The 252,618-nt window shown below is 37.8% G+C and overlaps 15 protein-coding genes and 1 long non-coding RNA gene across 34 annotated transcripts; 9 read left to right on the top strand and 7 right to left on the bottom strand.

Moving 5' to 3' along the window:
* Window positions 1-1,742: 1,742 nt before the first annotated feature.
* Window positions 1,743-27,401, bottom strand: cxxc5a (CXXC finger protein 5a). 7 transcript variants are annotated; one of them, XM_079587116.1, is made up of 3 exons: window positions 26,606-27,401; window positions 13,507-14,538; window positions 1,743-3,106 (listed from the first exon to the last, which is right to left on the bottom strand). In XM_079587116.1, the coding sequence occupies exons 2-3, from the start codon at window positions 14,311-14,313 to the stop codon at window positions 3,065-3,067; spliced, it is 849 nt and encodes a 282-aa protein (XP_079443242.1). In that variant the 5' UTR covers window positions 14,314-14,538; window positions 26,606-27,401; the 3' UTR covers window positions 1,743-3,064. The 7 variants fall into 7 exon arrangements, with proteins under 7 accessions (XP_079443242.1, XP_079443243.1, XP_079443237.1 ...); XM_079587117.1 differs by having other exon boundaries at window positions 26,832-27,401; XM_079587111.1 differs by having other exon boundaries at window positions 1,743-3,109; window positions 26,836-27,401.
* A 12,679-nt stretch (window positions 27,402-40,080) lies between these two features.
* ppp3ca (protein phosphatase 3, catalytic subunit, alpha isozyme) lies at window positions 40,081-85,032 on the top strand. Of its 2 annotated transcripts, XM_079586080.1 has the most exons (14): window positions 40,087-40,327; window positions 58,552-58,752; window positions 65,774-65,898; window positions 69,485-69,596; window positions 71,161-71,306; window positions 71,438-71,577; window positions 75,416-75,493; window positions 75,662-75,756; window positions 76,232-76,357; window positions 76,519-76,596; window positions 77,357-77,441; window positions 78,655-78,752; window positions 79,297-79,344; window positions 84,277-85,032. In XM_079586080.1, the coding sequence occupies exons 1-14, from the start codon at window positions 40,273-40,275 to the stop codon at window positions 84,453-84,455; spliced, it is 1,566 nt and encodes a 521-aa protein (XP_079442206.1). In that variant the 5' UTR covers window positions 40,087-40,272; the 3' UTR covers window positions 84,456-85,032. The 2 variants fall into 2 exon arrangements, with proteins under 2 accessions (XP_079442207.1, XP_079442206.1); XM_079586081.1 differs by lacking the exon at window positions 79,297-79,344 and having other exon boundaries at window positions 40,081-40,327.
* Window positions 85,033-86,466: 1,434 nt separating this feature from the next.
* Window positions 86,467-92,257, top strand: ecscr (endothelial cell surface expressed chemotaxis and apoptosis regulator). 2 transcript variants are annotated; one of them, XM_079586899.1, is made up of 9 exons: window positions 86,467-86,805; window positions 87,362-87,439; window positions 88,174-88,293; window positions 89,489-89,584; window positions 90,310-90,426; window positions 90,493-90,591; window positions 90,690-90,723; window positions 91,340-91,410; window positions 91,608-92,257. In XM_079586899.1, the coding sequence occupies exons 1-9, from the start codon at window positions 86,745-86,747 to the stop codon at window positions 91,706-91,708; spliced, it is 777 nt and encodes a 258-aa protein (XP_079443025.1). In that variant the 5' UTR covers window positions 86,467-86,744; the 3' UTR covers window positions 91,709-92,257. The 2 variants fall into 2 exon arrangements, with proteins under 2 accessions (XP_079443025.1, XP_079443026.1); XM_079586900.1 differs by lacking the exon at window positions 89,489-89,584 and having other exon boundaries at window positions 86,488-86,805; window positions 91,608-91,905.
* Window positions 92,258-96,533: 4,276 nt separating this feature from the next.
* On the top strand, window positions 96,534-108,506 carry dnajc18 (DnaJ (Hsp40) homolog, subfamily C, member 18). The gene is made up of 8 exons (XM_079585636.1): window positions 96,534-97,051; window positions 100,652-100,847; window positions 100,926-101,071; window positions 102,950-103,162; window positions 103,488-103,600; window positions 104,576-104,685; window positions 106,706-106,878; window positions 107,169-108,506. The coding sequence occupies exons 1-8, from the start codon at window positions 96,910-96,912 to the stop codon at window positions 107,291-107,293; spliced, it is 1,218 nt and encodes a 405-aa protein (XP_079441762.1). The 5' UTR covers window positions 96,534-96,909; the 3' UTR covers window positions 107,294-108,506.
* Window positions 108,507-109,658: 1,152 nt separating this feature from the next.
* Window positions 109,659-129,388, bottom strand: brd8a (bromodomain containing 8a). 3 transcript variants are annotated; one of them, XM_079585411.1, is made up of 20 exons: window positions 129,196-129,388; window positions 128,663-128,756; window positions 127,967-128,036; window positions 125,697-125,746; window positions 125,486-125,608; window positions 125,330-125,410; window positions 122,552-122,616; window positions 122,246-122,370; window positions 121,981-122,172; window positions 119,048-119,141; window positions 118,135-118,269; window positions 116,810-116,949; window positions 114,821-115,220; window positions 113,573-113,616; window positions 113,249-113,460; window positions 112,525-112,617; window positions 112,350-112,418; window positions 111,738-112,020; window positions 110,810-110,854; window positions 109,659-110,301 (listed from the first exon to the last, which is right to left on the bottom strand). In XM_079585411.1, exons 1-20 carry the CDS (start codon window positions 129,332-129,334, stop codon window positions 110,242-110,244), a joined length of 2,514 nt encoding a protein of 837 aa, XP_079441537.1. In that variant the 5' UTR covers window positions 129,335-129,388; the 3' UTR covers window positions 109,659-110,241. The 3 variants fall into 3 exon arrangements, with proteins under 3 accessions (XP_079441537.1, XP_079441539.1, XP_079441538.1); XM_079585413.1 differs by lacking the exon at window positions 129,196-129,388 and adding an exon at window positions 128,955-129,080; XM_079585412.1 differs by lacking the exon at window positions 110,810-110,854.
* A 1,151-nt stretch (window positions 129,389-130,539) lies between these two features.
* Window positions 130,540-136,913, top strand: hnrnph1l (heterogeneous nuclear ribonucleoprotein H1, like). Its single transcript, XM_079585410.1, has 11 exons — window positions 130,540-130,668; window positions 131,146-131,254; window positions 131,337-131,492; window positions 131,901-132,044; window positions 132,471-132,609; window positions 135,133-135,314; window positions 135,407-135,516; window positions 135,623-135,758; window positions 135,862-135,945; window positions 136,154-136,252; window positions 136,338-136,913. The coding sequence occupies exons 2-11, from the start codon at window positions 131,170-131,172 to the stop codon at window positions 136,424-136,426; spliced, it is 1,224 nt and encodes a 407-aa protein (XP_079441536.1). The 5' UTR covers window positions 130,540-130,668; window positions 131,146-131,169; the 3' UTR covers window positions 136,427-136,913.
* Window positions 136,914-137,518: 605 nt separating this feature from the next.
* hbegfb (heparin-binding EGF-like growth factor b) lies at window positions 137,519-140,933 on the top strand. The gene is made up of 6 exons (XM_079587205.1): window positions 137,519-137,691; window positions 138,047-138,265; window positions 138,714-138,903; window positions 139,273-139,428; window positions 139,524-139,612; window positions 140,036-140,933. Exons 1-5 carry the CDS (start codon window positions 137,661-137,663, stop codon window positions 139,591-139,593), a joined length of 666 nt encoding a protein of 221 aa, XP_079443331.1. The 5' UTR covers window positions 137,519-137,660; the 3' UTR covers window positions 139,594-139,612; window positions 140,036-140,933.
* Window positions 140,934-141,628: 695 nt separating this feature from the next.
* pfdn1 (prefoldin subunit 1) lies at window positions 141,629-161,719 on the top strand. The gene is made up of 4 exons (XM_079586913.1): window positions 141,629-141,725; window positions 142,361-142,527; window positions 142,614-142,698; window positions 160,660-161,719. The coding sequence occupies exons 1-4, from the start codon at window positions 141,693-141,695 to the stop codon at window positions 160,741-160,743; spliced, it is 369 nt and encodes a 122-aa protein (XP_079443039.1). The 5' UTR covers window positions 141,629-141,692; the 3' UTR covers window positions 160,744-161,719.
* Window positions 161,720-162,240: 521 nt separating this feature from the next.
* On the top strand, window positions 162,241-172,309 carry slc23a1 (solute carrier family 23 member 1). Its single transcript, XM_079586951.1, has 15 exons — window positions 162,241-162,293; window positions 162,530-162,826; window positions 164,946-165,116; window positions 165,223-165,380; window positions 165,462-165,550; window positions 168,010-168,077; window positions 168,170-168,351; window positions 168,447-168,567; window positions 168,796-168,952; window positions 169,153-169,300; window positions 169,972-170,077; window positions 170,334-170,463; window positions 171,574-171,717; window positions 171,813-171,908; window positions 172,040-172,309. Exons 2-15 carry the CDS (start codon window positions 162,794-162,796, stop codon window positions 172,291-172,293), a joined length of 1,857 nt encoding a protein of 618 aa, XP_079443077.1. The 5' UTR covers window positions 162,241-162,293; window positions 162,530-162,793; the 3' UTR covers window positions 172,294-172,309.
* Window positions 172,310-173,698: 1,389 nt separating this feature from the next.
* LOC306985067 (uncharacterized protein) lies at window positions 173,699-176,646 on the bottom strand (the record flags this gene model as incomplete). Its single annotated transcript, XM_079586950.1, has 2 exons — window positions 176,342-176,646; window positions 173,699-176,212 (listed from the first exon to the last, which is right to left on the bottom strand). The coding sequence occupies exons 1-2, from the start codon at window positions 176,399-176,401 to the stop codon at window positions 173,699-173,701; spliced, it is 2,574 nt and encodes an 857-aa protein (XP_079443076.1). The 5' UTR covers window positions 176,402-176,646.
* A 176-nt stretch (window positions 176,647-176,822) lies between these two features.
* LOC306984577 lies at window positions 176,823-178,320 on the bottom strand. Its single transcript, XR_013794561.1, has 3 exons — window positions 178,143-178,320; window positions 177,952-178,011; window positions 176,823-177,596 (listed from the first exon to the last, which is right to left on the bottom strand). It is a non-coding gene; the product is annotated as an uncharacterized lncRNA (long non-coding RNA).
* Window positions 178,321-180,303: 1,983 nt separating this feature from the next.
* Window positions 180,304-196,065, top strand: ccnjl (cyclin J-like). 2 transcript variants are annotated; one of them, XM_079586203.1, is made up of 6 exons: window positions 180,304-180,622; window positions 181,192-181,287; window positions 186,809-187,019; window positions 191,480-191,779; window positions 193,500-193,659; window positions 193,771-196,065. In XM_079586203.1, exons 2-6 carry the CDS (start codon window positions 181,210-181,212, stop codon window positions 194,243-194,245), a joined length of 1,224 nt encoding a protein of 407 aa, XP_079442329.1. In that variant the 5' UTR covers window positions 180,304-180,622; window positions 181,192-181,209; the 3' UTR covers window positions 194,246-196,065. The 2 variants fall into 2 exon arrangements, with proteins under 2 accessions (XP_079442329.1, XP_079442328.1); XM_079586202.1 differs by lacking the exon at window positions 180,304-180,622 and adding an exon at window positions 180,684-180,886.
* Window positions 196,066-199,107: 3,042 nt separating this feature from the next.
* fabp6 (fatty acid binding protein 6, ileal (gastrotropin)) lies at window positions 199,108-200,440 on the bottom strand. The gene is made up of 4 exons (XM_079586898.1): window positions 200,338-200,440; window positions 199,467-199,642; window positions 199,279-199,368; window positions 199,108-199,192 (listed from the first exon to the last, which is right to left on the bottom strand). Exons 1-4 carry the CDS (start codon window positions 200,402-200,404, stop codon window positions 199,130-199,132), a joined length of 396 nt encoding a protein of 131 aa, XP_079443024.1. The 5' UTR covers window positions 200,405-200,440; the 3' UTR covers window positions 199,108-199,129.
* A 3,443-nt stretch (window positions 200,441-203,883) lies between these two features.
* pwwp2a (PWWP domain containing 2A) lies at window positions 203,884-215,430 on the top strand. 2 transcript variants are annotated; one of them, XR_013794538.1, is made up of 3 exons: window positions 203,884-205,801; window positions 211,263-215,226; window positions 215,320-215,430. XR_013794538.1 is itself a non-coding variant. In XM_079585740.1 (2 exons), exons 1-2 carry the CDS (start codon window positions 204,726-204,728, stop codon window positions 213,193-213,195), a joined length of 3,009 nt encoding a protein of 1,002 aa, XP_079441866.1. In that variant the 5' UTR covers window positions 203,884-204,725; the 3' UTR covers window positions 213,196-215,424. The 2 variants fall into 2 exon arrangements, 1 of the variants encoding a protein (XP_079441866.1); XM_079585740.1 differs by having other exon boundaries at window positions 211,263-215,424.
* A 1,225-nt stretch (window positions 215,431-216,655) lies between these two features.
* Window positions 216,656-227,452, bottom strand: ttc1 (tetratricopeptide repeat domain 1). Of its 7 annotated transcripts, none has more exons than XM_079585743.1 (10): window positions 227,350-227,444; window positions 227,127-227,238; window positions 225,608-225,711; window positions 224,475-225,020; window positions 224,304-224,364; window positions 223,131-223,243; window positions 222,346-222,382; window positions 222,021-222,169; window positions 220,668-220,722; window positions 216,656-218,093 (listed from the first exon to the last, which is right to left on the bottom strand). In XM_079585743.1, the coding sequence occupies exons 4-10, from the start codon at window positions 224,994-224,996 to the stop codon at window positions 217,960-217,962; spliced, it is 1,071 nt and encodes a 356-aa protein (XP_079441869.1). In that variant the 5' UTR covers window positions 224,997-225,020; window positions 225,608-225,711; window positions 227,127-227,238; window positions 227,350-227,444; the 3' UTR covers window positions 216,656-217,959. The 7 variants fall into 7 exon arrangements, with proteins under 7 accessions (XP_079441869.1, XP_079441871.1, XP_079441868.1 ...); XM_079585745.1 differs by adding an exon at window positions 225,271-225,358 and having other exon boundaries at window positions 216,678-218,093; window positions 227,127-227,411; XM_079585742.1 differs by lacking the exon at window positions 225,608-225,711 and having other exon boundaries at window positions 216,678-218,093; window positions 227,350-227,452.
* A 195-nt stretch (window positions 227,453-227,647) lies between these two features.
* adra1ba (adrenoceptor alpha 1Ba) lies at window positions 227,648-237,838 on the bottom strand. The gene is made up of 2 exons (XM_079585409.1): window positions 236,594-237,838; window positions 227,648-231,033 (listed from the first exon to the last, which is right to left on the bottom strand). Exons 1-2 carry the CDS (start codon window positions 237,519-237,521, stop codon window positions 230,462-230,464), a joined length of 1,500 nt encoding a protein of 499 aa, XP_079441535.1. The 5' UTR covers window positions 237,522-237,838; the 3' UTR covers window positions 227,648-230,461.
* Between the last annotated feature and the right edge of the window lie 14,780 nt (window positions 237,839-252,618).

The following is a 252,618-nucleotide window of genomic DNA, read 5'->3' as shown; positions in this document are numbered from 1 at the left end:
CACACACACACACACACACACACACACACACACACACACACACACACACACACACACACACACACACACACACACACACACACACACACACACACACACACACACACACACACACACACACACACACACACACTCACACACACACAGTGCATTCACTAACAGGCACAGGCACACTACCTCCCCTCTCTTGCTCTCTTTATCTACACCCCCCATACACACCTCTCTCTCTCTCTCTCTCTCTCTCTCTCTCTCTCTCTCTTTTTCTCTCTCCCTCTGTGATGGCAGGACGGGCAGTGAGTTGTGCGGCTGGGAAGAGTCGAGGACGCCGCGGCGCACATTAATAATGCAGAGCCTCAGCTTCCTCCCAGCACCGTGGCCATGGCACTGGCCCATCGCTGTCACCAGGGGGGAGCTGGGAACATTCTCTCTCTCTTTCGAGCTCTACTTCTTTCAGTCTCTCTCACATAAACACCCGCAGATATACACACTTTTACACAAACCCCACCAAACTGGGCCTCCACCCGAGACTGTGGCTCATTACAGATCCTGCTCTGATGACTGCACCACAGACCTGGGCTCATTACGGCACGGAGGACTCCATCCAGCTCTTCAGGCCTGCAGCTGGTACCTCCACCTCACAACGCTTTACTCTAGCGTCCGCACAAACCGCACGCTTTCACTTCCACCTGTCTTAAATCTTCACTATTACGTTTTATTAGTTCATATTTGTGGTAGGCCAAAGGTGTTTCTTGCGTGCCGGGGCGTAACGACGATTGCAATTTCTGCATTTATTTTGAGTTAATCATTACTTTTCAAAGTCTCATTACTCAGTGTGTCCCATAGGCATCGCTTGACCCTATTTAGGGGGGCTTCGGTTCGCCGTCTTTCATCTCAGCCCCCCCTTAAAATCTGCAATTAACTCGGCTGCTGCAATAGCTATTTGAGGCCGTTTCACTCCCCTTACCAGTCGTTAAAAAGTTTGCTACATTAAGTATTATACTTCCTTCTAGTCAGCGGTGGTCCCAGTCATGTAGGGTGCCAATATGATCTCTCACCTGAACATACTTCATTCCAATAAAACAAAAACAAAACAAAAACACGTTGTGCTTAAGGAAAAAAATACTTCTCTTAGAATGCTTTATCAAATTGTTCCTACACCCATAATAATACAGTCCGATGTACTGTTAATATGAAGGAATTTTTCATATTGATTTCACGTATTTTGAATTAGGCCTACGCATTGCGTTGTTTTAACGGTTTCTGTTTTTCGACAGATTTTTTTCTCAGTTTGCTCTACTTTAAAGTTTGCCATGTCAACAGGCATAGATAAGTAATTTTATAGCTAGCATGTGTCCATCTTTGAAGGTTTATACCCACGTAAAGCCCAGAAATCCATGTGAATGAGGCAGCCGTCCCATGTACTCTTTTGTGTGGTGATCTGCAGCACGTAAAGCTCAAAAGGTGTTTGAGCCTTGCCAAAACAGCCTTAACTTCACATTACCTTACTCCTGATTAGCTTTCACAGACTGTCGGTCAGAGACGTTGGCTGAGTATCAATAATTCATTGTCTTTTAATTGTGTTTTTTACCTTTAAATGTCAGACTGTACCGTACGAAGGAATGCAAGTGGTATTAAGATCAGTGGGCCACTGCCAAATTCAGCAGTACATTGTTCTTCACTTTCATTGTTATACTGCAAAGTGTTTCAGACATCAGAAGAAGATGAAGAAATCAAAGACTCTTGATAAAACATATTTATCGCATCTCAATATGACATATCTTGTCCCATTGCTTTTTATTTTACTGTTTGAATGGAAAAGGGAACAACCTAGAGGATTCTGCGAACATTTCCATATTGTTATACTTTTTTTTTTGTACGTTTGTAGCGGTTTCTTAAAAAACATGCAAATAGACAGACGTCAGAGCTGTAAATTTTCGACACAAATACATGCATTTGTTTTTATTCACAAAACCAGTCCATAGTTCTAATCCAATACAAACATTGCTGCTTTTTTTTAAAAAGATGTAGCTACCGGCAATGTCATGAAAACAAAACAAAACAAAACAAAAGTTAAATCGTTCAGTGCGTTTGATTGAGCCGAGCAAGTGCTGTGGAGGGCTCCGTAAAAATTCGGACTTGTACACTGAGAACAATAATGTGACGATCCGTAATAGAACGTAACATCACGTGGAACGTGATTCAACGTGACATTACGTGACATGATATGATGTAATCTGACATAATATAACAAAAGGCTGCCAGTATACAGTAAAACAAACTGAAATATTTAAAGTTTGGAGCATCCAGTAGTAACAACGCTACATAAACAATGAAAATGTTATCTTCCAATTACGTTGTCATCAGATTAGGGTTTTTGATGATGCATATTTCTTTATTCAGAAAACTGGATTTGTAGATTTTGGAATATTTACTTTTCCCTTGAAAGACAAACAATGATCAGTTTTTGAAACTATAAATTGAAATCAAACTAAAAAAAAAAAAAGAAACAATCATAAAATACAGTTTTTTCAGTAAGAACAATGGTCCTAAATTACAATAGTGCTTGCCATTAGCCACTAATTTTAAAATATAGCCGTAAAATTTACATTCTCTACACAAGTACTGTATCTTTCCACACGTGAACAACATTAACACCAAACACAGAAATTTTGTTGATTGTCCACACTGAGTCCGCCATTTCTGTTTGTCAATGAACAGTTCCATGTCTAAGCCACAGAAAAAATCTGCTGGAAAAGGGACAAAAAGGTACCAAAATGGAAACATATAAAAGGGAATGAAAGTTGCCATAGATATTTTTATTTATGTTTAATTTTTGGTTCAAGGAATAAGTAGGTGCATCCATTACTCGTTTGATTCTTTTGTATTGTTGTTTTATTGTTCTGTATCTTGTGATGAAGTTTTTTTTTTATAGTTGTCTTGTATTTCTTTCTTTTTTTCACATAGTTTGTGTTTGTCAGCCAGTGTTGTTGCCCGAGATGATCCAAGCGAGAGTTGGCATTGCACTTGATGGCAGAGCTTTGGGTGGAGGTCAAAGGTCACAGTCCTACTGGAACCACCGGAACGCCGCGCCCGTCGGCAGCATTACCTTCTTAGAGAAAGAGAAAAACAAATGGGGGGAGGGGGGGCAGAAATGGGGTGCATTTAGTAGACTGCGGTTTGGATGAAAAACACATACAGATGTAGATATGTTAAAGACCCTGGGGAAAGAATTAGCATCTTGTGGCTTTTAGTCCAAGTGTTCTACGTATGCATAAGAAACTTTTCAGAAATCGAATATTTCCCTAATCTTTTGTATGTGATAAAAAACAGTATGCCAAAACAGTAAAAAAACAGTAGGCAGAAAGTCTCCAGATGACCTACTAACACCGAGTTTCTAAAATGTGCATTCAATGGACTCTTTATGAATGGCAATGAAGCAACACAACGCAACTCCTGGTAGGTCATGTGACAACAACAACATTGTGGATGTAGTACATCAGAACATCCATATTCATACTATACAGAGCATGCTTTTTAAAGGTTGTGAAGTAAATTCAAATGTAGTATCTACGCAATTTCAGACACAGCATCAGCTTTCTCTTTTTAAAAAATGGAACAAAAATATTGTTGACGATTAATGAAGTCAGATTATTTTCGGTCCCGTAGGAATATCCCGGACGAGCCCCCAGTATTTTCTTATTTCTTAGGCTCCACTTTTGACTATTCTTGTGTAAGACTGCCCTTGTGTAACTTCTTTCCGTAATGTTATTTGCACATCATGGACACAACAAGAACGACACACTGGAATACTCGCATGCAAAAATATTGATGACTCATCCAGCACTACACAGATTTTTATCCAATCAAATGCTCTCTGGAACGAAATGCCCCGCCTCCTAATATCATCTGCATCTGACTAGCATTTAGGAAATTGTTTCTCACAAAATCGCTTCTGAAATCGCATACGGAGTAGGTATAAACTTTGCAACTTAAAGTCAGTCTATAATAGTACAAAAGTGTGTAGTATGAACAAAACCTGGACATACTATATCTGCTATGTTTTCACTTTTAGTCATGTGACCTACAGAGTCAGTTGTGCCTTTTACAAATCCTCTCTTGCCGCCTCATGGGATAGTAAAGTGTCCATTGGATGCACACTTCAGAATCTCACCGGAAGTTGTAGGCCATCAAGTATTTTTCGCCTACTATTTGAGGAATACAACTAATTCAGACATACTACTCTCCTCAAATACTGTTTTTCACCTAGAGAAGACTGCACATTTGGATGCAGGGGAGCCTAACTAAAGGAGACGAGGTCTTCGATATCTCCTGCTTAAACACAGGACAAGCTTTCGACAAGCCTTCACATTAACAAAATGATGTTGTTTAATTCAAAATTTCTGCTATCAGAAAATAGTTCCAGTTGAAAATACTGAAATACACAGACATTGGTTGTTTCACATCCTTTTGCTCTCCTCTGAGGCAGTGTGATTCATCTAATTCCTCCTTCTCCCCCTTTCCTTCCCTGTTCTGTCTTTCCTGCCCCCTCCTCCTCTCCAGCCATGGGCCATGGCCCTGGCTCCACGTGAAACCCGATACGCCACATTCATTATTTAGTCACCACGCAGTCACGTCGAGCGCCCACCACACTGCTCTCGCTATGGCCTCTTTATATCTCCCTCTCTCTCTGTATTCGTTCTGTGCTGCACGTCTGTCGGTTTGGCATCTGCAGCGGGACTCAGGTGGGCACTGAGAACGGGCCAGCTGAGGAAAAGCAAGAAGCCTTGTGAGACGACGTTAAAGTTGAAGGGGGCTGAAGCTTAGACATTGCAGGACAGACGTAGTTCACCCCCCCTCAACCCCCCCCCCCCCAACAGTGCAATGCTACTGCGGCACAGAATCTCACACGTTCGCCAGCAATAGTCCGAGCCATGGGCGCCAAACACATCCCCGCTCACATGGTCACATGTGCACCATGCAGCCCACACACTCACACTCAATATCATTCAAGTGTTGAACTAAGACAGACAACGTTTGAACGCTCAAACACATAGAAACATATGGGCCAGACTTGAGGCACTAAACTAGAGTGATCCCACGACAACAGCTGGGCAGATGTTAACTCTGAACACTTTAATGGTTTAGCACTTCCTAATATCATGTTGTAAATCAAGAATGCCGAAGTATTTATTGGAGGAGACAACATATTTTTAGAAGTAATTTTCTTTACTTTAGAGGGTGTGTGATCCTTATTTTGTAAATACAATAACCTCTTGTGGCTGAGTAAGAATATAGCATGTCAGACACCAAAATGCAAGGCAATTTTCAATCTCATGTTATATTAGGAGCCCTTAACTACCATGTACTAACACTTATATTAATCATTTGATACAATGCACTTACTGTGTATACATAGATGTTTTTTATTGTACTTATATTTTAAAAATACCTGCATATAATTACAATTTCTATAATTTCTGTAACATCACTATTGACCTTTTCCTTACTCCTTAAACTTACCCATAACATTAGACCTGTCCCTAACTACTTGTATCCCACCTCAATAGCAAAACAACATTGACACAATAAGTACATTGTCATTTTGTTGTAAGTACATAGTAGTTAAAGACACCTAATAAAAAGTGTGACCAATTTTTCTTTATGGAGAAGACAATCCCAGAATGCATTACACAAGCTCAGTGAAAACGGATCGAAGATGGGCTAAGTTTCATTCAATGCAAAAGTATATTAATAAACATAGTTTTAAATGCACTATATTGCCCAGCATGTATGTGCTATATGTCTTTATACTTATTTGAGAGTTACAACAAGACAATGGCATATCTTAACCTCACTGAAGCTTTCTGAGATACAAAATAGACGGTTTGAAACATGGCAAAGCTGAATTTTCAGCATCATTACTCCAGTCTTTAGTGTCACATGATCCTTCAGAAATCATTCTAATATGCTGATTTGGTGATAAAAAAAAAAAAAACATTTAAAAATATATATATATATTATCAATGTTGAAAACAATGTTTAATATTTTTGTGAAAACCATGATACATTTTTTCAGAATTCTTTGATGAATAGAAAGTTCAAAAGACCAGCATTCATCTGAAATAACATTTTGTAACATTATAACTTGCCATGGAGTTACATTATAGTTATTTATAACTAATAATAAATACATAATCACTTTTTTCTGACGATTTTTATTTTTTTAACTAAAAATACACTTTACAACACGATTTTATTAGCTACATTAGTTTATTACATTAGTTAACATGAACAAACAATGTTAATGTTAATCTCTACATTAACTAATAATTTTTTAAGATTAAAAGTTAATATAGTTAATGCACTGTGTACTAATCATAACTGACATTAAAAAAAGTTAATAAATGATGTACGAATATATTGCTCACTGTACGTTAATGTTAGTTAATACATTATCTACTGTTAACAAAAGAGACCTCATTGTTAAGTGTTACCAAAGATCTGATACTTGCTCAAAAAATCCATGAGACTAGCTTGTTGCATTTCCTGCTCCTGTTTAATTTTGAGACCTAAATTTGAGTAAACACTCATTTCGAAACAATGCAAAGAGCCCACTGCTGCCCACATGTGAAATTCAAACACAACACTGTGGGTGTGTCTTGCACACGAGCCCCTGAGAATTCACTGGTTGTGACCTTTAGCTTGTGACTACCCCACCAGAAGTGACCCTAACGCCCAATCCTCTTTCAGAAGCCTAGCTCACAGACGACCATTATGCCGCCTGACCCACGACCTTTAACCCTCTGTAACATGCGTTTCCAAGGTCATCATTCCTGAAGGTGTCAACCAAAAGATCCACCAACTTAATCTCTGTTTATTGATTTTCCTATGAATAAGTTACTGCTCCAATCTGCTGAGGGCTCAGTTTTCACAGGTCAGTGATACACTGGCGCTGTATTACTGACCTGAGGGGACAAGAGAGCAGTTTCAGTGTTTCCGTTCGATAGCCTGAGCTAAAATTTGCGGATTGAAGGTTAGATTTAGATTTTTCCATCAAAGTTGCTTTCATTATTAAAAGATATTATTTCACTCAAATATATGTCAAAAAAGCATTACCTTTTAAAAAGTGATCAGTTGACTTAACTTAAAAAAGTGAGGAAACCCATTGCCTTAAAATTATTAAGTAAATCAACTTTTTTTTAAATTAAGTTATGTGAACTTGACAATTCCACACAACTTATTTTTTTCAATTACACATGAAGTGTGTTTTCTCAACAGGTTTCCTCAAGTCAAATGATCACTTTTTACAGTGTATTTAATATACATATACTGTTTCGTTGAATTTACAGCAAAAATAACTAAATTCTAACCTAAACCAATAATGTGATTCACTGTAGAATTTATCATGCAGTGATATAAGATTTTGACCCTGGACCCTTTTTCAGAAAGCCAAAAATCTGCCCGTTGCTTTCCATGTCTTTATGTGTGTGCGGTATGCAGCCCTGCGGTCATGTATACCTTTGCTGTGTGTGTGTGTGTGTGTGTGTGTGTGAGTGAGTGTGTGAATGTGTGTGTGTCGGGGTGTCAGATAGTGGTGCAGGGTGACAGCTTCTCTCTGTGTGCGCATACCAAGACGAGGCGAGACCATCTCCCTCTTTCAGAGCACTGATACCACCATCATCTCAAATCAACCCTTCACTCTTTAATGAGACTGTCATGAGACACACAAACACACGTTTACTTAGCCATGTAAATGGCATTGCATAGACATATATGGTTTATATATAAAGCTAGTTATAAATACACACCCTAAAACTAACCCTAACAAGAACATTCTACATAAAAAAACAAACAAAAAAAAAAGCGTTATTTACTTGACTTTTATACTGTTTTTACAAATGAGGACATCCCCAAAGGGAGGTTTTGGGAGATGTGGTCAGGTTTAGCTCACTTCTGGGTACACATTTGTCCCATAAAGCCTATTATAATTGTCAGGTAAAAATTGTGCTGGTCAATTCAATTAATAAGTGTATTTATTTGAGTCCAAAATATTAAGCTATTACTGAATGTCATTAAATAAAATTCACTACATTAGATTACACGGTAACACTTTACAATAAGGTTCATTAGTTAACTAAATTAGTTACCATGAACAATAATTACCTGCACGTAAACAGCATTTATTAATCTTTGTTAATGTTAGTTTCAACATTTACTAATACATTATTAAAATCTTGTTAACATTAGTTAATGTAATGTGAAATAACATGAACAATGAATGACTGTATTTGTATTAACTAACGTTAACAAAGATTTAAAAAAAACAGTAACATATGTATTGCTCATTGTTAGTTAATGTTAGTTAATACATGAACTAATGTTAACTATTGAACCTTATTGTAAAGTGTTACCGATTACACTAATGAAAGCCATTGTTAGGATTAGATATTTTTAATGTGTCACCACTTTTAACAGTATACTACAGATTAACCTTAAAGCAAACTTTTTGTAGCTTTATAATAAATAAATAGTAAGTCTATTTGATCTTAATTATTCTTTCCTTCCTTTTCTTTTCTTTTTTTTTACCATTTTTGTCCACAAACACAACCTTGTACTGATAAAAAAAGACATTGTAAGTGGTTGCAGGTTTAAACTGGTCAGTCAGCTGACTTCCATCCTGACCAGCTGATGAGTGGCCAAAACCCCTCTGAAACCAGATAAGACCAGTACACCAACTTAGGCTGGCTTAAGCTGCCGTCCCCCCACTTAAATACCCAACAAACACTAACAAGCAAACCCATTTACGTGCATTAACACATCTGAAATAAGCAAGCAGTCCTGCAGTCCCACACACAGCTCTGAGATCTTGGAGTGAATGTGAACGTTAGTCCGGCGAGCCTCACGCTCCTAATTCTCCCGTGCTTCTTTTATTTCCATTCAGACGCAGGCTTCCTAAAATAATTCCCCACATCTCCAGTCAGTGAGGTGTGAGGTGGCAAAGGCCTTGACGGTCTGCACACTACCTCCCCCCTCACTCTCCCCTCTGTTTTTATGGCTCTCTCTGAGATGCCAGCAATGCACCGTGAAAGCTGCAAAACACCCAGTACTGCAAGATCACTCCCTGTCTGTACCTTCTTAAACACACACACAAAGCACATGCAGTTACTTTACCGTATACACACCAATACAATACAAAGTATTGCTGGTTAAGCTAGTTAAGACTCCCATGCTGATAGATAAGACGCCATCTTCTTTTTGATGGTGATGAGATGATAAGCAGTCTATACAAGAAAACTTTACTGGTGCAACTAGTAGTCTGCCTGCATGAAGCTTGTTGGCCAGGTTAGTCTTGCTGATAAAGTTAGTTTAGAATCGCATGCTGATTGACAGGACTCCATATTCTAATTAATGGTGATGAGATGTTGTTAAGTGGTCTAAACTGGGAAGCGTTACTGGTGACACTGCCTGCATGAAGCTGGCTGAGAAAAATAGTCTGGTTGGTTAAATTAGTTATGAAATCCTATCCATCAGCATGGGATTCATGTTTTAATTAATGGTGATGAGATGCTAAGCAGTCTAAATGATACAACTTTACTGGTGAAACTGCTCAGCCTGCATAAAGATGGTTGACCAAGTTAGCCTAGTCTGGTTAAGCTAGTTAAGACTCACATCCTAATAGACTGATTCCATATTGTAATTAATGCTAATGAGATGATAAGAGGTCTAAAACAGTAAAACTGGTCAGCCTGCATGAAGCTGGTTGGCCAAGTTAGTATTGCTGGTTAAGTTAAAATGCTGATAAACTGGATTTCATAATCAAATGATGATGGGATTCAAAATGGCAAAATTGTACTGGTGAAAGTCGGCCTGGATGACACTGACTCACTGACCAGGTAAATCTGTCGGTTAAGCTAGTTAACAAGTGTGGTGGGAACACCAGTTCACCAGCAAACAAAACATATTTGTATTGATGATCATCATGCAATGCTGGTGTACTGGTGTCCCAACCAGGCTTCTTAACTTACTTAACCAGCTAGACAAACTTGGTCTCAACTAAATAGATTCATGCAGGACAAGTTATTATCTAATCAGAACCAGTGTTATTTTTGCTGGGTATAAGTATAAATTCTGTCCAAAACAGTGCCAATGCTATCAAAAGCATTACACTGATAAACTGAAATCCTTATTTTTAGATTTCCCAGTATGTTTTGTAGAGGATTTGTGTACAAAAGTGTATAGAAACTACACAAATTTCAAACAATTCGACTTTAACACATTTTTCTTTATCAAGCACGCAAAACTAGCCAAGTGTAGAGTGATTTATTTAGCTACCGGTAGTTATTTAATTCCTATTCACAAATTAATTTTCAAAAAAGCAGCATGAATCAATGCTCATTACTGTATGTTACTGTATTGTACGTTACTGTATTTTTTATTATACAGTATGATGACCTGGTCTACAAAATGTAAGCAATCAGACTTTAACACATTTTCTTTTTAGCAAACATGTAAAACTAGCCAAAAGGATCTAACGTAGCAATAATCTATGGCCAACAACACAAAACAACTAGCAATTTAACTTGTATCCACAAATTCACTTTCAAAAAAGAAACATGAATCAATACTTTGCGCTTGATTTGGTTTCCACAGTTCTGTTTCAACTAGCAATAAAACAGCAGGTGTAGCACATCTCAGACGCGTAGTGCAAAACTATTCCCATCATGGTAGGCGCTCAAATTAACATCTATTTAAGAAACCATAAACCGGCAGCGCTTTATGTTTTAGACACATTTTAATCACAGGGGCTCCCTGAGACGCCATCAGACGTGACCTTGTTTGACTCCACACTGACTGGACAGCTGGGGAAGCAGACGTGCCGTGGAATTATCAGACCATTTTTAATGACTGAAACGTTAGTGACACAGCATCACCCGGCCGCTAGTATTCTTATCTTACGAAAGGTGTTTCAATGATGAGTCTGTAATCAGCAAACAAAACAACCAAAAAATATTGATTTAAAGGTTTTATTCCTGTGGAAGACAGCAAATGGACCTATGAATATAGCAACAGAAAGGAGGCATGACTACCTTCAAACTAATTTAATAGTGTTTTAACCAAAAAGTGCCAAATATATATTAAGGCACAGAAACATCAAACAAACATGAGATCGTGAAGAGAGAAAAATTATAATAACTGGAGATACAAATGAATAGCTATAGGGAATCAGGAGTCTCAACCGATCAATTCTTGTTCAACTCTACCAATACAATTTAACTACCGATATATTTAAGAATGTTTATGAATCAGATTTATTTATTTTTTTACTTAATTTGCAGGTGTAAGACCTGCAAACTATCTTGGTACCAATAAGAGCGGTGAAAACAGTGAGATAGTAAAATATTAATAAGTTAATGTAAAGCTTTGTGCTGTGATTCTATTAATAAGTTAAAATTAAAGTATATCTGAAATGCTGTTCGCAACCCATTTCACTTGTAATGTCAGTGAAACAGGATATTCATCAAGAACACAATGTAGAGCGGACTTGATTTCATCCATTGCGATCATGAAAAGCCAAAAATGAAAACTATGTCTGCTAAAACTATGCAAAAATAGGTACACCACTATTCAAAAGTTTGGTGTCAGTAAACAAGTAAACAAATATTTTTTTTCAGCAAGGACACAAAGTTTCTCAAAAATGTACAGTAAATACATTTATAATGTTACAAAAAGATTTATATTTTAAATAAATGCTGTTCTTTTGAACTTTCTATTCATCAAATATTTTTTATTATTATTATCATGGTTTCCACAAAAATATAAAGCACCACTAACTGTTTTCAATAATACGAAATGTTTCTTGGGCACCAAATCTGCATGTTAGAATGATTTCTGAAGGATCACGTGAATGATATTTTAAATTAGAAAACAGTTATTTTATAATATTTCACAATATTGGTGGTTTTACTTTTTACTGTACTTTTGATAAACGAAGCCTTGGTGAGCATAAGAGACGACATTTAAAAAGTGTCAAACATGAAACACTTTACAATGAGGTTCATTAAGTAAACACTAATTTATGCAATTGCTAAAATGAACTAACAATGAAAAATATGGTTACAGAATTTTTTTTTTATCAAGGTTAATGTATTTTTTTTTTACATTAGCTAATACATTTTTTAGTATACACAACACAAACATTGTTAACAATGAACAATAGTATATTTATTAGTGCTATCAAACCGATTAATCACAATTAACCAGTTCTGACATATAAGTTTGTGTTTATATAATGTATGTGTGTATATATACTATTATATTTATACATATGTGTGTATACAAACATATGTAGGCATATAAATATACATATATACATAGGCCTATATATAATATATACATATGTGTGTGTGTGTGTGTGTGTGTGTGTGTGTGTGTGTGTGTGTGTGTGTGTGTGTGTGTGTGTGTGTGTGTGTGTGTGTGCACTGTGCGTGTATACACTGCATGCGTGTATACACTGTATATATACATATATTATATAAACAAATTTATCGATTCTTTTATTTTAGAATTGATTAATTGTAACTAATCGATTTGACAGCACTAATATTTGAATATAAACTAGTGTAACTAATGAATGCTGTAAAATGGTTGTTTATTGATAGTTCATTATACCAAATGCATTAAATAATGTTAATAAATCGAACAGTAGTGTAAAGTGTTCCCATTTTCTCTGGAATAGCATGCACTGATCATTTACAATGAGTCCAGGGATGTGCATTAAGTAAATGGGGTTATTTTAATTTCATGATGACTTCAAAATAAATAATCTGCCAAATTTATCTGCCATAATTTAAACACCATTGAAATTTGGACATTCGGTAAGAAGTTTGGAGGACTGATGAGAGAGAGTAGGGGGTGGGCTGTTCGTCACTGACACCTGGTGCTCCAGATGACAGCCCTATTGCCAGATGGATTACGTCGTACATAAACACACATACACAAAAACGTCCACATCATGCCCACCGCTACATCCTTAAACATACCAACGGGTTGATCAAAGTCGATACGACTCTTGATCTTAACAAAATCAGCATCTCTCAAACTGCATCACTCTGTAAAACCGGTCTAATGAACGCAGGGACCTATAAAAGCAGCCACACCGGAGGGCGTCATGTCTCTTAGGAGCGTCCTAGCAGTGTCACAGAGGCATGATGTGGGAAGAGTGACGTGATGCCGCAGTGGGGGGCAGATTAGAACAAACCCCATGGTGCATGTCTGGCCGTATCTCCCTCCCCCACTACTGTCAGTGCCACCTGTCACCCCGAAGCCTCATCTCCCAGTCTAACCCTCAGCAGAGGCTCTCTCAACACCGCCAGTGAGTACAAAGTTCACCTGAATTTTAAGCAACAAATGTTATTATGCTTTCTGGCCACAAAACATTCCCTCAGTAATATTAGTGAACAAAAGCAAAGGAATTAATAAAGCTCACATAGTCTCAGTATCGTTTACCTCCAGTGCAGCAGACGGCTTCTTCTTGAGCTCCTCGCACTTGCGGAACTTGCAGATCTGGTGGCCCGTCTTGCGGTTCCGGCAACTGCTGCACTGCTCGCAGTTAATCCTGCGCCGGCAAGGTGGACACATCCCACAGCGTTTCCTTTTCTTCTTTCCGGAGCTAATCGCGGAGGCTAGCTCGCTTTGCACTGGGTACTCCGTCAAGCCGGCCATGTGCAGTGCGCTGTCAGCCAGGAAGACTCCGGCTGGCGTCATGATGAAGAGCCCCGGGTTGAAGGGGAAGCCGCCGCCCACGCCGTACGGGAAGTCTGTGTGACCCGCGACCGCGTCGGCCACCGACGTCCCCTCCAGGTCAACCGTCCCAACCTCGCCCCCGCCCACTCCCACTCCCATTCCCCCTGGCAGCAGCATGTGCTCCATGCCCGCCCGCTTTAGCAGCGCAGCTGCCTGGGCAAAGTGCAACAGGCCATTCTGTCCCTCCAACACCTGCTCCAGGGTCCGGTCCAGCTTGCTCGACACCAAGGCCGAGGCGGAAGGCTGCTGCGGCTGCTGCTGGGCGGGCTGGGGCTTGGCCGCGTGGCTCTTTGCCTGGCCGTTGTGTTTCAGTCCGTTGGCGGTCTGGGGGCATGCGGCGGTGTACTGCGAGAGGGTGCGAGACCTCTTCAGGCTCTTGCTGAGGGGCTCGCTGATGATGCCGCTCCGGTTGCGGCGTTCGATGACGGGGCTGTCCTCCCCGCAGTCCTGGTCCGTGTCCTGGTCCTGGGCCTTGGGTGTCCGGCTACCCTCCGGCTGCCTGCCAGACATGGTCCAGCCCCGGGGTGTGAGCTCGGGAGGGGGGGGGTGGGGTTGGGGAGGGGACGGGGGCTGCCGAGGGAGGAGCCAGGCAGCGTTCGAGATCCGTTCAGTTCCCAGGTGTGGGTGGAGCCTCCCCGTAACGGGCGAAATGGCCGGCCAATGGCAGGCAGACTCCGATGCCCTCAGCTCTAGACTTCAGCCCTCATCCACATCTTTCCGCCGGCAACCTGTAAACTAAGACACAAAGACAGAAGGAGAGAGAGACGGAAAGATGTTGAAAGCGTTCTGATGTTTAAAAGAGACCTTGACAACAAAAAAGCAGCGGCTGTGAACAGTGAGAACCTTTCTTTCGCATGGCTCCAACATTTTATTGAGTGCTGTACCGATGCCCCTACTGTGCCAGAGAAATCAATATGTACATTTATCTTCAAACGCTATGTAGAAGGAGTAAAAGCAAAAATGAGACCGAAATTAACAGTAGGACAGCCAGACGATGTGATAAAAAGCACCCTGAATAATAAAAAAGCAAAAAACGAAACCATGAAATAATTGTTTCACAATTAGCTTTTAAGAAAAGCGAGACTCACTGCTTCTGTAAAAGTTGACGTGAGACAGAAGACAGTACAACATACTGTACACTAAACTCAAACCCATTAACTTCTCTTTATCAGCGTATGTGTTATAGAAAATGAATAACATCAACTTTTGTTCAAAGAAATCAATGTTTTTGGCAAGTCAAACTTCTAATGAATAAAGTAATTTAGATAACTTTTAAAAGTTTGATGTCAGCTGGGCAAGCACAAACCTGATCACCTGTCTGTTATTTAATTCACTGCAGTAACAGTGGGAGTACAGGGTTAATACTATGTAGTCTCTCTCTCTCTCTCTCTCTCTCTCTCTCTCTCTCTCTCTCTCTCTCTCTCTCTCTCTCTCTCTCTCTCTCTCTCTCTCTCTCTCTCTGTATAGTATTAGTCCCCATGTTATACTTCAACCAAGTTACCATAATGTTTGTGTCTTTTAAACCATTTCATAAATCCCCCCAAAAAACTCTTCATCCTTTCAAGAAGGGAACTTTCCAAGGACAATTAATGTCTCCTCTTTTTTTTTTTTTTTTTTGCACGATTGCTTGTCTTTTGGTACATTTGAGAGTAGGTGCCCATCTTAAAATGTCAACCATGTTTTATTTATTTATTATATATATATATACTGTCAACCCTGTTACCTCCCTGATGGCCTAATTATATCCTAGAGTGTTTATCCCCGAATAATTTAAATGCATTAAAGTAGTTTAAGTAGGCGCAAAGTCATTTTTTAACACTTAATCAGATGGAATGTTTAAAATCTTACAGAAATTTACTTCAAAAATCACATCAAACTTGAAAAAATATGCTAACATAATATAAAATGACCTGTTGTCAATCACACTATGAAATATGAAACATGACAGAACGTTGTTAAACGTACGGACACATAATTTTACCTCAGAACAGAATCCAAACAGCAAAAACTCAACTCTTGTTTTTTTTATTGGCTGGCCCCCTGTCCACAACAGAGACATCCACAAACACCCACACACAACCCCACTGAGAAAGGCTGAGGAAATGGCCGGGCCAGTCCTTATAAGGGAAACAAAGGGACAGGGAGGGAGAGAGGAGAGGATGAGGGGTGGTGGAGGGGATCTACGCAGTGTGTGGAAATTGGAAGGCCAGAATTAGTGGGAGGTAAAGCTTCAAAGGCAGGAGCGCAGCCCCCGCATTCTCCCCAGCTCAGGGGTCTGTGGCGCCAGCGGACCACAGCCAGCCTCTTTCTCTCTTTTGCTCTCTCTCTCTCTCTCTTCTCATTCTCCTTCCCAAACCAGGGGCCACACTGCACCAGGCTGCCTTACCTCACGCCTGCCAAACCTTCCCTGCCGCACACATCTCTTGCTGGGACTATGGAAGCACCCGACCTTCACGTCCCAAAAGCGCTGAAATTACATAGCAGCGTTTTTATTCAGTATTAGCAGCAATGACTCACTTCCCATCCAAAGCTAAGGAGAAAAACATGTCTCTAACGGACCATGCTAGCTTGCGATGGACAGCCCGTGGTTTCTCTTTTATCCTGGCTTGGAATGGCAATATGGCACATCTCAAATCCGTTCCACTCTTATGGTTGCTGCACCATGCCAACAGTTGGCCACACACCGCCACACACCAAGTGTTATCCTAACAGCGTGTCGTAGTCCGTCCCCATGATATACACTCCTATCTGTGTTATTGTTTAGTTATATGCTGTAATCCCAGACCAGTGTACACTACCATTCAAAAGTTTTTTTTTTTTTTTTTTACTTTTAAATATCAAAATTGCATCAAATTGATCAAATGTGATAGTAAAGTAATTTGGGTAAAACTTTAGTGTAGGCTCCATTTCTCACTATTAACTTTGATTATTAGCATGCATAATACTAGGATATTGGCTGTTATTAGTCCTTATAAAACACATATTAATGCCTTATTCAGCAATACCATATTTTACTACTCAATAAGTAAACTTAACAACTGCCTTGCTAACTATTAACAAACAGTAATTAGGGGTTTACTGATGCAAAAGTCCTAGTTAATAGTTAGTTAATAGTGAGAATTAGACCATAATCTAAAGTGTGAACGACATTTGCATTATTACAAAAGATTTATATTTAAAATATATGTTTTTTATAACATTCTATTCATCAAAGAATCCTGCAAAAAATCACTGTATCACAGTTTCCACAAAAATATTAAGCAGCACAACTGTTTTCAACATTGATAATAATAAGAAATGTTTTGTTCAGAATAACCAAATCAGCATATAAGAATTATTTCTGAAGGATGTGGACTAAGGCGGCTGAAAATCCGGCTTTTCCATCACAGAATTAAATTACATTTGAAAATATATTGAAATAGAAAACAGTTTGTGTGTATTAAAAAAGTGTTTACCTTATTTTTGATCAGATAAATGCAGCCTTGTTGAGCATAAGATATTGTTTCAAAAACATTAAAACATCTTACTAGCTTATAACGTTCTGATAAAGTCTTGTTAAGAATGACAACGTGTGTGAAAGAGGCAGCGTGGCCAGTCAGATGAGGTAAGAAAAAGGCAAGGGACAGGTGGCTCAATGTTAGCACTACTTGCTTAATTACTGTTCCCAAAGTAACCATTAGGGTGATGGAAATGGGCCCACAAAATGACTTAGCAAATAAGCCCACTGGACATAAATTAATCGATTTGCTTCCTCCTGTTTTGAGACGTTTTTCCCCGTTAGGAGTAAATTCAGTCACAGAGCTTCCCTGTGAGCCGGATGCTTTAGGCGATATATGATACCATTGATCTCACAGTAAATAAAATGCAAAAACAGTGTATGATGGTTAGTAAGCGCATTGTCAGTTCTCTGTAGTTTGTCTTGTGCATCCCCCCCATCTGCTCCTGTAACATATGACCTGTGTTTGCTGATGTCTCGTAAAAAGCTGAAATAAGTCAATTTGTCTGTCGCTGCCTCCACACCGGTTCCTGTCAATCATTGTAACCTCTTCAACATCAGGTCCACCTTTAAGTTAAACTATCTTCCGGCTTCTCTCTGCACAGTATTCACTGAGGACTCGTGTCAAATCATGCCTCTTCAGACCCTATGATTTCATCAACTCATCCATCTACAAATGTGTAACTCCCACATTCTGTCAAACACGAGCACTTCACGTTCTTCCAACATTTTTGTCGAATTAACTCAGATTTTTCAAATTAAGTCAAATGATTGTCATTGCAACATTTCCTTCATTCCTCCTTGACAGTATCATATTTTTTCTGCCACATGTAATCGCTGTTCACTAGCTATGCTGTTTCAATGACCAGTATGCTTGCATATAATAGTAAAGGACTTAAAATAATCAGCAATTTGTCTCTGCCCACACTGAACTCACTATCTGACGCTATGAAACTATCTAAAAACATATTTCATGTTTAGCTGCGAAGCTAAATTTTGGACATATGATCTTTCACAATAGGCAAGGTTACTCAGTGTAACGCCACATAAATAAATATGGATGCTCTATGTGAGAACTTTATCACACAATATACGCAGATATTATATATCATTCTACCTTTTGTAAGACTGAATAATCTGACTAAAATGCTCACCTTAAAAGTCCAAATGTCAATGACAAAATTCACATAGAAAACTGTTTTTAATTAAAAAAAATAGTGCAACTGCAGGAAGCAATCTTTCTTATAAAAATGATAGAAAATAAATGATACAGTATATGCCTATGTAAAACAATATAAAACAAAACAAAAAAGCCTGTGTGCTTAATACAAAAAAAACATTATATGGAAACTTGTTTCCGCCAAAGATAATTGTTACTGTTTATCTCACACTTCTTTTCTCAGAATTGTGAGATATAAACTCAAAATTGCACTTATAGAGTCAGAATGGCACAATTCTGACTTTTTTCTCAAATTCGTACTTTTCGTAATTTTCGAGTTTGGGTTGCGAGTTTACATTTCACAATTCTGAGGAAAGAAGCTAGAATTGCGAGATATAAACTTGCAATTGCGAGTTATAAAGTCCAATTCTGAGGGAAAAAAAGACTGACGAAATTCTGACTTTATAACACTCAGTTGCGATTTTATATCACGTAATTCTGAAATTATAACTAGCAATTGAGGGTTTATATTACAATCCTGAGAAAAAAAGTCAGAATAGCAAGATGTAAACTCACAATTCCGAGAACAAAAAGTCTGAATTGTAATATAAAAAGTTACAATAACTTTTTTATAGTCTCAGCCTCAGACGTCACACCCACGGACCGCTGGCTGAAAGTCTGACGCATATCGCACACTTAACTTGAAACTTTTTCGAAGTCATCATCTGATTGGTTGAATTCTACAGTATGTCCGGGAGATGTGTGTGTGTGTCACATACTCTAATGGTCTGCCTGGAAACAGATGCCATGATGCCAAACCCCCTCAAGAGAAAAAAGAAGGGAACAGAAAAGCCGCCGTGTTTACAACTGTGACAGTAGCTATGTTTCCATCCACACGTTTTTATCCGAAATAAGTGATATCGAATGAAAAATGTCTTATGGAAAATTTCATGAATATCGACTCAAATGAAATACGTTCGGTCTCATCGGATTTTATCTTGATCGATATATGCTATATACGATATATTGATCGGCTTATGCGATAAATGCTGATGGAAACGTTATTTGCCGAATAAATAATGAATTGCATTTTGTCTAGCAAAACTTTGTTCGCAAACGTTGGCTTAAATGTTGTGTGATTCAGTGCGAAAATGAATGGAAACACCTTAAAATGTCTCAAATCAATTCGATATACCAATTTGAGAACTAAACAGCATGTGACGTCATTATGCACAGGTTTTTATTCGCTTTAAAGCCGTTGGATGGAAACACACTTTCACCAGCTTTATTTGCATGATTTTTTTTACCGAACTTCAGATAATTCTATTGACAAGTGGATGGAAACTTAGCCAATGAGCGCTTATCAGGATCAACTTAACGCTAGATTTTCAAAAGGATGTGAAATTTGTACAGTTACAACATAGACTCTTTAAAAATATTCAGGAGTTTTACACACCGGTCAGTTATTGTAAGGACATCGACGTTAGATTTTCACACCCATAAACATGACGCGGTACAAAAGGAATTGTGATTGGTTGCATTACATGTCAGTCAGACCGACTTAGACGGCCTCTGAGTGGTCATTGGTCAATGAAAGGTGCAATGGAGTCCAGACCTTCTGCAGTCAGTCTGAAGGTCTGGCTATGCAAGACTACCTTTTTTATTTATTTTTATCCAGTGGGGGAAACAAGTTTCAATAAAGAATCTTACAAGCTCTGAGTAAACGTTTTGTTATTTTAATTAGGTATGCCAACTTTTAGTAGGGTAATGTGGGTTCCCATGATCATTTGGATATCATTTATTGTCAAATATATACTGTATATTAGCATTTTTACTAATAATGATAACTTTAAAAAAGTCTTGTTTATTGGCTGAAACAGATGCATCTCTAATTAGAAGTGATCGACAAAATGTCCTGTCAGTCTTCTCTGGTTAGGACAAAAACGAAAGGATTTACATGAAAGATTAAAAAATGTATCGCTTGTCCCTTTATCACATTACACCTTTTTTAAGATGCATTGTAAGAATTGGTTATTGAAAAAACATTATTTGTGGACCTGAATATTAGGTGGGACACGTTCCTCTGATTGTTTGTTGTAGTTATGGTCCAAAAGAGCAGCCAATCGAATGGAAAAATTCATGATGAAGTCATGACATTTTTTGTCCTTTTCTTGGGGTTCCATGCTAAAAAAAAAAAAACGGGGGCAGATGAGTACGCTGAAGCAGATGTTGTACAGTTCTTCAGACTCAGCTGAGGGGTTGGAAACTTTTAATGCACCTGATTGTGTGCTGCGGTTTAAGAGGTGCATGCCGTACCTCGGGCCACACGCTGTATTATTTTCTTTCGGTAGCACAATGCCTCACTCACCGCTGTAAAGATGGCAAGTCAGAGCCCAACGCAATTAACCTAGCCCTATTCAAAAGCATGGTTATGAATGATTGTAATGCTTTGTATTCATTCAAAAAGAGCTTGTGTAATCAGACCCTTAACCATGTAATCAGCAGCTCAGTAGAGGAAACATAATGACCCATTTATAGCTAATATGGAATGCCAAAGCTCCAAAATATTAGAGAAAAAGGCATGAAGTCAGATGAGTCAATAAATAAAACAACTGAAAGACTGAAAGTCTTAAGCATGACCATCATTCACAGACAAGTTCCTCCCGATCTCATCTGTCACATGGTCAGAATCGGCTCAGCTGTTCAATCACTCATTGGTTGCTTCTGTCAGTCGTTTCACACGAAATGCAGGTATAAATGCAACACGCACATTTTTGTTCCATCCTTAAACTGAAAGTAATATAATAAATTGGTGTCAGAGATTGCCAAAAATACACCAGTTTGATCTATTCAGCTCTCCGGTGATTTAGAGTGCCTCTTTGCTCTTCATAATCAATAATGTTTGACTGGTTAGTAGGGGTAACAAAGGACAAAATGGGACTGTGCTGTAACGGCAAACGGCAACATTACCTCATATGATCTAAAAACAGAAGTGAGTATGGAATATAAATAGCTTTTTCCTAAAGCTGTCATTAGGTTACATAAACTACAATATCCTATTTTGTTTCAAGTCCAAATGTGTCACAAATGTAAGATATTAGCCTTTGAGGATATTATGCTTTGATCAAAGGGAAATTATGAGCAACGACCTTGGTGAATTGGACTGACAAGAGAGGATTCGTTTTCAAACAGAGGTTGAGAGGTCAAGAAACTTACAGCTGAACAGGAAAAGGCAACACCGACCAGACAGCATGGAAAAGCACGCAAAGTTGAGAGAAATATAAATTGATGGGTTTTTTTGTTCAGCTATAATGACAGCTAGAGCGTTGATGCTAGCAAATAGCGATATTTGTGGTTGTAGTGTGAATACTAACTAGGGCACTTTTGTGACACTCTATGTGACCAGAAAGGCATCAATGTTGTTAATGGTATAATGTTACAGGATATGATGAATTTCTGCAGATGCTAATACTTTCGGAGCTCATACTGTTTAAGTTTGAGAGTGATACTCTGCTAATGTTCTGATCAATTGAACCAATTAGTCGCACAACAATGATACGATGGAACAGAACAACAATTGTGGGCTTCATCTTTCCTCTCTCACAAAAATAGTAATTTCTCAAATATTAAGGTGCCGAAGGTTAAAAAAAAGTGTTTTAAATAAATATGATAATATTGATTTGGAAAACTGCAATGTGTGTCAAAAAGTATAGAAGTAGTGGGGCAATGAGCTACACACACATTCAGCAGAATCATTAATGTACTAAAGCACAGGATAATAGCTACATAAAGATGTGTCTGGAGAATTTTATGACTGATATCGCTACATTAAAAGGAAGGAAGTCTAGTAATGGCTAATTACACCCAAACAGCAATTTGAGACGATGGTTTGGAAATATTCAACTTTGCTTCCTGTAAATCCGTAAAGTCTTTAAATCACAGACAGTTTCTCCTCTCATTTCCATTTGCCGTGTTGAGCAATTATTGTGACAGTTTCAATATATTAACACACATTGACATACATTTTTATTATTAATTCATTAATTGGAAGAAACATTCAGTATGTCTCCACAGCAGACTATTTAAACATTTATGTTAACTGACAAAATGTATTTTACATTGATGCATTTACGTTCGCAAGGCCTCTAATGGTAATATGTCATGTGAAGCGGTTTGTAAAGAGAACTCGTGCCTCCTCCCTAGGGACAAACACGCGACTAATTGGTCCTCCCCCTATTGAATACCAACCCTACAATCCTGCAGTGAACAAGACTTTTACACTTTAAATAGAGATATAGCACCAATACTCAATTTCTCTGCCTATACCGGTAGTTTGATTTTCTTAAGGAAAACAAATCTCTCCCACCTAATGCTGTAAACTATACAGGGAACCCTCTCATTTGGTACATTATTATAATATTAGAGGTTAAAATGAACAACAGAGCGATTATATTCAACTGGTACATATTTTCAGAAATAATAATTACTCTCAAAAACTGAAATGTTTGTCTGCTTGAATGGGGGTACGGTAGTTTTCATAAAATGTATTCAACCAAACATGCATAACTAACAGTAAATAACCTCTCTAGTGTTTTTTGATAGCTAACTAACGTACTGTGAACACTGGATAACTTTCCTGAGGTAGATGAAACGTTATATGACATATTGATCACAAGCTGTTTTATTGACGTCTTTCCGCGGTTGAAACACTGATTGAGCGATTACATGAGACATGATTCGTTCCGGTAACTTGCATTAAGGTGGAAGAAAAGATTTGTGTAATAAAATGGACAGAATTTGAAAGCTGAGACTTTGTTTCTTATCAGCAGTAACAAAGAACAAAGCTCTTTCCAATTATTCGACAGGAGGTGCTCTACAAATAATGTTTGGTGTAGGGAAAAGCTGCGGACCTGGCTAACCTGGCTTGAACTACGGGTGATTCATAGGGTCAAATAGAGACTGCTTTTATGTTGCTTTTTTTTTTTTACTTTTAATGGATTATTGTCTCATTAACTTGCCCTAAGTTCATGCATTTTCTTCACAAACAGTATGAGTTGCAGTCTGACACATTGTTCCTGACTTATAAACATGGGCGATAGTGTAAATAATAGCTTTTATCGGCCAATACTGATTATTGGCCGACACATTGGTGCATCATTCTCTAGTTACAAAAATAAAAAGTCACAAATGTCACTGATCACCAATGCAGAGTAGTTATACATTTTATATTTAAGACTATATATTCATGGGCGTCAGTTTGGTTTGAAACGTGTTGGGGACAGAGACGCATTCGGAAGTGCATTTTCAGAAGTGCTGGGTACAATGACGCATTTATTTTTTATCTCTTTCGCGCAGGTCATGTTTTGAAAGACGATGTCCTGTAGCTTACTAATGTAAGCTCTCCAAGCTACTATGCTCTCCACAGAAAATAAAATATTCATTTTATTTTATTTTCCGTGCTCGCAGTTATGAGGAAAACACAATGTTACCGACGTGACAGGTCTCGGTTACAGTCGTGACCGCTCTGAAATCGGCACTAATCTTAATTTTAATCAATGTTTCACCAACCAATTGCCTGGATTTAATAAATAATAAGTAAAGCAGATAATATATATCACGACGACACGGAGGCGCCGGCGCATGAACTGGAGCTCGTATCATAAATGAACCGAAACTCAGCATAGCCTACTTGCCTCACAGACCTGAGAAATATATATCTATTATCTACAGAACGCTTGAAATCATACTTTTAAACAGAACAATTCAAAATGAAAGAAAACTATGTAATCCGTATGATGTGCATTTCTCTCTGCCACGTTCACTAGCCTAAGATCGAGAGTCAGCATCGACAACTTCATCTTTGCAGCCGACACAGAAAATTAAATTAAATTAAAATGTCTCCTTGCTATATTTACATATTCATAATTATTACTTTTGCCGGTTCTTTGTGACAGCTTTTAGGTGCTTTATTGGCAATGCCACCCTTCCACCCTTCCTTCCATCAAATATGATTGACAATTAGCATACAGTTTGGATTGGCGGTATGGTTCCGTTCTGGGCGAGAACTCCCTGCACATCCATGCAGCCTAGCATGGATAAGAGCAGCAATAACCCCCCTTGGGGTAAACAGAACAGAACCAACATGAATGTAAGCAAATATATTTCATTCAAGATTTTAAAGTACAACATAATTCAAGAATTTATTCTGACTCAAGGGGAATCAGAATGCCAAATCCTGACTGGGCGAGAGGAGGAGCTGGGGATGGAGGAGGGTAATTCGCTCCTGAGAAACACGATAGCTGCTGATAATACTGAAGGAGCTTCTATATGTATACGGTGATAGGTGTCATATTCCTATAGGTAGATGTGGATCAGTTGAGAGTCAGCTGATGTGAGCTTAACGTGACCTGCCAGAACTAACACTATGCTTAAAACTGAGAAGTTTTTCCTTTGAGTTTTGCACGTACAGGCAACACCATTGTCAAAATTATCCCTATATATGGATCGAAATCGCGAAATACGAATTGCGAAAATTACCAAAAACCCTGTATTCTGCTGCCAGGCCATTAGATGGCAATGAAACACAGTAGACTGAACACTTAATACGCATGTGCATGACATCATCGTCTTCAGAGATTCAGTATTTAGTTGAAATAAGCCGGGGACACACTTGACTAAAGGCCGATTATGAATGTAATTTGATACTTAGGACTGATCATGCCCAAACCCACCAAGACAGTTCAGCCGGTGTTCAGTCGTGTTTAAAACTGCTTCAGTCGTTGAAAAGTCTGTAAGTGTTCAGTTCAGTCTTAGAATGTTTCAGCTAGTCGTTAAGTGTGTCCAGTAGCGCCCCCTGCTTCGATTTAAGAGGTTCGTGATTAATCTATTAATTGATGTTAATTATACAATGATCGATTATGGGAATTTAATTGACAATGTTTATCTGTTGTATTGATCCGTTTACTTTTTTATTTAAAAAAAAAATTACAGTCAGCAAATCAAGAACACTAAACTTCTAACATTTGTCAAATTAATTTCCAAGACAAATGTGAAGTAATGGATAATCCATTGCCACTAAAGCGCTGAAGCCTCTGAGAGGAGAATAAAATAACAGATTTCATCGCAACGTCACGCAGCCAGGCAAATATCGAGCAATTCAGGTACGTAACATCTCCCTCAAGACACACACACACACCTATCTCCCCCTGCCGCTGTCTTTCTTCCTCACACCGCTTCACGATTACACACGCACTCACTCACTCACGCACGCTCTCACACGCAAGCACACACGAGCACACTTGCGCACGAGATCCAGAGGACGTTGACAATAATTCATGTTTTCAGAGCTCGCTCAGCCAGATGTGAACTTTGTCGAGCGGCGCCCTGAGCATTTGCATAGCTCAAAGTTAAATGCGCTTGAAAACTTCTCCAACTCTTTGCGTCATAGCGAAAGTTAATGACTGGCAATCACACAAACAGTGCGTGCATGAGCGCCGCGCGCTGACGGACTGCAGCAGTAAATCCCCGCGCGCTCTCAGTCTCCGCGGCGACATCAGCCTGATAATGTCCTCTCAGTGAACAATGAAGCGCACATTTTTGCCTAATCCCACCGCGATGAGTTGCACTAATCACCAAAATTCACGAGCGACTAAACAGCCAATTGAAAATACATTCAAAAAACCCTTTATATTGAACAATATACCGTCATAATAACATCCACAGGGTTTTAGTTTTTCATTAATGCACAGGTGTGCTGCTGCTGCTGCTGCTGGTAGACCAAAAGTTCCGCGTCTCTATAACATAACGCATCATCAACTACAATACCACCTGTCGTTACATGCTGGAGCAACTATCATAAACGTCATCGGCATAATAATTTTACTAGCACTTATTCAAGAAAGTGTTAAGTTTCTGCAGCCCATCATAGCATTTAAATACGATCACAGTTTGCACATTCAGTCAATTAAATGTAATACTTGCGTTCTATAGAATTAAAGCAATATTATACTTCCTGGGCTGGGGAGCGTAATCGTGTTTCCATAAGAAAATAAAGCAAAAAAATCTGCGGCAACGAGTCAATATTGTCCAGTCGCTAAAATATGTGTCGGATCGTAATTCAATTTGACATTAAAGCAGCACAAAAATACCTTTTGTCTAGACTCAATTATCTGAAACCTGGGTCTCTGCGGTGCCAGTGTACGGTCTGCAGCAGCACGACTGACAATGTACGGTACAATCATTCTCCCGTTCTCCCAGCCAACAAGATCGTTAGGAAGATGACATCCCAACTTTGAGCAGACTTCAACAAAGTATGATTCCCCCCTTTCTATGTATCTGCATATTTGCAAACACTGGCCCCTTTTTTATTCGCACCTACCAAGGCAGATCCGAGCAGAGGGGAGGGCTTCCACTGTCCGAGCGCCCCTTCTCCAAGCCTGTCGTTGAGATTGATGGCAAAAAGAAGGGAGAAAAAGCTTATTCTTCACTTCCAGAAATCATGTAGCCTTCGACCGAGCCGTGCGCGTGAGGAAGAGAATAGAGAATTATTGCTAAACGTACTTTCTGGGAAGCTGAGCGTGTGGGCTCACCAACCTTTCGATTCTCGCAATCCCACCTCTACATCCAGAAGAACATGCAAACACATTTCATAGATTTTTGGAGCTTCACGTAAAAACCGAACTGGACTTTCGGCGACGATGAGACGCTGAGGAAAATACACAGATTAACAAAGACATTTCGCGTTACGCAGCGCCTCTTTTTGGCTACGTTTTAAATGTCGAAGCGTAACGTGTAGAGTTTTTCTCGATGTGCACGTACATTGTGAAATATTTGAGGGTTAATGTAACGGACGGAGAGTGTTGACGGCTCTGTCTCCCTCTGCACTGTGCAGCCTGTGATTTTTTTCTCTCTCTAGGAGCAAAAGTTGATATGTCGTCATACCGCTTTAAGACTGAACTTCCCTTCAACACATTCATATTTACCATCAAACAATGTCAGAAGGATGCACGTGGTGGCTGCATAACATAGTAATCCTACTATTTGATTTTCATTTCGAGATATTTTTATTATTATTCAACGGAATAAATTAGTATGGAATAATACAAGTTTCAATCATGTTTTGCACTTATTTAAACTTTGTTATGCAAATAATATAATATTAATATATATTTTGCATGAATTAAGATTTAGTTGGCTATCAGTAGAGCAAATTCTTCAGCGATACTAGATTAGTGACATCTATTGGCTGCCATTTAAATTTTATGCATTGTGGGTCAATTAATTTTTGTCCAGATCTGAGGTTATCCAAAAATGCATTTCAGGTTTTTTTAATAAGTAAAAAAAAAAAAAAAAAAACTTTTAAATGATTAAAATCTTTATAATTTGTGATTGTTATGGTTTTGTAATTATAAATAAGAAAAAATATGTGAAATTCTTGAAAAAAAGAAAAATCTTGTAAGTAGTCTGACGTTTTTTAATAGTATCCTATTAATTTAAATTAAGCATTGTTGCATTAATAATATTTAAAAAACACAAAATCGATGTGATTTTGTCAATGTGTCAATTTTGCCAGTCAGTGTGATATAACCAACATGCAAAAAGCAATTTTGTTGTCATGTGATGTCAATGTAATCATGACCTATCATGACTGTCAATGTCATACATTTTTTATACATATACTGTAGACCTATTACTGATTTATATATTTTTTAAGGCATGTTTAGTCCAGGTCAAATTGAGTTATCTATTGAGTTATTTTATTCTAATATTTCTAATATTTTAAATAGGGTACATTATGAACAGAAACGTTTATATATATATAAATTTGAGTTTGAGATATTATTTTATTTGAGATTATTATTTGAGATTAATAGATTTGACAGCAGTATACTGGTATGTTGTGTAAACTCAAGTAGCCTATATTTAATGTGCAAGTCAGTTTTTAAGTAGGCTATACTTTTTAGGGATTAAACCACTTAACATTTTTAGTTAGGCTATTATTATTATAATTTAAATTATATTAAATAATGTTGTAGAAAGGGGTCTGTACATTCAAAAAAATATGAAACCAACATGTATACAAAAATTGCATTTCTAAAAACTATACATTTTAGAATTTATAATTTTTAGAACCATACTTTTTTTTAAAGGATTTTCTCTTTTTTATAATCTCTGACATTTTTATTTCTCATTGACCCATGAAAGTGTGAAAAAGAAATGCAAACATTAATAACATTTCATTAAAGCACGCTTCTTCTTCTTCTTTTTTTTTTTTAAGTGACGCAGAACACGTTATATACCGCTATGAATTGTGTGGTCTGCTATGGTAAACAGGGGTCAGCTGTGGTCGTTCGGCTCCTGGTTTCGCTCAGTCCACTCCGCTTCTTTTGAATGTCCTGTCTGCTGGCAGGCGGCCAACCGAAGTGTGTGGAAATGACACCGCCAGGGCGGCAGAGATTTTCCTTCATTTCTCTCCTTCCCGATCGCAGACGGGCTGACATTGGCTAGAAAGTGGAGCAGCTCGTCAGGGACAATCAATGCGAATCGATCGAGCCGCGCGGGTTTGAGGCTCCGAGCTGGAAAATAACGCGCGTGCGAGTGAGAGAGAAAGAGAGAGAGAGCGCGCGAGCGAGAGAATGGTAGGGGATGTGTTACCAATACTCACCTCTCTCACACACAAATATCGCCTTTACTAAAACCTTCACTTCATGGAAGGCACATCAAAGACAGTTTACTCCTGACGCAAGGATATTTTATCATATTCATCAACATTAAAAGGATATTGGTTTCCCCCAGCTGTCAAAGCTAGCCAAACGACACGCCACTATGTGGCTTGGCTGCAGTTGCAGGTTTATATTAGCAAGAGTGCCAATACTTTAATATAAACACCATGGGGTCCAAGAGTCTGAGACCACTATTAAAAGGCTTCCATTTTTGCTTCTAAATTCATATTTTTTTCTTGTTAGACAATATTATCATATTCATAATTTGAATGAAACGTTGAATTAAAACATTAATATACATTTCAGAATTACTTAATATTTAGTAGGTGAATTGAGGGTGATTGGGACAGTTTTTGAATTTCCACGTTGTGTAAGGTTAAATATCCATAAATTAAAAAATCAGCCAAACATAAGCTGATACTTTTGAAGATGTTACCCATCAATTTAAAAAGAGGAAACAATGTTATATTAGTCTAATGAAATGATGTGTGACATAATCTGAGCCAAACATTTTTGGGGAAACATTTAGGTGTTTGGGACAGCACATCTTTTCATTGATTTAGGCATACATTGTACGCATACTGCACAAGTTCGTTTTTATGATATAATGCTAGATTTCCTTTTTCAGTTCATCATTATTAAGAGTCCAAACTTTATTTATAAATGCATCCCTAATTCATACAGAACACAACATGAAACTGTGTTGAAAGAAGTACACATTTAACCAGCATGCATAATTTTTTGATAGAAACATGAATATGGTGTATTAAGAAAAGCTGCCATTCCCATATTCACCCAAAGTTGTGGGTGGATGGGACAAAATAAAAACAACCTAACATTTATAAACACAGTTTTACTAATGTGTTGCAGTATAGTGCATCATATTCATGCTCCATTAAAGGTTTGTTCAAAGCTATGACCATTTTATGACCTTATTATGAAAACTAGCAAAAGCTTATGTCATTTTCCCCGTGCACTTCATGCATTTCAGGGTCAAAATTATTTTTAAAAGCCTGCCCTATGTGAGATTATCAAATAATCTCCAATAAGGGCATTCAGTTTTGATTATGTGGTCTCACAGGGGCTAATAAAAAAGTTTTTATTTTCACCATGAGACAATAATCTCTGTTATACCGTCTCATTTGACCTTATGTCCCAATTCCTTAAAGGGATAGTTCACTTAAAATTTTTAATTCTGTCATCATTTATTCACCCTCAAGTTGTTCAAACCGTTCTTCTGCCAAACATAAAAGTAAAAAAAAATTGGAAACAAAAATACTATGGTAGTCAATGGGTTCCCATCAACAATTTGGTTACCGGCATTCTTCCAAATATCTTCTTTTGTGTTAAATATTCATACAGGTTTGGAAGAACTTACGGGTGAGTAAATGACGGAATTTTCATTTCATTAAAAAAATTCTGTTATTTGCAATAATTCACATCTGTCTTGCTTTAATGACAGCACCACTTGAGTTGCAACAAAACAACTCTGTAGTTTTGTCTAAAACTCGATGATCTTCAGCATGATTTGAAATCATGTTCTAAAGACAATCTTATGCTTCAGTGAAAGAATGAACATCAGACAATCCAAATGTACACATGATCAATGAAACACATTTGCTTATTAGTGAGTTTTAAAAGCTTGCACATTTCTTATTCATTTTACATCATAATTGTTATTTGTTTGAACATTTTTCAAAATAAAACTTTGTAGACATTGCTACATTTGCAATATTTCTTGAATGTCAGTGGCATTGTGCAGATTGCACTTTGTAGACATTGCATCATGAAGGTCTCATGTTGTCATATAGTCATGAAGGTGCCTTCATGTGCTATCGGAAATGTCCTACTTCAGAAGTCGTGACTATGAGCTTGTCGCTTCAAGCGCTTTGTTGTCGGAAAGAACAGAAATCATGGTGGACACCAGGTTTATTTATTGGGGAAATCTAAATTATATTTAGCATCCTATTCATTGACAGCCATTACATTCATTGGTATCAAAATGATCCCACAACTTGAGAGGGTTCATGTCCAATTTTTTGACTAAACTTGTATTTAAGTGAAGGTAGCATAAATGTCAAAGGGTTCTGACAATATATTCTTTCACAATGCATGTATTTCAGTCAGTGCACTAACTGCATGCATATATCACCATGATAAACAGAATTGATCTACAAGACAATCTTCTGCCGTAGAGATACCCAATGTCTTTGGGTAACATTCAGAAACATCTTGGTATAGTAACACTCTGGTAATGCCATAGCAACTGTGTGGTGATGCCATGGTAACGTTGGCAAAATCTCTTTTGCCAAGAAAAAAAGAACAAAAATGAAAAAGTGCTGGTAAATCAATGGTGATTACATGGAAACTGTTTGACACAGTGGCAATGACACATGGAATGGGATATGGTAACGGTGTGAACAGCAATTAGCTCTGTGAAATGCTAAAATGTCATTAACCAAAATATTAATGTTAATAATTAATGTCTCATTTAGCTATTATGTTAATAATACATCTGATTTAGCCTATTTAATAAGCTGTTGCTAAGCAAAAAAAGTTTTGGCGTAGGGCTGAACTGTTTTCATTATTAGCTGTCAATAGAACATCAACAATACAGATTCTTCTCAGTTCAGAAAAAAAAAATATCTAGCATGTACAGGGGCCACTGTTTTCTAATCCAGGTTTGCGCTGCGTTACACGGGTTGTCTAAGTTTGACAATTAGCTTTTGTTTCACTGCTGACATATTTTCGTGGTCGTGGGCTGACACGCACGGGTTTCGTCAGAGAGATAAGCGCACAATGGACGCATCCAGTCCCTCACTGACGGGCTGGCGTGAATAAATTGGACACGCATTGCTTCGTAATCCCCTGAGTGTCTCTATGGCTCTGGCAAAGTGCCTGGCCTCACCGTATCTTACATTAAGCAGACGTCAATCCGTTCGTCCTCCTTTCGCTTTTGAAAATCACTTCCATGTCGAAGTGCCTGACCGCTTTCTGTGCCTGGGCTCCGCTAACTCTCAAGTCCTCCAGAAGAAACAGGTCCAAAAGAGGGGGTAGGGGGAGAAAATATTATCCGACAGTCCGGCATTGGTGACTGAAACTGATTATAACGACAACGTAATATGCCTACGTGTTCAACGGTAGCGTGGGCAAATTATTTAATTCCTGTTCCTCGTGCAACCCAAAGCATTTAAACAAGCCTATAACCTGAGCAAACTGTCAGCTGTAAATAAGTTTTAATCAAAACACTTACGTTTTGTCATATATTTATGATATGTAATTTCATCTGTAAATGCATGATCAATAATTAAACCAATTACTCAAAAAAGTAATAGGCCTATTGTTAAATATATATGCAGGGTTCAGCCACTCTTTTGAGCAACAGTTGTGAATCCAGCAAGTAGGCCTAGTGAATTACTATCAACCAATCAGGCTGGTGTATAACGACCCCAGTGGGGAAATTCACGTTTTTAATGTTGTTTATGTCTATGTTGTGTTTTTAATTTGCTTTAAGACAAACCATGTGCAAATTCATAAGTCAGCACCACTGCTGAATATTTTCTCTTTAAAACTTCAGTGATCTAAACTAAGACAGTCTCAAAAACGCAATTTGAAATCGCTTGTGTTTCTTATGTCACAAACTACCTTGTAACCAATCACTTCAACATGTGGGCGGGCTTATATCATTAACTATGCTCTAAAGCAGTGGAGTCTCAAAATAAATGTTGCTTTTGATATGAAAAATCGGGTATGTTTAGCAATATTGCGGGTGAATTATGTAGGCTATATGATGTATATTTCGAGGTTATGATGAATATGCCTTTTATACTAACGTTCTAAGTTGTTCAAATGCTGTTTTATAAGAGACGTCATGGACAATTGTGCGACAGGTATGATTCAGTTTATGGCACTTCTTATTCATTTCTATGGTATCCACAAACAATGATTGACTGTCGTCGCACAACTCGAATGAAATGTAATGACCTCAAGGCTGTAATGTGATTATCAAGGCACATGTGATCCAAGTTAGCCGTTACACTTTCTTCAATGGACTTTCGTATCTCCCAATAAGACCATAGCTGCGTCCCAATTCAGAGGCTGCATCCTTCGAAAAGCTCATTCAAAGGTCGATTGAAATGATCTGCCTCCCCCAGAATTCATTATGCGCCAGTGACGACAGGATTTTCTTTAGAGGAATTGGCAAATTACACTTTTAAAAGTATGTATTGGGTTTCAACTTACACAAATATCTAATAATACAAATGTAAAAAAAAAAAAAATAAAGCAGTTCAAATGTTGACATTTTACTAAAGCCCCTTTCACACAACGCGTTGATCCCGGGAAATTGCCAGAGTGCCTTCTGTGTGAACGCAAACATGTCCCAGGATTGTTCAATGCCGTAATGTGTGTGTCGTAGTGATGACGCTGAAGCTGGGATCGTTTGCCAGCTATGAAACATTAGGCTACTTAATGCGCTAGTTTGTGATCGAATCAGAAAAAAATTTACTAGCGAGAGAGAAATCGGAGCTCATAAGCATTATTACGCTGGAGACATTACATGTCACATCGATGTCACGTGTCTTTACGGGATCTTTACGGGTTGTGTGTGAACGCACGCACATATTCCGGAAAATTACTGGCAGTGTGAATGAACCAAAATCAAACAATCCCGGGACAAATCCGTGTATTTTCCGGAATCTCTGTGAAAGGGGCTTAATATACTAATAATAATAAAATAATAATAAAACTTTATTATATACTTAAACGGACAGTGGCGAACATATTTAGACAGTTTGTGATCCCTGTTTTGTTTTCAGACAGTTTAATATAACTTTAGAAAAAGTGCAGTAGAAACGTTACTGTCACTCATCAACAGCATGCCGGCAGCTGTCACAGTTGCTAGGAGACACGAACAGTCCTACGTAGGCTAAACCCGTCCCATTTAACAACGCTCAGTCCCACCTTCGTGGCCTTCAAAGGATGCAGCCTCTGAATTGGGACACAGCTCATCTCTGATTAGGAATTAATTATTATTACAGTTCATTAATAAAAGAGAGCATCAACAGCAACAACAGCATTTTATTACCCTAACACACTTAAAGTTAGCAAAATGAAACAACATTTGCAAAAGTCTTTTCTTCCTTATTGTGACGTATCAGAGTAAAACGCTTCTCAATCAAGAAAAAAAAAATGGGACTTGATTTTGTCCATGGAGAAACTGGTTGAATCGATGGCTGCGTCTGAAATCGCATACTCTCTTGAGTAGGTAGGCCTACTTTGAATAAGTAATTACTTCACGGCCACTAAAAAAGTAAGTTCTATATAATGTTAATGTGAATTTGGACGTATACATTTTCCATGCTGTCATTATTATGTGACCAACCGGCATAATTTACGTCGCCTAACTGCCATTCACAAATCCGCTCATGTGGCCTCATGGGATAGTAAAGTGTCCATCATGCAAACTGAAGAATCTCGCCCGGGAGTTGTAGATCATCCAGGTACTTTATGCCTATGAGTACTGTGAATTCGGACATATTTCTTTTGTCACACTGTTCACCTATTATATAAGGAAAAAATGAGTTTGCATTTTAGCACTTCTGGTTCCATCGTCCTGAAGTCAATGAGGGTATTTTGAACGGGTTTTTGGTTAAATTTTCGAAATAAGGTCTGCGGTGAACAAGCTCAATATAGATTCACACTTTATTCTAAGCATCGGTATTTTTTAATGCTTTTACGTGTCTTAAGTAAGTTACCAAGTGTGTGTCCTAAAAGTGACAGCAGAATGGAAAATACAGAGCTGCCTGTTTGGCTGAACATTGGCTGAAAAAGAATGAGTGCTATAGTAGGGAGCAGCAATGCGTGACACAGGAGAGTTGTGGTGGGCGCGCTCGCCCCGGGGCTACGGCCACACTCAGATCTTTGTTGCGTTCAGAGAGAGAGAGAGAGAGAGAGGGGGGAGAGAGAGGGGGGGGGGGGGGGGGGGTGTATTGGGGGGTATTAGTTTTACTTTGCCCACTGCTTCCCACTCCAGTCCAGCTGCTTATAACTAGCACCGCAGGAGTGCCCCAGAAGACTTTCCGAAAAAAGAACTGCCAGAGACCGAACAGAGAAAGATGTCCGGTTTCGCAGAAGCTCAGGAATGTTGCGAGCTGTGTGAGATTTCCAAACAAACACTGCAGTGCTGCTCTCTCCTCTCTGCCCCGAGGCACAGCCCTGCACTCCTTTACATGCTCACCTCCCACCGCCGCCTCGGCACAAAAAGCTTCCCATCATTCTGGATCATCTGTTCTGCTAATGCGTCATTTGTGCGGTTGTTTTTCAAAGTTGCATTGTTGCTTAACGCATCTCTTGTCTCCTCCAGACTGTTTCTAGCCCCTTTCATCCAAAGTGTTGGAATATGGGACACACTTTGACTCTCCCTCTGCGTTCAAGAGCATATGGCTCTGTGAAGAGCCGCCCCTGAAAGGATGACTATCTCTCTGTCTGTGACCCAGTACTAGTATACGAGCAAGAGAGCTCCATCTGAGCCCTGCAGCATAGAGATCCATCTTAACACCGGCAGGCAAAAGTAAATTAGGGGAGGAGAAACTCAAGAGCCAAATGACTAGGACTGTCATCAGAGGAACAGGTGTGGTCTCACACTGATGTTTTCACATGAGATGCTGGTGAGGCAGATCCGCTAGGGTACAATGTAAAAATGTTTGGATCTCACCAGGGATTCCTGAACACGAAACATCAGCCCAACTGCGCATGTTAAAGTGTGAAAATGACTATGAAACTAAGAACAGATGCATAATGATGTAGGATAGAAGGAATCTAGCGTTCTCTAGTCATTCCGAGAAAGAACGTATGAGAAAAACATACAATGAAAGATCACCATCTGGTGGTCATCTGGCTACATTGTGTAGGCCTACCTAATAGAACAAGTGTGTTTTTTCCCGTTACTTTCACTTATTCCATAGTTTAATATGCAGAGACAACTAGGCCAATAGGTAAGCAAACCCCTGATATGTATTGACAGAAAATTTTCACTTTCGCATGAGTAAATCCAATATTCTGTCATTAATTACTCACCCTCAAGTCGTTCCAAGCCTTCGTTCATCTTCGGAACACAAATAAAGATTTTTTTATGAAATCTGAGAGCTTTCTGTTCCTCCATTGACAGTCTACGCAACTACCGCTTTCAAGCCTCAAGATTGTAAAGACAACATTTACCATGTGACTCCAGTGGTTTAACCTCAATTTTAGAAAATGACGCAAGTGCTTTTTGTAAAAAAGCAACAAAAAAAACATAATTTTTTTTACAAAATATTAATCTCCAACACACATTCACACAACATCTGGGGCCTACACCATGAAGCCGGTTTAGGGGGCTAGCCAGATATGTTTCAGTTTAGTTTCCGCCAACCCTGGGTTTTAGGCACCATTAAAAATGGTTTGGCTTTTAGCGGTGTTAATCGCCATAGTAACTTGTGCTCCACAGCTAACCTGCTCCGGGTAGGTTATGTTCCAGGTAAGAGATCTCAAACCGAAATTGGACCAATCAGCTGAGAGCAAAGTGACACATGTCTGATGTAAAAAACTCACTCTCCATGTTTCTAATCCAATTTAAATGTCACTACATAGCAAATTATTTTTTAAAGACAAATCGGCTAGCTTTTTTAGCAATGCTTAAATAATTTTGTATGATTTAGATATTAGGCTATTTATGTAATTATTTTACCCATAGTCGATTACACATGTACAATTTTTGTTTATCAATGATTATGCACTTAGTTTAAATGAATATAAACATATAAAGGTCATATACATAAGCTTTATAATCACAGATAAAGCTATGACTACATGTGAACTTAAATGTTCAAATCTCTCTACCACCCATATCAACTAGCCTATATAAACTAACTTCACAACTTTTACTTGCACTGAGTTTTACTTTATCCTCTTTCATAGACAGCTCTTTTCTTCTTGCTGTGTAAATTTGTTTAAATTCTTAATATTTTTCAATCTCGTAATATTCTGCAGAAGAGAAAAGTGAATCGCAGTGTCACTGTTCCACAGCATGTGATTGGCTGTTGGCTACTGATGTCACACCTAAACTCCTAAACTCAGGATAAAGCCTGAGTCGACAGAGAAAGTTGATAAACAGTGTCATGGTACAAACGAAGCCTGTTTGGATTGGTTTAGTTTTGTCAAGTCGAAAAACTAATCCTGTTAGTTTGTTTAAATACCATCACGGCCCCTGCTCTCACGTCAGCACAACACGCATACGTCGTGGTGCTCTCATCAACGTGCATTGGAGATTAATCTTTTGTAAATACAGTGCTAAATTACTCACGTCGCTTCATAAAATTGAGGTTAAACCACTGGAGTCACATTGATTACTTTAATTTGGTCTTTCCTACCTTTCTAGGCCTTGAAACTGATAGTTGCGTAGCTGTCAATGGAGGGACAGAAATCTCTTAGATTTCATTAAAAAAGATTAAATTTGTGTTCCGAAGATGAACAAAAGTCTTACGGGATTGAAATGACATGAGGGTGAGTGAACTAACCCTTTATATATTTAGGAATGTTCAGTCATCATTAACTCATCCAGATGTCTTTTCAAACCCTATGACTTTCTGCTATGAAACAAAAAGGGGGTGTATTGAAGAAAACAACTCTTTTGTGCAACACACTCCCAGGCTCTAAAACAAGAACAAGAATTACAACAACAAAAGTGTAAGGAAAAACCTGAAAATTATATTTTATATTCATTACATACTTTTGAACTTTATGTTCATCAAAGAATCCTGAAGAAAATTAATCACAGTTTCTACAAAAATATCAAGCAGCACAACTGTTTTCAACATTGATATTAATAATAAATAAAACAATCTGGAGCAGCAAATCAGCATATTAGAATGATTTCTGAAGGATCATGTGACACTGAAGACTGGAGTAATGATGCTGAAAATTGACTTAATCTCATAAACAATCATGACTGCTGTTTGGTATTTCTGCTGCTTTTAATGTTTGGCGGGTGTTTGTGGCACATTTTAGTGAAAAATACAACTTCTAATATCTGTTTGAATCTGTACTTCAGTGCACATGTATGTTCTGAACATACAGTGTACAAATCAGCTTGAATGTGGCAACAATGAATATCACTGCACTGTGACTGACTGTGGTGGTGAGTGTGGCTTGAAACTCAGCAGTTGAGTTTGTGCTCGCATAACTTTAGCCTGCCCTGACCTCTATGGGAAGAATAAGGTATTGCATAACTCTAGAAACGCAAAAACAGCTCAGCCCTCTGAGTCTGAACCAATGGGAGTTCCCTGCAGCTGTTTTTCACCAGTAAAGAAAAATACTAATGTTCACATTCTCAAATCAGCCGTTGTCTAACTTTTTATTTATCTTACAAAATGTACCATACCATTACTTCTGTCCATTACTACCGCACATTCTGTGATTTTGATTATTGAATTTTATGTCATTTTTGTTTAATATCACAGTTTTTTTTGTGAAGTACTGTACCAATAACAGTAATAAATTGTATTTTGCAATTTTGGTTGAATCTCCATAGCCTCACTAAAGAAAAAAAAAAAACAGCTTAAACCAAGTTGGTTTGCTCATCTTAGCTGGTTTTAGAGGTTTTCAGCTAGTGCTTATGCTAATTTAAGCTTTTTTCATCAACTCTTGTTTAATAGGTAACACTGAAATACCATATCATTTAGGCTACTACAAAAATCTTTTGTCTTTTGCCTTAAATGTCTCTTCTTTTTTACACATAGGCTACCAAATTATCACCATTTTAGTAATGACAGTGTAGGTATACTGTAAAAAAAAGAAAGAAAAAAAATATGACGACATGTTTTTACATTGCTTTACCTCATCAAAATAAGATGACCAATTTTTTACTTTTGTATGTCATACAAGATTCAACTCTTTTTTAAATATAGGTTTAATGTAATTTAAGTTAAAATAACGTACAAATCCAATTTGATTGTAATTAAAAATTTAAGGCAGCAGTGATTAACATTTTTTTTTTAATATTGTCACAATGGTTTTTAAAGTGTTCATAACGTTCTGTGAATGTTCCCAAAACATGTTTTTGCATTGCTTTAACTCATCAAAATAAGTTAAGCAATTTTGAGTGGAGTGGGGGCGGTAGAGAGAAAGTTGTACAAGATTCAACTCATCTTTTAAGTCAGTTTAATGTAAATTAAGTTTTATTTTATTTTTATGTTTTACAGTGATAAACTAAAAAAAAATGCTATTTTGGTGGAAACGATTGTCGCGATCTTTTTTAAAGTATTCACAACTTTTGTTTAAAAAAATATAGCCTACCACATCCATTGTAACCAAAGGCATAGGCCTACATTAAAATATTCGGTAGGCTACATTTAATGTTTTAGTTATAGGCTATCACAGAACTTTCCCCTGACCTACCCGTAACGTTCCCAGAACGTTCGCTTAACGTTCTATCAAATCTATTTTCATCATTTATTTAATAAAACTCACCACTTCTAATGATGATATAGTGGGACGATGTCACACATGATGCGGGACACATTCCTCCAGACCTGAGTTGCGTTTCAACTTGATTATCAGTCATGGCGATGAGCGAGCGGCGCCTTCTCGGGAAAGCCCTTCACCTTCACCTGATGGCAGCATCACGCAGCCCCTTCACCCGGGTGCGTGCGTGGGAGTTCCCCGCTTCGCCATGTCGGGGTGGTGCAACGCGCTGAAAGGATCTCCCGAGCGCGCTCTCTCTCTCTCTCTCTCTCTCTCTCTCTCTCTCTCTCTCTCTCTCTCTCTCTCTCTCTCTCTCTCTCTCTCTCTCTCTCTCTCTCCCCCTCTCTCTCTCTCTCTCTCTCTCTCTCCCGCCCCCACCCCATCAGCAGCTCCATCCTCCCCCTCACGACAGTCTCAGTCTCAGCAACAGCAGCACTATCGTCCTCCTCCACCCTCTCCAGCATTATCCGGCGGTGAGAAACGGAGTAGACGCATCCAAGTGATGCCACTGCACCAACCGAAAACACGCCGAGAATAAAGCGCTTCTTCTGCGAGGAGGGAGAAACACATTCGCCTGGAGACATCCACTGCCCATGAAGATGTCTAACGCTGACATGGTCTTGAACTCCACCGATCGGATAGTGAAATGTAAGTCCATATCTCCCAACCCCCTGCATCTTTTATTTGTGACCAGTGTTAAATATGGATGTCGTGCCATTATTTATGTGTTGTTTCTTAAAATGTTGTCACAGCTAATTAAGACGTTTCGATGTTTAGGACTGAATGGGTTTGAGATGCGACATTGTTGCGATGGTTTTCTCAGCTATGGGTTGATGTTAATTAAGTCGCGGGCAGGAAGAGGGAGATGTGTTAAAAAGGCAGATCCAGTGGAGGCGGTGATGCAGCAGGATTTTAGGTGGCATCACGCAGCTCTTCCTGTATTCTTCTGAGATAATGAAGCAATAAGGGTTTTTCAGTTCGTTTTTAGCTGTTTGCTTTCTGGGGGAAGCCTCCAGTCTGAAGGTAAATCATTCGAGCTGGAAACTGTCACGCCCCCGTTGCGTCTGATTGATTTTCTTGAATTTACTGGTCACGTAGCGCACATTAATATTCTCACAGGAACATAAAAGCAGAGACTCAATACACGCGTCACGGTCTTATCTAGAAACTACACTTCTGTTTAATTGAAGGTGCATGCAGTCATTTGACTAAAAAGGTTAGAAAGGTTAATAAATATTAGTATTAACATAATAGGCTACACACGCACGCGCGCGCACACACTCAATAAATGTTTTTTTTTTCACTTGAAGCAAATCTAGTCTTTTCCTTTATTTTCTTGTCAGAGTGCATTAGAATGCTTCGTTTACATGTTAAAATCACAAATTTGATGCCCCCAGATCCTATAATATATCTATATATATATATATATATATATATATATATATATATATAGGCCTATATATCTATATCTATATATATATATATATATATATAGTTCATAAACATGTCACCCTTTTCACCTCTTCTAAATTTGCAGGTCTGACACACGCATAAATGTCTATAGGCCTAGTTATGTCAGTCTTATAGCAAAAATCTGTTTTATTCTACATGGAGAGGGTGGCCCCTTCATGGGTGCCACATGTTGGGATCACATGACCAGAAGTGTGGTGCAATTGACTGTGTTACTAATAAAAACTTTTAATAATATTTTTTTTGCCAGTGCTCAGGATGCTTTACAAAGCACACATATCACTTATAAATATAGATTATAATGACTACTGACACAGCATAGGTGTGTGAGTGTGACCCAAATCAGATTGTTCAAACAAAATGCAAATAAACATGAGATAAACATGAGAAATCTACCCCCGGTTTCACAGACAAGACTTAAACTAGTCCCAGACTAAAATGCATGTTTGAGCTGTTTTAACTGAAAGCCACTTGCACTGACATATCTTAAAATAGGCTGTGGCAGTGCCATTGTTTTGTCTCAATATGCACACCATTCATGTTTTTTTTTCTAAGGCATGTTTATAAAAGCTACTTAAATTGAATTAAGGCCTTATCCTGGCTTAATCTAAACCCTGTCTGTGAAACCAGGCCATAGAGAAACATTAAAACAATCAAATCTACACCAACAGCTTCGGCAGTGTCAGCAGTTAAACTTAATGCATCCAGGCCAATAGGTGTCAATATACAGTCTTAAACCACTAGCAGTATTGGGATGAGTAAGAGCAAATAAATGTAAACAACAATTTACGGAATGTAGGCCTACCTTTAATCCATTTCTGTCTTCGAAGTTAAGAAACATAAATGCTTGAGTATTCAATTAGACATTTTAAACTGGTTTATTTTATTTGCATTACTTGTGCTGTTGGCTTGCCTTGCATTGATGCAATATCATCTGACCCTCCCATGACAGATAATGGATCACCTTTTTATATTTGCACTATCATGGACTCTCCCTTCTCCTCTGAGGTCTGATACGTTTGTCTCTTGGCTCCATTGATGGATATATGTCTTCTATAACGCTAATAGACTATGGAGGTATTCAGCCTCCTCAAAACAGTCAAACCCCAATGCTGGTCTGTGTCTTGCTTTTTTGTTTTTGTTGTGGTTTTTTTACACAAATTAACACTTCAGCCTAGCTGGTTGATTTGAATTGCAAAAATATGTGGGCCTGTGAACTTTTGAAACAATTCAATTTGCATGCTAATGTGGCCACATTTGAATATGTTTTCTACTGTGTTGTTTTGATAAATAGTATTAACACTTTAAACACCCCTTGTGTCAAAGACATAGTTCACCCAAAAATGAAAATTCATTCATCATTTACAGACATCCCACTTCTCCCCGGAAGGTCCTGGAGTCTCCCGCATATTGATGGCGGCTCCCTGATGCCCGCAAATTATTTACAATATCCCGTAAATCGAGTGTGCGAGAGAGAAACTTGTGTTACGCGGCTTACGCGAATGCATATGATACATATAATATCATAACAGTAGGTAGGGATGCACCGATATGAAAATTTTGGCCGATACAGATAACCGATACTTCTTTACATTTGAAAGTCGATAACCAATATATTGGCCGATAAATCTAAATCCACATTTTGATATAATTTTTGAGAGCCTCATTACAAAAAAAGTCTCACAATTAATGTTTATGTCCAAGTACTTCAATAAATCAACCCTATACAGTACAGTAGCCTAGTTACAACTAGTGTTGACAGACGCTGCAAATGTTGCACTTAACTGTATTTTTTTGAAGGGATCACAATCATATTTCAAGCAATTTAAAAACATCATGGCGAACAGTGCGCATCTAAAGTGTCTCAGCTGAAGGAAAAAAACAAAAAGTTTTTATTAATTATTATTTATTATGTAATAAATTATTTATCAGCTTTAGTATTTCGGCCACATTTTCTTATCGGGTCGATAACAATTAAAAGGATCATATATCGGCCGATACCAATATGGTGTTCTATATATCGTGCATCCCTAATAGTAGGTCTATAATATAAAATAATATTCTGTTGTAATGCAATGTTCTTTTTGTGCCATCTTCCGGGTGGGATGTCTGATTTATCATTCAAAACTCATATGACTTTCTTCTGTGGCGCATAAAAGGAGATGTTAGGCTGATTTAGGGCCTGAGTATTGTTCATAATCGCACATATCACCCTGAAGATCATTTTACTTGTTCAGTTCGGATTTGTTGACATGAATATTTTTTGGCAGAACATTTGATTTGTATCTTCCTTTGAATGCAGAAACTTGTGACAAGGGCCATTAAAACTCAGGCTTTGATATAAGTCATCTGACCTCTCTAAAAGTTAAGGTTGAATTAGTCATTGCCACATGTAATGAGTCATAGTAGTGACCCCCCTCTCCCACGCAGCGGCTACCTCATAGAGGTAGTTTAGATCTGGCCGTTTTAGCCGCAATGCCTTTTATCATCAACAAAATGCATCAATAAATAACCACATCTTAAACCCCAGTGATGAGGTTAGCCAAGCATTCATATTTAGCAGTGTGCAGCTTGCAAATACAGTAGAGAAACAAAGAATTTGTATCTGCATAGAATCCCCACAAAGCAGGGCCAAAGCAGGATTTTATAAAACAGTGCACGGTGTGTCATTTGCAGAGTTTCATTTACTAAGTGCAACCAGAGTTAGGCCTTTCATTTCTGCACTGGCATAATGGATTTTATGGCGCTTTCCATTTAGCGTTTTGATATGCTGGTTTATCGTCTCGTCTCTTTATATGCCAAATCATTATATTGTACCCGACTGCTAACATTCTCAAACTCGTTCCATGCTTGCTAATGAACAAGGCATTTTGATATTTCACAAATGCAAACTCCAGTGCAAATTTACAGTCTGAAAAACATTTACAGATTTGCAAAGGTGAAAAGTTCATACAGACTTGGGATATCGTGAGGCAGAAGCTGAACATCGTGGCTGTTCTGTGGTTGTATTAATTCTTTGCAAATTATTATTATTATTAATTAATACTATAGTTTATTTAATATTTTTGTTTACAATAACATAGTTCTCTTGTTAATATTATCTTCCCTATAATTACAATGCAATCTATTTAAACTCTAAACTTTAAGTAAAAATGTTAATTTACACTTAAAATTGAAGGAAAACATTGTCCACAATTTGAACTAGTTATGTCTGCATTATATATATATATATACTATAAAATATAATATACATAATATAATTAAATATTATTATAATTAATAATGATTGATAATATATGAAAACAATAACAATATAAAGAGATGATTCTTGCAAAAATCTATGACATTGGCCACTTGGGTTTCACACTTGGTTCATTTTAGTGGACTCAGGACAGAATAATTTGTGGACGCCCAAAACAAACCCAGACCCCTCAAAAAGAGATCAAACTTATAACCTACATTGATCACACAAAGCATATTTTGCACTTTTTTATTGTTAGTCTATATGTCTATACACAATGTGTCAGAAGGGCACACAACTGTAGTTACAATATTAATGTACCAAAATACTGAGGTATAGCAATACTGATGTAGCACAATTACACGGCTTAACACTATAACTGACTGAAGACTAATTCTCTATTTGAATGTCTACTGAGAGGGAATGAGTCAAATTAGCATTTTGTTTTACTTGCAAAGTCATTTTAAACAAATTGATATATACAAACTCTATGGAATCAATTAGGAATCAATTGATGTAGATAGTGTTTCAGGGCAGTTTAGTGTAGTTAGATAAGAAAGACAGCGTACTTCAAACTTACAGCATGTCGATCAGTGCCTTAAAAGTGTCTTAAAGCCCAGAAGAGAAAGGTTAAGTGTTGCTTCGGCCTCTGAATGCTGGTGGGAGTCTATAGCTGTCTGTAGATGCCACTTGCCCACTCGTGCTTCTGGGTTGCCTACATGCCAGGCTTAGAACGGCCTACTTTAGTGAGTCCAATTCTAGGACATTAACTGTGTTAGTTCTAATGGGGCTTGACGAGCCACATGGGGCTCAAGAGGTATTGTCAGGATATAAACGGGACACCTAGAAAGGTGAGTCAGCGGTGATGGTTCTCTGGGTCATGTTCTTTTTAGGACATATGGAGATTAATACAATTAGTGTTGTTGCAATGCTGTTGACCTGACATGGTCATGCTTACAACTAATGTTGCCAAGTAAGCTGTGAAAAATGTGCATGGTAGTTTCCTCCATTTTTACATTTAGATTACCTTGAATGTCATTAAAGAATTAGTTTTTAATGTTTTGTTTTTAATTCATTTGGATAAATGAAATGAATATTGGCCATTTGTCGGTTATCAGCCATAACATGAAATGAATTATCATCATTTAGGGATTGGCCAGAATTTTAATATTGATACATCCCTAATCACTGCTATAATGCTCGGGTGTTGTGGGTGGTTGCCAAGGCTTTACAGTTGCTAAATATTCTTAGATTCATTTTTAGGGCATTTGCTATACGGTTGCTATGATTTTCTGTGGCCAGATGCAAAAAACTGCCTAGACTAGTCTTTAACAGTTTGTCATCTCATTTTTTTTAAGACTGGTCATCATTTTTTAGTCCATTACAAAAAACAGTGAACGGTCAAGTACAACATGTTCCTGGAACAACATTCCAATCAACCAATCAGATTTGAGGGCCATTTTTACAGTTTATGTCAAGTTTAGGTACATCTTCTACATGAGTTTTATTATCTATCATCTATTCATCTTAGGGATAAGTTATGGGTAGTGTTAGATTTAGGGGTAGGGAGAGGGTTAGGACAGGAATGTTGTTCCAGGATCAACAACACACAGTATGTTGTTGATCCAGGAACATGTTTTACTTTGCAAAATCACGGTGACCCATAAAAACATAGACTGGTCTAATTTGAATTCGAAAAGTAACTGCTACTTTGGTCAGACTAGTTCTGAAGACACAGTCTAAACAACATCATGGCGATGTTTATGCAACTGGCCCCTGGTTGTATTCGAAGTGGTTACTTACCACCAATTTTCTATGATATGGTTTATGTCTCTCCGCAGTGTAAGCCTAAATTCGAGAATATTATTGCTTAGAAAAATTCACTCTTATCAATAAAACATAATTTAAGGTACCATTCATGTCGGTAGAACAAACAATGTCAATATTTAGAGTTACTATTTAACTACCCCCTTGTATGATCAATATAGTATTTTTGGTTGTGTTTATTAAACCCACCCAAACAAATGATTCCAAACAAATGCTCTGTCATTTAAGCTTCGGGTTCTTTGTCGGTTGATTCAAATAGCTCAGCATGAGCCTGCTCTGGCCACAATGTTGCAATTTCCCATATTCACCGTATACATTTTTAATGAGTTAATAAGCCTGTGTTTTCCCTTTGAATTAGTGTGATCCCTTGGGCTATTCATTGAGTGATCATCCAGAACTGTTGTTCAAGCAATAAGCTCAAAGCAAAATATGAGCATAATCTGTTAGAGAGATGAAGGAGTCCATTCAGAGGCGATGGGGGCAGGTGCACAAGGGTGGATGGCGGTAAGGTGGAGTAATTACGGACAGGATTAAAAGAGACGAGATGGATGTTGGGGATCTGCTTGCCTCATATGTACATGCAGGCTTTATATAGTGTGGGTGAATTATTTAAGCATTGGTTTGCAGCAATGTTTCAGTTCACATGGCTCTTACATAACAACACTTCCCTGAGGTCTACTGATGAGAGGAGGGAGATGAGGGAATGAAGAAGAAAAGATGAAAGAAAGGATGAACAATCTTAAGGCCTATTCACACCAATGTGAATATTCAGTAGGAAGACAGTGTTGAATAAAAACAGTAGGTTCCTATAAGCTTGTTCTTAACTTAACGTTTTTTTTGCAGAGAGACATTTTATGTCTTTAGCTGGTCATTAAGATATTAGTTAACAACACATTGGCAAACAAATATTTATAATTAAATTAGTGCTGTCAAATCGATTTTATATATATACATATATAATATATGTGTTGAGGTCTGAGTGTACCTTTTGACTAAAATAGGTATCTAGGGAAGGGAAACTGAAAAAGGGAATGGGGGATGTGTGTGTGAGAAGACTGGAGAGGTGTAAGACAAAGTCGTTTCCTTGGAGAAAGGTGGACAACAAAAGGGAATATGAAGAACGTGAAGAGAAAGGCTGAAGTAGATAGGCAGGGCATAGGAGAGAGGGGGAGAAAAATAAGACCAGAAGTAGAGACAGAAGGAGAGCCACGCATGAGAACGCTTGTAAATTGCACGTATACATGACAGGTCTGTGGATGAAGGCTGGAGCTGTCTGAGCGTCTGCTTGTTACAGCAGTCCTGCTTCAACACACACACACACACACACACACACACACACACACACACACACACACACACACACACACACACACACACACACACACACACACACACACACACACACACACACATACCAAACATCACTCTGTCATTAAAGGTACACTATGGCTGCATTCAAAAAAACACATACTTCCCTACTATATAGTAGATGACAAACAGTATGTGACAAAATAAGTATGTCCAAATTCACAGTACTCATAAAACAGATTCTGAAGTGTGCATTCGATGGACACTTTACTATCCCATGAGGCCACGGGAGAGGATTTGTGAATGGCAGTGAAGCGGCGCAACTGATGGCAACATGGCAAATGTTTTATGTCCGGATTACATTAATACCATATAAAATGTGCTTTTTTAGCGGTCGCGAAGTAATTACTTATTCAAAATAAGCTACTACTCAAGAGAGTATGTGATTTACGATGCTGCAGTCTATGTCTCTTTTGGTGCTCTAGCAATAAACAAAACTGCTAAAACTGCTAGAAAGAAAACTGCATGCGTCTTGCTTAAGAACATTGTAGCCGGATCTACTTCTATTTGTTCTTGCATGACGAGTCACGCAGGTACTGTGCTACTCCGCAGGGGTTGTCGTCCCGCCCGGGATAAAATAGTCTGAATGTAAACATTTATTTTAGGTGTAACGCAGTGATTCAGGATAAGACAAAAACCCATTTTGGAAGATGGATTCATGATGTACTCGCTCATTGTACATTTTGAACAAAAAAAAGGTTTCGTAGTGTGCCTTGAAGTTATGTTCTGGTCAGGGCCGTGGCATGGGGTTAATATTTCTCAAGGTATGTTGGTTCTCTTTTGAGAGTTCATTTCAAAAGTTATAGTCTGCTCGTCGTTGTGGCACTTATATCATATCGACATTGTTTGAATCTGTCTTACGTCACATCATTTCCCACCCTCTTCTTGTCATTTTTCAGATGTCCTACAAAACAAACAAAACAAAAAAACAGCAAAAAAGCTATAATGGTCTGAGCTGTAGTTTAGCGGGCAGTGCATATGGTCAACACATGTTACCATATGGGAGATTTTATTCTAGCCTGCATGATTTCTCCCCATGATTTCCTTTCAAAACAAAAGTGTACAAATTCAAAAAGTAATTAAAAAAAACCTTCCAAATAAGGCTGCGCTATAAAAAAAATTGCGACATTTTGTTTTCTGAGATAGATATTGTATTCAAAAAAATACAGAAACGTTGACCAGATGAATAGCTATATTTAGAAGGAATTCATTATTCTAGAATGATTGGGGTGATTTTGTAGGGGAGTGCATTTGTATTATATACTGTATAACTTTTTCTTCTTTGTTTTTACTTTGAAGACATTTATGAGTGTGAAACATCCTTTTAGGCCTGAATGATTTGTAAAACATTGAGTGTTCACAATTGGGTTTACTCTTTACAAGACTCAAAACTCTTTCAGTAACTAAGTGAAGAACAGAGTAAAAAAGAAATCTCTTTTTACTTGAACTTTCATAGGCCTCATTCCCTGTTTTAGGCCCATTCAATATGACTATGAAATATTATTTCTTTTATATTGTGATTAGTATTAATTAAAAATATTAAACAAAATAAGAAATAATTAAATTGCACCAGTCAAAATTTAATTGTTGAGAGAGAAAAAAGATACGGTTTATTATTACATTCAAAAATAATGTAAAACACCGGTAAATAAAAACAAAATGGTTACAACATTATAAACACTATGTATTTATTGTACATGTATCCCTTACTAATGCCCGCTCTGGCCCCAATTCTCATACCAGTCAGCCGGGCGAGGGAGCCACACTAACTCCATCTCTTTCATTTCTCCTTTCTCCAGCATATTGGCTTTTCATGCATGGGTTGTGCTCAGGCCTGCAAGCTGCCACAGCCCATAAACACCACGTAAGGGCTCGGCACACTTCAGGTCTGTGCATCTTGCGAGGACCACTGACGTATTTCGACACAAGCGGTGCTCGTGTTTTGGGTCGAGTCTCATGAAGCAAGTGCTCCCAATTCTGATTGCCAGATCTATTTAGTTATGAGTATTATTATTTTTGTAATCCAAACAACAACCGAGGTCGGACACAGCGGCATTGGGACCGCAGGGCGTTAGTCTGAATCACTAGTCCGGAGTGATTCCTAGCAGCGCTGCTTCACGCCGCGCGCTTGATCCCGCTAGAGTTAATGTGGTAGACACTGTGGAGGCTGTTATGTAATCCAGTTTCTTCAGTTATTAATAACGTCCTGTCAACATGTCCACTTCTCTCTGTTCTTTTTAACAGGCTTCACAGCTCTCCGTCACCTCTGAAATACCTAAAATGGTACATTGATAAAAGATCTGCTGTGCGACGTTAACGCTGACAGATACAGATACATTGTGCTGATGACAGATACATTGTTAGTCTGTCACACAGTACACAGTATATTAGGTCAAAAACATGGACAATGGGTGATGAAGTGAATAATCTCACTGAATATTGACACTAGTTGGTAAGAAGTGAATAATATCACTGAACAGTGTCACAAGTTATTGTAACCGAGTCATGAGCAGAATGAGTAATGAAAGCTTTCTGCTCACTAGCAGCGATTGTGGGTTTGGATGATTTGGCCAAGATTACAAAGGCTGAATGATGCCATCACGTTTATGCCATCAAGTTGACATGAAAATTAACCCTATTTATCTTTTACATTTTTGTTCTTTTTTAATAATCTGTTACACTCAATAAGCATTTCATTTCAAGGATCAATTTTACGATTGATATTTTCAGTACCTTTTTCACACACCCTCTTGTTGCAGTGTATTCTGGGATTGCATTCTCTTTAAAGGATACATGTAATGGTACACCCAAAAATGTCTGTCATTAATGAAATCGGAGAGATTTGTGTCCCTCCGTTGACAGCTATGCAACTACCATTTTGACCCTTAAAAAAGTTCATCAAGAGATCGTAAAACTAATCCGTATGAATCGAGCGGATTGGTCCACATTTTCTGAAGAGACTCGATCGCTTTATATGATGAACAGATTGAATTTAGGATTTTATTCACATGTAAACATTGATCAGCGAACAGAAGCTCAATTAACCTATTTGACACCAATGAAACTTCATTGATTTTTGCGGAAGCTCAAACGTGCCTGGTAACACAAAAGAGTGAATGTTTATATGTAAATAAAAGCCTAAATTAAATCTGTTCAGCGTATGAAGTAATCGTGTCTCTTTAGAAAATTTGGACTTAACCGCTGAATACTTGCCTGACAAGCTGCAATATTAGTAATATTAGGTCTATGTGTTTTGTCTCTTAGAAAAGCACTGTTGATAGTAGCTTGAGTTGACAGTATAGCAGTAGCTTGAGTTGGGATGCAGATGTAAATTTATGTTCATTAACAAAAACAATAACTTAGATAAATAACTGAAACAACCTCATAGGGTATGCTGTTTGAGTTAGGATTCTACTTTTATTCAAATTAACCACTGGTCATCCATTGTATCATCCATATAGATCATGGTAACCATTAACCACAGATAAAACTATACCACGCACGCATATAGCACGCACCTCATACCATGATAAAATGCAACTGTATGGGTTCTATGGTGAATGTTATAAAAAAAGGTAACCTAAATACATGTTTTAGTATAAATATAAATGCACAAATGCTATAGCTTAATAACAAAAAATACTGTTATTATATTCCATTACTCCTTTAATAGATGTCTACATTAATAATATAATATAATAAAATTCAATATGAATAAGCCACATTTCTGCCATAATACCATAGTACAGTTAAGGGATGGACTGGCCATCTGGAGCACCGGGAGTTTTCCCAGTGGGCAGCTGTACAATGTGGGCCGGCCAGTTAAGCCCTGTTCACACCGCCAGTGACTTTGTCCCTGTATGTCACTAGTCTCTGTATTGTGAAGCTGTATTGTGGGCTGTATACATTTTTTATTTTTTATTTTTTAATCATTCTAATTAGACAGTAGCAATCTGTTGTTGGTGTGTGTTGTGATATAAACTACAGCAGTGCTCAGTGCATTAAATCATTAACCAGATTAACGATCGATCAATCAACAAATTAAACTCACTCGTACTGCCAAAAATTACTAAAACATCATTCGAATTTGACAAATAATAAAATTATTTTTATTTTTTATAAAAATACATTTGTCTTGTCCCTGATAATCAACAAATGATAAAGCACTATATAAATGCCTCATTCATTCATTCATAAAGTTAAATTTTTCTGAACTTTTGTCACAAGCCAACAGTCTGTCGCCAAGGTCACTGTCACCGGAAGTCGCCAGCCCTCCATTGAAAATGAATGGGTTCATGTCGCTGCTTGTCGCTAGCGGTGTGAACAGACATTCACGGATGTTACTCTATGTTGTAGACAACGAAGCAGTTTTCTTGCCACTACAAACAAACAATTTGGAAGTAAAAAGACTAAATATAAATGGAGTCAGTACATAAAATGCTTGATATTAAAGATGAACGAGAAACAGCAAGTGCTTTTTGCCATCGTGGATATTTATCTGCGGCGAAAGCACAAGCGCCCGTCTATCTTTGTTCACGAAACCATTCAAGCTCGGAGTCAGCATGAGGAGTACCACCGTATGGTGATTTGTAGATTGAAAAGCCTTCTAACTGGATCATTCATGGCACAATGTTTCTCGTGTTTGTCAGTGCTGTTGAGAACGTCAGCGCTGTTTCATCTGGTTTAATCTAGATTAAATCACTGAGACATTAGTGTTCTTCACTAAATTTAAGCGCTTCTCACTGGATCTCACAGCGCCGTTTAGTGGTAGTAAGCTCGCGCTGCCATTTGAGGCTAGCGGACAAATGGTACCTGTGGCATGGTTCAAATGAGAAGCGCTGTTTACAGGATTTTTGTATGTCCATTTTATGAGCCTTGTTCTATCAGCATATGCAACATATTTTAAATGATTCTGGGTCAGTTACACATATGTTGCATGCAGTGACAATTCAGTGTGTATTTGATGTGTCATCTCCGTTAGCATTAGCACAATTGTGTGCAGTCTCGGCCTAAGGCTGAAGCTCTTCTGTTAACATGATGAGCACATCGACAGCCGTAGACAGTGTCATGCTGCCAGGTGTGCTTGTTGGTGAATCATGAATTGTCTAATAGACACAACTGCTATGGCTGTGCATTTTCTGCCACACACAGGTTGGGGTAATTCCCATATTATTGTCTCCAATACGCAGGAGGGATGTTATGTGTTTACACCCTTCAGGTTTCAGCTAAAGGTTTACTGTCAGTCACAGGCATCCAGAGCTTTCCCACAGGAGCAAATGAGGAGAGAGAGAGGGAGAGAGAGAGAGGAAGAGAGAACATGGCTGTTCGGCATAATAGAGCCATAGATTTCACAATGTAAGACAGTCAGGAAGACAGGCAACCGCAACGGAGCTTGTTAAGATGAACGTAAGATGAGGCGAGACCACAATAGACTCATCCAAAGAGGAATGTACAGTCACGGATTCTGATATACAGACAAGATTTCACTTCTAATGAAAGTGAGGTTTGAATGACCATGTGTTCGATGATTTTAGATGGGTTTTCGGGACTGAAGACCAGCTGTTTGAGCAGTTTCTTTTAGCAGTATTTTCAGCTATTATATTTCATTTAATAAACAGTTCTATAGAGTTCAAAAGTGCCCGCCCACTTTTGCAGCAACCTCGGTTTTGGAAGTATTTTTCTCATTCAGTTTTACCATAGGGATTACAAAAAAAAAGAAGTATTTGTTAAAGAGTGAACCCATGAACCAAACCAGCCAGCTACGAGGTGAATCATAACAGTATAAACTTTGGTTTGAAGCACAAAACTATTTAAAAGTCAGACAAAAAGACAAATGTACAAGACTGTGTATTTAAAGAAACAGAGCTTATACCTGTGTGTGGGGTAAAAGGCCCAACTTGCCACCTCATACATTTACAAGATTTCTAAATAAAATAAACCACTTTTACTTACACATAAATCTTTTGCACCATCAATGTTCAATACAAACATATTTTTTCCTAAAATTATACACAATGGGAGTAGTTTTTATATTTTTAGCATCTGAACATCATCTGAAGATATATATCAATGATACTAAAACACTGAATTATGCATTTAAGCATAATTAGCTCAAGTTATATGTAATTCGTTTTGTACATTGTTTTCTAATCTAGATGACTGTGCTATGCTCTGGCCTGGGTGCACCTTGTTTTTATTTATATGTAAATACAAAGTTCTGTCATGAAACTCAGGCTAATGGGTCCTGCATCATGGGTAACATCAGCAGCAGCGTAGCAGATCTATTCTGCCAAGACTAAACATATCAACATTATCATATCCATTACCATGCCAAACACTCAGAGAGTTGTCATGACAGAAATATGTGTCAATTATACACCCCTGAGGTGTATAAGAGTGTCACGCACCAGCTTGACGTGATAATCTAAACAGTGAGGCATGACACAGAAGAACGATGAACTCGCATTTAATAAACATCAGGAACCATCAGATACAAACACATGCTTGAAACATTAATATAAGACAATGAACAGATGATAACTGAGGGTATAAATACACAAGATGACAACGGGCTAAATGAAGGGCAGGTGATTAGTTATAATGGTAACAAAGAAGGGTTTCTATGGAAACTAACAAGATGGCAATAGAAAAAAATGAACTAAAGAGTCCATGAAACAGACATAGGGAATTGTGACAAAGAGCAGGACGCCTTCCTCCTTCTTTTTTTTTTTTTTTTTTTTGCCATGGCGCACAGTGATTTATTGTTTATTAGCTCCAGATTGGAATATTTTGGTGTGTTTATGGTGTGCACAGAGAAGAAACGAGCTTCTGCAGACCTGCACATTGGAGATTTAGTCCCAAATCACGGTGTATACTGTGTCTGAACCGGCCACACTTCAGTAGTCACCGGCTGTTGCTCGGCAACATGCACCACAGTCCAACATCTTGTGAAGTGAAGAGCTAAGCTGCTGTTTTCCATCTCACCCTTGAACCACTCTCTTTCTCTCTCTATTCATTTTGCTCTCCATTCCTCCCTACGGAGACTGTTGTTCATTAGGCATTTCACACATTCTCCTGTTTCTCTCTTGTCTATTCTTCCTGTTAAGTTTCTTCTCACTCCGATAGGCCACACGTTGTGCTCTGGACCATCTCATTATTGTTCATATTTACACAAAATGCCTGTCTATCTTGTCATCTTTCTGTCTTTCAGGATGCTGCGAGAGTGCGTATCAGCCCTCTAGAGTATTGGGAGAAGGCGAAGATGGGGACAAATAGGGACATTATGTTCTTGTGGAAGAGGCATTATGTTCAGATGATGCTTCTGCGTTGTGTGTCTTTCTCTCTCGCTCTCTGTCTTTCTCTCACTCACTCCGTCTGACTGTGCCGTGACGTCTTTTGGTGGACTCTCACACTGAGTCAGAAAGGTGCCAAACGATTTGTTAAAATGCTGTCACTTCGCACATATTTGCTTCTTCAAATTGAGAAGATAACCCTTAAATCTTTCATTCTCCATTGTGTCTCCTAGACAAGTGCTTTCTAATTTGTGTTTTGTCTTATGAAACTCCCAGACTCATCAAAAAGGCTAAAGGGCCACTAAATCAATAACAAAGCTCATGATATACTGGATAGCATTAAGATTAATAAAGTAAAGAGTTTCAGAAATTAGTATCTGTCGATGCTATTCTGTATGCGGACGATTAATTATTAAAAGATCGCAATCTCGATTCAAACACTGACACAATCTCATTTCTAAACAACAACGTTTTCCCCCGTGCCTAATAAACTTTTGACAAAATCTCACCCGAACATTCAAATCTGCTGCTGAGCCAGAGAGAGCAGTTGTCATGTATAGGTATGAAACAGCTTCCGAATATATATATTCATATTATCACAGAAGAACCTGGATAAAAGTTTATAGTTCGGATATAAACACTGATGTCTACATATGCAATCAAAATACAGTAAATCACCTTTTGAGAGTAACATGGCGCTTCAAATAAACGATTGTACAGATTACATTATTAGCCACCAGGTAGCGTTTACGCCAATTACTGTATTTGTAATTGAATCATTCATTCAAGAGATTTGTTCAAAAAACACTGATTCATCAAGTAATGAAACAAGTGAAGTATTTATTCTTATTTTCACTGAAATCATTGAATCATTCAAATTTTAAATAGACTGCAGCAAGCAGGATTTCATGAGATGGTGGTGGCTTAACTCATGAATATTAATTACCTTATGTAGAAATAATTCTACATAATCGTTCATTTTTCTTATAATGTTAATGTGAGTTATTGATCTGGAGATCAAGTGTTTGTTCATTGCCGAGTCAAAACTGAAATGTAAACCGAAACATTACTATTACAAATGTTTGCAAATCATTTTAACGATTTCGATCCTTTTGAGTTGCATTGAGAAACTTTGTACATTTGAGTTGAGTTGAGTTGTACGTCAGTGCATTTAAAATGAATATCCATATATTTGTTGTCAATGGAGTGGATAGCAGCGAGGCGCAGAATATCTATGTGAACATTGCCACTGGTGCTTTCCATGAGTGATAACTACCCCAAAATGTGTTTATGCTTTACATTACTACCAGAATGTATTAATGGAGTTCCCGAATGTCTTGTACAGATATCTTGCATTATAGCTGACATATGAAACATTAAGTTGTGTTCACATTCATCATTGTTCTGCAAGTTTTCACAAGCAAAATCCAGCAACCACCAAAATCCACGCAATTGGGAATTTTACGTGAGGGTAAAATATTTCCCCATGCAGATTTGGCAGCTGGTTCTAGTTGGTCACCCAGATTTGTCACGCTGACCAATAGAAACCTGATTGGTTTGACTTCTGTGTGTGAGCCGTGGCGTGCTTTTTACATCGCTATACTAATGATAATAGACAATGAACCTTTCTTCTCCTCAAAAATTAATCTTTAGATGTGTTAACAAACTGAGGGCCAAGGAAACCAAGCATGTGCGAATATGCAGAAGTAACACAAGTGCACTTACACACACTTTTTCGAATGGGCTGTTTCCTTACCGCTGTTAAAATCCTATGCTAAGCCTAGTCTCATTATCCCAGCAGCAGGAACATGAGATTTCTCATTTTTCCCCCTCAAGTTAAACATGAATTATTTAGCTTTGTGTTGATCACGTTGAGTCTCTGCCCTGAGCTTCCCTCCCCAGTTCCCCTACTGTATTTCTCTCTCTCTCTCTGAGCTGTGTGTGATGTTGCTAGCCTCTACTCAGCAATACAAGATGCATGTTCTGCTTACAGAATTGCCCATATCTCAGAAGTCTTATTCTGAAATCCTGCTCTGAGAGACTATGTCATCTCGTATCTGAACAATGTTTAGCATTTCGTCTCAATGGCACTGTAACTGCACTCCATAATTATTTCTGTACAGTGCGGGCGAATCTTCGCTAGCGTGCGCGTAAATAATTCACCATGCCAATGTTTTGTTGAAGCCAAGTCCCACATTATCAGTGTACACATTAGTGAGTCATAACGGAAAGAGACTGCATTTGCCCCAATTTTTGGTGCAGATATTGTTTTCTCTGTCTAATTTCTGAATTGAATTTTCACGCAGCTGAGGATCAGTACGTCGTTCGCTGCACCTTTATCAATTATTCACATCCAGCTCTTTGGAAGCTTTAATAAGCAGCTTGTCAGTCAACTAACTCACAGCAGCTCCGGCTTTGTTTTTGTGATATATGGGTAATTTTGCATTGCTGTAAGTGAGCTGGGCTCAATGAACAAATTGACAGTCCTACAGTCATGGTTAAAGAAAAACTGTTTTGTGAGGAGTTTAGGAGTTTGACAGAGAGCAATTTAAGGGTCACAGTGGTCAAACCATACATAATAAGTGAGGCCTAGTTATTTGATAGTTATTTATTTGATATGTTATAGTTTTTTATGCTTAGTGGTGGTGCTTTATTTAGCATGTTAGGCTAACTGTTAGCGTGATACAATTGCACTCCATCCAGCTGTTGCTGAGCATCCTCTTATTGGGCTCAAATAGCCCTTTAGGCAAGCCTTTGGACAATATGTGCATTGCATTAAATTGATCAAAAGTGACAGTAAATAATTGTATAGTTACAAAATATTTCAAATCAATGGAAATTGAAAGTTCTTTTATCAAAAAATCCTGAAAAGAATGTTACGATTTCCACAGAAATATGAAGCAGCACAACTGTTTTCAACATTGATTATAATAATAAATGTTTCTTGAGCTGCAAATCAGCATATTAGAATAATTTCTGCAGGATCATGTGACACTGAAGACCAGGGTTATTATAGTTAACTAAAACTAAAACCATGAACAATTTTGTTACTTGAAATAACAAAGTTAACTGAAATCATTTTTTACATATTTTTTTCAAGGCTAGTTTTTCCAAGGCTCCCAATTTTTTAATTTTTTTATTATTGTTTTAAAATAACTAAATCTTTAAAATAATAATAATAATTAAGGAAACTTATATAGACATATTAAAAATAATAATAATAAAAATGACTCAAACTTGCATCCTTGGTGAGCATAAGAAACTTCTTTCAAAAAATACCAACCCCAAACTTTTAATGAGCAGTGTAGTTTTGCACACCACTGATGGTTTTGGGCAGCCATTTTGATTTAACAAACAAATCCTTGAACCTGTATTCAATTATCAGCTGGTATGGTCTCAGAAACTATGATGTAGTTAGTTAGTTAGTTAGTTAGTTAGTTAGTTAGTTAGTAAGTCAGTCAGTCAGTCAGTCAGTCAGTCAGTCAGTCAGTCAGTCAGTCAGTCAGTCAGTCAGTTAGTTAGTTAGTTAGTTACAAAATATATCCCCAGTGAAAAGTTAAAACTGACCATTGAGTTATGCTTTTGTACAACATAACTGATTCATCAAAAGTGTAACAGATTAATCAAAAGTGTAACATTCAAGTTCTGATGTATCTGTTTTGTGTTCCCCTCAGCCGTTCCCTTCCCCCTGAGTCACCGCCTCACCACGAAGGAGGTGTTTGACTGTGAGGGGAAACCAAGGGTGGATCTACTGAAAGCCCACCTCACTAAAGAAGGCAGGGTGGAAGAGAACGTGGCCCTCCGAATCATAAACGAAGGGGCCTCCATCTTACGCCAAGAGAAGACCATGCTGGACATAGAGGCACCTGTCACAGGTACTTCCTGCTTCTTTTGCTCTATTATTGCAGCAGATTCACCTCGTGTACAATTTAAAGGATAATGTTTGCTACAAAGTGCTATGGTTTCATTTGACGTGTCTTTAAGTGACTATGTGTGCAGTGTTTTGCAGCAGATATATTTTCAGACATTAGTCGATAAAGAGCATCTGTGCATTAGCATCTGTGTGTACATAATGCAGTTTGTTATCTGACGCCGTCTGCGTGTGTTAACTGTATATCAGTGACAACCTGCTTTGATACCGTCAGCAAACAGGACTAAAGAGTTTGAGAGAGAATGCACAATCCTGACCTCAAATACAGAAATAAACTCCAAAGCACCCGACTGGAAGTTCAAAGAATGAACTAGAGCGGAGAAAAAAACCCAAATGGCGGAACAAGCGCTTGAGGTGTTTCCGTATGAAGTTTACCTGTGAAGGGAGCTGTCACTTTAAAGTTTGATCACTTTTATGCTTGTGAATGTGTATATGCGTTTCTCACTTATTTTAATTTCCACCTTACCTGTCATCACATCAACTATGAGGTGAGAATAGAGGAAAAATAGTTTGGAATTAAAACTAGGGTAATGTACGTACCACACAAAGCGTGTTTGTATCTATTCAATGGCTCGTCTGAGCAGTGCGTCTCTTAATGTGAAGCGCTTTTCTGCTTTTACCAGTGTCTGTGGATAATCAATAGAGTTGAGTACTTGATACCCGCGTCCATCTGCAGGAGTGTGTCAGCACACCAGCTGGCCGTGATTTCCGCTGTCTCATCCGCGTATGAGCCGCTTACTCCTGAAAGAAATAGGTCCTTGTGTAACTGCAGCAAAAAAAAAATACAAATACGCAGAGATAATGGACGTAGCTTGATTAATTTTTCTTTGTAATGTGATTCTGCTCACCCAAATCTCCTTCACACTGGTGAAATTGCAGTATTTTTAATGCTGTTTTAGTGCCTTTTTTGTTTATTTAATTTTTAATATCCTCTATGAGCGCCGTTGCAATTTACACAGGAAAAAATACAAAGAAGCAACATTTAAAAGTTACTAATGTTTTTTTGTTTTTTTTCAAAGAGTATATGGGGAATTCAATTTATTATTTTCTTATCCTGTTGGCTTATATGTTTTATCTTGTTTTAAGCATAAATCTCACTTAATTTTGTCAGATTTATTCCTAATGTTTACAAATGGGGTAATAAAGACATTATTATTATATATTATGTATGTATGTATATATTTTAATTAAAACAATAAATGTATCTTTTTAAGATTGTGGAAAACAAGACAAAAAATACTGATAAAAAAAACGATTGTTTTGCAGTGTGGGAGGGCTGTAAAATTGAGACAACTTGTGTTAAAATCCCTGCAACAAAGGCTGTTTTTTGGCAGCTGAAAAAGTCACACGGTCACAAGCTTCGGTGCATCAGGAGTCGCTCACTGCTGTGTTTAAAGGCACAAAGAATTTGAGTTCACTCCGGTTCAGTCGCAGTCTCACAGGAAGAGTTCAATTCCACGGTGCACTTAGATTTGTCTGGTACAGTGCAGCTGTTAAAATCCATCAGTTGATCAGAGCGACCTACAGAGCGAGAGAGAGAGATAAAGAGAGAGAGAGAGTGGTTCTCTGCTGCAGAACACACCTACACCTCTGAGTCATCTGCATCTAACAGCTCAATATTCTCTCTCTTTCTCTAAATCTCTTCCCATCATCCAGTTCTGCTTGCACCCTGTGTGCCTGCAGTGGGTGATGTGAGAATAAGCATCCCCCCCACACACACACACTCACTCAGCACTGCACAGTCACTGCCACACATACAGAGAGATACTCACAATTATCACCATTTAGAGTTTATTGTGTGTGTGTGTGTGTGTGTGTGTGTGCTTGATTGTGTGATGTCTGTCCCTGAGCTCAGAATATTTGCCCAGATCAGCCAAAATTAGGCCAAGTGAAGTTTATGCCTGCCGATTGTCTATTATTAATATCAAAGGGATATGAAATATGCAGGAGGCACAGTGTACGCGAGGAACCGTCATTGTCAGTAGATCCGCTTCCTTTGTGATGCAACATAAAGGCAAACAAAGACATATCTGCTGCCGTTTGTCACTACCTTCACCCAGCTGTATGGCCATCACCTCATGCTATTGTTAATCAAGACTGCTTATACAATCACACAGATGCACACACACACACACACACACAGAGAGAGAGAGCGCTGGTTCAGGCCCATTCGTTTATGTTGAGAATGATTTGTGCTGCGTGCTGCTCGCTCATTAAGTCCAGCTTACATAATGGAGAGCAGAGGTTGAGGAGGAGAAGAGAGGATATGAATAGAAGAGAGAGGAGAGGAGATGAGCAGAGAGGAGGAAAGAGAAGAGGAGATGAACATATGGGAGAATGAGAGGAGCAGGTGAGAGGGTAGATGAGAGAAGAGACGAACAGACGAGAGGAGATGTGGGGAGGAAAAGAACTGAAAGGAGATTGTATGAGGAGAGGAGATCAACAGATTGGGGAAAAAGAGGAGCAGATGAGAGGGAGAGAAGAGATGAGAAGAAGAGGGAGGAGAGGAAGGAGATGAACATGGTATGATGGAAGGGAGAGGAGATGAGCAGATGACTGGAGAGGAGCGAGGGAAGGAGGAGAAGAGCAGATGAGAGGCCATAAGGAGTGGAGAAGGGAATTAACATATGGAAGGACAAGGAGATGAAAGGAGGAGAGGAAATGGACATATGAGAGTATAAGAGGCGAAGATGAGAGTGAATAGGAGAAGATGGGAGAATAAGATGAACAGAGGAAAGGAGAGAAGCATAAGATAAGCAGGGAAAAGAGAGATGAAGAAATGACAGAAGGAGAAAAAAAGAGTAGGAAATGGTCTGATGAGAGGATTTGAGAGAGGAGAAAATAGGAGTGGATGAAAGGAGAAAGATGAGAGGAGTCGAACAAATGAAAGGAGGAGAGGAGATGAACATGTGAGACACAAGGAGCAGATGAACTGAGAGGAGAGTGAGAGAGGAACAAAGGAAAGGAGATGAATAGAGGTACGTTGAGAAGAGGTGAAAAAAGGGGGGTATCTCCAGGAGAGAAGGGGTTACAAAATAAAAAGAAAGGAGAGAAAGGAGGAGATGAACACATGAGATGATGTTTTGAGATGGAAGATGGAAGGGAAATGAGATAAGCAGATTACAGTAGAGGAGGAGAAGAGGAGAAAATAACAGATTTTGAATGAGAGGAGAGATGGAGAGAAAAGAAGAAGGGAAATGAACAGATGGTGAGCAAGCAGAGAAGAAAGATGAGAGCAGTCGAACAAATTAAGGGAGGAAAGGAGATGAACAGATGAGACACAAGGAGCAGATGAGAGGAGAAAAGAGGAGATGAACAGTGAGAGGAGAGGAAGAAGAACAAAGGAGAAGAGGTGAATAGAGGAGAGAAGGGGAGATGAATCAATGAGATGATATGAGAGAGGAGCAGATGAAAGAAGATAAGAGAAAAGAAGAAAGAAAATGAACATGAATGAAAGCATGAGAGGAGAAAAGAGGAGATGAACACATAACAGGAGTGAGAGGTGTGGTCTGTTGGATGGATCAGAAGTAAAGGAGGAGCACGGAGAGAAAGATCATGACAGAGTCACCGTGACACACATGGGATCCCATCTAACATTCTCCTCCTCGTGCGCTCGGGTGTCATGTGACCCACACGGGAATGTGAACGAGCATGTTAATTCCACATTTAATACCCGTTTCTCCCGAAGCACAGTTAAAATCAGCTCCGCGGACCAGCCGATTCGTTTAAACAGAAGCACTTAACACCGGGACCCGGGATCATTTCCATGCACAATTCATATACCTCTTCATGCATAATGTAATGTCTCAATATGCAGGATCCGCTCATTTATATACAGTAAACGCCACTTACTAACACAGCCCGGGCGCATCTGATTTGCCTATGCATTATGCAGCTCTGATGCTGCAACGTGACTGGGCATATCTGCATTTCCCACCCCCCACCCCCCGTTTTGGATTATATAAACCTAGTATCCATATCTACAAAGACTTTAACAACAGGAATTTCAGACAGCGGCAGGGCTCTGCCACATGAGCAGGTTAGAAGTCACCAGGAGTAAACCAGGGCCCACCTGGGGATACATGGTGAACCCTAAACTCCTGTGAGACCCGTCTAACACACACATAACTAAAAGCAGTGCGGATGTAATGAATGTGTTTCTAATGACTCGATTTGTAACATCTTTTCTAGATCTTGAGCCTCATGTGAGGTGAAATCAGACGGCGTCCCACAATGCATCTGTGTTTTTATCGATGGCTTGGGTGCAGTAGAGGAGGCAGGGTGAGAGAAGGGAAATAAGCACAGCGTGAGAAGGCTGGAGCGGGAACAGCTGAATACAAGGGGGCGGAAGAATCTCTTTACTAGTTTGTGGAGGAGCGAGCGAGCACAGATAAGCGAGAGAGTTCAACTTGTCACCTCCCTGTCATTCAGTCCTGCTCCGGGAGGAAAAAAAGGGAGAGAAACAGCGCTAACTGCAGCCCCTGTGACCCCGGCCTTCGAGAAAACGGTCCCTTTAGCCATTCTCCACATCATTTCCTCTAGAGGCTTTCGTTTTTCCCTCACTACGCTGCGGTGCTTGATTACTTCTAGGGCTTTTGCTCTATAGTGTGTGTTAATGGTTCATGTTAATGGGCCATTTTGTATGTATGTCAGACTCAGTGGACTGCTTGCGGCTGCTGTGTGATTTAGGACAGATAAGTCCGCTAATTCATTTGACACGAGGAATCTTAATTTAAGCTGCTTCCCCCGAGACATTTAAGGCTAAATAAGTGGTTTGGTTTGAGAATGGATCTATTGATTTGGGGATTGATCTGGAAGTAAAGGAGATGTTTGGATATAGCCTGCTGACAGAATGCTTGTGATTTAGCATTTTAAGAAATGATAGTCTATATTTATTTATTGCTTGCGTGTTCAGAAAGGAAACATTAGTGAGAGTAGATGAAGGCCTGAAGAGTTGATTAAAACACCCATGAAATCAAAATGAAAGTTTATCTGTGAGCTAGTGTACTCCTAAATGATGATAATTTAAAGGGATAGTTCACCCAAAAATGAAAATCTTGTCATAATTTACTCACCCTCAAGTTTTTCCAAACCTGTATGAATGTTGAACACAAAAGAAGATATTTTAAAGAATGTTTGTAATTAAACAGTTGATGGTAGCTTGACTTCCATAGTTGGATGACTTCCAACTATCCCTTTAAAGTCACCTCAAAATCAAATTTGATCTTTTTCTATTTGAATATTGCAATGTTTATTATAAATGATTTATCCATCACATCATTATTTGTTGTGTTGTGCCGTTTTGAACAAAATCATTAACTTTTCTGTTGTTTCCAACAACATTTCACTCACAAGAGTTTGCAGCAATTACCAGACGACAACAATCCAACCAATTCTCACTCAAGCAGTAATTTCACTCAGATATAAGTCAAGTTAGAAAATTAAAGACAATAGCGATTTCTGTTTCATGCTGACAGTATCTCTCTTCTAGGAAAGCAAGTCAAAAATATTGAATATGAACGCGTCTAAACACCCCAGAAGGGATGTGATTTTGCAATTATGTAGTTTTGCACATCCTTGTTGTATGTATTGCCTTCCTGTTCCAATAGGACATACTCTATTGTTCAAGTTTGGCGTCAGTCTGTTTTTTGTTGTTGTTTTTTTAATGAAATTATTACATTTATTCAGCTGCGATGCATTAAATTGATTAAAATTGACAGTACAGAAATGTTACAAAATATTTATATTTCAAATAAATGCTGCTCTATTGGACTTTCTATTCATCAAAGTGAGCATTGATATTCATCATTTCAGCATTGATAATAATAAGAAGTGTTTCTTGAGCAGAAAATCAGCATTAGAATGATTTCTGAAGGAACATGTCACATGACATTTATATGTAAATGTCATGTGACACTAAATAAAGATCAACTTTGCATCACAGAAATTAATTATATAGGCTATATTAAAATTGAAAACGGTATAATATTTAAAAAATATTACAATATTTCCATTTTACTGTATTTTTGATCAAATAAATGCAGTCTGATGAGCATAAGAGACTTAAGAGACCCCAAGCTTTTGAACAGAATTGTACATTAATAAGGAAAGAAAACTGCTTGTCAAGCGATTTCATGGTGTAGCCTATATTAAGTGGGAGAAACAGGAAGTGACATGCTCCACAGTTTCTCGCAGATCTCAAGCATGGTGACGCACTTACACTAGGTCATATCACACAATCTGGACTTATGCTGTAAACCCAGATTCCTCAAGCGCCGGAGTTTGACTGTAATTCTCACAAACCCAGAGTCAGAACAAACACACTTGCTTATAATTCCACAATCCTCTCTCTTCGCATGACAACGGTGTGGGCTTCGTATCTAGGTATTGATATGTGAGGAAGAAGCTAACAGGGTTTTAAACGTGTGTGTCCGTGGCCACACCCACACACACTACAGGCTGAGAGGCCTCTGGGGCAAACGCTTAGGCAGCATCTCCATGCCAACGCAAACTCCTCATTTATTTCATTCTTTATTCTCATCAAATTCATATCTCCATGGAAACAGGAGTTTGCGTTTCTCTTTCTCTCCCTCTCTCACACTCAGAGAGAGAGAGAATTATGTTGCAAAGGAGCAACAAAGATCTTCAGGCCAGCTACAGTATGTTGAATATAGGCTTTTAGGTGGTTCACGGCCCTAGATGTGCACAGCTGTGATTGTGCTTCCTGTCAATTCGATCAGTTCATTATGAATGCATTATGAAGCAATCTACATGTTGACATTAAGGGATTACGCGTTTACAGTATGATTTTAGTAGCTATGGCTGTATGAATCCCCCATGGATTAACATTTGTATATCCTGTATATTGAACAAACAAACAGTTGTGTCTGTTTGCATCCAGCTCAGCTAGTCAATATTTTCTCCTCTCTCTCTCTTTCTCCACCACCTTCTTTTCCTTTATGCAGTGTGCGGTGACATTCATGGGCAGTTTTTCGACCTGATGAAGCTGTTTGAGGTGGGCGGCTCTCCAGCCACGACACGATACCTATTCCTGGGTGACTATGTGGACCGGGGTTACTTCAGTATCGAGGTGAGAAGAGTATGCATTCATCTATTTAGGGCTGGGTGATAAACAATATCATATCTAGATTGCGATACAATTTATGTCGATAACGATGACAAATGAATGTCTCAACGAAGCTCTTGACATTTTTCACTCAATATGAGTATGAATTACCCCACCAGTAATTACTCCACAACAGAAATAGACGCTACAACAGCCAGTCAGTCTGCAGGGAGCCGGTGAGGGAAACAAAAGCGAAATTGCGTTAACCTCCAAAGCTGAGGAAATTGTTGAAAAAGGTTACGCAACATAAATTATATGGAGGTGGTTTGGGTTTCTCTTTTTCTACACTAAGGGCTAAGTGGTAGACTAAGACTAAGGGCTAAGTGATAGACTAAGACTAAGGGCTAAGTGATAGACTAAGACTAAGGGCTAAGTGATAGACTAAGGGCTAAGTGATAGACTAAGGGCTAAGTGATAGACTAAGACTAAGGGCTAAGTGATAGACTAAGACTAAGGGCTAAGTGATAGACTAAGACTAAGGGCTAAGTGATAGACTAAGACTAAGGGCTAAGTGATAGACTAAGGGCTAAGTGATAGACTAAGACTAAGGGCTAAGTGATAGACTAAGACTAAGGGCTAAGTGATAGACTAAGACTAAGGGCTAAGTGATAGACTAAGGGCTAAGTGATAGACTAAGGGCTAAGTGATAGACTAAGGGCTAAGTGATAGACTAAGACTAAGGGCTAAGTGATAGACTAAGGGCTAAGTGATAGACTAAGACTAAGGGCTAAGTGATAGACTAAGACTAAGGGCTAAGTTATAGACTAAGACTAAGGGCTAAGTGATAGACTAAGGGCTAAGTGATAGACTAAGACTAAGGGCTAAGTGATAGACTAAGGGCTAAGTGGTAGACTAAGACTAAGGGCTAAGTGATAGACTAACCCCCGGTTTCACAGACAAGGCTTAAGCCTAGTCCCAGACTAGAACTCATGTTTGAGCTGTTTCAACTGAAAGCAATGTGCACTGGCACATCTTAAAATATGTCAGTGCCATTGTTTTGTCTCAAGATGCACACCAGTAATGTTTTTTTCTAAGGCATGTTTATAAAAGATATGTAAATGTCCTAATTGAACTAAGGCCTAATCCTGGCTTAATCTAAGCCCTGTCTGTGAAACCAGGCCTAAGACTAAGGGCTAAGTGATAGACTAAGGGCTAAGTGGTAGACTAAGACTAAGGGCTAAGTGATAGACTAAGACTAAGGGCTAAGTGGTAGACTAAGACTAAGGGCTAAGTGATAGACTAAGGGCTAAGTGATAGACTAAGGGCTAAGTGATAGACTAAGGGCTAAGTGATAGACTAAGGGCTAAGTGGTAGACTAAGACTAAGGGCTAAGTGATAGACTAAGACTAAGGGCTAAGTGATAGACTAAGGGATAAGTGGTAGACTAAGGCTAAGTGATAGACTAAGACTAAGGGCTAAGTGATAGACTAAGGGCTAAGTGGTAGACTAAGACTAAGGGCTAAGTGATAGACTAAGACTAAGGGCTAAGTGATAGACTAAGACTAAGGGCTAAGTGATAGACTAAGACTAAGGGCTAAGTTATAGACTAAGACTAAGGGCTAAATGATAGACAAAGGTCAATGGAACAAAAAGTTGAACATCTTTTAACTTGAGCGGTGCCTTTTTAGAACGTTGTGTGTCATGCATGAGACGCCACAAAAGACGTGAGTGCAACGGTCAAACACATCTGTCTAGTGCAGGTTTACATAGAAAAAACAATAGAAAACTGAAATGGAAAATGCGTTCACGGCCTAGACTGTGGGCAAAATATGTCATTGGTTGGTTCCAACCAAGGCAGGAAACCCAAAAAACCTACACAATCTGTGTATCATAATGACTGGTTTACAATGTTTATATTTTGCACTTTTTACTTAAATTTCTACCTCTAAATAATTTAATAGATGTAAAACCAGTGCATAGTTAATATTTTTTAAACTTTATTTTATCCAATTTTATTTGTATAGGTTGAATTATTGGGATGTTAAAATTATTGGGATGATAGCTGCTACCTTACAAGGCAACTTCTGTTGTTTTAAGGCAGAAAAAGCTTGTTGCACAGTGTAGGAAATCTTCATCTATGCCTCAAATGCTAAAATCAGTATTCTTCACGTGATGTTTATGCAAGAAAGCATATCTGAAATAGATTCCTAAAATTTGTTATTCTTCAACAGCTAAAAGTTTAAGTTATGTTGTTCTATTTTTGCTAATAAAATATACAAATTTAGTTAATAAACCTTCTGGTTTCTCCAGGCTTCAGTCACTGTCGGGATACTCTTCAAGCTGGCAGCATTATCAAATTATATTGTGATAAATATCGATATCAATCAATATGGAAAGAATATATTGTGATCATATTTTTGCCATATCGTCCAGCCCTACATCTATTCATGGTTTCACCATGGATTTTTAATCATGCTTATTGAAAGAATTGGTTCATTTGGATTCATTTGAAATGAAAAGGTTAATTTGTGTGATTACCAGGTCTACATTGAATTTGCATTTCTGTATTGATTTTTTAAGAAAAATCGGCAGCATCTTATTAAACATGTTGAAATTGTGTTAAAAAGAGTAACTGCACTAGCTGAAAGCATTATTAAAATAGCGAAATATTTTATAAACAAATTCTACGAATACTAGCAGAGGTTAAATGTTGTAAAATATTAATATATAAACATTTATAAATATAATTAAAATCAACATTTAAATGTGTAAACTTGATGACACATGCATACAAAATAAGCATATAGCATGCCAGATTGCAAGACACCACTGTAACTGCTTGCACCATGTGACAAAAAGTGTTTTTTATCGAAAAAAGTATTAATAATAAGAAATAAAATAATATGACAATTAAAAAAAAATCCCCCTAAAAATGTCCATTTTCCATTTTCAAGGCAGTCGTTAGGTTTTGAAACTCACATGAAAGCATAACCCACAGTTTCTTTTGACCAAGCAGACATAGTTATTGGCTGATAGTTATCCCAGTTATCTTGTAATTCTAGAGTGTTCCTTTGATAACAAGAACGGCCAATGCTGTCACACACGTCAGGGAATCTTCCTCCAGCTTCAAACAGAGAAGAGGAATCAGTCATCCGTGAGCGCTGTGCTCTGACATTCACGTTCTTTGACATGTCCAGTTTCTGCCATCTTTGACTGTAGGCCATGATTAGCTCTGCGAACACATCTCAACACCGACTGCTCAATTCAATCACTCAGCTCACAATGTTTTTGGTGGAGAAATCTTCTATTTGTTAAAGCATAAATACATGAGATCATCGCATGAGTTAGTCAGCCTGGTTGTGTTTAACAATGTGTGTGTGTGTGTGTGTGTTAGCAGTAAAGGGAGAGGAGGAAATGTATGGTTTGGTCCGCGGGCAGCTAGTGAAGGTGATGAGGGCTGACAGTAGATGTGATAACATATGTAATGTAATTGGAAGTGTATCATTAACACTACACAGACCTTGCGCTGGCCTGCATTAGCATGATGTTTGTAGGTATCTCGTGGATGTGGCCATATGTTTCAGCTCTTTTTCTCTCTCCTTCTCTGTAGTGTGTTCTGTACCTCTGGTCACTGAAAATCCTCTACCCAAAGACGCTATTTTTACTGAGAGGAAATCATGAATGTAGACATTTGACAGAATATTTCACCTTCAAACAAGAATGTGAGTATTCCCCTTTTGTGCTCGCAATGCTGTTTTAATGCGCTGGTTATGTCATTTGTAATGGCGAAAGAATTACTAGTTAAAGGTATCAGTAGTAAATTCATACTTTCATTTAGCAAGGATGCATTGAATTGATCAAAAGTGACAGTAAAGTTATATAATTATATAATTTCCTTATTTAGAATAAATTATTGTATTGTTTTATAGGTAAGTTTACAATAAGTTTCATTTGTTAACATTAGTAACAATGGTTAATATATGCTGTAAAAATAAAACATATTGCTGATTGTTAGCTCATGTTAGTTAATGCATTAACTAATGTTAACAAATGAGACCTCATTGTAAAGTTTTAGCTTTATATTTGATTTGTAATTCATGTTTCAGAATAATGACAAGTTTAAAAGGGGTATATGAATTTCCATATCCCTATATTTCACGGTAAATAATCAAATAAGAATAACAGAGCACAGCCCTCAATGCCTCACTTTGTCTATTGTTCCTGAAAGGACAAATTTTTCCATTTAAGGTGAATGAGGTTTATAACGCAGAGCAGTTGGGAGGGGTGGAGGGTGGTGGGATGGAGTATGAGGTAATGCTTCAGAATGGAGCCTTCCCATGAGGCCGAGCGGCGGAGCACAGAGACAGGTGAGGTGGGAGGGAGAGGTGACGGCAAACTCTTTCTGTGTCTACTCCACTGACGTGTCGGCATGGTTACATATGCTTTTGAGAGGTGGCGTATTGAGACATAATGAGAATAGGACACGCGTCGACACACTGAGAGAGAAAAAAACCTTCTCTGTCTGGAGACACTGTTTATCTTGTGTGTGAGTGTTTGTGACGCACTGAGACACATGGGGCTGACCATTAAAGTTCGGTCCCACTAGAAATCTAATGAGGCCAGAGAAAAACATGATAAGTGCTGTCATAACAAAATAGCTGTTGTTTGCAACAAATATTAGGTTGTTTTGGGCCAAAAAAAAAACAAAAAAACATGTCACCTCTGGTATCTTTCTTAAAATGACTTTCCTTCATTTAGCCTTAGGGGGCATATCGTGGCAAAACAAGATTTTTTTGTTCTTTTGAAATAAAAGAGCTTGATGTACTATGTCAACATACTTTAATGTTAACGCATGGCTGTGATGTCAGAATCTTTACCCTATTAGAATGACCGCCCACGCTTACATATTAATTTATGTAGCATATTTACATATGCTCGTTTAGTTCAGCAACTTCTCCCTGATAACAACAGTGCCATTATGCTGAGAATAACCAATCATAACAGAGATCATTTACATAAATACCAACTTTATGTAGGTCCTTAACGCAACCTGCTGATAATCACATCGTTCACTTAGTTTTTCTCTTAAGAAAGAATTCTACTCATTCAGAAAGTTTATGAGGTGACAGATGTGTGCAATCAAACTACATTTCCCATCATGCTCTGTGGCAGCACAAGAATTTAAAAAATGTCTGTGTACATTCATTTTCTATGTATTTGAACATAGCTAAAAGACTTCTCTTCCTTTATACTCACTTGTTCTCTTTCTCCCTCTCTGTGTATCAGGTAAAATCAAGTATTCAGAGCAGGTTTACGATTCCTGTATGGATGCGTTTGACTGTCTGCCCTTGGCAGCTCTCATGAACCAACAGTTCCTGTGCGTCCACGGTGGCCTGTCCCCAGAAATACAGACCTTAGACGACATAAAGAAGGTACTGCCAAGCCATGCGTGAACAGCAGCGCTGTGTGTGGGAGGAGAAAGATTTCATGCATGGCCACAAGAAAGCAGTGAATGTGTGTGTATTACTGTATTCTGTATTATATTTGTGTCTCTGTGGCCTAGTTGGACCGGTTCAAGGAGCCCCCAGCATTCGGGCCTATGTGTGATTTGCTTTGGTCTGATCCCCTGGAGGACTTCGGCAATGAAAAGACCCAAGAGTACTTTACCCACAACACAGTCAGAGGCTGCTCATACTTCTACAGGTGGGTGATTTTTGTGTTTTTAAGGTGTGTGTTGTGATATGCCTGAGTGTGGACATGTTGTCACACTATATGAGAAAAGCTGTCACAAAGAATTCTGCCATAAAATGGCCTATTATGTATTTTTCAACTTAGGAAAACAATTTAGGAAATTAACAAAAATGTAAACGGTAACATACAACCATTGTTTTATGCTAAATATATTGTAATCAGCAAATACATTTGTTCAAACATGAATGGCAACTTGCCCAAATAAAAATATGACAACAAAATGTATTATTATCATTTATCAATGTTGAAAACAGTTGTGCTGCTTGATATCTTTGTGGAAACCATGATACTTGTTTTGTTTTTTTATCACATTATTCTTTGATTAATAGAAAGTAGGTTAGAAGAGAACTTTTTTAACATTGTAAATTTATTTACTGTTACTGATTAATTTAATGCATCCATAATGAATAAAAAGGTATTCATTTATTTCAAAAGAAATCCTACTGAACCCAAACGTTTGAAAGATATTATATATATATATTTTTTTTTTTTACATGAATTTTCTAAATATATATATATAAAAAAAATCTGTTTATATAGGTTTTATTGTGTTCACCTTTTTACACAACACCTATAGAAAAATATATTAGGATTTTAGTTTGGAAGACAAAATTATTCTTTTTTTAAGATGATTTTGAATGAGGTGTTTGAAACCAACACACAAAACCACTGCTTGAGGAAACGAGCAATTGAACTTTTCACTCAAAGTCTTAGTTACTTAGAAACAGCTTATGTGACAACTAGCCCCGGTTTCCCTTGTATGTATATGTAAATAGGCATACATTATATATGTGTCAGCGTGTATGTAGATGCTTGTGTAACAGATTGTGTGCACATATTTGAGTGTATTCATGTGAGTGTGTGTGAATGAGGACAGCCGAGTCGGTGGGGGGTTGTCGGGTCTCTCCAGGTGTTCAGGGTTGCTCTTGTTTTCTGCCCTCTGCTCTGAATGCATAAAGCAACAGCCTCTTAATATTTCACACACTGCTGAAAATTTGATGGAACAGCAGTGAGCATGTGTATGTGAGAATTAATGTTTGTTTCTCATAGAGCGAGAGTAAAGATTGGTCTTTGTTTTTCAGCATTTTGATGTTGGTGCTTTAGCATTAGCATTAGCATTTCATCTTCTGTATACAATAGCTTTGTGTGTGTGAGAAACAGACAGAAAGTCCTCCTATCTATATCCATCCATTCATCCAAATTTGGGCCAGTGATTTGTAGCCGTACATTTATTAGTGTGTCTATGTATGTGTTATATGCATAATACCAGTGGCAACCATGTTACAGGACACACAAGACTGAATGTATTACACATACACACAATGCTTCATACTCTACTTAGACAGATACCCACACACAGTTCTGTTATGCAAGGCTCACAGAAGCCATTTGTTTTAATCTGTGTTGTCAGTGTTCCTCGAGCTGCCCACCTCCCTGAATCACCATGTTGGTGTTTAATCACTACTCTTTCACTCCATTCACTCCGTTTGTTTATGTGATTGCCTTCATGCTAATGCAGGTTCTATGTATATGGTTATATGGTTACTATACAAATGAAGACATTTAGAGTATAGAAGAAGCAATTAGTAGCTAATTTTACATTTTATTACATTTTAAGCAAAATTGTAAATTATTATTTATTTATTTTTTACACAGAATATTTTCTGGTTCAGTTAACATGCATATTGTTTACTTCATGTAGCTATTGAAATAGTGAGTATTTTTAATTTTACGGATTGGCTTCCATTGTAATGGTGTAGTCACATTAGGTCAAATTAGCAGTCAAATTAAGATAAAATGTAGCTGGTCTGTTGTCAATAGATTAGCGAAGTATGAATCGTCACACAGAATAATTGTCGGAATAATATGAAAGTGGACCAGACTTTATGCTGATAGCCAAATGTCAGACTATGCGAGACTTGGGTGAAGCTATCAGACGAGGAGAAGGGGGGATGCCTTTTCAGCCTCTTGATCGTACTGTAGTCAGCAGAAAGAGTGAGATGGAAGGAGGGAGTGAGTGAAGGGCTTACACTGCGGCCAGCAACGGCAACACAGCTTTGCGATCTATCCCACAATCCCCAAGGGCTCTGCAGTGTGGTGTTGCTATGACGACCCGTTTCCTCTTCCCAAACTGGAGCGAGTGATAGCGAGAGAGAAAGAGGAAGAAGTGATTGGTAGAAAGCAGTGGTAAAGCAGCAGTGCCCCCTCATTAGCCGACAACACGAGAGAGAAAGACAGAAAGCAGCTCACACACCCTTTTACACACTCTCTGTGTTATAAGCAAACGTATGTTAGCACAGCAGCGCTTTCTCACAAAGAAGCTTGACGGCGTCCTTCCACGTTCATTTTCATTGTATGGAAAAGAGCAGTGTGAACATTCTGCCTGACCGCTGCTTTTCTGTTCCACAGAAGACAATGTTACAGGTTTAGAATATAGGTGGGAATCAATCAGCAGAGCTCTGAGGTTATAGGATGTTATTCATTTTTGGTTGCATTATGATTTTTAACCTTTTTTGTGTGTATAGCTATTTATTTAATCTGCGCTGGACTGTGTTGTTTACACGACAACGATGTACTAAAATCTGAAAAGTTTTTCCCTGTTTATACGGATCCACGGAAACGATTAAAAAAGTGGTGTTATGCATGCCAGTCCAGTAGTTGACGATGTCACTTTGGAAGGAAACACACTAGGCGCCAATAGACTGAACATGTAATGCGTATGCACATGGCGCCACCGTTTTCACCAGTTTTTTGTAGTTTACTCGGAGATGATAGCGGTATTGTTTTCTGTTCCCCATAATGCTGTTCCCATGTAAATTTATGGCCAAAATGCATAAAAAGCCAAATATGCACAAACATATTTGTTAGATTTATGCATTTCTGTCTATCAACACTAATACTTTCAACGCCTAAATTAATCTGCAGCAGTCAGGTGGTTCAAGTAAGAGCTCTGTAAGATGTTTACGTTCATTATTGTTATTTAAAACAGGAGGTAATTTAATGCCATCTTGTGACACTTTGCAGACTGTTCATTGTTAGTTTATGTTATCTCATTAAACAATATTAATAGATACAGATACTTTTAAGTATCAGATTATTAATATATACAGATTAACAGATACTTTGATTTGAATAATGTATCAGTAAATGTTGAAATGAATAGGTGTATTTACAAAGTTTAATATAAATACTTTATACATAATGTCATTGTTAGGTCACGGTAGCTAATGTAGTAACTAATGTTAATAACTTGCAAAGTGTTATATTACCGTATTATGCGTGTCTTATCATAAACTTGCCCTGAATCTTCTTCTTTTTAGCACAAAAAATATTTTGAAAAATGTACTAAACCATACATATAAAATTCTTGGCATGAGAATACTGATACAGCTTCATGAGATAAAGAATCACAATACTTTGACATATAAATGCCATTGAAACACAAATCATGTCAAGGTCTGCTGAGACTGTGAGTGCAACAGTGTGTCATGTATATGCAAACATATATGAACTCAATTGCATATATGTAAGAACAAGGCATTTCTTTTATCAGGCTATCTGTAAACATGGATATGGAGTGATAAACAGTTGAGCACCACACTGCCCCTGCTGGACACACATGGAACTGCACTAATGCTCCATTCACACATGAATGTTTTGCTTGGCTGACAGTGGAAAGCATTGAAAAAACAATACAACATTAATGAGACTCGTCCACCCACAGTTTCTGAATGTTGGCTCTTATTTTCTCTCTCATTCTCTTTTCCTTTTCTCAATCACTGTGTTGCAGTTATCCGGCTGTCTGTGACTTCCTACAGAATAATAACTTGTTATCAATCATTCGAGCACACGAAGCACAAGATGCAGGGTATGTATTTGCTGTCTTCAGCCCTTTATTTGTATTATTTGTGTACTAATATGCGCTTTTTAGGGGTATATAAAGTACAAATGTGTCCTTTAAAGTACAGTTTTTGCACATTTTGTCTATGAATGTAAAGGAAAACGTTTTTTATCTTCCCTTTCCCTCTTCTCACAGCTACCGGATGTACAGGAAGAGTCAGACTACTGGATTCCCTTCCCTAATTACCATCTTCTCTGCACCAAACTACCTTGATGTTTACAATAACAAAGGTGAGTCCTGCTTTCCCTTACAGTGAGATATGTGTGAAAAAATGGAGCTTTGTGATGGGAACAGAGAGCGTGGGCAGAACCATCAGCTCGAGTGACTCCATCCATGTGGTCTTATCATCCGCTGATGGAACAGGGTCAACCTCTCCGCAGTACCATCTAGTGGAGGCTTTTTGTGGAAATGAATGTTCAGCCACTTACAAATTGATGTAGTGTATATCAGGATGTATTTACGCCATTTTTGATAGGTATTTTTTCTCAGAGAGCTCGTTTAGCTTGGGTGGGTTTTGTCATATCATTGTGCGTACACATTATTTTAGCGAATCATTCCAGAAACACAATTTAGAAAACAATTCCACTTGAATTACTTGAATTAGGAAACAAACCCAGAGGCTCAGGAAGCCATGGACTTCCGGTCCTGGATTATTTGTCATATTATTGATTTGAGAAAACTTTTTCTTATTGCTCACTTCCTCAGCTGCCGTTCTGAAGTACGAGAACAATGTAATGAACATCCGGCAGTTTAACTGCTCCCCTCATCCTTACTGGCTGCCAAATTTCATGGATGTCTTCACCTGGTCACTGCCATTTGTGGGGGAGAAAGGTACCTCTGTCACATAAATGTACAGTATATACAACTGGATATTGACAGGCTTGATCATTCTTTTTGCTTAACAAAACAAAAACGGATTTTTGCTAATGTCCAATTACTTTCAACTAAATGTCATTTTGATATGTTGTGATTGACTGTTGCTTGGCCTGCAGTCACGGAGATGCTGGTAAATGTGTTGAGCATCTGTTCTGATGATGAGCTGATGAATGATGGAGAAGAGATCTTTGACGGTGAGACATCTCCTTCACTTGTACGCTTCACTGCCCTATGCAGAAGATAAACATGATTAATTCCCCATGAAACATGATTATGATTTCTCAACAGAGAGGGCCTTTTCTTTGGCGTCAGGTACATCCTGAATTATGACTCATGGGCATTACAATATCTTTCCTGTTAAGTAGCACTGTTGTGATATTGTGTTTGTAATAGCCCTTAAGTTTTGTGCTTGACTTAGCTAGCCGCTACAGGAACTAACTAAAAGTATGGGGAAAGCTACTTTAAAATTTAAGCATTTCAAGTTACAAGCTACTCATAATTTAAAGCAATTCAAACCAGTCAAACTAGTTGGAAACACGCTAGCCAAAAATAGCTATTTTGTAGCTAATAATATTTCAGCGTTATTATTTAGCCTACTTTAATCAGAGCAGTATATCTCTGATTCAAAAACAGTTACACATAACAATTTATACTTTACACCATATACAATGTGACAATGGGAGTGTTTTGTCACTACGCATTGGAAAAAGTAGCTTGTTACTTTAAAAGCTACATGATTTTAAGAAAAAACTGAGCTACGCTACTGAAACATGTAGGTTAGTTAGTAGTGTCGCTTCTTTAAGTTAGTTACTCTTGAAACTGCCGCCAACACAATACATACTTTCTTGTGTGTCTATCTACATCTATGTATATAAAAGAAGAAAAGTTTCTGTAGGTTTTTAGCCTCTGGTCATACAAACTGAGACTGCTTCATGTCTTTCTTTCCGCCCACAGCCAATGCAGCAGCTGCTCGCAAAGAGGTGATTAGGAACAAGATCCGTGCCATTGGGAAGATGGCCAAGATGTTCTCGGTGCTCAGGTACAAATGGGGCTTCCTCCAGCTGAGTCATTCAGTCTGCGGTCAGCTGGGTCACATGCTTATGAAACCGTTCTTGCTTGTCATATATGATACATAGAGGAAAGGCTTCTTAAAAGCAAGATATTGCTGATATTCAGTACAACATAAAACTGGGATGTAAGAAACTATTTTAAAGGTTCAGTATTGAATTCTTTGGACATCTGTGGTTGTAACATAAAAATGCAAGTTTGTGGAGGATAATTTTGTCAGTAAGTATTTTTGATAGACCCCTTTCCTAAAATATAAAGGCAGCTTTTGATTCATAAATACCCATTTATACTGTCTAGGAATAACAGTAAATGTGATTTTATAAAGATAACAATTATATTGTGAATATATTTAAACCAAAATATGGGCACAATCCTTTTTTATTTCTTATTTAATTACTGTAAAACTACTGTACTGTGATTTCTGTCCAGCCTGAATGCAGAATGTAAGCATAATGATATAAGTTTCAGTAAATGTTAACTTTTTCTCGTCAGAATTTTTTGGCAGACCCCAGTATAATAACTCCTGGTTTAATCTGCTTGGTTTTTGAAATGTACTGAATATAATGTTCACTGATAACTTATTTTATATGTAGCCTACACTTTTCAAAAGTTTGGGCTCAGCGTGATTTTTTTTTTTTTTTTTTTTTTTTATCCCACCATTTTTTTTAATCGCACCAGGAAGGGTGGGATGTCATGCTTTCAAAGCTAGCTTGCTATTTCTAGCCTCTCTGAAATTGCCTACCCGACCTTTTTCAATTGATCAAAATTGACAGTACAGAACATATATAATGTTACAAAATATTTCTATTTCAAATAAATGCAAAAATCTTACACAATATAACACAACCATATTAAGCAGCACAACTGTTTTCAACATTGATAATACGAAATGTTTCTTGAGCACCAAATCAGCATATTAGAATATTTTCTGAAGAATCATGTTACACTAAAGACTGAAAATTCAGGAATTACATTTTAAATTATACTTAAATAGAAAACAGTTATTTTAAATTGTACAATTTACAATGTTTTTACTGCGTTTTTAATCAAATAAATGCAGCCTTGGTGAGAATAAAAGACTTCTTTCAAAAACATTAAGAAATCTTGTTGACCCCAAACTTTTGGACAGTAGTGTAAAATCAGTGTATGACATTATTTCTGATGGTTATATCCTGTCTTTGCAGAGAAGAGAGTGAGAATGTGTTGACCCTGAAGGGCCTGACCCCTACCGGCATGCTGCCCAGCGGGGTGCTTGCTGGAGGCAAGCAGACTCTACAGAGTGGTGAGAACACGACCCAGTACTGGCCATGTTCCTCTCTTGGTTCTTGTCTCCCTCTCTCTCTCTCTCTCTCTCTCTCTCTCTCTCTCTCTCTCTCTCTCTCTCTCTCTCTCTCTCTCTCTTCTTTTTATTTCCTTCTTTACTGTCTCTATAGTGTCTGTCCCTGTCTCTTCCACCTGTCTCTCCATCTGTCTCTCTCTGTATCCTCTGACAAACTCCAGGCTTTGGGGTGCTGCTCTTTTAGTTCCCCCAAAGCATGGACACATTAGTGGGTCGGTTTACCCATCGTTGGTAAACTGGGGTGAGAATGAGTTTCTGAGAGGCCTCTAGGGTGTCCAGAGCACAGCAAGCGTGAAAAGCAGGAGAAGCCTCCTGCAAAATGTGCGAATGGTTGAGGGTATTGTCTGAGTCTGTGGTCCATAGTCTGGTTGGCGTGCATGCGTCTCTCAGGGTTGTCCCGCCGCTGCTTGTGCGCAACTGCTGCCTGTGCGTTTCTGCTGTTGCATGGCTTGTTCAGGTGTAACACACTCCCCATCTCTCCTTCCAGCAACCATCGAAGCCATTGAAGCCAACGAGCCGGAAGAAGACGGAGAAGGTAATTCCTGGACATGTATCTGGGTGTAATCCAGCATAAACTGGTAGAACATGGTAGATGGTTTCTAGCTGGTGAGACCAGGTGGTATCGGGTTTGTATCTTGTTTTAACATGGTCTACCAGTGGAAACCACATTTCAAAACACATCTACCAGTAGATGCTGGATTTTCCAGCACACTCTGAAGTTGACTGCTCTAACTAACTAACTAACACACCATATTAGATTTAGATTAGACCAGAAAGCCACCACATCACTACGAAAAGGCACCGCACATGTCTGGGAACAGTTTGGAGTCTGTTTTCAAATAATCTGACATAGCCTAAATTGCTTACTAGTTAACAATGTGGCTGTGTCCGAAACACGAGGCAGCTGCCTTATTTCCCACTCAGTCAATGACTAAACAGACAGCACCTAAGGAAGTGATTTCACGCAGACTTCCAAAGCACCATAACATCACTTTGAATGACCCAAACCAAATTCATGTGAGCTTTAGAGACAAGTAAGCTAATTTTCACTTCTCAATGCTATGGATGCTATGATTTTTGCTTGTTTTGCAAACATTTTCACACACAAAAAATATGGATTTATACACTTCCATTAAAAAGTTTGGGGTCAGTAAGATTTCAAATAAACACTTTTATTTAGCAAGGATGCATTCAATTTTTCAACAGTTATTTCAAATTGTACTAATATTTTACAGTATTACTGTCTTAACTGTATTTTTAATCAGATGAAAGCCTTGGTTACTCCAACCTTTTGAATGGTATTGTATATTTACATGTACATTATAATGTTATAATTTGTAACTTTATCTGTATAATGTTAACATTTATTATTATATTTTTAAATTTTTCACAAATAAAAAAAAATTCTTCAAATTTTAGGTTTTCTTTAAAGGAACACGCCAACTTTTTGGGACTTTATCTGTCTGACGCACACACCGCTAGTCTAGCTTAGCACAAAGACTGGAGGTAAACGGCTCCAGCTAGCATACTGCTCCCAATAAGTGACAAAATAACGCCAACATTTTTCTATTTACATGTTGTGCTTTGTGTAGTCACAGCGTGTACAAATAACAAGGTCACATGAGACACAGACATCTTCTAACTGTATACATACTGGGAACTATATTCTCAGAAGGCGAAGCACTGCTCCTCACCACGGGGCTTATCTAACTCTGGGGGATACGGTGAATAAGCTAAAGTCCCAAAAAGTCGGCGTGTTCCTTTAAGGAAATAAATGGCAATAAAAGCTTGTCAGCTCTTCACTCTTATCTTCAATAAGATTTCTTCAAGACAGAAATTAACTTAAATTGGCATCCATGGCATAACATTACTGATTGGTTTGTAATTTTCAACACATTCTTACTATCTGACCAAGCCTATCACAAGCCACTGACCCCAGGTCAGTCATCCTTATTGATGAGCCCTGCACTGACTACAATACGTGTTTCTCAGTTAATATCCATCTAGACATTGACAACAAGAAAAACAAACATTTATTAATTATTTACTACTTTGAACTGCTCCATCAGCCAGCCTTTTCCACCAACCATCAAATTGCATGCAGAAAGGCATGGAAGGATACATCTACTGAATGCTGCCCTTAAAAACAAACCATATGAATTCCTGCCCCCTTATATTGCATGCAAATGCAGTGTTTTTGTGGGAGTTTTTAGGTTTTAGACACAGCCGTTATGCAAGTAAGGCATCACAAGATGCTGTTTGTATAGAATTTTGATTAACAGCGACAGCAATTTAACCAGATATTTGCCGTGCCCTTTTTGAGTGGTGACATTAAGGGAACATTCCTTTTATATCTTGCATGATGGTTTGAAGTAGCATCTAAACTGGAGGCATGATTTTTTGATATGGTATGTCGGGCGCTGCATTTCCTCTGGCCCTCATGGTTCGAGTGTGGGCGTAGCATGTGATTAACCGCAATCAGGAACTCTCAGCCAACCAGAGTGTGTTCCTCTTCTGCAACCTCTCACTTTCTGAGACCAGCTCACCTCAGTGATACACAAATGGATGGACACAAGGGGTTTGGATACTGCTTTCTATTTCTACAGTTAATCGATTGACAAATAAAGACAGAGCTACTGTGAGCTACGAGGTTGTTAATCGATGGTAAATGCTTCTCTTGAAACCGGCAGCCTGCATTATTTCAAATAATTTTTTTAAATAATCATGTTTAACAGCTGAATTTGTGGTGAAAAACTACATCAACCATGATGCTGTACAGTCATGACAAGCAAATAGCCTCAAAAGAGCTTGTAACGCCCTCTCACCTGAAGCACTGCGAATGACATAATCAAGTCGGTTTCTCTACACTCTCAAAATACTTAAAAATTTGTGCACACACACACACATATATATATATATAAATCTTGCAAAAATATTGTTTCTATGAATATAATCAACTTTAAACTAATAGTTTTATATTTCTCCATCATTTTTTAATTCGACATGTTGTTTGCAATGCTTCATGGGATTGTAGCTCTTTCCCTCATTAAAGCCGTTAAGTACCTTGGTTTTGTTTTTTTGTCCAATTTTCAAATACCTTTTTGCTTCAAAGCAAAGTGTGCGATGTTGTGATTCACCTCGTAGCTGGTTGGTTTGGTTCGTGGCTTATAACACTTTAACGAAGACTTTTTTAAAAATCCCTATGGGAAAAATAAATGGAAAAAATCTTTCTGGAACTAATGCCCCTTAAAAACTATTTGATGGGCACTGTTGCATTCTAGGAAACGCAACTGACGCATGACTATAAAAGCATTTAAAAATTAGTTATTAAATGATACATTTTTTTAATTAAATATAAGTGAATATAGATATTTTAAATATTATATTTATAAATTGAAAATATTTTTTAGTATGTGCAATAAAAATATGCTAAATATAAGTGCATTTAACAATTTTTTATGTCAATTTTAAGTCATTTATTAAAGTGCCCCTATTATGTTTTTTCGAATATCGTTTGTGAATGTAAACGTTCTGCAAAGCTGTGAAGTCGAAAGTGCACGATAAATAAGGTCTAATAGTCTTCCAAAAGAAAGAATAGACTCTGAACCACCTAAACGAGTCGTCTGTAATTCAAATCCCACTGCATGCATTACGGTTCTTTGTCTCTAGATAAGACATTTGTATAATGCCGCCTATGTTGTACGTTGTCTGCCCGCAAACATGTAATTTTACTAACGACTACATCTCAAATCTCAGAGTTCGATGCAGGATTCACAAAATGCTTGCTCTTGAAAGATTGGTCAGTACCCAGTTTATTTGGATCAGCTTACTCCATTTTGTTAATTGGTCTACCACTACACTTGTTAATGCTGATGGTGAGGAATTATAGTTGCAACATCTCATAATTTACATGAAACTGAGTAGTGTATCACTGAGAAACGTCCTGCTCGAGTCGTCCTTGCGATGGAGGTTCGGGTTGAATAACTAGTTCTTCCAATATTTCACCATCGGACTCGCGCTCGAATTGATATGGTAAAATTGACTTCATCGTTACTGTCTTGTGTACAGTGGGTACAATCGGCGAGGACTGAGAAAGCCTCCGGAGCTGAAGTTCACTTATGGTAATGGCCGTTTAGCTTCTGACAAACGCTTTAGGGGCGTTATTCACTTGTCGAGTCTTTTGCGCGCTTAAGTTTATTATATTAAATGTAGATGCGCCACACAGAAGAAAAGGCCGCAAGCACACCACACTTCACTTGTCGAGTGACACTTCACTTCACTCATGTGACAAGAACCAATGATCAGCTTTGGCCTTTCCGTAAGAACATTGAAAGTGCAGCCAAAATGGATGAGCGGATATTACTTGTAGGCGTACAGGGCGGGTTTTTTATTGTTCATCTCCATAAATATATCTAGTAGTAGAGCCATTGCAAGGAATGGAAATCCATTTATCCTTTGCTGAAACTTAATAGTTTTCATGGAGAAGCGGCTCATGATTGCTTAGCAATAGCAGACACCACAGGAGCACAATCTCCTGAGCGCGCTTTTGAAAAGAGGAGAAAGCGCTGCAGCCTGCAATTTTAGACGTGACGTGAACGGTGGTAGACCAATCGTAACAGACTGGGCCGTCTGGCCAATCAGAGGAGAGTAGCTTGCAGAAAGGGGGGATTTAGAGAGACTGATTCATCCGATGAGTCCTTTGAGAATCATTGAAAAATGTGGTGATGTACAATGTATATTATGAGAAAATTAAATAGTTTTTTGACTTTTGATGCATGTAAACCTGTTGTAGGAGACTCCAAAACCAAAACTTTAAAATAGCATAATAGGGGCACTTTAATACTTGATTTTGTTCAACTTAGTTGTTTTTAATGAACAGCTTTAAATATGTCTATTTATTTCTCAATTGAATATGTCATTTACCAATTTCTATCAATCGATTCCTTTATTTGAGTTTTTTCTTTCTTTCTATTACTCCTCCATAGAATATATTTTGAATATTCAAGATATACACTACTGTTCAAAAGTTTGGGATTGGTAAGATTTGTATGCTCAAGGCTGAATTTATTTGATAAAAAATACAGTAAAAACAGTAATATTGTGAAATATTATTGGAATTTAAAATAACTGTTTTCTATTTTGATATATTTTCAAATGTAATGTATTCATGTGATGGCAAAGCTAAATTTACAGCATCATTAAATCTTTAGAAATCTGTCTTCAGAAATCATTCTAATATGCTGATTTCCTGCTCAAGAAACATGTCAAAAACAGTTGTACTGCTACATATTTTAAACTGCGATACAATCTGAATAAAATGAATAATTTTTACCAAAAAAAAAAAAAAAAAACTGACCCCAAACTTTTGAATGGTGGTGTATATATATAACAGGTCAGAAATGATGTAGTGGCTGATGAGAACCAAGAGTCTTGCTGTTCATTATGGGCTTTTCCCGTCTCTCCACAGCCATCCGCGGCTTCTCTCCACAGCACAAAATCAACAGTTTCGCAGAGGCTAAAGGTCTGGACCGCATCAATGAGCGCATGCCACCCCGCAAGGATGGGGTCAACCACGTGGGCCAATCCATGGGCAAGATGAACGTGTCGGAGACCAACGGCACCGACGACAACAGTAACATCCAGTGATGAAATGGCTGCCCACTCACCTGCACCTGAGTCCATGCCACCGCCACGACGCATGGCAGGACAATGCCAAACTTGTGATTTAAGGCCTCCTGCTTCCAACAAACACCCAATGACATCACCTACACGTCCCTCCCTGCTCCAATGTCCAATTAGAGAACCAAACTATCTTAAATGTGTCACTGAAAAGGGGGAGACTGTTTTCTTGCTGTCAGCTTGCCGCTTGCCATTTTCGAAGCGGATACCTTGCCGACGGCAAGTTTCTGCCTTTTTTTGGGAGTGTTGAATTGGAAGGAGGGGTGGGAGGGGGGGTGATATGCCTGTCAAGGGCTAAAAGTGTCTTTATCAGAGAGGGGGCGGTCTCGGTTCCTTTTCGACTCCACCCACAGACCAAGTGGGCGGGGTTTAGGAACTCTCTTAAGCCTGATCCATCCAGTTCGTCGGTGCGGGTGATGAGCCTCTACTGGTTCCATGCACACTTTTTTCCTCTTTTCTTCATGGTCCCATCTCATACTGAAATGATCTCACTGTTGATGATGTTTTGCTACTAGTATTAATAAATATACAAATTTGAAATGACAAAAAAACGAAAAAATGTTTGTAAGAAAGGACATTTAACGACAAAGCCTGTACATTTTATTACTCACGATGCAATCTTACCTGGGGGTTTTTATTTCTTGATTTGGTTTTTGGTAAGATGCCATGAAGCAGTAGAAGAGCAGAGCGGTTCTGCTTGTCCACTGTAGACACTCGTTGAAAGCAACCGTTTGGATGGAGGAAAACCGCAGCGGGAAATCCAGCTCGACCTTTGGCGCCACCTTCCTGATTGTTTCTCACTTGCCTGTATCTCAAGAGAGAGAATGCACATAGTACATTTCGCAAGTCAAATAAATATTATATATAAATATATATATAAATATATTTAAATATACGATTATTAACAATGGTCGAGGACAATGATTTTTAACAGCATCTATGGTACTGAACGCATCAGTGCATGCAACTAAGTTCCTTATTGATATGTGAAATTATAATTGTGATGTGTTTCAATATAGTAGACTTGAATTATTTCCCTTCAAATTATATTTGTAAAGGTCTAGTTTGTTTTTATATCTCTATAAATAGATATGATTTTGTAATCTTTTATTTAATTTGTTTTTCTTTTGTTTTTTTCATCAATATAATTTTATTATTGTTGATTTTATTTTTGTATAGTTTCTCTGTACAGGCACTGACGCTCTTTCCGAGGTGTTTTTTCGTCATCTTTCGTTCTTTCTTTTGGTTTCGTTCTCTCTGTTCAGTTGGTGTACAGAAGTTGTTCAGTAGTGTGAATGAACATATTACTCAGTGAAAAGCAACATTCAGGCTGCCAAAGCATGATCGCATGGTTTATTCAAATGTAAACTAATTGGACACGAGGAAAATGCAGTGTCTCACGTTGAAGAGGAAAACTATATTATCATTATGACTCTTGATGATCTTCTTATTATTCTTACAATTAAGCTTACAGTTCTTTCATTTCCACTGTTTTCTGATCCTTGTTTGGTCCAGACGTGGTTTATTTCAAGGAAGGAATTTTATGGATTTGTGACTATTTTTCTTGTAATTTTCTCTGGAACTAAGTTTTCGCATTTGACTTCCTAAATGAAAACACATATTGTAAGCATGCCCTATGGGACAAATCACTTTTTTTACTCTTGAATAAAATATGCATGAACTAATCATGTCTTTCCCCTTTTAATGCTGGTTTGAAAAAAAAAAAAGTGTATTATTTATTGTTCTTATTTAAGAAAAGCAAACTGATTTTTTAGACAGACAATCCTGAATGAAAATGTCATTTTAATGTTAAGAAATGCAACGACCATAGTATGCATAAGCTTCTTCATATGAACTGCAAAGTTTCAAACGCTCAATGAGAGCTTTTTTCCATGAGGGCATTCCACCTGTTTCCTGCTATTCTTCCACAGGAAACTTCCACAGGGGCCACAGTAACTTCTCCCTGAAACCAGAGCTCAGCGCCCACTGACACACACCCATACACACGCTTCTCAGCAGGGCTTTGTAATACTATAGTGCTCTCCCTCATGTGTTAATATTATACAAAACAGGAAACAGATTTGGACATACTGGTTCATACTTCAGCCAAAATCACTTGCTCAAGAACATTTCCATACAGTTTTTCTGCTTTGTCGTTTTCATACAAATTTAATTATTGTAATTATATCCTAATATCTAAGATACATACGGCTGGTTCTGTGTACGGATGAGAGTAAAACCCATCTGGATTGAGCCATGGAGCTGCTTCTCTTTCTTCTCATTCTCATGATTGCATCTTCATCCATCATTTCAGCAGGTAAGTCAGTTTATATAGCCTATGTATTTGTATGTATGTATATATATATATCAGATCACTGTGATTTTGCCATCATATCAACATTTTGTTGATCCTGCTAAAAAAAAAATGCTGAAAATGTAGTCCTAACCCTCATATCCCCACCCCTAAACCTAATGCGACCCGTAAGTTATCCCTTTAATCAGAGGGAAATGGTGAATAACACTGATGGTTGTAAGTCTAAACTTGACAAACTGTATACTTGCCCCTCAAATCTGATTGGTTGATTGGAACGTTGATTAAGGAACATTGCACTTGGTGAAATTACCACTATGTTTATATATAGGCCTATACCAATTTACTTACTAAGTAAACTAAAATATTTTAAATGGCTTATTTCTTGCTAGTGGCCAAACTTTGATTATATTGTCTATCTTACATTGAAATAGTCAATGACCACGTACGGGTGATCCACAAAAGCTTTTAAGCACTTAAGCAAAGTTTAGTGCTCAAATATTTGTCATGACCATTTTCTCTATATATATTGAAATGTATGTTTTCCATGGGACCTGCACAGGAAATGACACAGACCTTGCAAGTACGGCACCTCCAAAAACAACTGCTTCAACTCCATGGTCTGTAGATTCAAGAACAGGTGAGTTACATTGTCTATGAATCTCAGTACATTTTCAGTTCAAAGAAGAATTTACCATGTTTGAACATATATTGAACAATTACGAACCATCATATTACCATTGTTTAGATCATCATAGCAATAGATAAATGTCCAATAACATACTTTCTAAATGTACCCGTGACGCTGTACTTTATATGAACCAAGTACAAGCACAAGATGTCATTATTTTAGTTAGTTTAGTTTATCCTTTCTTGTCTCCATTAGGATATTTTTTTCTTGGGCAATCGAATATTGCTTTAGCATGTATATAATTTATAAAATAACATAAGATAGACAATATATATATATATATATATATATATATATATATATATATATATATATATATATATACACACACACACACAGTAGTCAACATTTGAAGTGGATCAAAACCTTTAATCAATGTTATACATGCATTTTGAACAATGCCCGTTCTTTAACTTTGATCCACTTCAAATGTTGACTACTGTATATTAGTCTGTGGGTATAAAAGTAAGTCCCCACAGTTAAGCCCGTAATGAAAATATGGTATATTATTATTTGGTATGTTGCTCTGTTCTGTTTCCAGGTTTAAATAAAATGTTGAATCCCAAATTTTCATTATGGTCTCAGAGTCTGAGACTCAGACCCTTCTGTATATTCTCAGTTCACTTGTAAATTATATTTATCCCTATCTTGATTTAAATGTATCTGTCTTCATTTTATTTCAGCAGTCCAAACTGAAAAAACAGTGTCTTCTACTTTTTCATCTCAACATGAGGATGTCATAATCAGGGACACCTCAAAAACTGTGAGCACAACCACAGCTCCTTTATCTTCCGGGCACACAGGTAAGGCACAAATATAACTTCAGTTAAAGCTACAATATGTCATTTTTTTCGCCGCTAGGAGTCGCTAACCTCTTACAATAACAAAGGCGTACGTTGATGATGCAAAATTCAAGCGGAATTATGGAACTTGATGTCAAGCTGATGGATCTAATAATGTTTATGGATGAGTGAATACATTGATGTTTTTAACATGACTGTGGGATAAAGTAGGACGTGATTGTTAATGAGAGACAGATATCAGCTCCACACGCGAGTCCCGCGGATAAAGGAATAAGGACAGGTCAGTTTATTAGACGAATAAAACTTGTGAGGTAACGCAGCGCTGTTTCACTTCACACTAAACTGCATTTGAGTGTGTTGAAAGTTATATGTTATTCTATGTGTTAATTTGTTGGCTATGAGACTAGCAGTAAGCTAGATCAACATTAGAATAACATACAGATCCTATTCTAACATTTCATCATGTTGAACTAAATAACATTGATTAGTTTTATGCACATTTGCTCACCTGTCTAATAAAGTACATGCAAGAGCTCTCTCAAGCCGAAGTTTGTCACGGATGTGGTGCTCTCGGCTACTCGAAAACGCCATAGTCCATAATGTTTGAACGAAACAACAACAACAGCGTGAGCTTGCCGCTAGACGTTACGCAGTTGTCCATGTCTGTCGCCATGGTTACTATGGCAGCACGAGCGGAAACCAGGGATAACGAGGATATTACGTCATTGACAGGCGACAAGTGAACAGGGATTCCGGGACGGCCCATTATTTAAAATTGGAATTTCTCTGAAATTAAAAATCTTTGGGAACTTTTGGGATATTGTAAGTACACAACTGCAGGAAATATATCATACTGTGCAAGTGATTTTTGGATTATTTTTTTGTTTTTTTTTTACATATTGTACCTTTAATGTAAATATACTGTATAGTTTGCACATCAGCTCATTCAGCTCACACATTGAACCCTGTACCTCTGTTTTTCCAGGCAGTACTGATAGATCCAGCCTCTCTTCTTCAAATAGCACATCAGTAATTATTAACCGCTTTTAATTAGAATATTCAGAACATGGGAGAAGATTTTGACTTTTCTTGGTGTTTGAAATCTTGCTTGTCTACTAGTGATGTTCTTTCTTTGAACTGTGAGGATATCACAATAAATGTTATGAAAAGTATAAGAAGTGTGTATTCATTACAGGACAGTCCATGATCACCAGCTTTACATTTACACCACCAAAATCCTACATAGACACAACTGTAAATGCCACCTCATCCCCAGCGGCCAAAACAACAGGTTTTACCTCCTTCTTCTGGCTTTTCCACCTAACAATTTTTATTTACTGAAATATGAACAATAAGTATTAAAGGTGCAGTAAGTGATTTCTGTGAAACGCTGTTGATATTTGAAATCATCAAAACAAACACACCCCTAGAGGACCACACTCCTATCTTGATAGCTCCTCCCCCAAATTCACAAACATGCTATGCAACACAGGCACCTCCCCCTATGAGTGGACACGCCCCTTACTGCTGATTGGCTACAAGTGTGTTTTGTCACTGATCCACTTTCAACAGCTTTTCTCAGAAATCACTCACTGCACCTTTACGTGTAAAATGAAATGGACATGATATAATTTGTTAAAGAATTCCCCCCCCCCCCCCCCCCACCCCCCCTAACGTTCCCATTTTGCTAACGTTCCCATTAAATAATAAACATTATTTCTCACTGTTCTCTGAACGTTCAAAACATCCGGCTGTTTTTAAAATGCTTTAAAAAAAAAATCTTGATTATACAAATGTTAAGGGAACATTCCATTTGATCATTTTGCACACATTATGGGAATGTTACTTTTAAATTTTCTCATAAAATTTTAACGAACATCCAACTTATGTTTTGAGTAAATTGTAGGCCTATTCCTTATTTGAGCTGTACTTTAAAGAATTGTTCATGCTGTACAGTAGCATTTTCCATTTTAGACTACATTAAACTATGATTTCACATGTTTGCTCTATGTGCAGTGGGTGTTTCTGCACTTCCTAAGACTTCAACAACAGTTCATTCAAACATCATGTCAGAGGACGTGACGGCAACACCTTCACAGGCACCAGAAAGCAGTCTCACTTTGCTCGCCTTTGGTAGGTTTTATACTGATACTCTCATGATGCACATTATTTATACTGCTAAATATTTCCTGTCTGCAGGTGTGATGAGTTTTATCCTCATTTTAATTGTTGTCATGGTGATCTTGGTGACCACTATCAACCTCAGGGGACGGTGTCGAGATACCAGGCAGAACAAGGGTGGGTTTCTCTCTCATTCTGTCAGATTTAAGATTACTTTTCAAAGCATACATGGCTACAAGCTTAAAATCAGTTTTTTTTTGTTTTTTTGTTTATAGATGTTAAAAGCTATGACTCTGTGGTATCGGACAGGTGAGGACTCAAAAACCCACACACATAAATACAAAGTTATGTCATGAGACTCTTGCACAGTAGATGGCACAGGCTAATATGTCCTTAACTCAATCTGCTTGCAATCACATAATTCTCTATAGGGCACAGCTGATTGGTTCCTGCTGTGTCAGTAGCCAATGAGCTCACTGCTCAACCTTTAAATACTTAGTCAGCATTTTCTGTAGCAGTTCTGTAGCGTTTCAGAAACCCTCCACCTTCCCCAGCTCCACCTGTATAGATCTGCTATGGGTAATTCATGACTACTATTGTATTGTACAGCAGCAGCATGTCTTATTTGCTCACAGCAACATGTTGTGTATGTATTAGCAGTAGCAAGTCCCGTAATAACCAACAGCAGCATCAATAACAGCAGCAGCTTAACAGATCGATTCCGCCAACACCAAACATATCAACATTGTTATATCCATTACCATGCCAAAACACCCCAAGAGTTGTCATGACAGAACTGTGAATGTGCAGTTATCATCATTGCTTGTTTTATTTATATATAATAAAATAAATACTATTATATACTGTATTTAGATAACAGATCTGTTGAAAATTAATTTAAGCTACTGTCTCAATTTTGATCAAGCAACATGATCAGCAACTGTGAGAAAGAGAGCATCACTCTTGTCTCTGTGAGGACAATAAACACAGAACACGGTACGTGCTTCCTTAAAAGTGTGTGTGTGTGTGTGTGTGTGTGTGTGTGTGTGTGTGTGTGTGTGTGTGTGTGTGTGTGTGTGTGTGTGTGTGTGTGTGTGTGTGTGTGACTAAAAGAGAAAATAGCATCCCATTTGACATTATTGTATAGAAAGCGTAAATGTCCTACTGTGAGATTTCACCTCTATTCTCTGCAGATACAGATTCTCCTCAGATCTCTTCAGTTCACAGCACTGTAGTGGACAGTGAGAACCAAGATCTTACCAGAGACCTGCTGGGCATCAAAGATGAAGTTTGATTTCACTCATTCATTATGCACAGAGATTGGAGGCTGTACACTTATTTGAGATATTTATAATGTTGATTGAATGTGAATCAATGTGCCTCTACTGATGGTCAGTGTACAGATCACACATTATGTTTATTACATGTATTGCACTCCCTATAAAAATATCATTATATCTGGCATGCTCTTATATATTAAACAATTCTGTCAATTTTTGTTTCTCTTCTTTTTTTTTAGATGAAAAAAGTGCATTTATGTCTATAATGTCAATAAGTCAAAAAGTGAGATACTGACTATTGGTTATTATAAGGTTCCAAGATAAAAGTCCAGTATACAATTTAAAAAAAAAAAGGTATATGGCTTGATAATTGTTACATGTCGCTGTTTTTAGAACTGTTTTATGTTGTTTAATGATTTTACAAATGTAAGGCTGGAAGCTTACGCTGCTATTTTGAACCAATAATCGGAAAACAAAAGGCAGTTGAAGGATGACGTGTATAATTCAAATATTTATCTGACTCCCAATATAATTAATCTGACTCCATTAAAGTTGTTGTTATTATTAACCTTTTATTTTTTGAAGGTAAAGGTCTTTCTTAGAACTAATAGGAAAACGTAGGATTTAACCTGAACGTTTAGATTCAGCTTTAGCTTTCACATAATCAGTGATAAAAGGAAAGATTCTCAAAACCTTTAAAGCAGGCAAAGTTATTTATTAAGTTACATGTTTAAATATACAGACAGTAGAATGGAACAACATACTGTATAGAAAACGTAGTTGTAACAAATAAAGCACTGTTGTGCAAACAAGGCCGTAAAAGCCTTTCTCATATAGTCTGAGGTTACGCACCGGTGTGCGGGAGTGGCGAGGTTAAAGCCTTTCTCCAAGATCAACAGTTACCTTTCCTTCTTATACCCTGAGCAAAGCATTGTTAAACATGAGTGGAATACCAACACCGAAACCGACCTACAGGAAACCAAAAGATGAGGCAAATGGGTGGCGATCCAGAGGGGGGGAAAAACATTAACATTCTCCTCAATGCATGTTTAAGCAATAGTACCTAGATTGTACATTAGGATACTTTAATATCTCTGTTAAGTTCACCACCATTCATTTCAGTTTATAAGCTGTCAGATGAGACCAAACGTGACATAGTTACGTATTAGAACACACTTAAACAGTTTGTAGTTGAAAGCATATGTCCTGTGAAGCAAATGGTACAGACGTGTCATTGAGGTGTAAATGACTCAGTCTTTCCCAACCGTCCTGTACCTGTCCTGGAGTGTCCCAACAGTCCTCAATCAGCATATTGATGAAATCCCTTGCACTCGGCATTAGCATACCGTGATGAGAAAGGCCTTTGTGCCACGTTTAATTCACATGTATACCTTTAAAAGGATTTTTGAAGTATAGGGCAGTAAAGAGTTCTGCCCATATGCTCAGCCCTACACAAATGTTTTTTTCAAAAGCCAAATAACACAAATTACGTCTTTTTTCCCCGGGCAATAGCAGAGGTTTTTTATATGCATGCATGTATAGTGAATTTGATATTTATTTATTTATTTGTTTATTAGGTAAATATTCATTTTGTCATGTCCCTGTCCTGATCACCCTTTCAGATGTTTATTTGATGATAATGAGCGACCGAATGTACATCAGTGGTTTGCAATATTGGTCCCGGAGGCTTACAGCACTGCACATTTTATGTCTCCCTTACCGAACACACCTGATTCAGATCATCAGCTCATTAGGAGAGAGCCCCATGAACTAAGGTTTCGTCTACACTCATCCAGATACTTTTGTTTTGCTCTGTGTTTTGGCCTTCCGTCCACACCGAGATAGCATTTTTGTCTTGCAAAAACAGCTTTTTGAAGATGGTCTACCAAGTGGATAAAGTTGACAATGCGATTTTCGCATTTTAGTGTGGACTCGGATTTATTTGAAAACGATGCCGCATGTTTAGTCGTGATGCATATTGGAGGCTACTGATAGATATCAGAGACCGGGGATGGTTGTAACATGAGGAGAGTTTTAAAGGAACACGCCTATTTTTTGGGACTTTATCTTATTCACCGTATCCCCCAGAGTTAGATAAGTCCATACATACCCTTTCCATCTCCGTGCGTGCCGTAACTCTGTCTGACGCACACACCGCTAGCCTAGCTTAGCACAAAGACTGGAGGTAAACGGCTCCAGCTAGCATACTGCTCTCAATAAGTGACAAAATAACGCCAACATTTTCCTATTTACATGTTGTGCTTTGTGTAGTCACAGCGTGTACAAATAACAAGGTCACATGAGACACAGCCATCTACTGGGAACTATATTCTCAGAAGACAAAGCACTGCTACTTCTGCGGAGTGATTTGCTCGCAGCGCCTGAGAAGCCCCATGGTGAGGAGCAGGGAGTTCGCTCAGAGCAGGGATAACCAACTTCAGTCCTGGAGGGCCACTGTCCTGCAGAGTTTAGCTTCAGCCCTGATAACAACTCACCTGCCTGTATCTATCTAGTAATCCTGAAAACATTGATTGTCTTGTTCAGGTGTGTTTAATTAGGGTTGGAGCTAAACTCTGCAGGACAGTGGCCCTCCAGGACTGAAGTTGCCCATCCCTGACTCAGAGTGTTGCGCTAATTACTCCGCCCAAGTATCAGTGCTTCGCCTTCAGAGAATATAGTTCCCAGTATGTATACAGTACAGTTAGAAGATGGCTGTGTCTCATGTGACCTTGTTATTTGTACGCTGTGACTACACAAATCACAACATGTAAATATGAAAATGTTGGCGTTATTGTGTCACTTATTGGGAGCAGTATGCTAGCTGGAGCCGTTTACCTCCAGTCTTTGTGCTAAGCTAGGCTAGCGGTGTGTGCGTCAGACAGAGTTACGGCACTTACAGAGATGAAAAGGGTAGCCTATGTATGGACTCATCTAACTCTGGGGGATATGGTGAATAAGCTAAAGTCCCAAAAAGTCAGCGTGTTCCTTTAACACCATCAATTCCACCAATTAGGTATAATGAGTCATGATCACATGATCACTTTAGTATTTTCCTACTTCCTCCCCGATCCCACATGTGATTGTCAATTCTGGAAACAGGCAAATGCAGAATAGGCCCATATAGAGAAAAACTGATTTTGAGGTCAGAAAGTAAAGATTTTGACCAAGATTATATTTTGTTAGTATTTGTACTATTGTAGATAAAATTGTATTTCATATTAAATAGTTTCTCAGGCAATATGTGATGCGTTTCCCCCTGCTAATTTCAAGCTACTATGTGTTGTGATACGTAATATCCACCTCTGGTTCTGTCAACAGCTAAATTTGCTAAACATTGGCTGCCAGGGGTGGGGTTGTAACACTTGTTTAAAAAGTCTAAACTGCATTTTATTTATCATCAGCTAATTTCAAGATCAACATTTCACAGCTACCTGTAGGCAATCCTTGCAACCGGTCCCTTCAAAAACGGAGCCGAATCCTCCTTTCCCCATCTTCTTGCCGATGGCGTATTTCCTGCAGATGTCGTTCTAGTTAATTAAATTTCTAACTTTCTAACTAGGCTGAGAGAGAGCAGCGCTAAACTTTGACTGAAAGACACACTTTGTCTTCAAACTATGTTTTATCTATTTTATCACGTGTCTTGGAAAATAAGTCACTGATCTGCATTTTTAATGTAGGCTATGACTATGCCATTTATATTGTGTGTAAATGATTAAGAGACTTTTTGATGTTCTGCTGGTCATTTACCATCACTTCCTGGATGGGGGTTCGAGTGTCCGATAGTGCTGCTGCCGAGCTTTAGTGGATTCAGGGCGATACAAATAAAAGATAAAACAGACAAACATTCGAAACCTTCTCTTTTTCTGCTTCTTCTTCTTTGTCTTCTCCTCTCTCCTCTCTCTCATGCCGGCCTCTCTCACCGATTCCCACAGGCGTCTCGTCAGGATGAGGATGAGCACTGGCTTGTGGTCGGTGGGTATCAGTGGTGTTCTGGGATTTACCCCCCCCAACACACACACACACACACACACACACACACACACACACACACCTCCCTCTGCTTTCTCTTCACGAGATAGTCGCTGTCCCATAACCAACACGAAAAAAACACTATCAACTGCAAACACACCGTAAACTGTTGATAAAACAAATGTTAAACGTTAATGTTGTCACTCATTTGATGAAAAGAGACCAAATACAATTCGATTTTGTATTTTTACACTAACTATGTAATGTTCTATTTATTAAAACAAAGTATTGGCTACATTTCATCAAGTAGGCCTAAGGTTTTATGATTTACATGTATTCCAAAATAATAACTAAAGGCAGTAACTATTTAAACAATATATTTATTTGTGAACTAATGTTCAGCTTTTTCGATTTAAATTCCACTATTCCTTATCTATTTTTTGTTGTTGATACTTGCTCACTTATAAATGATGATTTTTCACCTGAAGTTTTTTCTCACAGCCACACGAGGGCGGCAACAGCGCTTTCATCATGGAAATTACTGTGTGCCCCTACCAGTCTATGTTTTTTTACAGAATGTAATATGAATTTGGGGGCCTTACAAACCCTAGTGACTGCCCTGCGTATACCTTTCGGGGTGTTCATTTAAAATAATATTATTTACACGTGAATGGTCACTTTGCTCAGTGTATGAGAGCCATCAAAGATTATGCTTGACTCCAAATGACTCCAAACTATACCTACACAACCAACGGGATGATTCATAAACACACATGCCAGCATCATTACCCATTAACGCCGGGTACCATTTAGGATGTTTTAGCGTGTTGCCTTCATGCCATTTACGGCAAGGATTGTCGCGTTCTGATTGGCTGTTTGGACTGTAGTCCCGCACCATGCGCGTCCGCTTCCGGTTAGCGATGGAGGTTGCAAGCAGTATTGCATTTCTGTCTTTCTCGCACATTTTACAATGACGAAGCCAACGGGTCAAACATGAATAGTTTTGATAATAAATTCATATTTGATTAAGTCGCGTCGTAGAGGTGTCATCTAAGTGCAGAAGATGTTTAGAATCGGAAGTTAAATTGTTGTTGTTGCATTAGCTAGCATAACGCAATAGATTTAGCTTGATGTCAACACCATCGCGAGTCATTTTTACACCCAGACAAGACTTATTTTGATTATTGTGCTTCATTTAGTTAAGCGGCAAGTCATTTAATGCGGGTTTGATGTGCCATTGCTTGAAATGACAATGTTTGAGATGGACAAAGAGGAGTCTGACAGGCTGATAGAGAAAGCCAAGCTGTGCTTGCGGTCAGGACGCAAAGAGAAAGCCTTGCAGCTGCTGTACGAGGCGCAGAAGATCTACCCCAGCACCCGGGCCAGAGGTTTGTATCATGCTGCTGTTCTTTGATTGACAAATCAGGTGTGTTTGCTCCGTGTGCTGAATAGAAATAGAAAGTGCAGCGTCTGGATGTTGTGTGTTATACAATCTGTCATCAGGTCAGCGGTGGGTTTTGGGTCACTCACTCTCTGGTCGAAATCAAATAAAGAAGTAACTTTTATTTCTATAGCGCTTTTTACAATACGGTTTCATAGCAGCTTCACAGTGATAACTGGAAATTAATTCAACAAATATTGTTTTGGCTGTAACTATTACACAGCTGCTCTAGAAGAAGGTCATTGTCCAGTTGAAGTAAGTTCAGTGTTGATTCATTTTCACTGTAAAAAAAAAAAAAAAGAAGTTTCTTTTTATTAATTTAGTTAATTTATCTATACAGTTTCTCTGGAGAAAACAGTGATGTCATCGTCCAGCTCAGTTCAGTTCTCATACAATGGTGTCAATGCAGGCACATTAATAATATTGTTGAATATTAAGTGCCCCCAAATAAGTAAGCCAGAGGCAACAGTGGCAAGGAACCCAAGCTCCCATAAGGTGACAGAAAGGAGAAAAAAAAACTTGGGAGAAACCAGGCTCAGTCAGGGGACCAGTCCTTTTCAGGCCAACAAGCTGTAATAGCTTTACTGGTCAGAAGTCAGATTTGGATCAGAACATTAAAAATATTTAATCCAGTTCCATCTGGTTGGAGATTGGATTCATCTCGCCGGTAGGGAGACGTGTTTGGATCGGGATATGTGCCGCTGGCTGTCGTGCCAAAGCCTTCATAGGGGAGAGACTAGTTGCATTATGCTGCATTGTTGTTGTGTTTAGGCACTGGTCCTCCATCTGATCTGGATACGGCCCAGATTTGGCAGACTACGGTAACCTCGGGTTAAACAGAGAGACTAATATTAGCGTAGATGCCATTCTTCTTATGATGTAACAAGTACATCAGGGGGCTGTTCCATAAACCAAGATTAGAGTATAAGCCAGACTTATTTTGGTTAGTCAGACTTATTGTCGGTTGATTCTGTTTCATAAAGCAAACTTAAAATAGTTCAAACTCAGTTACCCTGGCAACTTATGCTGGGAAACTAGCCTGGTCCAGGGCAGGCTAACTGTCAGGCTAAGCCTCAGTTGTTACACAGATCCTCTAACTGACCAATAGGAACACAATTACTGACAATCTCTCATACCATTATTTGACTTTATTAACCACTATAAGTCCAAAAATAAATATACAGTAAAGAAAATCAACTTAAGGCTACAATGATAAATTAGACAATATAGACCTAAAAACATATATATGTCGGGGTTTATACATATATACATATATATATCCTACAGGTTTACTTTTCTTACTGGCTGAATGTTTTGTGATTTAATTAGATAGTTTTAAAAATTTATGAAACACAACATTTAAAAGAAATAATTACAAAAGCACAGTATACATTTAAACTGGTAAGATGAATCTGAGCTTAGTAATTGCTATATTAACCTACACTTGATTTACCCCATTACAATAGTCCCTTTACAGTTATTATCCTAAAAATACACTAAATTGTAGGTTTAAAATTCTAAGGCACATCTAATGTCCAACAACCAATATTTTAGCATATATATATATATATTATGTACTTTATTATGTCTTTCAATTCAAATACATTTAACACAATTATACAAATGGATAGTTCCTTTAAAGACATAATATTTCCCCCCGATAAATCTTATTTTTCCTTCAACTTTTTTCTTTTGTGATAATACCCACCAACACCTAAAAACTATTAGAACAACAACCATTAAGTACATAGTTAGACACTTTTACATATGAAAAAAAATGGAAAAAATAAAACATTCACATATTTATATCAAACTCTTATAATGACACATAATTCATAATAAGTTATTAAAGTAATATTATTTAAATATTAAATAAGTAAATAAATAAAATAACAAATAACTAGAATTAAGGGAGGGAAGGTTATTTAGTTATAGGCTAATATGTATTCCTTTATTTTATGGAATATTCTTTGATTTTAGAGTTGCACATATCTTTTCAAAATGTATACTTTTGCTCTTAATTTCATGTTATCCTCTCCATAATAAACTGTATAAACTAAATCTAACCAAACCTTATTGCTTTCTCCAAAAAAAAAAAGATTGCTTTAAAAGCTGTAATTCTCAGCATTCTAATTAAATAAGTATAAGTCATCTTTTTTAAGTAGCTTAGGTCCTAAACTCAAAACTATATTTTGTATCTTTATTATATTTGGTTTCTTAAAAATTTCTTCCCTGAATTAGGCCTACTTCTGTTCAATTGTTTTATTATAAGTATAAAATATATGAGTTTAATGAGATATAAGTTCACTGCAACTGATCCAACATCCTAAAGATAAATGATTATAATTAGAAGATATTTCTGGTGTTATAAAATATCGCATAGCCTATTAGCCTAATTTTCAAAGCAAAATGTATATTAGTCAGAATTATTGCGCTCCGATTTGGCGCGCAGCAGCGCTCGTTCAATGTGAAGTTTACAGCAAAATGGAACTATTTGAACGACTTTCTAAGATTTTCAGATGGAGAATATTCCTGTGAAATGTAAGTTTTGCAAACACCATGTCTCAAACGCATAAAACAGCACAAAATATATGCAGTTTGATGGTGGATCGATTTGATCTATGATCGACCTCCAGGGCTGCTTAAGAAACGCGTGCACACGCAGTTATCTAGACTAGATAAACCTGGATCAAATTAGTGGGATTGCGTGAACTTGAATTACCTTTTATGAAACCGCTTTAGCCCCAACTTATTTGTTAGGTTTATTCAAGTCGCGTTTTGGACTTTAATCCCCGCTTTTCTAAGCGGCTTTTATGGAACAGCCCCCAGGTGTTATGGGAAGTGTTACCGGTTCTGGCTGACCTCATTTATGCAGCCTAAAAAGATCTGACATAGGACGTTTTGAAAGCTTTGATGCCTCTCAGTGGAGGCTGATCTTGTTAAACACGCTCCCCTTGTGATCCAATCTTAAAAAATAAATAAATAATAACATGTATTATTTACCCTTAATGTGGTTCCAATGATGTAATGAATAAATAAATTTTTATGATTACCCAAAGTTTATTAGTGTTGTTCTCTTTTTCAAATTATAAATGATATAACTAAATAAATGAATACCGGTAATTAATTAGGTGAAACCGTGCGCTTGAATTGTCTGTTGCATCATACATTCAATGCAGTGCTGTGATTTATTATTGCTCATTATTGTCTATATTTAGGGGTATTTTAGTCATTTAAATAACATGGGTTATCTTCGTGATTAATGAGAAATTTTATTATAATATTACACCATCCAAATATGTATTTCCTTCTAATTCTCATTGTCATTGCAGTCTGGCTGACTAAAATGGAAATGGAAAAAGAGCAACACTCCCAAGTGGGCCAGCAGGAAAAGTCTGCTGAGTCCTAATAGTAAAAGAAAGAGTCATACTAATATATAGTTGTTGTTTTTGTATACATAAGTAGTAAGGAAGTAAAAGCTGGTTCCAAAAGTCACTACATTCAATGCAGCAATATGTGAAATGATTTTCCCAATTTCCCTCATTAGTACTGATTGATGCCATCGTGAAGAATGGTGGGACTCCCCCTGAAGAGGAGCGCACCTTCACGCCTCCACCTGGCTGGAGGAGCTCTGAAGAAGACAGGCCGGCTCCACATCAGCGGACCAGAGGCCAAGAGAGAGCCGAGGGGTCCAGCGACGACAAGAAGAGCTACACTGAGGAGCAGCGGCAAGGAGTGCTCAGGTACTGACAGGAATTGTCACCCAAATTTTTTAATTAAGTCTTTATTTATTTATTTATTTACTTCCTAAACCTGTGCAGGATAAAGAGATGCAGAGACTTCTATGAAATTCTGGGGGTGCCAAAGGATGCCAGTGATGAGGACTTAAAGAAAGCCTATAGGAAGCTGGCGCTACGCTTCCACCCGGATAAGAACTGCGCCCCTGGAGCGACCGATGCTTTCAAAGGTATCTCATATATGTTATATGATATATATATGTTTTTTTAAAGAAATTCATATATTTTTTCAGTAAGGATGCATTAAATTGATCAAGTCACAGTAAAGACTTTTACCATGTTACAAAAAAAAAAACTGGAGCAGCACAACTAGTATTTTCAACATTGATGATTATTATAAGAAATGTTTCTTAAAGGAGTCCTATTATGCTCTTCACTTTTTGTTTTACTTTAGTTAGTCTGTAATGTTGAGCATAACAAAGATCTGCATGGTTACAAAGCTCAAAGTCCAGTCCAAAGGGAGATATTTTATTTTAAGTATTGGCTTTACAAGAACTACAACGAACGACTTGTTTGGACTATAAAGTTCGGACCTTTTCCAGGCTTTATGAAGTCATAATGTTACTAATTTAAATAATCCCCACCCACAGAATACGTAAGAAAAGGGGACGAGGCCTGGTTGAGCTGCGTTAGAGGAGACAGTGTTGTCGCTGCCATTAACCATGGTTTTGTAATCGATTACTGTTTGTATTACCATAGTTTTCTATCATGATTAAATGATGTTTAACATCATATCTAAAATGTATAAGAAAAAAAACATACCACTCCATACCACCTACCTGCGTAATAATCAAGGAACTGTGGTGCCGTACCAGCAGGCGCAATGATATTACAAACTTGGTGCCGGTCACGTTGGAAGTTTCCTAGCTGGGGACTATTTTCTGGCGCTGCGTAATATCATTGCGCCTGCTGCACCCATGGTACGGCACCACAGTTCCTTGATTATTACGCAGGAATGAGAGTATAGAGAGTATGAGAGTTTATTCAATTTAATGAATCAATCAATATTACTATTGATTAGCATTACCAAACATGGACGTTTTATTATTATTTTAATTTAATACTGTGAAGCTGCTTTGATACAATCTGTATTGTGAAAAGCGCTATACAAATATTCTTGACTTGACTTGACTTGACTATAGTTCCTAGTCATCTTGGCCTAGAAAATCGCAAATTTTCATTTTCTGTCGGCCTAAGTACACGATGTAACTACAGAAGAGTCAAGTTTTAAATAGGAAAAATATCCAAACTCGTTGGTAATTTTTTTGAGAGAGATGCTAACGGTCTAATCAGATTCAATGATCTATGCTATAAGTGCTACCGCCAGACCCGGAGATCGGCTGAATGGATTCGAAAACGGTAAAACTCAACTGTTTAACTCTAGGGGAGTTGGGAAATGAGCCTATTTCCAAAAAAAGTGGAGTGTTCCTTTAACATTCCTAAATCTGAATCAAGCTTTTATTGGTTTGAAATTGACTTCATCCTTAATATTTACATCTGAGTAGAGCTCGCAGTTATGGAGGTGCGGGACATTTCTTGAACACGTGCTTAGCGCTGCCAATCTCAACACACTGAGCCATCTAACCAATCACAGCGCATTTCGTATTTCAGAAGGATGGGCTTCATCGAAACTGGAAATAAACGGTGCGTTCGAGCTAGACTGGGGAGTGAGGTGCTGTAATAATGTGAAATATGTGAAAAATAATATTGAAGCATGAATGCATATTCTAGTACACCCAAAAAACAAGAACAAGACTTCATAAAAGGGCATAATAGGACCTCTTTAAAACAGCATATTTAAATGATTTCTGAAGGATCATGTGACACTGAAAACTTGAGTAATGATGCTGAAAATTCAGCTTTGCCATCACACGAATAAATTACATTTTAAAATAAATTAAAATTGAAAAAATATTTTAAGTTGTAATAATATTTCACAATATTATTGTTTCTACTGTATTTTTCATCAAATAATTACAACATTGATAAATATAAAATTAATATTTAGCTTTGATATTTGGATTTCTCTAATACTGTTCTCTATTCAGCAATAGGCAATGCATATGCAGTGCTCAGTAACCCAGAGAAAAGGCAGCAATATGATGAATGTGGGGACCAGGGCCCTGCAGAGACATCCAGTCACACTTCGGCCCAAGCCCGTCATGCGTACGGACACCACCGCTCCTTCGGCAGAGACTTCGAGGCTGACATCTCCCCAGAAGAGCTCTTCAACATCTTCTTCGGGGGCAGATTTCCTACAGGTCTGAACCTCTATGAAGCTTTTTGGCTAACTAAATAGTTTTTATTTAGTTAGTGGGTTTTCATTTATAAAACTGGATTTGAATTATTAAACCTTGGCTCAAATTTCACCCTGTAAAAATGTACATTTGTGCATTTCTGAAATGTAGTTTTGTTTCGAATTGGTTAAATAGAACAATTTACTTTATTATTTTTCCCTGCATATTTGAATTTTGCCAATTGCTATTCTTTTGCAGTGTGTCCATCACTATTATCTATTTCAGTAATTAATATAAACTACAGATTTCTCACACATTTAAAGAACAAACAATCCTTTTCCTCATGTAGGCAACATCCATGTGTACACCAACCGTGGAGCTTCTTACGCTCATTACTACCAGCCCCGCAGGCGCCGTGCGTACGAGAGACGGGAGGAAGATGTGGAGGAGAGCCACAGTCAGGTGAGAGGATCCTACAATCACCTAATCATGTGTGGACACAGGTCAAGGGCTAAAACAAGACCAATCCACTAATAAGTGTTCATGAAAAAAACATGTGCCAAGGTATTAGAAACAAATTTACTCTTTCTGTTGATTGTGGGTTTCATATGACTTTGAATAATGACTTGAACATTTAAAACTTAAATAATTTAATGACTAAAAAAAAAGTTTGATTAGTTTAACCTTAGGACGTTGACATGTCATGTGATGTTCTCTGCGATATCATTTCTTGTTGGTTCCACCACATGACTTTGGTTTAGTAGACACATTTTGTTTAAAAAATGTTTTAGGAAGACAGTTTTGTTAAAATATTTTCATAAGAAATGATAATAGGTTGGATTTAAATAAAATATTTAATCTTTCAATTCAATTTCATTCTTTTAGTGAGGCTTCATATATATAAGGACTGATATATATAAGGATAGGTGTATCACCTTAAAAAGAACATTTAATTATCCAAATTCATTTTAGTTCAGAAATTAAAAACATGTTCTTCATACAAGAGGCATATTCAAGTCACTATGTATGAATAATAGATCCAGATATGAGAGTCGTGTCAACACCGTCTTAAGGTGGGTCACATTTAACGTTGTTCACTGAATTTTCACGAGTGAAATCCAGTCATTTCAATAGGAATGCGTGCAGTCTGGAATTTTGTGTGAGGGTCAAAGTTTTCATCTCACAGATCTTGCAACAGATTCAAGTTTGTCACGCAAATCCGCCTTGTTGACTAACAGAAAGCTGCTGGGTTTATAAGTGGCTTAGCTGTGCTTTAAACATCACAACACTATTGACAAACAGACCATGAACCCTTTTTGCCTGCAAAATGTTGCAGAAACTTCTTTAATGTGACCGCAACCTTTATTCGGTTTCTGATTTTCCTTTTGTAATAAACATGGCCCGTCTCTATACGTTTTCCTGTTTCTCTTCATGTAGAACAACTTCACAGCTCTCCTGCAGCTGCTGCCGGTGCTGGTGCTCATTCTGATCTCTGTGTTCACTCAGCTGATGGCCACCAACCCTCCCTACAGCCTCTTCTACAAACCGTGAGTCAAGCCTACTGCTAACTTTCTCAGCTATTTAGAAATTTAGTCATAGTCCTGTCCTGTGTTAAATGTACTTTGTAGGTTTTTTTTTTAGCATATGTGACCCGATCTGGCGAAATGAGTCGGAAGTCGCAACGTTCCATTTTAAGATACGGGCCGATAATGTGAAAAAACAATAAAAAAATAAAAAAAATTTTTTTTTGCTAATTTCAAAGAAAAGACATTCAAAAATAATCTTCCAAAGTTTAGTGGTCCAGATAATTGAGCAAATGTATTTAAATGACTATTAAACTTGACAAAGTTTTACTAAATTCGTTGGAAATGAACATTGCTTTTCTCAAATCCTCTCGTCACCTCTGAACATTTCCCGGGTATCCCCTGAAACGTCACTATCTCTGCTCTCCAAATGGTGTTACACGTTGTATTGAGCCAATCAAAAAGTTTAGAAATGTACACAAACGCTGATCATTTGTCAATGGGAAGCCCCGCGGCACGCGATTGGTCCAGCCATCCTCCTGTCAGACTCGCAGCGCTCTGTGTAAACCCAATATTTAACTGTTGGTATCTCCGTTATTAATTTGTTACACTGTTATTGTCAACTAGCCTACACACACACACACACGCGCGCGCACACGCACACACACACGCGCGCGCGCGCACACACACACACACACACACACACGCACACGCGAGCGCACACACACACACACACACACACACAAACGCACACACGTGCCGCGCGCACACACACGCACACACACGCACAAACACACACACACACTCTTTCTCTCTCTAGCTAAAATGTAGCACTTCTGTTCAATCTTTCTGATTTTTGTAAATCTTTGTAAAAGTGCCTTTTAAAATATTTATTCAAATAAATACTTTACAATAATTTGATCTTCAGCCTGGTTTACTGTAATAGCATTTATATATATTAATATCTTTGGTCAAATTAAGCTGTAAAAAATATAGTTTATCCCTTTAAATGCAATGGATTTTGAAAGATATCTACAAAAATACGGGCAAAAAACTTTAAAAGCTATTTTCTCAGGTTTCCAGTTGGAAAAAGAGGGCAGACGACCATAATTCAAATGTGTATATCTTTAAAACCATTCAAGGTATGACTTTGACTAGGATATCATTTGAAAGCTTATGATCTCCTCTTTCCATTGATATCAAAATCTCAATTTTGAAATTTGGGTCACTGTGACTCATTTTGCTGGATCAGGTCACATATTAAGTCAACCTTGTCCTGATTTTGTTTAGTCAAGTTTTAGTCAATGAAAACTTGAATAGTCCCATATTCATCATGCTGTATTAAATTGATACTGTCATTTAAGAAATGTGTTTTAACATTTCATCAGAATTATGGCACTTTCACCTACAAGCAGAAATCAAGTGAATGTCAACTCATACTCATGTTTTTTTTGACCTCATATAGTTTCCTTATTTGTTATAGGTTATTTATCTTATAAATTAACACATTGTCTACATTATAAAGCAAGAACATTTAAATGGAAGTAATTCCAATAATTAAAAAATACATTCATGTTTTTAGAAAAATAAAAAATAAACAGCAGAAAAAGACTATTTTCACACGAAGTTGCGCAAGTGCAATTATTCCGCAATCATAATCGAGATCCATGTTTGGATTTATTACAGTTAAACATTGAGAAGGTTTGTAAACAGTAAACAGTGCAAGCTCCTCGTGACAAAACACAGACCGGCTGAATGACGCTTTCATTTAAATGGAGATGGCACTTCCGCAGTGTAGAGAGAGCGCGTGCACATGGTTGCCAGATTTCAAATGTTAAGTAAAACACCAGGCAGAAAGTGTATCCTTTTAACAGAGAAGCTCTGATTGGGGGATCCAAACTCTTGACATCTGTCTCATAGAGCTTTCTATTCATGTAAAACAAAGGTGGTCAACGAACATTTTTCGCCATAGAATAGTCAAACGCAATGCATGATGTAAAACATATGCTTTAAGGTAAGAACTGACATACTCTCCGTCTAATAGGTCCATTGGGTTAGTGGTGTCCAGGGAAACCCAGCACATGGGTGTGCCATACTATGTGGATAAGAGTTTTGAGAAGGAGTACCACGGTGCCGCCCTGGACGAGCTGGAGAAGACCATTGAGAGCGACTATATTGACCACCTACAGACCAGCTGCTGGAAAGAGAAGCAACAGAGTAAGATATCTTCTCATCCATTCGTTTTACTAATTGCTGTAAATTTCACAGCTCTAATACAGGGCTGCAAACTTTTGAGTTTAGCTTGGAGTGAGAATTAGGATGGGGGGGGGGGTGTACTGAGATAAAATTCCTGATTTGATTCATAAACTTGCGATTCGATATGTGTGTATATATATATATATATATATATATATATATATATATATATATTGAATGCAGAATGCATGAGTTGGCAGCCCTGCTGTAATATAAAGCTCTACTTTTAAAGCTGAGCCGTTTTGTTTTAGAATCTGATCTAACTAACCTGGGCCAGCTGTACCGAGACGAGCGGCTGAAGCAGAAGGCTGAGACAATGAAACTGGATCACTGTGACAAGCTGCACCGCTTCATCGGCCGACAGAAAGGAGAGTGAGGCATCGCCGCCCTCCCAGACAGCATGGCCAGCCGAATCAAAGAGCTTTTAGTATCAGTTACATATTTCAATTTAATCGGGTGGGTCACCTTTTTGGGATGGAGAAAGGCAGGGAAAGACGTGTTGTAGCAGTAGGCCAAGCTGAGCGTGTGTGCCTTTCATCCGTTAATGGGGTGAAATCTGAAGGCCTTTGAGATGCTCAGGCATCTGATCCAGCTGCGATGCACAACCACGTGTGGAAGAGGGGAATTCGTGCGAGAGCCTGGCATTTTTTTCCTTACATTAAGGAGCACCGGCTCCAGGCTGGCCGACAGGATTAAAGCTAGTGATTGTTGTTAATTAGACGCATTTAAGCTTCATTGTTTATAGGAGTTTAACTTATTTAAATTAACATATTTCATTTCCTTTTCCTGAATTTGTGCTGTGAATTACATGCCAATTGACAATAGTTATAACTTTTAATAGGACAGAAAGCAAATTTTTTTGTTTTTGAAACTACAAACACTTCTCAAAAACAGGGATATAAACCACTACAGCTTTTCAAAGCTCTCTGGACGTAGCAAAAAAAACAAAAAAAAACGTGTACATTAAATTAGTGTTTCTGTCACTTGTTACGGTGCTGTATGTTTTGGAGATGAAACGGTATTAGGCAACTGTTTTTGAGTAAATCTTTTTTTTGAACAAGAAGAAGAAGAAAGTAAAAATGGCCAGCGCACCGACAGAAATGCTAAACGCCATTACCTCGGATTTATTAATCTGCAGTATTTGATTTATTTATTTAGTATTTGGCACTTTATTTGTCTTAACTTCTTGTGTATTGCATGCATCCATCCATGCATTCTCCCTTCCTTGTTAGTGTTCGAAGCTGTTAACCGCACAGTTTAATATCAGTAATTATAAATAGGCAAATAACCGTTACTGAGCAGCAACTGTTTTGAACTACAATTAATGTTTTACTTCATGTCACTGAACACTAAGTTCTATATATTATAACATACTGATCTTTAGCACAAATTTGAGCACGAGATGTTCAGAAGCGCTACAGGAGGCATCCTTATTCGAGAGGAAATAGAGGAAGAGTATCGGATGTGATGTGGAGAGTTTGTGCCATTAATGGTATTGTGATCTTGTTTCCATGCAGTCCACGAACTGTTGGAAGTTTTGTTTGGATTGAGTGCGTTTTGTGCCGCTTAAATAAAACATTAATCAAACAAGAGTTTCTCTGTGGTCTGTGATTCTCCAAAGTTGTATGCTTGTATGTTGAATTCACTAAATATTGACCAAAATTGTCAGGAAGTGGCGATCATGCCAGTATCATAATTGATCATTTTAGTTTTACAGCACTTTATATTGCATAAAAGGAATAAGTAACTCTACAATTAAATGAAAATCATTTGCCTTTTGAAAACTGTATGACTTTCTGCGTGGAACACAAAACAAGTTTTTACAATGAAAGTGAATGGTTACCAAAGATTTGTAATAAATAAGGACGTAAATTTGGCAAATTCAACCGATCTATTTTCTAAATTCATGTTCTTAATTGCGAACGATTAATTCATTCCTTTCCCAATATTTACCTCAATTTAATCAAAATGTTATACCTCAATCTTCCGGTAAAGATCTGTTGACGCATGTCAGATTTCTCGGTCCCACTTTATATTAAGTGGCTTTAACTACTATGTACTTGCAATGAAATTAATAATTTGATACAATGGACTTGTTGTGTACATATGTTTTTACATTGTACTTATATTTTAAAAAATACCTGCTTGTAATTACAGCGGTAATTAATTTATGTAATTACATTTGTAATTACACTTTTGACCCTTCCCTTACACCTTAAACCAACCCATACCAGCACACCTGTCCCTAACATTACCGTATCACACCTCAATAGCAGAAAAAGTATTTTATAATACAACATGAACACAATAAGTACATTGTACTTATTTTTCTATGTAAATACAGAGTACTTAAAGCCACTTAATATAAAGTGGGGCTGATTTCTCCAATCATTTTGTTTGCTTTAACTCCACCCCTTTCTTACAGCATTCTGCCTCCATCCAATCAACAACCAATGCGCAGAACCAAGTCCCCTCCCTACATTGTTTCTTTTTCAAAAATCATTACCACTTTAAATTTCAGTTTGAAAGTGCTGTTTCTCACACCAATCTATCATCATGTATTATGCTTTTTTTTGGAGCTTAAAAGTCCTTGGTCCCTCATCCACTGTGTAACTGCATGGAAGAGAGCAGTGAGAACATTTAAAACCTCTCTAAGTAAAATAAAAAGTAATTGGTTTGAAACAAGAATACAGCATTGTAGGGGAAACCTTGCACGCACATAAAAAGGCCTTTCAGTTTTTGTCCCTTCATCAGGTTTATTCCCGGTCATTCATCAATACCTATAAAGGCACTATTCGTACACAAAACAATTTTAGTACAGCACAACACATCTCACAACAATTACGTACAGACACACACATTATATGCACAGATTTTGAGGCTGTCCCATCATTGTCCAATCCCAAACACCACACACCAGTGAAACCCTCATGAATATTCAAGTCATCTGTTTAAGCGTGTGGGAGGGGGGTGTTCGCGAAATGGTTCAGACAGATTGTCCTATGCTGTCTTTATCAATCAGTCACTTAGGCTATGTCCCAAATGGCACACTTCATATGCACTTTCGGTCTTGTGGACTTACAATTGGCTGTAAGGCTTTCAGAAGGGTGCTCGTGAGCGCCCCCTTTATATGTGCCCTCGACGAGCCCTTTTGCTGAGCCTGCACTGATGCGAGCTCCACAGCAGACTTTTTCCCAACAGTCAAAGCGGCATTACGTCACGAAAGTGCGGACTTGTAGGAAGACCGCCAGTGCTTAGGGTGCCATTTGGGACAGGGCCTTATCAGTGTTTCAAAAAAGCCCGTCCTCCGGCCAGTCCAGCCGCTCATTTCTTCATCTTCAGGTCTGCTTCTATAGCGCAGCGTCGCCCCCTGGTGCCCCCATCCTGCAGAGACAGATGAAGAGACTTGTTTTCACTCAGTCACTATCCACTTCCTTTTTTATGTAAAAGTGGGCACTTGAATGTGTCTGGCTTCCAGTGCAATCCGCCTCCAGTTATGCCGTTTGATACTGAAAACTGTTATTTGTTTCACTATTTTAATTTCATAATTATAAACACTGGTTTGTAGCGCAAATAGTTTTACAGATGATTTTGTTATTATTCTAATTATTTACATTGAGCGACTAATAAATCGGAAGTTTTGCACATTCACAGAAAATAGGTTACTTCTGCGTTGCAAAATTGCGTTCCATTTTATCAACTGTTTTTCAAGATTACTTTAACATGTCAAACTGGAAAGTCTGACAATGACGGCATATAGAATTTGAGCTTGTTTAGCCAGTAGACTCGATTGTTCGACAAAAACGATTGTTCTTTCTCCTGTCTCTGTGGTTGTTCTGTAGAAAGAATTGTAGCGTTCAGAAGGGATAGAAGGAGCGGACAGGATACTTACAAAGAGAGAGAGAAGGAATGCAGGAGAGGCCATGGGAACACAGTCCTGTGAGAGGGCAAAGGTCAGCATCAGAGAGAGAGATAGATAAAGGTGCTTTGAATATACGCAACACTCAAATGCAAAAGCAGTTAAAAGGAGAATGTTGCATTGAAAAAGAAAAGAACAGAAAGACAGGGTGGTCACACTTTATATTAGGGTCTGATTCTCACTATTAGCTACAACTTTTGCCTCATTACCGCTTATTAATAGTTAGTAAGGTAGTTGTTGAGTTTAGGTATTGGGTAGAAGGGATGTAGAATATGGTCATGCAGAATAAGGCATTAATATGTGCTTTATAAGTACTAGTAATATCCTAGTAATATGCATGCTAATAAGCAACTAGTTAACAGTGAGAATTGGTAACTAAAGTGTTACCGATAGGGTTAATCTGGTTTCATTAATGTGCTTTAACACTTGACTGTATTATCAGCCCATTGTTTATTGCAAATATTAGACATTTTTAATGTTATAAAATACTTCTATTTCGGGACATGCAGTTCTTTTGAACTTTCTATTTCTCAAAGATTCCTGAAAACAAGCATCACAGTTTCCACAGAAATATTAAAAGCACAACTGTTTCCAACATCGATAATAAAAAATGTTTTTGAGCATCAAATCAGCATATTAGAATGATTTCTGAAGGATCATGTGACACTGAAGACTGGAGTAATGATGCTGAAAATCCAGCTTTTCCATCACAGGAATTAAATATATTAAAAATATATATTAAAATAGGAAATAGTTATTTTCTGTACAGTACTAATTGTTACTTCTATCAAAAATCTTTTGATGGTGGCATGCATATATTTATGTGGACTAACATAAGTGATCCAGAATGTTTTTATGAGCTGAAGCGTGCAGAAGGTCTGCCGTATATAGAGCGCCGCACCTTGTCGTTGGGGTCCTGTTTGCGGCTGGCCTCTCTCCCGCGCAGGCTCTTGGCACTGATGCCCGACTCCGAGGTCTGCATGATCAACTGTGTGGCCAGAAATTGCTGGATCTGCTCCAGAACGTCCCTCTGCATCTCCACGGCCATGTGGAACACATCATGGTCTGAGCTGTTGTACATCACCGCATTCTGGAACATCAGCATGATGTCCCGCTGGAACTCGGCTGTGGTGCGGATCAGCCCGTTCTCAATGTTCTTCTTGATAGTGGACAGATCCATTGGCCTAAGCACCCAAAATTGTGGCAAAGCTATTTATATGACCATTTAGAATTACTTTTCTCTCAAAACATCAAAGAAAATTGGATTCCTCCTGATAAGTAGAGGTTTCTCTAATTGCAAACCCTTTAAAGGTTGCACTTTATTTTACAGTACGTGTACTTACAATGTAATTACCTAAGATTAGGTAACTACATGGGTTAGGTTTAGGGTTAATACCTAGTTATAACCCAGTTACTGTAAATACTATAATAAGTACATAGTATGTACACTGGGAACAGGACTGTAAAATAAAGTGCTACCTCTTTAAATGTGCCTTAAACAGTTCGCTCTCACCTGTGCACAATACTGTGGTAACCAGGGGCGATGTCGTCCGTCACCGGTTGCAGGAATACATTTGCATACCTGTTCAAAATGACCAATTATCACTCTGGCTGCACAGAGCTGATGGGTTCTGATGAGCCAGATAAAAGGGGGCGGGGATTTGTAACAACATAATGAAGACTCTCGCCTGTGATTGGCCGCTGCTCGCCACACCAGCATAATGGCTTTCTTCCAGATCTTCTGAGCCTGAATCGCTTCTTGGTCTTCACTGCAGATTGAGCTGAGGGGGAAGAGTTAATTGAATGTCGATTAATTGAACATCAGAGCAAAAACGCATAAACAGAGGCTTGTTTACACCGTGACCTAAAAGTATTGAAGTATAATCATAATCATCAGAACCATTTGCACAATGTTTGATTTTATTTATATATTATATTAAATTAAACTAAACTAAACATTTAGGCCCTGGTTTCACAGAAAGGGTTTAGATTAGGCCTTTAATTCAATTAGGACATTAAAGTAGCTTTTATAAACATGCCTTAGAAAAAAAACATTACTGGTGCATCTTGAGACAAAATAATGAGCCAGATATATTTTAAGATATGTTTGTGCAAGTTACTTTCAGTTAAAACAACTCAAACATGCATTTTAGTCTGGGGCTAGGTTTAAGATTTGTCTGTGAAACTGGGGCTTAATTTACCGGTTATTAAAAAAATGGAAATATTAAATCTAAACTATTTTATCAAATCTAACTGAATTAATAAAACAACATATCACAATACTTGGGACTTTATCTAAAGTTGCTTACTACGGATTGCTGTTTCACTTTATAGTTTTATTGCACATGTTTTTCTATGTCAAACAATCAGACTTGGTGTGAAAGCTTAGTCATGTGTAGTTTGGGCACATACAACTGTGAGGAGGCAGGGCTGCTGGGAATGGAGTCGGCAGTTGTGTGGAGCTGTACGGAAGAGGATGCCGTGTGCATGCTGTAGCCGTCCTCGCTCTCGCTGACCGGAGGGTCCAACTCTGGCTCCGAGAGGTAAACGCCGTCTCCATCCCCTTCTAATCCAGCTTTCATCTCCTCTGCATCACTCACGGCTTCCTCCTCCTCTTTCACTTCCTGTTAACGAGGAGTGTTAAGAAAATACTAAAAAGGGCAGAGTTAATGGTTTCCGGGTCTATGTGTACTCGTGGCTGGTACATTATGTGTTAGCGTATGCGGACAGTCACACCTTTGAGTGTTGTTTTATCACAGGGTCATCTTCTGACCGTGTATCTGGAAGAAAATGGAACATTTGTGAGTTCTTATCAAAATCGTGTTCACAGGGTGTCACGTTAAAGTTAATGTGTTATCACATGCAACCGGGGTCAATGACAAATAAGTATGTCCAAAATAAAATAAAAAGAGGAAAAATATTTTACAATTTTACTTTAAAATACGTTCTTAGAAATGTACTCATTGGCCAAATAGATGGGTTAAAAATATATATTGAATGACAAATATTACCATCTTGTCGTTATTTATTTTTAGAGATATTAGGAATTATTATTATTTATAAATATTACGTTTTGGGAGGTCACACCACTTAACATTTTACAACCTGAACGAACCTTGCTGTGTCATAAAATATTAAATTACTGACCTTGACACACAGTCATAATGGTCTCTGATATTGTTTCTTGTTTTTTTTTCTGCGTACTGGTTGCACCACATGACCTTGATTTAGCAAATTTGAACAATTTTGACAAAGCTGCTAAACTGCCTTTTCCTAAGAAATACTAATAAATAATTAGGCTAAATTCCAAACTAAGGATTTATTTACAAGAATTGAATTCCTTTAATAAGGCTTTTTTTGTCCATTATGATATTTAGACAGGATGCCTTACTTTGATTTTAACAAATTCATCACAGAAAATGTGTATTCAAGGATATACTACTGTTCAAATGTTTGGAGTTGGTAGTATATATATATATATATGTATATATCTTTTAAAAAGAAGTATCTTATGCTCACCAAAGCTACATTTTATTTGATCAATAATACACTAAAATAGTAATATTGTGAAATGTTTTTATGATTATTTTCTATGTTAATATATTTTATTCCTGTGTTGGCAAATCAGAATTTTCAGCATCATTACTCCAGTCTTGTCACATGATCCTTCAGAAATCATTCTAATTTGCTGATTTGCTGATCGAGAGACATTCCTTATTATTATCAATGTTGAAAACAGTTGTGCTGCTTAATATTTTTGTGGAAATATGTTTGGGATTAATTTTTTCCCCAGGATTCTTTGATGAATGTAAAATTATTTATTTTATAGAAATCTTTTGTAACATCATAAATGTATTTATTGTCACTTATGATTAATTTCATGCATCCCTGCTTGCTGAAAATACAGTAGTGTGTGAATGGCGTTTTTAAAAATAGAGAAAATAGCATAATTATATAATTTGCCCAATGCAAAACATGGAGTACCTGATTGAGAGCGTGTCCATTCGTTGGTCTCACTTTTGATCACAGCATGCAGTGATTCTGGCTGCGCATCTGTGTGCTCTGGTCTGTGGGCATCTGGCTCTGAATGGGCTCCTGTTGTCGGATTAGGGTCTTGAGGAACAGAGGGGACAGTGGTGGAGGGTGCCGGATACCCCTGTGCGCAGCCACTGCTGGATCCACACGTGTCGGAACCGTCTCTCTTCCCCTCTAAGAGATGCAGGGAATGTGGGTCTAAGTCCTCTGAAGTGCTGGAGGGCTCAGGGCCGATGGGTCTGAAGGGGTTTGGCTCCCAGGTTCCTGACAGGCTGTGACCCGTGTCCTCGCACAGAGACAGAGCTGCTTCCACTGCTGCAGCATCCAGCGCCTCGGCGTTCTCCTCACCCTACGGGAACACAGGGTGACAATGATTTTCTGTTGGACTGTGCAGGACAGACAACAAGATGTGAGTGGTAAAACACAAGCTTCCATGGTTTACAGACTCATTTTGTATTTTTGCAATGTCAACTACGGTAGTTTGACCGAGTCTAAACTCAAAATAAATGGTTTATTTTTATCCGTCTGCTCAATATACTGTTTTACTTGTTCAAATGGTATACTCAACCTCAATGGAGCTGGATTAAGAAAACTGATTTTGTCTTATAAATTATTAATTTCATGTTTATTTTTACAAATTCATAATGTTCAAACTTGGAAATTCTACATGATCAAATTGTGTGTGTAATTATCATTTGTTCTTATTCTTGAAAGCATACCTTGTCCTCACTATTAAGCTACTATTTATGTTGCCTTTTCCTTGGAACATTAATCACAATTATGCATAAATATGCTACTGTTCAAAAGTTTGGGGTCATAAAGATTTTTTTAAATAACTTTTATTCAGCAAGGATGCATTATATTGATCAAAAGTGACATAAAAAATATTTATAATCTTACAAAAGTTTTCTACTTTCTACTAAATGAATGCTGTACTTTATTTGAAATGTGAATTTTCTATTAATCAAATAATCCTGAAAGAATGACAGTTTCCACAATTAAGCAGCACAACTGTTTTCAACATTAATAATTGCTAGTAATAATAAATCAGCAAATTAGAATGATTTCTGAAGGATCATGTGACACTGAAGACTGGAGTCATTATGCTGAAAATGTATCTTTGTCATCAAAGGAATAAATTACGTTCTAAAATATATCAAAATAAAATAAGTTATTTTTAAATTGTACTTTAAATGTTGTCAAATTTATTAAAACATCTTACTGACCCCAAACTTTTGAATGGTTGTATAAATAACAAGGAAATTATTACTGGCAACAAAGCTATTTTTTGTATGTGTGCATGTATTTGAAATATATTATATTGTATTGTATAGTATAGTATAATAAAAATAAAACCTTGGCACAAAAAAGTTGACTTCAAGAAAATAAATAAGTAAGAGATAATACACGGCTAGCTGTGCATTAAGTGATTTTAATGCAGGATGTGGAGGCAAAGCGGAGTGCATTTAAATAGTTTAATGTACAGATAGCTGTGGATTATCCCACTTATACCATGGTAATATGTAAAGGGTATAATTGATGGTTATTTTCGAGAAAGATGCGTGTGTGAATTACCTGTGTCTGTGCAACATCTCTCTCTACTAACTATGAAGCTTTGAGTTTAACTTTAAAAACAGCGTCTTTTTATCTAGTTAAAATCTATTTTATTAATAAAATCTGCGGGGCTGGTTGATATGAAGTTTATGTGCTCTTGAATGATTCTGTGTGTGCGCAGCATGATCTCCGATCACTGTGTGTGCGAGTGATAGGTGTGTGTGCTTCAATGAAAGCAGTGCATTAATATAGAATGGTGATTAAACTGCCTGTACATTAAACGGTTTTAATGCACACCTTCCAGCCAATCAGAATCGAGTATTTGGACAGACCATGGTATAAATGTATTTATATACAAATGTATGTAATATAGGTCTGATATACCTTCTCCTCAATAATGGCTATGATGTCCCCAACCGTCTCTAAGTCCAGCTCTTCTGCCATATAGGACACAGTCACCAGGTCCTCTTCCCCTAAAACTGCCTCCTTATTATCCACTGAAGCACCGGGGGCTCCATCACCTCCTGTTTAAAGTATTACACACATATCAAACCCACTAATTGGCTTTAGACATTCAATTCATTTGATTTGTGTTCCAACTAGAGACCTACACTCCCGCGGGACCCGGGACGCAGGAGCCGACGCAGCAGAGTGCAGCATGGGACAAGATTTGATGGGCGAGCGAGGGTGCGGGCGGTAAGACACTCGTGTGCGCGGGTTGCGGGAGAATAAAGTAATTCGCGGAACTCCCGCAAAATAGCAATATCTAAAAGTAAAATATCTTAAGACAAACAAATTATTATTCGTCTATTGCACAAAAGCAACAAGGGCAACTAAAATAAAAGGCTTAGCTTTCCTCTGGCTGCGGCTGCTTTTGATTGCTTTTATAGGGAAAAGCTGCCCATAACTGCTGGTTTAGGATCAGTTTTCCCCATAATAATAGTTGGCGAAACAGATTTGGCAAGCGATCCAGTGCGTATCTCTGTTTCCGCTCTGGAGAACCTCAAAGGTTTCTATTTACAACGTGTTTTTGCAGCGTTGAGCAATGTAGCCAATCACAAACATATCTGTTGATTTCTTGAACGCAATGGCCAATCAGATGTGTTTAATTTAGAATCCATTCATTGGTCAATTTGTGAATCCTCATTATAACAAACGAAGAGTGGACACAATGTAAATAAATGACTCATTGTGCAGTGTAGACAATTGATCATAACGGAACTTTGTGAGATTGCGATTAACTAAATAAGAGTGACAGCTTTTTTTGCGATTATAAAGGGTGCACTCTTTCCGTGCTTTCTGCCATGGAAAATCATGCCATTATCATAATAACAAATAATTTATCGGGAGTGTTTGGGGATGTGTAAGTTGTGGCTAGGCGACATGTAACTTGGAACTATTTCATGGAAATTTTATGGACGTACTGAAAAAATATGTATAATTTTACCTGCGGGCATTTGCTGGTGGGAGCGGGACAAAACATGAATGTTGCGGGTGGGAGCGGGAGAAGGTAACATATTTTTGTGGGAGTGGGCGGAAGCGGGACAGAATCCCATGAGAGCGGGAATGAAAATGCCATCCCACGCAGGTCTCTAGTTCCAACACACCAAACAAACAAGAGACAGTTGATCAAAGGTCCAAAATGAAGAGTTAATACATCAGATATGAACTAAAGATAGGAGAAGTATAAGACAGCATCTAGGAGAGACCTGTGCTGAGCGGGGCAGCTGTGTCCACTGCAGACGTGGCAGTGCTGGGGGCGGAGTCTGCAGTGGCCAATGAGCTCAGCTGAGAGGGAAATTGGGCGGGGCCAGCTTCCAGTAGACGAGACAGTGTGGGAGCACCTGAGAAACATACACACACACGATGCACAGAGAGAGCGGGCTAGGCGTTAAGCTGGAAGAGATACCCATATCATGGCAAATACTGAAACAAAGATGCTGATGATACAGAATTTGTCACTTTGCTAGACTTAGTGCACAGATAAAACGTTGTCGGGATAATTCTGGTTCACGTGGCTACGCGGAAGCGATAAATACTTCTTTATTATACATTTTTTAAGGCCAGACAAGTAGTTTGTTGAGGGTTGGTTTGTAAAGAAGGACTACACACCTGTGCACATAATATGTATGTATACAGTATATTCAAACGCGCATACCTATAGACTAAACGCGTGATGCGCATGTGCACCCCGTCTGCGTTTTCCCGGGTTTGCGTTTTTGAGGTTTGCGCAGAGATAACCTTTTTTTATTTATTTTTTATTCAAGGTTTACACCTTGGAATCCATTTCAGGGTTTGCGTTCTCGAGCCACCAGGCACTATTTTGTGCGGATGAGCGGGCCGGAGCGCGTTGAGTGTTTTCTGTTAGAACGGTGTCGTGTTAGCGGCCCCTAAATTAATAACTAATGATCTTTGCAATGGAAGTGAATCAATCAATCAAAAATAACTTTGGCTGGACAATAACTTTATTCTAGAGCTGCAGTAAAGCCAAAACAATATCTGTTACTGTAATTTCCTCTTATCATTGTAAAGCTGCTTTGAAACAATCTACTGTATATTGTTAAAAGCGCTATATAAATGAAGGTGACATGACATGACAGATAATTGTGTATGAATCCATACCTGTAGCTGCCTGAGAGGCAGGTAGTGAAGAAGTCATCATCTGATTTTCGTGACTTCCTGTAAGTTGATTAGACGGAGATTCTCCCTCAACAGCCTGCAAAAAAGATTTTCTGTAGATTACCATCTTTTAAAAGCATTTGGGCCAGATTTACTAACAGCTTGCGCCAGCGCAAACCCTCTTTTGGCATTGAAAAACTACTGTCAGGATTTACTAAAGACACGCAGTGAGAAATTAGCGCTGAAAAGGCGTGGACAGGGTTATTTTTGCGGCTGACCTCACTGCATTTGTAGGAGTTTCCCTTTTAGGCGCAAAATTTATGGGAGGAAATCACGCAAGATGATTTACTAAGGTTTGTGCTCGTTAATTTACTGGTATTTGAGCCATTATTTACCTCCCAAATAAAGGCATGTCTTAAACCAGATGCTAATTTGCGCCGCTCTTGATAGATAACGTTGGTTTTATTTTTCTGTCACTTTATATGGTTTGGACACAAATAAAAGTTTGGGGTTTGAAAGATTTTCTTCTTTTTTAAAGACTTTAAAAAACTTTTATTCAGCAAGGATGCATTAAATTGATCAAAAGTGACAGTAAAGATATTTATAATGTTAAAAATATATATATATTTCAAATAAATGCTGTTCTTTTAAATGTTCTATTATTCAAAGAATCTTGAAAAAACTGTATCAAAACTATATAAAATAAATATTACAGTTTTTTTGGATTGCTTAAGCACGATTATCAAAACAGGGCCCGTGTTTTCAAAACACTACACACAATTAGCAGAACCACACACCCAATTAGCAAAACACTACAGATCCTTTGCATAATTAAACACACTTGTAAAAAATATACATTTCTGTTTAAAAACCACACTTTGTTACCATATGAAACACACACGTTTCACATTACTATACTCTGTTTGCACGAGTTACACTCTGCTGTGATAAACCTAAAACACTTTTAGCACTTCTACTTCCCTATGATTAGAGTAGGCTACCATCAACAAAGTATATATAATGTAAATTCACCAAACACTACACAAGACAATGTTGCAGACTGAAGAAACTCATTTATTTCTCAACACGCCCAAAATGTTGACATGGAGATTCATAATACTGTAACAAAATGTCACTTTACGTATTGTACTGTAAGTTTACTGTAAAAAAATAAAATAAATAAAATAAACTAGACATTGTCTCTTCGCCTAGCTGGATCTGGCCAGAGAATTTCATCGCAAGCAATGTTGCAATGTTGTCATTAGCAAGACACCTTGGAAAGACGAATCCATCCTTGCATTGCTGCTACCTCCATCTGGTCACAGGCCTCCTCCATGGCTTGGATGAGGGGTATCTCAGCCTGGATACGGAGATCATGTACCTTCCACCGCCATGCCGAGAAAAACTCTTCTATAGGGTTGAAGAATGGAGAGTATGGTGGAAGATATAGGACGGTGAAATGTGGATGTTGCTGAAACCAGTTCTGAACCAGAGCAGAGCGGTGGAAAGACACATTGTCCCAGACAACAATGTATTGCATATGAACTCTGCATATGATCGATTTGATTTGCTGCTGTTAACGTTGTGCAATTGGTCCAAGAATGTAAGTATGAGTGCTGTGTTGTAAGGGCCCATATGGGCATGGCGGTGGAGGACCCCATTCTGTGTAATGGCTGCACAGTGTTATATTACCCCCACGTTGCCCTGGGACATTGACTATAGCCCTATGGCCAATGATGTGTCTTCCCCTCCTTCGTGTTCTCGTCAGGTTGAACCCAGCCTCATCTACGTAAATGAACTCATGCTGGATCTCCTCTCCATCCATTCGTAAAACTCTCTGAAGAACAGTGTCAGGCAAAATTGTGCTGTTCAGTGTAGATCTAGTACCTTTCCAGTCGAAATGTTCTTATCACACTTGCCACTGTGTATTGGCTTAGATTTGGCTGTACTCGCAGTCCTGCCTCCCTCAGCGTCAGGCCGTGGTTGACAACGTGGTCAACCAGTGTTGCGCGGATCTCATTTGTCAGATTCGGTCCACTTTGAGCACCTTCTTGTCTTCCTCATTCTCCTCCTCATCTTACTCTTTCTCTTTCCATTGTGCTTGAAGACCGATGAGCTCACCTGCTGCTTTTTATAGTGCTTATACACCTGATTGGTGTGTCTACAATTAAGCAAACAAGTGTTTGCACACCTGATGACTGTGTTAAACCAATTGGTTGGACGGTGCGGTAATTTGACAGTCAGTGCTTTGGTATTGCAAGGAAGTGACTTCATGATAGATTTTTGTGTGTAATGTATGTTAAGTGTGTTTAGTGTTTTGCAAATCACTGTGTGCAGAGTTTTGCAACAAGTGTGAGGTTGACAATGTGCTTATAGTTGTGCAAATATGGGCTGATGTTTTGCTTCTTGAGTGTAAGGTTTTGCTAATAGTGTACTACTTTTAATTTTAGTGTGTAAGCAATCCAAAAAAACTGTAACTGTTTTCAACATTGATAATAATAAGAAATGTTATTTAAAATATTCAAAAATATATTAGAAAAAAAGGTTCTTTGAAATTGTAAAATATTACTGACCCCAAACCTTTAAACGGTGTATGCCACATTGAATCTGCACATTTTTATTTTTTTCTTCTTCTGAAAATCAGCAGAATATATCATAAAACGTATGATTAAATTATCAAATATATATTTTACAGTTTTTATAAAACTCAATGAAGAAACAATGGACAGGGTATGCGTAGAACTTTGTTAGTGAATCGATTTCTTTCGAGCATATATATATATATATATAAATCTGCAGAAAGCTCTAAAGACATCGATGTGTGTGTGTGTGTGTGTGTATGTGTGTGTGTGTGTGTGTGTGTGTGTGTGTGTGTGTGTGTGTGTGTGTGTGTGTGTGTGTGTGTGTGTGTGTGTGTGTGTGTGTAGAATTCTGACCAGTCTGGGGCTGGTGGGCAGGAGACTGCCTTTCTTCAGCAGTTCTGACAGGAGAGGGGAGGGTGGCGGAGTGATTTTCTGACCCAAAAGCTTCTTCTGTGTTGATTCATCTAGCAGAGACCCCAGACTCGCCTCTACCACAGCAGGACCCGGCAGCTCCGTCAGCGGCACAAACACTGATGATCCTGCCCCCTGCACCGGGGACGGATGATTGTTCAAATACGTGACAGTATTTAAAAAAAGAATAATAAAAACATCAACTCACAGTTGTGCTATGATCTGCAGATGAATCTCCGATGGGAAAATCAAGGCTTGGAGAGCCGGCCCCAGAGGGGGAGCGCACAGTCACACTGGGCACACGTTTAGGAGTGTTCTTCACTGCCAGCCTGGCTGAAAAGAAAAGATAAACAGCTCTTGCTATGACGCATTTATGAATGACTGTTCAGAATATAGAATCTCGGATATGAATGACTTCTTTAAGTATGAAACCACGTCTTTTGAGACCACACAAAACAGACAAACAAATGTAAAAAAAATATTCTGATGAAAGCTTGTGGGCTTTCTTTAGTACCCTTATACGCTGCATCTGTGGCCTTTCTTTTCACCTCAGCTTCTTCGTCCTCGTGTTTTCTGCTCCTAATGAAGATCCAGAACTTAAATCACTAAACCAACAAACATTCACTTAAAGACAGAAAAATATCCACATTTTTACTTTATAAACTATAATCACTTGCTTCTGGTAACAGCGGTACGTGAGCAGTTCAGGGGGAAGAGTGACCTCTGACCCGACGTGGGACGTATTGACGACCGCGGAGCAAAACCAAACACCGGTCATGAATTTGAAGTCTAAATTGAGAATTTTTAAAGAGAAATATTGGAGGAGCTTGAGTTTGTTGCCCAGCCATATGCTCTTTGTACTATTTGTTTGAACCTCGAGAGGCGTCTACTCTCACCTACGCTTATGCTACTCCTACATCCTACTTCATGCATCAGGTCAGAGGTGCTATATACGCCTCCGTGTCTATGATACCTTCACACACATGCAAGTCGCCCCTGCCGTTTGCACTGATGCACCTCCATACCATGACAGATGTTTGATTTTGCACCTGTTGCAGATGAAAGTCTGGATGGTCCCTTTTTTCTATGGGACTGAGAACTCAATGTCTGTTTTTCCCCAAAGCAAGTTGAAACATGGTCTCATCAGACCACAGCACACATTTCCACTGTCTTTTAGACCATCTGAGATGAGTTCAGGACAAGAGCACTCAGTGGCATCTCTGCATAGAACTGATGTATAGCTTTCTCCTTGCGTAACAGACTCAAGTGGCATTTCTTGATGCAGCAGCAGACTGTGTTAAGTGACAACAGTTTTCCGAAATAATCCCGAGCGTATCATGGGTTCTCGTGCAGTGCCATCTGAGGACTTACCATACACAGCCTGAGATTTCTCTGGATTCCCTGAATCTTTTCACAGTATTATGAATGGTAGATGGTGAAAGACATAATTTGTTTGCAATCTTCCATTGAGAAATGTGACTTTTTTTTCCCATTGTTTGACAATTCTCTCATAAAACTTGGCACAGAGTGGTGAGCCATGACCCATCTTTGCAAGCAAAGACAGAGATGCTCATTTTATACCCAATCAAGAACCTATTGCCAATTCACCTGCTTATTGTGGGCTGTTTCGAAACATTTTAAATTGGATATACTCCACTTTTTTTTGCGAGTGTGTTGCAGCCATCCAAATCAAAAATTGTCTATCTTTACAGAGTACAATTCATTTGGTCGGTGAAAACATTGGACATATTTTCTTTGTACTTTTTTTTGTCAGTTAAATAAAGGTTTAAGAAAATTAACAAATCACAGATATTTTGTTTTATTGCACTTTACAAAATGTCCCAACTTTTCTGGAAATGAGGTTGTAAGTATGATTGTGTTTGGCTGAAAGAAGAAAGTCATATACACCTAGAATGGCTTGAGGGTGAGTAAATGATGGGATATTTTAATTTTTAGGTGAACTAACCCTTTAAAAAATCTATAATAAAACGATAAAAAAATATATATAAAAAAAAAATATATATATATATATATATATATAAAGTAGAAATTAGAAATGTTAAAGTTAAAATTAAAATTAATTAAAGCTAAATAGAATGTTTTAATAGCACAAAATTAATTATATAAGTATAAATTATATAAATTATATATAATACAATATATAACATTATTATACAATACAAAAACCCATTGAAATGACAAAGGCACATAACATTTTTTTTTTAAATTAAACTTAAAGCTGCAGTCCGTCGTTTTTCCTCTTTGTCGCCATCTCTGTTAGAAATCTGCAATTGCAGTTATTCGCGGAATTATTAACTGTGCGTGGGTAGTAAATCGGCATGAAACAGCGCGGATGAACACAATGTATTGAGGCTGCCGCGTCGCTGTGGATACTGTAACGTTACTGTCATCAGCAATCTCAGAGTATACTTTTTGAAAGTGTCAACATTAGAATTTTCATCTGTAAATGTCATCTGAACAAGTAAGTAACATTCACTTTTGTTCTGACCAAATTCGGGGGGTGGGGGGAAGCATTGCAGTAGCTATATCATGCTGATTAAATCTAACGATTGCTTATAATATCACGTCAAAACGTGAAAAATATATTTTTTCTGTAGCCAATCTGAAGTCCGAAGTCTTTGGGTTTTACAACTGGTGAATCTCCAGTTGTCACTGGTGATTGTCGCTTTAAACTTTCGGGATCCGCCATACCAAGTGCTAAGCTAAATCTCCACCTCCATCATCCACACACGCTAGCCGGGGACTCCTTCTCTATGTGTACAGAAGTGACGTAATGACGCAAAGACATGCTCGAAATTCCCGCGGAAATCCACCAGTACCACTGGAATTAAAATCATTATTACAAGCTTACCGTTTTGAATCGAGGTAAGGCAAGCAGATCGTTTTGAACACTGGCTGGTTACGTTTTTTTTTTTAAATGTCTTTTTTGATATTTTTAAACCCAAAAAAGTGCCGGACTGCAGCTTTAAATGAAAATGAAAATATGAAAATAAAAGCCAATTCAAAAGATTCATAAATACTATAAAACTATAAAAATACTACTAAAATAACTCCCCTATATCAATCACATGCCTTGTTATGATGACATTTTATGACATCTTTGTGTGAGGAACATAATGATGGTTGTATAAAAAAGATCCATGTTAGGATTCTTAAAAAATAAAAAAAAATAAAAAAAATAACAGCTTATACAAAACATTAATGACAATTTTGCGGGGAACTATTCCTTTAAATGTGGTATATTTATAGCAGCTGGAATAACGATTCTTACCGTGTAATTTCCTCCCATAGCTCCTCAAGTTTGGAGTCCAGATGACCTGCCTGGACGAGTTCAGTTTCTCTCTTCAGTTTCCTAAAGGGACAGTAATAGAGTTACAGTCAGTTGACAGTAGGAAATGGTCCAGGCAAGAATGTGGAGATTTGGTACCTGTGCTTCTCTTGTGTGTCCTTGATCAATCGCTTCAACTCCTCTATCCTCTCCGCCGTCAACCTGCGAACGATCACATCCTCCACCGTCTCAACCACCTCCCCTTTCTCACCTCGCTTTCTTCTGTGAACATACACACACACACTCACAGTTAACTGCTGTCGGGAATGGAGTGAGTGTTGGAACGCAAATGAACAGGAAGTGGACTCACTTTGGCGCCTCAGTTGTCTCCAGGAGCTCAGAGTATTGTGATGCACAATGCTGTGAAACAGTGAGGAAAAGCAGAGAGAGAGTGCGTGTGTTATAAGTGTCTTATTAATTGAACTTATTAAAGGAATAGTTTACACAAAAAATACAAAGGATTGGAAGACTTGGAAACCAATGCATGAATCATATGGGGTATTTTTGTGATGATTTTATGCTGCTTTTTTTGTCCATTTTGAGGCTTGAAAGCCCCAGTTGCCATCCACTTGCATTGTATGCGAGAGCAGCATTCTTCAAAAATTACTAGTTTTCGGTTCCAACCAAGAAAAATGTTGTACAGGTTTAGAACGAAACAACAGAATTTTTAGAAACAGCTGAATTTTTATTTTTGGGTGCGTTTTTCCTTAAAGGGGGGGTAAAATACTTAGTTTCAGTCAATCTCATGTTAATCTTGAGTACCTATAGAGTAATAGTGCGTCCTTCATATCTCCAAAAAGCAGAGCTGCCAACTCTCACGCTTTCGCCGTGTGACACACGGTTTTGCCTGTTTTCACACGCACTCACGCCACACATCACATTTCTCACGCAAAAAAAAAAAAAAAAAACTCCCCGACCATAGATGGCGCTGATGAGCGTCACTGAACCCTATGCGCTGCACCCCGAACTTAGTAACAGAAGAAGAGATACAAGAAAGACGGCGGGGAAAGCCCATAGACAGTATGAAAACCGCGACGACTGGTGATGAGAATCTGAGCTCAGCTGAGAGATATTAGTAGGCTAAATAAACCCGAACTTACCGAAATGTATGCCTCGGATCAATCAGTGTTTTTCAACCGCGGTAAGAAGTCAATAAAACAGGTAAATGGTAAATTTAAATGGACTGCAAAACAGGTCGGCTAGAACAATGTCACATAAGTTACATTTACATCAGGAAAGCAATTTAATGACCATTTATAGGCTGGAAAAATTAGCTAAGAGTTTTGTTAAATATGTCCACTATATTAGGCTACATCTATTTTTACTTATATCATTAAAATATTATAAAGTTGTTATTATAATAAAGAACGCATTATATTTTATTTAAGTTGTTATTTTTAACCTTTAATAAAAAATAGGGCTCTCTATGTTTTCAGCATTAGTGATTTATTTGTTAACATGTATCTACTGAAACTAATAATTATCAAAATGAATCGATATTGAATCAAGATGTCAAGCAATAATAAATACAGTAACCTGCCAGCAATTGTAACCATGCAGCTAAACATTGTAACATGTTGTTAGTAAACTTAATAAAAATAAGTTACCAAATGTTTTGACAATCACAACTTATTGTGATGCAAGTTTTTTTTCTCCCACACACAGAAATGTGGGAGAAATTTTCTCCCTTTTTTTCTCCCATCACCCCCCCCCCCCCCCCATCATCTCACTCCAAGCTAAACTCAAAAGTTGGCAGCTATGAAAAAGTCTTTAGTTTCATCATATTTATAAAATAAAAATACAGCTTTCCGATTCTTACCGGAAAAAGCCGAGGTCCTTGATTCTGGGCGTGGGCGGAGCTATAGAGTCAAGCGGGAGCGCCCGGGAAGGTTTGCTTATTATCGATCGTGGTGCGGTAGGTCATATTACTATATATATATATATAGTATTTGGTTTGCAAATCCAGTGACGACCTCGGCCTTGTTAATAAAACATTCGTCACTGAAATGACAAGAACACAAAACCGCACTTGCCACACTCCTTTGCTGTCCCGGAAATACAAACTGCATCCACTGTTCCAGTAACACTGGGTTCTTTGGGAAGCTGAACAAGGTAAACTTTCCCTCACATCCCAAAACACACTTTTTTGGAGACATTCTTGACATCAACCATTCCTATTTAGCGCTGCTGATGATGATTTCCGGTAGTAGCGCGTCGATGCATAGATATTATATAGAGATATATGATGTCTATGCGCCGATGAGCGCGGTCTTTCTCTCCTCTGGTCGACGTGTGCGTGAACGCGCTTTTCCGAGAGCAATGCTCATATAAGGAGTTCCACTCTGGTCTACGTCATTAGATCTACGATAGAAAAAAACCAGCCGAAACGTGTTGCAATCCGGAAGTATGATTTTCAGCACAGAAATTCTCTGTTATTCGTTCAAAATAACTTTTCAAACTTTGGCCATTATTAGCATGAGAATCCATCTCTTTAACACTGTAAACAACTCTGAATACATGAAATACCATTGTACCCCCCTTCATGTCATTGGATTGTTTTACTGCATGCTTCCCCAATACCTTCTGAGAGAACCAATCAGGAGGGCGTCCAGGTTCTGCAAATGGCTTAATGGCTCGGCTCACAGACACCCTAGAACAACCATTGCACAAAAACACGACTATGATGTTGCATGTTAAATTGTTTTTCTTTAATTAATTTATAATTAACTAACTAAGAAAGAATAAGGTGAAGTTAAAGTAACTGAACATGTTTCTTTAAAGAACAATCCATTATAGAATAGTTAATTTTATTAGGAAAATGCCATATGCTCTTTGCAAACTAAATTTCTTATAATTTTTAAATGACTTTAAACTATACATAAACTTAGACTAAAATATTAAGAGATTTCCCATGGATATATGAGGTAGCCTAATTTATATATACACACACACACACACACACACACACATATATATATATATATATATATATATATATATATATATATATATATATATATATATAAACTTTTTTTTTTTTTACAAATATTTATCTATAATGAATTTAGATTCTTCTAGTAATGCAAAGCTCTAAACTATTTTATCGAGTAGAAATTGTGAGTCATTTTTTTATTCTTGCCCTTAATCCTTATCAAGTAATCACAAACAACTAGATGGGGCCTTCACATATTTCTGTGGTAAATTGGGGACCTTAGAGTCAAAAAAGTTTGGGACATCTGAATTAAAGCAATGATATAAATATAGAAATAAAATCACCAGTTTTGGTCTCCACTCTTCATGACAGAGGAGGCAAGGCACAGCTTTTCCCTAATTGACCATGGCTCTGTTGGGCCCAACAGCAATTTATGTTCTGTCCAAAGAATAAAATGGCAGATAATAAAGAGAAAAATGCATTTCAGGAGTACACAGCATTTAAGCAAATGAGTATGTGCTACGCTGCCAGATGATGAATGGGTCGGCAGTTTGACAACTAGTAACGGTGCCATTTTAGATGGTCGAAGCATCATCGGCGTCTCACATTAAGAGATGGTAAATGTGATGTACTCACGAAAGCTAGTATGATATAGTCATAAATGTGTCATTTTGGTAAAGTGTTCAGTGATTAGACCAATGAGCGTCATTGTAATCAATGACTTCTGTGCGCAAATCCGGCAACACGGCGGCACGCGCACCGCTGCATTCATTTGGCACGCGCTTGACATGCATCAATTATAATCTGCCCTCCGCCCCATGCAGGACATACGCCGTACATGCATGTGTATGATGAAAATATAGAGAGCAATACTCACTTCCAACTCCGCTCGCCATTTTGTCATGACTGGACTGTTTTCTATCGCTCCTTTGGCATGACAAGTGTCTGGCTATCAAATGTAAATATGCATATCCGGTGTGAATTTTCCAACAATCATTTTGCAATAAGGTCTGCATAACCTCAACGTGGTTAAGTCACATGTGCATTGCTGAATTTATGTCTGTCATTTTGCGCTGGTATGTCCATATTTTCTTAATACTTGAAGATATTTAAATGGCATTGAATGACGTGCAGTTTACAATAATATAATAATTATAATATTTGGGAATGTTTTATTATTTTCTTTTCCTGCTTAGTAATTTCAGTTGTGAATGAAAGTTTATTTAAAAAAAAAAAAAGGTTACTTCCTGGCGCTTATCTCGTGTAACTTAATGACATTTTAATTTTGGAATGTAAAGAACAATCCATTATGCAATTAGTTATTTTATTTAGAAAATACCATATATACATAAAACAGACACTCTTCGAACCACTGTTCTTACATTTTTATAAATTATACATAAACTTTTTGTAACAAACTAAAACAAAAAAAAGCACTGAAAACATGTAATATTTTAAAAGCTCTTAAATTTATGTGACTTTTTTTTCTGGCAGTTACTGTTATTGCTGCTCTTGTTCATGTGGTGCTGAATAATATAATTAGTCCAATATGCTATGAATTAAAATAATTATTTTGGAATCAACACCAGTGCAAACAAATACCTTACTATGGATCATTTAATTGCAGTATGGTATCTCTTATACTGTCTATGTATGGTATGCCGAGGCATTATATACTATAAATAGCGCGAAGAAAAACAAATGTATATTGTCAACCAAAAAAATATGAATTTGACATGAGAGGCGCCTTCGAAAAAAAAAAAAATAGCTTTTATTTTGACTGGCTGATCCTTACAGGAAGTGAAATGAATAAAATAAAATGTATTTATTCAGATACATTTATTCAGAACGTAACGTTGCTCTGTTGTTTTGGTTTGCCTAGTCATTTATTTACTAATCACAAACATTGTATTTTCTTTAAAATGTATAAAAAACTGATCATAGATCATAGTGTGTGGATTTTTTTTAGTAGCACCGAAACCAAGTGTGTTGTAGGGGGATTAGCTCAGATGGTAGAGCGCTCGCTTAGCATGCGAGAGGTAGCGGGATCGATGCCCGCATCCTCCAATATTTTCATTTTCCTGCATACCGGGTATCTGTGTTTTCGCCCAAAGTGTGAAACTTTTAGCCCACAAATATAAAAACATATACGTAGTAGTAATAACCTAACAACAATAATATTTAACCAAAATAAATTCCAGGTTTAGCAACTAGAAGCAACACGTTGGTTCCGAATGCGGAAGTGGGCGTGGACACTCACCGGAAGTTGTAATGAACCTGCGTTGAATGAGAATCAGAGAAACGTTTAAACGTGACCACGCTGAGCAGAGAAAATATCAATTATACCAAGGTATCAGTTCCATTATTTTATTTTTCAGAAAAATCTAGTTCACAACGCACGGTTTAACCGTTGTTACAGGCTTAATTCCTGTTTGCGTTAATGGAGTGTTTGATGTGAAGCTGCCGGCCTTTGAAGGCCTACGTGCGCTCTTTGTTTCGCTACTACGTTAGCCGTTTATCTGTCCTAATGCGTCTTCACAAGAGAGTCGGTAGATTCTGTTTTTTTCCATTGTAATCACTAGCAGTCTGTTATTATAATGATGTAACATATTTAAAGCTATTCCCGAGCCAGCTTCCGCTAAAGCTTGTAGTGTTGTAACTTGTGGACACCACTATTATAAAGGCTATAAATAGCCCGTGTGCTTGAAGTTTCTGTTGCATCTCAGTCACAGACTAGTGTTTTATAACTATTTGTTTTCTTCATTAGTAATGCTTGAGCAGTAAACGTTTTTCTTTCCATTGTTTACTAATCTCTGTTTTTCTCTAGCTTAAAAACGCATTCATTGTTATCATGGCTGATGATGAAGGATTTGTCGTCCGTGTTCGAGGTTTGCCTTGGTCGTGCTCTGTAGAAGAAGTTTCCCGGTTTTTTTCAGGTAAGAAGGTGGAGTCTTCGTACTGGTCCTCATAATGAATAATACTTAAAAGTCAACACAAAGTTAAAACTTTTGTTTTCAGGCTGCAAAATTGCCAACAATGGAACAGCCATTCATTTCACATACACAAGAGAAGGCAGACCGAGTGGAGAAGCATTTGTGGAGCTGGAGTCAGAGGAAGACCTGAAAATGGCAGTCAAAAAAGACAGAGAATCAATGGGGCATCGATATGTGGAAGGTATGAAATTCTGAGTCTGTAGAATTGTGTACGCTATCATTCAAAAGTTTGGGCCTGTACTAGGGATGCGCCAATGTTACAGCTAATACCAATTAGCAATTCATTTTTTTACTTTAAAACTACTGATGATCAGGGCCGATAATATCCTGGCAAGCAAAAGGGGGTGAAAAAAAACGTCAGACTGCAACTGATATTGTGTGTTTATGAAAATGTCTTTTGTTTATCATTTGACACTGAAGACTGGAGTAATGCTGATGATAAATTCAGCTTTGCCATCACAGAAATTATAATTAAAAATAGTTGTTTTTAAACTGTAATATTTAACAAATTTACTGTTCCTACTATATAGTTGACCCCAGACTTTTGAAAGGTGGTTTCTAATTGTCCTCTTTATGCTCTTTTTCTCAGTATTCAAATCAAACAATGTGGAAATGGACTGGGTTATGAAGCACACTGGTCCGAACTGTCCAGAAACGGAGGGAGATGGACTGGTCAGATTGCGCGGCCTTCCTTTTGGATGTAGCAAGGAAGAGATTGTGCAGTTTTTCTCAGGTATATTCAAACTCTTTCCTGCAGCCCTTCACATAGTCATCGGGAGAAGTAATGGCCAAGCGTAGTCCTCATTGAGGTGAATTTGACCATTCCCATGGTTGCTAGAATAATTTGGTACATTGATTCGTTAGTTAATCCAGCATTGTTGTTCCAAATTATTCTGCCACATTAGGGTTATTACCTTTTTAACTACCAACTCTTGGGATGGCCACTTTATCAAGTCTAAGCCAAGTTAGTGGAACGCTTGCCTTCTTGTAGGCCATGTTCCCAAGTGCTGGAACTCTCCCACTAGGATTCATTGCAATATGCCTTTTTGTTTTATGTTTTTTTATTTTAATTCAAGAAAAGAACAAAGCAACACTTGTAAATGGGCATGTGGATTTATTTAATATGTCCCCGTTGGGGTTATCTGTCCTTGGGTTGAAGGGTTGGAAATCGTGCCAAATGGGATAACATTGCCGGTGGACTTCCAGGGGAGGAGTACGGGGGAGGCCTTCGTGCAGTTTGCTTCACAGGATATAGCTGAAAAGGCTCTAAAGAAACACAAGGAAAGAATAGGGCACAGGTGGGGATGGATGGTTGGATGGTTAAGCTGTTTTTCATGTGGTAAACACCTACTACAGTAAACTTTCAAAGTGGTATGCAACATGAACTTACACACGCCAGACATGCAAACGTCTTTACCAGAGGGCTCGCAGGGCCTTGATGGAGTCCTACTGTTTTGTTTTCTTATGTGTTTATTTGTGAGAAGTCATCAATGTCGAAAGAAAATGTCTGGATTCAAAAAGGCTGAATGCATATTTAGTGTGTAGCAATGGTGCACTTGAGCATCATGGGATTTTCTAATTCTTTAGCATACAAGCGTGTGCCTTGCAGCAGCCAGTTTGAATACCATTTTAGACTGGATCCTGTAATGGGACTCTATTTACTGTCATGCTGAAGTAAGCGTTAGTTTAATGCATGAACGGCACAGCAACATTTAACGTCGTTTAATACTTAGAATTCTGCAATTTTGGGATACAGAAAAGTATTATAAGTATAGTCAGTGCTGGGTAGATTACTTACAAATTGTAGTCCATTACTGAATTCAAATTACGTGTAACGTGATCGGTGACTTTACACATTTTAGGTTTTTCTACCTTTTCATTACTTTTAGATTACTTTTTTACCTAACTCATCTACTAAAGCTTGCTTCTGCCAGAGAATAAAAAATAAATAAAGTTAATTGCAATCTTTCTTTTTATATCACACAATTCTGTGTCAAAGTTGCAAAGTATAAACTCAGAATTGTGAGATATAAACTTAGAAAGGGCTGCACAATATTAAAAGTTTTTCTGCAATATATTTTTAAAACAAATTCACCAGATGACTTCACCTCTATTTGGAAAGAATGAATCATTCTAGAATGATTTGGTGATCCTTTTTTTGTAGGGCAGTCAATCTGCATAGCAAATAACAAATTGAAAAAAACATAGATACATAGAACAAAGATACAACTTAAATAAGCAGTGCTCTCTGTTTTTCAGGTAAGTCTTAACCGTTTTCAGGTACAGAAATTGAATAATCAAATGTAAAATAACACTTCATAGTCTTCACTGTGTAAATTAAATATAATTATTCTTTGTTAAAGCTACAAAAGTGATTTTCTCTTTGTATTTTGTTGTTTGATTAACAACACCGACAGCAGCAGGAATATTAGGCTGCTGTCTCTAAGTCCGAAAGAACAGATCCTATTGACACGCATCCCTTTTCTTTCTCAATTATTAACATTCACGTAAGCCATAAGTGACTGTTTATGAGGATACTCACAGAGATGGGCATTTTGACATCATTTTGCATGTATGCTATGTAAGGGATAATGTATAGCGAGGCAGTTGTTATAGCGAATACAACACCGACAGGCTGATCGGTTCGCGGAGGGGTCTTGAATCAGCCTGAAGGGGTTGTATTCGCTATAACAACCGCCTCACTATACATTATCCCGCTTATTTATTACATGGCTACCTACCAAATAAATCAATAATTTGACACAAAAATATTGATTTAAAAAGGAGTTTATTGATTTAAAAATGATTGTATTGCTTTCTTGTCCATGGCAATGCTCTGTTTTTCATGGCAACGGTGTGTTATACTTAGCAGCGGTCTGTTATCTAGAAATGACAGAACGCATTCTACATTAGAATTTAACCAAGCCATGTAATAAATGAATATAAAACGTTAACATCACTCTGTGATAGTTAAACTTTGCAGTTAATCCGAGAATCACGCACATCCTGCAATGTGACTCTCCCTGATTCGCACATCGTGATATCGATGCTAAAATGATATTTATTGTGCAGCCCGAAGCTTAGAATTGTAAGATGAAATGTCTCTAATTCTTAAAAAAAAAATTCGCTTCCATATTTATATTACATTGACTTGAATAGGGTTATCCTGTACTATAGTGATATACATTTTCAAAGAGAACAAAAAAAATCGTTTAGAATTTATCAACAACATAAAGTGCATTAAACATTACGTCAGTTTTCCAAACTGGAGTTTGTGAAGGAACTGCAGAGGGTTTGTAAGTTGATGAAAAGGTAAAAATTAAACCATCAAAATAACAAATATATATTTTTAAATTGCTTTGACTCATGCAATACCATAAAACTGAAATATTTCAGTCAAAATATTTATAGACAAAAAAATCAGCAGTTTTAGAAAGGAAAATTTAAAAGAAAAAAAATAATTGACTGCCATTTTGTAAATACTAAGTAGTTATCAAATCAAGTATTTATTTATTTTAAATCTGATAACATAAACTGTTACTACCCAGCACTGGGTATATTCAAAAATGTATATATATAAAATAAAAAGGCCTTAATGTTATTTTATGAATTTAGAAGTGGAGACAATTCTGTGAAATGGATGGTATCAAGAATACTTGTTATTGAGCTCTCAAATGCATGGATATTATACATGTTGAGCAGGTGAAGGTCCACTTGTTTGTTTTTTTTGTTTGTTTTTTGCAGTCCATTTAACTCCTGAACAGGAGTGTTTTGTGATGAGTTCATGCATTGCACCTTAGTGCTCATCTGTATGTTTGTAGGTATATTGAGATCTTTAAGAGCAGCCGAGCTGAAGTGCGGACCAATTACGAGCCCCCGCGTAAAGGCATGGGCATGCAGAGACCTGGGCCTTACGACCGACCCAGTGGAGGAGGCCGGGGCTACAATGGCATGAGTCGCGGGGGATCCTTTGACCGGGTGCGACGTGGAGGATACGGTGGAGGTGAGACCAGCTTCTTTAGAAGATCGTGCCACATTTTTGTGCTTTAGCACGTTCTTGGTTTGAATATGCTTGTGTGTTTTATTTTTTAATAGGATCGTCAGATGGACGTTATGGTGATGGTGGTAATTTTCAGAGTACCACGGGTCATTGTGTTCATATGAGGGGACTCCCTTACAGGGCAACAGAACCTGACATCTACAATGTAAGTTGCCACTGTTTGATTTGCTTGATCTTATGACTTTATATGCGAATTACATTAATTTGTAATTGTATAATAATTGGGTGTTAAATACACTTTTTCTGTGCAGTTTTTCTCTCCTCTGAACCCGGTGCGTGTGCACATTGAGGTTGGTCCAGATGGGCGTGTAACCGGTGAGGCTGATGTGGAATTTGCGACACATGAAGATGCAGTAGCTGCAATGTCAAAGGACAAAGCAAACATGCGTAAGTTGGGTGTATTCTGACTTGTTTTTGTGTTATTGATGTTAAATGTGGGAATTTTATATTCAAATCTTAAATGTCTTTGTTTAAATCTCTTTGTTTTCAGAACACCGTTATGTGGAGTTATTCTTAAACTCAACAGCAGGAGGCAGTAATGGGAGCTACGGAGGGCAGATGATGAGCGGAATGGGTAAGTTATTAGTTCAACTACTCTAGCTTGTTGTATAAAGGGCATCTTGCTATGATATTAATATCATAGCAGAACAGCATGCAACAGTCATATCTTCTCTATTTCTAAACTATTTTAATGGTTGTACAGATGAAGCAGCTGACCTGAGGCTGAACCTTAACTAGTGCTTATTAAATTTGTATAACAGTGTAATATTTGTTCTTTCTAGGAAACCAGTCGTCTTATGGGCATGGAGGGCAGCAGATGAGTGGAGGCTACACTGGAGGGTACAGCAACCAGTCTAGCATGGGAGGCTACAATGACTACAGTGCGTTTTAACTTTGTGCAAAACTATACATTAAACAATAATACACTTACTTGGTTCTCACATGTGTATTCCTGTACCTCAACAGATAGCCAGGGTGGAATGAACAACAGTTATTATGGCGGCAGCCGTGGCTCAGTCGGCATGAATGGCATGGGAGGAGGCTGGGGCATGTAGATGCACCTAAAGAATATATTTTAGTGTCGGTTTGTCTCGATTCTGCTGAGGCCGTCTGTTTTCTGTTCTTTGTGATGACGACTATGGGAAGAATCCGATTCACTCCTTGCCCACCTGCACTCTGAACCTCAACGTTGGAATCAGTATTATATTTCCTGCAATTCCTGAGTTGAAGGGTCAGCTGTTGAGCTCAAGCCGTGGCGATTGTCCAGTAATGCTTGTAAATATCCTCCATACATATGGTTCACTTCAGAGACTGTAGAACACCAGCCTCGCATGGCATGAGGTGCTGCAACTCCACTTTTTATAATGCGGAAAGAACTTTGTTGAAATTGATTTTTTTTTTAAACTGGAAAATGTTTTTCTTTTCTTGTCTGGCTACTACACAACATGAATATTTTAATTTTCATTATTGTAGATGTCGCAATTGCATCTATTGGTCTGTCTTTGACTTCTCATATGTATGGTAAATAAACATTCACAAATGTATTGTCTCTGCTTCATGCACATTATTTTTTCTTAAAGGTCCAACAATAAACTGTTTATTTTAAAGACTAACCAAATAAGTAGATTTTGACAGGTTTTTTTTAGGCACCTCATGACTATAAAAGGGTTTGAATCTGATATGATTTATGTCTGCATTTTGTAAGATTATTTTAGAGCACAAGGTGGTGCCAGTGATTCCACTGATGATAATTAAAATAATTTAATAAACTTTTTGAAGCATCTTGACCAAATATTTTACAATTATTAATCTATCTTGGTTCCCTGGAACATTTTCAGTTTAATGAAATACTGTAATATGGTTTTTGGAACATGACAGTGGGTCAACCATCTTCACCTAGCAACTAAATAGTTACCATATAAAAATTGATTTATTATTAACTCCTAACTAAACAATAAAACATCAGTGACACAAGTATCTTCTCAAATTATCGACTTGTCAAATAATGAATCAATCTATCTAAATATTGGCGTTGACTTTTTGTGCTGGTGATTGATTAGGTGTGGCTGGGGAGTGATTCATAAATGTGAAATGTACGTGTGTCGTCGACGGACTATATAACCAATGGCGCGCGCTCGTGCTCTTGTTCCCAGCCCGCTGCTCGAGCCTTTTGACCCAGTCCCCAGCACGCGCATTTGCGTGCAGATCGCGGTCGGTGCTGTAAGGCACGGAGGTTCAGTGAGACCAACTTCTGATCTTCCAATATCTCGGATTGTATTTAAAAGGAATATGGATAAGATTCGAGTTGTGATCTTTCTCGGTAAGTGTAAAAAAAAAAAAAAAAAAAAGTTAAATATAAATTTGCTTTTATAACTTGCATGCGGACCTGCCCAATATGTGCCACTTGTTACATGGTGTTATAGGAGTACGAGTGCTTTTAAAAAAAAAAAAAAAATGTACTTTAGAAATAATCATGTCTTGCTTCAGTGTTATTCTGAACACTTTGGACACATTACATTTTGTTCCCTATACTTATTCCGTGATTTATTTACACGTATCTGTAATCACCATCAGCTTTATTGCCATTGTGTTTATCTTCTACGTATTTACTGTATATACTAATATACACAAAATATGTGTTTTAGATGTATAAAAAGTGTCTTGTTCTGTTCCAGTTTTACTTAAGGTGTGCAGTGGCGCCTCTGTGGACAGGTATGAGAGTGGCAAACCCAGAACAACAGTGGTCAACCTCTTTCACACTCTACAGAAAACGAATACAACAGGCCACCAGGTCCACAATGAGACAAATGTGTATCATGATGATGATGAAGAAGATGATGATAATTATGAGGATGATTATCTCTCTGGAGATTATGACCTTAACGTACCAAGAGGTAGAGTTGCTTCTTTTCTTTTCACTGAATGTAGTTTTTCTTTTAAAGTTGGTGCTGCCAAATTGATTAATCACGATGAATATATATATATATATATATAACACAAACTTTTATGTGAGATGTGATTAATCGATTTGCCAGCACTGGTCAACTGATATGTTTTAAATGCCCAAAAGCTTATATCACAATCTTATGAATTTCAATAAATAACCATTTTACACCATAAGTACTCAAAAATAAATCAATAAAAAGGTGGATTTTGGAATGACAATAGGATGGGCACTTCTGTTAAATTATATTAACAAATTATCTAAAATAAAATTAAGTGTTGTGTTACGTACTTCTGCAGGAAATGCAAGTACATGTTTTTATTCAATGAGTGTGTAAGACCTGTTATTAGATATTAGATCATCACGGACTGACATCACTGTCCTTTCTTGCTCAACAGTGGCATTTTCCACCAAACCCAAACATCCGTCAGTGATGCCCACAACTGACAAGAAGACAAGAAAAGGAAAAAAGAGGGGCAAAGGAAAAGGCAAGGGGAGAAAGAAGAACCCCTGCCTCGGGGAATACAAAGATTTTTGCATTCATGGAGTGTGTCAGCATCTGAGGGAGCTGCACATCCATTCTTGTGTGTGAGTTTCATGCAGAGCGTTGGATCTTTTCCCACCTTTTGTTGATAAAAAAAATTGTCGTTCCTCCTGATAGTTGTTTAGCAAAGGTTTGACATTTACATGTATTAATATAGCAGACACTTTTATCCAAAGCACCTTACAAATGAGGAAATATTAAAAGACATGTAGTTAATCATAAGAAACCAAAACCAACAATATCATCAATGACACAATAGTTTCAACAGTAGATCAGAATAGAACAGAATTAGAGAAGAGTAGAACAATAATAGACAACAGAATTATTGCTTTTATAGAATAGGAACTGAATCTAAATGAACTGATCTCTCTCCAGTTGCTCTGGTTTGAACTTTCGAATGATCTTTCTTACAGATGTGATCCAGGTTACTCGGGGGAGAGATGTCATTTATTCACCCTGTCTGTAGCGAAGGTGGAACAGCGTTACAGCAGGACCACAGCTCTAGCTGTCGTAGCAGTGGTTCTGTCCCTCGTGTGTCTCGCAATCATTGCTATTCTGCTGGCGCTAAGGTATGTTACAATGAACCAGTTTTGTATTATTCTCAATCATTAAACTGTTAATGTTTTACAAATTTCCTAAGATATTCAGCATTCTGTTCTTACAGGTACCACAAAAAAGATGACGATGATGTAGAAAGTGAAGAAAAGGTCAAGCTTGAGGCAATGTCAATATAGTAGTGATAAGGAAAGAAAGGTAAATAGTTCTCAATGAATGCTCAAATTTCTCTATTATTTGTTAAATATAATAATATATTAGTGCTGGCAAATCGATTATTCGCATCTAACGTAAAAGGTTGTGTTTATGTAATATATGTGTGTATTTATATTATTGTATTTATATATATTATATACATATGTGTGTGCGCGCGTGTGTGTGTGTATATATATATATATATATGTATATACACACACACACACACATATATATATGCGATTAATCGATTGGACAGCACTTTATATATATTTATATATGTGTAAATATATATATATATATATATATATATATATATATATATATATATATATATATATATATATATATATATATATATGAATATATATACACACATTATATTTCTTTATATAATATTTTTTTATAATATTGATTGTTTTACAGGATGAAGAAAGTCAAAACAACACGTGACCCATGGATAGATAGCATTATGGCCGAGGAGAAAGGGCATAATTTCTACATTTTTCCAGTGGTTATCTTTTCAAAAATTCTTTCTCTCCTTTCAAATGGATCCTACATACGTGATGTCCTGCAATTATGGTGGCTGTCTACATTGACATGAAGGACGTTTTGAACACTGCTTCCTTATACAGAACAATGTTCTTCCACCTGGAGAACATACAGAGAGGACTTAACTGAATGTATCGCAACTTCAATCAAGTTGCTTTTTTTTCCGTTGCTTATTATTTATTTATTTTTAAAATGGGTGTTTCTGGTTTATCCCATCATTCTGAATCTATAGTACTGTTAGAAACGCCACAAAGCATTTGTAATTATTTATTTATAATATATTTATTTTGATACGTAACGATTTTGTGTACTGAATGCACTGTAAGTTTTATAAATGTGTTTTTATTGTATGAATATTTATTATCGATAGATACAATCAAATAATGTTCTAATAGGACTGAAGTTGCAGCAGACATTACAATCACATATGGAAGACCCCCCCCCCCCCCCCCAATATTATTTTAATATATATTTTTAAATAATATGTAATATTATTTCAATAATATTACAGCTAAACTGTGAAAAGCAGATTTACAGAGCTCTAAAAATGGAGGATTGTCAGAGGCAGGGCTTTGTAGGTCTTTTATATGTATTATTGAGAAAGTGTAGCTTAAATTAAGTAAAATAAAATCGAGAATTTTAATCAAAGCATTTTTGAAGTACTGTGTGTAACAAAATAACACAATTTAATTTACTAATTTCAAGCAATGATAACCAAACATTTTCCATCAATGATATTACTGTTGTTTGACTTTAATAAACAATTGTCACATTGTGAGTCTGTGATCATGTTTTTAGTGTTTATATTGAAAACGGGAAAAGATGCAGGTCTGGCAGCATATTTGTAAACTTGTGCAATATATCTATATGTGTATATGATATATATATATATATATATATATATATATATATATATATATATATATGTGTGTATATGATATATATATATATATATATATATATATATATATATATATATATATATATATATAGTGCTTTTTAGTAGGGATATGTTGGTTATGTACATGTTGAAAGGTTATATTTTTGAGGGGTCACCGGGGTGAGTAAAGAAATGTTACATCTGATATTCTCATTTTGTTTAGTATGCTCAAGTCCAACGTTGGTTTACTGTAAGCAATGTCTTCAGGATCCACAATGCAGAACATGACTTTACAAAACAAAACAACATGTTACAAATATTTTCTCTAGCAATGTTGCACTGAGGTGAAACATTCTAGAATTAGTGCAAAAAAAGAAAAGGCAGTATGTATTGTAAGCTTGTGTGACTTTTCCCTTTGTAACAGCATTCCATAAACATTAAATATGAAAGTCTTAATAACTCGTGCACTGTTATTCCTGAGCTGCACTATTTAGAGATTGAGGTAGTGCCTAAAATCCTACCGTGCTGCCTATCTAGAGAGCATTTTTGCACATTAGCTGATATTTCTATGTAGGTCTCTCACTAGGTTTTGCAACTATCTCTTTGTGTCAGTGTCACGCATGCGCGGTGACTCATTCTTCTCTCAGCATCATGGCGGCTCCCGTAGACCTCGAGTTGAAGAAGGTAAACGGTGGTTTACAGGTTTATTCACAGAATATAAACGGGTTTATTACTTGGTCATGATAACATAGCGAATAAAGGTATTTTTTAAACTAAGGTAGATCAGAATTTTTGAGTGGAACTGTAATAGCAATGTGAAATGGCAATATGTAACCTCGGTGCACAAGAAACCTTTTAATTTTTGCATTTATTTTTTATTTTTGATATAAAGTCAAAATATAATTTTACACGTTTAATAACTACTGTAAACCCTTTATAAATTAATATGTATACATACATAAAATTGTGTAAGAGGCTTTCAAAATATGTCTGTCATTTTCTTTCATTTTGTTTTGTATTTTGACGGTTGCAGGTTGTTTGTAACTACGTTATATGGTTATGTCTATGGTTACCATTGTAAACCTTTTGCAAAAGTAGAGATTCTAGTCTAAACTTTGAAGTTTCTGATATTTCTGCACTTTCATTCATAGTCGAGTATGTAGGCTAGTATAAACCCTCTCCCGGGTTCCTCTGTAATAACTCTAATTCACATCCAATAAACATGATTTAACATGTGTTTGAGGGCATAAGACACGTTAATTATATTGCAGCAGATCTCATTCAACCTAAACTCCAATCCTTACATCTGTATGCCACAGGCCTTTGCAGAGTTGCAGGCTAAAATGATTGACACCCAGCAGAAGGTGAAGCTGGCAGACCTGCAGGTCGAACAGCTGAGCCGCATGAAGAAGCACGCCAACCTCACGCATGCAGAGATCACGTCACTCCCTGACACCACTCACATGTTTGAGGGAGCAGGACGCATGTATGTACATTTCTGCTGGTGTAAATTCTGTGCCTGAATGAGACATTTTTTGTTGATTATTTTGACCTCCTCCTCACTTTTTCCAGGTTCATTTTACAGTCAAAAGGTGAGATCACCAAACAGCTTTTGGACAAGCAGAAGACGGCAGATGAGAAGATCAAGGAGCTTGAGGTAAGTCAGGAGCACAAAAACATAAAGCATCTCTCTCAGACAGTTACACCCTGTCAAGCACCTCAAAACTGTGTTACTTACACCTGGTATTAACATTCATCTCTCACAAGTGGCCTATGATAAATAAATACAGGTGTAAATAAGGTCCAAAGCTGTGACTGGTATTCTTTACTATTTTTTCCACAACAGCTACATCCCCTTGTCTTGTCGTTAAAGTAGTGCATATTTATGAATAGTCATTTAAAATATATTGTATGTTTTATACACCGCAAAAATAGCCTGTATTTGACTGAAATTCCAGAATTGTCAGCAAGCTCACTATCCTAGATAGTGTTTATGGTTGTCAATGAATGGTACACTAAATATCATTTTGGCTTTAATAAGATTTTCCCAATAAATAGGCAAGAATAAACCCGGTGTCCTCCATGATTCCTGTTCTTTCAGACAAGAAAGCACTTGAACGTGACAAGCTCGTAGTCACAAAAAAATTTCAGATGGCACGTGAAGGTGGCTTAAATTGATCAAAAGTGACAGTAAAGACATTTATAATGTTACAAAAGATTTCTATGAAAAAAACTATCGTGGTTACAAAAATATTTAGCAGCACAACTGATTTTACCATTGATAATAAGAAATGTTTCTTGAGCGGCAAATCAGAATATTAGAATGATTTCTGAAGGATCATGTGACACTGATAACTGGAGTAATGGTTTAAAATGTACTATTATTTCACAATATTACTGTTTTATATATTTGATCAAATAAATGCACCCTTGGTGAGCATAAGAGACTTCTTTCAAAAACAAAAACACATTTTTGAGCAGTAATGAACATTGATACCGTGACTTTTTAGTAATGGATGCACTCATGAAATGAAAGACCCTCCCCTTGAAGAAATCCAATCACAAGCGATCACAGGAAATGCGTTTGAAGTGCATGTGGTGCAAGTGGTTGACCTCTTCTTATCGAATCCCCCGAGACGGATGTTAATACCAGGTGTGAACAGCCTAGTGTCTTGTATTTGTAGTGTGATTTTTACCTTTTCTTTTCTCTCTTCTTGAATTTCAAAAAGACAGTATCAGAAAGCCGTTAGATTGTTGAATACATTTTTATCAAGGTTCTATTACAAACATGATTAATAATGCCATTAGAAGACACTAGGTTTAGAGATATAAAATGTCTATGTAATTAAAAGGCAATGGCCACATTTAAAGAAGTAATAAAATGTTGAAATAATGGAGTGCGAATGAATGAATAAGACGATATGTTAATGCAAAGAGAACTTCTATGATTTATCTATGTAGCTTTAAGTGTTCACACAGCAGGCATTACTGTAGCATGCTCAGAAACTGAAATGCTTGTGTGGTTATGTTTCCCCCCTAAATGCTCATCCCACAGTTTTGCAAGTACAATCAGAATTTCACACTCGTTGTTTGTGGGTGGAAAAGCCCCCAGGCTTGTTTTAGCTCCTTGGTGCGATCGGGGGGGTATGTGTGGTAAAAATGATGGGCATACATCACTAATGTAAAAACCACAAGAGCTACATGGCCCTCATGATATACTTATCTTCTCACAAACATTCACATGCTGCATGACAGCCGTCATCCTTATGCCTCCCCTTTTCCCGTTTGCTTTATTTGACGTGAAGTCTTTATTTGTGAATAATGTACTTCCAACCCCACATGTTTGTTTTTGTAAAATACCTTCTAAGTGTTTGGTGCAATTCGTAGTCCACTGACAATTATTATAGTCAGTGAGAAAGCTGCACTGGAACTTTGGTCTGAAAATAATTCTACGAAAGAGCGGATGTGTTCATTCTTTATTTGACTTGCCAAAACCTCATTATAAGGAAATTGTGATGACAAATGTCATCGTCGTCATCATCTACGTGTGGGCCTCTATGAAAATGACTGCAATTGATTCAGTGTCGCATCGTGGTTTCCTTTTGTGGGGTGTTGAATCGTAGATTGTCACAGGTTTTCTGAGATCACCAGCCTTCTATTTAAAGTAGCAGCTCGTTGGTTAGAAATTTTCATAAATAATACTCTAGGAAAAATTTTAAGTGACCTGTTCTTTGAAAGAGCTGTATTATTTTATTATTTCTGCCATATACTTATTACTATATATTTTTCTTATAAATGTTAATTAAGTAAAATATAATATCTTGTGTACACTACTGTGTAAAAGTTTGGGGTCTGTAAGATTTTTCTATTTAATTAACACTTTTATTCAACAAAGATGTATTGCATTGATCAAAAGAGACAGTAAAGACATGTATAATGTTACAGAAGATTTCTATTTCAAATAAATGGTTTTCTGAATCCTAAAACAATGTTTTCCACAAAAATTAAGCAACACAACTGCTTTCAACATTGATAATAATAAGAAATGTTTCTTGAGCAGCAAATCAGCATATTAGAATGATTTCTGATGGATCATGATTCATGTGACAGTGAAGACTGAAGTAATGATTCTGAAAATCCACAGGGATAAATTTAATTACATTTGAAAATATATTTAAATCGACAGTTATTTTAAACTGTAAACATATTTAACAATATTGCTGTTTTACTGTATTTTTTTATCAAATAAATGCAGTCTTGGTGAGCATGAGAGACTGTTACTGACACCAAACTTTTGAATAGTGGTGTAAGTTTGACACTCGACTATTTACAAAATACATATTATACGTAAGGGATAATTTATGGCTAGCTGTTGCATTAAACAATGTCAATGCACGACGTGGAGGCAAAGAAACCCCCTAATGCGAAGCGGTTAAAATGATCTCGTCAGATCTAGCATATCTGCCCACTTTAAATCAGCTTTGCTAAGAAATATAATGTATCGATTCAGTAGTGAATCTATTTGATCAATTAAAGTCGTAGGGCAGCGTTGATAAGTTTGTGTGCTCCTAAAAGTTCCTCTGTGTGTGTAAGCGCTATCTCTGATTTCTGTGTGCGGATTTGTGCTTCAATGAAAGCAGCGAAATAATGAACTGTGATTAAAATTACTTGAACCACCTGTGCATTAAATGGGTTTATTGCCCACCATCAGAATCAACTATTCAAACAGACCATGGTATAATGAAAATGAATGCACTCTTTTCTCTCTTGGATGGTTTAACGCCAACCTGCTCACTATTAAGACAACCTGTTTTGCTAAATGGAAATATGTGCATAACTTTCAGTTTGTAGCATTTTCATAACATATAATTACAAAATAATTATACACAATACACACACATATATTATGTAAACACAAACTTTTATTTTGGATGCGATTAATCGCGCAGCTCAGAGATCCACTTGTTGACGATCACACGTTGACTTGATTGGTTAGAAGGTAGTTTGTGACGTAAGAAACACCTCCGATTTCAAACCGTGTTATTGAGACTGTTTTTGGTTTACCGCAGTTTTAAGGAGAAAATACTCAACAATGGTGTTGACTTATGAATTTGCATATGGTTTGTATTAAAGCATATTAAAAACACCACATAGACATATAAACAACAACATTAAAAGCTTTATTTTCACCACAGGGGGACTTTAAATAATGAGCTGAAGACAGCACAAGCATTCAGCAAGCACCTCTTATGGCAGCTGGCTACACACAACGTTTCTCTGTGACCTCGGCCAGTTTTCAAATGTGTCTTATCATAAACAAATATTTTTTGCTACTGTAAGTGACAAGTCCAATCCATCATGAAATTACCACCCATCAGAGTTGCTTGGCACTGCAGCTACATGTCATACCTCATGAAACAGATTTTTAACTTGCATGAACAAATGTGTTCAGACAAAGTTATTTAATATTTCACTGATGTCATCGTTCATGACAAGAGTGAAAAGGCAGCTGTTCAGGTTTTTTTTTTTTTCATTCGCGTGTGACTACCTGTGGCCTCATGGGTGGTCATGTTTCTGACACAACAGCCTTATATTTCAAACAGATTTCAGATCAGTGCAGTTATTTTAAAACTACCTGACATCAGGGGGAAATCAGCAGGCTTTTACTGGCAACATCCCTTTATCATTTTTTCCATTTCATTTTTCTTACTCAAGAATGACCCCCGTCAGGCGAGAAGTTTTAATAAACCAGCATAGTCATCGAGGTGTCATACCATGAGATTTTGCATGAGGGAAAGATATTTTAAAACTTTGCAAGTTTGGAAAAGTTCATGAGAAGAATGGGAGGAAGTGTATCTCCGTATGATGGGAATTTAAAGTCATGTTATAAAAATACTGTTAACTTTATCTCACAATGCACAATGTTGGTTTAGATGCTTTATGGGTGATCCATATGTCTTATCAGACTGAATAAACTGATTAAATCATTCCATGAACGTGTGAATTACTGAAAACGTCTCTCATCTTTCAGTATTATCCCACCTCATGTCAACTGTGATGTAATTTCTCCATTGTTTGTGGTAAATCATCTGCATGGGTCATATTTTCAGCAGAATGTGAGATTTCAGTGCAGATGAGTTTCCCCTTGATATGAGTGTATAAATAAACAGATGAAAGGAACCACAGTGAGCTGTGATGCAGTGAAACACAGGCACATGCGAGACATTTTGGCCCTGTTTACACCTTGCATTAAGAAGTGTTTTGACCGGCTTGCTTTCCTAGTGTAAACGCTCATGTGGTCGAATGCGTTCGAGCAGCCACAAAAGATTGCCTGCTCTCCACCTGCTAACCTATCACGTGAACATTATGGGAAGCGCTCTAGCCAGACGCATTTAAACTGTCGACTGAAGACCCAAGTTTGGTTTGAAGATAAAAAACGTACCTAGCACAATGTTCTCTCACCATTTCTAACACGCAGTCTATCAGAGCATAAATGAAAGCTGCTGCTCTCTGTTTGCTTTCCGTCTTTTCCTTTCGTGTTCATGTGTAAATTTCCCGAGCTTATTTCGTCCGTTAGATTGAAAGATCTGGAAAAAACACATACACTTATCCGCCAATAGACCCTCCCCTCAAGTGGTCGAAAGAGGAAAAAATAGACCGGATTAAAACACCAGGTGTAAACAGGTTCGTTTGTGTCTACCTCGTCTACTTGTGATCCAATCAAACAAAACGCATCTTAAAGGTGCTCTAAGTGATCTCGGTTGGCGTAACCTATTGTTGATGTTTGAATTATTATCAAACAAAACGGAGGCTAGCTAGACCCTCCCTCCTCCTCATCCACGCAATAACCCCCCAAACCCCACCCCACATCATTCTTGTCGGTTATTGGCTGGAACAGTTTGTTATGTTTCGTGGTGCGGGTCGCTCTGTTTATTGCTCAGTTTGTTTTTGCTGCTGTTTGTGGAGCTTGGGCTCTCTGCAGAGACCGCGTTTTTTACAGTGTGTTCAGGGGACAGGCAGCTAGCGGATAGTGAGGAGATGTTTGCGGTATGTGAAAAAAAAAAAAAAAAAAAAGTTTGGGCCTAAAAACGCGCGAGATCGCTTAGAGGCCCTTTAATACCAGGTGTAATACCTTTGTAGATCAGGTACAGTAGTCTAGTTCACCTTCCGTCTGGGTCTGATGTGTCATGCATTCGTTTCTTTATCTCTTTCCAGATCTGAGTCTGTGTTGACAATATAGATCAACACATTTTTGATGAAGTCATGACCTTGTGCAAGTATTTGCCCTTTGGCTATAAACATTGTCTAGCATCTTTTTACGTATAAGCAGTATAAGAAACTAAATCGTCTTTCTTTCTTTGTCTGTCTTTCTTTCTTTCTTTCTTTCTTTCTTTTCCTTTCTTTTTTTCCTTTCTTTTTTGTCTTTCTTTCTTTCTTTCTTTCTTTCTTTCTTTCTTTCTTTCTTTCTTTCTTTCAGTTTCCACAAAAATATTAAGCAGCACAACTGTTTTCAACATTGATATTAATAAGAAATACTTCGTGATCAGCAAATCAGCATATTAGAATGATTTCTGAATGATCATGTGACACTGAAGACTAGAGTCTTGATGCTGAAATTTCAGCTTTGCATCACAGTGCAGTCTTGGTGAGCATTAGATGCTTCTTTCAATAACTGATCCCAAACGTTTGAATGATAATGTATAAACTTGAGCTGCTTCTGAATTTCTGTATTGTCAGAATAAGTACTGCATTTGATAAAGAACTTCTGTCCCGTTAATTGCAACATACAACTTTTGCCATACGATATTCATTGGAAGTAGGCATATTTGTCTCATATTTCATGGTTTGTGTCATGAGATATATTTCATATGATATTAATCAAACAATATTTGGTGAAATTTAGCCTATTTGCCTGTAATAAAATGTGCTTTGCGTGGCACTGCATATATTTGACGCCAAAGTGGGAAATGTATTTCCTTGTTAAGGCTCATCAATTTGCATAGTTTGAATAATGTATTTACTCTCTAATCAATTACTCATCTATATCCCAACTTTGCATAAGCACATCTGTTACTTTACACATTTATTTAGCAGGAACTCTTCATTGTGAAGGAAACTCTTCAAAAGGCAAATGAGTTGAAAGGAAATATACCTGAAGTGTAAATGAGGGCTGTGAGGTCATAGGCGTTCACTCATATAAAGTGTTTCTGAGCTTTGTGTGTGTTCTGGCCCGGAGTGTGTGTTCTGCACCGTGTCTGGGCCTGTCTGTCTTTGGCTTCAGTGCACTGTTCAGTTTGGGTGTATTTCCAGTCTCGGTCCTGACATCATTGTGAATAAATGCAGGGCTGGTGACATCTGGAACGAGGCCCAGGGCTTCCCTCAGTGAGAGCGCAACATGTGATGCAGCACCTCGTAAATCTCGTCAAAAAAACGACTACAGTTTTTTTATTTTTTTTATTCCCCTGTGACCATCATGTATCTCATAGTGGCCAGGGGCTAGATTCACAAAACATTCTTAAGAATAGCTATTTTTAACTGCTATTTTAAATTTTTTTTGTAAATATATATTTTAGTTAAGAATACATGTAAGAACATTCCCGAAAACTTTTCTTAATTCAAAATGTAAGAAGAATTTATATTCCTGAATTTTTTTTTCTTAAAAATCATAGAAACTAGCTCATAGAGTTAGGATGAGGTTATCAACTTGTACGAATTTTTCAAAAGTTGCACTTAGGAACATTCTTACTTTAGAATTTATCTAAAGGGAAATTCTGTCATTCTGTCATTTACATAAGACTGGTTATTCCTCAAAATACAAATTAAGATATTTTAAATTGAGAGGTTTCTGCTTCTCCATTGAAAGTCCAGGTAATCAAAACTCATAAAGTCGTCGTAAAATTAATCCAAATGAATGGGGCGGTTTAAAGTCTTGTGAAGACATATGGTTGCATTCTATGATGAACTGATTTATAGGCTTTTATTTACATTAAAAAAAATGTATGCACGCATGCAACGCAGTACATTTGGTAAAGACATAAGCTAAACCACTTGTGCGTGATGCGCGAGATCCATAGCATATGATACACATGCGATGCACACATGAGCTTCTGTGTTTAGTTTACCATAAGTGATGTGCTGTATGTTTATTTATAAGTGAATAAAAGCCTAAATTAAATCTGTTCGTCATATAAATCAAACTTTTGTCACAATAAGATTTTTGTGAATTTGGCAGCACAGCACAAACTGTTTATCTACAAGTCATAATCATTTGTTGTTGTTTTTAAGACACCAATTTAATGATGGTGATTGTTAGCGTTTGAAAGGCAACCCCTGAGTCACACAAATGTTTCAGAAGCCTCCTTGCTTTTTTAACGCCTGTGTACAGTCAAAACACATAGCTGTCATTTTCCGCCTAGTACATCGTGGAACCGCATTTAGATCTCAGGGGGGCGAATGAACTCATGGCTCCTTTGACCTCCAGATTCACACAGCCTGGATGCGAGGTAACATGATGTCGTCAGCATCAGAGCAGCGCCTTGGCCCACTCTCCACCCTCGTGATCCTCATACATGACTGATGACTCCTGGGGTGACAATAACCCCACTGCTGGTTCCGTTATGAGGTCATAATTGGCCCATGGGCTTCGTGCCCGCGGCGGGGGGTGAAGCATGTCTATAGTGAAGCATGTGAGAGAAACCTGTTGACATGACTGTTATGGATCTGTCAGCTCCCTTCCCTGAGTCTTGGCGGGGTATTGTTTGCTGTATTTGCAGTGAAAGATGGGAGAAGCATGTTATTAATACTCCAGTGGCAGCAGGAGGGAGATGCTGCAGAATTAGTTTTATGGCTTGGGTGTCGGTGCATGGGGACAAATGTCCTTACATGGCACTTTCATGGCCACATCTTCTTTGAGACGCTTGATAGATCTCCTCACACCCGCCGCTCTGCAACTCCGCGACTTTGTACTCTTGATCTCTGCAGTGGCACAGAATTATGCTTTCATTTAAGACTGCCCATCAAATTCAAAGAATTTGGAGGAGAAAATAATTGACAGTATTAAAATAATATATATAAATATGAGATGAAATGGTGAGTAAAACAAATTTTAAAATGACAGTTTCCAAAAGTTTCACAGCATGTTTTTACATGCCCTACCAAAATTTGGACTGGATTTACCATAAGAGAAAGATTTATTTTTATTTGTATATATTTTGCTTGATATTAATATTTTTCATTCAATGTTTTTCTTCGCAAAAATACACTTCAAATGTTTGGAGTCTGTAAAATATATTAATATTTTGAAAGAAACATCTTATCCTCACCTAGGCTGCATTTATTTATTTAAAAAATACAGTAAAAACAATAAATTTGTAAGATATTTCTACGACTGAAAATAACTGTTTTGTACATTAAATATTTTAAATATGTCATTTATTCCTGTGATCAAAGCTGAATTTTAAGCATCATTACTCCAGTATTCAGTGTCACATGATCCTTCAGAAATCATTCTATGATAACTTGCTTCTAAAAAAAAAACGTTGAACAGTTGTGCTGCTTAATAGTTTTGTAAAAAAGTTATACTTTTTTTCAGGATTATTTAATCAATAGAAAGTTAAAAACCATTTACTTAAAAAAAAAAACGCTGTCACGTTTGATTTAATTTAATGTATCGTTGTTGAATAAAGGTATTCGTTTCTTTCACAAAAAAAGACAAAAGTCTTACTGACCCACAACATCTGGAAACTATAGACCTTATGTAGCCCCGCACCTTTTTTAGCGCTGCGCTTATTGTCTTTTGTCTTCCGATTTGTATTTCCACAGCGATCTTAAGAATTAATGAATGAACTGCCCATTTTAAAATCTTCCCGGTCTACTGACGTATGTTAAGATGTCTGCTTTAAACATTACAATGCTTGTGATAACTTTCATTAACTCTACAATAAGTAAATCCACTTCATCAGCTAATTACTCTTCCACAGCAATGCCATAGAAATATACAGAGCTATCGCTAAAACAGAAGTCTAAAGACAATATTCTAAAGATGGCTGTGCGCTTGTTTCTCTGGCACATAAGGTCTATACAGATAATGCAAATAAAATATTGTTTAAAGATCGATTTGTTGTTTTCAACAATTCTTATTGATGATTGCTAGACTATCTCAAGCGCAGTTTTGACAAAACCTCATATATGTCTGCCAGCTAGATTAACTAACATTATATAACATCAGGTCAACTGCCCCCAAACTGCCCCCATGACATTTACATGGCCGGATATTGGGAGATATTAGTTGCTTGTTGATAGTGTGAGGTTATTGATGTTCCATAAGCCTGTAACCTGGAAACTGTGTAAACATCAAATTAAACATGAATTTATATTGGACTATAAAAACCCAAAGCAGAGAGGGGACTTTGGCTTGTAATATAAGATGTCCACCACACAGCCACCACTGAAATTTATTGATTCCTCACCCCTTTAATGTTCTGTAGGTGTTACTGTAATAATTATAGTTAATACAACCGAAACTACCGTTTTCCTTTTTTGCAGGATTTAATGCAAGAGACATCTGGTGAATAGGGAAAAAATAACTAATAGATATCACTATACTTCCCCAGTTGATTGATTACATTAAGAATAAAAATATAAGTTTTCTTAAATGGTTAAATATGCACTAATTTGCATACATTTCCAGAATAGAGTTTCCTCTTTTTTTTACCTATTAGTCTCAAATGTTTTTAAAGATGGGATTTTTATGTCTCTTTTTGTCACCCCGTAAACCAGAAAATACTGTGAACAGCCAAAAAAAAAAAAAAAATGGAATAAAATGTATCAAATCAGGCAGATGACAAACCCCTCTGTAAAAACCATTAGAATATAGATAAATTTGGTATACTAAAGTCGAGATTTCTGGACCAGTGCAGCAGAAAAAAACGAATTTAAAGATATGTAGGGGTGTAATGAATGAAATTTCCTTGATGTATCCATTACAAATCCTGATGAGATGTGAATAATTTGTTTCAGTCAATAATCAATTTAATTGAATGAATTGCAATTCGAATGCGATTCAATGCTTTAAAATATATAAGCATTCAATTATTACATGCGCAAATTAATGGAGACGCTGCTGCGTGGTTCGCAACCACAGATCTCCCTCACAGATACGCGCTGCACTCCTCACTGCCTTTCACTGGATTGCGCTCGCGCTCCGTTCTGAGCCGTTTTAGAGCAGCCCGTGTTTGATCTCTCCTCAGAACTGCCACTGCTAACAGATTAACAAATGATACTGTAGCTCTCTCACAATAGTGCTATAGTCAAACCGCTCAACCATTGATAAAGTCATGGAAATAGATCAAATCCTGTAACATGAAGCTTTACTTGTAAGTATGAAGATACATTTCTATAGTTCAGACTGATTTAAAACTACGCTTAATCAAGGATGCGCATTAATTACATGGATGGAGCAAAACGGATTTAAGTGTTTAAAATTGGATGGCAGGGACAGGACGATAACCGTTGCAAAGTAGCCCTACCTGCGTGACTCTATTCATAAACAGAGAGAAGTAGCTCCAGCTACAAAGCAAATAAAAAACTAACATGAGCTAACATCTAACAATGGACAATGTTTTTTTTTGCAATCTTTGTCCCATGAAGGTCGGTGTGTAATTCGATTAAGCGGCGGCCCCAAAGCTGTCCTCGAGCAGATCGGGAGGTTTAAGAGTGTGTTCACACTTGTAGTTCTCTTGGTTCTTTTGGTCTGGACCAAAAAAGAAAATAATGCGTTTAGTCCTGGTTCGCATACACACTGTCAATTTTTCCTAAAGATACCAAAAAATATGTCTATATTTTGCGACGTACTTTCCGAACATCCAAAACAATGCTGTGTTCTGGGCTAATCGAATCGAAAGCATATCGTGAATCAAAGCGGTCTACCCCAATATTCACAGCCCTAAATATACTGTAATTTAAAATCTATAGACACAAACAGATTTAGTATATATATATATATATATATATATATATATATATATATATATATAAAGTGTATTTTGTAGTGCTGCCCTCGACTAAAGATTTTTCTTGTCGACTAGTAGTCGATCATTTAAGCAATTAGTCGTCTAATCGCACGTGTATATAAATAAGCCATATGGGCCTTATGTATATCCTAATCAGCGTTCACGTGGCACAGCGCACCGGCAAAAGTAATTGCGGTGTCTTGAAAAAACGGCAAGTAGATGGTCTAAACATTTAAATCATTTATTGATAATGTTTTCTGTGTTTTCCGCTGCAGAGATTAAAGGTTGTATCAGCGATTGTGGGTGATGTCACTTCTGTTTGTGTTTGAAGCGAGATCCCAAACAAACCAACCCCTCCCTCCCGTTTCGTGCATCAAGAAAGAAAAACGATCATGCACGCGCATTTCTTAGCTAGAGCTACCCAAGTTTAGTTGAGCTTCGCTCATATTATTTCAAGAAGGATATTTTTACACACAGTTCACATCCAAACAAGTCAGCACTAGCAGCTACTCACCTGTCCAGAAGAAACGGTGCAAAAAAAGCACCGTTTTTTTTTTTTTACTTTAATTTCTTTCCACCGTTCAAAAGCCTTCTGACAACTATAGGCTACGTGTCTTGGAATAAACACGATGGTATTCCCTCGCCCTAATCCTCCTCCTCCTCCTCTTGGGGATTGACTCAGCCATGTTCAATTTCTCTTGTTGATAGACGCTGGCTTCTTCTTTAGCTCCGAGCCTAGGCTGCCTACAGAGACGCGTTTTTTTGACCGCTTGCTTATAGGGCGGGCAGCTAGCGGATTGTTAGGAAAGATTAGATGAATGTGATTATTTATTTTTGGGCCTGAAATCGCTGATACAACCTTTAAGTTGATGATGCTGACTCATCATCTCTGCAGTAGTGGAGACACCTATATGCACGTTTCTACGGATTACATAATTAAAAATTTTGACTTCTAGCCGACTAATGATTAGTCGAATATTAGGGGGCAGCCCTAGTATTTTGAATGTTTACTTTCCACTAGTCTGAAATAGCACATTAGGAAAAGCCAAGTAGGCCAAAATCTCAAAACTGAAGTGTGCATGAACATTTTTTTGCGTGTAGTGTTTTGCCTTTAGACAAATATTGCAGGTGCGGTGAAGCTACAGTTCCTGTTTCAATGGCACTTTGTTGCATTTGTTTCTGCAAGACAAACATCTCTGCAACTCAAAACCAGTTTGTGTTTTCAGAATGAATCCTTTCACCCAGAGGCATCTTCCACCCTCTTTTCTCTAGAGTTATACAGTATACCGCTAAAGCAACATTCCTTTGGCAATTGTTTATGTTTGATTTTGCTAAAGTGGAATGTTGGGACATGAAAATCTGCAGCTGTTCTTTGCCGCTCATCCGTTATCCGTTGGCCTTTGCGGCAGGTCATCGCTTTTCAGAAGCGTCACCTCTGCCTTTTGTAGCGGAGCCGGCAACAACAAAGGGCTCTTTTACAGCAGTGTCTGCGCAGACTATCTGCCCTGTCATCTGTGTTCTGACAGAAGTCACTATGGGCGGCCTTCGCTCCCATGAGAAGATCCATTCAGGCCACAACAATGAAGGCTTCTGCAGTCCGATTCATACAGAACCGCAGAAGAGAGAGCCACAAGACCTCTCTTTGTGCCTTCTTCCGCATTGTTCTGGGAAGGTCAGTCTTCTGAGGTATCATTATCCGCATGGAGAGTATGTTTCCATAACACAGCGTGTTTGGGCAATGGGGAGTCCCCCATTAGCTGTTGGGTTCATACCTTTGATGATAACAACCAGTTTAGTGCAGAATTTAGTGCAGTGATCTTATATGATTGTGTTATTTTGACTGACTTTTTAGTATTATAATGTTGTATGGTCCTGATATGACCTTTGATTTAGAGAACCAAAACTGAAATGGCAGCTGTTGTTGGCAGAAATTCACTGTAAAAAATTGATGACAACGTTACAGGTATTACGTGATGGCATATTTTTCAACTTATTACTGTATATTTCATCAAATTATATTATGTTAATATACCATCATATAATCTACTTAAACTTCCCAAATCTTCATTGTACATTAGAATACTAATAACCACCTTAATAGTAAAAACAGAAAGCCACATGATGATCAATCCCAAGTTCATCCTAAGTGGCCTGTCCATGAAACATGATCAATACTTGTGTATAAACAGTCCACGGGGTCATACACGCAAATACAAAATACAATCAGGGTAACGCATGACATCAAAATGATGTAATAAGCGTTACTAATTCGTAGTAAGATAAAACAAAACAATTTATGTGAAAATATGTGATGTTTCACCCGGGGCCTTTTGGGAATGCAACTTTTTTTTTTCCTCTATAAGATATATAGTAATTCATAGTTTTTATTAGCAAAAAACATACATTTGACAGTATTTTACAGCAAAATTAATGTGATGTTAAACCATTTTTCACCATTTGTTGTATGTTAAAGGGATGGTTCGGAGTAAAATCAACCTAGGGTCCTTTGCACCGACCTCGAGCCAAACACCGCTTAGTGCAGGCGCTAACGGATCCAAGTTTGTATCTCGTAAATTACCCCACTAATAATGCCCGGAATGGTACAGTAAACTTCTACAGTAATACAAACAGGTTCTGTACTCATAAAATGAGGTATTGGAAAGTTTGTAAGTACATCAGGAGTTTATTTAAATAACACTTGCCTGACGGCTCATGCAACCGCTAACCCGGACGCTGACGTCACTTCAGTAATTTGGGAAAAGCCCGTACAAGTCCTGGCAGAAAGCGATGCATAAGGATGTAGTGCACTAATATTTTGTTGGTAGTACCAGTTTGCAACAATTATTGTTGTCAATTATTGTTGTATAAAGTTGTGAACACTTCGGAAAAAATAATAATAATTTGTTGTTACACTACCTCCTTATGCTTCGCTTTCTGCCAGGACTTTAATGTGCTGTTCCCAAATCACAGAAGTGACCTCGACGTCCGGGTTAGCGGTAGCTTGAGTCGTCAGGCAAGTGTTATTTAAATAAACTCCTGATGTACTTACAAACTTTCCAATACCTCTAATTTTAATAATGTTCGACCAAGGGAAAAAAAGGCTTCTGGGGGGGTGTTTGGCTCGATGTCATGGTGCAAAGGACCCTAGGGTGATTTTACTCCGAACTATCCCTTTAAGGTAACTTAGTTAACCAAAAAACTGATTTTTACCCTAGCATTTTTTACAGTATTTTTCTGTAAAAATTACCAAAAGATTTTTAGAGTCTGTTTTACTTTGACAGATTAATCAAAGAGATCAGCATTTAAATGGTGCTATTTCAGAGCTTAGTGGAGATGTCCAAACGCGAGCAAGACACACATACATAAACCAAACGGGGCATTCATGTAGTCAAAAGATTGATTGTTTCGCACTCCGCTCAGCAGAGCTGTGTAGGAGGCAAGCGCCACTGAGTTGGGATCATTTCTGTTCCTGCAGACACTTAACGGCTAGTTTCAGCTCCCCAAACACGGATGTAGTAGTAAATGCAACATTACTACACCGAATGTGTAGCTTGTCTTTTGCATATGATTCACAGAGCAAACAGGGAACAGGATTCCCCGTTTAGTTTTTCAGCTTGTGCTCCTGTGCTATTTTTAGCATACCTGCCCCACCCAAAATGAGATAAATCAGTAAATAAACCACTGGAATAAACTTTTATATTCTTCAGTGCAGCTCTGAACAGTGAGCTCATTCAATGAAGGATGTGTGTCAGACTGATTTAAACCCGTAACTTCTAAGTTTGTGAGTCTTTTTGAACAATTTATTTAAATAACCGAGTCATTTGCTTGGAAATCAGACTGCACAGGCCACACTTCTTGTGTTTACTTTGCAGTACACATTCAGTTCAGACAAGCTCACAACTCGATTAAAACATAAACACTACTGTTCAAAAGTTGTTGGTTTTTTTGGAAAGCAAGCAAACATTGCATCATGATTTCAAAAAATATTAAGCACAAATGTTTTCGACATTGATAATAGGAAATGCTTCTTGACCAAATCAACATATTAGAAAGATTTCTGATGGATCATGTGAACCTGAAGACTGGATTATTGATATTGATAATTCAGCTTTAACCACATATGTCACACGATTTTTAAATATTAAAATAGAATGTTTCGGGTTTTTTTTTAAATGGTTATAATGAATCAAATTTAAAATAGTAGTAATTTTTGCAATGTTTCTGTTTTTACTGTATTTTTTAATCTAATAAATACAGCCTTGGTGATCCTAAGACACTTCTTTCACCCCAAACTTTTCAATAGTATTGTATAAATATGTCCCACTCTGTGTAATACTGTAAAATTAAAATTTGTTTGTACAAACTGGGGGATGAGTCGACGGGTACGTTTGATAAAATTTAAAAGAAATGTATATTTAAAGGCAGCCAAACATAATCTCTATCAGATCGATGGAGGGGGTAATGCACACCCCTGTTGGCCATTGTTTTCCCTCCTGTGTCATTTTCTGCCCTCTGAAATATTTTCATGACCTTTCCTAGCATTTCAACCTATAAATAAGTGGCTTTTCTGTAGATGACCATAATGGGGAGGTATGGGTGAGCTGATATCAATTGTTGTCATATCTCTTATCATGCTTGCTCAGGGAATATTTTCCTCACTGTGGCATGCAGACTTATCACAAAACCGATGCCATGGTTTGAAAAACCCATCGCCCTCTCATGAAAAACAAGCAAGCATGCTGGTAACCTGTATCATCGGTATCTTCATAGGCACGTACATAAATCCAAAAATACGCAAGCAGCTTTGTACGCAAACAAGCCGGATGAGATTCCAAAAATAAACCTTCTCTTCGATGAACAATTGACTCTTGCATTTATAGGACAGAGTTTGGATATTTGCCTCATTCCACATACTTGTTTTTGCATTTTTGTGACACATTTGGCGTAGTTTGAATGGTAAGTGTGTTTGCGGGAATAAAACCGTAACCGAATACCTCTGTTTTCACACAATAGTCAACACATGAGCCCGTTACTAGGAAAACAAGACAATGCATTCAAAACTCTGTGAACAACAAGAAGTTATTTAAAAGCAGAAATAGGTAGTATGCTCTTTTTTGTGCTAAGCCACCAAAAGTTTAAAGGGATAGTTCACCCAAAAATGAAAAGTCATCAGTTACTCGCCCTTATGTTGTTCTAAACCTATATGATTTTTTTGTATGAAACTCTTTGAAACACAATTTAAGGTATTTTTAATGAAACTTGGGAGATGTCTGTCCCTCCATTGAAAGACTATTTCACACCAAAACCGCTTCAAAAAGTTGATGAAGTTGTCCATATGATATGCAGATTCTGGATTGGCTTCTGTTGGTCATGCAGATTTGCTGTGTTGACCAAAAGACTTTGCAAATCCACTTAAACAACTTGAACCACTTGAACTTGAAATCTGCTTGGGGAAATATTTCGCCATCACACAGAATTCCAGATTGTTTGAATTCCAATTGAAATGACTGGATTTTGTCATCTGAAAATTTGCTGAACAACAATAAATCTGACCGCAAACTTAAAGCCTAGTTTTACAGTCTTTATGAACGTTTTTGAAGCATTTCGGTGGAGAAGACTTTCAACGGAAGGACAGAAATCGTACGACATCGTACAATCGTACAGAAAAGATGAACGTACATCATACAGGTTGAGTAAATGATGACAGAATTGACATTTTTGAGTGAACTATCCCTTAAGGTTATTGACATCTCATTCTGTTTTTGAGAACGTAGCTGTGTTAGGCTATTCATTCATACGTCACTGAGGGGGGATGGAGGAAGGGTGGGATTCCCAGACAGCAGTGAGCCAATGTGCTGTAATGCTTGGTTACAGATGTAAACACATGCCCATACTTAAATCATTACAGAGTTGTCAGCCCACAAGCCTCGCTTCGACCTACAACCACATACAATTAAAATACTGCACACTTTAGGTTAATTTTTAACCACTCACACACCGTGAAATTGGGATATAAGGTAAAAACATGGATTGTTAATGTTATATGTGTCACACAATATTTGTGTTATGTCTTATTTATTGTGTTTATGAGATTGTGCCACATCGCCTTGGGCAAAGGTTTTGTGTGTGTGTGTGTGTGTGTGTGTGTGTGTGTGTACTCTTTTGACTCACTTATTTTGCAACACATTGCCGGAAGACTTCAGGTAGAGGCCTGTTACTCTACAGTATCTCGGCCACTTACCAGGTGTTGTCCTGTGATGACGCATCCTGGCACATGTTGCGTAATACATTCACACTTTCTCTAGCATGCAACACCTTTAACAGAATCTCACTAGTCTATTCTGATTTTCGTATTTAGAGACGATGGGAAACCTTTAATCTTATTTATCCTGAGCAATCAAAGTTAAAGTCGGGTCACAACCGTCTTTGAGCGTGATCCAAAAAAAGATCATCGTCTTCTTATCTTATCTTGAAGAATTTTAACAGCTCTGTCACGCAGTTTGGGGAGTAAACGGGTGTGTTCAGAAAAGGAAAAAGCTTCTGATGTTTCCCGAATATGAAGTTACAGCTAACGTAATTTAGTCTTTTCCTCTCTGTTTTCTCCACAGCAAAAGAAGACATACCTGGACCGCAGCGTTAAAGACGCGGAGGACAACATCAGAGAGATGCTGATGTCCAGAAGGGCCCAGTAAAACACGCTCACTCACACCCACACACGCGCAAAACAAACCTTCTCATCACCTTTGTACACCGTGCCCTTAGTTTGAACATGCTTGTGCATGTATTGGAGAATTCTCGTGACTGTCATTTGTCAGCTGAACACAGGAAGTTTATTTAGGTTAATAGTTAAAAATGAATGTACTGTTGACTGCCTGTCTAATACTGACTCGTGTGACTTCTGACACCTGAGTATTCTGTAAGTTATTGATTGTTTTCTTCGACAGTTCTTAATGGGTTTTTTTTCCTATGGTTTTGTAATAATGCAAAACTTTTTTTTATGTAAGCAGGTGTTAACATGGTAATAAAGATGTTTAAAGTCAGTAAAACCTGTGTGTATGTGTGTGTCATAGAGGGCGCAGACAGTCATTTCGATATGATCTGAATGATGTGGTACTTTGATTGCTGTGTGTTTTGGGGATTGCTGTGTTTGTGCCTCTACATCACTGGTTTCCTGTCAGTCACCTCTGGACATCCTCTTCCCCCCTCCCTTGTTCTTTTCTTCTGATCTTAGACATTTGTTGCATAAACCTGTGAGAACTTGTCTGTCAGGCTACAGCCTTTAAGCTGGAAAAGAGAAACAGGCCAGACTTCTGTTTAAGTGTTCTCCAGACAGCCCTTCCTGTGTGTTTCCTGTGTGCCTGTCTACGTCTCAGTCCTTCGTGATGCAGATGTGCGTCAGCTTGATATCCTCCTTCCTCAGTAGGGACCTGAATTGCATAGATAAACCAATGGAGGGTTTTTCTAATTGTAAAGCTTTGAAATCGATTAGGTCATTGTTATGAAAGCCAGTGAGTTTCTGGTTTTGCCTCAAATTAATATATGGCGCTCTTGAATATTTAATCCTAACTGGTCAGTCACATCATTCTACTGTCAAATATATTCGTTTTAGTGCGTTTACGTCCACTTTAAGTAAATTTAAGTACATTTTCAGTTGGAGTAAAGCAATCAGTCATTTTGAGTGTCATTGTAGTATTATTTATATGCCTTTAAAACATTTAATAATATTTAGAATTAGCTTTCATTTTAGTAATTTTGTGTTCTTTTGACCTTTTTTAAAGATTTCTATAGCTTTAATAGCTTTTTTTTTTTTATTTTAGTTTCCTACACAAGTTGTGCTAATCTCCCATCTCTAAAATTACTCCATGATGTCTTTTCATATAATAATATGCTATATAATCTCAAAACAATATTGAATGTCCATTTATTTATTAGGTAGGCTAAGTGTCTGTGTAATATATGGGATAATGTAGCCTACACACAGTCGTTATTGTAAAGATCCATTCACTACGTGTCGTGGGTTCTGATCACCCTATCTGGGTTCATTTGGCAAAATATTCTTGAGACAGACCAACGAAATATGATCCTCAGGTTCACGCAGATGAGGAGTTGATCTGTCGCGCCCTCTACTGGCCGCGGAAGTGACTATCGCTGCTCCACATATGTCACGTCTAGGTGTGAAGTCACGTGTTCATTACTGCGATATAGTGGGGTCCAAGAGTACAGTGGAAGATTTGCATCAAAGGTTTGTTCTGTTTTATCTTCTGAAGTCTATCTACCAGACACGTATGGGACTGCAGGAGGTTTTTTGTGTGTGTGTGTGTGTGCATATCTTGTTTTCTTTAACAGCTCTAATATAGAAATATACACTTGCCAGTATAGACCACACTTCTTTAGAAGAAAATTAAGACCTTGTTGTATTTAGATAACTGTTTAAAAGACTTTGCCCTGAAGAATAACCTCACATTTTGTGTTTTTGAGGGGCCCTGTGGTTCACATCCAAAGGAGACATCCCATTGCTCCATGAACACAGCTCCTGTTGTGTTCACACTGTCGGCCTTTTGATGAGCACAGGCAGGGGGAGTAAAGTCCAGGACCAAGGGCAGATTATTAACCTGTGTAATCTGGTCCCCTTCTGTCTCTCGCACTCCCATAAAACCAGCGCTCTGCAGCCAGTCGGGTCTCAGGTCTCACGTGGCCTCTGGGAGACAGCAGCACAGAGCCCCGCACATCCTCCAAGGGCCAATGAATCAGTCAGAACCTGCAGAGGAGTTTAAGGTAAAATAATATCCTTCAAGTATGGGGTCATTGTTGGGAATTACAACACTGATTTGGGTCACACTGCAGATGTTTATGTCAAGGAATGTAAGAACAGGAAGTTTGTTTGAATGTCACATTGGAATGCTAAAGATTTGTGATGACATCCCAGTAGAATTTAGCAATAAAGAAAACGACTGAGAATTGTCTATTTTATATTGAGGAACATTGAGGATTTTTTAAATTGTTATTTTTATTGAGTGCTAACAAATTCAAATCTGAATCCTGGTCATGCACATCAAGTAGAAGGCCTTGCTTATATGGATGCGCACAAATGTTCAGATATGAGATGCATAGAATTGTGCCCGATTATTATTTAGAAAATGATTGACTCAAATACAAGATACTCAACAAAAAGAAGAAGATGTTTTCTCAGGATAAGAAGAGTAGGTAAATATATTTTCCTTCATGGTGAAGGTTTTTTTTTTTTTTAAGCTTTTTGGCAATTTGAGTCCGTGAATGATCTGAGTGACTAAAGAGCTCTTTTTTTATTATAAGTCTGAATATATGTAGTAGGTTTATGCTTGTGTTAGTTAAATGCATGATGAGGTGGAAATGTAGGTGATAGATTGAACAGTCCGTTCTGGTCCACTGATTTGATTGGATAAGTCACATTCCTAGAGATATTATGTTTCTTGGCACTGTTTCTATCACTTTTGTAATTATTTTCTCAAACCAACTTTAAGCTGACTATAAAATAGTTTTGCAAAAAATATTAGAGGTATTCTACAATATATATATATGAATCATCCAAAGTTAGCAAGGCTATGACAATTAATTTTGTAATCTTTTAATGCTTGCTTTCACCTCTATTGTCAGTAAGCATTGGTACAATGTGTGCACTGTTTGTTTGGAATAGCACCTGCATTGTTGTTCACAGTGACATAGCCTTGTATGGTCTGGTTGCTTAATGATGAGTCGTGATATTGTTATTTTTCCCCATGTTGTCTCTGGTTTAACACTTAACTTGTCATGCGTATCAATGAAATGTCTACCCTGCAAAAAAATGGGATAGTGCCAAACTAGAACATGCCAAGTGTTACAGCCTAACTTATCACTTATCAAGCAGAAAGACAACGGAATTATATTCTAGATATTGAAGTTTGTTTTAGTTGTGGTGAGTTCTACTAATTATTTGGTTAATGGAGGCCGTTCATGTTCAGTATCATAGACTTTACTGTGGGGTCTGTTTTGCTGTCTTTTGCAGTTAGATACATTATCTGTAGTTAAATATTAAATATTAAGTGAATTATAAATGGTAAATGAGAGAGTAACTTGCCAACTTTTGAACTTGGCTTCTTTGAAAATGCAAACAATATCACTTTTTCTTTATTATGTCATTAAAAATTGTTTAAATTCACTATTATTTTACTATAATTTACTATAATATATACACTGTATATTTGATACCAATATGACAATGTGTTACTATTTGTATTTTGAATTAGCTTTTATTTGTATATTTTCAGTTATCATTTTTAGTATTTCTATTTAGCCTTAATTAATTTTTATTTAAATTTTATGTTTAATAATTTTAGTACTTCAACTTATCTTTAACTTAAAGTTTTTAATCTAATATTATTTATTTTAACTATGTCCGTAAAAAACTACAATAAGGTAACACGAGTTAACACATCAACTAACATAAAAATACAATGAGCAATACATTTTTACAGCATTTATTACCCTCTGTTAATTAATAAAAATGTTCATGTTAATTAACAGTGCAAAAACTAATGTTAACAGATACAACCTTTGATCTTACAAATGTATTCATAAATATTCAGACTAACATCAACAAAGATGTATAAATATTGTTCACTGTTAGTTCATGTTAACTAATGTTCTTATCTAATGCTAACAAACAAAACCTTGTTGTAAAGTGTGACCTTTATTTCCGTTAACAGAAACTTAATATAATTGTAGTTTTAGTTAACAATAACATCACTTATATATATATATATATATAATTTATATTAAAGCTTGTATTAAAGCATGTATTAAATGCACTTAATCAAAAGCTGTGCACACAAATAGTACTATTGTCATGCATGAATCATATGTGTCTGTTGTCCATCAGCTCACACCTCCAGATGGAGTTGTTCCAGCAGACGGTACAGAGCTGCAGGAGATGCCTGCTGACCTGGCCATGGTGTCTGATGGGAGTCAAAACCAGGCGGCAGGTTTTGATATGATCTACCGAATCGAGGACGTCCCGCCTTGGTATCTGTGCATTCTCCTGGGACTGCAGGTACACTTTTAACATTCTCATACTCTCTTTAAATCTGACTCACCCAACATCCCCATCCCATCTAAACCCTCCTACATCTGTGTACGTTCTGCCTCTGGATCTCCAGCACTACCTGACATGCTTCAGTGGAACTATTGCTGTACCATTCCTACTGGCTGAAGCCATGTGTGTGGGGAAGGACCAGTACACTGTCAGCCAGTTAGTGGGCACCATCTTCACCTGTGTGGGGGTCACTACGCTCATACAAACTACATTTGGTGTCAGGTGAGTTGTTTAATGTGTGCTTCAGTACAGAAATATGTGATTAGTTGTCACCGTATGAATGTTTTTCTGTGCCATGATCAGGTTGCCTTTGTTCCAGGCGAGTGCTTTTGCCTTTCTCATCCCTGCTCAGGCAATTCTGAGGCTGGATCGATGGAAATGTCCTCCTGAAGGTACAAACAGTGTTACACACTGTGTGGACTTTTACATTCACTATCAGTGGGGGAAGCTTTTAGGCATATTACATTTGCACAAACCAAAGATTAAAGGGATAGTGAAAATAATGTCATCATTTACTCACCCTCATGTTGTTCAAACCAGTATGAGTTTCTTTCTTCTGTTGAACACAAAAGAAGATATTTTGAAGAATGTTTATCATCAAACAGTTGATGGTAGCCTTTGACTTCCATAGTAGGAAAAACAATACTATGGAAGTAAATGGCTCGCGTCAACTGTCTGGATATCAACATGGTTTGAACAACATGAGGGTGAGTAAATGATGACAACATTTTCATTTTTGGGTGAACTATCCCTTTCATTTTCCATTTTGTTGATATTTTGTCTGATACTTTGTCTATGGTTACCTCCTCAGGTCAACATAGATATACTTTGCAAGCATATTTTTGGCTGTAGGTTAAAACGCAGACAAAATAGACAAAATATCTCCCATAAATAGGTATGACGTCAGAACCCGGAAGACTAAAAGACGTCAAAGTATCGTCAAGTTATGTTTAGGCTTTATTTTACTCATTAATTGAAAAAAAAAAAAAACATTAAATATATATATCCCGTAGTTTCACAAATTTCCAATAGAAAAATCTCCAAAAAACTAGCAACGAATTAGTCTTCCGGGTTTTGACGTCATAACTACGCCATTATAGTTGTGGTTACTCAAACATTGGTCGTGTCCCAATTCAGAGTCTGCATCCTTCGACGGACTTGACGGTGGGACTGAGCGTTGGTAAATTACTTTTTTGAAAAAAAAGTTTCTGAAAACAAAACCGGGTTTACAAACTTTTAAATATGTTCACCATGGTCCATTTCTGTATATAATAAAGAGTATAAACTATAGATAATAGCATCTTAGTAAGATATAGAAGTCGACTTGTGAACCGCTTTAAAGTTGGTGTTTTTTAAACCTAATAGCGTTTAAAAGTGTAATTCGGCAATTTCTCTCAAAACAATCCTGTCGTCAGTGGCGCACAATGAATTCTGGGGTAGGCAAGGCCACGAAGGATCCATCTGTTGTATCCTTCATTTCACTGGATACGAAGGACGCATTTGGAGGCCCCATTTGAAGGAGCCTTCGAATTGGGACAGCCGTTGTCACGCTGTGGTGACACAATCGGCCTTCAAATGGAGCCTTCGAAGTGTGCAGCCTCTGAATTGGGATGCAGCAATTGTTGTTCAATTGCTGGTTCAAGTGTTTATTTGGGGTAATAAACTCCCTAAAACACCAAAACAGCAAGACCAAGCACAACAAATTGGGACTGGAATGGTTTTGAGATGTTTTTGAAAGGTAGTTTAACTATTTTGATTAAAATGCCATCTTAAAAACCCAGTGTGTGAGATGCACTGCCTGGCTAAAGTCGTCTGCCTGATGCATGTGCATATACATTACCTTTCAATAATAAGAAATATTTCTTGAGCGGCAAATCAGCATATTAGAATGATTTCTGAAGGATCACGAGACACTGAATACTATAGTAATGATGCTGAACATTCAGCTTTGCCATCGCAGAAACTAATTATATTTAAACATTTATTCAGATATTTCAGATTATTTCATAATAATACTGTTTTTGATCAATTAATGCAGCCTTGGTGAACATTAGCCTGGCTAACGTCAGACCTCGTCTCGTTGAGACGTGGTCTGGGAACCACATGTGCATTTTCTCGTATTTGAGGCGTGGTTTACGAATGCCCAGAGCCGCTTATTGATCGCTACGAATGTCTATCAAATGCGCCTGTACGTAGCTCATAGCCAATCGTTTCAATTATACCAGATGACGTATGTAGAGCGACAGAAATTCGACCAGGAAGAAGACGATGGGTCATAGATTTATGTGTACACGATGGCGACTATTGCCGTTTGTGCAAGACAAACATGAGGGTAGAAGGTAAATCTGCAGTGCACATGTTGAAACAAACTGCTTCGGTGTGTCGCATAGACGTCGTCATCGTCTTGCTGCTCCCTCCCCGTTTTGTGATTGGTCCCCTCGCTGAGGCGAAAATCTGATCCATGGTATCCAGGCTGCCTAGCAGCGTGAATAAAATCGCGCTGCGCGCAAGGCAGCATGGGAAGACCCAGGCTAGGTGAACTGAACATGAGACTTCTTTCAAAAACATTACGAAATCTTACCAACCCCAACGACCAACAATTGAAAGTGTTTGCACGTCTCGTGAAATGTTTTGAAATGACTATTAACTTGGTGTCTTAAAAAGATTGTACTCTCATTGAAAAGGCAACGAGAATCAAAGTTTACATAAAAAAACAGCAAAGTTTGTGCAATGTGTGTAAATCAGTCCTTCTTCTAGGAAGCATTGTCTATTGAGAATCTGTTTACATTCCACATTGTGCAGGTCAAGCTGTGTGGAAGTTAATGCTTAACCATGGTTTTGGGTTTCACAGAGGAGATTTACGGAAATTGGTCTATTCCTCTCAACACGTCTCATATTTGGCAACCCCGGATGCGAGAGGTGCGTGACTAATGTCTAAAGATTGAACCGGTTATCACTGCCTTCGTGACGTGCTGCGTCTTGACCTGTGTGTTTGTGTCAATTCTCTGTAGATTCAGGGCGCTATTATTGTGTCCAGCTTGATTGAGGTGGTCATAGGGTTCGCTGGAATCCCTGGGATCCTGCTTAACTCAATCGGGCCCCTGACTGTCACCCCCACAGTGTCCCTTATCGGCCTGTCTGTCTTCCAGACGGCAGGAGACCGCGCTGGCAGCCACTGGGGCCTGTCTCTGCTGTGAGTTCTTCAACTCTTTAAATGCATTTCAAGCTCATTTATCTCTACACTAGCTGTTTTTTTATTTAATACATCTGTGTGTTTTGTCGTTCCAGGTGCATCTTCCTTATTGTTTTGTTTGCTCAGTATTTGAGGAACTGGGCTTGTCCTTTACCCAGCTATTCCAGACAAAAAGGCTGTCACATCACACACGTGCAAATATTCAAGATGTTTCCCGTACGAACCCCCAGCTACATCAGCCTACATCATAATGCATTTTGCCTTTTGATAATATTATAAACATAGCAATACATACACACAATATTTATTATCGCAATTAATTACACTTCCTGATTGGCCTTAGAACAAAGTTCACATTACCCCATGTTATCAACACGTTTATAGATTGAAATGCTCACTTCTGAACATTTTGTCCTTAGTAACTGATTATCCTGATTTCAGTAGATCATCATGGCAATCATGTTGGTATGGCTGGTTTGCTATATTCTCACCCTGACGGATGTGCTGCCGAATGACCCAAATCGGTACGGCTACAAGGCTCGCACTGACTCCCGGGGCGATATTATGACCCGGGCGCCGTGGTTTCGTTTCCCCTATCCATGTAAGGACTTTGCTTCCTTCCTGCAACACCCATGATTTATAGCGGCTTGTTTATCAGAAAATGTCACTTTGACTTAGGCTATATCTAAGACTTTCATTTTTTTTTCTCCACAGTAAAATGATTAGAAGGTAATTATATCAGTGGAGCAATGGCCAAACTCTTTCCAAATCAGATCATTTCCTTGATTTTGTGTGTCACAGGTCAGTGGGGTTTGCCGACAGTGACGTTAGCAGGAGTGCTAGGCATGTTTAGTGCAACTCTAGCTGGTATTGTTGAGTCTATCGGGGATTATTACGCCTGCGCTCGCCTCTCTGGAGCTCCGCCTCCTCCTGTGCACGCTATCAATAGGTAAGAATAGCAAGCAGTAGAAAACTTAAGGGGGTCATATCATGAGGATTCAGATTTTCCTTTTTTAAATACTTCAAATGACTGTGAAAAACATGCTGTAAATGTCAGAACTGTTTGTTAACCCTGAAAAGCCTGATATAAAATAGTTGAAATAGTTAAAACAGTTTAGTGAACCATGTGTTCTTTGTTGAGTATCATATTTTATATATCAGACTTTTCTTGGGTGTTTTTCTTGATAGTTCACCCAAAAATCACAAAAACATAAATTAATTGATGGACCACTAACATAGTATGCCCCAAACTGAGGAAAAATACTCATGATATTGCTGATATTTATATGGCCAAGTTGAAGTTCTGTTCGTCAAATTCTGTAGTAATAGACTATTTGCATAAAATGCATATAAATATCAGTTGTCACTCTTTATCTCTCAATAATATGTCTTAGAAATATGATACTTAAATGCTTAGTTTTATGATGGAATGATGATTGAGACGTACTAATAAATGTTCCTCAAAAAAATACCTCCGTAAAAAACAATAAACAAAACAAAAATCATTGTGGAAATCAAGGACAAAAATTTTATTATATATATATATATATTTTAAAACAGGATATGACCCCTTCAATATTTGTTGGATTTAGTTTCATGGTTTATGTATTTCTTTTCTAGGGGGATCTTTACAGAAGGAGTGTGCTGTATCATAGCGGGGCTGCTGGGCACAGGAAATGGCTCAACCTCTTCAAGTCCTAATATAGGGGTGCTTGGCATTACAAAGGTGAGCTCTTAGGCTCTGTATAACACTAGTGTAAAGCTTAAGGGCTATTAGATAGAATTGGGTTAATGTCTGTATTTGTGACAACTGACCAGATTCCTTCAGGGAGTGAGGCTGATATCAGGTGTATACAGATGCAAAACTCTCCTGTTGTCTCCCCAGTTTCTCTGTTTTCAGTGTCATCATTCATCTTGTAAATGTATATTTTGTGTTGAGTGACAAGCAGTGTTTTTTTCTTGTGTCTTGATTTCTCCTACAGGTGGGAAGTAGGAGGGTGATACAGTATGGAGCAGGCATAATGTTTTTATTGGGAACTATTGGGAAGTTCACCGCCCTGTTTGCCTCCTTACCTGACCCTGTCCTTGGAGGGATGTTCTGCACCCTGTTTGGTAATGAGCTTATTGGACCTATTTGCATTTGCAGATGTTTTGTCCCAGCTTTGTCCACAGGGTGTCAGTAAAGAGCCCAGAAAGTCCTTAGGAAGGCCCTGTCCCAAATGGCACACTTCATGTGTACATGTGGTTTTGTGGACAATGGCTGCCGCGTACACGCGTGTCCGTTAAATTTACAAGACCGTAGGGTGTACCATTTGTCATTTTAGGTTTCAAAAAGGTGCTCTCAAATACCCCTTTGCAGCCGATATGCGCCCTCAATGTTTTACGATGCAAAAGGATTTATGGTTCTATTTGGGACAGGGCCTAACAGTGCACATTTCCACCTTTTAGAGTTCACATCATGACAACATGCCACGAATTAATTTTGTATTTCATAAATTTTTTAGAGGACCAGACATCGTTTAATTACACACAACACCATAGAAAATTGAAGATAAAAATTTTTTTTTAAAAAGGAATGCGTTTATTCAGCGAGGATGTATTCAATTTATCAAAAGTGACAGTAAAGGCATTGATAATGTTACAAAATATATATATTTCAAATGAATGCTGTTCTTTTGACCTTTCTATTATTCAAAGAATACTGAAAAAATGTATCCGGGATTTCACAAAATATTAAGCAACACTGATAATAATAAATGTTTCTTGAGCACCAAATAAGCATATTAGACTGATTTTTTGAAGGAGCTTTGGCATCCCAGGAATAAATTACAGTATTACAAGAGAATTACAGTTTTAAAAAGAGAAAATGGTGGTTGTGGTAATAATAGTTTTCAATGTTGTTGTTTTTTCTCACTATTCACTCAAAAAAAATGCTGAGTTGTTTTAACCCAACTTTGGGTCAAATATGGACAAACTCAGCCGTTGGGTTACATTTTATAATTAAATTTTTTAACCCAACATTTGGGTTTGACCATATTTGACCCAAATTTGGGTTAAAATAACCCAGCATTTTTTAGTGTAAATGCAGCATTGGTGAGCATAAGAGACTTCTTTCAAAAACTGTTTTACAAATCTTACCAACCCCACACTTTGGAACGGTAGTGGCCTATATATGTATTTTGTGTAGTTTTAAACTTGTTTTCTCTTTTGGTTTGTACACAGGTATGATTACAGCTGTTGGACTGTCAAACCTACAGAGTGTGGATCTGAACTCCTCCAGAAATCTTTTTGTTCTGGGTTTCTCCATGTTTTTTGGCCTCATGTTGCCTAATTACCTGGACACTCATCCTGGCATCATTAAAACAGGTCCATATGTCTGATGGTGTTTTCTGATATATTTTCGTTTGCAGCAAGAAAGCTGTGAATGTTGTCACCTAATACTGTTCTTTTGATTTTAACAGGTGTGGCAGAGCTGGACCAAATCATCACAGTGCTCCTGACAACAGAGATGTTTGTAGGGGGATTCCTAGCATTTGCACTTGATAACACAATCCCAGGTATGCATCTGACAGAGTGACTCATAATATACTACTTCATTAGATAACTAGAGAACAAAGGCAGTGTAAAATTACAAACAGGCAGTCACGCAAGCTGCTCTACATTCAACATGTCTACATTGTGTGTGCAGGCACCAGAAAAGAGCGAGGTCTGGTAGAATGGACGGCTGAGAGTCCTTCAGGACCAGGAACAGTAACAACGGACACTTATGACTTTCCAATTGGGATGGGGCTGGTCCGGAAGCTGGGCTGCATGAGTTACCTGCCAATCTGTCCCACTTTCCAGGGCTTTAAGCCATCATGCCGCAAATATGAGGAAGAGGACATAAAAATAAACAAAGGTGTGACTGATGCTCCAGTTGAACTGGTCTGCACCAAAATTTAAACTTTTTACAACTGAGCACCAATTATGCTGTCGCACAAAATTTTTATTTGTTTCGTTTTGCATCACAAACAAATAAGAAAAATGTTCTATTAGAAAATGGGTGCATATATTTAAAGTAAAACTTGAATGAACAGAACAAAGGGTCTTTGTTCGTCTAACATCCAACCAAATGTGAAATTTGAGTTCATTTTAAAGAATTAGATATTTTACTGAAATGACTTAAAAAGAAAATGGTCCGTTTTTTTATTTTATTGCATCTTGATTGTGTACAAAATACGCAAGTGATTAACACTAAACAAAATATGCTTAGAAATGTTTAGCTTCAGAAAGTGGTGAAAATTATGTTTAAAATACACATAAATCATAATGTATATACATGTTATTGTAACTAATAATGTTTATAAATACTTAGTGTATTATGTATTCTATAAGAGCCATAAGACAAATTATCATGTGGATATTCGGTTTTGACAAAGATGTGCTTAAGTTATTTTGTATTAAAATATAACTTAAAATATATATTTCTGTCTGTCTAAAATATTTGTGTCTTTCTCATGTCAATTTTGATTTATTTGTAACCATTTTATTAGGTTCAATAAGGGTAATAATATAAGTTATATATAGTCAATAATACAGCCTAAATCTCAGATAACGGCTCTGTGATTTGAAGCAAACTAATAAAGGTGTCAGTAGCAGAATGGACAACATTTCTCAGGCAAATTTAGTTTAAAAGCAGTTTGCATCAAGATTTTATAGTCATTTGAGACACTAATATGCTGTTTATATATATTTACAAAAAAGGTTGTCAGAAAGTGCTTAAAGGGATAGTTCTCCAAAAAATGAAAATTCTGTCATCATTTACTCACACTTCTTTCTTGATAAATCATGAATTTATTTTTGGGTGACCTATCCCTTTAAGTAAGCCATAGTTTACATGAAACTGAGCCATGGTTTTGCTCAAACTACAATTTAGTAAATATAAAAATAGTGACCTTTGTCATACTTGCTAAACAAGCTCAGGACACTTAGGTCCCTTGGTGAGTCTCAATTGCCAATACCAGAGGTGACCTGAGCCCTTCTACCCTTTAAAGCCCCTGCTCTGTTTATTTAGCCTGAATGTGTGAATGCATATGCATCTTACAACATTTCAACAGATATAATCAGTCTCACCCAGCTCAGTTGCCAAGTCCAGAGGTAGCCTTTACGAAGTAAGGAGTGTTGAGTGCAATGATAACAGAATATGCTTTCAGCTTAGATGCCTTGAGACCTGGGCAGCAGATGGTCAACATGTTTCACTCAATCAGTTGCTTATAAAAAGCTCTTATCCAGCATTAACTAGGCACTGGGTAATGTGATCCTTGGGCATGACTTATTATCTTCTGCAGTCTATAAGTCCCATCAGGTTTCATGGTCCTGGTGGTGAGAACACCTGAGGATGTGACTGTATATAAGGCAGGCACTGTGGGGTGTACATGGGTGGGATATGAAGAGAGGCAAAGGGTATAGCACAAGGTGTGGGCAAAACAGCACTGGGAAGGGTCTGCTGTTGCAGTAGGACCTCAACATACTGACAAGTTTCTGGATCAAACAGCAACTTGCGCTGTGGCAGCTGAGGCATGTCTACGTAGAAATAGCGTCCAGTTTCCGGGTCCAGCAACAGTTGGCGAGGATTTTGTCCTACTGCTATACTTCCTCCTGCTTCTGGATACAGCACACCTGCACCCCCAAGCCTAGCCTCTCCACTCATGGGAGCAACAAAGATTGTGTTGTGTTGGCTTTCTGGAGAAGGTATTTTTAGCCCTGCTTCTTTGTTCTGAGCTTGACTGGTTGAACCATCTGTTGGCTGGACTAGCGCTTTTCCATCCTCAGAGAGGGATCTCAGTAGAGGGGTATGACTGTTTGATGTAGGAGGCTGGTTATAAAGAGGTGTTTGAAACAAGACAGGCCCTTGAACGTAGCCATGAACTGCTCCAATATGAGGAGAGATTGTTTGGTAACCCAGCGGACTGGGTTTGTAATAATATGAGGGAACTGAAGCAACTGTTAGGACGCAAGCAGACATAGGTCCCACTGAACTCTGTGACCTGGGAGGAAGGCATGGTGTCTGAAGGCCATCACTGATTATCCTGCCATGGTCCTGTTGCTCGGAACTTGCTGTGGGTGAACAATATTGCAGTGCTACTGGGAGAAGTTGATCTTTGTCAGAGCTGATGATCATCTCATGCTCTGATTTGGTCAAGTCTCTTTTTGTAGGCTCTTCAGTAGAAGCCTCCTCTCTAGTTTGCAGTTCCAGGTCTGTCCTGTTTGTTGGTTTCAAGATTGCATCACTGACTAGAACATCAGGTTTACTCATGCAAACTTGGCTATCCTGTGTCTCTGAGGGTTTTGACAAGGCACAACTGTTTGCCGTGGTTACACTAATTTGGCTGACCTTTGTAAATCCAACTGTGTGACATTTGTCATTTGATTCCACATGAGCCATTACCTTCGTTGAGCATCCTCTCTGTGCAGAGTGATCTCTCCTTCTGTCCAGTGGAAGAGGTGGAGTGACTTTACGCAACAGGGGTTTTTCATCTTGTTTGTATCCCTTTCCCTTTCCTTCACTCTTGTTGTTGCTTAGAGTGTGTATTGATGGTTGAAACAAAGGAACACTCCCATCTCTTCCATTGGTTAATTCCCCAGGGCCCTTGAAGGGCATATTGTATGTGTTTTTCACCAGGCTCCTCATGTCTCTTACTACATGCACAGGGGCCATGGCTTTCAATTTGCCTTGGCTTTGCATACCTAGGCTTGCAAACTGTCCTGGTGACCTGATGTCCTCTCTGTCACTCTCCTGCTTCTTCCCAACACCACCCTCATCAACTCTGGGGATTGTATTATCCACTGCATTTGCTTCCAAATCAGAGATTAGGCATGCAATATTAGTAGGACTGAGTGTACTTTCCATGCTGCCAGCCTGTTGCTCCTGTTTTTCCAGCACATTGGTTAGGGTCATATTGTGTTGTTTATGTATTCCTTGCTCTGTATGGCAGTCTTCAGGTGTGGTTTTCACAGAGGCCTGTGTGCTGAGGGCTACATTTGATGCTGCACTCCAGTTCCATGCTCTGCCCTTTGCTGAGTCACAGGATAGCTTCACTCCAGGGCTCAGGTTAGGCAGTCGCAACACCTCCTCTCTTAGGCTTAGCTTCTCTGCTTTCTCATTCTCTGAAGGGTCTATTTCAGTACCACTACATTGAACTTCAGACCTGCTATTTCCACTTAAAAGAGAATTTAACCCATGTTTGCTTAACAGTTTGGGTTGTGTTTTAGAATTAACACTGCAATGCTTTTGAACAGAGTTGCTCTCTGTCTGGGCCTCCAACTTAAGTGTAGCACTTTGAGTTAGTTTGGTAGTTTCAGCATATACATCCTTGCCAGACGAAAACAGGCATTCATCAGTGGTAGTAGTCCTGCTGTTCACTTTGGTAGACGCAAAAGCTTTATCAGAAACATCCAAGGTGCGAAGATTCTCTTCATGTTGCATCTTTTTTGATAGGACACTTGTTATGATGCAGGAAGCCATTTGGGTTTTGCTGGATGTTTCATCCAGGGAAAATGACTTCTGAAGTCTTTTCTTTCGTTCGGCCTGTACTGACTTTTGATTAGCCATGTGTGACTCCTGGTTAAACGCTGCAGGGGTGCTATGCTGACGCTGAAATATGTCTCGAGCACGCACAGTTGTGTTTGGAACCTGAAGGGGTTGATTGTTGTTCTCTCTGACGAGTGACTCTGCTGTGTCCCGTCTCTTCAGTTGGATTTGTCTTTTGGGAACAGTCTTTAAGCCTCGCTTTACTTCATCTGTGGTTTCCAACGCCACGTCAACACACTCAAAGCTGCTGGATTCTGAGCAAACAGATGTGTTTTGAGTGTTTGAATGCATCTGCATTTTGAAAGAAAGAACATCTTCTGTCCAAATGTTGTCGTTTCCATTAGTAAAAAGCTGACTTGAGGGCCTACAGTTTGAACTGAAAACATGCATGTAGTCAGTTTCAGAACAGGAAGATCTTACCTGGGCCAGGTTAATAAAGCCCCCCACCTTACTACTGGCCTCAGCAAGCTTTGTTCCCATGCTGGTTGATCCTCTGGTATTGTCTGTAGAGTTGCAGGGTTGCCAAGAGCTGCTACACAGCGTGCGGGAGAGTGGTTTGGACTGCCAGACGCCTTGCCGGCTCTGCTTTTCCAGCCTCTGAATATCCGCGAGACTCTGTAGCTGGTGTTGGTGCCTGGTTGCGGGGATACACTCTGAATAACAGTGTGGCGGGATTCTTGACTCCTGCTTGCTGGCTGTGAGTGTTGAGATGCAGTTTGCAGACGCTTTTCTATTTCTAGACCTGACTGACAGCTCAGCCTGCTCCTTTCTGCAATTCACCCCTCTAGCCTGCCCCTCCCCCCCATTTCCCACATGACCCAGAACATGTCCCTCTCTCTCAAGCCTGCATTCAGCCCCAGGTACACTCAGACCTTCTCTGGGTCTTTGCTTTTGTGTCGCGTGGTACTCCTTTGGCTCTGTGCCACCATGCTCCTGTTCCCTGCCTTTGCTGTATTGATTTCTCTCAGGCGTTATCAAAATAGTGTTTGAAGTGAATCTGGGTTCTGGAGAGCTGTGCTCCTCAGCGGTTCTAATGTTAGTGTGAAAAACAGTCTCGCTGCCACCAAAATAATCCTGCGGTTTAACTGGTGAATCTTTTCCTGATAAATTAAACTCGTTGGAATTATCCTGCTTTTGTATGGGGTTTCTAAATGCTGTATTTACAGAATGCAAATCCACATTTGTACCAGTCAGCAGATGTTTTGACTCAAATTCTATGATGATCTCAGATGATGAAGATTTATCCAGTTCACCTTGGGACACCTCAGGCAGCACTTCTGTACCTTTCTCTTCTTGTGTTTTGTAGTCCTGTGATAGTGTGGTTGCTTTGATAAAGGATCTTGAAGTTATGCCTTCTATAGAGGTAGCACAATCCAATAACTCAAATGAGCCACCTTCACTAGGATGCTCTGTAGTGAGAGATTGTGTTATGTCCTCTGAAGCATCACTGTACTCACTCAGAGAACAAAGAGCAGTGTAGTATGAACTTGCCGAATCATCCATGATATCATCAGTCTGCTCTAGGTCACTTTTCCCTCTAAGATCTCTTTGTTGGAGAGATGGACTACTTTTTTCTTTGATAGATGAAGATGACATAGACATTCTTTTTTTAAACGTCACTTCTTTCTGCAGTGCCTGAAAATTCCCTAGTGTGAGGTGGATGTGCAGGTCAGACCTAAAGTGCAAGAGCAAAAATGTTTCCATCAGAGATTCCATCAAGCCGAGTGATGAAACATGAAATCACATGTCCAGAGTCTAACTGATTTTGTAATAACTGATATATATATATATATTGTGTTATTATAAATTATTTGTATAAAAAAGGAATATTTCTAAAAACTTACTTGGCAGCAGCCACACCCTAAAAACACTGCTTAGAATCTCATGCATTTTATTTGTGATGTGACAGCATTGTTTCCATTGTGTTTGACTTAACAGTGTTTGTCCAGGGAAATACTGTGTATCCTAGAAATACAGCTGCAGATCTGGTGCTTGAAGCCATCTCATCTCCAATGAAAAACTTCACTCACCTGATCCAAACAATCCAAAATCTTCTTCGTTTTTGTTGAAATTCCACTGAGATGCTAAATCTGGATGAAAAGTCAAGGAAAAAGTGTCAAAGAATTATGTCAACAGGCAAAATGTCTATAATAAAAAATAAGGACGAGTGCCCTTTTGCAAAGTAAGCTAAGCTAGGGACAGCAGAGGAGATGAATCAGACCTTATTTTTTGGCCGCTGAGGGTCTGGATCAGGAAATGTGGTCCAGGCCCAGTAGTAGCTATAAGGTAGTGGTGTGGCAGTCAGCTTTGACAGCAGGTGCTGGTCTGGCTGTGCTGGAGCATTCCCTTTGGAATCTGACTAGCATGGCCAGCGCAGTCACAGGGCCAGCTAAATATAGTTCCAGGCCCCATAACACTATCATCAGGGAGATAGAGCTGAAGTCTTGTAGGTACACTGCGGTAAGTATTGGGCCTTTAAATGGCCGTTGCAAATAGAATGGTCACGCAGGTTATGTAAGTATCATTTGATGGTGTAAATTGGTCCTTTTTAAAGTAGGCATTAAAGGTATCAGTATATCTAAATTAATTGTAGCTACATTGATCTGAACTTTGTTAATATGAAGTTAATTTTGATGTGAAATGTGGTTATGCAACTGGCAACTTAACTATGGGAGGAAGCACTGTTGTTCGAAAGCAAAAAAGTTGTTCGAGAGCAGATGTGCACTTCCTCTCAAGTGTTTGTTGTGTGTTGCCAGCCAACTCTGGGACTTTCACTGAATTGGACATGACCATGCAGGCCATGACAGCTATGGCATTTGACCCACTTGGTCTTGGCTGTGCCTGATGGTTTAATGACATGATATAGTGGGCAGCAAGGATATAAGACTGCTTAATTTCACACAGCGGTGCTCCAAAAGTTTATCATCCACATACATCAAACCTAAGGGGACCACCGACACGCTAGTGTTAAGTTGTGAGAAGTGTATAGCATTACAGAGAGTTAAGAGCATTAGCCTATAACATAACTTCCATATTAGCATTTCACACTGTAACTACAGACTGTTTATACATGGAAATGAGAGACATAATAATACATAAGAGTGACGATTTCCCACATCTCTCATTTACATTTATAAGCATTAATGCTTTTAGCAGACACTCAGAGCAACTAACAAGAGAAGAGCCAATTGTGAAGTGATCAAATGCATATTGCACAAATATGTTACAGTACAACAAATTCAGTAGTTACAACAGTAAAATGCATGGGATCTTCTTTGTGGAGAAGACCTACAACAAAAAACTTTCAGAATCTGTGTGCCGTTTTTATTATTTTGGATGACACTTTCAAAATGGCATTTATAGGCCTGGTTTCACAGACAGCGTTTAGATTAAGCCAGGATTAGGATTTAGTTTAAACATGCCTTAGAAAAAAAACATTAGGCTAATGTGCGTCTTGAAAAAAATGGCAGTGACATTTAAGATTTGTCAGTGCAAGTTGCTTTCAGTTAAAACAGCTCGAATAAATAATTTTAGTATGAGACCGGGAATAATCCGATAAATCTGTCTCGTTCCCAAATAGAAAAGCTGCATTTAATGGTTGGTACGTGTCTTACCATATTGTTAAAACTGCCGTTGTGCATACTGCAAACACATCAGGAGCCAACCCTCTCTACAAATAGGCTATCAATTAAATTATATTTTTACTCTTTAACTTTAATTAATTTGATATCTTTACAAGAAGCTAACTGATCAGACATTGCATATAGTAGGCTGTTAGGCTACATAGGAGACGCCTTATCTTTTACGACAATTTAGGTTTAAAGCATCTACAGTCCTAAACTCCTAATGAGTGCAGGCTCCACCTGCTGGCCAAATACAGCCAAAACATCTAAAATAATATTAGGCCTACATTATTAAAAAATATGATAATAATAATAATAATAATAATAATAATAAATAATATAGCTAATATTGGTCACTATTTTACAAAACTAGGATGGAGTTTCACTAATAAATTTTAACATTTGTACAACCACTACCTGTACAAATTATTTATTTATTTTTTTAATTCCATTAACGCCCATTATTATGAAAAATGCATAATTATTTGAAAATGGAATTATTGATCAGATAAATACGTAAATAAGGATAACAATTGTATTTATTGCCATTAAATGATAAACATAAAAAAAACATTCTGTTCTTCGCACTGCATGTTCTCTACATCACACTAACTAATATCATAGGCTAATCTCAGGAAACCGTATCACCACCTGTAGATTTAGATGTTAGTTTAATAATAACACACACAAACACACATTTTAGTCTAACATCTATCAATGTTTTAATGATGTTAATGTCCGCGCAGAGGACTCCTCCCCGTTTCGAGCGAGCATGCAGCTCCGCTCACCAACATCATCAGATCTGCTCCTCTCAGGCCGCTGGGGGAGCACAGCTCAGCACACTGCACGGGACGGCGAAAAAAAGTCAAAGGGTTAACTTGGACACACATGCGGCGGTGTTTTGATTAAAAAACCCATCCAAGTGTACATTGAAGCGACGTTGTTATTCGCTGGAAGAATTTTCCTTGATATGGGATTTGTTTTGAAAAGTACACACGAGCGTAGTTGAAGGATATAACTCCAGTATGCGGCAGTTTTGAAACAAAGGGGTCTGGTCCGGAGCGCCGTTGTCTCAGTGGTAAGACGCGCCGTTGTCTTAATAAAGAGCGTTATACGATTTCCTATAATGTTTCATTTTCAGCTTCTGTTTTAGTTTAGATAGTCGCGGTCGATTAACGCGTTTAACCCGAAACTCATTGCTTTATTCGTTCACAACTCTCGTGTATACTTGATATCGCTGTGATAGGGGTCTCGTGGCGTGCCGCAGGGGTGGATGTGCGGCGCCGGTCACTTCATTTCGGACAGATTTTTTAAGAAATATAGTGACCTTCAAATACCGAAGGTTTGTCTATGTTTATGTTATTAATTAAGAATTCCACAAATAAATAAAACAAAGTCGTGATTTTTGGGATGGAAATAGAGGCTGTTGTAGTTCTGCGTGAGATGAACTGCTTGAACTTTGCTGGAGGACTTCAAGCTCACAGTAAATTTAGAAAAGAATTTCCCCACAAGCACCCACTTATATCATGTCTTTAATTCCCCTGAAGAACGGTGACATTTTCCCTGAAATAGAAGTAGGGTAGTTGAAGTTACCTAAACTGAACAGGAATTGCTTCTTTCCCTCTCACACTCTTGTTTGTGTTTAAGGATTGGGGCCCTTTCTGGATGGGAAAGATGGAAACGGAGGGGCAGTGGTGGAAAAGCCAGCTCGCAGCGGACATCCATCAGTCTCTGCGAATTAAGGTGAGTTGAACAGCTTTGCGTTCATCATGGGTTGTTGTCACAATGCAGTTTTAATCCAAATGTAGCCTGCATTACAAATTCCAAACATTACAAATGTTATTCCAAATGTCATTATCCAGGCCTCCGTCGCTTGGCTTGATTGTCACACATTAAACCAGGATTGGTTTGACTTGCCCAAGCTTTGATGGGGAAGTGTGAAATGTCACACAGCCCTCAGAAAATGACCCCTGATTGTGGCTTTATGAAGGCTCCTGGTCATCGCATCGTCTACATTTGTATTCAAACCACACTTCCCTGATCATATTAAATATCATCTACAACTAGGAACGCTGCAGGACTTTGTGACGAAACCACCAGGGTCCTCTATTTTTAGCCTACTTTTAGTTTAAATTGAACATATTTTCTAATCTAATTCTTTTACTTTTTTTTACTTTAAAAGTACTGTCATATACATTTACAAAACGTAACTTATATATACATAAAGCTCTACACTAGTCTAGACTTTTACATAATTTGCTGAATAATATATATATTTTTTTCATATTACATATTATTCAGCAAATGATGTAAAAGTTTAGACTAGTGTAGAGCTTTATGTATATTAAGTTAGTGTAGAGATTTTGTCGTTATTGGTCAACTGGACACACTTTTGAGTTGGAACACTAGGAAGTGTATTGCTAAACCATGTGAACTTTTGTTTCCTCACTGCTGAGTGAATTGCACTCATCAGACAGTGAGGTTTAAGTGCATTTATTTAGTGCAGTCTGTTGTCCTTTTATTGTCTGTCCTGTTTATTGTGGGGTGTGCTCACATCCGGGTTGGAATGTGAAGTGTTCTGTCTGCGTGTGTGGGTTTGTACTTGAGTTTGTCTGTTAGCTTGAGATTACTAAATCCTGCTGTGTTTATTCAGCATGTGTCAAGGAGTGGAAAAATTATGTGTGTGACAGAAAGTGGGTTGCATGGACTTTTTTTTCGTGGCACGTTATTCTCTTCACCACCTGATTGGTCAGAGTTGCACTATGTGAAATCTAGTGATGTGTAGGCACTGGAGATGCAAAGTGATTCAGCTGTTTAGTGAAATATCTGAAGATTGGAGGTTTGGTGTTGGGGGATTTTATTTTAGACAGAACAATCTCTCTCTGTTCACCAACGTGCAATGCTCAGTTAATGTTGTGCAGAAATGTTTACGGGATAAATCTTTGCACAGATAGGCTATAGTTTAATTTGTTTTGTGTGGGAGGTTGGCAGACTTCGCCTCCCACTACGTCAATACTGAAAGCTAAGAGGCTTTGACATTAATTGAAATCTTTTAGGAGGTTAAGTAGCAGCCTTGCTCTTAATTTTGCTCAAATGTTGTTGTTTTTTACACCAATCAAATTTTGCAGGAATATATTTTCTGTTATGTTGTGTTTTCCACCACTTTGAAATGTGTTAAAGCTAAGTCTGTCTTCAGCCATGTAAATAGTAATATTCGAATAAGTCTTTTCTCTCTTTTTTTGTACGTGTGTGATGTTCAAATGCCGAATTCCCATTTTGTCGGTGTGCGCAATCCATATGAAAAAACTAGTTTTATTTCCTCTAGCTTTACCTCGTTATAATATTTATAGATGCTTTAAAAATGGTCACAATTAAAGCTTGTTCTCTTGAAAATGATTTGCATCAAGATATGCAGTTGACAATCTGATTCAAATACAGCAGCAGCTGTAGGGCTGTCTAAATTGCGAGCAGGCCCTACAAAAGGGCTCCTTGAGAGGGTCAAATCCCAGCCCCTCACCCCACGGGGGACAGATGGCTGTGAGACATGATGGCTAGGCCTGTAAAGGAACCAGCTTTTTCCTCAACAGCCACTATAAAGCGGCACACTCTGCCTGTGGGACTCATGTCTGGAAAGAGTTTGACGATTTAGCCGCTTATTAAGTGTGACTGCAGCCTTTTCGGGTATGTTTGAATTGTAATTTTTATGCAGTTGGTATCAGATGGATTTTTCTAAGAGCTGTTCTGGTTTACTTGATTACAAAGAATTCTGACAAAAGGACATTACTATAATGGGTCTTATTTATGGGGGAAAAAATGTGTTAATCTATTTGAACAGTGCTAAAAATGGTTAGTTTTTAATTTTACATGTTCGAACCCTTTTACAAATGTATTTATGTTACTTTAAAAGTACAATTACCATCATACATAGTAATATCACAGAATTATATTTTTTACGTTTTAAAAAATATCACATGGTCCTTCAGAAATCATTCTAATATGCTGATTTGGTGCTTGAAACATTTGAAAACAGTTGTGCTGCTTAATACATTTGTGGAAACTGTGATGCATGTCAGGAATCTTGTATAGAATTTATTAGAAAAGAACAGCATTTATTTGAGAAATCTTTTGTAATGTTATAAATATATTATGTCACTTTTGATCAATTTAATGCATGTTTGCTGAATGACAGTATTAATTTCTTTCACACACAAAAAAAGTTACATTTGTAATCCGCAATTTTTTGTGTGAAAGAAATTAATAGGCTACTTTCATTAAGCAATATATAAATATTAATATATTACGGGTGTCACGATTCTTCAATTAAAGTCAAGTGCTTGATTCCAATTTACTTGTGTAATTTACAGATTAAACGGCAAAATACCGGAAGTGGCGCATTCCATGGATGAGAATTCATTAACCACATTATTAGACCGTTTTCTAAGCCTGCACAATATATTAAAACCATTTTATAATATAGCTTAGTGCTATTGTGAAATCACAAAGGTTGTGATTCAATTAAAGAAATTAAGGCTTCACAGATGCAAAAACATCTAAGTCCGTCTGACATTTTTCTTTTAAATCAGCTTTTTTTTTTATCAGGCTCCTATGTTTAGGTTCTGTAATTTCACTTTAATTGCAATGAAAAGGTTATTAGTCAGTAATTGAAATGCCCTATTTTAAAAAAAAAATCACTTTAGACAATTCAGTGCTATTTAACAAATTTGATTGTCTTTTGCTGCAAAACCAGCTTTTTGTCTTTCAACAACCTCACTTTGGACAATACATAGTGAACAGTTGCAAAATCACTACTGCCCCGTGACCACGTCCGTACCATATTCAGGTCGAATGTGACCCGTGGTCGGTTCCCGATCCCACCCTATCTCTCTCCAGTCACTCCTAACTGTCCTTTCTGAATAAAGGTAAAAGGCTAAAAAATAATTCACGCAGTATTACCATAATGACACATAACAACACAAAACAACAAAATAAAAACATTGATCTTTTGATGGGCTAGTGGGTCACATTCATTCACACATCACCAGAGGAAAATAAAACGTATATGCACACTTTGTATATACAGCCTCTTGTAACTGCAACTGTATATCCGCATTATCCGGTGCATTTTTGTATACCCTATATATAGTTATATACTGTAAACATATCTACTGTTGGTTATTATTTTTGTATTTTGTGTTTATTCTGTATATTTGTACACTGTTAATCTTGGCGTAGTGTATATGTTTATAGTCTTGTATAGTAATGTATTTTCCTGAGAAGTCTAGCTGCTTATGCATTACAATTTCCCCATTGGGGATTGATAAAGCATCCATCCACCCATCCATCTATCCACAAATAGAAGACATTACACAATAACTACACCATATACATTACGCTCAAAATAAACAAAAATATATTATATCATATATATTTAAAATATAATAACCTATATAATATTTTAAATATATATAACATAAATATTAAATTGATATCAAATATAAATAACTATAAAAAGTGTACTGTTAAGTAAGAAGTGCATTTAGTCAGTAAACATTAAACCGATATTAGTCAAATCTAAACAATCCGTTGTCATAAAATGTACCTTTTTAGTATAAACTTCTAAACATCTTGTTTAGTTAAAAAAACGATTTAAACAGGATAAAAACTTGCAGCTCGATTATTGAAAGCCGGCTCATACACACGCCGTCATTCATCTTGAAATCATATCATTCGATTCACGTCTTCTCATTGGTTCTGTGAACTTAGAGGCTTTTGCTGGCAAAGAGAAGTGGAGTTTAGAGGTTTCTGCCAATGAAGCGGTATTTCTGAATGGGCTGAGGCTGGGATTTAGCGGGTTTTACATCTTCAAATAAATGTGCTGTGTGTTTCAGAGTGAAGCCTGGCGCATTATTTATTTAGATGATGCGTACAGGTTACATGTTTCTTCCAGTGTCTGAGAGCGGCTTTGTTCACAGTAAATGCTGCTCTACACAAACTCTGTCGCTGCATGTGCTGTTTCTTTGGGTTTCCAATAGGGCTGTAACGATTAATCGCGATTAATCGAAATCCAAAATAAAAGTTTGTGTTTACATATAATATATGTGTGTGTATTGTGTATAATTATTTTGTATATATAAATACACACACATGCATGTATATATTTGAGAAATATTTGCATTTATATACTGCATATATATTTTTATATGATTTATATTATATATACATATAACTATTTTATATATAAATAACAAATTTTTATTAAATATATACATGCATGTGTGTGTATTTATATATACAAAATAATTATACACAATACACACACATATATTATGTAAACACAAACTTTTATTTTGGATTTCGATTAATCGCGATTAATCGTTACAGCCCTAGTTTCCAATAACGTGCATTTGGGAGCGCATATAAAGTCTGACGTGTTTTGTGTTTCATAGCGAACTGTTACACTGCTAGTGCAATTTAAATACACAGAGCGCAGCTCGGCTAAAAAACTCCATCTCTGCATGAGCTGAGAGTTTGGGTTGCTTATAACTTTCATCTTGGTATGCAACGTTACGCGTGTCATTTCACCAGATTTGTAAACCACCTAAGCCAACCCAAGAGAATACATAAGTGTTCTGCAAACTGTTGTTCATTGTGATTCCAAAATAAAAGTTTAAACCCTCGCTGCGAGTTAGAATCTTTTGATGTCCACATGTTCTTGTTCAAGAAATGACAGTGGCTGTTAGCCTGGCTCCGCCCTCCTACGTACTTCCGCTCAATTTTCATTTTCCTTCAGAACTACGTCTGGGTTTGAGGTATATTCTTGGGTTTTCTCCGGTCAATTTTTTACCGGTCCAATCAGGGAACAGAGGGAGTGGCTGAGAACTGTGACATTGAGTGGCTCTGGGCAGATCCAATAGTTTTAAACTCCAACAGAGTACCCGCCTACAAGGAAGTTAGCGCTCGTCAATGGAGAGTGGCCGGACTCTTTAAGTACAAATGAAATGAACGAGAGTCTGGTAGGACCAGGCTTAGTGGCTGTGGCATTTCTGTCATAAAGAAGTGGCTAAATAATAAAGATTAAGAGGACATTTGGATTAAATGTTGTTTGGCCAATTTTAAACAAGATTTTGATCATGCTGTAAAGTGTAATAACAACAATTACATGGCAGTTTATATATACCATGTTTTCTCTTTTTTGTGTGTGTGTAATGCACCATGTTACAATATTTATATATATCATACTATGTAACAAACCTTTTCTCCATAGGAGCTGAAGTTGCCGACGTACCAGGCCCACTCTCCACAGATCGGGATGCGCCGGTACTTTGCCGACCTGCTCGCTGTTCTCAGTAACCGATACCAGCTGTGCCCTACAGCACGTCACCTGGCCGTCTACCTGCTCGACCTCTTTATGGACCACTACGACGTAGCGGTGCGGCAGCTGTACGTCATCGCCCTCTCCTGCCTCCTCCTGGCCAGTAAGTCAAAGAGTAATGTGATCACACGGTAGTTGATGCTTTTATGTGCCTGTGCTGCTGGTGTTTCGTTCCCTTTACCTGTGCCTGATCCGGCTGTAAACTCATTGCAGGTAGCCGAAGTGATATTGAACTCAAGAAATTTCATTTTGTGACTGCTCGCATTGAACGGAGCAAGAGTGTGTGACTCTAGCTGGCTGTTGTATTGTGCTTGTGTGACAGCTGTGTGCATAAGAGGGCATGGCCTCCGCTGGCCTCAAGACCTTTTAGTCAGTCTCCAAGGCAACCTATCCAACGCACAAACCAGAAAGATACAGCTGCGTTGGCATGATGCAAGTCCAACCGACGATTTCTGGGAGATTACGAAAGCAAAAGGAGAGAGTCCGTCTTGCATTGATGCAGAAGTGTCGCCTGATGTCTCCAGTAGATTTATAGTGCAGGAAACAAGGAAGTCTGACTCAATACACATGCGCTGTGTAATGTGGCATGGCGTGTTATCAGTGGTGGCACGTCTGCTTACACACAAAACAAAGCGGGACAGATAAGATTGAGGGGGTGACTTGTGTCGCCATGTGTTGGTGTTTTTCACAGATTAAAATCTGGAGGCTAGATCAAGGCGGCCGAAAACAGATTTCGTAATGACAGTTATTAATTCAGATCGCTTTCTGCATATGCATCTGTGCTTTAATGACCTGAATAATCTAAAGGTTGTCTTTAAATGCCAAATCTCTCTCATACTTCTGACCCTCATTATGGCGGACTCTGGTTGGGGGAGGGTTGTTTTGCGCTGGCCGGCAATTGGCAGTGTTCAGGCATTAATTAATTGCTTTCAACTGAATGAATAATGGCTTTGCTCATGTTCCTTGTTAAAATATCCCTCCCTTTCCCTAAGTCATTGATTCAGGTGGCTGCGGCCATTGTTGGGTTTCTCTAAGAGTCGCATGGAGTCAGTGTGTGTGTGGGACAGGGCGCTTAAAGCTGAGAGCTTAGCAAAGTTTCCATTCAGACCAAGATTTATTATGACAAATTATAGGGAGATGCTCTCTTTGCATTAAACAAACTGGCTTGTGATGGCATATTATAGAAAATCCCATCTTACGATTCATTTTAGTGTTGTCCGTGTGCGCCTATTTAAAGGTTAATCGTACACTGCCTGTCAGTGTTGTTAAAAACTATTTTTGTTAATAGTTAATAATTATAAATGGTATTTTGGCAACTAATGGAAATCGAAGTACTAAAATGACTAAAACGAAAACTGAAATGAAAATAAATGGTCCCATTAGTTAATTTGAGTTAATGTATTAACAGTGTATTTTGTACTACATTGTTTTTATTAATCTTTGAAGTTTTAGTAAATAAAAGTTTTAGTAGCTAAATAAAAATGCATGTGTTCATTTGTTAGTTCATGTCAGCTAAACTTCATTAAATAATGTTGAATTATACAACTTTTATTTTTGTAATGTATTAGTAAACGTTAAAATTCACATTAAGATTAATAAATGCTTTAGAATTATTTTTCATTGTTAGTTCATGTTAACTAAAGTACTTAACTAATGGAACCTTATTGTAAAGTGCTACTAAATAGATACAAATATATATAGAAATGTAAAACTAATAAAAATGACAAAAGTACATCACAAATACTGAAACTTAAACTGAAATTTAAAAGAAAATGGAAAATATAAAAATAAACACTAACTGCAAATATGAAGGTATATAATAATAATACTACTACTAAAATAACAGTGCTGCCTGTCTAAAGCTCATTTGCTTTGGTTTACGTTTTTTTAAGCTTGTATAATTTGAAACCAGAGCGTAACCTCATATTAAGTCGGTATTAACACTGGATGATCATCCTGAAGGCTGAGTCTGCAGAAATTGCACCATGCCGAGAGCTTCGGCTGAGAACATGTGAAAACATTACTCTCCTAAAAAAAATGAAATGAATCAAGTTTTTTTTAAGATGAAAACGTTCAGAGATGAGTGATGGCTAAATGCAGCTTGAGGATATGCATGGACGAACACTTGAGCTTGATGCTATCAGCACAATTAGCCCCCCACACCCACCCGCTCTCATTCTTTTTGCTGAAAACTTTGGAGGAGGAGAAGAGGGCGAGATATCAGGCTCATTTCCTCTCCTGAGCTGGGGTGATGGGGGTTTGTTATGGTAACCGGTTTAAAGCACAATGCATGACGTGAAACTCGTTTTTCGTAATCAAATCTGATAGCATGTAAACATAAAAAAGGTCATCTTTTTGTATATTAAAGGTTTATTCTCCGCATGTTGAAGGAATAATAAAAACAAGATGAGTTGAAACCTTAATCGTGTGGTACTTTTCCATCTTCATCAAGAAGCCCTGTTGAAATGGCATCTGTCCTGTAACTAATGGGGCTGCAGCTCAGCAAACGGTGTAGAGTAGCATGTCAAATGCAGGCTGGCCCTTTCCTCAGAAGGACGAGGGAGGGGTGGGGGAGCTGAGGGCCCTAGAGGGGCATGTTTGAACTGAAACACTCAGCAGGGTTCCTGATATTCAGATTAGTGTGACAGATTCCCCCCTGAGGTTTGATGCTAATGAAAAGAATTTGTACACCCCAGGTAATTAAGAAAAGACACTGCGCAGTGTTTCTTGTGTGTCAGCTGGGCATTTTTGACTGTGAAGGTCCACCACAGTGAAACGAAAAAAGAAAATAAATTGTATTTGCCCTGGGGTGTGTGTGTGTGTGTGTGTGTGTGTGTGTGTGTGTGTGTGTGTGTGTGTGTGTGTGTGTGTGTGTGTGTGTATATGTACATATACATAAATATATATATAAACACACACACGCACACACACACTTATATATGTATGTATATGTACACACATGCATATACCGGGGTGTGTGTATATATATATATAAATATAAAAATAAATTAATTATATATTGATAGTAGTGATACTATACTAATAAAATACAAATAATTTTAAATATTGTGTTGTAAACTTCATATTTGGTCTGTTCTATTTTGGGCACTTCAGGAGTGGATTTCACATATAAAGGTTATATTAATTTCAAAACCATCTCAGCAACAAGTTTTAGCTTCTTTTCAAAAGCCTTTTATGTATATATTTTATTGTATATCTTTGTCCAAGACCTTTTATTCTTAAAATATTATTGCATTTTGATATAAATTTGGTAAAATACACATTAAACTAAGAGTGAAATAATTGTAGACCAAATTACCATTCAAGATATATATATATATATTTCAAATTACACAAAAAGGTAATATTAAATTGTGTATTTAGTAAACATAAAAGGCTATTTATAAAACGCCATTTCATATTTGAAAGAATATCATGGTTTTAGGAAATCTCATTCACAGAATTCTCCTGTGATGCATGTATACGGTTGAGAAACTAGAGCGAGAGTGAAAAGCGTTTATTTTCTAAAAGTCCACATAGCTAAAGAAACACCCACGTATTGCCCAGATAATCTCAGGGGTTACTTAGAGTAAATATTTTAGGTCGTAGAGGTTCATCTGGGTGACGCATGGTGTAACGAATTACTTACTAAATCTGTGAGAGCATTTATTGAATTAACATCTGACTCTTCTAATAACTGGGTGTTTATATAACAGCTTGTAGTAGATGCACAGTTTTATGTTATAATAAATGGAGCTTTTAATACAGAAAAATGTTATTAAAATCAAAGTGTATTAAAAAAAAATAGGTACACATCCATATGTGCAGAGCGAGTATACGATGCAAAGGGCTGATAGGGCTTTAAGATGTAGCGTTTCATTTAATAGGACAAAGACCTGACGTTGTCTATAGCATGCGTTTATTGAATGTGTCAAGGAATGAAGGAGTGACCTTGGTTTCTCTTTGCTGTTCGGACTGTGTCTCCTCCACGCCAGCCAGTGATCTGTGGGGGACTGTGTGCGCTCAACCGTGAGCCGCAGAAGTCAGAGGTCGTGGGGCCCTTATTGTTGGAGCATTAGACTGCAGGGGAAGCAATACTAGGGAGCCTTGGACTTTGGGGAAAAGATATTAACACCTAGCACCTAGAGTCAGGAAGGGGAAACCAAGAGAACAAAGGAATTCTGCAGAGAAGGGCTAATTCACCATGAGGCAGCTGTGCTCTTTCATTACAGGAATTCATGAAATGCCTCACCTTGATGCCAATGCATATCCTTTTAAAGAAGCCTAAGTGCGTGAATGAAGCACAGAGATGTATTGTTCTTTATATCAAGAATGTTTTTGATCTGGAATCTGGAAAAAAAAGAGCTCGCTATAAAATTCCCTTGCTTTCATCCATTACACATCATGAATCTGTAACGTGACATCTCTGATGTGATGTCTGGGATAACAGCGGGATAATCCACAGGGAAATGCATTCTTATTTTAACATCGTGATTTAACCAAGCATGTAACATTGACCAGATGAAATGCATGAGCTCAAATATTTTGTTGGTCTTTTTACAGGTAAGTTTGAGGAGAAGGAGGACCGTGTGCCCAAACTGGAGCAGCTGAACACTCTGGGCTTCATGTGCAGTCTGAACCTCACCCTCAACAAGCGGGACCTCATCAAGATGGAGCTGCTGCTGCTGGAGACGTTCGGCTGGAACCTGTGCATGCCCACACCTGCCCACTTCATTGACTACTACCTCCACGCTGCTGTCCAGGAGGGGGACCTACACAACGGCTGGCCCCTCTCGTCCCTGTCCAAGACCAAAGCTTTCATGGACAAGTACACGCACTACTTCCTGGAAGTCTCTTTGCAAGGTAAGAATAGTCATTAGAATTTTATTTTAAATGAAATGAGTAATAATGATGATGAAACATTTGGCAATTAAAAGTGTTGCTTGAGAAGATCAATTCATATTGTAAGTTTGATAGAAATGTTATATTTTTGATATCGTCATTATATAACAAACCTCGAAAAGCTTGGAGTCTGTATGATTTTGTTTCATGTTTTTAAAGGAAGTCTCTGCAAGGCTGAATTTATTTGATCAAAAATACAGTAAAAACAGTTATATTGTGAAATATTAAATTAAAATGTAATTTATTCCTGTGATGCAAAGCTGAATTGTCAGCATCATTACTCCAGGCTTCGGTGTCACATGATCCTTCAGAAATCATTCTCAATATGCTGATTTGTTGCTCAAGAAACATTTATTATTATTATCAATGTTGAAAACAGTTCTGCTGCTTAATATTGTTGTGGAGACACTTGGCGCGTTTCCATTACAGATTTGCGCAAAACTTTTGCGTTTTTTTTTTTTTTTTTTTTCTTTCTTTCTTTTCTTCTTCTTCTAAATGTCCACAAAAAACTATTGCGAAAAGACGCCGTTTCCATTAACTGATGTTATGTGACTAAAACGTAATTTTTTCCTATCACGATAAGTCATTCCAAAAATCATGGCAACGGACGTTGGTAGGTTTATGTATATCCCAGCCACCGCATTAGACATTATTAATAATCGAAGGAGACGTAGGTGTGTTATCCAAGCTTTACTGGCAAGAAAGACCCTTATTGTTGTGAGCGGCACATATGAGGTGTTTCTCCCTCATATCTGCTCCGAGGTCTTGATTGTGGCATTTCTTTGAGGTTTAGAATCTAGTATTCCTGTCTTTTTTTGTCTTTTTATGAATTTAAAAAATAACTCTGTCTCGTCTTCTGTCCAAACACACACACCATCCACGTCAGGTGACCTGTAAATGCGCAAAAAACTGTTTCCATTGCAGTTTTGAAAAATATTTATTTTTCAAATTGCCTGAAAAACCACCTCATGCGAGCGTAAAAACTTTTTTGCGATAAATGGGAGTTTTAGCAAAATTGACGCATTTCCATTGGTCGTATTTTCAATTCTATTTGCGCAATTTGAAGGGTAACGGAAACGTGGCTAGTGATGCATCCGTTTCAGGATTATTTGATGAATAGAAAGTTCAAAAGAACAGCATTTACTAAAAAAAAAAAAAAAAAAAAAATATATATATATAATTGTAACATTACTGTCTGTCACTTGAACAATTTAATATAAGTATTCTATCAAACTAAATCCTCCTGACCACAAACATTTGCACAGTAGTGTGTATTACATTATTATAATAATGTACAATTCCTATAATAATGTAGAATACAATATAATGTATAATAGTCAATATATGTGACCGAACTTTAATTTAATAAATTATTGTTTTTGCTTGGCAACTGTAAATGGCCTACTGACTAATGAACTTTATAATTACTTGGTGGAAGAACAAAAATGATGTACATTAAAAATATTACAGTAAAAAATACATTATTGTAAATGTTAATCAAATATAAATGTAAGTGCATGTTTTATTTTTTATATGCTTTATAAATAAGCAATAAATTATTTTAATTAATGATTATTTATTAAGTTGTTTTATATGCAAGCTCTGTGTCTAACAATCTCTTAACCCTGATATAATCACTGAGGATATAATGTAGCGTGTTTTGTGTGCGTCTTTGTTGTAGATCATGCCTTCCTGAGCTTCAGGCCCTCTCAGGTGGCAGCTGCATGCATAGCTGCGTCCCGAATCTGCCTGCAGATCTCCCCCAGCTGGACCACTGTCCTCCACCTGCTCACGGGCTACTCCTGGGATCATCTGACGCAGTGCATCCAGCTCATGTTACTGTAAGAGCAAACCGCAGTATATATACCCTCGTTCATGCAGCATAATGTGCCCTGAAGTAAACCACACATGCTTCACTTCACCTTGCCCTTGCCTTTTGTTTAATTTTTCAGCGCTCATGACAACGACGTAAAAGAGGCCAACAAATCCAAATCCTCCCCTTCCGCCGGTCAGAGTCTCCAGCCACAAGCTCTCATCCCCCCCACCCCCGCCACCCCCTCTCTGCAGAGACAGCCCACCTCCAGCACCCAGCAGCTGCTCCTCCAGGCCAGCAACTACCCACAGCTCTCCCAACACTCGCCGGCACTGTCCCAGCTGCACATGCTGGCCGACTGCCAGGCCCTGGGACCGGTGGGCTCTCGGGAATATCTGCAGCCCCACCAGGCCAGTCTGCTTTCGGCCTCGATGCCGGCCAGCTCCTTCGCTTCTTTCCCCAGCTTGGCGTCGGGGCTGCGGGGCTTGCCCCTCCCGGGTCCCATCTCCATGCAGGTGAGCATGGGACCCGAGCGCCACTGCCTCGGTCTGACTTACGGGAGCGGCTACTTAAGCTCCCACCACACCTTCACAGCCGGCTGCTTTGACAGGTGACGCCAGGAGAGGGAGGACAAACTCAACCTTGGGCTGCCACCGTCCTCCGCCCTCTCCGCCCCCGAGGGGCTTCGTCTTGGACGCCGACGAAGACTTTCCAAACAGAAGGCCAAGAGTCGAGCGGACCCCACGGAGGTTATAGTATTAACTTAAAAAACGGCCTTTAAGCTCTCGTTTTTTAGCTTTGGCTGCTTCCTTTTGGGATTTTTATGAACTGAGGATGTCTATTTTTTAAAATTATTTAGCCAAGTGAGGACCTTCTTCCAGTGCTGTGCTACAAACTGTCGACCTCAACAGAAGAGGAAGGATGCTCTTTTGACTTAGGGATTATGACAAATATCCTTTTTTTTTTAAGCATACAGCCTTAAGAAGAGAAATCGCGGAGATCCGCATTCCATCCCACCAGCATTTTCAAACGAGTCCTTGAACTTTCACACTGGATTTTGCTGAATGGTCCTTTGATGCTGCTGCCTTTTATATGAACCGATGGCTTTACGACCAAGAATCCTGTCTCCCCTCTGGTCTTGTTTACAGTGACATGCCACATATCAGGGATGTACAGATCTCTTTAATACATACACACAACATACCATTGAACCAGCGGATGTTTGTATGAAGTAGCTCCTTTTGTTTGTTGCCGATGCGGTCTGTAGAGAAGGTTGACGTTACGCTGAGGCTCCGGTTCCCTCAGGCAGATGGAAGGAGACGCCCCCAAGGGACGGAGGCATCTGTGCTGGAGGAAACCATGCTTTACTAGTTCCTCGTCCCCACAGGGAAAAATAGCCATGATCGCCCTGCAGTTCTGCCGTGCGCTATGAAGACGACTTCATTGTTCCAATCAGACACTGTGGCTCGTAAAGATTACCTCACTGTTACACTGTCGTTCACATTTACCTCCAAGGACTAAGAACTAGTTTAACCTCACCGCTCGGGTTAGAAAAGTGTGCTTCAGTTTGTAGCCTCATACCTTTAGATCAACATTTTAGTCCAGACGTCTTGTTTCTGTTAAACAAACGGGATATTTTAAAGCAGACTGTAATATTTGGTCCAAAATATTTTATTATTATTGTTGTAAACTAAAGATAAAATTAACCAAACATTCTTTCCTTTTCTTTTTTTGGGTTCTTAGACTACACAATGAATTCCTTTTATGTTGACTGGCCTTAAGACCAAAGTGTCTGCTTTACGTCCTGCTGAATGAGAAGCTTTTTCAACCACTTTACTGGACTTTGGATCAAAAATCTTTCTCCTACAGTCCTGAACTTTGAACTACCTCAATATATTGCCATTTACTTGCTGATTCTGCAGGGCTTGTCTTTTCGTTTTATGTTTTTTCTTAATTGGTCAGAACATTCACGTGCTTCGTTGCATTTTTTTAACCCAGAACTTAGTTTTTTTTGTTAAAGTCCTGTGTTTTGTATAGGTAGAGAACGGTGTTCACTGTAACAGACACGCACTGTTTGATATTTCAAGTCATTCTCTTGTTGAAGCCTCTGTGTGTGCAATATGTAATCATTAGTTTGTTACTTTTTAGACTGTATATATTTTTTTCATTTTGTACCACTACTTTTTTTTTTACTATGTAGAATTAGCTTTTTTGATGGTTTGGTTTGTTTTAACACGCGATTACTGCTTCCAGGCAGTGATCTATTTTTCCACCAAGAAAATGTTGCACATTGCAACCAATGTCTCCTGAATCTCTAGACATTTAGTAGACTAGAGAATTGATTCTGCTCATTCAGTGAACTAATGGGTTTATTTAAAAGCCTGTATTTGGGTAGGGGAGGAGATAACAGGTGTAAATTGGATGAAAACCCCAGAAATAAAATGAAAAGAGAAAAAAAAAAGCATAATGTTTTGGTAAATGTTTCGTTCATGTGTGAATCATACATTTTGAATAGACGCTGGATTTGCATGACTCAAGGCGAGTTGTTTCATGTGAATGTCTGGATTCATTGCACATGAAAAGGTCTTTGGAGGTGGGGCGGGGGATGGGGGGTGGGGTCGTGTTCGTTTGGCTCCACCCCAAATACCACTGCCCTCCCCCTTCCTCCCGGCATGTAACGTGCTGGTCTGAAGACAATGGGGGAGATTCCTGCCCCACATGGTGGTTCTTCCTGTCACTAAACACCACTAAACAAATAAAGCGCATCCAACTGAGTACCACTGATCGTTTCAGAGATAAAAGCTCTCGGGCTCAAAGAGCAGCCGACAATAGCTACAGTGAAGTTGGAGTAATGGGCAAAAAGTTATTTTTCAGTCCGTGGGTGTTTTAAGGAAACATCTGTGTGGTGCAAAACACAGAGAAGAAGATTAGATTTAACATTGGAAGGTACAGAGATCATTTCACTATAGTGGTTATAGGCTTTTATACAAAGTTTTTTTTGTTTTTTTTGTTACAGAGTCCTTTAAAAATAATAGAGGCAGCCATGATGTAGCTTGGTTGACAATGTTAGACCTTAAAGGGATAGTTCGACCAAAAACATTCCAAACCTGTATGACTTTATTTCTTCTGTGACAAAAAAAAAAAGACTAAAAGCCATTGCACACTGAGTCCGAAATTCGCAATCCGAAATTTTCGCACGTTAAAAAATAAATACGACCTCACGTTATGTCAATCACGCTTGCACACTGCCTCCGAAACTTTCGTCCGTCATTAAAAAAATCGAAACGGGTTCGATTTTCTGCGTTTTTCGCATCCGTAACAAGCAGTTTGAATGGTGCTTTGACAATTCAGAGCCACCGAATCACGAATACGAAAAAACGCATACGAAAATTTCGGACTCAGTGTGCAATGGCCTTAACACTGTTTCGACTTCCAATGTCAAAGTCAATGTGAATCGAAACAATTTGGTTATCTACATTCTTCTAAACACTTTCTTCTGTGGAACACAAAAGAAGATAAGTCATATAGGGTGAGTAAATGATGGCAGAATGTTCATTTTTGGGTGAACTATCCCTTTAATGACCTTATAAAACCTTTCTTGACTTGAGCCTTATTATACAACCCTATATAATTTTATTCTTTTAAGAGGCTGTATCACTTTATAGGCTCTAAAACTGGTCTGGGAGTATGACAGTTGGCTGATCTGATGGTTTATAATTAAAATAACGTTTAAAATACTAGTATTTTTCTCACACACCTATCGTTAAGCTTCAGAAGACATATGGGGTTATATGGATCGTTGTTGTGATCTTTGTGTTCTGAAAAATATATATAATCTGAGGTTGAGTAAATGGAGAGAATTAAACATTTTGGGTGGAGCATCCCTTTAAAATGTTAACAATTCCCGATAAGGTGGAGCTTGCGGATTAGGGGTTTTGCGGAGATTGGCCTCTTATCTGTTTAATTAAAGAGATTGGGTGGATAGCAGACCGAGAGAGGGGTCCTCCCTTTGTGCTGGAGCCTGGTGGGGGGTTCAGGGGCAGACCCTGGGAGGTGGGACACATGTCTGAGTTGGTGTGATGATGAAGAGATGTGAAATCGGATGAGGGGGGGTTGAGAGCTGGCAAAGGGGCAGTTGGGTAATGGATCATTTTCACAACCTTTGTTTGCAAAGCAAGGAAGGGGTGGGGCTGGCACCTTTTTTCTTAATTATCAGGAGGGGGTACCTCTAAACAGAAGCGCTCCCTCGACTGCTTTTGTTTTATTTCTTTATGCATTCGTGGTCAATTACAATGAACTGTTTTGATGAGTTAAAGATTAAACATGCTACACCTTTTAAAAACATTTTTTTTAATTGTTTATGTCTTAATCTAAAAATAATTGCATTTAAAAATCAAGCCACATGTCCTTATTTATTAGTATTGCCCTCAGAATTATTTTATTTTATTGCTTAATATCTTAAAAATGCCTTAAAATCAAGGCATTTTAAGGCATTTTTAAGATATTTAGTAAAATAAAAGATTTACAATACAGATATCTACAATATCACATACATCATACATACGTGTATATATATATATATATATATATATATATATATATATATATATATATACACATACATAGTCAAACCCAAATTTATTCAGACACCAACATTTCTCACATTATCACAGTTTATTCACTATAGTTTAGAAAATGGTAATAAAATATGACAAGAACTCGGAGTTATCAAATCAATTGATATTTCACTGGTTTAGGTTTAGGTCACCTTCTGTTAGACTGTCTCAAAAATTAATTAGGTTGAAAATCTGTCAGATTTAAGAGATGATAGCAATTTAAGTCAACCAGTTACCAAGCAATGCTACATTTTTTTTTCAGTATGTGGTGTAAAAAAGTCGCGTTAGCAATTAAAAAACACTTAAGCAAAACATGGCAGGTCAAAGTGAATAATTTTGGGTCCCAAATTTTTATACATTTTACTGGTAGTCCACTGTATTTTTAGGTTTAAAATGTTTACTTTATTTTGCTATCCTCACTTACATAAATATAGTGTCCTGCACCAAAAAAAAAAAGATAGATAAAAAAATGATATCTAGTGTCTGAATAATTTTTGGTTTGACTGTATGTGTGTGTGTGTTTATTTGTTTGATTAAGAATGTCTCAATTTTGAAGCGTCACCCTAAAAAATCAAGCCCCCACCTGCTTGCTTTGTTGTCCTTAGTGTAGGGATGCATTAAAAATGAATGCTTATGTCTTTGTTAGAGAACTGCCTGTGGGGTTCATGCAGGATTTAAGCGTGGACTGCCCTCCAGTGGTGGTCATGCTGCCAGCAATCATTCTAATTTGATTAGATATTTCACCTCTTTATAATGAGACATTGCTCAGTTCATCATTTAGACGGATGTAGAGGAAAGATCAGGAGACAGTTGTCAGTTTAGCTCGTACACTTTATTGAAGTAAATTGGAGCAGAACAGGGTCATTTATCTCAATAATAGAGTTAGATCTTCTTGCTGGTACGTACAAAAACAACCGGACCCTTGGCACTAGTTGCTGTGGAGGTCTGTAAAGCAAAGCAAGGGGACTTTAGTTACTTTACAAGAATCAGGCCTGTATAATTACATAATGTCTAAAATGATAATATCTCACCTCCACCAGCTTTCCACCGCTGATCTCAGATGTATGGTGGTACTTGGGGAAACTTATGGCCAGCTTGGCCCCTTCCATGGAGACTATGCCCTGGTGAAGACAGATGAACATATAACATTTAAGAATCTCACTGAAGTTGGAGATAAACAGAAGCTTCTGTGTGTATGTAAGGACTTTCTATGCCATACCTTAAATTTCTTCCCTCCAACAGTCTCCATCTCACTCTCTTTGCCAACGATGAATTTGTTGGTCACAACGTGGTTATTTGGGTAGTACTGGATCCATGAGTAGTCCTCTCCGTTCTGGATGACCTCTGTCACAAGCTTGAAGTCACGGCCCTTCGAGATGACATCGTCGGGGATACCTGAGGTGTGTAAGAGCGATCAGAATTTAGAGGAGCTCATTTTGGACTATCTGGCTTTTGTGGTGATTTTATTAAGTTCACAAATTTGTAACAATAAACACTTAATAAGAAGACCACCCATATCCGTTATAATAAAATGAAGTAAAGTACTAATAAAGAAAGGAGGTGGGGCTTGATTTGTACAAGCATTTTTTAATATGAAGATATTCTTAAACAAAAATATAATAAATATGCACACACGTATATTAAAATTTAAATCTACACTCAAAAAATGAATCTTTCATTGAACACTTTGTAAAATAACCATATTTTTCTTATAGTGTAAAGAACATTTTAAGAACCTACAGGTGAAACTCGAAAAATGTGAATATCGTGCAAAAGTTCATTTATTTCAGTAATTCACGATATTCAAATTTTTCGAGTTTCACCTGTAAAGAACCTTTTTCCAGTATAAACTATTCAATGGATTTATTTTTGGGTGTGACGAGAACATTAATATGCACACCAGGATATTTGCAGAACAACATTTTCTTGTCCAAAGCAATTCATGGTTATAAAGACAGTCTAAAGAGCAGACTGTGATGAAGTGGATGAAAGTGTGGCAAGAATTTTTCAAGTAGGCCTACTAACTCTTCGACTGACGTTACCACCAGCGACAGAAAAAAAAAAAAGTTATTTGAAAAGAAGTGGCTTACCGATCAGTTTGCAGAACTCTTCATATCCGTCCTGAGTTTCGGATTCCCACTTTCCGTTGAAAGCCATGGTTCGGGTGTTGATTGTTGAGTGGAGATGAAGAGCGAGCTGAGAGCTGGGGTACTGATGGGTCGAGTTTCCTGCACTTATATACCCTACCGCTCTTCAACTCTGCCTCTTTTTCATAAAATTATGGGCACACCATCATCATAACCAAGCCATAAACTTTTACGATGGCCTCACAAAAGAGCAAGTCATCAAGTGCATGACCGCAAGGCTGGTTACCTGGGTAGCAATGATGTACCAAACATGGGCAATGAAGAAAAATCAGTCCAGTACAGCTTATAAGTCTGTACAGTGTGATATCAAATTGGATATAATGGAAATAGCGTTTGTCTTCTATACAGTCAATATGACAAATAGATGATTAATGGGAGTAAGATAGCAATATCTCTCATACTACCATAGTATATCAACCAGCTACAAAATAGGTTTTAGTTTGCAGCTGTCGAGTACTGCTACTGAAGGCCATCTGCCTTGACCTTGCTTTTGAAAGGAAAGAAAGCTCTTTATGTCAGACTGAACTATATGTTCCAGTAGATAGTGATTCATAGCCACACAAACCTTGTCTAGAAAACTGAGAGAAAAACATCAGGGTACGCTGTTCAACAGTGACTATCCAATCCTCTTTTCCATTTGAGGATGGGATACTCCACACAAAGATGAAAATTCTGCTATCATTTACTCAACCTCAGTTCGTTCCAAAATTGGCATGACTTTCTTTCGTCTGTGGAACATCAAAGATGATATTTGGAATGAAAGTCACTGGGCTTCCAGTTTCCAATGTTTTTCAAAATATCTTATTTTATGTTTCCATAGAAGACAGAGAGCCATGCAGGTTTTTGACAGAGGTTTTTTTTTAGGCCTGTCCTTTTAAGCATCTGAAATTCATCAATCAAAATGCTAGTATATATTTAAAAACGGTCTTAAAACGGACTGTCTGGAAGTTTAAATGGAGGGAAAGATGTGCCACAGGTCAATGCCCTTCAGCTCATAAACCTCTGCTAGTTTCTCATAGAATCATTGCGTCATCTCCGTTGGCCTTAAAGTTTCATTTTTTTCTCAAGTCTTATGTTGAGATTAACAGATAAATTTCAGCTTCAAAGATCTCCGCCACTCACAAATCTAGCAGAATGCTGAGCGGAAGAGAGAAAAAGCAGGATCAGAACAGGATGAGCTCTCTTTTTCACTTCCAGAGCTACAGCTGCACGCTCTCACCTCCTGAAAGCACACATGGGGAACACGGAATGGTGTGACATTTGTCTTGGATTAAGAGATTTCTTTGAAGCATCAAAGGTCATTTGAGGATGAGATATTATCAGTGAAGTTGAGGACTATCATGGGATAGTTCTGCAAGGAAGATTTTTTTCTTTTAAATATAATGTAGGCCTATATATATATTTAGAAATGTAGCAGTAAAAGTAGACTGAATAGATTAGGAAATCTGCTACATTAGCAAACTAGACTGGTTAAATGACTAAAGCAGGTACTTGGATTGTGTTGTCATAAAGAACATTTCACTCACATTATATGGTTTGATTGCAAACACTCGTTAAACTTCGCCTTTCGCAATATATTCACAAAGAGAACGGTTTAATAAATAAAAACCACAGTGAAACATAAACTTTTACAATACTTCCTCCAGGACTTGCCATTAACACCCGCCAAATGCGGGTGGGTTTCAGCAGTGGCATGTAACGCAGATTTTTTTTTATAATACTTTTATTTTTTATTTTTTATGTGCAATGTAGAGTAAACATATTGATACTGAAGTATCTGAAACGCTTTCAATACTCATTTTCCGCAGAGTAGATTCACAAAACCAGCAGCGCCTTTTCATGAGTTGATGCACAAATCCGCCTCCCCTTCACTCACTCGTTTCACTCACATGAATTTCAGCACGGTATTGCCCGTATTTTGCATAATTTTACTCTTTCCCACAGATTTTGTGCTCACCCCCAAAGTGCACGCATATATATCCGCCTCGCCGAACTAAATTGAGTTTTTTTTCCTGCTGCTTATTGCACTTAAACAGTCAAATACACATACAATAATGTCAAAATGCCATCTTGCCGAGTATTCACATGAAATCAGTTGTTTTAAGTGAACGTAAACAGTTGAGAAAGAAAACGCATGTGTGACAGTATAATGGGTCTGTGTGTCCGCCTAATGTACCTTCTGCCAAATTATGAGATAATATTACAAATATTGGCAGTTTTCCCCCCATGGTATCGATGTCAGAATTGTGGCCAGTGAAAATGCTGAGTGGCTAGTAACTTTTGGAAATCACTAGTCACAGTGGCTGGTGGTGAGCAAAAAAGTTAGTCAAGCCCATACCTTTCTTGTTGAAATGTCTCTCAAGGTTTGACAATAAATGTGTCATGTTGAAACAATATAGGCCTATGGTGAAAAATCACTTCAGCAAAGAAATCTGATTGCCTACATTCTTTCTTTATGAAATCAGAACAATTATCAAATAATTAGTATTTGATCATTCATATCTGATATCATGTAGCCCTAAAAGCTAGAAAGTAAACACACACACACACACACACACACGCACACACACAAAATGTATTTACTGTATTGACTCCTTACACTACTGAGGTTCATCTTACCATAATGAAAGGAGAAAGGTCAGTGCACTAGTGATCAGTAGGTCATTATATGCAATGACATGTAGCCGCTGGTTTAGATGAGCTTATCAAATATGCAAACGTTGGTGCACACCCGTGACCGGTGACCTAAAAAACACCCTTTAGCTCATCAAATACATTTTACAAGTGAAATGATATCAATTCCATGAACCATTTTGAATAAAACTAATTTTATAAAAATGTGAATAAATCTGATTTTCTGAGGGTGTTTCCCTCAGATGACATTATTATGCTGATTTGTTCAGCATTTTGGCAACAGTGTTATTTTATTATTATTTAGGCTATTATTTGTAGACTATAGGCTATTTATTAATAGCCTGATACTTTTTACATTTTCACTTTTCATTTTAACTTTAGTGTAAGTTTGAGTCATTTTGCTTACATCATTTTTATAGTCATTCATTATAGTCCTTCAACTTTATTTTTTTTTTCAGATGGTTGCAGAGGCCACATTTCTAATTTTCTATTTTTTTCGTCTAATAATAAGTCAATATGTTAATTTCATTTCGAATTTATTTAATTTTTAATAGGTACCTAAAACGATTGTTAGTATTTTTACTTTTAGATAATGACAACAACACTGGCTTGCAATAACAACACTGGCTTGCAATAACAGCACTGTTATTTTATACAGATGTTATACATATACATGATCAGAAAAATGAAGCGTGGTTGTATCTCTTTCAATGAACAATAACAACAACAAAACAAAAACATCCTGGATTTGCATCAAAAAATTGAATTACTCTAAAAAGAAAAAAGTAAAAAGAAAAACGCACAATAATAAGGTTAAATAATTTATTTGAATAAATCATCATACTGCATACAAAAATTAGATACAAGATAGAAACAAGATTAAGAGATTAACAACATATTCAAGAGATGGCAGCTTTGGGTTTTCATTATAAAAGATAACCTCTTTAAGGATGAAGGTGTGGGTCACATTAGCAGAGCTAAAAATACTTAGGCTAAATCAGCCCAAAATGTATTGGTTAGACAATTACAAAATAAATGTTTCTTCAAAAAAAAAACTCAAAAAGAGCAAGTTTCATCAATATCAGAATATTTAGAAACAGAATAGATTTTATGAGGGATTTTAAAATACCCCAATAGAATTTACCCCTTGGAGTAATCTTTATCTTCATTTGAAAGATTTTGCGAATTTGCTGTTGTTGCATGCATTTCCGATCTAAAAGGTCAGTACCACCTAAGCGTAAAGCCGGATAAACACTGTTACCTTTACTGGACTTAAGGTACTTTTTGCTTAATTGGGTTAAACCTGCTGGGATAGCTTTTATCAACGTATTATAATTCCTTTGATGGAACTGGAAAGTTATGAGGATTCAGAAATTGCTCGTAAGTTAAAATGTTACCAAACAGCACTGTTTTTAGAATATAACAAATGGACCACACCAACAAACCCTGACGTATATACAACTCGACATCGCCCCTGGTGGAACCAAAGTTGTATCCTCATAATAATGTATATTGACATAATATTAGCCAATCACAATAGTGTTTCCAGGGATTTCCTTTGAACGACAAGACCTTGAGCCAATCAATAACAACCGCACGTTGAAGCAGCTAATGGAAAGTGTCAGTAGTTGTAAGTGGGCGGGCCTTAATCTTACCAGGAGGAGAGGGCCAAGTAATAGTTGCAAAGCGGAAAGAAAATGGCGGCCGTGGCTGCGGAGCCAGGAGCTGCTGCGGCATCAACAACAGCGGGGGACGGGGTGGAATACGAACCCGAGCCAGGAGAGCATGTGGTCGACCTAGAGGCACACCCCGTCCCGAAAATGGAGCTTTGTCACCAACCCGAGGATGTGGATGCAGTTCAGGAATGCAGCCAGGTCCAACTGGAAATCAGAAGGCCGGACCTTCAAGCCGCGGGAAAAGCCCTCGCTGCCCATGCGGACGGTGAGCGCACCGAAACGGGGGGTTCCTGGGGCCGCTTGGACACTGCCGAGAAGCCCGTGCTTATGGACTACAGGTGTACAGACGTTTCTGATTACGGGGGCTCATTCTCGCCGAAGGTGGAGGCTGCAAACGAGGTCAGTCCTCTCGAATCCAACCCCTGCCTTTTGCTCCCCAGCTCCATCTCAGACTCCCAGCACTCCGTGGTCTTCTTGCATTCCCTTCCCTCTCAGGTTCCGTCGGAGCCTGCAACCGGACTGTCTCTAGCTGTCGAATACGACTCCAATCCCGTGTCAAGCCACCCTACCGATCTGGAGTGTGAACTCATAGGTTTCACGCAGCCTGACCCGGAGCCCGAGCCCGCATACGATGCTCTCGGGTCGGAACTCAAATCTCATGAGGATGCTTTTCATGACATCCCGCACCCCTCAGATCTCCTGGACTGTCTGTCCAATGCAGAGGAGACCTCGCTGGGAGAATCGGTGGGTCAGAGCTGCATTAGTGACTTTTCTACTGTTTCCAGCAAGGACTCTCCGGGACTTCCAGCGGTAACGTTAGTGAATCAGTCGCTCATCTCATCGGTAGAGTCAGAAGAAGTGCGCTCGCATCCTCTTCATCATCATCAGAGCTTCAAAACGGACCTCAGCGAACCCGAGAGGGAGTCGGAAACGAAAGCCCCGGTTCTGTGTGCGGCGGAGGCCGACACGGCGGAGCGCCTGGTGCTCGGGTCCGAGGTTCGAGTCTCGCTGGATCACATCATCGACGATGCGCTCGTGGTGTCGTTTCGCTTAGGCGAGAAGATCTTCTCCGGGGTACTCATGGACCTTTCAAAAAGGTAAACACGATTTTTGTGTCCACTTTTATATTCAGCATAACGTACTTCCCCGAAGTTGGCTTTCCCATGTAACGTTAAGTTAGCTGTCATAAAGATGGAGTAAAGAGCATCTTCATTACATTTAATGTTTAAAATTATCTTCATAGTTTAAAGTAAACTGTCAGTATAGTTTGGAGTGTAGGTTAAGCTTGTAAGTTATTGTTTTTAGCTGTCCTATTTCATAGTTTTACTCGTTTTATTCTCTTAAAATGTTTGCTTATAAATAAACTGTATTATTTACTATTGTGCATAATGTAATACGGAAATGATTAATTGCGACTGGTGACGTTTTTTTAAAATACTATTTTAATCAACTTTTTTAATGTGTATAAATGACGATAGTAAAAATTAATTGAAGTATTCCAAGTCATAAAAATGACACTATACAAGAATAAATAAAAACAGTGTTGAAGTCTTATTGCATGACACTACTATCACTACTTGTCTTAAATGTTCATGTCAGCTATCCATATTCAGCTAAGTAATTAAGGCTATGTTCAGACTGCAGGTCTGAAAAAAAAAAAAATTTGTTTCGCTCATATGACTCTGATCTGTTTTTCTCATGACAGGCTGAACAGCACAAACCACATGGAATGATGGAATCTGATCTTTTCAATTCTGATTTGTGCCACTTCCATATGTGGTACTAGGCCTACATCCGAGACAGGTCTAAACGGTCATATCGGAAATTAATGCGATTTATACGTCACTAGTGCATCATTCGTCACAATTCTGCGCTCACCGTAATCACTGCAAATATTAAACATACTCGAAGTTATCAAGACAGTTGCAAAAGGTAGTCAGTGAAGGACAGTGATGTGTCAGAACCATCATAATACTCACAAGTATTACAGTGACAGCTCTATACAAGCAAAACACGAGGGCTCGTATTATACATGTTTCTCTCTTTTTTTGCATCCTCGTCTTTGTTTTTTATGTTGCCTAGTTTCCGAGTCAGATCACACTGTAAATAAACACGTAATCTTACTTTAATGCCCTCCATGTTCACCTCTGTATGACAACTGCTGCGTGTCATCTTTTTATAGTTCTTTTGCGCTTGCCGGTCAGTTTAGGACCATTAACTGTTCAGTCACACTGGAATCTGATTTTGGACACATTTTAAAAACACAAAAAATTGAATCTGAGCAATAAATCGGATTTGAGCACTGAGGCTCGTCGTGTGAACGTTACCTAAGTAGACACAAGAAAACAGTGTTATGCTGGTGATTAACACCCTACAAATTGCTCCCACAGTTTGTCTGTCTCAACACCCTTGTTCACACGTTTTCTCTCAGTATCAGATATGAGTCATATAGCTGAGCCCACTTTATAGTGCCATCCATGTGGCCTGCAGTGGGATCTCCAGTCTCTCAGTTCAGTTCTTACTTTAGATACAAGTCAACATGAAACATTCTTGTGATGTTGCTGTGTAGGGAAGGTGTCTTGAAGAACTTGTCCAGCAACATTGTTAGGAAGTGATTATTACATCAGCTGGATATTATCTAAGATTTCTCTATGCTGATAGACCATAAGTCAACCAAATAATTACACAGGCCAGGATTAGTTTAAGCAAGATTTGCTGTGATGTGATTTCAGGGTGGAAATGATGCTGTGGGCATAGCCCAAAGATGCCCATCATCTTTATTCTAACACAACTGACATAGACCAGGAATTCCCCAATGATTTCTCCGCTGAACCCATTAGGCGTAAAATATTTACTCATTCACATGTTCACTGTTCTATGAAGTCAGTTAGTGGTCAGATGACATGCAAGTAAATGGATAAACTATTTAATATTTTTTTACTAATTTATTTATTTTTACTTTGTAGATGGAGTTTAAAGTGGACACAAGACTATTTTTAGTTGATAGTGTCTCAGTCCTCATATCCACACCGGTATTTTAGAAACCCAATCAAATTGAATAATTTTAATAGGCCTACTGTTTTAACTGCAACTAAAAACAAAGATTGAAAAAAATATTACTATGTGAATTACAATTGTACTGTTAGGTACAAAGTTTTTTCATAGGTAACAGTATTATGTTTAAAAGGTAACAGTATTACAAAGGTACTGTTAATAGCTTTATCAAGGTATTATATTCCTTTGATAAAACTGGAAAGTTATGGAGATTCGGAAATTGCTCTCGTAAGTTAAAATGTTGCCAAAATTAAACAGCACTGTTTTTAGAATATAACAAATGGACCACACTAACAAACCCTGACATATATACAACTCGACATCACCCCTGGTGGAACCAAAGTTGTACCCTCATAATAAAGTATATTGACATAACATTAGCCAATCACAATAGTGTTTCCAGGGATTTTATATAAACGACAAGACTTTGAGGCAATCAATAACAACCGCACATTGAAGCTGCTAATGGGAAGTGCTTTTTTGTTTTTTTACATTTGAAAAGTTTCTATAATACTTAAATCAGGGGTGCACAATCCTGTTCCTGGAGATCTACCTTCCTGCAAAAGTTCAGTTCCAAACCTGATCAAACACAACTGAAGCAGCTATTTAAGATCTTCAGGACCACTTGATAATTTCAGAAAGGGGAGATAGATCAGGGTTGGATCTGAACTCTGCAGGTAGGTAGATCTCCAGGATTGGGTGCCTCTGTCTTAAATTATTTACATTCAAAATTTAATAAACCCTCAAGCTTTTATATTTTTTGGAAATACTAGTGAAATGCTTTAAACTTCTGTCCTCAAACATATTGGATATTATGCAAATATATAAAGTAAACCAAGTGCACGTTGCATACTCTTCTGCAGCTGTGAACCAAGCCGATCTGAGTTGCTGAAACATGCAGCGCAGTTGTTTAATTAAATAATTAGCATTTGATTAGCATTAGCAAATCATTATATCACTCTTTTATCTGATTCTGTCTTTGATGTCTGTCACTCTTATTTTGATTTCCTTTTTATATTTAGATCTAAAGCTCTAGAAAGGTACCCTGGAAATCCAGAGTTCTCACGAGAGCACAAGTTGAATTTGCTCAGCGAGTTACTCTGGTGTCGAGTAATAATGCTCTTTAAATATGCCCCTCTATCTGAGCTGCACCAATCACATCGGGTTATCTGATAAAGGCGGGCCAGAGGCGAGATGACATTAGTCATTAGTAAACATTGCAAGATGGCTATGGATGAACACCAGTTGTTTGAAACGGCTTTGGGCGCTACAATGAAAGATTTAGACTTGCCTTTTTCTCTAAAAGAGGAACAGAAGACGGCGCTCGAATTATTCCTTTGCAAGAAGGAAGTTTTTGCTGTTTTGCTGACCGGATACGGCAAAAGTATAATCTACCAGTTAGCTCCGCTCAAGTTCAAACCCGAAGACAGACACGAGAGGCGGGGAACAGAGTAGACAAGATAAATTTGAAGTTGCAAAAGAAAGAACTGCAATAGCCTGAACTTAAGTTGGACCCAACCTTTCAAATGTAATCAACATTTTCATAAGTACTAGATGTGTTGGGTTATTTAACATGACATTTTAATTATATTATGCTGAAATGAACGAAATTACTCTGAAAAAAAGAGTCTTTCATTTTGCTGAACGAGATTCAAAGATCCGAGTCAGTAAAAAGATCCGAACTTCCCACTACTACTATTTCGCTGGTAGGCTTAGTGATGCGTCACCCCGTGTATTGTTGTGATTGGTCGTAGTGTTAGCCAATTGCGTGCAGTGAGATTTTCAAATGCATACTTGGTGCCACCCCTCGAGCTGGCCGATTTTCAGTAGTCGACACCAGACCATTACTCTTTCAGATTTAGCCTAGGTCTGGATTTCCAGGCTACTAGAAAGGTGCTATAGAAAAAAAATGACTTGGTGGAACGATAATTAATTATAGCTAGTTAAATCAACTCACAAACCCCCTTTAGTTCCCTCACAAACTCCAAGCGGTGTTTGGGGAGCCCTGACATGGCGGACTACTATTTTAAAGGAATATTCTAGATTTAAAAGTTAAGCTTAAGACCTCCATTGTACGTGCTTGTTTTTTTATTTGTACAGACTGGGATGAAATTAAATGATGTTCTGTACTTCACAGCATGTCACAGATGCTGCTATTGAAGCTTAACTTAATTTAAGTCTTTGTATTCGTTTAAGGCCCCCAGCATTGTTATTTTGTGCTCTAACATGTTAATGATGAATCGTGTTTCAGCTCTGAATCTCAAACAGAAGCAAAAATATGTTCTTAATTGAGAAAGTGTCACTAGCTCAGCTAATTTCATGCTTCCTGTGAGTAGGGCCATCTGTGAGAGTGTGGAAAACACTCTCTTCCTCTCTTCAATTTCCATTTTGTCTTTAATGGTTTCAGTGTAATTGCTTGTTTTTTTGGAGTGATGACAAGATGGACATAGATGGATATTCATTCTATAATTGGTTAAAAACAACTAATGTCCTGGGTGTGGAATAATTTCCTTCTGAAGGTCCTACTTTTCCTCTGTGATGTAACAGCCGCAGTACATCAACTGAACTTGAACACCGTCAGTGTCATGGCGTTGAAGTGGTTTGCCAGACATACTGTCCAGTTTATTTTTAGCTTGCGCTCTGAGGGCTTTCTTAATTTGCATTTTTCAATGTTAGGCCATTTCCAGTTTCAGTTGCAAGTCAGGAACAATGTATATTCCTCTGACATTCAACAGATCACAGACTTAAACCCTTCTTTTTTTTTAAGGAAGAGTACTACGTTGTCACAGTTTTTTACACTCTTATTCTACATCACAGTATCAAAATCACTTGCATTTGGACAAATTCCTTGTACTTTTTTACGTAGTGATATAGATAGAAAGGTGGCTGTATGGTTAGTACTTTACTCTGCAAAATATGAATTATTAATTTTTATTGTAGAGTAAGTTCTTCTTGGCCCACATTGGATATGCAGCTAAAGTTGCATTATATCTAGGCTATTGCTGTACTTCTGCTTTGACAGTTTTTCATCATTCTTCCCATCTGTAGTCATGAATACAGACATGATATAACCTAAGAGGTTTCTGTTCCTCTATTGAAAGTCCAGGTAACCAAAACTGAAATCCATTTGAATCAAGTCAGTGGTTTTAATCCAAGTCTTGTGAAGATATAATTTAAATGAAACCAGAACAAAAGTGTGACTGATGGTTAACTTTTTTTGTGCAAAATAATGATTTAAAACTCCAGAGTAACTGCAAAGTAACAAAGGTAGACTGAGGTCTGAAAGCATTACATTCATAGCCTAGAGTAACTCTTCAGTTCTATGACTGAACAAACAACTCTGCTACATTTTTTTTTTGTTTCATATATTATCCATAATCTATTAGTGGTAATCTAGTATCTTGATACTTGTGTTTAGATTTGAGGAAACGGGGATTAGACCCCAACCTCACTGTTCTGTTCTGTTTAACCTTAGTGTCTTTTCTCATCCTCTGTACCCTTTAGGTTTGGACCTTATGGGATTCCTATAACTGTGTTCCCCAAGAGAGAGTATAAGGACAAGCCAGAATCTATGCAGCTGAAGACGGAAGCATTCCAGTCAGAGACGGATAAGGGTGTTGCTCAAGGAACTAGTGATGCCCCAATTAAGGACCCTGTGGATGCTCAGGATGCCCCTCTGAAGAACCCTGCTGAGACTCCTGCAGCACCCCAGCCCTGTCCCAACCCTCAACCTAACCCATGGACCTCAAAACCACCTCCTTTGTTTCAGGAGGGGGCCCCTTATCCACCTCCATTGTTCATCAGGGACACCTACAACCAGTCGTTACCTCAGCCTCTGCCCCGCAAAATCAAGCGGCCCAAGCGTAGGCTGTATCGAGAGGAGCCCACTTCTATAATGAATGCCATCAAGCTCCGACCAAGACAAGTTCTGTGTGATAAATGTAAAGGGGCTGTGGTGCAAGGGGACAAACGTGAGACGCGCAGAGGCCCCATTTCAGACTGCCGGAGTGACGATGCCAAAAGACGGCGTAATGACAACGCGACGGCAGCTGCTGGTAAGCGGCCCCGTAGTGATCCACGTTCTGAAGAGAAGGGCCGTAGTACTGATGGGCCCAAACGGCAGGGTTCAGCCATACGGGTGTCATCATCCACCGCCTCTTCTCTGGGCCATAGTCAGGTCAAAGGTGCAGCTGCAGGGAACAAAATGGTAAAGGGGGTGTCCACTACAACAACGTCCTCGGCCAACTCTCGAGTGCAGCTCAATGCCAAAAAAGTGCTTCAGAGCAAAAATGTTGACCACTCCAAAGTACGAGAGGTGCTGAAGATGGCCAAGGCTCAGAGAAGGCAGAAAGAGACAGTCACAGGAAGTAGCGGAAACACCAAGGCCATAACCAGGGCCGCAGCCCTCCAGGAAGCCCACCAGAAGGTCCACTTCACCCGGCGACTGCAGCAGATTAGTGGAGGTCGAGGTTCCAACCCCCTGCCGCCCAGGATGCGCATCAAGCCCCAAAGGTACCGTAATGAAGAGAACGATTCTTCCTCATGTAAGCCGCCTTGCTTGGAGAAAGTGCCGGGAGGGGGCCGTTTACCACTGCCTAAGCCAGCCGTGCCCCGCTGCACCTCCACACGCTCCTCCTCCTCCTCCTGCTCTGCTAGCCAAGTCGCCACAGCTGTAGAGCCCCAGAGGCCAGACAAACCGATTGAGTCCCCTCTCAACCAGGCCCAACCCGATCCCCTCCCAGCTCCGGAATACAGGGAACCCCAGGCTGAGACAGAGGAACAGGAGGGGCGGGAGGAAAAGCGGGAGACGCGTGGGAGCAAGGCTGGTAACCTAGTGGTCTACATGACCCTTAACCCCAGCCAGCCCGACTCCTCTAGTACATCCATGTGCAGCATCGATAGTGCAGATGACTTAAAGTCATCAAACTCTGAGTGTAGCTCTACCGAAACGTTTGAATTCCCCCCTCCTGGTGATTTGCGTTCGGCCCCTGCCCCTGGCACATCCTCCGCTTTTGCCTCTGCCTCTCCCTCTGCTCCTAAGGACGACAAAAAGCGCAGTAAATCCCTCAAAGCTACCGTCTTTTCCAAAAACGTCACAAAGTGCGTTGCCCTGGATGGCAGGACAATTTGTGTTGGGGACATTGTTTGGGCCAAAATCCTTGGCTTCCCCTGGTGGCCCGCCCGCATCCTAGCCATAACAGTGAGTCGCAAAGATAATGGGCTCTTAGTCAGGCAGGAGGCCCGGGTCTCTTGGTTTGGGTCACCCACAACTTCCTTCCTGGCTATTACTCAGCTTGCCCCGTTTCTAGAAAACTTCCAGTCTCGCTTTGACAAGAAGAGAAAGGGCCTGTATCGTAAAGCCATCACTGAGGCTGCCAAGGCTGCCAAGCAGCTCACTCCTGAGGTCCGAGCCTTGCTAACTCAGTTTGAGACGTGAGGTGATATGCCTTGGTAAGGTAGGCAAAACAGGCAACCAAGTTGGCCCTGTACCCCTTCTGACACATCTCAAACTTTGCTGTACCCAGTCAGCTTTCAGAGTGAAACAGAAAAATGTCAGCCAGGCAACCAGGACTAATTTATTTTTGTTGAGAAGGCAAGAGAAGGGGATTGAATTGAACGGTTTTCATGTTAAGTATCTAATGTTCGCCCCTATGTAACCAGTCTTTTGATCTTGTCATATCATCATACCTTTATTATAATGAAAACGGATTACAGAGATTTGTAGGAGAAGGTTTTATGGGTTCTTGAGTGGCCACGATATTTCAGTTTGCCTTGAACGGAGTTATTCTTGGTCACTGTCTGCTGTTAAAGATCCCTGTAAACATAAAAGCAAATGCTCTCAGAGTGGGATTTTTATTGAGCTTGAATAGCTTTTTAATGAAGAATTAGGCATGTGAAAATGTCTGCTTGAACCCATTCTCAAATGATTACCAACTAAACGGTGGCCCTTACAAGTCGATTGCTACTCTATCCGCATCCCTAACTTAGCACAGTTAATGCTTCCTTTTGTATGATCAGAGGAAGTGTTATAGGTTCACAGTGTCAGATCATTCCTGCTGCATTTAGGATTTTTCATCACTACAGTGTTTCTAGACAGCGTCTCTGTCCAATCGCCCTAAGATTACATGAGCTAAAGTCTTGGAATTCAAGTTAGACCATCCTTTAATTGTTTTCTTTTATTACGGAAGTTGTGTAACTGTAAAAGTTGACCCTGTTGGGTAGAGTGCCTCGCTCAGGTAGAAAAAGGGACTTAATTGGTGCTGATCTTTCTCAGATGTTCTGAGACGACTAATCCAAGTTCAGTGATCCGAGCAGACGGCTGTTGATCTGGGCGTGGCTCTTGGCCAGCCGTGGCTTTGCAGCCAGTCGAGCTGCTGTTATGGGGGAGGTGCCGATAAGCCGAAGTCACCTCAAGTGCCACTGTGAGGAGAGCACAGCGACTCTGTAAATGCAGAGAGTACCACCTCAGACATGGAGAAACCTGCCAGCCTAAATGTGCATCCTCTTTCCCAACCCCTCGCAGCTACAACATCTGCTTCCCAAGCTCATTCTTCTCCGATCTACTTGCCCTGTTCGCAGCTCTTTTTTTTCTCTCTTCCTCCACTTGTTTTGCTCCCTCCTGCCGTTGTCATGTTTGTGTCTTCGACTGCTTTTTATATATCTGATTATGGCGAAAATGTTCCTGTTGTTCAGCCAACCCACCGACCACCCCGACTGTCTTTGCATGGATTTGGGAGTGCATATATGTTAAATGGAATAATGAGCATTTTTAATGGTTCCATATGTTTATCCAATTTAGGCATATCACATCACGAAGCAAAGTATAAGTTTTGATGTAGCTGCAGTGGAATGCAAAACTCTTAACCTGAGTTCCTTTAAATAACTCGATGAAAACACTTGTCCACTGTGGTGTCCCATTGGAGCACAAGGCAGCAGTTCTCATGCGTGATTTGTTCGTCATAATAAAGGGCCATCGCTGGTTTAGTTGTTCAGTGATTTGTTCCGATGCCAGTATTCATTGTCTCTCATCTGAAATGTTTTGCTGAGGATTATTGTGTTTTAAATTTATTTGTTGTGCCTGAACTTTATTTTCTGTCATTTCACTATTTGCATAATAGGGCTGAAGGTCTAGAGTACACATGTGTATGTAAAAGTGTTCAAAATGTATTTTACCTGATTGATTGATTGATTGATTGGAAGATGAATGGTCTGGATCTCATTTCAATGCTGAGAACCAACAATTTATTTGTGTGGATGAGCATTATCTTTTTTTGTCTGTAATCATGGTTCTGTCCTTGCATTGCATAACCATTAGCATCTTAAACTGTCCAGTTTTATTTACACATCTGAGAAGGGAAATATACTGTATGATATCTGGGTCTTTTCAAATATGACTTGCAGGTAGAGATCAATGACTTGAGGGAGAAAAAAACAATGCTTGGTAGACCACACTGACTGACTGATGGAGGTTTGTGTAAAGGAGTAAAAACGGTATTTATTTTGGTGGTTGGCTTTGTTTTATTTCAGCATCTTTTTTACTTTTATTTCTATCTGTTTGCAGGTCAGAGAATGCTGTAAAACCATTGAAAAAAAAGTAACAGTTGAAGATATTGTGTACATGTTTTCTGATGTTTTAAGAGTATATAAATAAACTGTGAACTTCAAGAATTTTATCTAGTTGTCATTATTTTTGTATTTTATCTTCTTAATATCATTTATTATTCCAAACCATATTTGTCTCAGGTGTAGCCTAGTGCACAACCCTGCTTTGGGAAAAGCTGTTTTTCTAAACTGAAAGTTTTACTCTATATCATGACAGCCTTACCAAGACTGTTCTGTCATTTAACAATTAACCAATGCATGAAAAAGACAGATTTTCTTACCTGCAAACAGATGAGAAAAGAGTAGGGCAAGATTTCACAAAAATGTGTCAGACTTTAAACTACCGGTACTGTGTAGACTAAATTTACTTTGTAGAACAGTTTACCCTAGACCAGGGGTGGGGAACGTTGGTCTAGGAGGACCATTGTCGTGCAGAGTTTAGCTCCAACCCTGAAAAAACTCATCTGATGATAGCCTTCGTAAACTCTGCAAAAGTGGTCCTCCAGGACCAACGTTCCCCACCCCTGCCCTAGACAGTTAATGAAGCTTCACAGGGTTGACTTATATAGTCTTACTGATTTGTAAATTTGGTGGATCTGTGCTGTCCACATGGCTTCTTTTTTTTTTTCTTAAGATCAGACATTACAATAGAAAAACAGCTTTGCATGGTTATCAATATTAAACAATGTAAAGTGACCTTAATTTCATCGTATGTATGATTTGCTTTTGAATATACATGTTTAGCTGGTCTAAAAAAGTTTTTTTTTATGTGATTCCCTGCCTGGCATCATATGAGCCAGGCAGGGTACATGTAGATGAATATGTGAATATACAGAATGTAAAGCTCATACATTTCTAGAGTTTTTTTTTTTTTTTTTTGAGATTCTGTGAATCAAATCTTCTGTACAATAATGTCAGTTTTGGACCAGGAAGCAAGTCAGTATTATTCCTCAGCCTAAAATAAACAATTTCAATTGTTTTACGCGCAGTAGGTCTATGGGTCACCGTACCAACACAATTAGTAAAGGGAAAATGTTCTCTGTTCTTCAACCATAAGACTACTGACATCTGAGAAGCAAATTAAGACACACATTTATAGTTGGTCAAAATATTGGCTACTGCGTTTCTCACATTATTCTTTAGACCCTAGTATATTAATGTATATAGTTTATAAATAATAATGTAATAATCCTGAGGAACAAAATTCTGACCCTCTGTTGCTTTTTTTCTGCAGTGCTGCAACTCTGAAGAGCTGCTGATTGGTCTGTTGCCTAGAGCCAGTCAGATGAGAAGAGCCATCCAGTTGGAGAAGCAGGTGTAATGGAGAAATTATTTTTTATTTAAGAAAAGAATTATATATTTATTACAGTGAATTACAGACTCTCTCCACCTTTTTCCTGATCAATCATGCTGAAAAGAATTTTTCAAACCAGACTTTTCTTTGCGCAGGCTTTTGTGTTTAAAGCATGTGAAAGAACACTTGCGAACACTGAACAGCACAGAGATACACCCGTTGTGGATTCGAGGTGGTGATCCGGCACACATTAATGCAGGGTTTTTAAGATAACTTATAAAGATAAAAAAAAAAGAATTGATGTAAAAATGCAATAAATAATGCATGTGCTATGTTTCACAGTACAATTGCAGAGGATTGGGTCAAACTGTGCTTGTAGTCTTGGATGAAATCCCAGTGTCCTTTCCTTACATCTACACTCCTTTATATTGATAAATTCTGAGCCTTAATGCAGTCTAGACTGTACTTGAAGAGAGCTTGAAGTTTTCCACTCTGTGACACAGCATACATGAAATGATCAATGCAATCTGTACAGCGTTACAAATCACTCTGAGCCACAGTTGACTTTTTTTGTGCTCCCCTGCATTTATAAATGATTTTTAATTATACAAACAGTCAAACATGACAGCATCTTTTCTATCTCTCAGTCGCACAAAGCTTTTTCAGATTGCTCGCCTCAAGGTTTTCCTGTAATAGCCGTAGGGGGCATCATTCATTGCACATGCTCAACCTGAGTCCTGTAAAAAGGGAATTTAGAGCGAGTGAAGGACAGCTTGCGGTTGTAAATACTTGTGTTTCAGTGCAATCTGAGAGCTCTCCTGACTATACAAATGAAGATGGGGGTCATGGGCATACATTTGTTTTATTACTGTATTAAATGTATATCTCTTTATGAAATTAAACCTGTTTTTTTTTTTGCCTTGTACCAAACTGTGTGTCGTATTCTTTAATAAATCATGCTGTATTAAATACCTCAAAGAAAAGTCACAGTAGGCAATACAGACAGATCTCAAATAACCACTGGTTTAATGTGAACACAGGTTTGGTTGATTACTGCCATTATTCTCATTGTTCACGACTGACAGTCTGTGGGTCACTGATACCAGCTTCACTGCACACGTAACACTCTGACATGCTGAAAAAATGACCAAAATAATATAGACTTAAAAGCCACCTGACATGAACTGATTATGTAATTGGCCAAATCAAATGGAAACTGTCCGTGACGGGGAATATGATTGGATAGTCCGAACACTTGAACGGGGGAGTTGACAGTTTATCACTGTAATAACGGACTCTAGCTTGCTATCTGTTGTTGTTATTGGGATTCTGAACAAAGTTAACGGAGTAGGATCCTGTGGTATCTTGGTTGACCTGGAAGTTGGAGGTGGAGAGACCAAAGGGTCGTAAAATCATGTTGCCCAAGTCTTTCAGCTTACCTGAGAAGACAAAGCGAAAACAAATTATAAATATGATCTGCCGATAAAAAAAGCTAATTTTATTAATCTTCAATACACACACACACACCACACACACACCACACACACACACCACACACCACACACACACACACACACACTTCGGTTCAAAAGTTCAAATAGAAGTCTCTTGGGCTCACAAAGGCTGCACTTATTTGATCAAAAATAAAGGAAAAACTGAAATATTGTCAAATATTATTGAAAGTATTTAAAAATAACTTCTATTTTTATTATGTTTTAAAATGTAATTTATTCCTGTGATGCAACGCTGAATTTTCAGCATCATTACTCCAGTCTTCAGTGTCACATGATCCTTCAGAAATCATTCTGATACACTGAAAATTGCTGCTCAAGAAAAATATTCGAATTATTATCAATGTTGAAAACAGTTGTGCTGTTTAATAGATTTGTGGAAACATCATACATTTTTTTGATGATTACAAATATCAAAAGAAACAATCAATTTATATAGAGAAAATTGTGACAATTTAAAAGTCTGTCTCGTCACTTTTTTCTCAAATCTTTGCTAAATAAAGGAATTAATTTCTTTCAAGAGAAATCTTACTGACCCAAACTTTTGAACGATAGTGTCATTTTTATGAAAAAGGAACATGTGCATTGAACAAAAATATAGAATTAACTTTTGTTTGACCCTCCATTTGAAACAACCTCATTAAAATGCATTAAATAAAATTGAAATGTAAAGCACATATGACTCCGTACATCAATGATGATTAATTTGATTGGATTTGCAATTAATGAAGTGTTTAAATACATTAATATAAGCTAGGCTTCAAATGCAACTCTGAATTTGAATGAACATGTAACAGGGTCCCACTGCTCCACCATCAAGTTTCCTGGCCTGAAAAGGTTAAAGACTCTAACGTGATTATGGAGAGCTTTGTCTCTGTCTGGGACTGCAGTGAGATCAATATGAAGTGTTAAACAGAAACACCCTTCACTGTGAGCTGCAGTAAGTTCAGCCTGACAGCAACAGTGGAAAGCTGCTCTTTAGAGGAAACATACAGTGTTTGCAACATTTATAAATACCTTAAAACAGACAATAGCAGCATGTGCTCGGAGAAAGCACAGCAAAAATACCAGTAATGGAAACCAGAGAAAATTACAGACATCCACTAGTTATCATATTGCTTTACCTATTTTACTAAAGAAACATAGAGATGTTATTTTTTTAATTAGAGATCAGCCGATGTTTTATGATTGATAAAATCAGTACTAAATTATTAACACTACATAAAATTTGAAAATAATAATAATTATCACCACCATGATGTACATTTTGACAAAATGGAATAAAAGAGGAAGATTCAATCTTTCTTGTGTAATAGCTATCCATTTTCATTGTCCCATGACTGCGCTGTTGCGCTCTATTCTCATTTGTATTATGATTTTTTTTTTTTGTTACTAAAATGATAGTGTTGGCAAAAAAGTGTAGTGTTCGAGCTCAACCGATGTTGTTTTATGATTGACACCAATAGTAATTTATAATGTTTAAGTGTCTGATTACTGATGTGTAACCATTTTGCCATTTTTTGCTTTTTAAAAACCAAATAATCATTAAACATTAGATTTAAAACCATTTATAATAATCTATACTTATATTTAGATCAATATATTATTATTAATAATAATGGTAATAATAATAAATGCAAATTATGACAAAAGTGGAATACATTTATCCATCCCTCCAGTAATTGCACTAATTGACTGTGCTGTTGTTTTATACTGTTCTAAAGCCAATTTATGGACACAAGCCTTTGTCTCAATGCAGTGCAATTTACGGTCAAGTGAAAATATGTATTAAAAAAATGTCAGGAAGACTGGATTAGAGATTTCATATATGATATATGCAACATGGTTTTTTTTTCAAGCCAAGGTTCTTTGGTTTATGAGGACTCTTTGAAATATACTAAATAATGGAGTTGACTAGAACTTTCTAAATCGCAATACCTTTAATAGAAAGTGTTTCTTTTTTTTTTAGACAACCTTCAAAATATAAAATGAATAGTGCTATTACACTGAAACACTCAGACTGATGTCATCCCTTCGAATAGCCACAATTCTCGAGCCTTATGCGTGTTTCCAAATTACAGTACAGTCACAGTACTCTTTTTGGGGGGGATTTTATACATCACATTTGGTGAAGAAGTATTCGCCTCAGGAGAGGACAAAAGAAGAGGACATTGTGCATTTTTATTAAAATTCACATAAATATCTGTGTCCTGCTAACAATATGCTAAGATGAACCATATAATTAAGAGTCAATGATGGTCAGTACATGCATTAGCACTTAGTTTATATTTTAAATGCTCATTATTATGGTTTATTATTTCTACCCAGACTAATCGACTAATGGCTTACATGAACGACTAACAGTCGACTAGGAAAATCAGCCCTAGATTTGAAAAAAGAAGGGACCATAAAAAAATGCATAAAAACTAATCTATTGCCATTGTGTTTCTGACCTTAGGCCGACAAAAAATTTAAATACAAAAAAGAAAAATGTAAACTTACTCATCATCTCTTCTTTCATCTTCTCGTTCCGCTCTTCAATTTGCCGTGGCAATCGCTGAAAGAGAAACAAATGTTTTTCATTTGTTTTATTTATTCATCCTCTATAAACCTATATATTTTCTGTCTTACATTCTACAAAAACAACTCAATTTGAGGCTGTTATCCATCAATGACTTTTTATTTTTAAGAATTTAAGATTTCCAATTGACTCTGTAACACATACATTAGATGATAAATATATTGAAGTCTAAAGATGAGGACGAGTGTTCCTCAACCAGAAGGCCGGGGCCGCTGGGGGGCCTCAGCAAACTTCCAAGTGGTCCTCTAGATAACTTAAAGATTTAAAATATGACAAAATAATCTTTAAAATAAGCTAAACCACTACACATCAATAAATTTCATATTAACAACCAGGATTTCCACGGATTTGTGAATGATTTCAGTAAATCCTATGCATGCATGGATGGATCTATATTAGGGGTGTAACGGTACATGTATTCGTACCGGACCGTTTCGGTACAGGACTTTCGGTATGGTGCACATGTGTACCGAATGCAATCATACACGTAAATTAGGCTAGTTTTGTGTGCGGAACATACATCAATTCCGAGTTTCCACACGAGCATATTAAGTGTCGGAAGTCTCCGCGTTGCACTGATCAAATCTGATTAATCGTTTTTGTGATTCAAATACATGTAAAATATTACCATAACATCTGTCTTCCTGTGTGCGGAAATTTGTTTATGTTGCTGTGACAACGAAACACGTGCAATCGCGCCTGTGTTAAGAGCGCTGATGCGCTCATCTGTGGACATTTCCGAATGCCTTTCTGTTAAAAGCGGGCTTTCCACACAAACAAACGTACATGTGTCATTAGTATGAGAAAAAAAAAATTGGATTTTAACTCTCGGGTCGGGCTCGGACATAAATATCGCATAAATAAAGATCACCACATACACGGCACGCTCGCTTTAGCCCAGCCTCTCGCTAGCTAGCGTCATGGCCAATATTGGTTTGAGAGTATTTTATTTAGTGGAGAACTTTGCAGCAGTATTTTATTTCTTATTCTTTTTTTATTTGATATCTTTTTTATTTATTAGCCTAACGTTATATTTTATTAAAAAGTGTGTTTAAAAAAAGTGTAAACAAATTGTTAAAAAAAAGTTTATAATAAACAACCAGCAGTTTTGCATTTCTATCCCTTACTGTACCGAAAATGAACCGAACCGTGACTTTAAAACCGAGGTACGTACCGAACCGTGATTTTTGCGTACCGTTACACCCCTAATCTATATATATATATATATATATATATATATATATATATATATATATATAGATAGAAACACTCACCATACAGGCCTCTCTAGCTGCAGGGATGCCCGGGTCTTTCTCCAAGACAGCTTTGTAGTCCTCTAGAGCTTCATCAAGCTTTTCTGTCTTCTCGTAGAGTTCTGCTCTCCGCAGAATGGCACGGACATAATTTGGATTCAGTTCTATGGCTGTGGATGACAAGTACAATACACATTGTATGAAACGTCTTTGTTTCAAATCACATTTCCCCAGGAAAAGGAAATAAAGATACACATCAGAGACAGAAAATAAAAACAGCCAGTACATGCATGTTGTGAGACTTTCTCTAGATACAGAACACAATGTGTACAGGATATACTCTCACCTTTAGAGCAGTCACTGATAGCGCTGTCTTTTTTATCCTGTCGGATCAAATTAAAAATAAAGTTAATATGCAAAACTATGAATGAGTAAAATAACACACACTGGAAGAATTGGGCATTAACTAATGCTAAAGCCAAAATGTTTCTTTGTTCAAGTAATTTACTGGTCAGGCGTTATTGTTAACTAGCAAGACAGTAAGGAGAAAATGACACTTTGATGGATAATTTAAATATATTCTGTAATCACATTTTGGTGTTGTATTAATTCCGCCGTCACAAGAAAACGCTGCTTGGATAGTTTCAAGATGGTTGAAAATAATTAATAATACAATAATAATTTAAATGTTCATATGTTTATTCTTGTTAGAAGATTTTTTTTTACTGATTATTAACACAAATTAATCATGACAATCCAAATGAATTGTAATTGTATTAATTATACCATTGATGAAAACAAGCTGATACCAAGGTAGTTTAGGCCTACAATTCTAACATAATTTTTCATGAAAAATTATATTGGATTGGATATTGGATCCAATATATATCCAATATTGGATATATTGGATATTGGATAGGGGGCGCTGGCCCAAAAAAGGTTGAGAACCACTGCTTTAAGCTATATCTATGCAATTCAGTACTGGAAACAAACACTAAGTGTCCTCAGAGGACATCTCTTTAAAACGAACCTTTAAAAGGTTTATAAAGACAGTGCACACTTCACCCACTCACCAGAAAATAAAACAGAAATATACATTCTGTATCTGTACAAAAAGAAGCAGAAGTTCACCTGATGCAAGCGTGCGGCAGCTCGATTGGAGAAGAGTATGGATCTCTCTTTACTGTAGCACACAGGACACACACGCAGGGCGGCCGTGTAAGACTCCTCAGCATCTACATGCTCTGTAAACAATCACATGTCAGAAGATCATCCACAAACACAAGATCTTTAATATGTGTATGAAGCTTCCTTACAAAACGAGGGGGTTTTCAGCCAAAAATGAAAAAATTATAGCATTATTTATTTCTTATTGGTATTTTGTTAGAACATACAATTTGTGAAGAATAAAGAAAGTAGCTCTTTTCATTTTGATCACATAAAACCACCAGAAAAGTGTTATAAAATTAGATCATAAGACATGTGCACTATATTCAAGTTTTATAATAATGTTGGGAAGGAACACCAAGTTATTCAATGATTATCATAATATTGTGCATAATTACTTCGATTTTGGTGTCATTCTATGCATTCAGATTTGACTTGAAACAGACTATCGTTCAAAATGTGGGGCTCAGAAAGATTTTTGATTGATTTTTTAAAATAAGTCGCTTATGTTCCATCAAATGTACATTTATTTGTTCAACAGAAGAAGCAGAAACCGTAACAGTATGAAATATTATTACAATTTAAAATAAGTTTGAATATATTTTAAAATGCAATTTATTCCTGTGATGTTAAAGCTGAATTTTCAGCATCATTCCTTCAGCCGTCAGTCACACGATCCAATATGCTGATTTTGCTGCTCAAGAAACGTATTATTATCAATGTTCAAATTCCAAACAGTTGTGCTTGTGCTGCTTAATATTTGTGAAAACTGGATTTTTTTAGGCTTCTTTGACAAACATAAATCTTTTTTCATATTATCTGTACTGTCTTTACTGTAACTTTTGGAGAGAAAAAAAATGTACGTACTGACCTCAAACTGTTAGTAGTGTATAGTGCACAAGTTACAGACTACTTATATATAAAGTCTCATGTCTCTGCTTTAATGGAGTCTTTTATAGAGCATGTGACGAAGTGTCACTGTTTTGAAAAGAGCCGTGTAAGGACTTCAGATATTCTTATTATTTTTGGTGAACTATTCATATGGAAACAGAAGTTAGAGCCACTTCGCAGATAAAATAGGTGAGAACGGGTTACGGACAGCAAGAAACGATTTATCTTTGCCTGGGATTGCCTTACCTCCACTCTTGAACTGCATGTTGCCCTTCTCCTTCAGCTCTAAACTCTCTTTTTGTCTGCTCTGTAATTAGAAGTAATAAATAATAAATATCAAGAGACAGTGAGCACATCAATGACAATGGCATGAAATATGGTACAGGCTGAACTGGATGTGAAAAATAATATGAGAACCTCTTTTTCTTCTTCCGTCAGGTCTTTCTCCAGCTCGCGCAGGTATTCCTCATCATACTCCGTCACCTTGACCTCCTCTTCTTCTTCTTTAAATTCTGAATCTGAGTCACTCTCTCTCTTCTCATTGTCCTCCACAAACCTCTCACATTTCTCCTGTTCTTCATCATTGTCTTCCCCAGGATCTCCTGTTAATGAGTCATGTCTCTTTTCAGCCGACCTGTCCTCGTGCTCTTCAGAATCCTCTGATGATGTGTTATCCAAACACAACCGGTCAGTGTCATCCATGTTTTCTAGGCTCTCAGTTTCTACGCTGTTGTCTTTTTCTGTCCCGGCATCTGACTCCAGTCTATCGCTGCGAGGCCTCTCTGAGCGTTTAACGTCAGTGTGTCCATCTTCTCCGGGTAATTTGTCCTCACAGTCATAGAAACAGTCTTCTTCATGGTCTGTAGTGGTTTCTCTGGCCTCTGACACTTTTAAGCTGTTAGCCATGGCGGCTGAGAGCGTCTCGGACTCCGTCTCCATCTGGAGTTGTGCTGTCACCACAACCTGAACAGTATTTAAGTGGAGCAAATGTAACCATCAAACCATATTCATCTCCTTCAACAAACCAAAACAATTTACCATAAAATGATAATACATTTAGCCTATTTGGGAAAAAATACAGCATATAAAGCAAGTATTGAATCAATCTAAAGTACATACTTCAGCTTATAGTACCATGTGCAGCTAAATGTGCTGAAATATTACAACAGACTTTGAATCGCCGTGTTGTCATCAACATAAATGTCATGCTTACTTCAGAGCTGGTAAACCTCGTATAAACATAGGCTTAATTTATAATGGTATGTTTCTTCAGCATTGCAGAAACTTCATTAAATAAAAAACTGCAATCACAAAAACAGTCGACAGTGAAGTAAGTTAAGTTATAGTAGCGTAACGTCAGATTAACAGGTTAAAATCAAAATATCAGTCAAAACATAACGTTACTATTAGCACATGTGTTAGCAAGACTGATTTCACTTCAGCAGCTCTGCACTCGGCAAACACGAGTGCATAATTTTAAGTTTGACTTGTATTTATAATACAAACAGAACATTTTAGGTAAAAACAATCACTCAGTACTTCTTCCTCACCTTCTAGAAATGAGCCATAACGTCTCTTCCGGTTAATCGCGCACTGCTGACGCATGGGCAGAAACGGATTCTGGGATATGTAGTTCTAATTCGTGCATACATATCTAAAAGAGTGATATTAAAATCACTAAAAACATAAACGTAAAAATATATATCTGTATTGTCTTCATCATTACAAACATTTTCCATAGTGACCAAAAACAATAGTTTCAAAGAATGAATGAATGAATAAATATAAATACCATTATTTTTTTGTGATATTTGAATTATAAATATAAATATATACCAATAAAGTACATATCAGCAAAAATGGGACATCAGGTAAAGTGGGACAGACATTTTTCAGTATTGATTGTGCTTTCAATATCAGGAGACAATTAAATGTACATAAATATATACATAAGTAAATAAATAAAATGACAGAAAGATTATGATTTATTTTATTTTATTAGCCTAATAAATATAAAGAATATATAAGCAAAAATGGGACATCAGGTAAAGTGAGACAATCATTTTTACGATTAATTGTCTTTCAAATATCAGGAGACAATTTAATGTAAATAAATACTTAAGCAAACAAACACAATTTGTGCTTCAAAATTATTATGTTTACATTATGGCTGAGAATATAAAGCTTTAATCAGCGCTCTAACATCAGTTTGCAGAAACTATGGCTACCATGACAATGTTTTGTAACTATGGGCCGTATTGTTTATTGTATTGTATGGTTAGCATGTAGGGCTAGTTGACCCTGAGTGTATGTGCAACAGTGGTTAAGGCCAGCAGAACAGGAATACTAATATGAAGCCAGACAGAGTTTTGGCAGTCTTCCTCTCTCATTTCCGAGTTCTCACTTGGGCAGCTTGATGTGTTGAGGAGCTGAGAAAATGACATGATAGACAGTTCTGGCTCGTACTGCAATGTGTCTCTGTCTGGCTCGCTTTTGGGCCACCTGGTAGATCCTGGCATAGCAAGAGATCATAAAACCCACTGATAGAAATAAATTGACTTTGAAACTTAACATATAAGCCCATATTTTTAGTGTATGACTTCATGTTTTCCACTGACAACAGTGAAAATAAAAGGACAGAGAAGGACCAAGATAGTAACAGAAGTCTGTGTGACATCCTGGAATGCTCATGCAAGGTCTTGTGATACATGTGATGTGAAATTTAAATATAGAAACAGAGGCGAACGTGACAGTCAGGGGAAAATAAGCAACACACACACACACAAACTTTTCAAATGTCTAGCAGACCATCAAATAAAGCATTACAAGCAGCTGCCAGAAGTGTGTAGCCAATAGAAGTGAGTCACAGAAATAAGGAGACAAATATAAAATGTTATTGGGAAGTGATGCTATGTTGCAGTTGCATTAAAACAATAAAGACAGTGTGATATCGAAAGTGTTTTTCCTGTAGATTTGTCTTCATTAACCTTCCTTCCTTGTGCAAATGAAATGACATCAGTTTAAAGGGATAGTTCACCCAAAATAAAAATTCTGTCATTAATTACTCACCCTCATGTTGTTCCAAACCCGTAAGACCTTCGTTCTTCTTCGGAACACAGATGACGATATTTTTAAGGAAATCTGTGAGATTTCACTCGCTCCATTGACAGTCTACACACAACTGTTTCAAAGGGTAGTTAAGACATCATTAAAGTGATCCATGTGACTCCAGTGGTTAAACCTAAATTTTAGAAACCTCAATATTTGTTTTGCGCAAAAAAATATAATTTACCACTTTATTAACAAAATATTAATCTCCAACACGTGTTCACAAGAGCACCACGGCGCATGCGTGTTGTGCCGATGCGAGAGCAGACGTTGTTGCATGAGTGCGTGTTGGAGATTCATATTTTGAAATATTTAAATATCTTTTTAAAACATAATTTTAAATATCACAGATACAATAGGGCTCATCATATAGCATATGAAACACCCTAATACACATCCTTGAATGTCTTTTGCATTTGGTATCAGCTTAAAACTTTTATGTCAAGCAGACACTAAAAGACTTTCATATTTTGGTTTTGTTTAATAAAACACAATAACTTACAAAATCACGGCAACAGGGGCCTTCACAAAGGAAATTTATTTCTTCATTATGCACTTGTCTTGAGAGGAAAAAAAAAAAGTCTTATAGCACACAATATACCACTTTAAGGGTGACACATTTTATATGGTCCACTTAGTAAAGATAATAGTAAAAACAAACAAAGAGAAATTCACAACTTCTCTTTTTGCTAATGATGCACTAATGTTTCCTTTAAAAAAACGTTTGCACAAAAAAATTAAGGCTGAATAAAATTTAAATTGAAAGATATTTTTCTATATCCACTGAATGTTTGAGATCGAATACATGAAGAACCAATGGCGATGTTTTCTTTTTAAGTAAGTCTTGTACTTGTTGTATAACACATTTACACCTCGAAAGAATCCAATTTGCAGGTTCAGAGCACATACAATATGTTGGTTTGTGCCTTGAATTGTTCAGTCAAACATAAGCTTTCATGCCATCCATTCATTTGTTAAAAAGTGTGCTGTAAGGACCCAAAAGCACAACCAGTTTGGACACCTGACATCCTCAACACCTTCACCTATTGAACTGGAGATCACAAGGCGTCATGGATTTATCTCAAACTGTGAATCTAACAGAATAATCTTGACCAGGCCAATAAGCATTATTATAAAACTGACACAACCTGAATAACATGAAGATCAAAAAAGGGATTTAAATAAAGGAGGTGAACAGACCAGTGAGCAAGTCATACTGAGTTTTTATCAGTGCTGCTCACAGCTGTGCACAGCAAGTCCAGGTGCAGAGCTGATCCCTTTATTCATGCAAACGTTATCACAGCCACTACAGTCAAACAGGCCAAATATAGACTCTTCATAAACTACTCATTTAAAACAGTATTTACACAATAATACACAATATGGATGTTAACCCCCTGAGGCTAATTTTGGTATAACCTCAGAATTCCATTCCAGATTTTTCACAGACATGTATTTCTGCAAAAATTAACCTCGCAAATCTAGCAAAGTTCTTTTTTTATATTCATTATTCACTTACAGAGTGCAACAGCTGGGTTCCGGAAGTAAAAATCCCATTCATTTTTTTCAATACAGGAATTGATTTTTAACAAATTTATAAACCTTTGAAGGCAGACTTACTGTGAGATACGAGGTGTTCATCGACGATTATATGCTTTTGTTGAAACAATCAGCCTGCATGATTTCAGCGTATTTTTTTTAAATAATCTGACCGTGAAATTCCTGGTGAAAAACTACATTACCTAGGATTCTGCAAATAAATCAACACCAATCAGAGATTCTAAAAAATAACTTTTTTATGCCTGCCCACTCCCATGAAGCGCTGCGAATGATGTGATAGAGTCAGTCTCTAAGCTCTTAAACTAATTACACGTAATCAGACTACTTTTTTCAAGTAACGAGTAAAGTAACTCATTACTTTTAGCCTACATTTACAGCAACATATCGGAGTTAATTTTCAAATAAGTAATGCAGTTTAATTGTTTACCATTGACTGACAGCTCTCCTGTCCTCATGTTAAGTAAAATGTTGAAGAGCAAAGGTGTGTGTTTTGTGAAGATGATTGGTATTGTAGTTCTAGGCAATTTACTCATCTCACATGCACAAAAACAGATTCACTATTCCTTAATGAATAAAAAACAGTAAAATGCAAGATATTAAAAAGCTGCAATAATTAAAATGTTAAATATGTAGGCCTATGTATTTAATCTCACTTTATTAACCAATGTCTTTGCTGTTGGCCTTTGATGATCCAATTCAACCAAAATGACTTTAGTTAAACATCATATTTGTGTTTAATTTTTTGTTTTGTTTTTATTGCTGAAGTAAGACTGTTGAACTTTTATTCTCATTTCACGTTTGGTGTGAAAGAGCCTTTACATTTCTAAAAAATATAACTTTTGTTATTATAAAAAACATAAAACCAAGTTCAGCACAGGACGGTGTGAAAAGTAAGGCAACATATTACTTTCCATAAAAAGTAACTAATGCAATTAGTTACTTTTTTTAGGGAGTAACGCAAAATTGTACCGCATTACTTATTTTGCAATAACCATAAAATATATTCTCTCTCTCTCTCTCTTTTTATCAGTGTCTTTTTATCCGATTCATCGGTAATAAAAGCTTGTAGTGCTGTGATTCGCCCTAATAGCTGGTTGGTTTGGTTCATGGCTTATAACTTTTTAACAAAGACGTTTTTTTTTAAATCCCTATGAGAAAATAGAAGGAAAAATACTTCTGGAACCAAGGCTGCTGAAAAAGTGGACGGGCACTAATGCCCGCTATTTTCGTCATCATGCATGGCAACGGGGTCAGACTGCTCAGTGTAAAACCATTATTTCATGTCCACAGTCTCGCTGTCTCTCGTTTTACACAAACGCAATTGCCGCCATCTTGCATCTTAGCTGCCAATTTGTGAAGTCTGTGTTAATATAGTACTGTAATATTGTTCGCCTTGTTGCTAGGTCAATTGATTTGTGCATTGCACTAGACTATTTTTTTGTTAGCGGTTAGCTTTAAGTCAATAAGCAAATAAAATGATAAAATAATTAACTCAAATCACGTCCACGTATTTATTTACTTAATCACGTCTGCGTTCTGATCACCTTGTTGGGGTTTATTTTGAAATAATTACAAGCTGACTGTACATTATCCCTTACATAACTACTGCAACTTTCAAGTGAAACAATGTAGACATGCATGACAAGAAGCCCAATGTATTAATGTATCAGATCTGTCCGGGGAAAAAAAACTGAAAGGCTGAAATCACTGGCATGTAAGTCACTCTTGACACCAAGCTAGATAGTAGTCTCAGGTGCGGTTCTAGATATTGGCTCATGCTCTGTGTCTCGCTTCCCATTCTGTCCATTGGCATGCTGAGGTCCTTTGGAACGGGTCCCACTGGGGAACAGCGAAGCCATCCTGGTAGATTCGCAGGGACTCGTCGCCCTAGAGCTGGATCTCATCATACCAGGAAAAGGGCTCCCAGATAGGGAGGAAGAGGAAGATGAGGTACATGGACCCCAGCCTGGAAGAAGGCCCGATGCTGGACGAGAGCCCACAACTCTGCTGAATAATGTTGGGCTGGGGTGCGTTGGGGCCAGGGTCTGCTGACTGCCATTCATGCAAATGGAGCTGGTGTCTGTGTAGACCTGCATGGCCGAGCCCGTCTGGACGCGGTAGTTGTACGCCCTCCAGCCCTGTTGTTTCCTCTGCTGACACTGGCACCTGAGGATCCGAATGAAGGCCAGCTTGAACTCACGGCTGTAACAGGGGTAAATAATGGGGTTCAGGCAGCTGTTGAAGTAGCCCAGCCAGAAGATCACTTTGAATAATGTTTCAGGAGGTCGTAAACTGGTGTTAAATGACCCTACAAATAGAGGAAACGAGAGGTCATTTTTTTGGTGAACAATCTGCATGCGTAGACTTTTTTCATCGGTCACCAATAGATGGCAGACATTACCAACTCACATGTATTCTCAGACACACAACTAAATCTTTCTTCCACATTTAAGATTAAATCAGCAGTGTTATCTTAAAGAACTTGAAGAATCAAAACCATCAAGATTTTTTTTGTTAATCTTAAAATCTTCTTGACAATAGTTATATCCCCAATTCTCATTAGCGTTATGCGAACATATTATACTTGATTTTTTGTTTTGTTTCCTTAAAATCCGCATTAAAGGCACTACAACAAATATTATCACAATGTGTACAGACATTAGATTTTATTACTTTACACTAATAATGGATTTTTTTATTATTATTCATTTGCATTTTGATAATGCAAATGGAGGAAATCATAATTCTCATTAAAATGTCACAATGGCAAAAAGTCTGCATACTGTGCAAAAATCATAGGCATGTTAGTATTTTCACCTAAAAAATGGTTTTAAGCCAGTTATTTATATATTTTGCTGTACATTTACATTTCTAAACCATCATCGAGTCTGTCGGTGATTACATAAAGAAACAGTAAACTAAATCCAGAAGAACTGCAGCAATGTCTCCAAGATGCTTGAAGAAACATACCTGCAAAGCTACAGTATGTGAAAGGTTTTAGACACATGTGTAAAAATGATGTAAAGTGAGGATGCTTTCGGAAATATTGTAATAAAGAGATTTATTTATCAAATAACTTCTTTTAACTAAAATCAAATTAATATTTGGTGACCGCTCTTTGCATTTAAAACAGCTTTTTTGCCATGTTGTACAGTTTTTCAGGTAGCTTTACAGGAAGGTTTATTCAAGCATCTTGGAGATATTGCCACAGTTCTTCTGGATTTAGTTTCTTCATGTATTCACAGATAGACATGATGATGGTGAGATCAGATCTCTGTGTGGATACCGGCTGTGCATACAAAAATCTCACTGGATTATTACAATTAATGGCAAAAGGAATGTTTGGAAATGTAAACTGATATTTCCTACTGACACACTAGCAAAATATATAAAATGGCTTAAAACCATTTTTGGGGGTGAAAATACTAACGTGCCTAAGAGTTTTGCACAGTTATATAAACAGTATTATAATTTTAAATAATAAAAATAGATTTTGGGGTGGAACATATATTCCATGTTCTTGACTGGTTTCGTGAGATTAATATTTTTCCGGTCAGCCTCTAATTCAGCATTAATTCGGTCTCGGTCTTAAAACCTGTCTATTTTTGAACACTCTCATCCTGCCATAAAGAGCATAATTTGAATAACCTGTTCTTAGCTGTGCACTCTGTAAGCTTTTATTAAAATGGTTATCTTAAGTTCTTAAATTCCCAAAACCTCATAAGGAAGATTTATAGTGCTTTTATGATTTTACTCCAGCTTCAACCAACTATCTATTTAAAGCAACAGCCAAAAAGTCTGGCACATCTAAAGGTGCCATTTTCAAAATTGAAATCTTTCTCAGGTTTCCACTCCCTCGCTCTCAAAACATTAAATAAAAGGTCACACAGATCCATCATGCTTTTCCCAGACTCTGACTATAGTTCATCTCCGCTAATGAGTTTACTAACTCACTCTTCCCTGAGGAATTGACCACGTTTTCAATCTTCTGTAAATGCCTGATGTGCAGCCCGTAACCTTTTTTTAGCTCAAGTCTCCTTCACTCTGGTCTGATCTTACTAATAAGACAAAATAAGTCAACAAGACATAACTCTGTTCAACTGAAAGTTTATATGTTTTATATTTTCAATAAATCCTCTTTTTTTTTTTGCTCGGAGGAACAGGATGCATGACTGAAGCGAGAGATTATTTGGTTTAATTTGCTAATGGTATATCAGTACAAGTCAGAATGAGACTTGGGTTCATTACCACACTTCAAGAAGAGCCACAGGTGTGAAGCCTTGCCCTCCGGTCAGCTTCTGTCTCTGCCAGTAAGTGAATTATTCCGTTACGCTAAGATGTTCTCACCTCTTTCTTCTCTAAATCACATGTCACTCAGACATCTCGAAGCCAGAGCATCTAAATGAAGACAATCTGCACTATAAGAAGTCAACAAACAATCTTACAGCAACCTTGTTTCTTTAAGGAAGTGTTTTCAGTTCTGTTGTCAAGCTGGCATTTTGAGAAACTTCGCCGCACGTGACAGGATTGTTAGCTATTTACTTAATCCGTGATTAAATAAAGACTTTAGACATCATTGCCCAAAATGTTTCTTATTTGAGAAAAAAACATTACGCGACGGATAAACTCGCATGTGGCCTGGTGGCAAAGACATTGATTTTTCAATGATCTGTATTCACTCTGTTTTCAATCTGCCATTCAGAAAAGAAAACGTGTTATTCTGCAACATAAAAAAAGTTAATTAATGTTTGCAGGCCTTTTAAGCTAAAGCAACACTCAGAGTATTTGTGGAAATAAAGCATAATTATTATCATGATAACAATGAGAATGTTAAAGGAAGTCAAACGTTGCCTGCGCACATCAACCATCATGACCAAATTTTGATGCAATGCAACCTTTTCATATACCAGTTCACTCCAATATTCACAACATGGCATATGAAAACAAAGGCTGCTCAAAGAAGGGAAGTTAACTCCTCAAGGTCAAACACATATTTGCCTTCAAAATATTTCCTTACTCATTTGCAGGAAAAACATATCGGCCCATCTGCTAATTTGACCCTTTAGAAGGTCACTGGGAGCTGAACTTACAGGTCATGAAGTGAATCTAGGAGGTTGATTCAATTTTGACCAGTTTTTTTTTGTGGTGGGAATGGTACCTCTTCTATATTCCCACACCTCATCAGAAAATTCTGGGTTCAGATAGGGAGTGAGCCTGGGAATGAGAGAGCTCTGAAGACATTGGCATCTCCAGTGCATTCCACCAGGAGACCTCAGCAAGCTTCGGGGACCAGCTCTGTAGTAACTCATCCAGTGCTAAAATAAATGACCACACGTCAGGTTAACACGACAGACGTCGCTTTCGATTCAAACCGGCGCGCGAGTCAAGGCTTCATACATTGTCAGCGATTAGAATATATTGCAAAAGAAAAAAAAAGTGAGGTCATTTATTATGTGTTCCACTGGATCTCGTTCATGACAGAACTCAACACTCTTTTCCGTGAGTAAACAGTATTGAACTTTAACAGTTTAAGACATTTTGGACTGGGAGCGCTGAGATGGCTACCACAAACAGAACCTGAATCAACCAATGAAACGTTTGAGCTGGAGACGTGTGGTTTTTCCTGGCAACAGGATCACATTCTAAAGTGTCAGAAGTGGCACAATCTTGACATTCAATCTATTACTGCTTATGATTATTTTAAATCATTCCAATAGCGATGTGACTGTGCAACCGTTCCACAACTGTCTTGCTTGTTTTTATTACCAAAATAAACAATAAATATATATTTTAAAATATAATTTAGCATGCTAGGCCTTTTTTACATTACATGGTCTATTGCAATGCATGGAGCAAAACCAGCAAAGTGCCATAATGAAAGAGTAAGAAAGGCCTAAATAAGTATTTACATAATCGATATTCCCTCTCTAAAAGTGTGATAATGTGCAATAAATCTACATGACATGTTCTACAGCCGACAAGAATATTTAGCATGCATTCAACTGTTAATAATCAACCTCAGGAACGGCTGTAATTGACGATAAATTCCATAGAAGACACATGCTGTTACAAATATTTATAAAAATCGAATTATTGTGGTAATGTCACATGGGTTTGTCTCTCATTTGTCCAACAAGGTTGAACTTTATCTCTTATCATACTAATGAAATAATGGGGCAGACTGTCTCTAATCGTACACCCTGGACTTCTTTTTACCAAAACAACAATACTTGTGCATGAAATATGTGATGCAAGTGTGGTTCTGTTCTGTGTTTAGAAATATAATTAGGATGATACACATAATGACTGAATGTTGAACATACCGTATTAAAAATGTGGAACAGATCATGAGCTTCAGTTTATAGCTAAGTCATAGGTTTGCTGCAATTTATAAACTAATCTGACTGGTAGGAGGGCACTAGACCTCGATCAGGCTGGTACATTGGCCCACCAAAAACCATGTTCTAAAAACACAGAAAACACACAAACATTTTAGCATATAAAGTGCAGCAAACATATACTATAAACCTAAAACCACTGTTGTACTTCGTGAACTGTCTTAAATACAGTTTAAAGTTTAAGTTAAGTTTAAAACAGTGCCTGTTATTTTCACATTTATATTATAATAAATATTGTTTTGTTACATGCAGGAGGGTCATAGTGAAAACACCACAGTGAAACATTTAAAGGGATAGTTCACCCAAAAATGAAAATGATGTCATCATTTACTCACCCTCAAGTTGTTCCAAACCTGTATGAGTTTCACAAAAGAAGATATTTTGAAGGATGTTGGTAACTAGACAGTTGACGATAGCCATTCATTCCATTAAAAAAATAAAAAATAAAATAATAATAATAATATGGAAGTTAATGGCTATCGGCAACTGTCTGGTTAACCAACATTCTTCAAAATGTCTTCAACAGAAGAAAGAAACCTAATACAGGTTTGGAACAACTTCACTGTAAAAAATTATCGTGATTTTAACTGTAAAAGACTGTAAAAATGCTACAGTGGAAAACTGTTAATTGGTTAACAGAAAGTTTCCGTACTATATACGGTTAATAACTAATAGATCTAATGGTACATTTAATGTAATTTTACAGTAAAATACTGTTAAAGTTACAGTTTTTGGAAGTGAAAAAGAACAAGTCATTGCAATTTACAGTGAAAAAAGTAAATTAACATTCCCACAATTCCCTGCGTGACACTTCACATTAGATGTATTTTTGCTTCTTCACAAAAGTGTTTTTTTGTTTCTTCATAGTTTTTCTTAGATGTTTCTAATCAGTTATGTATTAAGGTTTTATGTTACATGTAATGTTTTTCAATTAATGTTAACAGCATTTTTAAAATGTAATGTTTGTTACCATGATGTTGTTTAGTGTTTGTGTGAATGACACTGTGCAGCTTCTGTGGATTTTATATTAACATTCTTGTGGAAAAGGGTTTTTTGATGAGCTTTGATTCATCATGTGACTCTCATCACCTCTGTGATTGTCAATGTATTACAATGGTACAAAACAGATATTAATACTTCAACAGGTCAGTAAATGAACATTATATCAGTTAATGAAATACGTTGTTTATTGTAAATTTAAGTTAAGTCTGTAAAACCTAAAATGTTGCTACCGTATTTGTTGCTGTACATTTTTGGCTACCACAGCTGCCAGTTTTTTACTGTAAATTGGACAGAATTTTGTTGAGCGTGAGTAAATGACAGAATTGTCATTTTTGGGTGAACTATCCCTTTAACTGAAATGTTTAATTTGTTGACAATGGAACTTGTGAAGGTGTGTGAAGGTGTAATTATACTTAAAAGTTTGTCTTTCGATTTTTGGTTATAGGATAATCAATAAAACATACGTACCGATGGGTAGTACGAGGAAAAATGGTAACCAACACAGAATGAACATGCCCACTACAACACCAAGCGTTTTAGCAGCTTTCTTTTCTCTGGAAAACTTAAGTAATTTGACTGTCAGTGAGCTCCTCATGTGGCCTTTGCTGCAGTCATCCTGCGTCTGAGAGCCTTTATAATGGATCCGGAGCGTCAGCTCATTAGAGTCCATGTGCTCCTTCATCACTCCGGCCTCGAGGTTTTTAGTGGTTCTTTTGGCAACTATATACACGCGGAAGTACATGGCCAGAATAACCGCTAAAGGGATGTAGAAGGAGCCGAGCGAGGAGAAGAGCGCGTAAAACGGCTCCTCTGTGATGAGGCACACAGTGTCATCCTCTGAAGGAGACTCTTTCCACCCGAGCAGAGGTCCTATGGAGATTACAAAGGCAAGAACCCAAATACCCAGCATGGCCAAGAGCGCCCTTTTCTCGGTCACAATGCTCGGGTACTGCAGCGGGTAACGCACCCCGATGTAGCGGTCTATGGAGATTACGCACAGGCTCATGATGGATGCGGTGCAGCACAGCACATCCACCGCAGCCCAAATGTCACAGAAGATCCTCCCGAATACCCAGTAGTTAAGAATTTCACGGGTGGCAGACACCGGCAAAACAGTTGTGCTCAGCAACAGGTCTGCAATGGCTAAATTGATGATGAAGTAGTTGGTTGGGATGCGCAGGTGCCTGTTGCACACTACGGAGAGAATAACGAGAATGTTGCCCACGATAGCAAACACAATAAAAGCGCCCAGAACCATGCCCAGTGGAAGCGCGCGGCGGAGGCTGAACGAGCTCGGCTCGGTCCCGTTTCCCGCGGAGCTCGAATTGTGCACGTCGGACAGTTCGGAGGAAGCATTACTCAAGAAGTTCACGGAATGATCTGTATCAGAACTCATCTTGCCTCTGCAGTACCTCCATATCAAAGTAAGAGCAGTTTTCACCTTCAAATGCGCAAAATGTTATTTCTGTATTCCAGAAAAAAAGATCAGACATGAAAATGAACAAGTCAAAGGATCCGGTTCTGTTGCGCAACAAGCGTGGAATATAAAAAGTCCATAATTATAAAGGTTGTAAAAAGTCCAGTTGAAGATGTGCGTGTCCACAAACTTGGTTGGCTGAGTTCTCCGCAGTGTCTCTCCCGGTGTTCCCGCACTGCTTCTGACCACTCCTGCATTCACCACCAAACCCCCTCCCCTGTGGAGACTACAGACCTGGCAAAGAGGTACATCTTCATGGCCTATTAACCTGTACACATATGGCAAGCCGTTGTAACCTTCATTCCTTAAAACCTTTACATCTATGTTACCAATCCTTGTTAAGTAATCCAGTCTTTTCAGTTTCATCAACTACAGTACTAATTACATTTTTAATTAGTCATCATTAGTACTTATTCCTTTGCTAATCATATTTGCCAGTCAGTGTTGGGGAAAGTTACTTTTAAAGGTAATGCATTACAATAAATTAAATAAAGAAATACAATTAAATAAATGAATGAATTAAAGTTACCTTTAAAGGTAATGCATTTCAATATTGCTAAAGTTACATAGAAAAAAGTTACTTAGTTACTTTTTATGGATAGTGCATTACATTACTCTCACTTTACTTTTTCTGGGCTGGGCTTGTTTGTTTGTTTGTTTTTCAAATGAAGGTCAGCAGCAAAGACTTTGGTTAATAAAGTGAGATTAAAAAGAGTAATTATACATTATTAGTTATTGCAGGTTTGCATAATATTTTATGCATTTTAGTGTTTTAATTCGTTTTGAGGAATATTGAATATTTTTGTGCACGTGAGAGTAAATGCATGCTCACGTCTAGTAGCCTACCAAAATTAATAACCATCATGTTTACACTTACTCTCGATAGGGGAGCTGTCAGTCAATAAATGGGAAAACAATGTAACTAGCATTACTTATTTGAAAAGGTAACTCTTTATTTTGTTGTAAATCTAAAAGAAATGTATTAATTTACAAAAAGTAATCTGATTACGTAACTCACGTTATACTTAATGTGTTACCACTCTGCTATTAAATTCTATGGCACAAAAACACGTTGACATTTTGATAGATGCACAAAGTTTTTTTTTACCACAATTGTTGCTGGATCCCTCTTTATCTTCCAGTTGACTAATTTCCAGCTGTACTTGTTATATTCAAACTTCGATTTTCCTATAGTAATTGAATAGAGCTCCTGTTTATTAACTTTTTATTGAACAAATCACTGTACATTGTTTTTACATTGCTTTAACTTAAAATAAGTTAAGCAATTTTGAACTTTTTTTTTTACAAGTTATAGAAATTTCAAATAATTTAAGTTCAAATGGCTTAAACATCCAAGTTGGTTGTACTTAGAAATTTAAGGCAGCAACTTTTTTTTACAGTGATAATTGTTATTTACATTTTTAATGACGTTGAGTTAAAATGAGCAATTTTGTCTAGTATTTACAAATGAGAATTAAAATCAAATCATTTGTAACTATTGAGATAAGGAAAGTTGCTGGTTACAATAAAGTCTAATGGCAAAACGGTGTGATCTGAGGAATAGTTAGGCCAACTTTTCAGTACTAAGACAGTGAATAGTCAAGAGTAATGATGAATCTAAAAGATCACTACTGAAATAAGTAGTATCTAGTAAGCAGTGAAAAGATACTTACTGTATTACCAGTTAGTTTTAAAGAACAAATGTCACAACAGCTTGTCATATTACACCTATTTTGTCGTCATGGTGACACATGCAAATTATAATAAAGGGGTCACTAAAGGCCCCACAGCGTGCTGTCAGGTAATGTAATGCAATGTCAACAGGACAGCATGCCAACGCATACCAACCGCTCTATTCTTAGGATCATTTGCGATTTAAAATATGGAAAACTTGCAAACAATATCAAGGTTGTTGATGCATGGTGCTATCTAGGTACAAATTTAAGTCTCAAGGACTTACTGTGCAGATATACAATACCAAAAATGTCACGCATGCCACTTGTCCACAAGTTTTTAAAAACAAGTACCAATTTAATGTCCTAGGAAACATTTTCATGTGTCTCCTACTCAAATGAACTGCAGAAAGCATAAAGGCAAATGCCTCCTGGCTTGCCATCTTTAAAGACTGCCATGAGTGTCCAAATATTCCCGCAAATCATCTTTAATTTTATAAACTAGCCACTAACTCAATCTCTTTGCAAATGCCAGCCAAACAGGAATATCCTTTGACAGTGATGAAGCACTTAATGTCTTGCGCCAAAAAACAAAAACAGAAAACAGATAACTCAAACAGATGGATGAAAACCCCCGAAAGTCAACTAATTTATACTGGAATCAAAGTAAATTACATCTAGCAGGAGTTATGAAAGAGGAAACAAGCCTGCTGTTATGCAGGAATATCCTCGTTGTGGAGAAATTAAATAAGCCTTTTCATTAAAAATTCAGAGCACAGACTCAGAGTTTGCAGTGGCATAAAAGTGAGCCCAAACCTTAAGGATAGTTCATTACAAAATGACATAGACACAGTCCCAAACTGCACTCTCACCAGAGGCTAATGGGAAACAGCAGAGCATGTGACGTGAAGGGGAAAGTTATATCCTTTGTGGATGGGTCGGTATAAGCGATGGCACCAAATGTATGGCTGATGCATTTCAACCCAGACGTCAGTGCTGAGCTCAGGAAAAACAGAGGCCAGGCCGCTGTGTGACCACTGCAGTAAATACACACATGCACACATACCCTGTATAGCTCTTGAAAACCATCCAACTATTAGCTCAAACACACTCCAAGTGAATTAAGGCGATCACATTTAATACCATCGCCGCTTTGGGTGATGAATGGCATGAGGTGATTTGAAGTGAAAGGTAAGATTTGAAGGCAGGAAAATGCTGAGCTGTCAGCCAGACCACACTGAACTGCGCCATCTTTTCCCAGCACAGCGGCGGCGGAAAGCGTTTGTCAAATGGCACAGCGACAGTATATACTCCATATCAGAGAGAAAGCATTTCTCTTGAATGAATTACATTTACATTAGCCACAGTATATATGTTCTCATTCTTGAATAAAGAATTGCTTTTAAAATAATGAACCAAAGTAGCCTATTCATTGTTTTGAAGAGATAATGAAAAAAGAAAAGCTAGAGGTGTTTTGCAACGCAGTGCACTTAATTAAGTGGGTATAATAAAGTATGGGAAGGAAGTGTAATTATTTGGCATCCTGTGAATCCATAATTGCAGATGTCAAATAGTTTTTTTTCATCTTCCTTAAGGATGAAAAATACTTTTGTCTATAAAATGGGAACTGATTTAATTTCAGACCCAGATTTTAAATTGGACACAAAATTGAGGCCCAACGCCGTACCAAAGACAAAAATGTCCTTAAATTCGAACACTTAAGTGTATTAATACATCTTAAATAATTAACCAAGCTAAATAGAAAAATTGGTTTCTAAAATTTTGGGATCAAACACATTGTGGCCAACCTGAATTTACGAGTCGACGATTTTGTGTGAATTTGTATGGTTTGATTCAAACAAAGGCATGTGGTTTATAGAAAATAATAATAATAATAATAAAAAAGTCCACCTCTACACCTAACCTTCAATGGGGGTTGTCGATTGTGTGAAAACGTATGAATAAGATTGCACAAATTCATACAAATTCACCACCATTTTGCCAAAACGTTAAATTGTTATGCATAAAAATGTGTTGTTGTGGCGCAAAATATTTATTTTTCACAGAAAGTTGCATGGAATCCAATGATTAAGCTGTGTTGGCCATCTGACCAATCAGAGCAGGCTCACGGAAAGGAGGGATTTAGACAGACTGATTCATCCCACGAGCCGTTTGAGAATCATTGAAAAATATGGTGATTTGCAATATATGTTATGATAAAATTAAAGTGCTTTTTGACCATTTAATGTAAACCTGTTGTAGGAGGAGACCTCCAATACAAAACTATGAACCTTTAAAATAGCATAATAGGGGCACTTTAACATCTATGGAACTGCTAAAGGTTCTCTACAGCGGAAAAAATGGTTCTTTTAAGAATTGTTCACTGAAAGGTTCTTTGGGGAACCAAAAAAAAAAAGGTTCTTCTCTATGGAATCCCTGGGAAAAAATCCTTAAAAAAAAAACAAAAAAAAAACTTCAGATGCATAAGCCACTAAGTCCATCTGACATTTTTTCTTTTAAATTAGCATTTTTATCAGGCGCCTGGGTTTAGGTTCGAAAATGTAATTTAATGTCAATGAAAAAGTTTTTAGTCAGTTATTGAAATGCCTTATTTTCAAAAATTGTTAACAAATTTGATTGACTTTTGCTGCAAAACCAGCTAAGTCCATGTGTGCTTTGGATGAGACAAATAGTTGCGAAATCACTAAAGATGCAGCTGGAAACATTGCAAATGATGGAAGCAGAATTCAAAATGTAACAAAGAAAACAACTCGCGAAATCCTGACACGATTTTCTTTAGCCTCAGAAGAACGGACAGTTTCCATTTGTCAGTGACTGAAACTACCACAGGTTCGTCCATTTCATCATACTCCTCCATCTTGTTTCACGAGTTTGTGTACCCATAAAATCTTAGCGTAAGTAGTAAACAGATTTGGCTTTTTGTCTGCTATAGAGAGGCTTAGAGAGGATATAGCCTACTACTCGAGCTCCGATTGGCCCCCTATTACATAGGCAAAAATATACAAAAAGGAGGAGAAGAGGAGGAGGAGGGATGCCGAAATAACTAACAATGAGAAGTAGTAAGAGGCTGTTTCTATACCTTGGTATTAATTAGAAGATTAGATGGGTGTACTCCTCCCGAAATTATGTTTAATAACTTCACTTAGTTACTGTAAAAATCTCTTTAAACATGATAAAAAAATGTGCAGCTCGACAATCGAAAGCCTGATTCGTCTTCTGATTGGTTCTGTGAACTTAGAGGCTTTTGCTGGCAAAGGGAAGTGGATTTTAAAGGATTCTGCCATCGAACCGGTGTTGTGCCGTATTGCGACCCCCGAATTCCACCTGTTTTCATCTATCAGTGTAAATATTGTTAGGCTGCTTAATATGTTTTACCATCTTAGGGACACCAAAAACGCACATAGTGCCTGTCACACCCTTGAAAGGTTTATTTAGGACTATGTACTGAAATAATTATTATGATCTTAAGAGCTATTTCATCATGAATTAGACAGCTGAGAAGGATGGTTATGATATTATGGTATCCATTAGGAGTTCGACATTAATCCCCCAGTCTTGTATGAAGGGCACAGACCATTATGGAATCCAAGCTTTTCTGAGCGACTCCTGTTATGGTAGCAAGAAAAACTTATCGTATTTCATCTGTCTGGACTGTGGCCAAGGGTACGAGACATTTAGCTGCAGAGTTGTGAGGGTTTTAGTGAGAAAGGCAAATAATATTATGCTCAAATACTGTGGCTATGTATACAGATTAATACAAAGGTTTGTTTAATCAAGTAAAAGTGATTGTAAGTTTTGTTTATCGCTATGAACTTCTTGCCGGTTTAAGTGATAAGGTTAAAATTGAATCATTGACATTGAAGCATTGCTTAAAAACTCTGCGATGGAGATGATGAAGCTAGACAGTTATGTAACTCGGAGTCACAATATAAAAATGTTTGCCTACATGTGTGGGAACATTTGAATTTTGCTGCCATTTCAAAACCCTCCCTTCGACACAAAGCAATTGTAAAATGACTGGTGTATAAATACAGTAATATACATTCAGATGTATATTAATGATTCCAGAGGACCATACATTTACTAGAGGATCTACATATGCCGCAAATGGTATTTTACTGCAATATACTATTGTTTGTCCTCATGTCTTATTCCCATGGCCTTTTTAAAACTGGCTATTGAAAATGTTTATTTTACACTTAAGATATTCACTACCAATCAAAAGTTTGGGGTCAGTAAACATTTTTGGTAACACTTTACAATAAGGTCTCCTTTGCTAACATGCATTAACTAACATGAAACGTAACAATGATCAATATGTTTTTTCATGCTAGTTCACATCGCATTTGTTAGCAGATACAACTTTTGGTTTTAATAATGTATTAGTATTGTTGAAATTATTAACTAAGATAAATAAAAGCTATTGAAGTATTGTTAACCATTAGTGTTACCCATTTTTTTAAATAAATAAATTTATTCAGCAAGAATGCATTAATTTGAGAAATGTTGAAAAATAAATCATAACATTATTAGAATATATAACTGTTTTTACTGTTTTTTGATAAAATAAAGGACGCTTCGTGAGACTTTATATGAGACTTCTATCAAAAGCATTAAAACATCTTATAAACTCAAAAGTTTTAAACGATAGTGTTTGATTTATAATTAAATCATTAATTTATTAAGACATTTTCCAGAGCATCTTATGCTTTCATAATGCCTTTGGTCACATTGCTCTCTCATCTGTCAAATATATGGCAAATTTGTAAGATATATGCACATACCTGCAAAAATGATATTGCTCTTGGCGGCTGTGGACTATTCGAATATGAGCATTGTTTTATAACACGTGTTTGGAAATATCACACAGTCTCAAAGACAGAAGAGAAGAATGCCAAGAGTTTATCATGGGATACGAGCCATCAGTCCATGAGATTTATCTTAGTATTAATATCCTGGATGTTATGAGGATAGCATCTCTTACCTTTTCTTTTGTGCTTCACATATTAGCGGTGGAACACAAAGTACCAGACGTCGGTATAATTCGCCCATTGCAGGAAGTGACTCCATTTGCATTCCGTAGTAGATGTGAGATAGTTCGATATAGAGTGAAAATACAATCAAATGACTATCATATACCCAGACCCATTGTTGGTAATGTAACAAGCTTTATCTAAAAGTAATGCATAAAAATAGGTAAATTATCATAAACTGCAGAATTGGATTTCTAGGAAAAAGGCATTCACATAAATGTAGGCTACATATTGATTATTTTTTTTCCCTTTCCTGCATTTCAGAACCCCTTTCCTCTTCCCGCTTTGGGAAATGCACTTAATCTATCACTCTTTCCCCCAGATTTTAATGTGGGACAGAATGGAGAGATGCAAGATAGAGATGTGGGAAATTACACAAGGGTCATATTGCCCTGATAAAGGAAAAACTCTAGAAATGGAAGATCACAGTGAACACACGCATGAATACTAATTTTTTACACTCATTAGAGAGCATCCACAGCAAAGGCAAAGAGTACTCTAAAGATAAAATGAATGGAAAATAGTGATAAGATCTGCATTGCATTATACATAATTACATAGCAGACACTTTTATCCAAAGCGACTTGCCTTGAAAATCACAAGCAATCACATGCAATTTCATTAATATTCCAGAGTGAGCAGGAGCATGACTGGAAAAGTTGAGAAAAGAGGGTAAAAAAGAGGGTAAAAAAGACGCTTTTTATATATGCTAAATAAACGAGTAGGCATTCATATTCTCAGTGCAGTCTATTGACATACTGCCATATTGGTGATGCATCTGTATTCAATAAACAAGAGGGACCATGAGGCTCTTTGACTTGCTTTTAGATATTTAAATACAGTGGCTTTATTTAATAGCATAAAATGAATACATAGCAGATAACTGTCAAAACTTGCAATAAAGCAGAAGATTTGTTTTTTCTTCATTGTTCAGGGTTCTTCTTCTAACTATTAAGACATTATTTTATATTGGTATAGCTCCTGGTGTGTTTTTATTCCAATAACTTGAGACTTTTGCAGCATTACAATAATGTCCAAACACTAGATCCATTTAACTGTCGCCCTCGTAAATAATAATAACTAATATTTACTTTCTGTTAACATCTGACCTAGCCCTTAGCCCTTTGTCCACTTTTGCAGCAGCTGGTTTCGCAGTGTCCTCCCTTGTGCTCTAAAGCAGAGATACACAAATCAGGACAGCAGTCAAACTCTGGCTGCGGTTTATTATTGTTTACTGTGTAGATGTTTCCTTCATTTATTTTTGGTTAGTATTATGAAGCGCAAGTTATAATCACTTGTTTAAAATACTTCAATGTTTATGTCGCTGCTTTCTGTGGCTGAATTTTTTTTTAAAAACTTTGTTAAATTCTCAAGTTGCATTTTAAAGTACAGTGAAAGAATTCACATCTGCGTGTCATTTGTATAATCCACAAATTCCCAGGTAATTTTGATAAATGTGTCCCGAGATAGAGCGTACGAAGTTTAAGTAACTTCAGTATATGATCCTTAGGGACCGAAGAAGATTCTCCATGCTTCCGAGTTTAAATGAGTTTTGCACATTTTCTCAGCTCCTGTGAGACTTTCTGGAAAAACAGCAGAATTTCCCAGTCTGCGGCCCTGAAAAGATGTGATTTCACAGTGATTTAGCGTTCTTTAGCGTTTGTATTGCTCAGCAGGTCTCTGTTGTCACTAGACTGGAATGAATGACGCTGGATGTACGTTGGAGCTGGAGGGTCAGCGTTCATCTCCAGTAAATGTGGAGTTGAGTTTCGTCACAGCCTGACGTCCAAAAAAAGACAGTAATTTATCAAAATCAGCAACTTCGATTGGGTAGCATGAAAACTGCTAACAGCACAATAATTTAAAATGAAAAATAACCTAATCCTGAATGGATAGGTTTGGCCAAAAGACATGGAAAATTATTAAAAAGATAAACCCTAAAGCTCTTCAGCACACTATTTTTTTCATACCCAAAACAAAGGCAGGCTGGGGAAAGCCTAAAGTAGTCAACGAGTAGTCAATCAAACAAATTAGCCAAACTATACTGTAGAGACAGAACCGTTTTACACTCAATACTGTATGATCCAAAATACACTACACTCAGCCATAGCTTATACAGTATTTCTATCATGACAGCTCTCTGAAGATTTGTAGCATGGTAATGGATATGACAATGTTAATGCATTTGGTCTTGGCAGAATAGATCTGCTACGCTGCTGTTGCTGCTGCATAGCAAGTAAAGAAACTTGCTACTGCCAATACATTGATACACTGCTGTGAGCATTAAGGACATGCTGCTTCTGCACAAATATATTATATTTCCCATTGCAGATCTATACAGGTGGAGCTGGGGAAGTAGGAGGGTTTCAGAGGAACTCTGAAAGCACGCTGCAAATTGCTAAAGTAAACGCTATCAAAGACTTTATATGTACTCGTATTACTATGAATGGGAGAAAGTGCAATGTGCAATATGGCGAAATAAGTCCCGCCTCCTAAAGAAAAGTCAGTGCATCATGCAGCTGCCGTTAGAAGCTCTGGCTGAGACGCGGTCATAGGACTGCACATGCGCATTAACTTGGTCCAGCCTGAAAAAAGCATTTTTTGTCATGATTCGAATCAAAATTTATGAGACAGTTGTTGTCAGATTTCATTGGTGATTTCAAATTAGAAATTTAATCGTAAGCTTGACGAACAGTTTTGGAGAATTTGATTTTTCCCCAATTTAAAGAGATAGGAGCTGCACTTGCATGCCTGAGAGGCGTTTCAAAAATGGCCGCCTGAATTTTTTTTTTTTATGCCGGGACTTTGACGTTAACCAGCTATTTAAATGTTGAGGAGCAAGCTCATTGGCTGCAGATGCGACAGGAACCAATCAGCTTGTAGCATGCAGTTAACGATGTCATTATCATCAGTTTGCATTAAGGACCCATCAGCCTGCACCATCTACAGTTTCATTACAGAACTTATAATATTATAATAATATAATATAATAGTTATTTTTAAATAAATGCAGTTTATGTAAATATTTTTTGTATATATTTCTAAACCCATGACGCATACCTAAATCTTATTCTAGTTTTCAAACATTAACGTAGCCTATGTTACATAGTACAGCACATAAAACGCTATAGTGGGTTTTGAAGTTATTTTCTAATCTTCATTATCTGGGAGGACATTCTTTGGTAACTTCCCCACAGTGATGAAATAAGGAATGCTGGAGCAATACAATGAATAACAACCAAAACACATTCCAGGGATAAGATAAAATTCAACTTGGGCATAAATAAAGCAGAATTTACAAAAATATGCAGGTTAATTTTGTGCCATGTTGCATCCACGTGCTTTCTTCAAGACATTAACAACAGAGATTAGACGGCTGTTTTAAAGAGAAACATTCTTCAAACCACCACATTATTGGCCCTGTTTATTTTGCTAAAAAAGGATCATGTTATATCACTACAAGATAATGCAGTAAGTCTGGAAATCATGAGACTAGCTTGTGGTTGAACAGTTATGTGTGTCTGCATTCTGATTTATCACTCAAACAACACGTTGTTTTCTCTTTGTATGAGCGGAGGAGCAGATGTTCATCTGTACATTGAAGACTTCATGTTTTGAACAATAAAAACGTCATTATTGTTGTGCTGTAATGTGAATCCACAGAATAAAATCAATTAAATTTAAAGGCTTTTAAAGTTGTATATAAGGTGATATTGGATGTTATTCTTAAAATTTCACTCACTGAATTTAGACAATGAGTATTATTACACCCAGTATTAAGATGCATTTGGGTCGATCAGATCACAAGTGGACTACACTAAATACAGGAGTAAATGGGGTCTTAAACGTTTTGAGCTTGTTTTTGAGCTACCGCTTCCAGATGTAGTCGGAAACGCATTTGACCAGATTGCTTTCGAAGTGTAAACGCTCATGTGGTCGAATGTGTTCAAACACCCTCAAAAGATTGCCTACTCTCCATCTACTGACCTAATGCGTAAACATTATGGGAAGCACGCAATCTGATAATGGGATATTATCTTGATTGTAATGCTGTATTATTTTGTGAAATGCTTCTTTTTTTTGAGAGATCCAAAGGAATTTGTATTGGAGAACATATATTTTGATGCTGCAATCAATCAATCAATCAATCAATCAATCAATCAATCAATCAATCAATCAATCAATCAATCAATCAACCAATCAACCAACCAATCAATCAATCAATCAATCTTTTTTTTATAAGTTAATACAATCTTCTTCCCATATTTCTTCCCTAGGTGAGCATGCAAACATTGCTTTAAAGATAAATTTTCCGGGAAGTCAAAAAGTCAGAACACCTGCAAACCTTTAAAAAAAAAAAAACGGGTTTCATTGAAAGCAGACATAATTTTAACACAATATTCTTTGCCATGATTAATAATATTTCATTAAATTCATTCAGCACTGCTTGGCCTAAACATCATAATGGTACTGTGTCTGGCATGACTAATTTACGGTGAGACAAATGACAGAAATCCATGGATTCTAACTGTCTGCATTACCAGACTGGCACGGCTTGAAGCTGTGAGGCTGAAGGAGTTCTGGAGTGACTTTGGAACAGGGACAGAGCTCAAGACAAGACAATTAAGGGTTAATCTCCTGAGGATGCTAGACTCATCCCTCCATTCTTCCTTGCGGCTTTAAACTCTGTGAATGGTTTTCTTTTCCAACATCACCTGTTCCCACAGTGCTGAATTGTGGTACCGGTGTTATCATCAGAAAATCAATAGTGGCTGCTAGGCGAGTAAACAAGGTCAGGCTGAAGCACATCTGATTCATCCAGGTCCATAGTCCAAAATGAACTCATTGGAAAATGACGAGTTGGATTAATAAGCTTAAATCGTCCTCACTATGACTGAACTGGTGACGACAATAGCACGATAGAGCATAATCAGTTCACGTTGGTTGCTTTAAAAAAAAAAAAACTGATTCATATATTTAATTTAATCAAAATCTAAAGATAATTGGAATATTGCATGCACACGTTGCACTTGGGAGGATTAACGAAGCTTATCAATGGCTGCATTCAAAATGCATGTAAAATGACTAATTGAATGAATGAATCATGAGGGTTCCTGAATATGCATGAAGCATAAGAATAAGCCCTTAATTAGCCCTGGACACTGAGCAGTGAAGTCTGAAGTCTTTTCACAAGCTCTCAAAGCTCTGAATGAGGCACAAAATGACGTACGCTGTATTTATGAACATCAGGGGCCAGTTGCATAATAGCCATTATGTTAAGACAGTGTCTTAAGATCTATGATCCACTTGTTAGTCAAGAGGCAGTCACTCTTACTTTTTGGTATCCAATTAGGCCAATCTACGTTTCTATGTATCTGATTTAAAACAGTTGTAAAGTAAAAAAATGGATGAGTAACACCTAACGCGTAAACATTATGGGAAGCACGCTAGCCAGACAGGATTTCAACTTTGTGGAGTTTTTGCTTTGCTGGAGACCCGATTTTGGTTTGAAGACGAAAAACATACCAAGCACAAATGTTCTCTCACCATTCCTGATTTCTAACACTCACTCACTGTGTTCGGCGTGGTTTTGCGGCTATAGCAGCAAGTTACTGCTCCCCGTATGTTTTTTCGCTGTCTCTGGTCGTGTTCAAATGTCAATTTTGCAAGCTTATTTTATCCATTATATCAAAAGACCTGGAAAACCCTCCCCTCTATGAAATCAGGACAGAAGTGGTTGAAAGTGGACAAAAGAGACGGATTAAAACACCAGGTGTAAACGGGTTTGTGTCTACTTGTGATCCGATCAAACAAAACACATTTTAATACAAGAAATATAGTCTATTTAATGTAGTCTATTTATATTATCCAGTACTAATTACAGTAACAATGACACCTTAAAACTACACTGTGTAGGAATTACTCCCATCTAGCGGTGAAATTGTATATGACTACCAACTGAATGTTACGTAGCCCCTCCCATTCCAGGGTGTTTTAACTCCTACGGTGGTCGTATTATTTCAAATCTGCCGGCAGTCGCGAGTAATCTCCCCCTCGCATTCGTCAAATGTAAAAACGCGAAAGGCGAAGCTTGAATTTCCAGTTATGTCCCTCTTTGGCTAATGTATTTTCAAGATGGAGGCGCAACATGGCTTCCGCCATTCGAGCAGATTACCCGTGTGTATTATAAATAGCAGATTCTACTCTTACGAGAATACTTGATTAGTTGGTAGAAGTAATTATACATTATTGAGCACATATAATTTTGAAAGAACAAAGTGTTTTTTGCTACGAATCAACTTAAAAAACGACACAGTGTAGCTTTAAAATAAATTATTAAATTATTAAAATAATGGATCATCTGCAAGTAATACATATACATAGGCCTGGTTTCACAGACAGGGCTTAGATTAAGCTAGGATTAGGCCTTAGTTTAATTAGAACATTTAAGTATAGCTTTTATAAACATGCCTTTGAAAAAAAACATTACTGGTGCATCTTGAGACAAAACAATGGCAGTGACATATTTTGAGATATGTCTCCATCCCAAAAACAACATTTAGAGAAATTTAGAGGATACAAAATAAATAAAACGGGCCTAGTCATCAAGCAGAGGGAAAAACTGTAATGTTTCATGAGTGCTGACAGCTCTGTATACACTGCGCAGTTGTTATGAGCCATTTTTTTTATCGAGGGGACCATCCCACATGAACTGGATGTGTCCTCTGTCAAGAGCAGCAGATATGGATCAGCTATTAGGAGGAACACTTAAATGTTGTGCTTCTATGAGAATCAGGCCAGCAAGACCACGTCTTCCCATCGAAGCATCTCCCCACTGAGCTCCAGCAGGCAGAAGCAGCTCCTCACCAATTCCCATGAGATAAATCCCATCATGGCTCCCAGCCAGGTGGAACCACGACCGATCTGTACGGAGAACACAATTTCTAATTACTCTGTTTACATTCTCAATGAGCTTTTTAGCTTCGTCCAGCCCATAAATATACTTTCCATTACTGTTTCTAAGGACAGATAAGAGTATAGTGCACTGTTCTGGTTCATTTATTTTAAAGATCAAGCATCCTCACTCACATTTAGACACCGCCTTCATGGGAAATCTTTGGGAATCGTGATGATTAAATCCGTTTAAAATATATAAGTGGTCTCAAATGAAATGTCGGAGCCTGGCGGATCACTTTATAGGAGAGCTTTCAGCAATGTGGAAAATCAGTCTGGATAAAGTTACAGTCTAAAGTAAATAAAGACTAAACTAAAAATAATTCATTAGAAATTGGCATTTTTATGATATACTTCCGTTCAAAAGTTTAGGGATGGTAAGATTTCTTTTTTTAATGTTTTTGAAAGTCTTGCTCACCAAGAATACATTTATTTGAAAAAAAAATTTTTTATTCATTAATGAATAGAAAGTTCAAAAGCATTCCTTTAAAATAGAAATCTTTTACAATATAAATGAACTGTTTTGTTTAATGTATTCTTGATGAATAAATTTTTATTATCTTAAATGGATATCAGCATAATGACCAAGCTTTGGTCTTTTAGTATTTTTTTTAATGCAATCCTTAGAAGCACATTAAATAGTTTTATATTCATGTTTCTGTTTGCCTAGCACTGTAAACCAATTAAAGAGACCACACTGAAAACTCTCTGCCCACTGCGTTATCTACATGAACTTATGAAGCACGACTCACTGTGTTCAGCTCAATTCAACAGATGGAGCCGTTGTGTAACAGGATAGCCATGGCATTTTCTGTTCAGCGGCCATTAGAAGAAATCTTCAAAAGAACTTTTTTTAAATATCGTGACCTCTTCCCAGAATCCTTTTTATAGTCATTCACCTACGCTTTGCCCATCCTCAAGTGTTTAAAAAACAATGTTACTCCAATTGTTGAAATACACAATACAAATCTCCGCTTGAATCTCAATAAGAAGCAAAGTCTCCAGTGTAAACATTAGCCTGTATCTGATCTTCTCTGTTAGGACTATAATGACCTTGTTTGTGTATCAGCATTGAGATGCAGGTGTGTGTTAAGGGGTTTAGGGCAACGGCCCCAAGAGCACTGAAACTCTTCGGCTGTGGAGATTTTTTGAGCGAGGGGCCGTGAACCTGCAGTGTCATTGTAACTCGAAGCACGCGGGGGACTGAATCAGCACTTGCTGCCTGCTTGGCTCAGTCCGTCCTTTTTCCTTCCCACTCGGGCTGATTTACTTTCATAAGAGGTGTAAAAGTCCTAATCGCTGAGGATTCATTTTTATAGACAGCAGTGTACGCCA

Source organism: Phoxinus phoxinus, assembly GCF_949152265.1.
Source record: "Phoxinus phoxinus genome assembly, chromosome: 17".
NCBI classification, from domain to species: Eukaryota; Metazoa; Chordata; class Actinopteri; order Cypriniformes; family Leuciscidae; genus Phoxinus; species Phoxinus phoxinus.
The sequence above is the reverse complement of the archived record's forward strand: the minus strand, read 5'-3'. Positions and strand labels throughout refer to the sequence as shown.

Excerpts from the sequence above, each read along its gene's own strand:
- cxxc5a (XM_079587111.1), bottom strand. The coding sequence starts at position 14,313 with ATGTCTGGCAGGCAGCCGGAGGGTAGCCGGACACCCAAGGCCCAGGAC. Across the intron at positions 3,110-13,506 it reads AGCCGTCTGCTGCACTGGAG|AAGGTAATGCTGCCGACGGG; the intron begins GTAAACGATACT and ends TCTTTCTCTAAG.
- ppp3ca (XM_079586080.1), top strand. The coding sequence starts at position 40,273 with ATGAAGATGTCTAACGCTGACATGGTCTTGAACTCCACCGATCGGATA. Across the intron at positions 40,328-58,551 it reads CACCGATCGGATAGTGAAAT|CCGTTCCCTTCCCCCTGAGT; the intron begins GTAAGTCCATAT and ends TGTTCCCCTCAG. Across the intron at positions 78,753-79,296 it reads CAAGCAGACTCTACAGAGTG|CAACCATCGAAGCCATTGAA; the intron begins GTGAGAACACGA and ends CTCTCCTTCCAG.
- ecscr (XM_079586899.1), top strand. The coding sequence starts at position 86,745 with ATGGAGCTGCTTCTCTTTCTTCTCATTCTCATGATTGCATCTTCATCC. Across the intron at positions 90,427-90,492 it reads TCTCACTTTGCTCGCCTTTG|GTGTGATGAGTTTTATCCTC; the intron begins GTAGGTTTTATA and ends TCCTGTCTGCAG. Across the intron at positions 90,592-90,689 it reads AGATACCAGGCAGAACAAGG|ATGTTAAAAGCTATGACTCT; the intron begins GTGGGTTTCTCT and ends TTTTGTTTATAG.
- dnajc18 (XM_079585636.1), top strand. The coding sequence starts at position 96,910 with ATGACAATGTTTGAGATGGACAAAGAGGAGTCTGACAGGCTGATAGAG. Across the intron at positions 100,848-100,925 it reads CAGCGGCAAGGAGTGCTCAG|GATAAAGAGATGCAGAGACT; the intron begins GTACTGACAGGA and ends AAACCTGTGCAG. Across the intron at positions 103,163-103,487 it reads CGGGGGCAGATTTCCTACAG|GCAACATCCATGTGTACACC; the intron begins GTCTGAACCTCT and ends TTCCTCATGTAG.
- brd8a (XM_079585411.1), bottom strand. The coding sequence starts at position 129,334 with ATGCAGACCTTATTGCAAAATGATTGTTGGAAAATTCACACCGGATAT. Across the intron at positions 119,142-121,980 it reads TGCCCACCAGCCCCAGACTG|GCTGTTGAGGGAGAATCTCC; the intron begins GTCAGAATTCTA and ends TCTTTTTTGCAG. Across the intron at positions 112,419-112,524 it reads CGAGCAGCGGCCAATCACAG|GTATGCAAATGTATTCCTGC; the intron begins GCGAGAGTCTTC and ends CATTTTGAACAG.
- hnrnph1l (XM_079585410.1), top strand. The coding sequence starts at position 131,170 with ATGGCTGATGATGAAGGATTTGTCGTCCGTGTTCGAGGTTTGCCTTGG. Across the intron at positions 132,045-132,470 it reads GATTGTGCAGTTTTTCTCAG|GGTTGGAAATCGTGCCAAAT; the intron begins GTATATTCAAAC and ends CTTGGGTTGAAG. Across the intron at positions 135,946-136,153 it reads GCAGATGATGAGCGGAATGG|GAAACCAGTCGTCTTATGGG; the intron begins GTAAGTTATTAG and ends TGTTCTTTCTAG.
- hbegfb (XM_079587205.1), top strand. The coding sequence starts at position 137,661 with ATGGATAAGATTCGAGTTGTGATCTTTCTCG. Across the intron at positions 137,692-138,046 it reads TCGAGTTGTGATCTTTCTCG|TTTTACTTAAGGTGTGCAGT; the intron begins GTAAGTGTAAAA and ends GTTCTGTTCCAG. Across the intron at positions 139,429-139,523 it reads GCTATTCTGCTGGCGCTAAG|GTACCACAAAAAAGATGACG; the intron begins GTATGTTACAAT and ends CTGTTCTTACAG.
- pfdn1 (XM_079586913.1), top strand. The coding sequence starts at position 141,693 with ATGGCGGCTCCCGTAGACCTCGAGTTGAAGAAG. Across the intron at positions 142,528-142,613 it reads TTTGAGGGAGCAGGACGCAT|GTTCATTTTACAGTCAAAAG; the intron begins GTATGTACATTT and ends CACTTTTTCCAG. Across the intron at positions 142,699-160,659 it reads AGAAGATCAAGGAGCTTGAG|CAAAAGAAGACATACCTGGA; the intron begins GTAAGTCAGGAG and ends TTTTCTCCACAG.
- slc23a1 (XM_079586951.1), top strand. The coding sequence starts at position 162,794 with ATGAATCAGTCAGAACCTGCAGAGGAGTTTAAG. Across the intron at positions 169,301-169,971 it reads CCTGTGCACGCTATCAATAG|GGGGATCTTTACAGAAGGAG; the intron begins GTAAGAATAGCA and ends TTTCTTTTCTAG. Across the intron at positions 170,078-170,333 it reads GGGTGCTTGGCATTACAAAG|GTGGGAAGTAGGAGGGTGAT; the intron begins GTGAGCTCTTAG and ends TTTCTCCTACAG.
- ccnjl (XM_079586202.1), top strand. The coding sequence starts at position 180,818 with ATGTGCGGCGCCGGTCACTTCATTTCGGACAGATTTTTTAAGAAATAT. Across the intron at positions 180,887-181,191 it reads GTGACCTTCAAATACCGAAG|GATTGGGGCCCTTTCTGGAT; the intron begins GTTTGTCTATGT and ends TTTGTGTTTAAG. Across the intron at positions 181,288-186,808 it reads ATCAGTCTCTGCGAATTAAG|GAGCTGAAGTTGCCGACGTA; the intron begins GTGAGTTGAACA and ends TTTTCTCCATAG.
- fabp6 (XM_079586898.1), bottom strand. The coding sequence starts at position 200,404 with ATGGCTTTCAACGGAAAGTGGGAATCCGAAACTCAGGACGGATATGAA. Across the intron at positions 199,643-200,337 it reads AGAGTTCTGCAAACTGATCG|GTATCCCCGACGATGTCATC; the intron begins GTAAGCCACTTC and ends TACACACCTCAG. Across the intron at positions 199,369-199,466 it reads TTGGAGGGAAGAAATTTAAG|GGCATAGTCTCCATGGAAGG; the intron begins GTATGGCATAGA and ends TGTCTTCACCAG.
- pwwp2a (XM_079585740.1), top strand. The coding sequence starts at position 204,726 with ATGGCGGCCGTGGCTGCGGAGCCAGGAGCTGCTGCGGCATCAACAACA. Across the intron at positions 205,802-211,262 it reads CTCATGGACCTTTCAAAAAG|GTTTGGACCTTATGGGATTC; the intron begins GTAAACACGATT and ends TGTACCCTTTAG.
- ttc1 (XM_079585741.1), bottom strand. The coding sequence starts at position 225,662 with ATGCGTCAGCAGTGCGCGATTAACCGGAAGAGACGTTATGGCTCATTT. Across the intron at positions 225,021-225,596 it reads TTCTAGAAGGTGAGGAAGAA|GTTGTGGTGACAGCACAACT; the intron begins GTACTGAGTGAT and ends AATACTGTTCAG. Across the intron at positions 220,723-222,020 it reads CAGCTAGAGAGGCCTGTATG|CGATTGCCACGGCAAATTGA; the intron begins GTGAGTGTTTCT and ends TTTCTCTTTCAG.
- adra1ba (XM_079585409.1), bottom strand. The coding sequence starts at position 237,521 with ATGAGTTCTGATACAGATCATTCCGTGAACTTCTTGAGTAATGCTTCC. Across the intron at positions 231,034-236,593 it reads TTTCCTCGTACTACCCATCG|GGTCATTTAACACCAGTTTA; the intron begins GTACGTATGTTT and ends CTCTATTTGTAG.